General features: G+C 50.4%; 6 protein-coding genes across 33 annotated transcripts; 4 read left to right on the top strand and 2 right to left on the bottom strand.

Annotated features, from left to right (window-relative positions):
- The first annotated feature begins 734 nt into the window (after positions 1–734).
- Positions 735–25,726, top strand: LOC136110810 (adenosine receptor A1). Of its 2 annotated transcripts, none has more exons than XM_065854464.2 (3): positions 735–915; positions 1,267–1,652; positions 24,756–25,726. In XM_065854464.2, the coding sequence occupies exons 2-3, from the start codon at positions 1,312–1,314 to the stop codon at positions 25,387–25,389; spliced, it is 975 nt and encodes a 324-aa protein (XP_065710536.1). In that variant the 5' UTR covers positions 735–915; positions 1,267–1,311; the 3' UTR covers positions 25,390–25,726. The 2 variants fall into 2 exon arrangements, with proteins under 2 accessions (XP_065710536.1, XP_065710535.1); XM_065854463.2 differs by lacking the exon at positions 735–915 and adding an exon at positions 1,012–1,096.
- A 2,943-nt stretch (positions 25,727–28,669) lies between these two features.
- Positions 28,670–40,304, bottom strand: MYBPH (myosin binding protein H). 3 transcript variants are annotated; one of them, XM_065854572.2, is made up of 11 exons: positions 39,713–40,304; positions 39,385–39,519; positions 37,299–37,466; positions 34,708–34,796; positions 33,953–34,148; positions 33,473–33,612; positions 33,160–33,319; positions 32,206–32,342; positions 31,589–31,775; positions 29,725–29,766; positions 28,670–28,932 (listed from the first exon to the last, which is right to left on the bottom strand). In XM_065854572.2, the coding sequence occupies exons 1-10, from the start codon at positions 40,098–40,100 to the stop codon at positions 29,756–29,758; spliced, it is 1,611 nt and encodes a 536-aa protein (XP_065710644.1). In that variant the 5' UTR covers positions 40,101–40,304; the 3' UTR covers positions 28,670–28,932; positions 29,725–29,755. The 3 variants fall into 3 exon arrangements, with proteins under 3 accessions (XP_065710644.1, XP_065710646.1, XP_065710643.1); XM_065854574.2 differs by having other exon boundaries at positions 28,670–28,929; XM_065854571.2 differs by having other exon boundaries at positions 28,670–28,888.
- An 11,916-nt stretch (positions 40,305–52,220) lies between these two features.
- DENND2D (DENN domain containing 2D) lies at positions 52,221–64,955 on the top strand. The gene is made up of 12 exons (XM_065854496.2): positions 52,221–52,353; positions 55,643–55,824; positions 56,367–56,479; positions 56,576–56,645; positions 57,647–57,724; positions 57,819–57,959; positions 60,103–60,251; positions 61,111–61,288; positions 61,757–61,798; positions 62,468–62,558; positions 62,985–63,224; positions 64,122–64,955. The coding sequence occupies exons 1-12, from the start codon at positions 52,296–52,298 to the stop codon at positions 64,181–64,183; spliced, it is 1,404 nt and encodes a 467-aa protein (XP_065710568.1). The 5' UTR covers positions 52,221–52,295; the 3' UTR covers positions 64,184–64,955.
- A 5,921-nt stretch (positions 64,956–70,876) lies between these two features.
- On the bottom strand, positions 70,877–104,642 carry CEPT1 (choline/ethanolamine phosphotransferase 1). 3 transcript variants are annotated; one of them, XM_065854354.2, is made up of 9 exons: positions 104,549–104,642; positions 101,568–101,969; positions 97,235–97,382; positions 96,153–96,294; positions 81,612–81,696; positions 75,614–75,745; positions 73,711–73,869; positions 72,551–72,676; positions 70,877–71,817 (listed from the first exon to the last, which is right to left on the bottom strand). In XM_065854354.2, exons 2-9 carry the CDS (start codon positions 101,961–101,963, stop codon positions 71,698–71,700), a joined length of 1,308 nt encoding a protein of 435 aa, XP_065710426.1. In that variant the 5' UTR covers positions 101,964–101,969; positions 104,549–104,642; the 3' UTR covers positions 70,877–71,697. The 3 variants fall into 3 exon arrangements, with proteins under 3 accessions (XP_065710426.1, XP_065710428.1, XP_065710425.1); XM_065854356.2 differs by lacking the exons at positions 81,612–81,696; positions 104,549–104,642 and adding exons at positions 88,779–88,863; positions 103,674–103,765; XM_065854353.2 differs by lacking the exon at positions 104,549–104,642 and adding an exon at positions 103,674–103,765.
- Positions 103,715–115,573, top strand: DRAM2 (DNA damage regulated autophagy modulator 2). Of its 3 annotated transcripts, none has more exons than XM_071817573.1 (9): positions 103,715–103,734; positions 107,100–107,200; positions 108,473–108,630; positions 109,268–109,335; positions 109,889–110,028; positions 110,575–110,752; positions 113,404–113,486; positions 114,239–114,331; positions 115,235–115,573. In XM_071817573.1, exons 3-9 carry the CDS (start codon positions 108,500–108,502, stop codon positions 115,340–115,342), a joined length of 801 nt encoding a protein of 266 aa, XP_071673674.1. In that variant the 5' UTR covers positions 103,715–103,734; positions 107,100–107,200; positions 108,473–108,499; the 3' UTR covers positions 115,343–115,573. The 3 variants fall into 3 exon arrangements, with proteins under 3 accessions (XP_071673674.1, XP_065710429.1, XP_071673673.1); XM_065854357.2 differs by lacking the exon at positions 103,715–103,734 and adding an exon at positions 103,769–103,830; XM_071817572.1 differs by lacking the exon at positions 103,715–103,734 and adding an exon at positions 103,818–103,902.
- A 4,645-nt stretch (positions 115,574–120,218) lies between these two features.
- On the top strand, positions 120,219–209,082 carry NFASC (neurofascin). 21 transcript variants are annotated; one of them, XM_071817905.1, is made up of 31 exons: positions 135,604–135,693; positions 154,625–154,800; positions 156,272–156,289; positions 157,119–157,224; positions 157,423–157,619; positions 157,979–158,101; positions 158,472–158,642; positions 165,863–165,974; positions 166,567–166,751; positions 167,177–167,308; positions 168,331–168,474; positions 169,232–169,343; positions 169,442–169,608; positions 170,200–170,347; positions 171,332–171,456; positions 172,166–172,201; positions 172,972–173,073; positions 173,166–173,363; positions 174,525–174,595; positions 175,187–175,409; positions 177,285–177,400; positions 178,396–178,600; positions 181,481–181,603; positions 182,216–182,389; positions 184,058–184,072; positions 190,158–190,409; positions 192,644–192,760; positions 194,636–194,791; positions 199,160–199,291; positions 199,880–199,949; positions 206,153–209,082. In XM_071817905.1, the coding sequence occupies exons 2-31, from the start codon at positions 154,707–154,709 to the stop codon at positions 206,382–206,384; spliced, it is 4,056 nt and encodes a 1,351-aa protein (XP_071674006.1). In that variant the 5' UTR covers positions 135,604–135,693; positions 154,625–154,706; the 3' UTR covers positions 206,385–209,082. The 21 variants fall into 21 exon arrangements, 20 of the variants coding, with proteins under 20 accessions (XP_065710847.1, XP_065710853.1, XP_071674001.1 ...); XM_065854775.2 differs by lacking the exons at positions 135,604–135,693; positions 177,285–177,400; positions 178,396–178,600 and adding exons at positions 120,219–120,343; positions 161,841–161,891; XM_065854777.2 differs by lacking the exons at positions 135,604–135,693; positions 177,285–177,400; positions 178,396–178,600 and adding exons at positions 120,623–120,683; positions 161,841–161,891.
- Positions 209,083–210,030: the final 948 nt, after the last annotated feature.

The following is a 210,030-nucleotide window of genomic DNA, read 5'->3' as shown; positions in this document are numbered from 1 at the left end:
CTGAGGGGGGCCCTGGGGAGCTTGGCCAGTTGAGCTCCACAATCAAACCCCCAGACCCATTGCCTCTGTGCTACCCAGCCCAGCGGGGGAAATTTTGGGGTGGTCATTTTTCCCCAAACCTCTCCCAGGACATTAAACTGTGTCTGGTCCAGCCCCAGCACCAGTTTGGGGTCACCATTCCTTCACAAGCTGCCTCTGGGAACAGGATAAACCCTCCGGCTGCCCCCACAGCTCTGTTTGTCACCAACGCAGCCCCTATGCAAGGGACACTGTGTCCCCACTCACCAGCATGGGGGTGTAGCCGCTCCAGCACCCAGGGGTGCCGTCCAGTGGGTGAAGGGTCTTTGGGGCTCAGCAGCAGTGATTTGGGGCGAGCCTTTGTCACCCAGAGCCCGGGCGAGCACCCCAGCACTTTGGGTGGGTTCAGGTCTGATTTGGGGTGCTGGGGCTGGACCCGGAGCGCTGGGTGCTCGTCTCCGCCCCCCTCACTCCGCTTCTCCACCCTCCCCCGGGATCCTCTGCTCACACCCGACCTCAAAAACCGGTTCTAATGCTAAAACCGGGAGCGGACCCGTGTCGGGAGCTCTGGGTTGGCGCTGCCTCCGCTGCTCCCCCCTCTGCAGGGTCCCCCCACCCCCCGCTGCATCTCCCGGTTCTTCCCGGCCCCGCCGAGCCCCAAATCGGGTCAGTCGCTCTTTAAACGCCCGGAACGGCCGCACCATGTGATGCTCCCGCTCCGGCTGGGAACTGGCAGAGCCTGCGGGAGCCCAACGGTGCCGGGCACCGGGACCGAGCCCAGCCCGCTCCCCGAGCATCCCTCCGCCCCCCCCAGCATGTCCCCCCCGTTACCCTGCGGGTAAGAAGCTCTTGCTATCTTGGGCACCCCCAAAACCAGCCCTCGGCTTGCAGGACAAGGTGAGGAGGGTCGCTGCCGGGCGGGGGTGGGCGGTGCGAGGTCGGCGGGGGAGGAGCAGTTGGGGGGGGGGCCCGCTCCGTCTGCACCGGCCCCTAGGGGCTCTGGGGGGCGGCCCCGAGCGCTCCGCTGCTCCCCCAGGGGCTGCCGGCGGCTCCCGCTCGGTTGTAAAGCGGGATGGAGGTGGGTGCAGGATGCGCCCCGGGGAGGGGGCAGCCCCAGGGGAGGCAATAACGGGAGAGGGTTGTTTTGTTTGTTGGTTTTGTTGTGGTTCCCCCCCTCCCCGCCCCGCACAGGCTGCATCTCGGCTCGCAGCGCAGTTACTGACCGTCTGTCTCCCTGTGCGTTTGCAGGTGACCGCGGGACCCCAGCAAGAGCGGGGAGGGGACCCGAGCATCATGGCACACTCCGTCTCAGCCTTCCAGGCTGCCTACATCTCCATCGAAGTCCTCATCGCTTTGGTGTCCGTGCCGGGGAATATCCTGGTCATTTGGGCTGTGAAGATGAACCAGGCGTTGCGGGATGCCACTTTCTGCTTCATCGTCTCGCTGGCGGTGGCCGACGTGGCTGTGGGGGCCCTGGTCATCCCGCTGGCCATCATCATCAACATCGGACCGCAGACGGAGTTTTACAGCTGCCTCATGGTGGCCTGTCCCGTCCTCATCCTCACCGAGAGCTCCATCCTGGCGCTCCTGGCCATCGCCGTGGATCGATACCTGCGAGTGAAGATCCCTGTCAGGTGGGAAAACGTGTTGGGACTGACTCTGCAGTGGCTGCTGGGGGGGTTAAAAGGGGGTGAGGATGCCCCAGACTCTGGGAGAAGCACTGGGAGAAAGGTCCTTCCTCCGCTCTGCTGGCCCAGACACATCTGGCTGCGGCAGCAAGCGGGGCAGGCTGGGCTGGGGGGTCCCAGAGCCTCCAGCAGCTTCACTGGGGGGTCAGGGAGTGCTGGGTGTGCAGGCAGAGGTTGCATCGTGACAGCCGGTCCCCATGACCGGGACAAATGTGTCCCACATGGGAGAGCACCGGTGGGGTGCTTCAGGGAGTGGAAAGGGGATGATAGTTTGTGTTCAGCCCAGGTTTTCCCTCACCATGGGGAGCCTGGGGGTAATAACCTGCTTGCTTGTGGTCATGTGCGACACAGTTTTGTGGTTTTAAGGGACCAGAGGTCTGGGATGTGTTGCTGGACAGGCACACCCAAGAGAGATCCCTGGCCATGGGGCTGCCCCACAAATGACTCCTCTCCCTGTTTTTCTCCATCTCATCATCTGTGTCTGTTGTCAAAGCCGAGCCCATCGCAAATACCACTGGGCATAAATGAGGAGAATGCACTTTGTTTGAACTTTGCTGCTGCAGGAGATATTTAACCACTTCATGGCTGACCCCCTTCCTGCAGGGGGACCGGGGGGAGTCAGTGGGGCTGGAAGGGGGTGTGACACCCACAATCAGTGCTGCTCGAGGGCAGCCCATGTGTCCTGGTTGTGCAGCCACTGTCACTGGTCCCTCTTGCTCTGTCCAAGGACATTTGGGGCCGCAGGGACACCTTGGTCTGGCTTGTCGGCTCGGGGAAGGTTCCCGCTGCCGAGAGCGCTGCTGGAAAACTCGGGATGACTGAGCACACACCCACCTCTGTCACCCACTGACCCCTTTGGAGCTCCGATACACCCTCCATTTGCCAGAGGGGTCCACGACCCTTCATCAGCACAAAGACCCCCCAAAAGGGACCCAATGTCCTTGTGTTAGATGCTGCTCAGACCCCAGTGGGTGTCAGACCCTTCCTGTGGCAGGAATCACCTTCATGGACGAGGAAAGGAGGCATCTGTGTCGCGATCAACTCGCTGCTCCGATGTGCTCGGTGTTCCCAGATCCGCTGGGTCAGGCTGGAGATCTGTTACTTCGGGACTTTCCCCCAGCCACAGGCTGCTCAGCAATGGAACAGAAGGGAGGGGGACACAGGACAAACCCCCGGTCCCTGCCCACCCCCTCCCTGCCGCACATGATTTCACAGCCTGTTCCAAACTTTCTCCCTAAGTGTGATTTTATGTTATGAAAAATCCTCGTCTTCCAGGCTGTCGCTGTAACCGGAGCGATTCTCACCCTGTCAGTGCTCGCGGGGCTTTTTTGGTCCTCCTGCATCCCCAGTGCGGTGGGGATGGGTTCAGGTGTGGGAGGACCGTGGCTTTATACATAGCAACACTGCCTCGCTCACATCTGTCATTTTTCTAACAAACCCTGTCTTTTTTCCTCCCTTGCTGCCTCTGAGCATCGAATGAGCCTTTTCTGAGGAGATTTCTGCCCTGAGCCCAGGAGCTTTCCTGGGAGCAATATTAAGTTATTGCCGTGTATAGTTCGGGTGGGTTTTTCTTGTGCAATATCAACCCTGAATTTTCTCGTCTCATTCTGTGCTTGAGCACTCAGTATCATGAGATTTTCCTCTGACGTTTTGTAGCCTATTTTAATACTGGAAGGTTTCGTAGCCTCAACAAGAAGGGTTCGGCTTCTACCAGCTCTCCTGTTCACTTATCCCTGGATGTTTCCTTCTTTCCCTGGTGTGAATTCCCAGCAGTTGGCAAATGTGATGATTTTAGGTGATTTTGTGCCCTAGGCATAGCAGCAGCAAAACATTGTAGATGGCAAATAGGACAGAAAACACTGCTGAAGAGTATTCCCAGAATCTGAAATGCCTCAAGTTTCTCCCAACTTGTTGCTAGATGCCAGCAGATGATACTGCAAGCATTTTTCCAGTGCTGACAGCTCAAATCGTGGTGCCGTCCCCCACTGAAACACCGAACCCGCCCGTTGTGCAAATTGGAGCAGGGTGCTGAGAGCCTGTGACACTGCGGCAGGACTTGGGTCCCTGGTGACACGTGTGGCCACTCCTGCCTGGGAGATCTGAGGGGGAGCTGCCAACGTCCCTGAGGGTCCATAGGCAGCGATGGCATCTCGGAGAGATGGGGAGCAATGTGGGGTGGTCTCTGCCTCAGCAACATCCCAGGGACAGGCAGGACACAGAGTGGGGACATCTCTCTGGCACATGGCTGGCCAGCATCATAGAATCACAGAATCATTTTGGGTGGAAGAGACCTTCAGGATCATCAAGTCCAATCATTCCCCCACCCCTGGCACTGCCCCATGTCCCTGAGAACCTCATGTCCGTCTGTCCAACCCTCCAGGGATGGTGACTCCAGCGCTGCCCTGGGCAGCCTGTTCCAATGCCCCACAGCCCTTTGGGGAAGAAATGGTTCCCCAGATCCAACCTCAACCTCCCCTGGCACAACTTGAGACCATTTAGTTCCGTGAAGGGGTGTGCACGGGTTTTCACATCCCTGCCACATCCTGGCCAACTGGGGAGGGAAGACAACGAGACTGTTGGCTGGGAAGTGTTGTCTGAAGGAGAAGCAAAGTCACCACTGGCTTTCTGTTTAATTAGGCGGAGCGGGGACTGGAAGCGCAGCTTGGCAGGGAGGGGGGAACACGGTGCATCGCAGCCCAGATCCAGCTCCTGGCTGCCCACACGCACCCGGCCCTGGGGCTGTGAGCTTGGGGAGCAGCCCACGGGTTTGCTTCTTCTTCAGCAAACACGTGGAACCGTCCGCTGCCCGTGCACCCGTCCGGAGAGCGAGCCCTGGGGCGAGAACGGGAGCTTTGCTGTCCCGGGATGGGGGTTTGCTGGCAGCATCTTGAGCAAATGGTGCCCTGAGACCTTTGTCGTGAGCCTCGGGATGGCAACGGGAGATGCCCAAGTGGCATCTGCTGCTCCATCTTGGCCTCCCATGGCAATGTTTCCCATGGCCATGGAAATGCAAAGGAATGTGGGCCACTCATGTAAGGTGGAGGCAGATTTGGGGGATGGAGAGGAGTCTCTGGGTTGGCAGCTCCTTTCTCCTGCTCTCGGAGGCAAACCCAGGGCATGCCCTGTGCCCACAGCATGGTTGAGGGAACGGGATATCCCACCAAACCCTCTACTCTCTGTCCCAAACCCCTGGGTAGCATCCGTCCTCACTGCTGGGTTCTGGAGGAGACTGCCTCCCCACAAGGGGCCTTTTCCCGACTGCAGTGGGATGCAAGAGCATCACTCCAGTTGAGAAGGTTAGAGCAGAGGGTACCAGGCTCCCCAGCCTCCACAGGAACTGCTGGAAACCTCCTAAAATAGATTTGCTTCCTTCACTCTGGTGGAAAAGCTCACATGTCCCCTCTCGCATCCGGCAGCAGGGCAGGACCCCCGTCCTGTCACCCCCCCAAGCCGGGCACAGCGGGGTCCCCCAGTCCAGCCCAAACTTCCCTCTTGCAGCCACACTTGAGGAAGATGAAACAAGTTCAAAGGGAGGGGAAGCAGCCGGTCGGGGGCGTCCGGCAGGAACCGGCCCCTCGGTGTCCCTGCGGTGACCGGCGGCAGGATGCTGGAGGGGATGGTGCCGCAGGGATGTTTGGGGTGGGATGTAGCTCTTTAGGATGCTGGAGGGGATGGTGCTGCAGGGATGTTTGGGGTGGGATGTAGCTCCTTTAGGATGCTGGAGGGGATGGTGCCAGAGGGATGTTTGGGGTGGGATGTAGCTCCTTTAGGATGCTGGAGGGGACGGTGCCACAGGGATGTTTGGGGGAATGTAGCTCCTTTAGGATGCTGGAGGGGATGGTGCCAGAGGGATGTTTGAGGGGTATGTAGCTCCTTTAGGATGCTGGAGGGGACGATGCCAGAGGGATATCTGGGGGGATGTACCTCCTTTAGGATGCTGGAGGAGATGGTGCTAGAGCGATGTTTGGGGGGATGTAGCTCCTTTAGGATGCTGGAGGGGACGGTGACAGAGGGATATTTGGGGGGATGTAGCTCCTTTAGGATGCTGGAGGGGATGGTGCCGCAGGGATGTTTGTGGGGATGTAGCTCCTTTGGCTCCAGCCTGTGCTCCAAGGATGATTTGGGTGTCTTGGCTCTGCTCTGTGATGATGTGTTGGGTTTTTTGGAGAGGGCCACAACAGGAGGAGTCAGTGTCCTCAGGACATGGTTGAGCCGCTGGCGCGGGGATGCTGGATGGGCTGATGCAGCTTGGTCCCGTCTCAGGGTTTTATTGCGGGTTTTACCCCTGTCTGCTTGTCTTGGACCAGCAATTCTTTCCACAAATGCTTTTAAATATGTGCCAGGAAGAAAAACACCTGGACAGATCTGTTGGTAACAAGAGCCTGTGGACATGGAGTCTCATTCCACGTCAGGGACCCCCACCCTCTGTGCCTGAGCCCCGACATTAGGGTGATCCCCCCAGCCCTGCAGCATCCCGAGGAACATCCCGCTGGGCCAAGCTGCATTTCGTGTTGCTGAAGGTTTCAAACACACGTGTGAGGCTGCAAAGCTGCGGAAATTAAACCAAACTGAGCTGGAAATTGCTAAGAAATGAGGGAGCAAGAGACCGGGATGCAGGTCTGTGGGTGGCTCTGGGGACAGCGTTGGCATTTTCTGGTGGGTCCGAAGTTCCCTGTCCTAAACGTGAGGAGATAACCCAGCTCAGGGATGGCAGGAGCATCCCTTGGACTGCAAGCGGGAGGTGAGGAAGACTTGCAGGCAGCCTGCGATAGACATGTCGGTGCAAGAGGAAAGCTTCCCCCCCTTGACCACCTTGTTTTGCAGGCTCTTGCTGGGATTGCAGCGCTCTTTCCCCTTCTCTCCAAGGCTGCCAAGAGCCGCAGGCGTGGGGCCAGCTGGGGCTGGGTCACAGGGAAACCCAGGAAGTCTTGTCGCCTTCGTCCAGCTGGGTCATGGAGCGGGACACGTGTCTGAGACGGTTTTCCCCACTTTCCTCTGCTGAGAGATCACGGAGGGTCTTGGCAGGATGGGCTCCCTGCTGCCATGGGATGGGGGATGAGGAGGGTATTGAGATCAGACCCTGCTTTGGCCTAAATATCCAGGCACTAAAGCACCAAAGAGCCCATGGAAAGTCCTTCCAGCATTCCCAACATGATGTGACAGGAAACTTCTCTGGACACTTGAGCCCTGAGACCCAGCAGATGTGTCCAGGATGGAGATGGGGAGGGTTTTGGACCAGGCTGGGACACGTGGTGACCCCAGTGCCTTTGCAACCTGGGGACAGTACCCACCGAAATGGGGAGGTATCAAACTTCAGAAGCCATTTTTCAGGCTGGCTCAAGGGTTCCAAGCTCTGCATCTGAGGACAATCTGAGGTGACATGTTTGATGTGTCCCCAGGGAGGCAAAGGTGACTGGAGATGTCTCTAGCCAACCTGTCCAGCACAGCAGACAATAAACGAGAGTGATCCTACCTAGCCAAGCAAGTGAATGAACCATGCCATGGCTCTTCTGAGGCTTATTTTTAAATTCAGAGGGAACATTTAAAAAGTTTCCAGGTGACCCAGAGCCGGGAGAGTGAGCTCAAAGAGCTGCGGGGGTCTCGCACCCAGGAGCTCATCAACCTCCATTAGGCGATGAAAAGATGCCACCCATCCTTACAGATGCTGTCCCTGCAAAAGCAGATTGAATTTCCAAGGAAAACACTCCGATTTTTCCTAAACTTGAGAACTTTTGGTGACTGGCAGATCCTTGCAGCTCTTTTATTTCTTCCCTGGCTGCCTTCCACCAGGTGTATTTTTAGCAAACGAGGGTGATCTATGGAGACCTTCATTCCCAAGGAACAGGCAGATCTGAACCAAGGATGGGGAAAAAAAGGCAGGAATGAGAGTTCAGAGATTTGTTGGAGACTCAGGGCTGTTCCCAAGCTGCAGTTTCCAGCACCCTGCACCAGCTCAGCGTGCGGGTGCTAAATCAGAACAGCATTTCACACCGAGCTCTGCTGGAACCAGCCCCGGGGTGCACGGACGAGCTGTGCCGGTCCACGACCAACACCCTCATTCTGGTATCGCCAAAATTCTCAGAGCCTTGGAAATGGGGAAGGGATTTACCAGCAGGTTAGATCAGTCTTGAGATCCTGGTAAATACCCAGGTGAGCCGGTTTGCAGCCTGAGTCTGTGATCTGCAGAGTAATTTGCAGCCGAGACTGTGCTAAGTCAGAGATCAAAGCTGCGCGGGCTCTTCCCTCGGCGCGGGGACGTCTGGATCAGCTCGGCTGGAGCCTGCACAGCTGCTGCAGTGGCACCACGAGACGTTTGCCGACAAAATCAGGTCACTTGAAAGAGCTGCAGATGCTGCCGTGCCAGCCAGCGGGAGACTTGGGCTGTAAAAAGTGTCCCCAGCTCCAGGGCTCTGTGGGACAATTCTGGGGTTTGTGGTGTCCCCCTCCTTGGGATGCAGTGAGGATCTGACTGGAGGATGCTCCATTCTTGGTAGCACAGAGGGAAGGGGAGAAGAGTAGTGAATACTGTCCAGGGATGCTCCGAATTTGCTGATATTTAGGGTTGTTCCCAAATATTGTGCAGGAAAAGGGCAAAGGGAGATGCGTGGCCTCCAGATGCCCCGAGCAGCAGCACCCCGTATCCTCCCCACCCGTGTCTCTGAGCGGGGAGAGATGTGGTCCCCGTGCTGGGTATCATTTCCATCATTTCCATCCCAGGGTATCGTTTTGCCCTGACCCCGTTACTGCAAATCAACATCTGTCCCCTCAGCAGAGCTCACATCTGCCAGCATTGCACTGCAGGGAAATTAATGAAAACCAGCTCCTTCTTGCTGATGTTCTCCCGCTACACCCCAAAATCATGCTCTGGGGATATTTTAATTGGGTTTTTTTTTCCCATTTCTACTGATTTTTAAATTAAAGCATTGATAATGCATCACCAGTAAATTTGAAGGCATGTTCCCAGCAAGGGCAACAGCACATTTGCAGACAGGGAAACTGAGGCACAGAGCAGCACCGTGGCTCGCTCAGGATGACTCTGCCAGGCAAGGATGGAGATCGGGGCACAGCAGGTGTGGACACTGAGATATGCTGGAACAGCTTGACCTTCTGATCATGCTTGGTGCAGTGATCAGCTGGGCTCATGTCCATGACCCCAGCCCATGCCTTGGTGATCCATACAAGTAACTCAAAAAAATGGGGTTATCCAGGAGGCCAAATGGTCCTCCTGGGCTGCAGGTCCCTGATGGGCAGAGCCTGGAGTCAAGAATGCCAAAAGTCACTCTTGTCAGCAATCCATCCTGATTCAAAGTGACAACAGCTCCATCCACTGACAGTCAAAAGTGGCTGAGATACATCTGTGGGGACAATATCCTTGATAAGAGTGCTCCTGTCCATGAATTCATCCTGTGGGGAACACGGGCATCAAACCAGGTGGTGAAGGATGGATGGAACCCAGCAAGGTTCTGCCACCTCCATAGCAGTGATTCAGGTGTACCCAACGGTACCATCAACCCATGATGGCCTACTCTACAAAGCCAGCTTGCATTTCTTCATCCCATGGCAATATAAACCAAGCAGGAGGTTCCCATTGAGTGAAAGGTGACGAGCAACATCAGCCAGGGCCACCTAAACATGGCGGGATGGATAGCAAGGTGCCCGCAGGGAGCACTTGAGCAAGGCGAGGTCCCTCGCTGTGTCCATGGTATGACAGTCCATCAGACCCATGGTTGAACAACAGCACCCCCCAAACACCTGGGAACACCCAGACTGACTGTCCCATTTCCAACAGCACCACCGAGCACTTTGGGGTTGATTTTCCCTATTCCGGAGTGACTGGGGTGTTTCCGAGGGTACTGGGTTAGTGGAGGCAATGGTGATGCACATCGGGGCTTGGTGTCCTGTGCTTTCCACGGATCCTGTGCAGCTGCTGGCAACCAGACAAGTGAAACACCCTACAGGAGGAGGCTCTGCCCAAGGCAAAGCTTCTGATTCAGCCTGCCCAGGCCCCGCCAGCCCAGCCTGGCCCTGCAGGCAGCGTGTCAGGACTGAGTCAGGCCCAGCTCACCGTGGTGTGGTCGTCACCGCTGCCACCCCATGCTGGAGCTGGCTCAGGACATGCAGAAGCCCTTTTATGGGGGTCCTGGGTCTTTTTCCACCTCTGAGATGGAAGAATGTGACTCCATCTATAGGAGGTGTCATCATCACTTGGTCTTTACAGAAATGTTCCCACCTGTGCTCCATGCTGACCAGAGCAGGTGATGCAGCAGAAATAAGTGACTCACGGGGTCAGGGCTGGGTGTGCGGGCAGGCTCAGGCACCACGGATTCAACACCAACCCTGTCCCCAGCCACTGACTCTGGTGTCCTTGTCATTGCCCAGCCCTTGGCACACACATGTGGCATCTGCCTCGCTCTGGTTGGACACGTACCATGGGGCCACCAACAGCTGAGCCACCCTCAGCTCCTGTTACACCCCAGGGTGCATCCCAGCGGGGTTTATCTAGCCCATTTGTGGGTTTAGGACGAGCTTAACTGTGTCTTAAAAGTGTCAGGTTGACTTTGTTGACCAGATAGGGGATTTTGGCCATGAGCTTGGATGGAGACAGCTGGGCCAAAGCCCACCAGATTCCATTTGCAAAGTCTGATCTGGAGGGACACCCAGACCCGCAGCCGTGGTTTGCAGTCAATGAGGCAAGACCTAAGGAGATCTCCTGTCCGGGACATCTCAAAGCAGCTTGTACCCAAACACAGAGGACTATTGGACACTGGACAGGCTCTGAAGGGACGCAGCAGCCACCCAACTGGGTGGCCTGGGACCTACAAGTCCATGGGCCTCCAAGGCAGAGCAGGCAGGGCTGGGCAAAGGCTCTGGGGGCTATTGAGTCATCGTATCCAAATGGCCGTGCTGGAAATCAGCCTGACAGCAGGGAGGAGCGACTTGTCCCATGTGGTCACAGCGTGAGCCGTGGCGTGGAGAGGGGGTTTGGTGGCACCATTCAGAACAGACGTGAGGGCATCCAAAGGGACGGCAAAGTTGGCATATTGGCTGGTCTATATTCTGGTGTGGAGGCAGGGGGGATAGAAAGGTCATTGCAACACAGAGAAGGATGGAAAACAGGAGGAAAACGTGGAGGAGGCACAGTGGTGAAATGACCCAGGAGATGAGTTTCTTCATGACACACACCTGAGTCGTTTCAACTGATGGGCTGGAAGAAAAACCTTTGGTTGGAGGAAGGAGGGGGAAAAACCCTGCGGGTCCTGCCCGCAGGGGTGTGAGGGAAACCCAGACACAGGCCATGGGGGTCGTGATCCCCATGACAGCAGGACATGGAGCACCAGGAGACCACGCAGGCGAGAGGCTCCTGAGGGGGATGGGGACAGCTGGAGTGGCTCGTCCCCTCGGGGACAACAGCACCATCTCAGAGCCTGGGGGAACAATAGCCAGCACAGCTGAGCTAATATGAACAATATTGGTTTATCCTGGAGATAAATTAATGATTTTTCAAAGTGATGCAGCGGGGATGGATGCGGGAGCTGGAGAGAGCCCAGCGTGCAGGTTACAGATGGGCTGGGAGGAGCGGTTCCAGGGAGCTGGTCCTTTTGGGCCACATCTCATCCAAGGTGCCCCGAACTTTAAAGGCCACGAAGTGGGAAAGCAGCTGTCCCAGAGTCTGCTCAGGCTCCTGGCAGGGAGATTCCTTCTCTGGCAGCACGGCTGCCCAGCTGCCGGGACAGGCGCACGGCTCTTGTGCGGGGTGCCCAGTGGCAAGAAAGAGCAATTGATGCTCTCCAGGGTGGCCACAAAAAAGCCCCACAGCCAGCGGGGTGTCCTGCAGAATAGCGATGAGCTGAGCACCCTAATCCCAGCACCCAGCCCCGCAGCGGCGTGCCGACGGGCACGCAGCCTCTCCAACCGGAGGGCGGCTGAATGGGCAGGTCTGGGTATTAAGGAGACATCACTGGTGATGCCATCAGCAAGAGGATATAAAATAATCCTGAGGGGTTGGGATCGTCCTTCCTATAGAGCACAGGCAGCAATCACTGGTGGGCTCAGGGTCAGATGGGCAATAGGGGGCAAAGAAGGGGGAAGGACAATTTTTGGAGACGTAGGGCAGCACAGAGCAGGATCAGCTGCTGGAAAGTTTGTGACATCTGGGTTTGCTCTTCGTTGCACTGAGCTGCAGGGACCCAGCAGCCCCCCTTACACCCTGGCCCCATCTCTCGCTGCCTTTTCCATCGTTTCCCCCATCCCATCCCTTCTGGGCTTTGCCCCCCAGCACTGAGCAGGGACCCGTTTCAGCACTCGCCGCAGTCTTGGTTGGTTTGGTTGAATTTTTGTTAAGAACGAAAGTCTGTGTTCACAAAAACAGGGCGCTGGAGGGCAAAAGGGGATCTGTTCCTCAGCCCCGTTTGCTTGTTTTCCTCACCAGCCTTCCTCAGTGCTGTCCCCAAGTGTGGCCATGGTGCCCTGGCACACAGACCCTGGGTACCAGCGATGCCCAAGCAGGACCACAGGAATACAGAGACAGAGAGGCGTCATCCCCCAGTCCTGAGGGGACAATAAAACCTTTCCATCACTCCCCAAAGGAGGGCCAAAAGGTAGAAAACCTGGACATCACCATCCTGGCTGTCTGTTCACCTTCGCTGGGCCATTTTTCTCCCTGCATCCAGAGACAGGGTGATTTTTCTTGGCCTCCTTCAAACAAGGGAGGTGCCAGCTCCTGGCACCAGGGATGCTTTCTCATTCAACTCGGTTCATCGTGCTTCACTTGGCATGTCACAGCTCCCCTCTGCAACTCAGTTTCCCCATCTGTTCACAGAGGGAACGGTGCTACAAACTCTCCGAAAACACCGACATGCCGACGCTGAGAAATGCCGTCTCAGACATAACCATAATTAGCACAGTCTTACAGACTAAATTATTTCTTTCATTCCTACACTGGTAACAACAATCAGTGGCTTAAACCTTGTAACATGCAAAACTGAGACACTCATTTTTCTCAGTGCAAACGGCTCTGTTCGCCTGTGGCACTGAGCAGGCGAGACAGGGACAACTCAGAGCGCAGCCGTGTCCAGATGGACGTGGCAAAGCCTGTGCAGACGCAGGCGAGCGGGGTTTTTTTTAATGGACACCTTATTGCGGCCTTTCTGGACTTAAAAGGGGCTGATAAATAAGATGGGGACAGACTTTTGAGCAGGGGCTGTTGTGATAGAAAGAGGGGTGATGGTTTTAAACTAAAGGAGGGGAGGAGGGTCAACATGAGGAAGAAATTGTTGGCCCTGAGGGTGGTGAGAGCCTGGCCCAGGTTGCCCAGAGAGGTGGTGGATGAAGCATCCCTGGAGACATCCCAGGCCAGGCTGGACGGGGCTCTGAGCAACCTGAGCTGGTGAAGATGTCCCTGTCATGGCAGGGGGGGCACTGGGGGAGCTGGGAAGGTCCCTCCAACCCAAACCATTCTGTGATTCTGTGATTCTGTGTCCCTTGTGCACCAGGGACGGGTGATGCCGGGTCCCTTGCAGTCATCACGGGGACCATCACTCTCCTTGTACATGGTGAGGGCTCGATCCTGCCTGGCCAACACATCCCTCACGTCCATCCCCTTTGCCAGCCAGGCTGCCTGGGCAGACCCAGGCTGTGTCTGCCCATTACTTCTTGCCTGGATTAAATTTCCAGAGTAATTAAGAAGACACACAGGGTGTAATTTATGCCTAGCTGATGCATTTTCCTGCAATTCCTGGTCTTGAGTCTCAGCTCTTTCTCTCAGCCATCCTAATGGAAATACTGAGCTGATTCCTTCCAGGCAGCAAGGTCAATCAGTTTTCCTCTAAGGGAATAAATCATCTATTAAATCTGAAAGAGAAAACAGAGTTTAAGTAATAAACTTCAGGTTTGTTTTGCACTTGCACTTTTTATTTGTTTTCTTGGCAAAAGATTGATTCTCTGCGGTGAGGGAACATTTGATTGTGGTGTTAACTGGAGCTTTCACTTGCAGTTTGACATTTGGTTTGGCTGATCAAGGTACATGTATCTGCACAGGACAGACTCATCTCAGCATAAATAACCTAATGGCTGGACACGTACGTACTCCAGTCCTCACTCCTGTTTTTACGGTGTTGTGGACGGGTGAAAAACACAGGTTTTATTCATGTTTTATGGTGAGTTGTGTAGGATTGAAGTTGGAAGTCGGCTGTGGCATGGAACGATTTTCACTCATTGGAAGTACATATAGCCAACTCATTAGCAAAATAAGAAATTAACCTGACTTCTTTTTTTGCATTTAAAATTGATCTTTTAATCAGGCCAGGGGAAACGCACGTTGGACAGAAGACGCTGAACCGGTTGGTTTGGGTTACCGTGTCCTCTGTGGTTTAGAAACAGTAGATCTCGTCGGCGCTCCTAATTCTCATTTAGGCATTAGGTGGGTAAAACAACCTCCCTTATTTTGTGTGCTTCCAGCCGATTTTTCAGTCTTGAACGTACCAATCTTTGGACTGGGCTAAGGGCAAGAAGGAAAATGTTCCCCTTGAAGCGACAAATTGTGCTGTGAGCATCCCAGACAGCAATAACAAGATATAGCCTAAGCAACTCAGGAGCTCAGTTGTTGATTGCAAAATGAGGAGTTGGGTTAGCAAGCGGAAGTGTAAAAACTCAAGAAATTAAAAGGCAGATGATACCGATCTCTTGCTCCAGCTGTAACGTAGGATATGTCTTCTTTTGAAGAGTCCTTCTGCACTGGAGAGATAAAGACCCATCTCAGCCCTGCTCGGTGGTTGGGTTAGTGCCTCTTCATCAGAGATGCTGTCTCCTGTTTCCCACCTCCGTTTACCTGGGGAGTGGAGCGCGATGTCCTGTCGAACGCAGATGTGATGCCCACAGCTGGTCTCAAGACTCCTCTTATTCCTCTTCCACTTGAAATCTCTGATCTGTTCCTACTTAATGACTTTTGGTGCTTTTCAGACTCACCAAGCTGGAGGCTTCCTCCGGGTACCAACTTATCCTTTGATGTAGCAGCATTCAGTGGTGACATGCAGGGAATGATGGTGGCACTGGGCAGCTGCCCTGGTGCTGTGCAGGTGGTATCAGACATTTTCTTAGCTGGCGTCTTCCCCCCATGGTACCAAACACTTTCTTAGCTGGCATCCTCCCCCCAGCACCGCCGGCTTTCTGCAACCCGCAGCAGTTTGTGGGATGGGGCAGGAGCCATTAAGGCTCTCAGAGCCCAATCACACCAGGCGTTTTATATCTGCCGTCTCATTTCAGCTTCTCACAAGGCCCACATTTCACAGAGTTGGCATTTTAAGTGGTTTTCAGAGCTGCCTGCTTGCTTTGTCCTCCCTTCATCCGCCTCCCATCTCCGTTTTGAGGGCTGATTTTGAGTCCTCATTTCCAAGAGATTATTTTGCATAAAGAACAAAAGTATGCAATGCATAGAAAAATTCAAGTACAATACAAACAGTAATTTAAAAAAATGTCTGCTTTTATCCAGCAAAGTCCTGGATTCACACTGAAGATAGCCAGAGCTGCCTTTTATCCCATCTCCTTAGTGCTACATGAGTGCATCACCCTGACTGATTCTATTCTCTGATTCTATGACTTCTCTAATCACGCAGTGACATACAGAGACACGCAGGATCAGCTGCTGAGCCAGGCCTGGCTAATCAGCTCCCAGTTAATCACCATGACAGGGGCAGGGTTGAGGTGTGAGAGCCTTTGAGGTGGCCAGAACCCCAGGGGGATGGTCCAGTGTGGTGAGGGTGGATGATCCAGGACTCCTGGGTCCAGCTCTGGGATCCTGAGCACAGGACAGACATGGACCTGCTGGCTGGTGTTCAGCTGGAGAACAGAAGCTCCAGGGAGACCTTATTGTGGCCTTTCTGGTCTTAAGAGGGGACAGTAAGAAAGATGGGGACAGACTTTCTAGCAGGGGCTCTTGCGATAGGACAAGGGGTGATGGTTTTAAACCGAAGGAGGGAGATTCAGGCTGGACATGAGGGAGAAATTGCTGGCCCTGAGGGTGGTGAGAGCCTGGCCCGGGTTGGCCAGAGAGGTGGTGGATGAAGCATCCCTGGAGACATCCCAGGCCAGGCTGGACGGGGCTCTGAGCAACCTGAGCTGGTGAAGATGTCCCTGTCATGGCAGGGGTGGCACTGGGGGAGCTGGGAAGGTCCCTCCAACCCAAACCATCCTGTGATTCTATGGTTCCTGGCCATGCACATTCTTTCCCTGCCATGATGTTGGTTGAGAAACACTTCCAGCCCCTTATCCAGAAAGGGATGAACATGGGTTTTGAGTGTGTCCTCCTGAAACATCCTGGCCCTGCAGAAGTTGTCTTCTGCTGGAGGTGGGGTCGCTCCCAGCATAGCAGGCTCAGCCGTGTGATGGGGATGTGCGGGACCCACCCTCAGACTCCTCTCCAAGGAGAAGTTCAAATCTCTATTTTTGGCAACAAATCTGTTTAGACACTAAAGATGTCAAGTAAATGTATTGCACAGGGGTAACACTGAAAACAAGTCCAATGTGCCCATCGCACTGTCCATCAGTGATGCTAATTTCACCCTCAGCTCTTAGGGACCAGACTGTTCCTCTCTATGTCCTAATTCACAAAGTCCTGCTATGGAAGAATCTCAGCTTCTGTTTCTTCTCTCTTTTAAAGCAGTGCTTCTCATACTTCGCATTGCAGAGAAATGCTCAAAAAATGCTGCTGCCTGAAACCAGGAGCCAAAACACGAGAACATCACCATTTTTTTCCCCCAGTTCTGAGGTTCTGCAGCTCGTTTCATGATTTTGCAGCCGTTGCCAATAGCGTTAAATCATTTCCTTCCCACCTACCTCAGGGTGCTGGAGGGAGAAACCAGCGATCCAGGAAAATCCTGGAGGGCTGTGACCACACATGGTGGAGCTGGGACGGAGCCCTGGAGCTGCCTGGGGGCAAATCTGGGTCTCAGTGTCGCTTGTACCTTGTTGACCAGGGACACCGGGTGTAGCCTCAGGACTGTCACACGGCAGCAGGAGGGTGACGCATCCAGAACTCAGCACCCTTGGGCGCACTCGGTGCTGCCCACAGCATCGGGTGGTGTCACAGCTCCCTTTGGGGCATGAAGGGTCTGCCTGGGGTTAGAGGGCAGCACTCCCCGATAGGCACAAATTAAATGATCATTTCCATCAGGCATCAGGTGCCCTGGGTGTCCCCAGCCCTCTGCTTCACCCCCACCCACATTTGAGCTGAGGGGACTGAGCACCGGGCGTGTGGTCCTTGCTGAGAATTGCTGCTTACGCAGTGACAAGGCATTTGAAGGCATCAGGACCCAGCTTAAAACCCAGGCTTAAACCGAGCCCAGTTTGAAAACAAGATTAGTTTTATGTGCACAAAGGATTTCTGTTTGCTGCTGGGGTAAAGGACACTGCTTGAACGATGTTGGAAGAATTGCCTTTCTCACTGATGACACAGGCTCCTTTGCCTTCTTTGGACGACAGCAATGTCTCCTCCACGCCCAGGGCACAGACGTGTGCGAGCTCCCTGTGCTTCAATCCTCCCCTGCTGCTATCTCCAGCCCTCCCGTGCTCCCCCGTCCCCTTGCCACGTCCTGTCGTGGTGGGGTTCCCAAGGGAAGCCCTTGGCACTGGTCCACGCTGGAGGCTCCATGGTGGTTACTCACATCCCACCTCTGAGCTGAGGACAACCGGGCAGGCGATCTGAAAGAAGCTCCATGGTTACTGGGTTTGTTCCCAAAGATGGGTTGTGATTCATCACCAGAGCCCAGCGAATCTGGTGACACAGACATCCCAAATGAAGCTGCAGAGATCCAGCCAGCAGCTACTTCTCTGCTGAGACCAGGAGCTGCCCCAGGAGGGGTCTGCAACTGCTTGGCAATGAACTCATCCTGGCTGCTGTGATGTTGTGGCTGCTCCTACCATCCCAGGGACCAGAGATGTGATAAGGCTCTGGACCAGCAGGCAAAGATTTAACTTGCTCCTCTTGAGTTTAGACTCAAAAACAACAACCAATGATAACATGACCAATGATAAGACAAGGGGCAATGTGTGCAAACTGAAACACAGGAGGTTCCACTTAAATACGAGAAGAAACTTGTTCCTGGTGAGGGTGGCAGAGCCTGGCCCAGGCTGCCCAGGGAGGTTGTGGAGTCTCCTTCTCTGCAGACATTCAAACCCCCCTGGACACCTTCCTGTGGAACCTCAGCTGGGTGTTCCTGCTCCATGGGGGGATTGCACTGGATGAGCTTTCCAGGTCCCTTCCAGTCCCTGACATTCTGGGATTCTGTGGAAAACCAGGTGGCCAAGTGTGAGCATGAGTCAGCTCAGTGAAGAACCAGTTAACACCAGAGCTGGTCCAAGGATTGTGATGGAACCACAAGATGCAGCTGAGAATGGCTGGGAGTGAAAGAGCAGGACCTGCTCCCACCCTCTGGGAAGTTCTTGGATCAATGAAGTCCTAAAGTGTAATTTTTCCAAATACATCACCCTTGATAAGAGCTGGTAATGATAACATTGCCTTCCTGTTGGCTTCTCCCCACCTCGTTCTAGAATGGTTTTTTGTGAAGGAGAAACTGTAGACTCAAAGAGTTTAGGTCAGAAGGGACCACTGGATGTCATTTGGTCCAGTTCCAGCGCAAATCAGAGCTAACTTCAAAGTCATTTTGAGCTTTAATTCAGGAGTTGGACTCTGATCCTTGTGGGTCCCTCCTATGTATATAGGTGTTGGGGAGCAGGGAAGTGAGCCCTTAAGCAGCCTCACGAAGCTGTGGGTGATGCCATTCCATGGCAGATGCCAAAACAGAGTTGTGCTGAGCTTCTTGGGGGGATGTTTGTGTCCCTAGGGCTGCTTTGGGATCTGTCCACATCCCTCTGCAGTCCTCAGAGATCTTGGTCCTGGGAGAGGTGTTGGGGCAGGCTGAACCCACACCAAGGCAGCATCATCTCCCCATACCCTGTCTGGGGTCCAGGAGGGCCTTGTACAACAAAAGTTTTGGTGCCAGACAGGATCTCCATCGCCAACCAGCACCAGCGTCCTTGCCGCAGAAGGATGCAGTCTTCTGGCTCACCTGAAAGACTCTCTGTGGGTTTTGGACCAGTTTTTTATGTCTTTACACGCCAGTTGGCATCTGACCAGTGACAGATCTGGGATTTGGGGATCAGGATGAGACCCCATGCATTCCAGAGGAGAATCTGATAGGGCCACTCTCCTCCCTTCCAAGCATTTGTAGGAACAAGCTGTCATGGAGAGCTCCATCCAACTTCCAGCTTTGGCTGATGTTGGTTGACATCTGTCCCTCCCAAGGCCATCACTCACATGGCCATGCACCCAACAAACCCACATTTCTTCCAAGGTGGAGAACCAGAAGTGACATGACCATGAGATCAATATGTTGAAATGGTGTTGCCATCCCTCTGCCCAGGTGATGTTTTCTCACATCATCTCCATGGTTGTGTCAATGCCACCTGTCAACTCGGCTGTGAAGTTCCTAGAATGACGCAGGAGGGTGTGAAAGGCCTTCGTGATGGGCACCGTCCAACAGCTCCAGCCCTGTGGACCCATCACTAGCATTGACTTGCTGCAGTTGTTGGGTGGATGTTGTTGGGAGTGTGAAGGACTGAGTGTCTTGTGTTTGAAACCAAAGAGCAGCAAAACTCCCAACTGCCATGCGGAGCAATGGGAACAAACGGGAGATGCACTCAAGTGACGCAAGGGGGATGTTGGTGCTAAGGGACATTTACGGCAATGCTGACACCTTTTTAGGTATTTTAATACATCTACAAATCCTTGATAACCTTCAATATTTTGAACTTATGGTTTTTACCAAAATGAAGCCCAAAAGGAGGAAAATAACCAAGACAAGAGATTGAAGAAGGAATTAGCTTGTCATGCCCAGGACTAGAGGTGACAAAGGCCCCATGATCAAGGTCCTTCTGTCACACAATGTCTCTTCTGCAGCTTTTCCCACCTCATGTAGATGCCCAGGGACCTTCTCATCCCAGCCCGGAGCTGTAGCTGAGATGGTCCCTCACAAAACCCAGATGCCACTTCACGTTTCTCAGCTTCACATTTCTCAGCAGCTTTGAGCACCAACCGCCCAGCGGCCTCCAGGACGCTGAAAGATCTGAAGCAAAGATACAGCCAAGAAAAAAAGGAGCAGAAACCAAAATCCTCTAAGATCAAAGCACTTTTGTTGAGAGATTTTCAATTAGATCAGGACATGCTCTGGCTGCTTTTCCTTGCTGTGTTCATAATGCAGATGAGCTTCATGTCAGCTTGGCCTTCTTTCCTCCCACCACATTGGCTCCAGATTCATTTCATTAGTGATGGCCTGCCTTCATTAGTGAATTAATTCCCTAGGAATTGCACTGCAATAAACCCCACCAGAGCAAGGACTAGCAAAGCCGCATCTTGGGGCTAGCTGGACATCTGCAAGTATTTTCTGGACACAAAAATATATTCCCAGAAACGCTAAAAAACAAACAAATTTTATTCAAACCAGACCTGGAATCTTTGAGGTTTTTTCAACCAAACCAAGAGGACATGTTCTGTGAGTGTTGGATTTGGAGATGTGGGAAACGAGCCCTCATCTCTCTCTCGGGGAACAGACCCCAAACAAAAGACAAATCAATACAAATGCAATGAATAGGCTGCTCTGCATTGCTTTTCAGATGTGTCCTGATGTGTTAGGTGGCCATGGGAATTTGCCCACCCCATGCAGACCCCTGAAGAGCAGGTCCTGGGCTGAGCTGGGCTCCCTTGGCCACAGACGAGAGGGACGCAGAGGTCTGACCACACCATGATGTGGCAGAAGAAGTCAAATCTAGTCTGGGAATTATGAGCGGAGTGAAAAGGGGGTGGATAGTGTCCCCAGGGTGAGGACCTGGGGAGCATTTTATGATGTCCTGGAGAAAAGGGGCCTCATTGTCTCTCCCAGTGACTCCATCCTCAGCCCAATAAACTTTCTTTGACTGCAGCATCTCCGGGAGCATCCCATTGTGAGGCAGCATCTCTCCCCAGAGGACCCTGCTCCACATCTCCCTGTTAGCTCAGCACGGCCCTTGGGGACAATTTGTCTGCCTCCTCCTCCGACCATCACTTCTTGCACTTCCCCTGGGGATGCAAACAGCACTCTAGCAATAATTGATATTTTGCCTCTTTGCATTATTTTCCAAACCCTCAAAGATGTTTTTGTTCCACATCAAACCAAAACTCCGGCCCATCCCATCTCACTGGGATGCTGATGAGGCTGGATGGTTGTTCTTCTGGCCTTGGCAGGGTGTCCAGGAGGACTTGGGGTGATGCCCATCTCTGTGGGGAAGGGATGATGCAAAAACCACCAAGGAGAGAGGGCAGGAGGAAAAGGCAGCAGTTACGGTCAGGTTCAAACCCCACAGACAAAGAGAACAAACCCAAATTGTATGATGATGCCGGTGATTATTATCATGGATGTTTTAGTCGCAGCTGTTAATAAAAATAATAGCAGTAATAAAATTGCAATGATGCTAGCAATTGTTCTGATGCTGCTGATAATAATGAGATTATTTATTAATTGTGAGCCATTACCAACATTTTCTAGTGCTTCTGCCTTCCAGACCCGTCCCAAACTCCAGCCCTACCATATTAATATAAAATGAGGTAAATGAGAAAGGTTTTTTCTTTATGGTATGACCAAGGCAGAAACATGAACAGTGAAGTCTGTCCCTGACCCCTCTTCTGCTCATCCCCACCACACACCCTGTGCCATGGGGCCGAGGATTAGGGGGCATCCAGCATTTCCTTCCTTTTAAGTTGGGTTTGCAGCCTTTAGCGCAGCTGAGCCCCATGAGAGCTGCATGGCCAGACCTTGTGGGGTGGACGGAGGAGGAACTCGAGTCATTTTTTGGCTTTTGTCATTCTCCTTGTAGGGCTGACGGGGCAGTGGGCACCCGTGAGCCCGTGGGGAGCACATTTCCCTGCAAGGTGCTGCAGCTGCCCCTGCTCTTGGCTTGTTGCTCGAAGGAAAAAAGCTCCAGCTCCAGACGTTGCTGTTTTCTATGTATTTTTTGGGTTCAGCCGTGATTCCTGTGACCATGATGCATACGTGCAGGGGGATGCACGAACAAGCTTTGCTCTCAGTTGTTGGCTGCTTCTTCAGCATCACAGTTAAATCTTGCCAGGTCCTGCTACTCAAACCACTGTGTGTGTCGGACCAGGGGTGCTCAGTGAGGCGGCGGAGCTGGATGTGCAGCAGGGAGGGATGGATGTGGACCATGGCAGAGACATGGGTGTGTGGCAAGGAGGAGGAATGGATGCACAGCGAGGTGGGGGCATCCATGGGGGATGATCTGCCCTCATCCATATGGGGACAGGCTGGGAGAGTTGGGGTGTTCAGTCTGGGGAAGAAGAAGCTCTGGGGAGACCTTATTGTGGCCTTTTGGTGCTTAAAAGGGGCCCATAAGTAAGATGCGGACAGACTTTTGAGCAGGGGCTGTTGTGATAGGACAAGTGGTGATGGTTTTAAACTAAAGGAGGGAGATTCAGGCTGGACATGAGGAAGAAATTGTTGGCCCTGAGGGTGGTGAGAGCCTGGCCCAGGTTGGCCAGAGAGGTGGTGGATGAACCATCCCTGGAGACATCCCAGGCCAGGCTGGACGGGGCTCTGAGCAACCTGAGCTGGTGAAGATGTCCCTGTCATGGCAGGGGTGGCACTGGGGGAGCTGGGAAGGTCCCTCCAACCCAAACTGTTCTATGATTCTGTGTGAGGCAAAGAGCGATGGATGTACAATAACAAGGATGTGTATTAAGGGATGGATGTGCAGGGAGGAGTTGGGAGGGACGTGCACTCAAGCAGGGAGGTGGGTGAGCAGCATGTGGGGCGGTCGCTGTGCTATGTGTGTGTTACACCCTCTGGACCATGCGGGCTTGCGTGCACCCAGGGACCTGAGGTCTGCACAACCTCCAGAGCTGTCCTGATAGGCATCTGCAACAACACACTATGTTCTGGAGCTGCAGGGGGCCAGGACCAGCCAGGCTGGGCCCCCTGCAGCCGTTCCCCATCCCCTCTGCCTTGGCTGTGAGACTGAACAGAGGATCCTCTGATACAGCCCTGGCTCATGGTTAACAACAGGGTCTCAGCGCTCACCAAACCCAGGCAGGGGGGCAGGGGGAGAAGCAGTGGGTGCTCTTGGAGCTGCTCTGTGCCTGGGTGCTGGTTGCAAACCCCAGGAGGGCGATTGGGGATCATGGTGACACCGCTGCTGTCACACAGCTCTGCAGAGAGGGGAGCACCCGGGACTGCAGCACTTTCAGCAAAATCAGCAGAAGACCCTAGAAAAGCCCTGGGAGTGGGGAAATGTGACCCAGCATCAACTTGCAAGGGTTGCAAAGAGGGCAGGAGCTCAGGCAGGGGGGTTGTTGCTGTTATTATTGGTGCATCTCCCCCCGAGCTGTCTGAGCCTGGGGAGGTGGGAGCAGGGTGTCACAGCTGGAATGGCACATCAACCCTCCCCAAGGACCTCTTATCGGTGACGTGGGGTGCGGGGGCCAGCACACAGCCCCACGGGAGCCTCTGGCATCCCTCTGCCACCCGCTGCTCCCCTGGGCCCCATCAGACCTTCCCCTGGTGCTCTCCCACCACCCCTCGTCCTCCCCATGCCCTGGCTCTCCCTGCCCCGTGTCTTTCTCAGGGTCTCCTGCCCTCTCTCCTCCCCACGAGGAATAAATCACCCTCCGGCTCCAGCCTCTCAGAGCAAACCACCCACATTGCCACCTCCTTCCCACGGGACCTGTTTGCCACTGGGAGGATGGGAATCTGTTCCCAGACCAGAGAGGGTTCATTCGGAAAACCTCTCCAGGACCATCTGATCTCCTGGGGACCAATGTCACCCCCTCCACCCTGCGCCCCTCCATGTTACCCCCTTCAAGGGGGTGGAAAGCAGGTTTGGGTCCTTGGCTGGTGTATTAAAAAGCCCCCAAATGCTCCAGTATTTTTCGCCACAGGGCAGGGCTGCAGGCATGCAACAGGGAGCTCTGAGCACCAGGATGGAGATGCAGGTTTGCCAGCCACCTCCATGTGGTCCCCATGGCCGGGTTAACACCAGCACCACTGAAAAACCCAGTAAAGTATTAGAAAAACATTATTTTTTTAGTCCCTTCCAGTGGAAAGCAATAACACTCAGACTGCAAATCTTCTCACTGTCCAAGGAGCAGCTTTCCTTTGAGGGCCAAGGGGAAAAATCAATCCAGCAGTCTCCACTTGCTGCTTGGAGAGCTCTGGAGGGATGAGCCCAGCCGTGGCGTGCTCCCTGGTGGCACTGGGGGGAGCAGAGCCCGGTACAGCTCCCTCCTCTTCCTCCTCCTCCTCCTCTAGACCTTGGCACTGGCCCATCAGGAAAGAAGGTTTTGTCAATCGGCCCAGCACATTAGGAGATGAAACAGGCTGTGCCCAGCAGCTTCCCCAAGGTTCCATTAGCACCAGCGGATCTTTCCTCCAGCCCGGCGGGTCCCCAAGGACGTTTTTGTTGGCGATTTCCTCCCCCAGTGCAGGGGAAATTGTCTGGGACAGGGTGCCAGCAGGGCTGGCGCATGGTGGGAGGAATGGGTGACCCACTGCTGTGGGCGTGGGGTGCTCAGATGTAAGGTGGGCTGCCAGAGCACCATGAAAGCCCCCTAGATATGAGGGTTGAATGCATAGACGCTCCAGGTTGCTAATGCATTTGTTGGCTTGGCGTCAACCCCCAGAGCTCCAGCATCGTGTCTGAGGTCTCACCCATCCCTGGGGCCGGGGTGGTGATGGAACACAGGATGAGGTTCCCCAGGGCACATGCAGAGAAACCAACCCATTAACACATCTATCAGCACAATTAGAATCATAGAATGTTCTGAGTTGGAAGGGACCCACAAGGATCACCGCGTCCAGCTCCTGTCCCTGCAGAGATTTTTGCTGAGGAAGGGAGGGAGGAGCATGGTGCCATCTCAGCATCAGCACTGCCACCCCACCTGGAGCAGTTTTAACCCCCAGGCAGAACATCCCACTCGTGTCTAATTCTTCCCTGCGCTTGTTGTCTCATTCACAGGTACAAGAGCGTGGTGACACCCCGGCGGGCAGCCGTGGCCATTGCTTGCTGTTGGATTGTCTCCTTTCTGGTGGGACTCACCCCTATGTTTGGCTGGAACAACCTGAACAAGATGCAGAGGACTCAGGAGCTGAACGCTAGCCACACGCAGTTCGTCATCAAGTGCCAGTTTGAGACGGTCATCAGCATGGAGTACATGGTGTACTTCAACTTCTTCGTCTGGGTCCTGCCTCCCCTGGTGCTGATGCTGCTCATCTACCTGGAAGTCTTCAACCTCATCCGTAAGCAGCTCAACAAGAAGGTCTCCTCCAGCTCCAATGACCCGCAGAAGTATTATGGGAAGGAGCTGAAGATCGCCAAGTCTTTAGCGCTAGTCCTCTTCCTCTTTGCTCTCAGCTGGCTCCCTCTGCACATCCTCAACTGCATCACCTTGTTCTGCCCGTCCTGCGAGACGCCGCACATCCTCACCTACACCGCCATCTTCCTCACCCACGGCAACTCGGCCATGAATCCCATCGTCTACGCCTTCAGGATCAAGAAGTTCCGGACAGCTTTCCTGCAGATCTGGAACCAGTACTTCTGCTGTAAAACCAACAAAAATGCCGGCACCACCACAGCTGAGCTGGGCAACTAGGAGCTGGGAGAGGGCAGAGAGGGGACGTCCATGCCCAGGCTGGTCCCCATGCGGCCGCTGCTCCTGCTGCCACCGAAGGGATGGTGACAACCCGGGAGGGCTGGAGTCACCAGCCATGTGCAATCCGAACAGCCGCGTCCCCCCCGGCTTCCCCGGGGGGTTATTTATTCACAAGCATCGTACTGTTTTGAGACTGTAGCCTGCACTGTTCCTTTCCTTATTTTGTTTGTTTGGGTTTTTTTTTTCTGGTTTTGTTTTGTTTTTTTTAAGGTTTGCCAAGTATTTAAGGAGAAACTGTACAGACAATGGCGCAATTTATCTTCATGCAAATAAAGTAAAATGATAAAAAACCACACAGGAGGTCGATCCTCTGCCATTGACCTCTGGCTCCTTGGAGCGTGGCAGTTGATGATGCTGGGGGTCACCTCATTCATGGACCCATGGGGGTACTTGGACACCAGGCAAAAGGGTGATCTGGTGGGAGTGAAGCTGCTGAGACCCAGGGGAGCCCAGGGCAATGGGATTTCTGCAGCTCTGGGAGCTTTCGAACCTTTTCCTTCCCCTCCATAACCAAGGGGAGGTGAGCTGGGCTGGGACACCACAGTTAGGAAGAGGCATCCCATGGCAATGCCAGCACCCTTAGGCTGATGAACCCACCATACCCGTGGAGCAAAGGGTGACTGTCCAACTCCCAACACTACCAAAGAGGCAAGAGGACACCCCAGAGGACACTGCAAGAAAACCATGTCCCTAAGAACCTCATCTAAACGCCTTTTTCCCCCTTTTCTCATGCACAAGGCAGAGGCAAATCTCTTCCAGGCCCTGTTTCATGTCTCCCATGTCGCTCCCCATCACCCTCCCCATGTCAAAACCCTTTGGACCCGAACTTTATGGGTTAACGCAGCCACCCCCATGGTGTGGGGGAGTAGAGAGGGACTCGCGCCCATTTGTGGGTCACCATGTTGGTGCTGATGTTGCCACAGGGCCACTTGGCCACCCCCAAGTGTGTGCCCCAGGTTTGGCCATGGGCATGGACTGTCATTGGTCACACCTGAGGACGGGATGGCTGGAGATGGGCAATGACCCCCACCCAGCTCTGTGGTCCCTCTGGGTGTTGGCAGCCACACAGTCGTTCCCTGCTCTGCAGAAGGAGCTTTTCCAGGGCTGAAGTGGTGCTGGGAAGAGTTAATTGGGGTTATTTTCTTATCAGCATCCCTTGTTCGCCAGTGTCGCATTGGAAACACACTTCTATGACCCTGCCCCACGAGGGCTGTGCCCCTCGGACGTCACAAAGCTCCTGCAGTAAGTTCCCACAGGGGCTGGGAGGGATGCGGAGGGGAAAAGGACCTTGGATGGGTGAGATTTATGGGCGGTTCTTTAGCTGGCTATGGAGAGCAGGGCCATGCACGTGTAGCAGTGGGGCTGCTGGATGTCCCTGTCACCCACTGGTCCAGCCAGCTCTGATCAGCCTGGAGGGAGCTCCTCCATTTCTCTGAGAGGAAGAGGAGGGTAGCCAAGAAGGGTGGGAGGAAGGAGGAAGGATGAGAGGAGGTGAGGGGTTCAGCCTTCCACGTTCTGCAAGGTCCTCAATATATCACATCCAGACTCCTGGCTCAGACCACAGCAGGTACAACAGGAGCAGAGCAGAAAAGCAATATCAAGGACAGGAGCAAATCCCAATAGAAGGGCCCTGAACACCCTCCAAGACTCCTCGAGGTGAAGATTCCCAAATTCTTTATCAATAGTGCCTGCAGATGCTGCAGCCCCAGGGTAGCGCAGCCAGGACCCCGCTGCCCGCGGTCCCTTTGCACCACAACAGCTCAGCCCCATATTGCACTGGTGTTTACCGAGCACAAGTCTGATTCCCACTTGCGTCTTATTTCTGCAAGTGGCTGCTTTCCTGGAACTGACGCCTGTGCCTGATCCTTGCTGAGGTGCCCAGAAACCTGACGACAGGGATGCTCATAAATTAAAAGGCATGTGGGTGATTGCTTTCAGAAAAAACATTTGGTGGATTTTTCCACTCCGTGCTCTCTGGACCCTTCCCGGGGAGAGCTCACTAAAAGTGGAGGCTGTTACCCTCATGAGTCCCCTGTGGGGTTACAAACACACTCTTTGCCCTGCAGGACTGCATTAAGAGGATATAAAGGGCACAGTGTGCAGCATGAGAGAGTCCTGGAGATGCTGCTTTTCCCCTGTGTTAGCAATCCCATGGCTAACACAGCCCCTGTCACCCAAAGCCACAAGATGAGATGCCAGGGACATCAAGGGGACCGGGGCATCTCCATCGGTGTCCAAGGCCAACTGTGAGCATGCTGGGGGAAGATCTGCTCTCAACCTCCACCCTGGTGGCATCATCGCTAACCCCAACCACCTCCATAAACCAGCCTGACCTGGGATAAAAATTAATCTGACAATGCCCTCTGATGGTGGAAATGGTGTCTGGTGTGGATGTGCTGTGCTGAGGAACAGCAACACCTCCCCTGGACTTCAGCTTGTGCGTGGAGAGTGGGTGACCGGGGACAGGTGGGGACAAAGCAGAGGGGCTGCAGGAGAGATGCTGCAGAGGAGCCTCAACTATTTCAGCTGTAGGTGCTGCCTGGTTTGGCTCTCCAGCAGTACCAAGTGTGGGAGGGACTCAGACTGGATTTGCACCCCCATTTGCAGTGCCAGGGCCTTTTTTGGAGCAGGATCTGGGAGGGAGGTTGTGCTGGTGGAGTGGGCACCCGTGCTGCTGACCCCAGCTTAACGGCACCCTTAGTCAACTTGATGGATCTGTCTGGGCTTTCTGTTAATAAACAGCATCTGACCCGAGCTGTCTCGGAGCTGTAAGCAATAAGTCATCTTTCTGCACATGAGTGATCAGCAGTTAACAGGGCCAATTCCTCCTCCTCCCGATAACACATCACCATGTGCTGCCCCCACCATCTCACGCTGTGGGGAGGGGATACTGGTGGCTGGATCACTGTATCACTGATGTGGGTAAAGAAATTGTGCTTGGATGAAGAAGCAGCAGCATGCCACAGTTTTCATGTTGCTATTTCCCCACGCAGCCAGAAGGAAACTTTTCCCCATCCTACTCTTCCTTGTTGGGTCACTTCTAGTTTAATCATCTTCATATATGTTTTAGAAAACTGGTGCTTTCTTTCCAAGCTCAAAAACCACCTCTCCCATCCCTGGTTCTGTGGGATGCTATAGAAACCCACAGCACATCCAGCAGCTCTCTCCCCTCTACCTCCCCCATCCAAGCCAACTCTACAACAAGCAGAACACTGTGGTGTTTGTTTTTATGTTGGTTTGGGTTTTTTTATGAGGATCAAAGATGAGCTTGTTTTCTTGTCACACCCAAGGACACATTCAGAGAGGACCATGCCATGGTGGGATGAGGTGCAGGCCCCCAGGGGTACCACAGGGGAGCGGGCAGGCCTGCAGGCAGCAGAGGTCATGGCCAGAAGCATCACCACGTGCCACGCTACTGAACAGCAGCTGCAGCATCCACCTGGAGCGAAGGAACGAGATCTGAGTCCTGCGAGGGAACCACTGCTGAGAGACCAGTGGTCAGGGGTGAGATGGGAAATCACAGCCCAGATGCTGGAAGACAAACCCTGCCCAGGTCTTCCACCCTCTCCTGTCCCTTAAAATTCAGATGCAACCTTTTACCCCTGCTTTTCAACTCCCAACCCCCTTTCATACTCCTTTATACCTGCCCCCAATCCCAGCACCCATTCGCAGCCGACTTGGTGCCCCATGTTTCTGAGCCCAGGCTGCAAACTGAGGTTCTGCCCACTCGTCTGCGGGCACAGCCGTCTCCCTGCTGCACCATCTTCCTCCTGGCCATATTTACAATCTGCCCTCCACCCCCAAAGGGGCAGGATTTTCTCATGCTCTGCAGCATCCCACCCCACCAGTGTACCTCCAGCCATGGGATGAGGTAGCCCTGAGCTGGGGATCCATCAGAAAGTGACACTCATAGAATCACAGGATGGTTTGGGTTGGAGGAACCTTCCCAGCTCCCCCAGTGCCCCCCATGCCATGAGCAGGGACATCTTCACCAGCTCAGGTTGCTCAGAGCCCCGTCCAGCCTGGCCTGGGATGTCTCCAGGGATGGTTCATCCACCACCTCTCTGGCCAACCTGGGCCAGGCTCTCACCACCCTCAGGGTCAACAATTTCTTCCTCATGTCCAGCCTAAATCTCCCTCCTTTATTTGAAAACCATCACCCGTTGTCCTATCGCAATAGGCCCTGCTGAAAAGCCTGTTACCAAACTCAACCCACTCCATCCCTGAAGAACTGATCCACCCTCCTTCCATCCCACAGCCCCAACCCAGACCTACCTTGCTCTTCATCTTGCCCTCCAACCTGTCCTCACTTGGGCACTGCAGGAGAGCACAGGAGATACAAAACCCCTGAAATCTCAACTCACTTCCCTTTTGATTTCCAAAATAAACAAGCCAGGGCACAATCAACCCACTTATGTGCACACACCAACATGCACCTGCACACACCACCCCTGTGCACACACACTCTTAGGCAATCATTCACCCCACAGTCACTGCCTGTTCTTGGCCAGCCTGTCCCTAAGATCCCAGCCACGGTGACTCCCAGGTGCTTTGTGTCCCCAGCACAGCAACAAACTCAGTCTGTGTCTGACTTCGCCATGCTGCCGCATGGCTGCACCGACAGCCCTGCCTGCAGGGCAGCGTGGCCAGGGCCAGCCGGGTCAACGCTCGCTGCGCCGGCTGGAAGCTCTTGCAGCAGCTGCTGAGGAGTCGAGCACTGACCCAGTGCAACACCAGCAGCCCTGTGGCTTCAGGAAGGACACAGGGTGCCAGGTGCCTGCTGCATCAGAGCCCTGCCTGCATGGGAAGTAGGTCAGAGCGTGTCTCGGGGCAAACGTGTGCTGGGAAGCCATGGGAGGAGAAATAATAAAGATGACACGTTTATGAGGACACACACTACAGGCTCAGGGAAGAGCAGATGGAAAGCTGCTCAGCAGAAGAGGACCTGGGGGAGTTGGTGACAGCGGCTGAACATGAGCCAGTGTGTGCCCAGGTGGTCAAGAGGCCACCAGCATCCTGGCTGGTACCAGCACTGGTGTGGCCAGCAGGGCCAGGGCAGTGACCGAACCTGTGCTGGCACCTGGGACAGCCCAAACCTCGAATCCTGGGGCAGTTTTGGGCCCCTCATGAAGAGAAAGGCCTTGAGGTGCTGGAGCAAGTTGAGAGAAGGGAACGGAGTTGGTGAGGGGCTGGAGCACAAGTGTGATGGGAGCGGCTGAGGGAGCTGGGGGGTTCAGCTGGAGAACAGGAGCTGAGGGGAGACCTTCTGATCTCTGAACTGCCTGAAAGGAGCTTGGAGCCAGGGGGGTCGGGCTCTGCTCCCCAGGAACAAGCGCCAGGAGCAGAGGAAACGGCCTCAAGTTGCACCAGGGGAGGTTGAGGTTGGATGTGGGGAACAATTTCTTCCCCAAAGGGCTGTGGGGCATTGGAACAGGCTGCCCAGGGCAGTGCTGGAGTCACCATCCCTGGAGGGGTTGGACAGACACAGAGATGAGGTTTCACCGACATGGGTTGGGTTAACGGTTGGACTTTATGATCTTGAGGGTCTTTTCCAACCAAAATGATTCTGTGATTCTGTGGTGAGTGTGGGTGGACACGCACCCTCCAGCCCGCCGAGGTGGGTCTGCAGCAGACAGCAGAGGCGTCTGCAAGGGGAGCAAAGCGAGGCACATCCATACAGGGTTGGGTTGGGTGCTCTGCTGAGGCAGGGAAATGTGAGCTGGGAAGTTTGGGCAGGATCCTGAAACATAAATTAAAACAACCCAGGTGCAAATGGAGGAGTTTGGGCACAGTCCCCAAACGCGTGGCTGGCAAGTGGCTCGGGACACAAGTGCTGGTGGACACAGTGAGGAGCAAGCGACTGTCCCATCCTCCACCAGCATCTCTGGCCCTTTGGCTCTGAACTTCCTGGTTTCCTCCCCACTCTTTAGACAAGACTGAGAGAGGGAGATTTCAAGATCCTTTAAGACCATAAACCAAATAAGACCAAAGCTCCAGCTTCACAAGGCTGTCCAGTGTCCTTAGGCTCCCCCATCACCAGGATCAACATAAACCAGGGACAAACCCCAGCACTGTGAAAGTGAGAGCAGGAAAAGGCAGGCACGGAGACCTTCTCCTCTATCTCCTCGGCCAATCTTACCTTTCACATCAAGTTTGCAGTCTACTGAGGCTTCCCCCAAAGGGTTCACAGCTTTGCAGGTGTAGACACCCCCATCAAAAGGGCTGGGCTTGCGGATTTCCAGGGAGCAGACACCCTGGTCAATCATCGCAATATATTTGGGGTCTTCCCGTATCTCCATCTGATTTTTCATCCAGATGATTTTGGGCTGGAAGGCAGCAGGATTTGCTTATTTGTTTAAAGCCAGGAGAGAAATGACAAATATAACTGGCCCCAACATGCAGCCATCTCCCTTTGCCTTGGCGCTGCCTGAAGCTGCTGGCCCTGGTGAGATTCACAGTCAGAAGCAATTTGAAGAGCTAAATTTCCTGTTTTTAAGCCCTAATCTTCCCCAGACTTCCTCCCTCAGTGCAGAAGGCAGGAGGACACGGTTTCAGTTCAGACCACTCTCCCATCTTCTTGCAGAAACACCCTAAATCTGCCCAGGTTTGACTCAGAGGACAGCTGCAGCCACCTCAACTCATCCAACCCTAACCCAACATGACCAACTGTCTCCCAACACCTCCAACCACCTGCAGAAACCCCACTGCTGTTTGCCCACACACCCGGGCAATGCTGTCCATGGAGGAACCACTGACCTGGGGGAAGCCCCGGACGCTGCAGAAGAGATGTGTGCTGTAGCCACGGGTGGTGGTTCGGTCTGTCAGGGGTTGGGTGAACTTTGGAGGCTCCATCATGTCCCTTTGGGGGACCTTCTCTGCCTGGTAGGTAGTTTCTAAGAAAATAATGAATTCTAGGTTGAGGCAGAATGCAGGTTCCTGGGCTGACCAGAATATGGTTTTGGGAACTCAGCCCAAGGTACCTCAAAATACTTCTGCTCCCTCACAAAATAAGCCAGACAGCACCTAGCCTGACCTGAGACCCTGGTCTTCAGCTTAGACCAGCCCTGTCTACAAATCCCTTCTCATTCAATGATGCCACATTAGTGCCCAGTCCCTGTGGGGGACAGGGGAGATGACAAACCACAAACCAACACCATATGTGCAGCACGTCAGATCCAGACCAGGTACGTCTCTGGATCTCCTTAGTCCATCCCCAAAATCCAGTGCACAGAAATAGGAGCTGGAGGTAAGGTCTGCAGGTGGCAGAGACCCCAGCTCACTGCGTGCTACCAGGGAGCAGGATGGGAATAGATGGGGCTGAGGGATGCTGGGTTAGAGATTTGGCCTGGAGATGGAGCAGGGGTCTTTTCCTCTGCTTGTCCTGAGCTGCAGGGCCAAAACCAGGGCTGTTCCTCACCCCTCCTGGCTCCCTGCTTCCATCTCACCCCAGGCATGTCCATCCTTTGATCCCTTCCAGAGAGCTGACCATGGCACAAGCTTTCCCCAAAGGAGAAAGGAGATGTAGAAGGAGGGAAAAGGACCTTTGCACCTCCACCTTGGGGACACATGGCCTCACCCTGCAGGGCTCATCCTGAGGACCAGCCCAGCAGCATCACCGCGACACTGAGGAAGCCCCACTAGCCCAAATGGAGACAGGACCCCTCTTGCCTATCACCACCCCCAAACCCTAAGCCAGGTGCTGATCCCTACTTGTCTTCTGGATGTGGGCCACCCCGGAGGCGACGGCTGCTGTTTCGCTCAGCCCACAGCCGTTTTCCGCGAACACTCGGAAGGAGTAGGTGTTGCCAATGATGAGGTCGGAGATGGTGCAGCTGGTGCGGGTGCAGTGCTCCAGCACCGTGAACCATTGCTGGGAGGGAAAAAAGAAACAAGAGTGTTGAGGAAAAGCAGCTTGTCCAAAGGATGGGGAAGGTGTGGGGTCACAGGGGTGTGCAGCTGCCCCTCTCCCAGTCAGGGCACCCCAGCATCAGGGCGCAGGAGTCCTGGGGGTGCCCAAACTCACCCCACTCTTCTTGTCTGACTTCTGCACAACGTAGCCCTTGATGTCAGAGTTCCCATTGTCTGCCGGGGGGCTCCACTCCAGGGCCACATTAAAGCCCCATACGTCCACCAGCTTCAGGTTCTGGGGTGGGCCTGGTGGCTCTGTAAATACAAACCCACACAGGGTGGCATCCTAATTTGCTCTCACCAAATTCTGCACCTTGACCATCCTTTACACCTCATTTTTAATCTGTTTTCACCCTGTTGCAGCACATCTGGGATGAGAAGCTGCGATGGGGCATGGGCTGGCAGGAACCCTGCATCCCCAACCAGAGGATATCACCTCCATGATCCTGGAGAAGATCCCACTGGAAGAGGGACACAAAAGTCCCTTGCCTTGTTGCTGGCGCTGTCCCATCCCACCCAGAAAAAGAGCTTCCCCCATTTAAAAGGTAGAAACAAGTCCCAGAGAGACCCTGCAGGGTCCCATCCCCAGCCTTACCAATCACTTGGATGTCCAGGGTGGCCTTGTCCTCTGCTCCGTTTATCCGCACGGTGAGCTCGTACTTGCCCGAGTCGCTGCGCTGAGACTGGCGGATGTAGAAGATGGTGTCCTTGTCTGTGTTGCGGATGTTGATGCGGTTGGTGTCCAGGGGCTGGCCACCCTTGGTCCAGATCACCTCGGGCTGCGGCTTTCCCTGGAGCAACAGGCAGGTTGGGAGCTGCTGGAGCGCAGGGTCCCAACTGGTCCTGCTGGGAAGGATGGGTGGGCAAAGCCACCCTACTGTGTCCAGACAACAGTGGCCTGGATGTGGCCTCTCCCGTCCAGCAGTCCCCAGGGAAAAAACCTACAGCCCAACCCTGCCAGCCCCACTGATGGGAAGTCATCAGGCTCCAGGGATGGTGCTGGAACATCCTGTTCCCCCAAAGTTCTCATAGAGCAAGCCCAGCTTTACGTGCCCAGGGCACTGCAGGCAGAGCTGTGCTCCTGTTGCCCAGGCACCGAGACAACTGTGTTTGAGGTTGTCCCATTACCAACATCATCAATAAAGACATAGCAGGACAAAAAGGTGAGCTAGAGAGGAATGGGAAAGGGGTTCCCACCCCATCTCCCACCCCTAACCCATGAGACACGGTGACCAGGATACGTAAGCCCATGGTTGGCCCCAACCATATCATGGTGGCTAGAAAAGTCACTGCAGAAGCTACCCTGCAGTGAGAAAGCCTGGGGGATTAAATCCCAAATCGCCCACCTACCTGGAAAGGAATCATCATGTTCACGGCATCCCCAACATGCCTGAAATAAGTCTGCCGCAGGTGACGGGGCAAGCGGATCTTCGGGAGCTCTGGGGACCAGAAAGTCATGCCATAGGGCCAAGGCAATCATAGCCCTCAACTGGTTGACCCACCCTGTGCATTCCCCTGCATGGTCATCAGGAAAACCCACCCAGAAACATGGCCACCTCTGCCTTCTCATCTCCTGGACAGGAGCCTTGACACCCTACCCATTGCCTGAACCCCAGAATTATATCCGTTCTTGAGGTATCAGGTCACCAACTCAGCGGCAGCACCCCAATGGACCATTCACTCCCTTCGCTAGAGCCAGGCTATGGAGATCAACACGGGCTTAACCAGAAGAGCCACAGCACAGCCCACACAGTAGCGAGGCAGAGAACAGCATCTCCCAGTTAGGAAATATTTCCCCCCCCGGCTCAGAGCAGGCTTTCCAGAGGCACACAACCCAACTTCCAGCAAGGACAAGGCTCACCAGGCCTCCACCAAGGCCATCAAGAGACCAAGGCGGTGCATGGTTACTCGCAGCAGAGCTGTGAAAGCCCTGGGCTTAAAATGAAGGCTAACGTCCCCAAGGGAACATAACAAAGATAAGCAAAAAACCCACTGGAGAATGCTGATGGAGTGTGTGTCTCCTTCTCGAGGTGAAAATAGCAGCCGTGTAACCCTACCGGCCCAGTGCCACTTGGTGATCCTTCTGGCAAGGCATTGGGTTTACGTGAGCCCCTCATAAAAGAGCTGCGTGTCTGTGCCTGGATTAAACGTGCTGCAGCTTAGCTCTGGGGAGGGGGAACAGTCAGAATTAAACTGGGACTGAGCGATGGTTAAACAGCTGAGAGGGTGAAACGCCGGCGCTGGGCTGGGGAGGGCAGGGAGATGCCCAGCAGTCCCAGATGGCCCCACCAACAGCTGAGATGGTCTCTCCTCCACTCGTGCTGCTGTTGCTCTGGGGATCCACACATCGATGCTGCCACTTGGGCTCATCAGTCTCAGCAGCACAGAGAAACCTGATCTTGGTGGAGGAATGTTAATTCATCGGTGTTTTCCCCGGCTCACGCATGCCTTGTTCAGCCGGTGGCTGAGGGGACACGCTGCCACGGGTGGGAAGGCATTTTTCCTGCCTCAGCTCCCTGCAAAACACGACACCCACACCAAAACTTCATCTGGTTTCTCCTCGTCTCTCTCCGCTTCTCAAACCCACTCGTCCCACCTGTTTTTAAATTCTCTGCCGTCTGTCTGGCTGCTATTTAAAATCCCTTGTGATGCTATAAATGAACTGGTGAGAGGTACAAAACGTGGTCCCGAACAAAATGTGAAGACCAGAAAGCAGCAGATGGGGCAGAGAGGAGCAGACTCGCCACCTGATACCCACCGGTGCCACCGGGGTGGACACAGGGAGGCAGAGGGACATTGAGAGCTCATTTGGTCCTCAGCAAAGCCAGGCAGTACGCACAGGGCTGTATTCCAAATGAAATGCAAAAATAGGCAAGTGCAATTTGCTGATGAAGAGTTTCCGTTAGCAAAAAGCTATAGAAAGAAGAAGAAAACCCTGTCAGCGTGGGGTAAGAACAAGTCACACGTGGGTCTTTCAGCTCTTTGGGTTTTACCCCTCTCAGTGGGTACAGGTGGCTGGGACAGAGCTCAGGCAGCAGGGATGGGAGGGCTGGACTGGTGGGTGCAGCACGGGACTGGAAGTGGGAAACATGAGCTGTGCATTTGGCATCTCTTGCCAGTCCCCCGTGCCTCAGTTTCCCCAGTCCCACAAGGTACGGTGGGATCCCTTTGAGATCTGGAGGTGAATACGGCAGCAGACACCAACCACTAAACCACGTCCACCTTCTCTGAGCAAACTGAGAGGACAGACCCTGCAGGACCCTTTCCCAATGCTGACAGTGTTCTCCAAGCCTTTTCTTATGAAAAGCTGATGGTTCCTGGAATAACTCATATTATTATTGCTATTCTTAAGCAGCTGAGGAATCCAGCATGGCCTTTGAGTAACAGGAAAACTTGTGCATTAATAATTCCTTGTAAAGGGAAAATAATGCTATATTTGCTGTTTGATAAATGAAAACCAGCCTTGCAATCGTACATCAGCCTCAGCACATTCGCAGCACCCCAGGAGGAATGCGAGTCTTGCCAAGCATGGGAGCGAGCCTTCATTAGCGAGTTCAACGTGATTAAAGTTCCTGTGCTCCAGACTACCAGTTCTTGGCTTTCCATAGCTAAATAAACAAAGCTGTCCGGTGTGTATGTGATGGGATATTGAGATGTAAGCGTGGCCAAGGAGAGATGTGCTGAAAGTGATCCCGTTTCTGAGCTCTTGTGCTGAAATGGGAAAATGTGGCTCTGCTTTTTGCGTCCTTCACCCCCAAAGCCTCAGCAACTACAAGGTCAGTGTCTGGAGGTCAGGAAGCTGCTTCAACCCACCCCAAGGGAACTGGACACAGTTACTGAGAATAAGGTGTGAGAGGAATGAGGCTGCTCAGGGATGGGCTGTGATTTCTCTGTGCTGCTGACAAAGCAGCTGGGAATTACACGGCAGGAGCGGTACTCACGGAGGATCTCTCTGATGACAACTGGCTGGTCCAAAGCAGCTGGGACGCTGGCCCCGCTGGCACTGATGGCCTTGACCCGTATGTGGATCTTGTCACCGGAGCTGAGGTTCTGGACCGTGTATCGGGTGGAAAGAAAAGGCTCCTCGTTCGCAGTCTTCCAGTCTGTACCTGTGATGAACCCAGCAGAGCACTTCAGGTGAGTGACAGACGGATGGACACACACCCCAAACAGGGGGTGACACCCAGAGGCAAAAAACCCACTTCCTTGTGAAGGATGAATGATTTGAGACAGGAGAAGGTATTTCCTAGGGGAAATTGGCCACCCAACTCTGCCCAGGAGTGTGGGGTATGAAATGCTGGCAGAAGCTCAGCTGTTGAGCAGGAGGCTATTTGCTAGTAGGAAAACGCATTAGGCCAGCAGACATGGTCCCTGCTGACCTTCCAAGTGCATTTCTGGAAGGAGTTAAGATCTTTTGACCACCCTGCCAGCCAGTCTGCTCCTCTTACTGCTCCAGGATAGCTCCTTGGGGCTTACCATGCCCCTCAGAGCATCCTCCACTTTGGACAAGGTCTGCTCGCCACCCACCACCAGCCAGCTAGACCTCTCCAACTGCTGCTCCTGCTTGGAGGAGACATCTCAAGCTCACCCCACTGCCAAGATGTCGAAGCTCTCCCACATCAGCCAACTAACAGCCTCACAATGTAACAAACCTTTTAGGAGGTTTCTCGATTTACAAAACACACCACCCCAGGCAGTAAAGGACTGACTGTACCTGGAGGGCAACTAGAGCAACCCACATGTGCCAAGGTTGACTAAGCCACCACGTCCACCTTGAAAGCAAGAAGGTTTTCCTGTCAGTGCCATCAGACCAGCCCAATCCCAACAGCTCGTCTTTCCCTTCACCACTGGCATTGCTCAAACCTCACTCAAATATCACCTTATTTTAGCCAACCCAGGGCCTTGCACCAGCCCAAATGCAACAGTCATGGGGCCTGTGTGGTTATGACTGAATGACTAGAGCTCTCCTGTTACTCAGCCAAGCCCAAAGCAAGTTAGGAGAGCACCCAAAGCTGTGACCTCCAGGAATGGCTGCATCTTTCCTTGCCCTATACAAGGGCCTCCTCACACATCCCATCCAGCCGTGGTTCCCTCCCCAGTCCCCAGCCCAATGTTGAAAGCCTCTCACTGCCAAGCATGTGTTGAGTGTGTCTGCCACAAGCTAATCAGCCAAGTGTCATAGATCAAGTTCCCCACCGCTCACAGAGCACCTTGGTCTCCCAAACCACTCCAGCCTCATGAAGCCCACCAGCCCCAGCCTCTCTTTGCAGATCCCCAGATGAACCTGCTTTAGCAAGTGAGTTGGAAGAGATGATCTCCAGAGGTCAGTCCCAACCCCAACCATTCTGTGATTCAATTCCCCCAGCCACACAGGTCATTCACCCCAAAGCCAAGCAGGCCTTCAATACAGTGCCCAACACACCAGTCTTATCCGCCTACCCCATTCCACCAACCAGCAATGCAACCAGAGAACCACAGATCATCTTTACCACCCACCAGCCCACCTCCATCCACCACAGCCATCCTCTGGCCAGGCATCTGGAGCCTCATCTCTCTGGGGCAGGGTCTCCTGCTGATGCATGCCAGCCCCCCTTGCACTTCCTTTCCTCCCTCATCCTCCCACCTTATCCCATTCCTTCTCCACTTCTTCTTGGGCAAACGTGGGAGAATTGCATTTTCTTCCTCCTGAGGTCTTGCATGACCATCCCAGCTCCAGGTCTGAGCAGAGCTGGAGTTCATCAGAGACCATCCACAGTGGGTACACTGGTCTCTCCTCCACCCTCTAGCTGGACATGGCAATGACATAAAACCCCCAATAAAGGGATCACTACTCTCTGAAGCCAATGGGAAACCTCTCTACTCCATGGAAATAAAAATTATACCATTTTAAATAAAGTGTTTTAGGCAAAAAAAAAAAGAAACGGTGCTCAGCGAAATGAGCTGCTGGGTTCTGCCCAGCTCTATCCCACACCTTGGCAGAAACACCCAAGCTGTCTGTGCTTAGGAGGCAAGAAAATACAAGCCTACTTCCATCTTTGCAGATCTCCACCACGTATCCATCCAGGTCCGACCGTCCTGTCTGCTCCGGGGCTTTCCAGGTCAACGTAACGGAGTTTTGGCTCACTTCTTCCACAGCCAAGGACAAGGGGGAGCTGGGTGGCTCTGTAACAAACCCGCAGTGCTGAGGACTCGAGGTTCTCGAGTACAACCACCCAATCTCCGTGCTGGTCTTCACCCCCCGCCCATCCTCCTAATCCCACTCCAAAAATACCCTTGATGACTTCATCCCTCCACCCCTTCACCCCAGCATCCCCATGTTTCCCCTTCCCACTTCAGTGTCTGGTCCCCTCCTCACCTTCTTTTGGTTTCTCAGGTTCAGGGGCTGGGGTTTCAGCTGGAGGTGCTGGGGGACCTTCTTGGGGGGCTGGAGTTGCCTCTGTGGTGGGGACAGGAGCAGATTCGCCTGCGGGGGCTGCGGACTGCTCTGCGGCAGGGGGATGTTCAGGGGCTGAGGGCTCTTCAGCAGCTGGGGCTGATGTTGGTTCTTCCTTTGGGGCTGATGCTGGTTCTTCTTTTGGGGCTGGTGCTGGTTCTTCCTTTGGGGCTGGTGCTGGTTCTTCCTTTGGAGCTGGTGCCGTCTCTTTCTTAGCAGCCGTCGACTCTTTCTTTGGAGCTGCCGCCGCTTTCTTTGGAGCTGCTGCCGCTTTCTTTGGAGCCGCTGGAGATGCAGTTTTGCCCGTCATTGCTGCAAAGTCTGGGGGCTGTGAAAGGGGATGTTTTGGGGTCTCTGCTCCAGGATCTCCGCTCTGAATCGAGGTCCCTGCTCCAGACCAAGGGTCTCTCCTCCAAATGTGGGATCTTGACTCTGAAACTGGAATCCCTGCTCTGGACCAGGCGTCTCCACTGCACGGACGGTTTCTGCTCTGGTATGGCTGTGCTGGGAGGGGGGAACCAGGTCACTGAGCCAGAACAGGGGCTGAGAGATTTTTATAGGCTTCGGCTGGCACTTGTCACCTCCCTGCAAACCAATCTGCCTGCGCAGGCGGGGGCCGCCAGGAATAGCCACCCGGGACCTGCACATTCAGCAGGGATAGCAGCACATGGTCCTGCCCCCCCGTCACCCCGCCACCCCCCTGGTCTCACACACACAGGACTGGGCAGGCCAGGGCCAGGTCACCTTTCTTTGGGGACATGGCTCCTGTCCCCAGCACCAAGAGCCTGTCCAGCCAAGGACTTTCCAGCCCCCACACTGCCCCTCCAAGCCCCCCCACAGCCTCCCAATTTACCCTGGACCCCTCCATGCCTTCCCCCAGCCCGTGGCTTGACAACAGAACTCCCTACCCCAATCCTCCCTCTTAATCCTGCATTGACCCCCCTAACCCAGCTGCTCTCCACCATGTCCTCCCATAGGTCCCACTGTAACCCCAGATCCCTCTGCTTCCCCATGTCCCTCTCCAGCCTCAACCTCAGTCTCACAATTGTTGAGGTTGGAAGGATCTCGGGATCCTCTGGGCCAAACCATCTGCCCGCACCCCTGACCCACGTTCCTGGAGAAGACTAATCACCAGCCAGCCCTACGCCATGTCCTCCAGCCTCTGCCCTGCCCATCAACCAGGACCTTGTCCATGGAGTCTGGTCACCCCAGGACTCGTGATCAGACCTTCTATTAGCCCTCAAACCCCAGAGACCCCACTGACCGAGAAACCCCCATTAGTCCTATAAGATATAACACCACTCACCCCCTGTCTTTGCTTCCATCACTTGCCAGGATCTGCATGAGATGCTGCTAAAAATGTCTCCATAACCTATGGTCTTATTCCTCAGCCTTCTACAAATTCAAGTTGACAGAGCATTTTCTCCTGTTCCTCAGCTACTTGCCTGCCTCCAGGGATGCTGCTGTGGAGAGGCCAAGCAAGCGCAGCTCTCCTGGCTGTTGGTCCAAATGCTCACGGTTTCATGGTCCTCAGGAAACATCTCCAAACATGGACATCATGGTCAAGAGGCATCTCTGAGACAGCCAGAGCATGAAGGTACGTACTCTGACAGCGCTAGATGATCTGAGCTTTGCTAACAAGGGGGTGGTTTTCCAGGTGGGGGTAGCTGTGGTCAGGGGAGGGAGAGAAGAGCAAAACCCCATTGGCCAGGCTGGTCTTTAAAGGGATAATGACATCCCCAAAAAGAACCCTAAGGCTCTGAGGGATGTATCCCAGCTGGAGGAGGACCCATGGTGGGAAGAGGAGATGGTGAGAGGAGGCCAGGGCAGCTCTGTGGTCCATCAGGCTGTCATGGAGGTGTTGATCTTGGCCAGAGGCTGAGCTGGGCTCCTGGCTGCAAGACAGCAGCAGGTGAGCACTGATGGTTGCATGGACACATCATCCCTAGGTCCCCTTGGGTGCTCTGCAAAAACAGACAGCAAGATGTGCAAATGCCCACCCCCAGAAAGAGCACAAAGGAGACCCCCGTGCTTTCTGCTCGCCCTGCTCCTCCTGTAAGCTGAGAAGACACCTCGTCACAACCACCAGCCCGGCACAACAGTCGGGGATCGGATAACGTCAAGGGCACACCTGGTCCCCACGGGCTCTGATCCCGGCCGGCAGCAGCACGAGCCTCCTGCTCCAGCAGGGGAGATTCCTCTCTCCTGGTTATTTCAGCAACAGTGTTTGGCAGCAGGATGGACCCAGGACACCAAAAAGTGGTATCAGTATCTCAAGGAGGGCATGTTTGTGGAAGGTGTCCCTGCTCATAGCAGGGGGATTGGGACTAAATGATTTTGAAGGTCCCTTCCAACCCAAGCCATTCTATGATTCTACGTTTCCTCCAAAACTATGTGATAACACAGATGTTCCTCAATTACTTCCGCCAGTGAAGGAGAATATAACTAATGAAGGCTCCTCCTTTCCCAAAATACCTTTGGGATGCCTGAGGAATGACCTCCTTGGGGCAGGAGAAGGTGATATTGGGCTCCTGGACATTTTCGCTGCCTGAAGACCATGGATGGGTGCTGACAGCCCCTCCTGATCCCTGGACCAGCCTGGAGTGGCTCAAATTTGCCAAGTGGGTCATGAACTAGAACATTTTCTGTAGCTACTCTGGCAAAGGACAACAGCCCTGCTCCCCAGCACCATGAAACAGGGCTGGAGGAGACCATCCATCCGTCCTGCTCCCACAACCATCAGTGCTACTCAGAAGTTTCCTGCGTGTCTTTAATAAAAGTGATCATGAAGTCTAATCTAAACCAAAATCATTTGCAAAAAGCAGGCTTTTTTTAATTATGGGTCAAGAAAAGCAATTTTAAAAGCTCAGGGGAAAAAAAAGATCGATAAAAAACTCTAGTTCATAAGGAAATGAGCACTCAGATTTCTCTCCTATTTCAATTTGTGTGAGCGTGGTTGAAAACTAGAAGAAAGGAAAATAACATTGATGCAATAATTTCACTTCAAGTTCTTGATTTGAAGAAAACTTGAATTTTTCAACCTTCTAGATGATGTTTAGATGCTGTTTTCTCTGCTGACTCACAGGATGACTCAGAGGTTACGAGCAAGTGAATCAACATGGTTTATCATCCAGACTTATCTGGGCCACGTTACTGTAGTATATTGGCATTCTATTTATTCACACATTGCCAACAAGACCACGGCACATTGAGCAAACTCAAGCATGGAAACACTACACTCAGTGTAGATGACAAAGGCATCGTGGCAGGTTGCCCAAGTCCAAAGTTAAAGGGTTTCCCTCGACGATCAGACTCGGGAGCTGGAAGTTATTTACCTGCCACAAAGGCTTTGCTTGCAGATGCACAACAGGGAGGGAGAAACTGTTCCCGTGGAGTCATTTCACCTACAAGGATGGGAACAGGGTGTCTCAGCCCCTTAGTCTCGGGGTGAGAGAGCTAAAATGAGTCTGGTATTGGCAACTAAAGTAAAATGCCCAGAGGTGCGATTCCTCCACCTTGGCATGAAAACTAAGAGAACATCAAGTGGGCTGCACTGGCTGCTCCTGCAGGCAGCTGGGAGGGTTGAACATTAACATTTTAGTGATAATTTAAATATCAAATACATTTTTGCCTGAAACTCCTGAAAAATATTTCAGATTTTAGCCAAAATACAGGGGTTTTTTGTTCTCCAGTGAGAAGAGATCTCTTCTCTACAGGAAGCAGGCACTTTTTATAAATTGGTTTTGACCCACAGTTCCAGCCCGCTGCACCATTGATATGTTACCTTCCCTATCTCCCAGGTAACATATAGGTCTAAATAACGAGTATCATTTCTTCCTTAAAGGATCAGATCTTCCTCATGCCACTGTTACTCAAAACCCCCAAGAGACACTGCACAGTCATCATTCAACTGGGTTTATTGACAGGGTCCCATTGCAAATAAATAAACCCAAAAGCATCAGGTCTACTCGTTCACCCAGACTCCCCAGTTTAGGAAACCACAGCATCAGAGACCTGTCAGGTGTGACAGGAGAGACCCTTGGCGACACCTTTCCCCATCCCAACAGCTGATATGTTGGTGCAGGAAGACAGAAAATGCCTCTGACAGCTGGGGAAAATCCTGGAGGCTTTTGGAGATTAAGACCACCCCCTAAACAGGGCTCCAGGATTAGACAGGAGGTGATGAGACCTTCCCACTTGCACATCGTAAAGCAAAGCAGAGATGCCAAAGGCCCAAAATAAATGAAGGGTCCACATTATCTGAGTCGGAAGGGCTCCTTGAACCTGTAACATCTTCTGCTCTTGTCCCTGTCCCCGTGAACTTTTCTGGAAACCCTGATGGGCTCTTTGCACCCTAGGAGGACTGTGAAAGCAGCGGGGTGGATGTCACTGCTGCTACCTGGGCCACCACTGGTTCTGGGTATGGCATCATGAGGTCTCTGGCACAAGCAATGTGCTTCACAGGGGCAGAGGACAGAGCCAGACAGCAAGGAATGGCAAGGAGCAGTCAACCATAGCCTGTATCAGCATGGGGAAGAGGACAAACAAGTCTGACAGGGTCCCCATTTCCATCCCCAGTGGGATATATCCAAAGCCACCCAACAGGAGAGAGCAGGAACCATCCCCGCGTCCCTACTGTCACATACGCTTCTGCGCACATTGCATGGACTGCAAGTCTGCTGGAGACACCACAAATGGCCAGAAAAATGCCCAAATCCCCTGAATTTAAGCAGCAAAAAGCTCTAAACCCCCCTTTTGGGGAAGGACAACACTACCAGTTACTGATGCAACTAGAAATGGCTCCTTAAACCTCCAGAAAACCAGGGAGGTCGTATGGAAAACACACAGTGGCGACCACCAATGCCAGCAGGGCTGCGGGTTGGGGCAGCCACGTCTCGTGTCCCCACAGCACATCCAGGCTCCGTGTCACCGGGATATTCGCAGCGCGCTGAGTCAAGCGGCCGGGGCAGGCGGCAGGTGGGCTGAGACGCAGACAAGCTTTCCATGTTGTGTGTCGCACGCAAGCGGACACTTACTTCATCCCAAAGCAATGACCACAGGCTTGAGTTCTCAGGGCCAAGTTGGGACATGGGCTCAACCCCTCTCCCAAAGCCCCCCTGGGTAGTTCTTGTGGTGTCACCCTGGAGTAGGAGTTTTAAGCAAGTATTACTTTAAAATCACAGGATCCCAGGCTGGCTGGGTTGCAGGAGCTCTGCAGATCCCCAGCCCAGCCCTGCTCACGCAGGGTCACAGAGCAGATCACACAGGTGGGTCCAGGGGGTTTGAATGGCTCAGAGAAGGAGACTCCACACCCGCTCTGGGCAGCCTGGGCCAGGCTCTGGCACCTCCCAGCAAAGAAGTTTCTGCTCATGTTCAGATGGAGCCTCCTGTGTTTCAGTCTGTGCCCGTTGCCCCTCACCCTGGCGTTGGGCACCACTGAACAGAGTCTGGTCCATCCTCTGACACCCACCCTGAGATATTGATCCCATTGATCAGATCCCTCTCAGTTTCTCTTCTCCAGCTCAACAGCCCCAGCTCTCTCAGCCTTTCCTTAGCAGAAAGATGCTCCAGACCCCTCAGCATCTTTGTGTCCCTCTGCTGGACCGGTGGTGCAGCAGGTAATGCAAGGATGTCCCCGAGGCGTGTGCGAGGGGTTTGCTGAGAGCTGCCCTTCCCTGGATGCTCTGAAGAAACTGGGATCTGGTCCCTTAAGGAGCAGCATGACCTGGACCTGCCCCATGTCCCTCTCTAACCCCGGCACCTTGGTTTGGGAGCGTCCCTGCTGTGCCGCCCTCCCTGGAGTTTGCTGGATCAGAGCGGGGGTTTGGTCATCCTCAAATCCCAGTGACTCCCTCCGGGCCCCAGTAAACCAGGAAGACAAACCAGTTTGGCGATGTCCGACCCAGCTGCACCCTTCCCTGCTGCCACCAGGGAGCATCATGGGGACATTGAATCATGCTGTCCTCATCCAACTGAAACCCTCCAGACATCGTGCCAGGCTTTGGGAAAATGCTGTTCCCTTTATGCACGGTCCTTAGTGTCCCCGATGTCCCCACAGTCAGGTTTGACCCAGCCCTGCTTGGGACACAGGGTGCCAGCTGCCGTGGTCAGGGCACGTCCCCGCAGGGTGCTGCTCCCTGTCCTGTCCCATCCCTGCTGTCCCCATCCAGCATAGTGTGGCAGCCCTGGGCCTTCCCTGGAGGAAGCATCAACCGAAAGCATATCCAGAGCAGCTGGGCCAGGACGTGGGCTTCAGAGACCAAGGGAGTTTTGATCTGTTGGCCCAATAACCTGCAAGGAAACAACCATGGAAGAGGACGCTCCATCCTCCTCCTTGTCCGTGTGCATGTCAGCACAAGAAGGACACTCGTGTTTTTGACCACAGGCCAGGGCTGAGGCTGGTGGTGGCTTTTGCCACGAGCACATGCGATTGTTCCCATCTCCTGTGGGTTAGGAGGTGGCAAAGATCCCGAGGGATCTGGGGGCAAGAGGGAGAGATATGGGGTCCTGTGCCTCCCAAGCTCTGGTCCTTAGAAAGGAGACAGACAGACCTCTCCAACAGTGGGACAGACAGAGGCACCATCCCCACCACCAGCTGGAAATGCCCTGGGCTCTCACTTGGTGACAGTGGCCAGAGGCGTCATTCCTGCCCAGCACCTGTAAAGCCCTTGAGGATCCCGTGGGTGGTAAAACACTGCGGGAATGCGAAGGGACGTGCCGGGCTCTCACCCAGCCCTGGGTGCCACTGAGAGTGAGAAGCTGATTTAATTTCACCACCTGCAAAGCCCTTGGGGAGGTGGACACGGCCAGGAGGGCACCAGGGCTGGTTATTTTCTGTCCCTGGCAGTGTGACTTGCAAAGCAAAGTGTTGGAGCTCTTCATGAATTCACATCCTCCTGCAAGCCAGGACCCGACCCACATCCCACCCCACCACCTGGATGAGAAAAAGCACCCTCATGGTCCCTTTTTAACTGTGGTCGCACTCGTGGGGTGCAGAAGAAGCTGATGTCCTTTTGCACGGTAACCAGGAGGGACGCGAGGGACACGGAGGGAGCAGCCAGCGATGGGTTATCTGATCCCAGCAGCTCCGGTGTAAACTTAGCATGGCCTTTCAGAAAGTACTTGCTGTGGCAAAACACGCAGTAAATCACTGTTCTGAATGCCAACAATATTTTGAGATTAGCAAATCTCACAGAGCTCCTTGGGTTAAAGCTCAGTTTGGGGTCGTAGTTTGCAGCTCTGACAGAGTAACTGAGTGGGGTCTCGGTGCCCCCCAGCCCGCAGGGATTGCACCCAGCTGCAAATCTTAATGTTCTATGGAGGAGATGGGGAGAGGTCTGGGGTCAGCACAGCAGGACCCCCGTGCTCACAACAGTGCCCACCCGAGGAGCAGGACCAGCCCTTGGCCTCAAGTTGCACCAGGGGAGGTTGAGGTTGGATCTTGGAACCATTTCTTCCCCAAAGGGCTGTGGGGCATTGGAACAGGCTGCCCAGGGCAGTGCTGGAGTCACCATCCCTGGAGGGTTGGACGGACGGACATGAGGTTCTCAGGACATGGGGCAGTGCCAGGGGTGGGGGAACAGACTCAATGATCTTGAGGGGCTCTTCCAACCAAAACAATTCTGTGATTCTACGATTCCTCTGCCCTTCCCTTCCCAGCCCGCTCAGCCCAGCTTGGAAAACTCCCAATTTCCTCCTTCTTAAAAATCAAATAGCAAAACAAGCTCCCCACTGGCTGCCCTGGACCTCTCCAGCATCTCCCCAGGGTGAGCCACTGCGACCCCCAGCACCATCACCCTGTCCTCCCCATCCCCAGTGTCCCCAGTGTCCCCAGCACTGGCAGGTCACTGAACCACAACCCTTTGGAGTGGGGATTCCCAGGACTTCACAAAAGCCACGCAGGAGGTTGGACCCCAGTGCCACCACCTGCCCCCAGACACACCACAGGTTCTCCAGGCTCAGCTGAGGGTTCATCCTGCACCAGGGTGGGACAAGGAGGAGGGAGAAGCCCTTTGAATTGAGCAGGATAAGGGGCAGCAAGTGCCTTGGAGCCAAAACCAGGTGCATCCTGACGGAAAATAAGCTGTAGGCTTCGCACGTTGCAGGGGGTTAACCCGTGAAGCACATCTCAATGTCAACATGGCCCAGAGGCGGCATTTTAACCCAGGATGAGTTGCTGGCTCTGTATGGGAGGGATGGGGGGAAATCTTGTGCTACACCTGAGGCTCTGCGGCTCGACTCTTTCCATCTATGGATGCCCATTTGCAAACAGCAACACCAGCCAGGCCGGGAGCCTGTAAGCTGAGACGCCTTTGCACCTCCTGACTGTCCCACGGCCTCGGAAAGGAGCAGTTTCCCTGCACTATATTTGTCGGGGGGCTGCAGCCCCGCACCCATCCTCCCTGCCCACCCAGTGCTGCCCAAGCCCCTCTGCCAAAAACCACCTTCGAGAAATCCTAAAGGTGGGTTCAAATGTTTGGGATTAAAACCATTAGGTACGAGGAGAAGTGGCCAGGTTAATTTTGCTCTCTAGTCCCTGGGAGCTTTGCAGCCCCCTCTGCAACCACCACACGAAAAGCTTTTTTCCTGCAAAAATGTGCAACCTCTGGGGTCTGTGACTTGGAGCTGGGGTGTCTGCACCCCGGCATTGGAGCAGGGAGGGCTTTGGGGGACAGGGCATGCATCTTGCTAAGAAGTCATGATTTTGGTGTCCCATGAGGGCTGGGTTCGATGATCTTGAGGGTCTATTCCAACCAAAATGATTCTATAATTCTATGTTACACGGGTCCCTGTTTTGGGGAGCTGAGAGTGCTTATGAAGCACTGAACAGGGCAGTGAGCAAAGCACCAGTGGCAGGAATGGTGCAAACACAAGTGTGCTGAACATGCACGTCCTCAGCCCAAGCACAAACCTCCCCGAGCCGGATAACCAGAGAGAACAGCCCCTCAGGAGCAAGGTCTGTTCTCCCACCAGGTTTCCAGAAAGGTTTATTTGCTCTAATGCTGCCATCCAGTGGGAGAAATTCCCTGGTATGGGAAAGGCTGGAAAGAGGGTCTTGGGGTCCCCATCCCTGAGGTTGGGGGCATCCACCGGCACCTTGGGCTGCCCTTGGGGACCCCCCTGCCAGGAGTGCTGCAGGAAACCAGAGTCCTCATCTCCAAACCCCAACCCCAGCCTGGCTGTGATGGGCAACACAAAACCACTCAGGTTGCTCCAGCATCTAACGCCCGTTTGAAACACAGCACCCAGCGAGAGGACGGGGAAGGGGTGAAGATACACTGGGAGGGGGTAAGGGGCAGCAAGCCGAGCCTTCCTCGGCAGGAGGAGGATGATGAGCTGCGCTGTGAGGAGGATTCCCGCAGCAAGGACACCCCGGTCCCACGGGATGCTCACCACGGTGTCCCCTGGCCACGGGATATTTACAGTCTAAGCACATCATGCCTGCAGAAAGCCAAATTCCAGCGTGTATTCATCAGCACTGGAGCTGCAAGGAGGGGAAAAAAACTCCCCAGGCTCGGTTCAGGGACGCGAAACGATTTTGGCAGTGGTGACACAGCGGCACAACGGCAAGAGCTGCATCCGCGGTGGCCCGTGGATCCCACAATGCGCCCGTTTGTTGCCCCGGTGGGCGGCTGTGCTTCCCGCAGGAAGGAGCTTTCAGTGGGAACAGTCAGAAGTTCGACCTCTTTCAGCAGCACAAGGTTTGCTGGGCTGTGCGAGGGGCACAAAGGGACAGTGTTTCCTGGGGAGCGGGGAGGTTTTGTGGCTGGGAACACGGGTCTTTTCTTCCCCGCACAGAAGCTGCCTGAGCGGAGGCAAAGTGTGATGGAGGCAGGATTGTAGCCTTAAAGGAAGAAAGCAGAAAAGATTTGTGTATATGGGAAAAAAAATCAAAGAATGCGGGGATTTCTCCCGGCTGAGGGCAGCAGATGTTTTCTCCAAGTGGCTCTGGTTTCCAGGAAAGCAGGGATTTTCCTTCAAAATCGAGGGGGAAAACCCTTACTTTTTATTCGTGCCAAGAGGAAATTTCTCCTGGGAACAAGCCCTGTGTGCAAACAAACACACTGCCCTCTCCTCCGGGAAGTGCTTTTCCACCCACTCACAATCAGGCAGAAACCATCTCCTGGACCAGCAATTCCCTGATAACCCTGTCAAGCAGCAGCATCACGGCCAGGTCAGGGGCACACGCAGCCATTGGGGACACTGTCCTGGGGACAGCAGGGTGACCATGAGCCAGCACGGGGCCCTTGTGGCCAGGAAGTCCAATGGTACCTGGGGTGGGTTAGAAGGGGGTGGTCAGTAGGTCAGAGAGGTTCTCCTGCCCCTCTGCTCTGCCCTGGGGAGACCACACCTGGAATATTGTGTCCAGTTGTGGCCCCTCAGTTCCAGAAGGACAGGGAACTGCTGCAGAGAGTCCAGCGCAGCCACCAAGATGCTGAAGGGAGTGGAGCATCTCCCGTGTGAGGAAAGGCTGAGGGAGCTGGGGCTCTGGAGCTGGACAAGAGGAGACTGAGGGGGGGACTCATTCATGTTTACAGATATCTAAAGGGGAGTGTCAGGAGGATGGAGCCAGGCTCTTCTGGGTGACAACCAGTGACAGGACAAGGGGCAATGGGTGCAAACTGGAACACAGGAGGCTCCACTTAAGTATGAGAAGAAACTTGTTCCTGGTGAGGGTGTCAGAGCCTGGCCCAGGCTGCCCAGGGAGGCTGTGGAGTCTCCTTCTCTGCAGACATTCAAACCCGCCTGGACACCTTCCTGTGGAACCTCAGCTGGGTGTTCCTGCTCCATGGGGGGATTGCACTGGATGAGCTTTCCAGGTCCCTTCCAATCCCTGACATTCTGGGATTCTGTGTTTCTAAAGCATCCACCATCTGCAAACCCACTGTCGAGCTCCAGCCCACACTGGAGGAAGGGAAGGGAATGGGATGTGTGGCAAAGTGTGAAAAGAGTATATTTGGTGTAGGAAATCTGCAAATAGCTACACTAGGGCTGACAACGGTGCACAGCTCATCACACCTGAAGGCCACATAACCCAGAGCTGTGCCCAAAACCCCTTGTGTGCATTTAATTACTGTGTAAGCACTACCTAAAAAACAGCAAATGAAATATTAGGGGTGTAAACAGGCTAAGGATGGGAAAATGGGGCTTTTTTTAAAAGATATCACTGGTTTCAAAGAGACTTTCCTCCTTGGTGGGTCTGGAGCGGTCAAAGCACGAGCAGTGGTCCAGCAAAGCCGAGCAGCTCCCCAGGAGTCCCGGCTCTGTGCCCGGGATGGGGTGGCCGCCGTATCGCAGCGCTAATGAACTGCTCTCCCTTCCCGTAACGAAGACGGACGGCAACCGGCATCGAGCCCAAGAGTTGGCTGGGACGCCTCTGAGTCACTCTGAGCGGGGAATAAATCTGTGCCTGATGGAGAAACGCCAGCCCGAGGGGAAGCACAACCCAGCCGGTGTTCCCAAGCGGAGCCAGGACAAGCTCGCAGCCAATGGCTGTGGAAATGAAAGCATGGTGACATCGACAGGGCAGCTTGCTGACTCCCCATGGCATTTTAGAGTGGGACACCCCAAAACTTCCATCCCCTGAAGGGGACAGTTCAGTGTCACCCCGGCCCTGCAGTGCCTGTGGCACCAGTGGGAAAAGGGCTTGGAGGAGGTGGAGAGGCCAGAGCCAGGTTGGGGCAGGGATGCTGGAGGTTTGGGACATAAACCACCCCTTGTCCCCGGGGTCCCTGCCCCATTTCCCACCCTGCTCCTGGTGCCAGATTGGGGGTGCCAGGCTGCGACCGTCCCTGATGTGTGCAGCTCCCGTTCTGCCCAGGGATGCCCCTGTGCACATCCCCTCAATTCAGGTCTCCCCGTGCCCAGTACTCCCAGGACCCCCATATCCAGGTCCCTCCTGGAACCCCCATGTCTGGTGTTCTTGGCTCCCCTTGCCCTGTGCTCCCAGTATCCCCATTCCCGGTTCTCCTGGCTTTCCCCTGCTCAGCTTCTTGTGCCATCCTCATACTCAGGGGTGCTCCTGGCTCCCCCATTCCCGGTGTTCCCAGGGCCGCCGTGTCTGAGTGCTCTCGGTGCCCGGTTCTCCCCATATCCCCGTGCTCGGCACTCCTGGCTCTTTCACAACCAGGTGTCACATCACAACAACACAACCTGTGTAACCTCATCTGGGTGTTCCTGCTCCGGCGGGGGGATTGGACTGGATGAGCTTTTGAGGTCCCTTCCAACCCCTGACATTCTGTGATTCTGTGAACCAGGTGCTCCCCGATGCTCACAGGACCCCCATGTCCGCTTGTCCCACGTTCCCCTCCCCGGTATCTGAGTGCCCGGGGGCGGACTCCCGGTGCCCAGCCGGTGCCAGGTGCGGCCCGGCCCCCCCGCTCCTCCTTTCTTCTCCTCTCCGCCCCGTCCCGTCCCTCCTCCCCCGGGAAAGCGAAAGCGCGGCGGGCGGAAGCCGAGCGCTCCGCTCCGCTCCGGGGCCGCTCCGCTCCGCGCCGGGGCCACCATGGCCACGTCCATCGGCAGCTTCTTCCGACGGAGCCTGCGGCGATCCGGCCGCAGAGGTGAGGGTGGGGAGGGGACAGCGCCGTGCTCCGGGAGGTGCCGCTGGCGGTATCGGTGTCGGTGCCTGAACCGGTGCCGGTGCCAGCACCGGGGCCGCGGTTGCGGGAGCCGACGCTGCCGGCGGAGCGGGGACTTTCCCGGGCAGCGCGGCGCGGCCACGCCGGGTGGCACCGTCGGGACGGGGACAGGGGGAGCGGTACAGGCACCGCTCGGTCCCCTCACCCTGGAGAGCCCCGCTCGGACCGTCTGCCTCGGGACTTACCGCATCTCCTGGGGACGCTCCATCCCCCCGCCTCGGTAGTGCCCCGCATCTCGCAGGAGCATACCCCATCCTGGGAGCTGCACCCTGTCCCCAGGGAGCCTTTCCTGTCCCAAATAGACAACCCCAGCCTCCGGGTGGGGTTCCCACTCCCCTATGGGTTCCCCCTACCCCTGTTACCACATCCCCAAGAGCTTTCCCAGCCCTTGGGCCACCGAGCGCAGCGTCGCAGGGCACGCCGGAGCATGGCACCGTGGACAAGGTGGCCATACCAGCCCTCAGACCGGCTGGGACACGCCAGGTCCGGCCGGTGACAGCCCGGGCACGGTGTCCCCGAGGAAGGTGGGTGCTGTGGAGCCTTGCAGGATGGTGCAGGAATCGATCCTTTGGGGTTTATGAGCTTTTCTACAGATACAGGATGGATCATTGGGTGTTTCTGGCCTTCCTTCGAGCAGGTTGGGGCAACCTGTGGTGGATTTGCAGGCTCATTGCAATTCCCCCCCCCAGGTCTGTTTTGTGCTCTGGGTGTGATAGATGTTTTTCCAAGCTCAGCAAAAGAGGTTCGATAAACCAAAAGCCATTTCCTCTCTGCTGGGGCAGGTGGGTGGCCACACGGCTGGGGAAGCAGAACACCCCCGCAAACCGTCCGCCAGGCTGGGAGATTTTTGGCACACCACAGCCTGGGAGTTTACCGGGAGGAAAGAAACAGGTTGTGCAGCATCGAAACGTGGGGCTGAGCGCAGCCCTCGGCTGATAACAAAACCCTGCTCTGATCCGGGAAGCTGGTTGTGCAGGAAAACGTCTTTTTCATGCCAGTGGCCCCGGTGCCGCGTGGGCCGTGGTGCACCAGCCTTTGCCCTCTCCGTGCCTGGTGGAAGGAGGGGTGAAAATCCACGTTAGCAGCAGCCGCTTCCCATCCAGGAGCTGTGTGAGCCCCCCGGGTCCCCTGGCTCATCTCTTCTCGCTGGGGATGCTCTCACTGCTAGGGGAACTGGGAAATGGTCCCCAAGTCTTCCCCGCTTGGGCTATGGGAGAGTCATTGGCCAAAGCTGTGCCTTGTGTCCCCAGGAGACTGCGAATCCTGCTGATTTGGGGATGTGCTGTGAGCTCTGATGCCAAATTAAACCCGTCTGACACTGCACAATGGTGCATGGCCCTGTACACCCCTAGAGCTCATCTTGTAGCCCAGGGATGGGGTTCTGTGGTCCCCGAGGGATTTAGGCTCTGCCAGCAAGGGCTTTACAGGCAGACCCGGTGCAGGGGAGCACTGCCAGGGGATGCCATGCTTTGGGCAGGGCTCGGCACATCAGGTTGTTTTGGGGAGTGTATGGATCCATCAGCGAGGGGCAGATCTGCACCCTGCATGACCGGCCTCCCCGGAGCAGCGGGTTTTACTCGGCTGTTTGAAAATCCCATGAACACAATGCAAATCCAACCCTTGCTTGAGAGTGTGTGTTGTGTTCTCTGAAATACAGGATGGGGCTGGATAGGCAGGATTTAACCAGATTCTCACCCTACCCTGGCAATCTGTGACGGGGAAACAATTGACACCAGTGTCCAGTGAGGACGTGGGACAGCAGTGCCCCCCAGCTCCTTGGAGCTCCCCCAGCAACAACCTCCTGCCCTGGCCCCTTAGTGGGAGGCTGGGATGCCGAAGCCATCACTGGAGCATCCCAAGGAGGAGCAGGAGAAGCAAAGTGCATCTTGTCAACATTTTCTCCCTGGCCTGGAACAATTTATTGGGCTGTCACCCGGATTATCCCTGCTGAGGACAAACCAGAGCTGCCTGCAGCCAGGTCTCACCCCCGGGGTGCTCCTGCGCTCCCCTCGCTGTGCAGGGCTCTCTTTGGGATAAATCGCACCTTGCCAAAAGGAAGGACTTTGCATGCGGAGGTGGAGCAGCCTTGGGGTGCACGCGGGGGTGGATTTGAGCATCTCCCCGCCCTGAGCTGGGAAAGGTGCTTCCAGTCCCTGGGAAGGGACGTCCCATGGCGGGACTGTGAGTGTCACCTCCTCGGACAAGCTTGCTGCTCCCATCCGCTCCCAGTGAGCTGGAGTGGGGGCTCCAAAGGTGTTTTCAGGCTAAAGGAGGCAGCTGCGGAGCTGCGGGATACACGGAGTGGGGAGGAGGATGGGACAGGGACAGGGTTGGTGTCCTGTCAAGCTGTGGCACAACTGAAAGAGCCCGGGACCAAACGCCAGGATGCGGGGCAAGATTTCATCCAGCCACCTATTTGTTTTCCTTTCAAGGAGCAGCTCAAACATTTCGGTTCGACCATAACCTGAGCCAAGGCCAAGTTCCAGTGCCGGGAATTGGGGATTTGTGTGGCGCGTCCCACCTGCTGGCATTTCCCTCCTCTCCTTCCCAGCCCTGGCATCTCGCTGCCCCCCCACCATCGTCCCACAGCCCTTCCCCATGTCAGCTTGGGCCTTTTTCACTCTTGTTTCTAGTTTTTCGGGTTATGAAGGCTGATGCTCCCCCGCTGTCCTCCCCAACCAGCCGAACAAGAAACAGGGTGTCACCTCAGGACCTGCTTTGCTTCGGGAGCCGCGGTTTAGGGAAAACCCTCATTTGCAATCAACAGTTCCCAGGACATTTGGCAGTTAGAGGTCGGGATTCATCTCGTTGGAGATGCTCAAACAAGATCTGGGGTGTTTGTTTGCTGGTTTGTTTTATTTCCCCCCCCTAAGGGAAGCAAATTAACCGCTGTAGAAACATTCCCACACCTTCTCACAGACGGTTTCTGCATGTCCCACGTGCTGGTTTCTCTCCGAGCATCCCTCTGCCCTCCCTGGGATGGGGCAAAGGATGCTGGGGCTGTCTGACAGCACTTGGATTTTCTCCAAAAGACCCCAAAAAGCCGTTTCTCTTTCCTTCCTGTGTCCTGTGCCCACGTGTCCCTGTCAGGGACCAAAACACCCTGTGCACCAAGTCCGCGTGTAGCTCTACATCTGTGCTGCTACCAGGGTTATTCCAGGCCTCACCTTTCATGCTGATCTGTTGGTTTTGGGGTGTTTTTTGGCTACAGAAGGAAAAGAGGAGGCCTCCGCTGCAGAGAACAACCCCTCGCGGGTGCTGCCGGGGAAGCCGGGAGAGCGGAGCTCCGTCTTCTATTCTGCTGGACAGTTTTTCTTCGAGTACCTGGTGGTGGTGTCACTGAAGATGTCAGACGGGTGTTACAAACCCAAGATAACCTACCAGTTCCCAAAGGTATTTAGTCCCCTGTTTTCGGGAAGACGAGTTTTCTGAATTTAGAGGAAAAGCTGTTGCTTCTTCCCCATCACTCAAGCTGGGGCAGGAGAACAGACAAACCCCCTGTGCCCTGGAGTCGCAGACCCAAACCCCAGGGCTTGGCCTGCAGTGGGCTGGGGTTGTTGGGACCATCTGTCCCTCCCTGTGATCAGAGCTCAGGGCCACAAACTCCAGGAGGAAAATCTGGGTGTGCTCCTTGCTCTCCTGTCCCAAAAGGGGAGACCACAGTGGTGAAATCCCACCTTGGAGAGGTGGCAGAGGAGGAAACCCCCTGTTTGCAGAGGGACCCTGGGGCGCCTCCGCTTTGCCCCACTATCCATGGGGTAAAAGAGTCAAAAATGGGATTTTTGAGAGATGCATGTCCAGGGATGTGCAGGCACCTTCTGCTTCGGTCTGAGCCAGGGGTTGCTTTGGGACGTGGCCCTTCCCACCCCATCCCTCCCCATCCCTGGGGCTATGGGCATCCCATCACCCTGACTCTTGCCATCACTTCATTCCAGCGTGAGAACTTGCTGAAGGGCCAGAAGGAGGAGGAGGAACGTCTCTTACAAGCCATCCCCCTCTTCTGCTTCCCCGACGGCAACAACTGGGCCCCGGTCACCGAGTTCCCCAGGTACCTGCGCCATCCACGGCCTCGGTTTCCCAGCTCCAAGGGCTGTGGGCTGGATGAGCCATCCCATCCCCACATGTTGCCTCTCTTTTTCTGCAGTGAAACCTTTTCTTTCGTCCTGACCGACGTGGACGGCAGCAGGAAGATCGGCTACTGCAGGCGGCTGCTGGTGAGCACCCCGCCGCTCTTGGGGACGTGCCTTAGAAAGCCACTTGCCTTGACAAAGATGACTATGAGCACCAAGGGGGTGCTCAGAGGGATTTTTATTCTTGCTGTCTTCTTCTGGGACATCAGCCAGATGCTGGATGGAGGAAAACAGCATTTGCTGTGGACCTGAAATGCAACCAGGAGATGCAATGGTCAGGAGGTGCCTCCCCACCAACATCCTGCAGTGTCCCTGGCTCCTTTCCCTTGGCCATAGTGGTCAGAACGGCTGCAAATCCCTCTCGCCATCAGGATGGGGATGTACGTGCCCAGCCGGGTGCCAGGGAGCTGGGTGCCCTCAGCTCCATCCCCAAAAATGGCTTCTCACCAGTGGTTGATTTTCTCATCCCGTGGATTTGGCCGGCTCGGGGGCTGCGAGGTGCGATGGAGATCGCACTTTGCTGCTGATATATGCACAGCCTGCTGAAATAGGGACATAAAGCCACAGGGACACAAAGCCACAGGGATATAAAGCTACAGGGACATACATCATGGCTTGGTGACTTGCTGGATCCCACCACCCTGGCAAACCCACCCACTTCTGCATCCAGGCCTGTGCTCTGGGTGGTGGAACTGGATGTCTGGAGGGCTGAAGGCACAGAGAGCAGAGGGATAGTCCAGTTGGAAAGGGAAATAAAGCCTGGGTGCTCATCCTGATGGTCCCTGTTTCAGTAGGAGGCAGAACAAGCCCCAGGGATGGGGGGCAGGACGTCTCAGAGGACACGTGTCTGGGGAGGAGGAAAGTTTGGGAACATGCCAGAGAACTTTGCACCAAAATGATGAACAGCTTTGCTATCTGAATTGCCTTCCCTGGGCACCCTCTGCTTTACAGCATCAGCTGCACCTTTGGCCTCAGCCCCAGCTCTGAAAATCGCCCCCGTGGGGTGGGGTGTTTGGGTGGGGGTGAGTGGGGCCAGGGGGTTCTCTGGGGACAGATGCTCAAACCCTTTCCCCATCCTCTTCCAGCCATCCGGCCGTGGCGCCCGCCTCCCCGAGGTCTTCTGCATCATCAGCTGCCTGGGCTGCTTTGGGCTCTTCTCCAAGGTAGGGACGTGGTGGCTCCGTTTGGCGCGGTGGTGGCCCAGGCAGCCACTCCAGTGCCTGACAGGGTTTCACAGCTCGTGTTTCCCCTCCCCAGATCCTGGACGAGGTGGAGAAGAGGCGCCAGATCTCCATGGCGGTGATTTACCCCTTCATGCAGGGCCTGCGGGAATCGCCCTTCCCAGCTCCAGGGAAAACCGTCACCATTAAAAGCTTCATCCCCGAGTCAGGCACGGAGGTTGGTGGGGGTCTCGGGGGCTCAGTGGCACCTCCTGGACTGCTCGAATGTGGGGAACCCAGGATATCTCTGGGAGCATCTTCCACTCCTGCAGCACCCATGGGTGCTGGGTTGGGCTGCCGGGGGCCTCGTGCCCTGGGAAGCTGGAGAGGGGCTGGAGCACAAGTGTGATGGGAGCAGCTGAGGGACCTGGGGGGTTCAGCTGGAGAACAGGAGCTGAGGGGAGACCTTCTGATCTCTGAACTGCCTGAAAGGAGCTTGGAGCCAGGGGGGTCGGGCTCTGCTCCCCAGGAACAAGCGCCAGGAGCAGAGGAAACGGCCTCAAGTTGCACCAGGGGAGGTTGAGGTTGGATGTGGGGAACAATTTCTTCCCCAAAGGGCTGTGGGGCATTGGAACAGGCTGCCCAGGGCAGTGCTGGAGTCACCATCCCTGGAGGGTTGGACAGACGGACATGAGGTTCTCAGGACATGGGGCAGTGCCAGGGGTGGGTTATGGTTGGACTCCATGATCTTGAGGGTCTCTTCCAACCAAAGTGATTCTATGAACAGGAGTGGCACCTCCCTCCTGGTCCAGGAAGGGAGCAGCCAGCAGTAAAGATGAGAATGGGGCCACAGGTGATGCTGCCCCATCTTTGCATCCCTGCAAAGCAGCACCTTTGCAGCTTCACCAGCCAGAGCTGCCAGCACAAAACCTCCCCAGGTTCTTAACACGTCGGTTCTTGCACAGCTTTCACATCAGAGCGACACATCGTGCCGGGGGCCGGGGAGCATTCGCACCTCTGGGTGCAGCGTCTGGGGTTCAGATTGGACATTAGGAAACGTTGGGGTGCTGTGGGGCCATTGTGGGGTGTCAAGGACTGCAGCTTCCCCTCGGCAGCGCGGTTCAGCACCACGGCGCAGGCGTGGGCCAGCCCAGCCCTCACCTGTGGAACGCAGATCTGATCCGGCACAGCGCCCGCGGGCTCATCCCGCCCACACACGGCCCAGGCTTGCACAGGCAGAGCCTTTTCTTCTGATTTTGCTTTCTCTTGTGGCAAAGCTGGGGTGGAAAAAGGGGGAGAATCTGCTCCGGCGCTGGGCAAAATAACCTCGGTGCTGAGCAAGCCAGATGTGTCCTGCCAGGATGGGTCTGAGAGCAGTATCCCTCCTCTCTAGTGCAGTTTAGCAGCTGGCTATCAAATTTCAAGTGATTTCTTCATCCAGGAAGGCTTGTGCAAGGGCTGCGCAGGTTGCTCAATGCTCTGGCTGCAGGCCAGGCTGCAGCAGGGGTGACGGGGAGGGAGGACGGATGGGGATGTTCTTCGAAAGAGCTGAGCTCTGGGGCTCCGGGCAGGACCTGGAGCGAGTCAAGACCTGTGAGAAAACAGGGAAAGGGGTAAAAAGAAACTCTGGTGCTGCATGAGCTGGGGATAGTGCGGGAGTTGTGCTGGAAATGGGCTGCGGAGCCCAGCCGAGCCCTGTGCTCCTCACTGGGAAGATGCTGCTTTGCTGGTAAGGCAGCCTGGCCCATGGAGGAGGGGGATGCCCCCCCAAAATCTGGGGAGAGGGGCCAGGGCTGTGTCCTGAGCTGCACGGGTCTGTTAACCCTGGCAGGGGCATCGACCCCATTTGGGAGACTTTTCTGGGGCAAAGCCAACAGAATAGACAGACCACCTGCAAATATCCGCTAGATAATTCACTTTTGGGCCATCCTAGCTGGGAATATGTGAGCTGGTGCTGCCAGAGAGGCTTTTGAGGAAGCTTTTGTGGTTTTTATAATGAAAGTCATACCCTCATCCCTCCTCCCTTTCCTGGAAGCTCACGGACGAGCTGTCAGATACCCCGATGGGGACACGTCCCTGCTCCTCTCCTACCAGAGGCTTGTGAGCACTGGAAAAAAGAGGCATTTTAGTTAAATATCCAGTGCCCCAATAAATAAAAGCCCTGGCACACATCGCCGCTGCCTTCCCCTGCACCCTGAGCGCCGCACGGCTCAAATCCCCAGGCAGGACAAGATGAGGTTTGTCCCTTGTGGAGGGACGTGATGCAGATGCTGCAAACCCTGGGTCATTAATTGCCCCCAAATCACCATCTCGGGGCGCCAGGGCGGTGCAGGGGGAGCTTCGCACCTCCTAACCCGGAGTTTGGTGGCTCGTCCTTGCAGCTCATCGAGCTCACGCGGCCGGTGGATGCTCATCTGGAGCACGTGGAGTTCCAGGCTCTGCTCCAGCGGCTCAGCCCCCACCTCATCCTGCACATTTTCGCCTCTGCTGTGTTGGAGCGACGGCTCATTTTCCTGGCAGAGGAGCTGAGGTGAGTCCTCGTCTGTTTACTTAAAGATAAAACCAAAACAAACAAAGAAAACCAACCTTGAAAGAGCTTCCAGGACAGAGCTGAGCCAGGGTGGGATGTTTACTCCAAGCTGTGAGATTCCCTTTCACAGACTCCCAGGCTGGTTGGGTTGCAGGAGCTCTGCAGATCCCCAGCCCAGCCCTGCTCACGCAGGGTCACAGAGCAGATCACACAGGTGGGTCCAGGGGGTTTGAATGGCTCAGAGAAGGAGACTCCACACCCGCTCTGGGCAGCCTGGGCCAGGCTCTGGCACCTCCCAGCAAAGAAGTTTCTGCTCATGTTCAGATGGAGCCTCCTGTGTTTCAGTCTGTGTCCGTTGCCCCTCACCCTGGCGCTGGGCACCACTGAACAGAGTCTGGTCCGTCCTCTGACACCCACCCTGAGATATTGATCCATTGATCAGATCCCTCTCAGCTTCTCTTTTCCAGCTCAACAGCCCCAGCTCTCTTGGTCTCTCCTTGTCACAAAGATGCTCCAGACCCCTCAGCATCTCTGTGTCCCTCCACTGGACTCTCTCCAGTAATCCCTTGTCCTTCTTAAACTGGGGAACCCAGAACTGGACCAAGTGCTGCCCTCACCAGGGTAGAGCAGAGCGGAAGGAACAACCTCCCTGACCTGCTGGTCACACTCTTCCTCATGCACACCAAGAAACATTGGGTTCTTGGCCATGAGGACACATTGCTGGCTCATGGTCGCCCTGTTGTCTACGGGGACTCCTAGGTCCTTCTCTGCAAAGCTGCTTTGCAGCAGGTCCACCCCTCCCCTGTACTGGTTCATGCCACCTCATGCGATGCCACCGCGATGGCTCCTTGTCCCGCAGTGTCCTGTCGCAGTGCATCCACGCCGTGGCCGCTCTCCTCTACCCCTTCACCTGGGCTCACACCTACATCCCCGTGGTCCCCGAGTGCCTGCTCGCCACCGTCTGCTGCCCCACGCCCTTCATGGTTGGCATCCAGATGCGGCACCTGGAGCAGGTCCTGGACCAGCCAATGGAGGAGGTATTTCAACTGGGAGGGGAAACATCTGGATAGAGCTGTCGATTAGTCGGTGACCCTGGGTTTGGTTGACTCTGGGGTGAAAGGCTCTGCTTGCACCCTTTTCTCATCCAGGAATATGGAGACTGGGGCTTCTTGCATGTCCTGTTGGCACCTGGGGTGACACCTCCATGTCTCCTGGGTGCTGCCGGCCACCCCAGCACCCACAGCCGTGACCCTGGGGCCAGGCTGGCTAGTGGCATCGTCCCAGCCTTGCGGGAGCAAAGAAAGGCTGCGTGGGGACAAGCCACCGAGCCTGGGGCAAACACAGTCCCTGGGGGATGCCTCAGTTCTCTGTCCGGGTCCCTCCTGCTCAGAGGGACCGATCCTGCCCCAGTGGGCTGTGCACACAGATGGGTGATGGTAAAAGGAGTGGGAGGAAGCCCGGCTGCCGTGCTAGGGTTAACCTGCTTCTGCTCCGCTCTCTTGCAGGCTCTGATAGTCGACCTGTGCGAAGGGAAGATCCTCCGGGCGGTAGGTGCCCCGTGCAGGGTGGGGGTGGGTTTGCCTGGCCTGGGTCACCCCGGGACGGGCCCCGTTCCACCCTTGGTCCCCATGACCCAGCAGCTTTTGCAGGCAGAGACATCTTCATGTCACCCATGCAGGGATAATGTCCCACAGCTCAGACCAGCACTGGTGTGGCCAGCAGGCCCAGGACAGTGACCGTCCCTGTGCTGGGCACTGGGGAGGCCAAACCGCGAATCCTGGGGGCAGTTTAGGTTGGATCTTGGGAACAATTTCTTCTCCAAAGGGCTGTGGGGCATTGGAACAGGCTGCCCAGGGCAGTGCTGGAGTCACCATCCCTGGAGGGTTGGACAGACGGACATGAGGTTCTCAGGGACATGGGGCAGTGCCAGGGGTGGGGGAATGGTTGGACTCAATGATCTTGAGGGTCTTTTCCAACCAAAATGATTCTGTGGTTCTGTGAAAGGGATGTCTCGATCCATCGCATCTCTCTTCTCATGAGTGGTAGCAGCAGGGTCCATGTGTTGGGCATCCCACTCCCAGCATCACCCTGCAATGACAATTAATTAACGAGCTCTGCAGAAAGCCCCATTGATGAGCTGCACTAACAGCTGCTCGTAGCCACCTGAGCTGTGTTCCCACCTGGACCGGGTGCTTCACAGCCCTTTTGCCTTGTAGGTCGGCGATGAGGAGGAGATCTTGCCCATCAAGCTGCAGAACGAGATGCTGACATCTCTGAACAGGCACAACAACAATAACAACATACACAGTAAGGGCGTCTCTTTATATATGGTAAAACAGATGCAAGATGGCCAGAGTCCTCTGCAAAACTACTTCCTGAAGACACCTGGCCTGGGATGTTTCTGCCTTCATTTGCAATAAAATGCAATGACAGGAGAGAAATCCCTTGGCCTTTCCCCTGTCCTGCAAAGCATGAGAGCAGGAACAATTAATTCTGCTGAAACAGTTGGGTTTTGCCACTATTTGGCCCATAAAGATGCCACCACCCTGGAAAGCAAACACAGCCAGTGCTCCCTCAGCAAAATTACTCTGATCTTGGTTTACTGGCAGAGGGAGCTTTTCAGCAAATAATTTCTTGGGATGCAGAGACTGAGAACCAATGGGGTTAAAAAACACCCATCCTTTCTATGCTCAGAGGTCCCATCCCCACCTCGCGCTCCGTGTCCTCTTCCAGCGTCCGAGCAGGTGAACACGCTCGTCTCTGAAGCCTTCGTGCAGTTCTTCGTCCGCATGGTCGGCCACTATGCCTCGCACATCAAGTGGAGCAAAAACGGCTCGGGCACCTTCCAGGAGCGAGCCTTCTGCAAAGCCATCGCCTCCAAGACCAACCGCAAATTTGTGAAGAAATTCGTGAAGACGAACATGTTTTCCTTATTTATTGAGGAAGCGGAAAAGAGTAGGATCCCACAGGAAGGTAAATGGCCCCATTTTTCCTCCAGGAGAGCTCCCTTAACCAGGAAGGAGCTGCCCCATGCGCAGGGCGGGATGCACTCAAGGCTGAGGATGCTCTAGACAGGGAGTAGCACCCATCTGCTCAACAGCTGCATTTCTCTGTCCATGTCAGACAATCAAAAAATCCCCTGGGCTCATTTATATCTTTTGCTTGACATCAAGAGCTCAGTGTTTCGACAAACATGCCAGTAGCAGTGCAAATATTTGGCTGGGATGCAGACAGCAGCTGGGAGCTGCTGCAAACCCTGACTCATCTCTGCCACTGGACCCGTGGCAGCCAGGCTGGTTCTTCGCCCTTTCTGGGGATTTACTGGGCAGAGCTGATCCCCCTCCCAGCCTGGGATGAGGACAAATAGGGATGATAGAAGTTGAGGAAGCCACCCAAAAAACCTCTGGTGGCCAGTGATGTCCTGGTCCAGGATTTGCCCCATGGCAGCGAGCGGCAGATGGTGCTGTTGGTGGGTCCCTCCCCAGCCCCCAGGACTTCAGCACCAGCACTACCACGGTTGCTGCTTTCTCTGCCCGTTTAGGTCAGACTTTATATGGACCTGGGTGTGCCCAGGGTTGGGACAGAGGGATAGCACAATCCAAGCTTTCTTGTAACATTCCCAATCCACGTCACCTTCTTGGCTGTTCGCATTCCTGGGGTCTCCTGCTTTCTTGGTGGTTGGAGAGGAAACACAAAAACTGGACAGGAGCAAACGCGTGCATTAAAAACTTAGGCTAACATTAATAAAGCCCATTTTGGGTAGGTGAGCGGGATGGTGGAACTGCAACAACCCCGATGTCACCTGGGTGCATAACCCAGCACGGTTTGGCCCCTGGGTGCATTTCACTAATGACCTTTTCTCATCCACAGCGTATTTCCAGCAGAAAATAACGCAGTACCACGAGCAGAAGAAGCACCGAAGGGACTCCTGAAGCCCGGCCTGGGGACAGAGGAGCAGGGTTGGCACCCAGCAGGTCCCCACCAGCGCCAAGGGCAGAACACGCTGGATCCTGCCGGTTCCTTCCCACCTGTGACTCACAAGACGCGTGGGCAGCACCGAACACCAGTTTCTGCCCTTTCTTTTCTCCCTCAGGGCATCGTTGCGCTGGAAAACGCGTTGGCAGGGAGGGAGCGAGCGGGCTGTGATTTCTTTTCCCATTTTGCCGGTGACGGGGACAAACCACAACACGCAGCGCTGGGCCCTGCGCCGAGTTTTGGGCCCCATCGGGACCTCACACAGCGAGGGAGGGAACACGGGGAATCGGCTGCAGGACAACAGAGGTTGTAGAGTCATTGTTAGAGATAAAAAAAGACAGGATGAGTAGGAAATAGTGTTATTTCTAATTAAAATAAGTGTAGGTTTTGCAGATGAGTGACATCCTATTGAATAAGTTTCTGAGGTTTCTATTCTTAGCTGTTTCACTGTGTTTTCTATCAAGATTGTTCAATACCAGTAGGAGCAGTTGTGGTGGATTTCAGCGGTTTCCTCTCCAGTGCTGTCTTCGGTGGTACCACCTACAGCCCAGTTCAGCTCTTTAGAGAAACAAAAAGACTCTTTGTTTTCCGACGGGTTATTTATTTGTGCCATAAGCAAACTGTGAAGGCCCCCGAGCTGTGTTTTGTAGGGAGGGAAACGGCCGATCGAGAGCTTTGGGTCGGGAGGAAGTTATTTGTTAAATCCAGTAGTAAAACATGTCGACATCCTCTGTGTTTCTGGTTTTGATGCCAACGCCTTTTGAAAAGCTTGCAGTTCGTTGAAGCGCTGACTCTGACATGCGATGCCTGCAGCAGATTGAAAGCTAAATTACGGTTCTTCTCCTTTCCTAATGCACTCGTCTGGGGAATAAATATCGCAGGAGGGGAAGCTGGTGCTGGCTGCAGATCTGCATGTGCACGCCTGTAGATGTTATAAAAAAATAGAGTTTAATCCAACTTTTAGAGCGGTATTGAACACAGTGAGAGATTTTACAGAAACACTGAAAAAGCAGCAGGCTGAGTGCCAGGCAGCTTTGGCTTTGAGAGCTGTTGAACATCGAACTAAAGCCAGGTTGCAGTGTAAGTTGGGGAATGACCTATTAGAGAGCAGCGCAGGGGAAAGGGACCTCTGGGTCCTGGGGACAGCAGGGTGACCATGAGCCAGCACTGGGCCCTTGTGGCCAGGAAGCCAATGGTACCTGGGGTGGGTTAGAAGGGGGTGGTCAGTAGGTCAGAGAGGTTCTCCTGCCCCTCTGCTCTGCCCTGGGGAGACCACCCCTGGAATATTGTGTCCAGTTGTGGCCCCTCAGTTCCAGAAGGACAGGGAACTGCTGGAGAGAGTCCAGCGCAGCCACCAAGATGCTGAAGGGAGTGGAGCATCTCCCGTGTGAGGAAAGGCTGAGGGAGCTGGGGCTCTGGAGCTGGAGAAGAGGAGACTGAGGGGGGACTCATTCATGTTTACAGATATCTAAAGGGAGAGTGTCAGGAGGATGGAGCCAGGCTCTTCTCGGTGACAACCAGTGACAGGACAAGGGGCAATGGGTACAGACTGGAACACAAAAGGTTCCACTTAATTTTGAACAGAAACTTGTTCCTGGTGAGGGTGGCAGAGCCTGGCCCAGGCTGCCCAGGGAGGTTGTGGAGTCTCCTTCTCTGCAGACATTCAAACCCGCCTGGACACCTTCCTGTGGAACCTCAGCTGGGTGTTCCTGCTCCATGGGGGGATTGCACTGGTTGAGCTTTCCAGGGCCCTTCAACCCCTGACATTCTGGGATTCTGTGAAAGCGAGACAGATGGAAAGGGCATTTATTTTGGAAGGAAATATTTGTGTGGTCACACACAGACCCGAGTGACAGAAACGCAGTTGGACAGAAGGTACGAACTCAACAGCCATGAAACTCTGCAGCCCCGCTGAAAGAAAATGGTTGGGTCTGGTTTTGTTCAGCCCCCCTGTGTGTTCAGAGGGCGGAACAAGAATTATTTGTTAGTTAAAAAAGGGGTTTGTTGGCACTGTGGGTATCTTCCCTGGCTCCACAAGTTCCCCCACACGGGTAGAGAGAATGTTACAGGTTAACTGCAGGAAATGTTTCTGCGGTTGGTTTTCATTTTTAAAAGTCCGCATGTGTTTGTGTGTAAAATCAAGGGCACCCACTGAGAATCAGCCCTTCTGAAAAGGCCACGTCCCTCCCCCTTCTCCTCCTTTTTCGTTACCGTTTTGAGAAGGTGCCAACTGTTTTGGTTGTGAAGCCTTCAGACCGTCGCGCGGAGAAAAATGGGAAGCGGCCCTTGCTTTGGCAGTCGCTCTGTAGAAAAGGAGAATTAGAAGTCACGTGAAGGACGGCGTTTTGTGGTTACTTAATCCCCGCCGGAGGAAAAGGTTCTTCAGAGCTACGCAAAACCTGAGCTTTAAATAAAAAAGGTGTTCAAATGCAGCCAGTGCTACGGATGTCGGCAAGGGTGAATTAAAAGGGTTGGTGCCACCTTTCTCACGGCTGAACAAAGAATAGGTTGAGATACTATCTTAAGTTACTTAAAGCACTTTTCCTTTTAGTGTTGTTATGGAAAAAGGGACCTAAATCCATTCCAGTGAAGGGCTCCAGCTTTGGGAAGCGCATCAGTGTTCGGTTCAGCTTGGGAAAGGAACAGGTACAGAGGAACAGGAGCAACCAGGCACTTTTCTGGCACCAACATCTCTCCCCACCATCCAGCAGCAGCTTCAGAGCTTCCAGGTGGTGGGGAAGCAAGGAAGAAAGCTCTGTCCTTATTTCCTAAACCTGTACAGCTGATGTCATTCCTGATTAGCAAGTTTTAAGGGTTCCTTGAGTCATGTTGGCCCGAATATCGAAAAGCAGCTCGATATTATCATGCTTGCTTACTCACCTGAGCAGTGCAACCCGGCAAGAGCTTTAATGCTCTCCCTTTAATGACCAGAGGGTGGACAGGCTGCAGATTGCTCTGCAACTACCTGAAAGGAGGTTGGAGCACCAAGGTGTTGGTCTCTTCTCACAAGTAACAGGTGATAGGACAAGAAATAGCCTCAAGTTGCACCAGGGGAGGTTGAGGTTGGATCTGGGGAACAATTTCTTCCCCAAAGGGCTGTGGGGCATTGGAACAGGCTGCCCAGGGCAGTGCTGGAGTCACCATCTCTGGAGGGTTGGACAGACGGACATGAGGTTCTCAGGACATGGGCCAGTGCCAGGGTTGGGGTAACAGTTGGACTCGATGATCTTGAGGGGCTTTTCCAACCAAAACGATTCTGGGAGGTCCACACACCCCTGTGATCAATGAGAATTGGTGAAGAAATAAGACACTGCACTGAAAGGACAGATGCTGAATTAAATAACTTATTTCTTTGAGCTCATTCTGCTTCTCTTAAACCACCTGTGTGTAGGTGGGAGACACTGGGGTAAACTCAGCTGGTGTTTGCTGGGCGCGTGGACACATCCAGCCGGGCTCAGGTCACATTGCAGCAGATCAGCAAAACTCACAGCATATTTTTAAATCCTCCTTCCTGCTCAAAATTTGCCTTAACACTTGACCTAAGACAACAACAGCAAATAAAACAGTGCCAAGAAATGTTTCCCTGAACTGGAAAGTGCTCATTTATTCTGCTGAATTGTTAACATAGTTCCCAGCATAGCATCAGCTAATTCACGCTCGTCCAAACAACTCCCAGGCGTGGTTTGGGAGTCAGCTCAGGATTCGCTCCTGATCTGCGGTTCAATTCCTGCTCTGCAGCTGCCCTGCTTGGAAGATAAGCCTCGTGTTATGGCATGTGTCACCCTCTGCCAGCTGGCCGCGGTGCCAGCCAATAGTCCTGGGCATGTTTAACCGGCCCGAGTCAGCACAGTCGTTACCACTAATGCTTCCAGGTTGCCGTGCAGCAATAACAGACGCGGCTCCTACCTCCGATCAATTCCCACCTGGCTGTAACCTCTGCAAACAGCTGCAGTGTTCATTCCCTGCGCTCTGGAAATGATTAAACTTCTCTGCAACTTCATGCCAAACTCAGAGATTGGGTGTAGTGTCACTGGACATACCTGGTGCACACAGGGCAGGAGGGAAAAAGCAGAAAAATATTAGTGTGAAACAAAACTGCCCCTCAGATGGAACAGCCCCTGAGGCACCTTGACCTTCTTCCTGCATTAAACTTGCCAAATCAAGGAATTCCTTTACCACATCTTAGAGGAGGCAACACTCCAACGCCAAGTGGGAATTTCCAGCTTGCCTTTACAGTTATATGGGAAAACCTGAGCACCGAACAGGTTGTGTTCGTTTTGAAGGGAACACACTCAGCCCCAGGTGTTCCAGGAAGCTCAACAGGCTGCTGTTGCAAAACCTCTTCCTTCTGAGCGCCTCCTGAACGCAACAGAAAGCGAAAAAGCACGTGATGAGATCAGGCTGAGCCCACAAAAATCCTGTTTCCCTTCTCCGCTCCTCGAGCAGCCCCAGCTCTACCAACATAATCATGATAACCTACCATCACAAGACAGTGCTGCGATGTGCAAGTGCCAGGGGTAAAGTTCATTTATTACTTGTTTCTATAGCAACATTTTCTTTGGCTTGGACTAGCAGAAGTAACGATTCCCTGATAACAATGAGACTTGATCAAGATAGAAATGGGGATTTTTTTCCTGGCTGGCTGAACACCATTAAAATTTCCAAGCAGTGGAAAGGTGCCTGATTGAATATCGTGAACAACAACAGGCTTCAGTTTAGACACATTCTGCAAACAGAAGTTTGGTCCTAGACAACCCTTTAAAGACTTCAGTTCCTCACCAGTCTCAAGTATCAGTGACTAATTATTTGGAGCAACTTAGATCTTAAAGTCTTGAAGGCTGAGAACGTGATTCTCCCTGTTTGCATCTCTGGAAAAACACTTAAACTGCAGAGAGGGATTTTCCAAGTGACTGAGTTTTCAACCCACTTCATGCTGATAAGAAACGCAAGGTTTGTGCACGGGGAGACGGGACCTTGGTGCTTTCGAATCCTTCCAGACCTTGTCTTGGTCACCGGCTGAAGGGTGGCAGCCTGGACTGTTTAGATCCAACCTTCACCCAGCTAAATTAAGTGAAAAAGTTAAATAAATGAGTTATCATAAAGTGTGATACTGGACAGACAGCTGCTGCCTCTCACCCTGGAGATGCTCCCAGTATGAAGACACTGGGACACAGTTTCCAGGCCACTGAAGAGCTGTGACCTGGGTCCATGCTGAGGATATAGGAACCAAACTCTCCCTTAGGCTCAGCTTTGCAGGGACCCTTTGGGAACCCCTGGAGATGTAGGAACCAAACTCTCCCTCAGGCTCAGCTTTGCAGGGACCCTTGGGAACCCCTGAGGACATAGGAACCAAACTCTCCCTTAGGTTCAGATTTGCAGGGACCCTTTGGGAACCCCTAAGGATGTAGGAACCAAATTCTTCCTTAGGCTCAGCTTTGCAGGGACCCTTTGGGAACCCCAATACAAACCCCTCAGGGCCAGAACCCCCCAAAAGCCTTCAGCTGCGCTTTTACCTCATGCACCATATTCACCGGACCTCTCGCCAACCGACCAGCCCTTCTTCCAACATCTCAACAACTTTTTTGCAGGGAAAATGCTTCCGCAAGCAGCAGGACGCAGAAAATACCTTCCAAGAGTTCATCAAATCCTAAAGCACAGATTGTTATGCTACAGGAATAAAATGTATTTCTTGTTGGCAAAAACGCATCGATGTAATGGTTCCCATTTTGATTAATAAACATGTGTCTGAGCCTAGTTATAATGATTTAAAATTCATGGTCCAAAGCCGCAATTACTTTTGCACCAACCTAATAGCTGCTCCCAAGCAGACAAATGCCAGGGAGTTCAAGGACAACCAAACCACATCCACGCTCCTCCCGTGTTGTCTCTCTAGTCCAGTCCCCTGTCTCTGCAAGGACACAACTTTGGGAGAGCAGCCTCTCCATCCATGACACCCTGACATGGGGACTGGCCCAGAGAGGTGGAAAAAGGAGTTTAAAAGCTCTCCAGTCACCCAAGGAAGTGAATTTTCTCTCCACTTCCTGAGCATGTTTTCTAATCGCTCTGGTATCGCAGGAAATACATGTCACCACTTCCCTTGGCCAAGTGGGGGTTTGATTTATTGTCGTCAGGGTTTATTTTATGTTTTTAAAGTCAGCTGCGCTTTATTCCTTCAAAGAAGAGACACATGCAGGTGTCTTCGGGTGCTGCTGTGGCTCTGGGTTCCCAGTTGACAGTTGCGTTTTCTGAGCATCTCAAGGCGCTTCACGCTCAGAGGGCTGGAATTCCAGCCACGGGGTTCCGAGCGTTCCCCACCAACCAATTCCCAAGCAGCTCCCTGATATCCACGGCAGATCCTGCTCCGGAGACATGCGCATAGAATCAAACCTCCACGAAATCTAACATAGCCTCCCTGATACAGTTCACCACATTTAAAATGGTATTAAAGCAAAAAAAACCCCAAACACGCACACAAGAAACCCCCTCGCCACACACACCCCCCAAACTTACTGCTCTATGTAGCAGGGAAAGCTCCTGGAGATCCTGGAATGAGAACACTACACACATAAACACATTAGCAAACGGCTTTTTAAATAGCAGGCAGGTTGTACTTTGTAAGTCTAAGCAGGACAGAGCAACACACACAACCGTTGCTCTCAGAATTCTTATTTATTAAGAGCAGAAAGGAAATTTCGCTTAGGTTTTATACATAAAAAAGTAAACAGTAAAATTTTCTTTTTATAGTCTTTTCCGCTGAAGAAAATTGAGAAATAAGTTGTCTTTTTAGATAATGTTTATTTAAAAAAATAAAATTAATTGTCAAAGATACCACACTATTTCGCATGCCGGCCATCCCTTCCGCTTGCAGGACCCTGTTCAACGCATTATTCTTGTAGCAAGAAACCGCTTTATCAGCAACGCGTAAGCAAAAGAACCACATGAGTCTGGACGCAAACCTCGACAGCTGCTTCAACTACACAAGCTAGTGCGATATCTCCGTTTTTACCAGCTTAGGTCTTTAGTAAATAAATTTCAAGTGGACACTAAACAAGTATTTCACTAAGAGATGATGAAATATTAAAATTAAAAGCGAGTCGTATTGCAGCTGTAATTATACTACATTAGAAACTGGAGTTGTCGGGGATCCATTCACCATATATAGATTATTTTGTAATCAAGGTAATTACAGAGACGGAGCATTATTCCCTGCATGCTTTCCTGGGCTTTGAACCAACAGAGTTGACTACATGTAGAGTTGACTACGGTGGACTTGGAATTCACTCTCTCAGGCAGGAGACTAGTTAAGGAGTGTTACTGATAACGAAGAATAAAAGTTAGACAACATTGATTATTATAAATTACTGTGTTCTTATCTGCCTTTTCCTTAGTCTCCTCCACGCCTTCGCATCCGTTCATGTAGAAAACCAACTCGTTCTTATTTCTCCTCGTGGGGACCTCCCCCCCCCGTTTACTAATGGTGGTTCGAATGCGCGGAGGACGACTTGATTCGGAACACGTGGATGTGCAGATGGGCGGCGATCTGATTGCACACGCTGACACAGTACCGGAGCAAGTCAAAGAGGGAAAGGATCTGGCACAAAATAAATAAATACACACACTTAGGTCTATGTTTTCATAAATCATAAGACAAGATTATAACACCCCCTGTATTTCTTTCAGGATAAAAGCACTGGGGTCTTCTCTTTGAGAATTAAACCTCCAACTGTATAGGAAATAAAACCATCACTCAGGGAAGAAAAGCAGTTTCTAGATGTGCTGGACTTTCTTCCAGTTTTGTAAGAATAAAGACTCTCAATTCTAGAATCAGAGAGGGGAAAATTGGTGTAGTAGCTATACAGATACTGTGAAGTGCCCATTAACTCGGAATGGTGATAACCATACATAAAACATCAATTTTATTAAAAGGTTAACACTACATTGTGGTAGAGAACGCTTGAGTACTCTATAACACATATGATATTTTCCCCTAATGGGTGCTGTTAGTAATGACAGATGTACGTGACTCAAGAGCTTAAGGCACAGCCAGAATACGCTTGCAGTGCTGATAATATATTTGCTTGCTAACAAGACAACGACACAAATCTTCCAAACATTCAATTCTATGCTCTGGATTTTTGCTACGTGGCTTTAAAACCGTTTCAAGCATGCACCAAGCAAACCGTGTTCACCTCTGTTGGCCTGAACTCTATTTAAAACTTAGTTAAATATTTAAGTAGGTTCCCAGTCCCATCGAATGGAGGTGAGTCAGGGTTTATAAAGGAGCACGCGAACCCTTGCAATAATTACCGACAGCCCATACTTACCAGGGCAATCCAGAGTACAATATACTCATCAATAAAGCTGTTAAAATACTGGTCCAGAAACAACAGTGCTGGGCCTATGAACGCTGTGTCGTGCAGGTGCATTTCACTTTTGGTCATGTGTGCAACCTACATTAAAAACAGAAAAGGAAGTTTAAGAAATAAACTTATGCCAGCCAAGGTAGAGTGATTTCAGAATACACAGAGCCAAAAAAGTCCCAGTTCAAGCCACATTACTGTAAGATATATCGAGTACTTAAGTAGCAGCAGCAACGCTGTTTAAACCATGAAAATCTGCAGTTATATGCGATGCAACGTTTGCAGAAAAATATCTTTTATTAGAACGAAGAATGTGGCTACAGGAATAAAACCTAATGCATTTTCCAGCCCATAAACTCTTCCTCCTGCCAGAAGCAAAACAGTAAAATGGAAGCAGGCCGGTAAATTTTAAGGTTTAGTTGAGCCTGGAAACAAAAGCTTACATCTGTGAGATCTTAGACCACATCCTCACTTCTACCAGCAGGGTTGTTGGTGTCACCATGTAATCAACTGGTTTAGAAATAACCTTTTCTTCCATGGTTATGTCCAACACGGATCCAGTTCATGTGGCAACGCAACATCAACCTGCAGAACTGAGATCATGTGGGGCAGTGGGTGTTCAATCCCTAATTCGCACTGTTCAGCTCAGGCTCCTCTCCTGGTACAAAGCTGGTCATAATTTTAAGCACTATTTCTCTCTAATTGTTTAAGTTAAAGCCTGAGCAACTGTTCCAAACCTCAGCAGCTCTGTCACCTCCTCCCAAACTTTCCTCTCCTCTGCACCCACATCTGAGGGGGTTTCAGCCACCTCTGCTCCAGCCCAGCTCATCACATGTGGACAAATACACCGTCAAAATGTGAATAAACAGCTGTGAAAGGGGGGGGAAACAGAACTCAAGCAAATGAAAGCTGTGCTGGCACTGACTGGCATTAACTTAAGGTTTGCACTTCCCTTTCAAACAGGAGAAAGGCTCCACTGCACCTCCAAATCACCGAAAATAAGTACGAGTATCGCTTCAGTGCACAAACAGAAGCAGTTAGTCAATGGAATAACCAGTCAACTATCACATCTACAAAGAGTTTTCCTGCAATAACAAGAAACTCAAAGGTTCTGGTGCACTTACCACTAGCTTATTTGTTATCTTAGCAGACACAAAACCAAAAGTAAGTATATATAGGCAGGGATGGCGTTCAAAGAGCTGCACAGCAGATTTCTTGTAGATCATTGCAGCCAACGCGATCACTGAGCCAATGTGAAGAAAAGGCGAAAGGACGCTCGTTCCCTGCAGTGAGAATAAAGCCAAAGCTTTAGGTTAACAAAACATATGTGTTGCAAAGGAACAGCAATAAGCCAAGCACGTGGCATTGCAATGGGTGGTTTCTAGCTCAAAATCGCATTAAAAACACATCTTTCTGAATACACAGGAACAAAGTGTGAAACCTGAGTGAGCGTCAGCTGAGAATGTGGTTGGATCTTTCTGGTGCTGGGGGGGAAGAAGGTTTTAGGCAGCAAGAAGGGCACAGTTCTGACGCTTGTCACACACACAGGGGCTGACACCGCCAGCAAGGGACAGGAAATGATATTTCTACCGCTTTTTCTGTGCCAGCAAGAAAGCAGCTAAACCGGCCTCCTAGGTAGTAAATAATTACTACGACAGTATTAGAATTGCTTTTTGGAAAATTCCAAAAATAAATCATCTCTACTGAAACATGAATCATTCATAGAATCATTTTCATTGGGAAAGATCATCGAGATCAAGGTATTTGTGCAGATACTTCCATCAGCACTTTTAAACTGGTAATATGAGTGATACAGATCCTTTAGAAGGATCAAAACCACAACCAATCCTCTTGACAAATTTCCTTCTGCATGTGTTTTTGCACTGTATTTTTCTATGAATTTTTGGGGGTGTGGGTATTTGTATAACCCATTATGTATGATTAATCCAAAAATTAATATTGAAGTACAATGAGCACTTTTAGCCACTCAAAAAATTTAACTCTTGACTCCTAAAGCTACTATTCTCACACAGACAACATTAACTTGCTTTTCCAAAGCCAGCATGGAACTGAAAGGAAAATATTTCACAGAATCCCAGAATGTGAGGGGTTGGAAGGGACCTGGAAAGCTCATCCAGTGCAATCCCCCATGGAGCAGGAACACCCAGCTGAGGTTCCACAGGAAGGTGTCCAGGCGGGTTTGAATGTCTGCAGAGAAGGAGACTCCACAACCTCCCTGGGCAGCCTGGGCCAGGCTCTGCCACCCTCACCAGGAACAAGTTTCTTCTCAAATTTAAGTGGAACCTCCTGTGTTCCAGTTTGCACCCATTGCCCCTTGTCCTGTCACTGGTTGTCACCCAGAAGAGCCTGGCTCCATCCTCCTGACACTCCCCCTTTCCATATTGATCCCCATGAATGAGTCCCCCCTCAGTCTCCTCTTCCCCAGCTCCAGAGCCCCAGCTCCCTCAGCCTTTCCTCACACGGGAGATGCTCCACTCCCTTCAGCATCTTGGTGGCTGCGCTGGACTCTCTGCAGCAGTTCCCTGTCCTTCTGGAACTGAGGGGCCACAACTGGACACAATATTCCAGGTGTGGTCTCCCCAGGGCAGAGCAGAGGGGCAGGAGAACCTCTCTGACCTACTGACCACCCCCTTCTAACCCACCCCAGGTACCATTGGCTTCCTGGCCACAAGGGCCCAGTGCTGGCTCATGGTCACCCTGCTGTCCCCAGGACCCAGAGGTCCCTTTCCCCTACACTGCTCTCTAATAGGTCATTCCCCAACTTACACTGGAACCTGGGGTTGTTCCTGCCCAGATTCAAGACTCTACATTTGCCCTTGTTATATTTCACTAAATTTTTCCCCGCCCAGCTCTCCTTCCTGTCCAGGTCTCTGGATGGCAGCGCAGCTTCCAGTGTCAGCCACTCCTCCCTCCTTTCACATATAGGAGGCATTATTTTAAATAACTAAAAGCATAGCTGAAAAGCCACAGAATCCTGAAGAGTAACTGGCAGAACAAAGTACTTACTGCTATAGTGGATCCATTTTTGCCAACTCCACCCGTGAAGATCACACCAAAGTAGTTTGTACAGGAGAATATGGTTCCTGCGACAGTACAGAGAGCCGGGAATATTTTCACCTGAATATTCAGTATTGGAATCTTCATGGGAAAGAGACAAGAAGTTAAAATAAGCACAAGCAAACTAAAATTTGGCTTAACACTTCTGGTGCACTCAAACACTCCACTTTCCAACACCACATTTGTGCTTCTTTCTTTGTTATAAAATTTTTTAATTTCTACAAGGCATGGAGAAATATGCATTTTTCCAATAGTCCTTCCATCAAGCTTTCCATACAGCTGGACCTGTCTTCAGTTAATTGAAAAGAGTCATCGGAAGCAGTGGACAGAAACCTAGAACTTGCTGGCTAAATCACCCAGTTATCACATGGAAGAGAAATGCACTCGTCATCTTTTCGAAACTGGTTGTAAACCTCACAGCTGCCCCAAATCATAGAATCGTTTTGGTTGGAAGACCCTCAAGATCATGGAGTCCACCCGTTCCCCCACCCATGGCACTGCCCCATGTCCCTGAGAACCTCATGTCCGTCTGTCCAACCCTCCAGGGATGGTGACTCCAGCACTGCCCTGGGCAGCCTGTTCCAATGCCCCACAGCCCTTTGGGGAAGAAATTGTTCCCCAGATCCAACCTCAACCTCCCCTGGTGCAACTTGAGGCCATTTCCTCTGCTCCTGGCGCTTGTTCCTGGGGAGCAGAGCCCGACCCCCCTGGCTCCAAGCTCCTTTCAGGCAGTTCAGAGATCAGAAGGTCTCTCCTCAGCTCCTGTTCTCCAGCTGAACCCCCCAGCTCCCTCAGCCGCTCCCATCACACTTGTGCTCCAGATGTAGGACTTTTAGTTGTGTTTTATCTATGCAACTACAAAAAAACCCTCACAGTGTCCTAATTGAGGAGCTGCAGCCATCCACTCAGCAGCACAAAGACACTTGGCTCCCCAACTGCAAGGGGTCCAGTTACACACAGAAGCCCACATGAGATCAAGTTCTTTTCTATTTTTCTTCAATTACACTCTTCGTGCAGCTTGATCATCAGCTTCCTATCACATTCAATAACGTTTCTCCATCTTTTCAGGGCACAATTAAGAGGGAAAAACAGCTTTAACTCGTCAGGTCCCATAGGCAGGTGAGTACCCCGACCACCTCTCCAAATTGCGGTTTCTGGCCACCTGGCATCATTTCATGACACTCAAACCTGTTTCTCCCTTGCTCAGGCTGCACTGTTAAGTCAAAAACCATTTTCTGAAAGACAGTAAAGGAAGAAAAAGAAGTAAACAAAAAGTATATCTTGCCACAGACTGGAGTTAACTGTAATAATTCATTAATGTTATGAGCCACAGGACTTCTCAGTCTCACAAAGCAAGGTCCCTTTGCTGCCCTCTGCTTCACTAATGATACTGTGATATTTACAGAATGGGGTGAAATTTGCTCTTCTACACAAGAAGAAAACAATGGCAAGGTTCATACAGGAGTCCCACGACGTTAAGCTTGACATTTCCCAAGGAGAAGGGGATTTTGCTGGGAAAAACACCCCATGAACTCCAAACTGCTACTAAAGCATCTGAGAATGATGCTCAGGAAAGGCAGAAGGCCGAGACCGCGCTGCTATAACATCCACTTTGGCCAGTTTTGCTTTATTAACACTTTGCTTTTTGTGTTGACTGCAACTGCATCAGTGACTGCACTTATCTGGTAGAAATAATGGGAAACAAAGCTCCATGTGGAAATTTGGCAGAGGAAAGTCTAAGGAGAGATATAAAAAAGCAGCATCTGCTAAATTGCTCTGCGTACAAAATGGAAGCAGCGAGGCCAAAAGCTGGAAGCACCAAAGGCAAAAAGCATGGAAGAAAAAGAACAAAAAATATCCGAGTAGGAGGAATTATACTCCAAAATCTTCCTACAAAATGGCTTTTTAAATAAGAGGATGCTACCAAGTAAGTATCTTGTCTGGTATTCCATGTATCGCTACAGCCCAGACAATTATTCTGACCTTGATGTGGGGGTTTCACCAGAAGTCAGATGTGTGCAGAACTTTGCAAGGCTGCATCAGCAGTGAGGCAATCTGGACATCCGTAAATCCATGGGTCCGGACGGGATGCACCCACAGGTGCTGAGGGAGCTGGCTGAGGTCAGTGCTGGACCGCTCTCCATCATCTTTGCCAAGTCTTGGGAAATATGAGAGGTGCCTGAGGACTGGAGGAAAGCAAATGTCACTCCAGTCTTCAAAAAGGGCAAGGAGGAGGACCCGGGTAACTACAGACCGGTCAGCCTCACCTCCAACCCTGGGAAACCGATGGAACGACTTCTCCTTGGTGCCATCTCAAGGCGTATCAGGGATAAGAGGGTCATTAGGGGCAGTCAGCATGGCTTCACCAAGGGGAAGTCGTGCTTAATCAACCTCATTTACTTTTATGAGGACATAACAAGATGGATGAATGATGGCAGAGCGGTGGACGTGATCTACCTTGACTTGAGTAAGGCACTGGACACAGTCTGCACAGCATCCTCACAGCTAAACTGACCTTATTAATGTTTACAGATATATAAAGGGGGAGTGTCAGGAGGATGGACCCAGGCTCTTCTCGGTAACAACCAGTGATAGGACAAGGGGCAATGGGTGCAAACTGGAACACAAGAGGTTCCACTTAAATATGACAAGAAACTTGTTCCTGGTGAGGGTGTCAGAGCCTGGCCCAGGCTGCCCAGGGAGGTTGTGGAGTCTCCTTCTCTGCAGACATTCAAACCCGCCTGGACACCTTCCTGTGGAACCTCAGCTGGGTGTTCCTGCTCCATGGGGGGATTGCACTGGATGAGCTTTCCAGGGCCCTTCAACCCCTGACATTCTGGGATTCGGTGATCAATAATGCAGAGTATCACAAGGCCAACATTTTGCAGGTAAATTAAATGAAGGTTACACTGCACAGAAAGCTGCTGAATACAGATCCACCCTCAGAAAGGGAGCATTCCAAATTTTGCCTGGGAAAAAAACCCCACATGTTAATAAAAACAAGAATGGACTAACAAGTGCTTGCTAGAGCCTGGGTAAAGCAAGTCCAGAAGAATTTGATGGAAAATTAATGGCACGCATCCGGACCAGACGCCGTGAAGAGTTTTGTGCAGCATGAATTGAGATTAAAAAACATATATATATATCTAAAATTAGGAAAAAGAGCACAGCAAAGGGCTCAGGGAAGCAGCAGTGAAGTGTATAAGAGCCTACGTATCCATGAGAGAACAGCGAGGACACAAACTCTTCTTGGCTGTTCCTATTCCCAACTCCCACAGCCAGCTGGGCAACTCGTAGTATCCTGGTTGTACTTCTCACCCGGCTGGATCCAGCTGTATGGATCTACGCCTCAGTCACATCTGCAAGGGAAATAACAAACCCAGAGCGAGCTAAAAGCAAGCTCGCTTCATATTCATCAAGGGTTTGTGCTTTTAAAGGTTACATCGCAGAATAAGACTCGAGTGATTGCAGCAATTCTCATATTTCAAACTGAAAAACCCTCTAGATAATCAGTGTGTTTTCCAACCGAGGGTCGCAGCTGCGGTCGTACTCACCACCCACACGAATGACCGAGCTGCAGGGGCCTCGCAAATGGCATTTAAATGCATTCTAAAGAGAATCAACAGTGACAGAGAGAAGGGAGCCAGCACAGGTACACAGCGTTTCATGGGAAAAAAGAAAGCAACAATTGCCAAAATACACAATTCTGCATTTCGACTATTCAGATTGGTTTTGCTTTTCACATGGTAGCGTAAGAAAGTGGAATGTTTGAGTACACAACTGCATTTTATCCCATTATTCCCCCCCAACCCCGCCCAGATTGAAACAAATCACAAATAGCAAACCACCAATTTTGTTGTCGCAATGTAGTAACATTACAGGATTGGGAGAGGTAAAGAGGAGTTAGTTGTAGGATATATTTTGTGATCCGTTTTGTGATCTATTTTGCTCTGCAAGCAGTAAATAACATTTCTCTCTAAACAAAATCTCCCAAGTTGAAAGAAAAAGGGAAATTCCCCATTGCCAACGTTTTTTCCTCCGTTTTTCAAAACCCAAAAAGGAAACCGAGAACGTAAATTGTGAAATCCCTATTTATAATGTAGGATAATTAACCACGCGGGGATGTCGGCCACATCAACCTCTCCAGAAGAGTTTGGCACCAATAAACTGGCTTATCTCATCTTCATTTTATTTTTAGAATTAGTTCTATCCACGCTCATTCTCTCCAGATGGTATTTACTTTGCAGTTGATACAATTAATTGGGTAGTTGGGGTTTTTAAGCCTGAAAGCACACATAGCAACACTGGGGTAGCCAAAGTTAGCTCCTTTTTCTAGGTATTCTCTTTAACGTTAGAGCTCATTTCTCCAGTTATATGAAGCAGATGAGAATTTTGTCAATTTGGGGTAGCACACTGCAGGAATTTTTGACCATCTCTTGGTTTTAGTGCAAATCAAGGTTCCTTTACCCACCTTCAGAATTGCATTTAGCAAGTAAACACATGCATACAAACTCTTCAGGAAGAAAATATTTCCAGGAAATCAAAGCTTCAGAGGTGATGTCCAGAAACCTATTCTATTTATGGATGCATATATGTTTTTCTCTGAGCAATGCAATTTCGACAGCTCAACGTGGCTTCGGTATCACAAACATAAAATCAATTTAACGACAGTCCATAAACTGCCAGCTGACACCGCCTGGCAAGCCTATTTTATTATTATTTTATACATGCATATCAGAATATGCAGTCAGCCCATGACAGTTTTCTCAATTAAGATGCTTACTGCTTAAAACAGGGGAAAAAAAAACCCCACACAATAATTTTTTTCCCTATACAGATAATAGTTTTCAGCCCCATTCAGGCCAATTACAACCCCAGGTTCCAGTATAAATTGGGGAATGACCTATTAGAGAGCAGTGTAGAGGAAAGGGACCTGGGGGTCCTGGGGACAGCAGGGTGACCATGAGCCAGCACTGGGCTCTTGTGGCCAGGAAGGCCAATGGTACCTGGGGTGGGTTAGAAGGGGGTGGTCAGTAGGTCAGAGAGGTTCTCCTGCCCCTCTGCTCTGCCCTGGGGAGACCACCCCTGGAATATTGTGTCCAGTTGTGGCCCCTCAGTTCCAGAAGGACAGGGAACTGCTGCAGAGAGTCCAGCGCAGCCACCAAGATGCTGAAGGGAGTGGAGCATCTCCCGTGTGAGGAAAGGCTGAGGGAGCTGGGGCTCTGGAGCCTGGAGGAGACTGAGGGGGTCTCATTCATGTTTACAGATATCTAAAGGGGAGTGTCAGGAGGATGGAGCCAGGCTCTTCTGGGTGACAACCAGTGACAGGACAAGGGGCAATGGGTGCAAACTGGAACACAGGAGGTTCCACTTAAATGTGAGAAGAAACTTGTTCCTGGTGAGGGTGTCAGAGCCTGGCCCAGGCTGCCCAGGGAGGTTGTGGAGTCTCCTTCTCTGCAGACATTCAAACCCGCCTGGACACCTTCCTGTGGAACCTCAGCTGGGTGTTCCTGCTCCATGGGGGGTTGCACTGGATGAGCTTTCCAGGTCCCTTCCAACTCCTGACATTCTGGGATTCTGTGAACCGCTCTCCAAAAATTTCCCCCATCCTCTCAATCCAATTTAATCCTCGTGTTGCTGATCCAGCTTGTTAAATGGAATTCACTCCAGTTTTGCCCATCTCTCAAAAAAAGTCGGTGCCAATTTAAGTTTGTGCAAAATTTGGGAGCTTTCTACCCGCAAACATAACATACAAAATAACTCTTTTAATAACTCTTGTAAAACCAGAATGTGCGGTTGTTGCCACACAACCTATACTTGAGAATATATATTTCCATTGACAAGGAAAAGCGAGACCATCTCTTCACAAATTAAACTGTGCTGCTATATGCAGGTGGTTCTTAGAGATGATTAAAAAGGGTACAAATAAGAACATGAATAAAATTACCAGAGATTGCCAAAAAGGTGGTCCTCCAATCACTGCCAGTAAGTGCATGATTATTATGAAGATTTGTACTTCAGTCACATCAATTCTGATTAGGTACAAAAAGCCAAGAAAAGCAAAATTATTCACAGCAATTTCGAGGCAGTTATTTGCAAGCTCAGCAGCTCTATCATGCACACTATCGCAACCCCATAATACGGAGGAAAACAAGGGCGTCAACATTGAGAGAGAATTTAGAAAGCAAAAATATATTTGAGTTTGATTAAAATTAAGGGCCATGGTGTGCGATGCTTTCTGTTTTATTTCACAGTGCAAGAAAAACCCATTTTGTTGGAACTCTGAACTCTTAATGAATATTCAGTTTTAACCTTGCCCACCAAAATAAAGAATCTATTTCAGACGAGAAAATTCAGGAAAGACCTTTTTAATCCCTACCCTATTTTTTTAATAGGAATAATCTGTCTGAAGAGCAAATTTTAATGAATCCCTGAAGAGTTAATGCAAATGCAAATGGCAGAGTCGGCTGCATTGCTAAAATTACCCAATTCTGGCTCTACATGCAGTAAAATAGAAACCACGCCTGGTTCTAGCGCAGCCAGGATGTTTTGTAGAAGCACCAGAAGGAAAGGCTTAGAGATAAGACTGAGTTTAAGACTGTTTTAAAGAGCATGCAAAAGTCTCGGAGCGAGCAAGAGGGAGAAAGAGTGAAACGAATCAATTCCAGAAATAAAAGGAAAGGAAAATGCAAGTGAAATATCAAGAGGAGGGACTTGCAGGTGTCTAAGATGAAGCTGTAGAATATTATCTCATACTGGGGTACTGGAGCAAAAAGAATCCTTTGAGACAGTTTGAAATAGTTAGGGCACATTCCTCACCTCTAGTAATACAGTTTTACCTAAAAGACTCCAAATCTCTTTTTGCTTTGCTGTTACAAAAATGCTGTTGATATTATCAATTATCAGAGAATAATGGTTCGGGGTTTATTTTTGCCTGGTTGTGGTGGGGGGTTTGAACTTCCCTGGTGTTTGCTGGAAGGACGACTCGGCCGGCAGCCACAGTCTAGGAGGTTCCTCCAGTGCATTGATGAGAACTTTGTGATGCAAAGGGTGGAGGAGCCGACTAGAAGAGGTGCACTGCTGGACCTCATCCTCACTGACAAGGAGGGGCTGGTTGAAGCGGTAAAGGTTGAGAGCTGCCTTGGTTGCAGCAACCAGGAGATGGTGGAGTTCAGGATCTCGTGTGGCAGGAGCAGGATAGCAAGCAGAATTGCAACCCTGGATTTCAGCAGGGCAAATTTTGGCCTTTTCAGGCAATTGCTGGGGGAAATCCCATGGGCAAGGCTGCTTGAAGGTAAAGGGGCCCAAGAGAGTTGGTCAGTATTCAGGGACTGTTTCTACCGGGCACAAGATCAGAGCATCTCGACACGTTGGAAGTCAAGGAAGGAGCCAGGAGACCTGCGTGGTTCAACAGGGAACTGCTGGGTGTGCTCAGGTGGAAGAGGAGAGTTTATAGATCATGGAAGGAGGGGCTGGCCACTTGGGGAGAACATCAGGCTGTTGTCAGAGGGTGTAGGGAGGCAACTAGGAAAGCTAAGGCCTCCTTAGAATTAAACCTGGCGAGAGGGGTCAAGGACAACAGGAAGAGCTTTTTCCAATATGTGGCAGATAAAACTAACAGCAGAGGCAATGTAGGCCCACTGACGAACGAGGTGGGTGCCCTGGTTGGTGCAAACTGGAACACAAAAGGTTCCACTTAAATATGAGAAGAAACTTCTCCACGGTGAGGGCGGCAGAGCCTGGCCCAGGCTGCCCAGGGAGGTTGTGGAGTCTCCTTCTCTGCAGACATTCAAACCCGCCTGGACACCTTCCTGTGGAACCTCAGCTGGGTGTTCCTGCTCCATGGGGGGATTGCACTGGATGAGCTTTCCAGGTCCCTTCCAACCCCTGACATTCTGGGGTTCTGTGATTTGTTCAATAACAATCCTATAAGGCAATGAAAACTGGCTTGGGAAAAAAAAAAAAAGTAATTTCCACAAAGAAGAAAGAATATTCTAAAAAAACCAGATTTTCAGTCCTTGTACAAATAAATAGAGCCAATGAACCATCTTGCAAGAAGAAGGAAAAACGCTCAGCCATGCAAGAAAAGAGACAGAGAAGCCATCTGATTTTTAATGCAAATTGCTTCCTCCTCGCTTTTGGAGTCAGCACAGAAATGTGTTTTCGGCCCGAGCAGCTGAGGAAGGGCTGAAGCAGCTCTGCGAACCCACACAGGTTCAACAGGAATGCATTTGAGCCTATTTTACCACTTCTATTGGTGATCTAAAAGAACATAAAGCAACTGGGAAAGCTCACAGAAACTGTGACTAAGAACCAGCGGAGGTAACTCAAGTTGATGATTTTCCTTGGACAGTAAACCAGGTTTCTCTTGGCAGCAGGGATCTTAATGCAAAACAAAGTAAGGTCCTATAATTAAAAAACTAAATCATACTGTGAAAAGACATCGTATTCTGAAAGACAAACTCTTACACAAAACTAAGAGCCAAATCAAACCCATGGAAGCAGCACCTGGATCATCTTATTTACACAGCCACAGTCCAACCTCTGCTCCATTGCCTGTAGTTCTGCCCTCCCCAACTCCAATGAAAATGGCATCAGGCAGCTGGAAATGGTCCAGTAATGACCTGCAAGTATATTTGGTTAGAAACTCCTCCCTGATTTATTATAAGAATCTCCTATTGCAGAACAAATAGGAGCCTTAACTTCAATTCTACATAAAGAGGAGTTTTATAACACTACAGGGCTTGTTAAGCCAGAAGGTAAAGATGTCAGATCAACTGAGGAGAAACTAAACACCTGAACTATCACCTAAAGAGTCAGTTCTTAATACCAAGGATGAAAAAGAACTGGAAACACATTGTAATACCTACAGGGGATCCTCTTGCCACCTGCACTCATTAATTAAATCACTGTTGGATGACGTTTTAAAAGATGTGCTCCGTAACTGTGAAGTTCTGCTTGATGCTGGAATTATCCAGAATCTAAGAATATAGGAATGCAGCTCCTCAAAGCTCGACACAAAGGAACAGCACTGGGAAGAGCAGCTGGGTGAAAGGGAAAAGAGCCACACTGTTCATTTCCTTTGAACTGAAAATTACTGTGCAACTACAGTATTAACGTGGACTAAATCCACAGCGCTGCTAAAAGGAGCAGTCTTCCCGGTCTCTCTAAACACCAACCAGTCTTCCCCCGGCTGAAAAACAACTTCTCAGTCCCACTGTTTCCCTTGTGCCAGCTCTACAGTCTCACGCCGTCGACTGCATTGGGAAATTGCCTTGGCTAAAATGACCTAAATAAAAAAAGGAGAAGAAAAGCGAGGCTCCTGTCCCAATTTCTAGCATATCAGCTTTCCTTATCCTTTCTGTGTGGCCTCTGGACTGATGTAAGCACAAGGAGAGGGTGGTGAAGAGCTGAGCTGCCTCTTCTGGCAGCTGAACGAGATTGCTGAGTCAAAGTGACTCTGCAGCTCCAGACTTACAAGGGAGGGAAAGGAGGAAAATACGGGGTGTTAAGGCTTCCAAATGCAGCACAAGTGGACTGTGACCAGCGTTCATCCAAGTGCCGAACAGCCCTTAACATATAACATAGTAAAAGTGAAAGAACGCAGTTAAGAAACAAAGAATCGATGGTTTTGTCATGCAAGACACCGAGCGAAGGCGCTACCTGGAAAGTGTTAACAGGTCGGGCGATCTAGAGGACATTTGTTCCTCTGTTTTAATGATTAACTTGTATTTATGAATAGTTTCAAGATAAAATGCGCTGGTAATAAAAAGATCCATAAATTGCCTCAGTTCCCCTATTGTTTTAAACGCCGGTAGAACTGGGAAGGTACTGAATAAGGTGACAAGACACAACCACAACTGCAGGGAAAGCCGCTCGCTCGCTTTGGATGGAGATCCAATCAAAAGCCTTTCTGTACTACACACACTGGCCTTTTGAGGAAAAATATATATATAGCTAGGGAAATTATTTGCAAAGCGGGGTGAAAACATTCCTGCTTAAATGCTACAGAAATAGTACACTACTTATTTCATTGCACATTGGAGTGTCTCTCCCTGTGAGAATTACTGTAGCAAACACAAACTGCAGTAGTGGATCATTGATCGACTAATAGTAGAAAAGGATTTTTAGCTTCAGTGCCAAAAAATATGGACCACAAGGAAAAAACACCCACAACATTGGGAAGTCAAAAGTGGGTGCTGCAAGTCCCCCATTTAATTACTGGGCAGAATGAGCCGCCTGGTACCATAAGCGGACATTTAGGAAACCAAAAATATCTCAAAGCAAGAACAGAACCAGGCAGTTCAAAGTCTGATTCTATTTTCTCCTTGTGTTTGTATTTATTTACCCATGTAAATGCTACAAAAAGCCCAAATGGCAATAACCAGCAGCGTGAATGCTGCAGTTCAAGGGGGTTCATTAAAGCCTCTTAAGTGGGATATTTTCAGCAATCTCTCCAGCCACACTTCCCCTAACCTGACTTTTTTTCTGCCCGATGTTTCCTGACAAACTGAGCCACGTCAGCATTGCCCAAACAGTTTATGTTGCTAGGATGATGGAGAGACACCGCGCACAATATGTGGCGGATCCCTAATTCCTATGAAATAAAGAAAACGAAAGAACTCGTTTCCCCCAAGACCTGCCCGCGCTACAATAGAGGGATGGAAAGTTATTGTAGCAGTTCCTCAGACACAAAGCGGAGTTGCAAAGATTACTTCTTCAAATAAACCAGGGGCTTTTTCATCTTCTAGAAAACAAACAGAAGACCCGTATTGAGTTGAAGATCAGCAGGAGCATCCAGGCAAAGAGCAAGGAACAAGAGCAGACAAAGCAACAAACAGCGTAGACTCAATAGCTGAACGAGCTAAAAATGCCAAGACAGAACATGGAATCACAAGGCTGGGAAAAACACCCAAAATGACCCTGAAAATAATGATTCTGTGGCAAACTGATGTTAGGAAAGAATAACAGAACTGAAGGCAGCAAACAGGGACTAAGTCAAACAACATCAACGCTGCCCCAGCTCCCTTGAGAACTAAAGGCTGCAAACAAGAATATTTAAGTGTTTTAATTCAGATAAAGTAGTGAGGTTTGCAATGCACGTTTTGCCCCTCACTCCCCATCTGCCCAGACCCACAAGCCAGCAGAGCCACAAGAGGCATTTTCTTGTATTTTTGCAGTGAGACTGCAATGGATCGTACTGCACGCATTTCAATACACTTTAATCTATTATGACCTAGTGGTAACTCCGGAGACATGGTGGGACAGCACACATGGCTGGAATGTGGTCATGGATGGCTGTGTCCTTTTCAGGAAAGACAGGCCAGCCAGGCTGGTGGTGGAGTTGCTCTTTATGGGAGAGAGCAACTACAATGTATTGAGTATTGTCCAGGCATGGATGAGGAACGAGTTGAGAGTCTGTGGGTAAAAGTTAAGGGGCAGGCTGGCAGGGGTGATACTGTTGTGGGTGTCTATTCTAGGCCACCAGATCAGGGTGAGGAAGTTGACAAGGCCTCTACAGACAGCTAAGAGCAGCCTCACAGTCACAGGCCCTGGTTGTGGTGGGGGGTTTTAACTTCCCTGGTGTTTGCTGGAAGGACGACTCGGCCGGCAGCCACAGTCTAGGAGGTTCCTCCAGTGCACTGATGAGAACTTTGTGATGAAAAGGGTGGAGGAGCCGACTAGAAGAGGTGCCCCACTGGACCTCATCCTCACTGACAAGGAGGGGCTGGTTGAAGCAGTAAAGGTCGAGAGCTGCCTTGGTTGCAGCAACCAGGAGATGGTGGAGTTCAGGATCTCATGTGGCAGGAGCAGGATAGCAAGCAGAATTGCAACCCTGGATTTCAGCAGGGCAAACTTTGGCCTTTTCAGGCAATTGCTGGGGGAAATCCCATGGGCAAAGCTGCTTGAAGGCAAAGGGGTGCAAGTTAGTTGGTCAGTGTTCAGCGACTGTTTCTACCAGGCACAAGATCAGAGCATCCCTCGGGGGGCGGAGCTGAAGCCCCAGGGGGGGTGGAGTCGTGCCCCCGGGGGCGGAGCCGACACCTCGGGGGGCGGAGCCACAGGCCCGGGGGCAGCGGGATGGCGGGAGCCGCCTGCACCGGCTGCCCCGCGTCCCTGTGACCTCTGTCCCCCCGGTGCTCCCGCTCCCCCCGCCCTCTCCATCCCCCCCAAGGCGCTTCCCCCCGGGGCCCCACACGGCCTCACAGCCCAGATATCCCCCCCATACGAATGCGAGTTTGACAAGAGCTATGTGAACAACAAAAAAAGTCAGTTTTATGTAAAATCTGATGCAGTTTTCAGGAGGCAATGAAAAAGCTGTCCTTATATCCTCAAATATGTCAAGGGAAACCCCTGGTTAATAATCCAGCAACTATAAGAAATATCAAGGAACCCAACTTACTTTTAATGATACCGATTTATGGAGGGGGGAAAAAAAAAAACCACCTGTACACACTCTATTAAAAGAGCTGAAATAAGGAAGAGAAAGTCCTTTCTAAAGAAATATGAAGCAGAGCGAAGATGGATATATTTAGGACAGACAGAAGGAAAAGCATTTTGAAAATAAAGACAACCAGGAAATGAAGTTACTTAAAGATGAAGAAACAAGCAGAGTTCAGCGACGAGACTACACAGCTGAAACTCAAACCAGGCATTTTTAACCCATAACCGGTGACTTTAAGCTACTGCACTGTGTCCAGTTCCCTGAACTAGCCAAGCAATTCTTTCTTCTGGTGGAAAGATAATTAAACAGCAACTAAGATTTCGACAACTTGCCAAAGCAGTTCCAACAAAATCATTCTCCAGCTGCACTTCCAGAGCTGCTTCCACAACCCTGCTTGGCTTTTAGGTGAAGCCAAAACTACGACAAAATACAAAGAAATGTTTATAAGCATTTTTTTTCCTCTGTTTAACGGGCAGGTTTTTGCTTGCAAGTAAAATATGGTATTAATACTTTTCAATGCTTATTTCCAGTTAGATCAGATTTTCTATTAAAGCACTTGTGAAATATTATTCGGAAGGTGTTTTTCATATATCGGTTATTATGCACATGACAAAGGTGCTGTCTCTGCTCAGCCCGTGCCATCGGCAGCAGCGGTAACGTTGGTTTTACCGTGTAGTTCCAGAACCAGGGCCCCAGAGTTCCCGTGAGGAGCTGCATCGCTACCGTACAGAGCACAGACTCCGTAACATCAAATCTACACGCGAGGGAAAGAAACAGTTCAAAACGTTTTCCTGGGCGCTTCGGTGGAACCGTTAAAATGGATCTTCAGTGGTGGTGTAAAGAATAAAATCCAGACAGCTACTGCGTGATACTGAGATAACTTAAAGGGGTAGCTCAGAGAAAGGGGATTAATGAGAGCATTAATGAATTAACAAAAATATTGTAACCCACATAGTATTTTACGCATTCAAAACTCCATTCAGAGCTTCTATAATTTACAGGACCACTTCAAAACAAGCCCTATGGGGAGAGGCTGAGGGAGCTGGGCTTGTTCAGTCTGGAGCAGAGGAGGCTTAGAGCTGAGCTCAGCACTCTCTAGAACGACCTGAAGGGCAGTTCTAGCCAGGGGGGATTGGGCTCTTCTCCCAGGCAGTCAGCAATAGGACAAGGGGGCATGGGCTTCAACTCTGCCAGGGGAAACTGAGGCTGGAGATGAGAAAGCAATTCTGTGCAGAGAGAGTGGTCAGCATTGGAATGGCTGCCCAGGGAGGTGCTGGACTCACCGGCCCTGGAGGTTTTTAAACTGAGATTGGCCATGGCACTTAGTGCCATGATCTGGTGAACGGACTGGAGTTGGATCAAGGGTTGGACTTGGTGATCTCTGAGGGCTTTTCCAACCCAGTCCATTCTGTGATTCTGTATGGGTGTGTGCACGAGGAAACAAAATTTAGTTCTTTGCTCCAAGTCACAGCAAATAAAATTCACAAAATCACAAACCCAATCCAGAACCTCTTATCTCCCTACTCCTATCTCCAAATGACACTGAATATGTGAATTCTTTGTATTTATTGTTGAGCAAAAGCTCAGACTGCATCTTCAGTTTGCCACCTCTAAGGGGAAGCTGTGAGTTTCACCTCCTATTCACACAGCTCCTTGGTAAATAAAGCTGAAATCATCCAAGTGAGCTCTGGACCCCCATTCAGTGGCAACCAAGCTCTGCTCTGTGTGTATTTGTTTCTCATTCCTGACAGGGAATGAGTTGTGGCCAGAGCCACAACTACCACACACACTTCTGATGGCAAAATGTAGCTTTACAGCTAACTAAAATGTTTTAAAACGTGATCAAACTAAAATTACATCAAACCATCTAGTTAAAAAGATATATATATATATATATATCTATTTCAGCAATAACAGATTCAGCCATAACAGAGACCCTGTTTATTGCAGTGCTTATCAAACATGCCTGGAACAGAAGCCTGCAGAGTGCCGGCCAGTAATGTGCCAATTGATTAAAAAGGTACATCAGAAACCCAAAGCTCACGGTGGTGGCACTGATAGAAATACAGTATTGCTGCGCAGTCCCACGCCTGGTGAGAGGGCACAGTGAATCTCAGTCTAATCAACATTCTCGGTTTAATTATCACAGTGCATCACACGGTAAATAATTAGAAAAGGTGACATTTGCTATTTTAGGGAATACAAGAATAGAAAGTCCCGTGCGCAAACACAGCTAACAGGTACTTTTGGATAGCTGCAGTTTCTTTTCCTTGTCTTGCTTTTTATTTTGTCAATGTTATTTTAAGCGATATTTGTAACTCAGACATGGGTTCGTTTTTTTAAACATTAACCAGGAAAGCTTAAAAAGGTCCTTCAACCTTGGCATGTGCTTCAGTCTGCTTGGCTGTGGGGGTGATAAGTCTTACTCTGTATCCTGCCTGCTCTGCTGGGCTCCCTTGTCAAGCTGGGAAGAGTCTTCAGCCAATTAACACGCATTGATTAGTCATGCATCCAGAATATACTCTTGTCAGTGCTAATTTATTGAGCATATTCCATCAGCAATACTTGAAAGGTTGTGTTTGATTAAACAAGCTGTTAGACCTTAAAGGAATCAAGTCTTAGAGTTCAGAGATGGCTGCAGTTGGTTCTTTCCCTGTCCAGACTGGTGAACTAAAAGGATCTAATTCAAAGTGAAAAATACAAAACCAACAAGAACAGGAAAGAGATATTTATACCGGAGACTGCTCTGAAATCAAGTCAATCACTATCAATACAGCTGATCTAATGCAGTTTTTGAATATTGTGTGAAAACACTGGGGGTGTTTATGTACCATCCTCCTCCTCCCCACCACACAGAATTCCTTCCAACAGCCCAACGCAGCAAAACACAGACAAGGAAAAACCTCCTGCCTCATCAGCAAACAGAAGTGGTGATGCTGAGAAACTCAAGGGGATATGTCTACAATTGAACACCCCGCACGGCAGCGCTCTGCTCTGAGAAATGATGGTTCTTCCATCTGGTTTATCCGCATCCACCAAGCGTGCAAGCAGGATTACTCAGGCTGGGCAACACACTATGAATCCGAGCAGGAGACAAAGGATTGTTTTCTTAAGGGAACCGCTGCGGCAAGAGAAGAACGTTCATCATCACAACACGAGATGAGGGGAAAAAAGGGTAAAAGTCACATGCTAGAAATCTAAATGCTCAAAGGTTATAATGGATTTTAGTCTTAACTCATTCCAACCCAGCGTTTTCACTCTGATGAAATATAAACAGCACGAATAAAGCGAAATGTACAGGAGTAAGAAATAAGCACATGAATTCAAACTGTTTGCAGCCACAGGAAATTCACGTTGAGGTAAAAGCAATATTAAAAATTAGAAGCTTTTCTCCTTTGCTTGTGTTAATACACTGAAGATGATACGTAATTTTTCCTTCTGCTGCTCACTAACATATATCAGAAGTCGTACATGTCAGATAACAAGGAATACTAACATAATAGCATGTAGCTATTATGTTGAAGCTCAGTTTCACAGAGTAGCAAGAACACCTTTCAATGGTAAAAGCAGAAAAATCAGCAGCATCTCTGCACATGAGCACTTGGTTCTTGGTTTTAAACACTGTCAAGGGACTTGTGAGAGGGACAGGAGAAGGATCATGATGTGGAAAAAAAACCCTCATCACTGATGTCAGCCCTCAGCAATTTCACCTGTACATAGTAATGCTGTAGCAAAGCACTTATACGTATTTATATGACACACACCAAGCTACAGAAATGCTGACAGAAGGCAGTGAGTACTCAAGTCCGCAGGAGGAGGCAGCTTGAAAGGAGCAAACTTAACACCTACGACAATCCCTCAACACACAGGCCTTGCAAGTGCTGAGAAACTAATTCCCCCCTGACATCAAGAGAGATTCTACTGAGCTTCAAACTTTCATCTGCAAATACCCGAGGTGTTAAAGTTCTTAAAGAAGTATTGGGGGAAAAAACTCATAAAATGGAAATTTCTAAGCCCTGTCATCACAGAGATTACTGCCTTATCTCCTACCACAGTCCTGAGATCCTGAAGCTGTTCCCAAGAGCAAGAATTCCATGTGCTAAACTTTGACTTGGAAGGCTTCCACCTCTAGATTGATACTGGGTGTGAATTGTCGCCTTAAGACAGCACACTAACCCCTTTTCCGCTAACTGCTCAAGAGGAAGGCTTCATTTAGCTGCTTTCTGAAATACAGCATCATTTACTAATCTCTCCTTTATACCTCAAGGATAACACTGGCAAGAGGGCTCGGGTGATTAACCAAATTAACCTTCTTCCCTTCCTAAGCCAACCCACTGTCAAGTGGGCTCTTGCACATGTACAACTGCTACAGTGTCACCGAACAAGAATGTTCCCCCAAATTCTCCAGCATTCCTCAATAATGGCTGTTTTGTTAGACAGCCTGAATTCTTTTGCTTTCTCTAGGGACTGTTATTCAAACAGTGAAGAAACATTTTTAACTTCTCAGTTCTATGAAAGCCGGTAAAAACTGATCCTTCCTCACAGTGTTTACTGCTATGACTTTATGAAGGATCCTTAGAAGCTAATTTCCATCTCCTTGGGTGTATATATATTTACACAAACACATATATTCAGCCTGGAGAAGGCACCACGGAGAGCTTATTGTGGTCTTTCTGTACTAAAAGGGTTGATAAAAAAGATGAGGACAGACTTTTGAGCAGGGGCTGTTGTGACAGGACAAGGGGTGATGGTTTTAAAGTAAAGGAGGGAGATTCAGGCTGGACATGAGGAAGAGATTGTTGGCCCTGAGGGTGGTGAGAGCCTGGCCCAGGTTGGCCAGAGAGGTGGTGGATGAACCATCCCTGGAGACATCCCAGGCCAGGCTGGACGGGGCTCTGAGCAACCTGAGCTGGTGAAGATGTCCCTGTCATGGCAGGGGTGGCACTGGGGGAGCTGGGAAGGTCCCTTCCCACTCAAAATATTTTATCATTCTATATATACACACCCTGCTATCATATCTACTATTGCAAACTTCCTGGACTTCAATTGGGAAAGGCTGGAATAAACCAGATAATGCAATAACTCACAGGAGAAATGCTGGAGACCATGGTGCAGTACTCTCATGTCTCTGGGTTGACCCTTGATACATGCCCAGTGGATTTTTAAAATATGATTTAACATTTTTCCCCCAGTCTGGCATGGCCAAGCACACAAGGTCATTACTTGTGCAGTGCTGTGTGTTGTGTCTCTTAAAGACACTCGAATTGCAGTGCAGAACCCAGCCCAGCCCTGACAGACACCAACAGCTTCACTTCCAACTACCCTGGACTCGAGATGGTCTGTGCACTGAGCTTGTGAGGCTGAATACAGCACCGAACCTGCAGAAACACACACGTCTCCCAAAATCCTTCCTGAAGGCAAAACCCTGAGCAGGTGCAGGATTGAATCCAAGTGGAATAAGTCTGGATTTGGAAGAGTCAGAATGAGTAATTCCAATTGGGCTCCAGCTAAACGTAGGCAGATCCCCTTCAGGGTTTGTGCACCACATTCTCCAATGCTCTGGTTTCTGCACCGTGTTCCTAAAATACCAGATCTGCTTCCACACAGACATGTGGAAGCCCGTTGGGGCTGGCCAGGTTGATTTTTGTGATATGCAGAGGAAAACTCACTTTTTCCAAACTCGAGATGCCTCAGTTAGGGCACGGCTGCACCCAGACAAGACTAAGCCTGAAACAAAGCTCATTCTATATTGCAGCCCAGCAAGTCCACAATCCAGATAAACCAGTTACTGGGCTGTAAAACAGGAGAACAAAGTAATTATTTGGACTGCTTCAATATCAAATTTTTCCTGCAATTCAGAACCACCTTTTAGTTTCTTCTGTATATTCCTGCACTTTCATGAGCCCATTCTCAGATCAGGTGTTTGTTTTTAAACAAAACTTATGCCTGCAGCTCTATTCACGCTGTCTCTACACTGTTGATGTTACTATAGTGACTTTTACCACAACCAGCCCAACTTGCTTTGAGACACTTCCTGCTTCCTCACTGGGAATTTTTAAGCAATACTGACCTCTAGCTATTTTTTTGAGCTCTTTAACCAACTCAAGTTGATTATTGAGAAGTCCACATCAGCTGCCAAGATCTAATTAAAATGATCAGCTAAAGATGCAGACAGATCACAGGACTTTACCACCTCAACTGATTACTCCTGGAGCAGCGCAGGGCAGCTCCCCACAGCTGTCAGTGGGCAGAAAGAGAACCAGCACAGTTGATTGATTCAGTAATTGGGCACAATTAAACTCCTAGTTTTCCTGCTCCACCTGCAACGTTCTGCAGGAATTTAGCAGAAGCGATGCCATTTCCTTCTCCCTTGGGGCGAACACTCCTGCTCTGCAGCCAGACTGGCACGAAGTGCCTTCTGCACAGGTCAGTGAATTGTCACGGCTGGTACAGCGACAGCGGAGATTAATCAGACATTCTGCTCCACAAGCACACACTTAATTTGATATACCAATTTATATATATATTTTTAAGACAATGGACTTTTTCAGCAAGCCAAATTGATTATACATTTAAGTTTGAGCTGTGAGTAAGGCTTGAAATATTAATCTCTCTCTTTAGCAGTCGGCTGCTCTTCTCTGAGCCCTTTCCAATTTGCTTATTGAGTTGATCTCTGTAATGAAATATAAGTTCTTGGACATAATCTCATCACAGAAATACAATAAGTGATAACAACTGCATGCTCTTTGCTGCTTCTTTGGAATGGAAGGCCAAGCTAGAAATGCTGTCACGTTTCCTAAGACATCACTACCATTCAACAGTGTATTTTTGACAGGGTTCCTACGTGGGACACACAGACAGGAAGAAGCTCCTGCGCACTAAGACCTTTTTGGCTCCTTCCAACAACTGTCTCCAGTTCCACTTATTCCACAGTAAGAACAGCTAAGCCTGTGCACTCCAGAGAATCTGAAAGGATAGATAAAATATAGATTTCTTTTCAGTTTTATGATTGGTGAGATGAAAGCTGCAGAAAGAAACTAGTAGCAAACAGTGAGAATCAATTAGCCTGATAAATAATCTCAGTTTTTGCCATAGAAATGAATGTCAGCTTATGGCAGTCTATTAACCTTCTGACACGAGGTGAATGAAGAAACAAATGTGTTTACTACCCAGTGCTGTCCGTTATCTAAAATAATGATACAGACATATCTGCATGCTTATTGCCTCCTCTAAATTACCTTCATATTGATGGATCATCAAATTTTCATAACAGAAGGCCATGCAGAACAACAGTATCAGTGACAAAATGCTGTCCTCAAAATACAAAGACTCCTCACAAGAGCAAAAAGCAAAAGTTACAGTTAATACCAGGAGTAACTACACATTTGTCTGCAGCACAAAGGCAAATTGAAGGGTTTTGATACTTGCAGCTGCAAAGTCAAGCACATGCCAAGGTTGATTTTTTCGTGTTCCTTGGGGTTATCAGGGCCCTGTAACATTCAGTAAATGGGAATTTAGCCGCTGATTGTCTCGGCATCACAATTTTGGTCCCATTGTTGACAGAACCACAGTCTATACTAACTAAAAGGGAATCAGAACTTTAAGCTGTAGGCACAACGTCAATTAAAACACTGTATTTTAAGAGTTAATGGGTAATAGTGAAGATACATCATCCCAAGTCAAGCAATATCAAGACATAGTTAGCTGAATACTATAGCCAGACTGCCACCAACTGACAAAAACTTAACAATGGGGGGATGAAACACCAGGTACTTTAAACCTAAATAAATAAGGGAAGTCACAACAGAAGCTCCCAATGAACCAACATGACAAAAGCACATTATATCACTTCTAAAACAAGCTAAATAACATTCAGTATTAATTGCGGATCCAACACGGAATAGCCATCACAAGCTTTTAATGTGCATATATGAAAATAAACAACTTATTACTGCTCTAAGGATCTGAACTACAATCACGTAAAGTGCAGCTAGACAGGAAAGCAGCCTAACTTCCAGTTTTAATTTCAGCCAAGGTACTTACATGCCAAAGCGCAACGTTCCAGAGACGTACGTCTGCCAATGCGCGCAGTAAAACATGAACGTTCCAGCAAAACAACAAAAGAACATCCAGTCAGGGTTCGTTCCCAGCTGCACAGCAACACAAGTTCCCAAAACCACAAAGACTGCAGGAGAAAATCAGGCACATAGTAAAAAGATCAAGTGTATGTGTGCGTAAAGATCCTTACCAGAAACAAATCTATAAATGGAACCAAAGAGACAGTGCGACTGTACCCTGATGTGGTTTATTTCTAAGAGATTAACACTTCCATTTTAAAAGTACAGACTGTAAAATTATATATTTAAATTCATATCGGTTATCAGAAGCCCTCAATATTGAGGGTTTCTTAGTCTCCTACATTTTTATTGAGCTTAATGGGATTAGGTATCAAGGGACTTAAGTGATTTATACAATTGGAACCTGCAGCCAGAGTTTTGGGGTTTTCTCATATAACCAAGAATTGCTGGACAAATTTTTTCCCATTATCTGAATTTTTATTACGCCATTAAGAAAATCCAAGGTCTGTCACTGAAGATTCATAATGTATCTATGCTTTCCTTAAGACCTACAGAATTTAAGTAACCAAAACCATCCGATCATTCTTTTGCAACGAGGTTAAGTTTTAGGCTGGCTCAATAAATTCTACATACCTAGGAACTCATCTTGCACATTCTAATCTTAAACTCAAGACTTCTACTGTCCCATTCTTTAAGCTTCATACCTGCCTTGCAATCACTCTATATAGATTCAATCTAAAATAATAGAGAAGAGCATTTTGACAGCTTCTGACATCATGTTTTTTTAGAACCAAGGCTCTGATAAAGCATACACAGAATACTGCTGACTCTGATTAAATGAGTCACATGCTTAATCTTCTTCTCAGTGTAACACGAGAAGACATCCAGTTGATCAAGAGCACTGTCTACAGAAAGGCTGCCTGAAAAGCTACACATTCAACAATTTCAGTTGCCACCTTCTTCAGTAAAGAAGAATTTTTCTGTATTCCAGATCCAATCCCCAAAACCACCGTTTAATCTTCATACTCCAATTAAAAATGACAATACCTGTGGAAAGCGAATCGCAGCCGTGATCAAAAAGTTCTCCTAACGGAGTACTGCTATTCGTCCTTCTTGCTTGTTTCCCATCTATAGCATCCAGGGACTGGTAGATGAAAAGGCCACATGCACAAGCAATGTACGCCCAGGGAGGTGCCTAAGAAAGAAAAGTCAATGACAGTAAAAAAGCCGGAAGTTGAACTATCTCACAGCATGCACAATTAAGTTCGTCTTGCTTCTCTTTCCAGCAGTATTATGTGTAAGTTGCGCGCATGATTTAGAAACTCAAAAACCTTAGCCCCTAAAACATGCCATGGTGTCACAAACACTAAGCTCATCTTCACGAGGCCTCAGCGAGGTGTCACATACTCCAACTCTGCCAAGTACAGGCTATCACCAGCCTGCAGCGGCATTTGAGAACTACAGCACTGCAAAGTGTTCAAACTTTGAGATCTCAGGTTTAACTTCTACATTTTCTAAGATGTGTAAAGCTCTGCAGTACAGCACCTCCACCAACAACAGTTTTTTCTAGTACCAGGTATCAGCAGCTTTGCCGAATCTGTGTTAATTACCCTTAATATTCACATCCTGGATAACAATTTTTATTTCCACAGATATAAAAATGATACCAAGTTCCCTGGTAGACCAAGGACTACAATTCAAGCCTTTTTCAGTATTTGAAGCTTAAACCACTATGACCACAAAACCCAGAGGGTTGCCATTAGTCTGTCTCAGTTTACACAGCCATAAAACAGATATTACTGGATATTTTGCAGTCTTTGCATTTGATACACTCTAGAAAGTGAGCATTTATTTTACAGACCATGCCAGTAAAGACAAAATAGAGCAAAGCAGCTTAATCAAGCTGACTTGCCTCTTGCAAAACTCTGGAGATGGATGGATGATGGCAGAGCAGCGGATGTGATCTACCTTGACTTGAGTAAGGCATTTGACACAGTCTCCCACAGCATCCTCACAGCTGAACTGAGGGAGTGCGGACTGGATGAGCGGGTAGTGAGGTGGACTGGGAAGCGGCTGAAGGGAAGAAGCCAGAAAGTCGTGGTCAATGGGGCAGAGTCCAGTTGAGGCCTGGATCCAGTGCAGTGCCTCAAGGGTCAGTACTGGGGCCTGTATTACTCATTATATTCATCAATGATTTGGATGAGGGAATAGAGTGACTGTCAGCAAGTTTGCTGGTGACACCAAGCTGGGAGGAGTGGCTGACACTGGAAGCTGTGCTGCCATCAGAGACCTGGACAGGCTGGAGAGTTGGGCAGGGAAACATTTAATGAAATAGAACAAGGGCAAGTGTAGAGTCTTGAATCTGGGCAGGAACAACCCCAGGTTCCAGTGTAAGTTGGGGAATGAGCTATTAGAGAGCAGTGTAGGGGAAAGGGACCTGGGCAACAGCAGGATGAGCATGAGCCAGCACTGGGCCCTTATGGCCAGGAAGCCAATGGTACCTGGGGTAGATTAGAAGGGGGTGGTCAGTAGGTCAGAGAGGTTCTCCTGCCCCTCTACTCTGCCCTGGGGAGACCACACCTGGAATATTGTGTCCAGTTGTGGCCCCTCAGTTCCAGAAGGACAGGGAACTGCTGGAGAGAATCCAGCGCAGGGCAATAAAGATAATTAAGGGAGTGAAGCATCTCCTGTGTGAGGAAAGGCTGAGGGAGCTGGGGCTCTGGAGCTTGGAGAAGAGACTGAGTGGTGATCTCATTAATGTTTACAGATGTCTAAAGGGTGAGTGTCAGGAGGATGGAGCCAGGCTCTTCTCGGTGACAACCAGTGACAGAACAAGGGGCAATGGGTTCAAACTGGAACATAAAAGGTTCTGCTTAAATTTGAGAAGAAACTTCTTCTCAGTAAGGTGACAGAGCCTGGCCCAGGCTGCCCAGGGAGGTTGTGGAGTCTCCTTCTGTGCAGACATTCAAACCCGCCTGGACACCTTCCTGTGGAACCTCAGCTGGGTGTTCCTGCTCCATGGGGGGATTGCACTGGATGAGCTTTCCAGGTCCCTTTCAATCCCTAACATTCTGGGATTCTGTGAAAAAAGAGGTAAGGGAGAAACGTGTTCCCCAGAAACAGAGAATTGCATTTAGACAAGGTTTAGATGCTACAGAATTCCATCCCATGACGATATTTCTATTTCTTATGGATTGATTTTACACACAAGGTTTAAGTTACCTTTTAGTGTCATGCAATCTTCCCTCTATAAACTTTAAAAAGTAAAAAGGTTGCTGACTCTTTCTTATATGCTATTTTCATTACAAGTGTAGGTGTTCCCCCTTAGATATTATTTGCATCTGCATAAGATTTCACAGTTCCCTCTCTTATCCAGATCTTTGTATTTATTTATTAAGAATATCCAGGTACCACTCCATTGCTCAGCACTTTGCTGGCTGGACTCTCCTCAACTAAACAGCCACTAGAAATACTGGTGTGTCATTTTCTTTTTGGCCACAGGTGAAGCTGTGATGGTGACAGTCCCTCGGCTGCATCGTTCATTAACAGGAAGAGACAAGTCACTTTCGAAAATAAAAAGAAAAATAAAAGCAGAACTAAGAGTTACAAGGAAAAGACAATTTACATCTGAAAGCAATAGTCCTTCCCCATTTTCTTTCGCAGACAATTTTTGACACTTAAAAGCACAAGCTCCCAGCTCAAGCAGCGCGCCGCAGCCTCCCCGCCGTGCCGGCACACAGGCTGCAGTGCCATATTGCAAATCAGATCAGGTCAAAAGCTGCCTCAGCAGAAAGTTATTTTACAGCTGAAGTGAGAAAAGCTCATTCACTTAGCACAAACTAACCCTAAAACTGTTAAACACAGAACGGTGGTTTAATACAGCAGCCAACAGCTAACGCTGCGACTTCCTGATGCTCTGAGCGTAGCTTAGGGTTTACTTCACAAGTTGAATTACCAACCAAAATACAACTGGACTCTAAATTACAAATTATGTTTCAGTGTAGCTGCTAAGTTGATGACATAGAGACAGGCTGAAGTCTCTCCAGAGACTTCAGTTAAACATAAAGTTAAGCAAGTTAAACAAAAGTCACACAACAATTCCACAGTGAAAAAGGAAGGAGCTGCTCTGAGTACTCTCTGCTTAAACTTCATCGTCACTTTTTATCTTACACCTGCTGAATTGCACAAGGTATTGTGAAACTATTTCAACAGATCTCTAGAAGAGGCAAACATCCCTTTACTACATATGTGGAACTGGGATACAAAGTATTGAATGTACCAACCTACATGGGGATTTTTAGAGCCTGGGTGGAAACAACCTGATGCCACTTGACTACGAAGCATTGTCCCAACCTGGGAGACTTGGCTATGAAGGATATCAGGTATTTTAAAAGCTAGAGACAGTCTCCATCTACTTGATATGTAATAAAGTGTCTGTACCGAATAACTCCCTTTTTCAGTGCATACAGGTACAAGCAGCTTTTAAGATTCAACATCCAAGTGACAAAACCTTTCCCATGTACAAAACCATGAGTCTTCAAGTGCCTTGTGAGGTAACCCTAGCGAGAGAGAAAAGTCTTGGAATGCTTTGTAAAGATTTTTATATCCTCGAAACAGGAATTTCAGACATTTCTCCTGAGGACAGGTCAGGAGCTTTTAGTACATTCAGAACAAAGAATAAAACTACTGATTTTTATCCAGCCTTCTCACAGCACAGACGCCTTGGGCAACACACAAGGACAATTCTGTGCTCCCACAGCTCATCACATGCTGTACCCAACGTCCCGATCCAACTGCCACACGGGTTCCTTTATTTTAAGTGAGCTGGGTTTAGTTACACCAGCCTGCCTTGATCTCCCAAGCTGCACCACTTTGGAGCTCAGTCCCTTGCTGTGGTGCAACTCGAGCTGGGCTCACGGGGCAGCCTCAGCTCGCTGCCAGTCAAGTCACCTTGCGCTTCTTGGCACGTGGTAACACTAGATCAGAAAGCGGAAGGTGACCAATTCAGTCACAAGCAGAGAAAGTAAACAGGCAAAAACTCCCTATGCCATGCAAGGCAGCTGCAAATCCATCTCTTCATTGTCTGTCCATGCACTTAAGTCTTTGTGGGGCTGCAGCTTTCATGCAGCAGGTCCTTCCACACTGGCCAAAGGAGCTGCTGTTTCTCTCAGCAAGCAGCGTACTGATCCCAAAATCCATCCGTGCTCTTTTTGTGTACAAACACGTTAGAAGTATTTATAGAGAATAGCTTAAATACATGAAAACTGCAGGCTGCTCAATGAGAAACAGTTCTCCACAAAGACAAGAACCCACCAGAAAATGGTGCCAGCTGCTACTAGATCAGAGTAACCACAGAGATTGACACAGGTCCATAACTTACCTGTTCTGTAGCTGTTGGGCAGTAATATACTAATAGCAGAGTTGTAAATATATTTATTAACAGTCCAATGATGGTGATCAAATTTGGGGCAATCCAGGCTGGAACTCTTCCAACTAACCATTCCCAGTAACCCTGCATGAGGGGTTCAAGCAGGGATCGGCCAGCGCTCTGGTATTTGTGTTCTTCTAACCGTTTCAGCTGGTGCTTTGACAAGGGAGGCGTCGGCAACTGGACCAGTTTGCTTAACACACAGCCAGCGGCGGGACCGTGACCGCAGACCACGGGGGATTCCAAGTGCGAGTCCCCACATCGCCGCTTGATGTTTCGATGCCCACTCATGGATTGGGTGGCCTCCGAATTTTTATTTGGCAGGTAGCAGCTGTTACGGAGAATCATAAGATCCTGCAACATAAAGGGTTGAGACATACTGAAGGAGAAGAGCAAAAATGAGATCTTAAGACTTAAAGAGTTTTATTTACCATCAGCAAACCAAGATGATTTTATAAGAGTTCTCCCTTAGAAAGGATATTCGGAGAAATACCAAGGGAAAGACAGGAAACAAGTACTCTCAATGTGGTTATAAAATAGCAAGTTGCACTTGTTTACTTTCCTTGCCGCTTACTGAAGCAAATCTCCTGCAGCCAGCAGCCTAAATTTCAGGAGCAGCAGAACCGTACACCGCAGCACTGACTTATGTTACAATCAGCCTCCTCCAATCTCGCTCACAGCAGAGCCGGCCGGAAGAGCCAGACACCACTTCAGCTTATCAACTGATGTCACTAAAGATTTCTCTGCATTTGCAGTGGTAGTTTAACTGACTGGAGGAAGCTTTGCGTCTTTAGTGAAGCTGAGCAACCACCTAAAGGCAGTTATAAGTGTGCTTGGTTTTTCATATTCTATTTTTTTAAAATAGCAGTTCCTCATTTCAGTTTTGCTGCAGCTTTTCTCTTCTCTAAATTTCATGCAGCTCTGCTGAAAGCTTATTGTCAATTCAACTTTTAAGATATGCAGGAATCACGCGGCAGCTAGAGAGGTTTAGCTGGTCAAAGACAACAGCAAGAGGCAGCTGTGAAAAGAAAACTCAGGGGCAGGAACAGCATTTCCAGCATGAACAAGGATCCTCACAATGTTCCACCTCCCTCAATGGCAGATGACCAGAAACACGTAACTCTCCACACAAACTAGAGGAAAGCAGTAGGGAAAGGAGACTAAAAAGAAAAGCTTGCTATTTAACCAGAAGAGCCAATGAGAAAAGGGGAAAAAAAAAACCAACAAACAAACCAAAAACTAGTTGTGAAGTCCAGCAGAACAAAGCTAGAGAGGGGACAATGACAGCTCTCTCTAAAGCCGTGAGCAACTAGTCAGGGAAAATAAGCTGGGTAAATCAAAGGTCGATAGTGACATAAGGACAAGTGATCTCATTTCCATGCTCCACAGCTTAATTAAGGCAATTTCCAACAGTGAAAAGCCAGCCTCAGGAGGCCCTGTCAGAGGAACGGGAGGAGAGACAAGCAAACAGGGCTTTGCTTGTGTAGGAACTGCGCAGGTTGGGAGCAGGCAGACCTGCACTCATTCATTTATCAGGAAACCACACTTAGTCACCTAGGAAGTCCCTGTGGGTGTTGTCCCGAATGACCAGAAAAATAAGTTCCAACGCAGAAAACTATCACCTTTTCCCCTTTCCCCGAACGGTCGCTCATCCCGACGGCAGAAAACCACCAAAAACTCGACAACAACCAACCCCACACTGGCCAGTTCGCACAGAACTTTCACCCAGGCCTGGCCGCGCGCTGGCAAAGACCCAAAGGATGGGGGGGCAGGCAGGACAAGGGCCACTCTCAGCCCAGACAACCGCCCCCCACAACCGAAGGACGCAGCCCCGGGGCGGCCGGGACCCACCCACCGCCAGGCCGGGCGGGAACACCCCAGCCCCCGGCCCAGCCCGCAGCACAGGCCCAGGCCCGACCTCAAAGACCTCCCCACTCACCCACACATCGCCCCTTTCCCTCAGGGACCCCGCCCCGCCTCGAAGGGACGCACAAAACCCAGACAACAACCCCCATCCCCTTATCTCCCGCCCGCCACCGACAGACACCCGGCATTTACCTCAGTCCCCCACACACCGGGCGACGTTTTTACGCCCCTTTTGCGACGGCCGGAAAGGAAGGTGGGCGGGAGCGGCGGCGCGCGCGGGGGGCGGGGCCTGGCGGAGAGGGGCGGGGCGGCGCGAGGCCGGCGCGGGGGCAGCGCGGGAGCGGCTGAGGTAAATGTGGGGGGAGGGGAGAGGGAGACCCCCCCCCCCCCCCCCCCGCCCAGAGAGCTCCGGTTACCTCAGGTATCCCCCTTCCCTCCCCTAACAACCACTTCGGTCACCCCCTTTCGTGCCTCCCCCGTCAGCCCTAGTGACCCCATCGCTGTCCCTGCTGCCGCAGCGACCCCGCCATGACTCCCAGTGACCCCATCGAGCCCCCGTGTCCTTCCACCTCTCTGCCCTCAGGCCTCCCCTTTCCTCTCTATCTCCTCTTTCCCCTTCCATCTCCCCTTCCTTTCCCCTTCATCTCCCCTTTTCCCTTCATCTCCCCTTTTCCCTTCCATCTCCCCTTCCTTTACCCTCCATCTCCCCTTCCTTTCCACCTCCATCTCCCCTTCCTTTCCCCCTCCGTCTCCCCTTCCTTTCCCCCTCCGTCTCCCCTTCCTTTCCCCCTCCGTCTCCCCTTCCTTTCCCCCTCCGTCTCCCCTTCCTTTCCCCCTCCGTCTCCCCTTCCTTTCCCCCTCCGTCTCCCCTTCCTTTCCCCCTCCGTCTCCCCTTCCTTTCCCCCTCCGTCTCCCCTTCCTTTCCCCCTCCGTCTCCCCTCCCTTTCCCCCTCCATCTCCCCTTCCTTTCCGCCCATCTGCTCCCCTAAACTTTCCCCAAATGCTGGTGCCTTTTCCCTCTACCCAAACAGCCCCCAGGCACCTCCAGCCCCTCTCCCTTGCGGTACCTTCAATTGCCCTGTTGGAGGGTGTGTATTTTTAGATGATTTCCCTGGTTAGACAGGTTGGACTGACAGGTAGCGCGGACACCGGGCTCCTCGGGAGCCGCAGGACGTGCTGGGGACTGGCCAGGTTTCTAAACCAGGCGTCAGGACACCCTCGTGTCACGGGGTTGTGTGTTTGGTTTGGTGCTGGGCCATCCTGCTGCTTCCCCGGCTGGGTAACTGGGGCTCAGCCGGGGCATGAAGATCCTCAGCTCTCTCTGGAACCTCACCCCCATATCCAAAAGATTTCATAGCGATTTTTGGTGTCTGTCCCAAGAAAACGCTGAAAATGAGTCATCCGTCATTACCCTGCAGTGGGAACAACGAAGGTGACACATTTCCTACTTATTTGCTTCTCCTCCTTTGAGGATTAGCAACCTTTAACCGTGGTTATCAGTTTGACCCTGATAAGTTGCGCAAATGGACACGTTCTGTCGCTTTCTGACTCAGCCCTGCCCAAACTACGCGTTTGCTTAGGAGTGTGCACAAATTGCTTTGTCTTCCTTCAGCACAGCATCTGGATTTGACTGGAGAAAAAAAGGGAGTATCCCTTAGCACAGCTTTATCTTGCTGAGAAAGCAGGGACGGGGCAGGTTGACAATCAGGATATCAGCGTTAATTTAGAAATTTCCCTTTTCCACTTGTACTTTCGACTGCCTTCTCAGCGTTATCACTCCAGTTAACATTAACTTGCTGCTGTTAATGGCCTTGGCCACCTTTCGTTTTCATGTGTAGTTTCTATTCTGCATGCTCAAGCATGTGTGGAACGCCGCTGCGCACTTCCTGCATTTAAATAAAAACCTCAGGGATGGTTAAAATCTTTGTTTCTGAAACACTTCCTTGAGTTACTCTTGATAATGGCTATTGCAAGGAAAGATCTGTGATACTTAATCTGGGGCTTAAAAACCCCCTTAGGACACAGAAGTGCCTACAGATCAGGATAAATGTTAAAGAAAATTGCAGTTTTGTGGAAAAGAGACGTTAGCCTTTGCTGTTGTATAATCAGTTGGCAAAGAACCTTGTGAAAAAATCCAAGGAGGCTGAGTGTGTTTTCTTGCTCACTGTTGAAAACAATAGGACATGATGAGGTGTTAATAATAAATTATTTCGGGACCTTCCAGCTGGCAAATCGCAAGGCAATTCCCTCCCTGTGATTTGCGATGCTTCTTTATGCGCCTGAGCTTGCCCAGATGCTCCGTGGTCAGAGCCTTGTGAGCTGGCAGTGACACGGTGTCTCTGCAGCACCACGAAGTTTGGAACGGCCTTAAGTAAGCGGCACTTTAAATGTACAGAACGGAGCCCATATTTGGTACATACGGTTTGCGTGAAAACAAACTTGATTTCTCTTGAAAAATAAATTTGGAAGGAAGATGAAGGGAAATGAGAAGAATTCGGGGAAGATCTTGACAAGAGCCAAGAAAGATAATTTAGTGGGGAAAAAAATTACAAAACAAAACGTGTAGGAGTTTGTCAGGGATTTATGTCTCTGAAAATAAGAGGAGCAGAGATGCAGTTTTCTGGCAGGGCCCAAAGCAGCTCTTGTCCTTGCACCGTTGGGGTGCACCAGCCTGCAGATAGCTACAGTCAGAAGTTGTGTCTCTCCAGAGCTCTCAGGTTCAGATGAAGCTGCCACATGGCTCCACACCTCGCTGGGCAGCCTGCTCCAATGCCCGACAGCCCTTTCTAGGAAGAAATTGTTCCCAAGATCCTACTTCAACCTCCCCTGGTGCAACTTGAGGCCGTTTCCTCTGCTCCTGGCACTTGTTCCTGGGGAGCAGAGCCCGACCCCCCCTGGCTCCAAGCTCCTTTCAGGCAGTTGCAGAGAGCGAGAAGAGCAATATCCAGGGGGAAACTGGGAATAGCTGTTCTGCTTTACTAACCTCACCTTAATCCAGGTAAATTAATCTGCGTAAGCAGGAAAATAATCCCAACAGGTGAACGCTGCCAACATCTGTGCAAGTTTAGGAATATCGCCAGCGGACAGGAACACAGCACGGTGTCTCCTCTCTTGACTTCTCTAGTGTGTGGGAATGGCAGCTGCTCATGTGAAGAGAAGATTCAATTCATGTTGCTTCAGCACCTTTCCTGCCACATATTTAATTTAGCATCAGCATCACCCCGGGATGCTCATTCACAATGAAACGGGAAGACTTCAAGCTCTGTCCTCTTCCCTACATGAAAGCAGTGATTGTACGCAAGCTTTTAATTGCATTAAACCAGCTGCACGCTTTTTTTTTTCTCTTGAAAGCTTCTCATTTGAAGTTAAATCTTTGTGTAGGCAAGTCCTATACGTCAAAAAGTCTTAACTACCTGTTTTTCTGCACTTCTGCATTTCTTTCACTCTTTAAACCACTTGGAACATAGATAAAACATTGTGTCAGGCCAATAGTCCTTCTAATCCAATGTCCAGTCAGCAGCAGTAACTAATAGAAGATGCTAAGAAGGAAAATAAATACTGTAGAGTAAGAGATACAGGAATACCTCACATCTTCATTATTTTCCTTTATATCTCCAGGATTTAGAAAAACAGAAAATGAAGAGAATGTGGAACTTCACCAGAAAGATGACTTTGGATTCCCCTTGAGGTGACATTTCTTCTGATGCCCTTGTTCTCAGGTGTGTGCCATATTGTTCATATGTTTGTTTTCAGGCAGAAATCTATTAGCTCAGAAATAAAGTTAAGGTGCAATTAACATTTAAATGCTAAAGGAAAAGTAAAATCTAAACCTCAGACTGACTGCTTGAAGTTTTGATTTACAGGCCCAGGCTCATGACATCAATAACAGAGAACACAGTGTGAAATACATGTTTCTCTTTCAGATTCCCAATTTACTCATACAAAAGATGGGATTGTGAAGTTATATTCCTCAATAGTTTTTATTGCATTACATTAGAGGACAAATGGTAGACTTAGCTTAAAAATGAAAGCAGAGTAAGAATGCAAGCACCTTTAATTCTGTCACTCTGTTCTAACTCACTTTGTCTCTGTTAGACACCTTTTACTGCTACCAAACTGTCTCTGTCTACTCTGTCAGAGGCTGTCCTGAGGATCCCATACTGCTGAGGCCCCAAAGGAAGGCAGGACAATGGAGGAATTTGCCTCGGTTGATGAGGACTGGGTTAGGGAGCAGTTGGGCAATGTGGACATCCATAAATCCATGGGTCCGGATGGGATGCACCCGCAGGTGCTGAGAGAGCTGGCTGAGTTCAGTGCTGGACCGCTCTTCATCATCTTTGCCAAGTCTTGGGAAGTGGGAGAGGTGCCTGAGGACTGGAGGAAAGCAAATGTCACTCCAGTCTTCAAAAAGGGCACGAAGAAGGACCCAGGTAACTACAGACCGGTCAGCCTCACCTCCATCCTTGGGAAACCAATGGAACGACTTCTCCTTGGTGCCATCTCAAGGTGTATCAGGGATAAGAGGGTCATTAGGGGCAGTCAACATGGCTTCACCAAGGGGAAGTCATGCTTGACCAACCTCATTGACTTTTATGAGGACATAACAAGATGGATGAATGATGGCAGAGCGGTGGACATGATCTACCTTGACTTGAGTAAGGGAATAGAGTGCACTATCAGCAAATTTGCTGGTGACACCAAGCTGGGAGGAGTGGCTGACACTGGAAGCTGTGCTGCCATCCAGAGACCTCGACAGGATGGAGAGTTGGGCAGGGAAAAATTTAATGAAATAGAACAAGGGAAAGTGTGGATGTGAGATGTTATTTCTGCTTATTTATGATTGCTTCGGTGCCATGAGGTCAAATGTTCACTTTGGGTTTGCAGGACAGGACTGAGAGCAATATCAAATTGCTGCACTTGACACACCTTGCCTGAAAAATAGCAAAACCTTTGCGAAATCTCAGTAAACCTTTTAATTTGATTCCTCACAGCGTCTGGAGTTAGAAGCCAGCACTGAAATGTGGTGGTTTCAGCAAGGCCTCTCCGTCTTGCCTGTGGCTTTGGTGGTTTGGTCAGCTGCATCGTTTGTGTTTTCATACATCACCGCGATCGTCCTGCACCACGTCGACCCGCTGGTGCCCTACATCAGGTCAGTGACGTTCACACCGTATCGTAGTGTCAAACTGGCGTCTCACTCCTGGGAATTCTTCCCCTATGCCAAACTTTAAGCAGCAGTTCTTACCTAACAGCTCCAGTTCTAGCTCTTTATAGTTATTTGTAATTCTACTTAAAGTTGGTTTTGTGCAAAAGTCTAACCTTTAAGTTGTGGCTCTGTGAATGTGTCCTTAAAATGATGAAGAACGAGAAAGCTGGGGGTGCATCTCCAACCCACTGTTCAGAGTAAAGCGTTGTGCTGTCACCAGGTTTGGTTGTACCAGTCAATCCATATTATCATCTATATTCCCAACTCCATCACATCAAAGCTGTACATATGACTTTAATGTTGGTCTTTCAGTTTTCCAGATTATTCCTTTTTCCCATTCTAATGCTCTTTATTCACCTTTTATGGAATCAAAATCAAGTGATTCTTTGTTGTAAGGATAGTGTGTCTTTACCATGCTTATTTCTACAGCAACTAGCACAGTATAGCTTCAGTAATGAAAAATTTGGTGAAAAATATCTGAAGGGTTTTTTCAAACCTGTTTCTTACGGTTCCTTTGTAATAAGTTGCATTGCAAGTATTTCTAGTATAGATAGATAAGTATCACTTCATTTATCTCTTCCAGTGATACAGGGACAATACCACCTGAAAGATGTATATTTGGGATCATGTTAAATATTTCGGCTTTCTTGGGTGAGTATAGAGAGCTGTCCTTGGTGAACTGCAGACAGTTATGGAATGCACACAGTTTTGAACTCTCTAATTTCCTTATTCAGATCATTAGACAGCCTGTAATTCTCAGTCAAAAACTAAATTCTTAGCAGTGAATCTTAATTCTCTCAAACAATTCAGAGGAAAGTGTGTGTAAGGGATGTTCTCCACAAAGCCAGCACGACAGTTGCAGATTCCAGAAGGCTAAAAATGGGTTTTAAAAAATCCAGCGAATAGTAAAAGAAATAGAAGTGCAAATTCAAGGTAGTCACATTGTTCTGCTATTATGGAGAGGGGGAAATATAATCTAGTAGATGTTTCAAGTGAAAGAGATCTGAAAAATCTATTAAGTTGACTTGTTTATTGTTATATTATTTCAGTTTTGACTTCTAGATTCTCAGCTTTCCTATTTCAGTCACAAGATAGTCTTTGTGTTTTAAATAGTTGCCTCTGTCACTCAGCATATTTTTAATTAAAAAAGGACAATCTACTCATCAGCTGAAAATCTTACTGCATTTGGGTTCTCCGTTAACAGGCCTGGCTACCGTGTATGTCCGTTATAAACAAGTTTACGCTTTGAATCCAGACAAATCCAAGATCATCAAGCTTAACAAGATTGGCCTTACGCTGGGATTGATGAGCTGTTTTGGACTTTGCGTTATTGCAAATTTCCAGGTTTGTGCTTTGCTTGCAGTGTTCTGAAGCTGTCCAGGCTTTGTTTGTTTACTGAGATATCTGATAAAACTGGGGTTTTACTGAAAGCAAAACTTTTGGGGGCAAATGTTTTGTCAAATTCCCTACAGGAAACAACAAAAACATCAGTTTCGGTTTAGAATTTCTTGCTCATTTCCTATTTGCTCTATCCACTGGGACTTGTGAGCAGCCAGTCATGAAATTCCAAAACATTAAGAAACCCGTTAGTTTTGCAGAAAGCAAACTCTTCTTGGATCCCCTTAGCGGAGATCTGAAAGCACCAGCTCCAGATTAAAAGACCACAACTATATTTTGGCTTAACAAAAATCTGATATCTCACATATTGCCCCATCAGCAGGGCCACATTCTACAGCGTTGGCTGTTACACGCAAGACAGTTGTGCGTTTGCCGGCCTCATCATATTAATTACCAGGTGGATTTGGGGGATTTGTGTCAGTGCCTTTAGCCACTAGGGGCTGCAGAAGCGCCAGGGAAAAGCAAAGAGTAATGAGCAATTTCTTTCCCTAGAAATGTATTCTGTACTACGTCCACGTGCTTGGAGCCTGCCTGACGTTTGGAGTTGGGGCTGTTTACATGCTGGTTCAGACCATCCTGTCCTACCTGATGCAGCCAGAAGTCCACAGCAAAGACATCTTCTGGATCCGCCTGACCGTGTTGCTCTGGTGCTGTTCAAGCATTGTGAGCAGTATCCTTTGGCTGTGCAGCGGCACCGTAAAAACAGAACAACCTTCAAAAATTACAGTATTTGCATCTACGTTAATTTAACCTACCAAGGTGAAAGGCTGTGCCACAGGCAGCCCGTGAGCTTTACACGTACAACGTGTATTGTGCTATTTATTCATATTCTGTGTTGCAGCCTGGGAAGTTTAGGAAAACAGGGAACCATCAGGTTACGCCCACAAGTGCATTGTTGGCTAATTAAAAATAAGGTAAGAGGAATGGTTAGCACCTCTTCTCCTTTCCTCCTGCACACAGGAAGCTGAAAGTGGCAAAATAAGAGTTTATCACAAAGAACTCTGACTGTCGGTTCTGAAGGATGGGGAGAAAGGGAAGAGTACGCAAGAGATGGTGGGTTTAATGGGGGGAAAGAAGCCAGGTGAGAAATAAAAGTGTCAGTTCCCTGGTGACAGGAATGCTGCCACAAGTTTTATAGTTGGGTACAACTGAAATAAAAATACAGAATGTAGCATAAAACACTACTCACCAAGCCATGCACAGCAGTGCTGCACTCTGCCGGTGGCTCCCAGAGCAGCTTTGAAGTGCTGGCATTTGTCACAGGGACAATTCTGGAGCACGTTGCCAAGGCTGAGTCAGAGGAGATGTTTGACCTCCGATCTAGAGTTCAAAAGATGAGGCATTTCTGACTGGCATTCCCTACAACCTTCCCTCAGCTGTGGAATCCATCACCTCCCTTAGCTGTGAATTCTGAGTGCTGGAAGCAGCTGTGAGCTGTGAGCAAACCCATTCCAAAAGAAAGTCCTTTTATTTAATGATCAGGAAACTGAATGGCAGCAGCTCCTCTGCTCGCCCCGATAGACCTAAACATTGTATTTTGAAAACTAAGACTCAGTTTCTATCAAACAGGACTACAACACTAAAGCTTCCAAATTTACATTGCAAAGACATGAGTGCAAAAATCAGTGCTTAAATGTTGTCCCTTCTGCAGCTGAATCAAGGGCACTGATTTAATCCTTACCAATTTCACTTATTTCCAGGCTGGCAACCAAAACCGACACTAAACCAGATGCCCCATTTCCCAGTGACGGAGCATCTCGCTGAGCTCCTGCCACTGCAAGATTATACAATCTGTCTGAGTCAGACGAGAAGCGATAGTCAGGTACGGGCTGGTTATCTCTAACGAAGAGAGAAGGATCCTTCCCTGCTGAGGAGGCTTGAAATGAAGCGAAGAAATAATCTAAACTTAGAGAACTGCAGAAATTTTTGGTGCTAGCAAAGAAGCAGATTTTCATCTTTGAGCGGTCAGGAGCCAAATACAATTGAGCAAGACTAAAACGGAACAATATGAACTTGCTGCACATTAAGAGCCTTTTACAGTTGCAAAAAAAATCCCACAAGCCCCAAATCTGTGGAGGTTTCTAAACCAGCGTTGTGTAACCAAAATTAGGGGGAAGTAGAGACAGCTGTGGATATAACAATATATACATACATGTGTATAGAAGGCAAAGAAAAGGGAAATCGTCATTATTTTCTAAACTAGCAGTTCATAATGTAAGAAGGGAAAGATGGCAACAGAAGTCACAGGTGAAATGGTTGTAACTGGTCCAGGAGGACAGAAGGAAACCTAAAAATGCTCATGATCCTCTGCTGGAGTGAAACAGCAGAATTGCCAACATGGAGCAAAGCAGTTAATTACTCGCTCTGTAACACAAGGAGGTTGTTTTTCTATCATGATGATTAAATTCTCTCCTTTGCAGCAGTAACTCTGTCAAGTAACTAACAGCTACTGAAGCTGCACATATTAATTAGCAGAGAATTTGTTATCTGGCATTCAGATCAGTAACCAAAGCTCCCTGGACCACTCATGTCAATTTTTTAATAAGCTTTGGAAGTCTGGGTTCTCAAAGACATGTTTGTGCCAGCAAGTTCAGCCTTGTTCATCACCAAAATTAATCTTCCATTAAACATCTTCTTGATGTTTAATCTCATTAACGAAGTTAATATCTTAATCCTATGGAAATCACATCTATAACTTAATGCTATAACTTAATGCTTTCATTTACAAAAGCAGTAGCACTGATGTAGCCTCTGTAAGATGTTGAAAAATGGACATTTCGACCGCCCTTGAAAGAGCCCAGGTCTGTGATTGAATGGGGAATCATTGTCTTGGGGCAGTTACCAAACCTTAGTGAACTAAGCTGCCACCCCTTTCTGCTGCAAATGCTGTGGTGTTCCAACCTGTAACCCACGGATCAGGAATTTAAGGGGACTGAGAAGTCGAAAAGCCTGGAAAACACCACTAAAAAAATTCCAAATGCTGTGTAAGTATTCACATTTGATCATAGCTTAAATGCTTTCATGAGGATGCTATGGCTGATCAAGGAGGTATAACAAGATGCTGCATACAAAGATAATGAATTTAAATTAGAATTCACCTTTCAAGAGACCAGTTATGGTCAGATGAACGCAACCAGTGAGTTGAAAGGAACTATGTGAAGCATCCATGTCACCATTACTGCTTGTAACACTGAGGAGACCTTGTGGAGAACACACAGAGATCTCCCTACACCCTCATCCTGACACAGGCCAGAGCTGAATCTAGAATTTCTAAGTCGCTCATTCCTTGTCTTGAATCTTCCTTAACGTATTTCTTCATAGTGTTTGTTTCCTCAGTTGTCTTATACAGCGGCCTGTACGGAACGAATCTAGTGCAGAAGTTGCACTGGGACCCACAGGAAGAAGTAAGTGATTAAGTGATTGAGTGGAGAAAATAAACAACCTGCTGCATGATTTTCAGTGACAAATGCATCTGGGCACCTTCTGCAGCGGGGACAGGGGAGGCCAGCGGACCTTTACTCCTTGAGCCAGCGTGCAGCTGCTTGCTGCAATACAGCTCTGAGCAAAACAGTTGAAGTGTTATTTTAAATTAATCTCGCTTGGGGGCAGTAATTGAACTGCTAATCTACCAGCCAGGCTGGTCTGTGCTGGTCACTGTTACATGATAACTGTAAATAATGAATCTCATGTGCCAGCCAAGCAGAGTTCCTGGCAGCGGCCAGGTGGGTGTCTGGTGCATCAGGAAGAGAAAAAGGCCAAAGGATACAAGTGAAAGAGCTGCCAGAGAAGTGATAAGTGCTGGGCTGTGAGGAGTCCCAGGTAGGACAGAGAACAGGCTCATAGGTCTTCACAACTCTGCCCATCTCCTCTCCCAGCACTGCTGGAGTGTGGCACTTACTGGAGGAAACACCACACAGGCTGGTTTTAAGAGTTTTTCCCACCCTTCCTTTTATTTAAAGCATAAGGAGCAGGTGTTCTGGTCAGTCTCTGCTGCTAAGTCCTGCATATCATTCTTGGATGCTCAGATATGCTCAGAACTTTTAGTCTCCAAAGGGAACAGTTGTGGGTGCGGGATGTTGCATGTACAAGCCCTCTTTGTGCCATTGCAGGTTCAAGAGGAGCTTTTCATACTGATTTGTTCCTTTCTTTTCCCCAGGGCTACACAGCTCACATCATCAGTACCGTCTCAGAGTGGTCGTTAGCATTCTCCTTCCTCAGCTTTTTCCTCACCTATATCCGTGACTTTCAGGTAAAGTGAAATAAACATTAAGCGCTCTGTTTCTTCAAGCTCTAAATAGCCTGACATGAAGCAGGATGGGCTGTGTTAGATTGTCCGTCACCAAGACTGGAAGAGCATGAAAAGCACTGAACAGCCCCCTCTTCCTCAGCAGAACCTGCCCCTGCTGTGTTAGCACAGTTTGCAGATGACACCAAGTTGGGTGGGAGTGTTGATTTTGAATGCTGGGGTCAGTTTTGGGCCCCTCACACCAAGAAAACCCTTGAGGTGCTGGAGCAATTTCAGAGAAGGGAACAGAACTGGTGAAGGAGCTGGAGCACAAATGTGATGGGAGCAGCTGAGGGAGCGGGGGGCTTCAGCTGGAGAACAGGAGCTGAGGGGAGACCTTCTGATCTCTGAACTGCCTGAAAGGAGCTTGGAGTCAGGGAGGTCGGGCTCTGCTCCCCAGGAACAAGCGCCAGGACCAGAGGAAATGGCCTCAAGTTGCACCAGGGGAGGTTGAGGTTGGATGTGGGGAACAATTTCTTCCCCAAAGGGCTGTGGGGCATTGGAACAGGCTGCCCAGGGCAGTGCTGGAGTCACCATCCCTGAAGGGGTTGAACAGACGGACATAAGGTTCTCAGGGACGTGGGGTGATGCGAGGGGTGGGGTGACGGTTGGACTCGATGATCTTGAGGGTCTTTTCCAGCCAAAATGATTCTATGATCTGACTAAACCAGCTTCACTCACAATATTTGTCCCAGTCATAGAGATTGCAAGGCAAACAATAGTCAGTCCTGGAGAGCAGCTTGGGAGCCAGGCTGACAGTTCTGGTGTCAATCTGCATTTTAGTCTTTCATCTTCCTCCTGAAGTTGCCCACACCAAGACAGCAGCAAGTCAGCTAAATTGAATTTTCTTTCCTTTTTCCTATATAGAAAATTTCCCTGCGTGCAGTTGTCAGCTTGCACGGACAAACCCTTTATAACACGCCGCAGAGCTTCATGACTGATGAGCAGACACTGCTGGTAGCGGGGAGCATCTAATGAAGGTGAAGAGAACATGTTCTCAGTATAACTCAGGAATTTAATAGCAATAACGGTATTTCTAAGCATTTATTTTATATTAAAAAATTATGAAGTGATTGTATTGTATCCAACATAAAGGGCTTTGCTATTAACACACACAGCAACGCAGATGTTATTCAGTATTGTAAACAAGCCTGTAACATTTCTACACACACGAATGTTATGCAAAAATTAAATGAAGGTTATTAATGGGTTGTCTCCTCATCACTTCCACCACACCCAGTTTTGCCTCCCTTGGACCCCTGTCCTGCTCTGGCCGGAGTGCCATCAAGAATAGTGTGGCCAGCAGGCCCAGGGCAGTGACCGTCCCCTGCCTAAACGGAGGTTGGAGCCAGGGGGGGTCAGGCCATGCTCCCCAGGAACAAGCGCCAGGAGCAGAGGAAATGGCCTCAAGTTGCGCCAGGGGAGGTTGAGGTTGGATGTGGGGAACAATTTCTTCCCCAAAGGGCTGTGGGGCATTGGAACAGGCTGCCCAGGGCAGTGCTGGAGTCACCATCCCTGGAGGGGTTTAAAATACGCATAGATGAGGTTCTCAGGGGCACAGGTTAGTGCTGGGATGGGGGAACAGTTGGACTCGATCTTGAGGGGCTTTTCCAACCAAAATGATTCTCTGATTTTAAGTCCTTTTAGTTGCACAGAGCCCCCAGCCTGGAGCCGGGTCCAACCTCATCCTTCTCACCTGCAGTTCCCTTGCTGGGGCTGACCCCCACCTGCACAGACCCCAAAGCCCCTCCCCCTGCAAATGACCCACAAGGAAAATGCTCTAAATTTCTTCCTTCCCTCTTCCTGGCAGTTTTCTGAGCTGATGACGGGTTCGTCCAAGAGCCCACGTGCAGTGTGTCTCTACTGCACAAGTTCAGACCCGCTCAAAGGGAAAGCACTGACTCTTCAACAAGCACAGAGCAGAGCGCAACTCATGTCCTCGTAGCCCTGTTGTCCCTCGTGCTCCCTCCAGAGTCTCCAACCCAAGAGCCACCCGCTCGTCCCTCTTGCTGTCACGCTGTGCTCCAGCCCCTGATGCAGCTCCCGAGGTTGAGCCCCACATGGGTTTCAGTTCCAGACACCCCAAATGTGCACCGGGGGGTTAAAAGTCAGTGTTTTTATAGAAACAACCTCCCCCACGTGGCTGTCACATCCAGAACAAGACAGAAGCCTTAAAAATACACATCTGCTCTAGTTCTAGCAACATATAGCAAAATAATTTGAAATTTGATGACAGGCAGACCTACAGAATACATTATCAACAGCTGCCTCTGAGCCCTGTTTAGCAGGAATAGCTTCCCAAATTATTGCTCAAGTCTCCAGCTACACAAGCTCCAGCAAGTGTTTCCTCCCACACCAAAAGAGCCTCTGCTGGCATCTTCCCCTCCCTGGAGGGGCAGGTAAGGGACCAGAAGAGGAATTCGAACTGGAGGCCCCTTCTGGAAATCCCAGCAGCTGCCCTGGGCAGCTTCTTTCTCCCAGATTAAGATAGGATTTCTTCATCACAGTTGTGCTTTATTTGCACTTGCAGCCTGGTTCAGCCCAAGTTCAGACAGTGCATGTGGTGCAAACAAGCTTTGGAGCCAAAGACCTGCCAAATTACTGACGCCAGGGGAGTAAGAGGACACGTAAATGCGATTAACATGGAGCCACAGAGACCCCAAGGGCTCTGTGGCTTGGGGAAGATTTCCCCAAGTATCATATTTTAGCTGTTAGTAAATCCCCAGGGATCAGGGCATCCCTGGAGTGTTGCACACTTGGCTACACAACCTTTAATAAGGCAACATGCAAATCTCCACTTCTGGTTAACCACTACAACCTAGAAAACACTGTGTCCCAGCAGCAGAAACCCCTTTTCTACACCTCATTGAAGTCTCATCAGGCAAATTCTTTAACCAGGAGATTATCACTACAGCAAAGCACTGCCCTGGGTTGGCAGAGCACTGACCACACTGCTGGGACACAGGGACAGCCCTTTGCCTGCTACAAAATGGAGAGGAAACAAAAACCTCATCAATTCATCCATGCACCCCTTATTGAAACTAATTATCAAGGATACACTTACTGAGGATAAAGCTGTATCCACATCTTCAGCATGTAAGGCAGCTGCGCAGAGGGGAAGAAATCTGCTCGGTGGTTTCAGCCCACACACCTGGCCTGCATCCTTAATTGGTAGCACCTGATGAAGCTCATTGTAGTATCAATTAAAAGATACAGGGGGTGGAGTGATATGAAGATATCATGGGAGCCTGTTGATGAGGCACAGGTGCTACAACTAGATGGTTCAGCTGCTGTCAATTTTGAAGATAAGGTATAGCTGCTGCCAGTTAAAAAGGATAAATATTCATTTCTGCCCAAAGTGCTAGTTACTGAGCCAGAAAATCTTCTGATAGATGAACTTCGCTCATTATAATTCCAAAACACACCTCCATCTCAAAGGATACCTGCCTCCAGCCTACCTTCAAGCACGGGTAGTGAGGTTTTTACCTTAAAAATTGAGGTGAGGATTTTTAAACCAATCCACAACAAAGGTATGTACGACTAGAGTCACCTTAACATAGAAAATAGCCAAAATACCCTAAAAATAGCGAAAGGGTGGGGGGAAGACACCATCACTGAGAAGTCAAGGGAACAGCATAACAGGACCTAGCCTGGGATCAGCTAGGCTGAGCTTATCTTCCCTGCCCTCAGGAGGCCGCTCTTGGGTAACATTTGCACACTTAGTTATACCACGTTTTCCCCAAGACACTGAGACTTCAAGCTTGTATTTGTAATCACATTTATAGCGCTATAAAATTATCTTTGGATGTATAGGTATATGGTATCAACACTTATTTCTTGCAACTAACATCTTATTTCAACTGAAGTGTATTTTTGCAAGTGTGTTTATCAACATCTAAAAGAACTTGCACCTGTTGCTTTAGTAAACCTCATTATTTGCAGATCTAGCCCTAAGAATTTCTCATTGAGTGCACCCAGACCTATAGTACATATTATACTATTTGTGAATCCGGGTAGATTATATTACACTATTTGTGAATCTGTGCAGTGCGTAGATTCAGTGATTGCAACTGGCCTGCACTATTTGTGAATCTAATTGTGCAAATTCAGCATTAGTGCACTCAGACTTACCCTGTATACTGTACTACTCATCTCCGCACCAGGCTACTCTCTGAGCACAATTAGACTTGTAGTGCTAACCTGAGGTTATTTGCATCACTCAGGAGTTCAGCCCCACCCCCTTGCACAGAGCTTAACTTGTGCTGAATTAATTATCTTAACACCCCCAAATCACACTAATGCTCCCCCACCTGCTCAGCACCACTTGTTGGGTTTCTTACTCATGAGTAGATCCACAGAAGTTCAACCTCAGAGCATCAAAAACTCTTCTCTGTTTAACAACCTCCTCAACATGAGCAAAACCCTCCTCCTCCTCTGTCACCCTTTCCAAAGGACAGGGATGAGCAGCACACAGGAGCAGCTCCATCCTGACTGCTCCAGAGTTACATTCCCCCGTTGCATTGCTGCCTCTTTCTCCTGCTCTCCTCCAGTCCCAACAACACGGAAAATTGCTCCTGAGGGCTGGGCCAGGTCCTGCCTCTCCCACTGAAGACTTTAGGTGACCAGTCCACCAGCAGGAAGCTGGGCACAAGCTGTGCTGGCTGAGGAAAGGCTGAACACTCAAGCAGTCAACCCAAGGTTCTGCTTCCCTCACTGCTACAGGTCTTCCATGCTCCTGAGGGCATCAAAATCCCCTAACTGCCCTGATCAGCCTCACCTCCACCCACAGTTTCTGCCCACGGCCCAGGAGCTCCGTTTGAGCCCAGGCCTGAGCAATGTTGTAGGTTGATGTGCCTTCAAGTCTGCCCTGGCTTTACTTTAAGGACAAACTTCAGACCTAGTTTGCAGGTAACCTCCTTCCAAGCTGATGTCCTCTGTGGACCTCAAATGTGCAGCTCCTCCTGCTTGCAGTCCCATCTCCTGCTGTTCCTGACTGAAGACCTTGACTGGGCCCAGAACCTTATTCATCATCTCACCTCTCCTGGGGCCATCCATGGCCCCTGTTAATCCCACCTCTGCCAACCTGGCCCAGCTCCCTGGCTGGTGATCACAGAACCCCAGAATGTCAGGGGTTGGAAGGGCCCTGGAAAGCTCATCCAGTGCAATCCCCCATGGAGCAGGAACACCCAGCTGAGGTTCCACAGGAAGGTGTCCAGGCGGGTTTGAATGTCTGCAGAGAAGGAGACTCCACAACCCCCCTGGGCAGCCTGTTCCAGTGATGGCACTGCATGTGCCCAAGTGACCTCCAGCTCATCCTTCCTTGGAGAGCAACCCCACTCCTGCTGCTCCCTGACAAGGTGAGATGTTTCATTCAACTCCCATTGAGTTCATCAGCATTTCCTCATTAAGGAATGACTGCACTCACACTTCTTGTCCTTGCCAGCTCCTGCGTGCTTATTCTTCCCCTTCTCCTGGCTGCCTGCAGTAAACTCCAACACTGTGACCTTCTGCTCCTCTTCAGCAACACCCAATCTGGCAAAGACACCCCGGGGGCGACATCGCTGCTGAGGTGGGGGGGACAGCAAAACGTGCTGTGACCCGGGGCTCCTCCGCAGCTCCCCAGCCGGGTGACCCAGTGCTCAGCAAAGCCTCGTCCTTTCCTGCCCCTGAGATGGGCTTTAGAGTCTGGGACCCGCCTGGTTTCTCACTCCGCTTTGTGCTTTTCGTGCCTACGGGAACTTTCGGGGGCGACAGAGCCGCTGTCGGCCGGCAGCGCACTAAGGGGCTGCGGCTGCTAATTAACGGCGCCGCTAATGAATCCCGCCCCCTCTCCGCCAGCCCCTGCCTTCCTCCCGGCCTCCTCCCGGGGCGCGCTCACCCGCCCGCCCAGGAGCGCGCAGTGCGGCGCGGCCGCGCCCGGGAGCGCGCAGTGCGGCGCACGGATCTGGCTGCGGCGAGCCCGGCGCTCCCGGAGCGGTAAGCGGAGCGGGGGGGGATGTACCGGGCTGCGGGCGGCCCTCGGGGGGATGCTCGGGTCGGGCCAGCCGCGGCAGCCCCGGGGCACGGCTGGGGATGCGGGGGGATCGGCCCCGCAGGCTGATGACGGGTTTGGGACCCCGCTGCCTGCGGGGTTTCCCACCTCCACACCCCATATTTTTTGTCGGCGAGATGGAGCCGCATGTGGGGGGAAGCTGGGTACCGGGCATGTGACGGGAATTTTTGATGTTACGTCATGACATCGTGGATTTGGATGTGATAAAATCTTGATGTGTCAGTCCGGGAGGGGACGGGGTGCAGGAAGGGAAGCGCAGCCCAGGTAGAGACCTTTGTGTGCCTGGGCATGTGGATCCCCAAAAGCTCGTGGGGAAGCAGGTTTGCTCTGCGGGGAGGCTTCGCCCCGCTTCTCGTGTTTGGGAACGGATTCGTGTTCTCCGCCTGAAACATCCTGGGCTGGCAAAATACATCCACCGGGCTCTCCAAATCCATCCCCCTGGGTTGCGATGCTGCGTTGGCTCCGGCTGGGCCTCAGCGCTGAGCGGCTGCCGAGGTTTGGACCCGCATGCTCCGGCTGTGCCTGCAGAGCAGCTCGCTGCTATCGATCAAGCTCCTGGAGGTGGGGAAAGTGCTGAATCATTTGTACTCCCGGCTGTACGGGCGGTTCAGCTGTTCCCCATCTCCGGCAAATGTTCCGAAATGGGCTGCAGAGGCTGAAGGGAGCTCGGGCTGCGTGTGCGGGGCCGTGGGAGTCCTGGCAGAGGTACCGTGGGGCTTGAGCACAGGGTGGGATCTTCTTCCGTGGCCTTAGTTGCTCCTTGGAGGACAGGACAGGGGGAAGATGCGCCCTGGCATCCCGGTGAGGCCTTTGCAAGGATGGGGGGGTGGTCATGGGAATGGGGGGAGGTTTTTCTCTCCTAAAACTGGAGAAGGCATGTGGGGTTCACTGCTTGGAGGGGTTTCCCTTTATTTCCTTCTCAATGCTGTCTTTGAGATGGTTTTTCAAGGTCGGCTCCTTGGGATGGCTGTGGGGCACTTCTGAAAGTCAGATGGGGATGTGTCCGTCTGCGGTGCAAAGGGGCAGGGGGACACGGATATTGCAGGAAAAACTCGGATATTGAAATACAGACCAGATGCCTGACTGTTTTAAGATGGATACTGCGGTGCCGTCGGTATTTCCGGAGCGTTCCTGGCAGATACTGGGGACAAAAGCAAGAATCCAGTGACTTTTATTGAGATGCCGACTCCTTTAACGCCTCCTTTTTTACTTTAACGACTCCTTTATTGTTGCCCGTGTTCCTGTAAAATGTCTTCCCTTTGGCAGACAGCTGAACTGATCCTCAGCCCGACTGCTTTGTTTCCAGAAAACTTCTTTGCATGGCCTACCTTGTAAGATAGCTGCTCAAATTCAGCATCGCATCCTTTCTATTTAACAGCTTCAGCCTGGGCCCTTGCTGACTTTCCTCTTTTTTTTTTGTGTAGCTGTAATGTGAGCACAACATAAATAATGCATGGAGGTCTTCTCAGCTGACGGAGGATGGGCTCAAGTTGTTAAATTTGAAAATGGACTTTGTTTACAGGGGTTGAGACCCGGGGACTGGCTTTGTCTTGCTAGAGCTGTATGATAGTGCTGGTGATTGTAATAACAAAGCTCCAACATCATCTTCAATGAGTCTTTCTGGGCCGCAGTGTTTCCCGAGTTGTGTTGTCTTGGCTGTGACTGGGGATCTGATTTAAACTAAGTCAGTCAATCCAATCATCTCTTCTCCCAGCTAATGATTAAATGGAAAATATCCCAAGCTCTCAAATGGTATTAATTCATAATGAATTATTTGCCTAGCTGTGATCTAATTGTCTTCGTCTTCATGGGTCTTGTGTATAAAATCGATGGTGCTTGCTGGCAAAGTGCCACCCCAAAGGCTTTCTGCAGCGCACAAGCATCAAAGCTGGGCAAATGTCTTTAATAATAACAGTGATAAATGAGGTCTCATTCTTCATATCTGTGCTTCAAGAAAGAAACCTAAACTCTGCTATTTCCCCTTTGAATTTTTATTGCTCCTTGGGTTCTGTTTGCCCTTATCTAAGTGTTCCCCTGTATCTTAAAACTGAGCAGGCAGCTCAAACCAAGGGCTGTATTCAGTTACAGTTTTTGAAGGGCTCTAGCAAATCTTGTCAGAGAGGTCTAGCTTGTCTCCCTGCCCTCTGGGTAACTCCTTTCAAATATCATTTCCCTTATTTTAAATGTTGGTGGATGACTTTTTAAATTCCCCTCCTCCTCCTGCTGGAGCAAGTCATATCTTCATTCTTTTACCTTTGCTGTCCAGGATAATTGTTGCATAATTTTGGAGATCCAGCTCAGAATGAACTTGGTTGAAGTTGTTGTTATGCTAAATAATCCTTCCTTTTTTGTTTTTGGTTTGTTTTCTTTTTTTTTTTTTTTTTTTTTTTTTAAATCCAGATCTGTAAGAAACCATGCTGTGTTATTATGGATTAAAATAGAGGAGGATTTAGACCTCAGTCCTGCTTATAGGGATCACCATTCCTAGTTAATGAGATAGGAGGAGAAGGATTAACAACTGAACAAACAGAGATGCTTTTGCGTGGCTAAACCAGGTAGAAGTTCCCGTGGATGCTGTGCAGGGACAGGTCTTGCCCCTTTGGCTCCTGAGTTTAGAGTCCTTTAGAACTCATCCCATCCAGTTGCTGCCGGTGATAACCAGGTCCTATGATTCTCAGCGTAGGGATGTGGCTGAGAGAGAACAGCCCAAGGGCAAGGAGAGCAAAGCATTGTGTCCTGGCGAGCTGGGCACACACAGTATACAGGCCCTGGGACCGAGGAATGGGGACTTGGCCTCAAAAAGCAGCATCTGGAAACCCTTTGCTAGCATCACTCTGCCTCCACTTCTCAGTTAAGTCTAAACTGAAGGCTGCTGACTTCTGAGGCTGCCAGAGAAGCATCAGCAATGGGAAATGGCTGCTTTGTACCATCAAGGTTTAATCCAGCATGGTACTGAGCACCTTCCAGTCCCAGTGACACCAGTGGGATCTGAGAGGGTTCGACAACTTCATGCACGGAGGCCTGTGCAGTCCAGGGTGGCCCCATCTCCTGCCAGCCCTGTTCCAATGGACACTGCTGTTCCTTGTCATGGGAAAAAACCAAGCCAACCAAACCAAAACCAAACCTCATGTTCAAAGCGTGATAGAGGTATAGCTGATAAACACCAGCATGGGCTGCCCCAGATGCTGCTTTCCCACCTTTGGAAGCAAGCGTTGGTCCTTACAGATGGCTAGCTAAATTGAGTATTACAAAGAGGTTTGGTGCAAGGTGAACCTGGAGGTTCATTTGAATTCTTGGCAGGTTTTCTACTACTTCATGCCTCCTTGGCAGTAGATTTTCCTGTCTTCCAGCATGGGAAGTGATGGGTTCCTACAGACCACCTAAATCACAGCAAGGATGATACTGTCTCACTGTCAGCCTGCATGTTATATTCCTCCTGAAATGCCCTGGCATGGGTGGGCAGGCCTGGCAATTGCAGGACGAGCTGGACTCTTTTTGAATCTGCGGAAAATGTAGTGAAATCCCCTTTCTCATATGAAACGCTTACTTTTCCTAGTTATTGCATTAACCTCAAGAGGCTGCAAGTTACAAGAAAATGCAGTGCCTCTAAAATTGAGGGGGCTACCTAAGATGCTGACCCACTGCTCAGGTTTTTAATTTGTATTAAATTGTGTCTTTTTGAGGAAGAAAATCAGCTTTCATGCTCTGGGGGTTACCCAGAGAGCAGTGCTCTAGAGCAAGCATTCAGGCTCCCCGTTTAATTTGCAAGGTGTCCTGATGCCACCCCCGTATGTTGAGCGCACAAGCAGGGAACGTGCTTCTCGCTTTTCTAAAGAGTTTTCACTCCACGCGAGGTAGAAATACATGTTGGGAGTGCACAAAGCCATAGATTTCAATGAGGGGAGATGCTTAAAGGGTGATTCACTTGGAGTTAGCAGGGGAGAATGAAAACCTCGGGGAATTTTAAGGAAATGAGTGATTGGGATGGGGGAAGGACCCGCCAGGAGCTTCAGGCCGGCCGCTCTCCAGGGTCCTGAAGCGCCGCCCCGCTGGATTTGGGGGGGTCCCGACCCCTCCCAGCGCTGCTGATCCCCCTGTTGCTCCTTCTGGCCTTGCTAAGGAGAAGGGTTGAAATCAGAGGATGCAAGGTGGGAGGGAAAAATACTCTCCGCTCTCTCCAGCATGGCTGTCAAGCAGTAGTGTTGATTGCCCAGAGAGGTTGGGGGTCACCGGTGTATTTTAAAGACCCGTCTGGGTAAAGCCGTGAAGGAGCTGGTCTGACCTTGTAGCTGATCCTGCCTTCAGCAGACAGTTGGAAAAGATGTATAGTGATACATAGATATATATGTGAGGTTCGTAAGGACGTGGTTTAGAGTCAGGGCTGGGTTAATGGTTGGACTCGATGATCTTGAGTGTCTCTACCAGTCAAAATGATTCTATGACTAGGTAACCTTCTGTGGTCCCTTACAAACAGAATTGTTTTGGGATCCTGTTACCTTAAGGGTTTTGACTAGCAGGGAGCAAAGCAATCTGCTCCCTCTCTGCATCACTCTGAGAACCGTTTCTCATGTACAAAGGTTGACTGACCATCCTCATATCACTGTGAAGTGGCTTTTATTGGATATTTACAGCAATTTTTTACTGGATATGCACACAGCCTCGAGGCAGGAGGGAGAGAAGGAAATTACACCCCCTGAACTGAAAATGCACAGACCAGCCCTGACTCTTGACTTGCTCCTGGAAGTCTGGTCAGTTAATGAGGAGCTGCCTGTGCTGCGGTGTGTGAGTGGTGATAAATGTCGCCCTTCTTCAAGCAATTTAGATGATTAGTACTTGGAGCCAGCTTGCATCTTGTTCCTTGGACTCTCAACAGTTCCACAGTAGGGTATGGCACCACCAGCCGCCTCGCGTTTAGTTACACAGCCCTGTTTGTGATCGCTGGGAGAGTCACTAAGACGCCCAACAGCACGGCGTGGCTCTGCACTTGATAAAGACACATCTGTGTGCTGAGCTGTCCCCTTATTGAGTTAAGGGCACAGAAAAAGCTCTCTTTCTCACTGTCACTTAAATGGTGTCAGGATTCGTGAAATCTTGCTTTCACATTCCTCCCAGACCCAGCAACAAAGGCTGCTTGTTGCGAGCTCATTGGCTTCTGTTTGGGTCCCTGTGACGTGCTCACAGATGTGTGCAAGCAAGTGGGAGGGAGGAGGGTGACAGAACCGAGGCTTTGTAACCGTGCACGTGTGGCAGCATGCATGGGACCCCTGAAGCTCCTCTCAGGCCAGCCCGCCTTTCATGACACATCTGGCATGCTTCAGACCATGGTTTTGGCACTGGCATTTTGAGCAGTCTGTCTGTAGCTGAATTGCAAGTCTTGCTGTGTGTCCAGGGACTTAAATCTTGGCTTATTGTTACTTCTCTCAGTGTAAATTCAAAATATTGTAGCTAGGTAGGATTTGATGCCCTCTGTAGTGAAGCTGTCCTGTTTCCCCAAACATAAGACGAAGTTTTATATTAATTTTAGCTCCAAAATATGCATTAGGACTTATTTTCAGGGGGAAGGCCAATGGCATCCTCAGGTGTGTTACAAGGGGGGTGGTTAGTAGAGCAGAGTTCCTCCTTCCCCTTTACTCTGCCCTGGTGAGACCCCATCTGGAATATTGTGTCCAGTTCTGGGCCCCTCAGCTCCAGAAGGACAGGGAACTGCTGGAGAGAGTCCAGCGCAGCCACCAAGATGCTGAAGGGAGTGGAGCATCTGCCGTGTGAGGAAAGGCTGAGGGAGCTGGGGCTCTGGAGCTGGAGAAGAGGAGACTGAGGGGGGACTCATTCATGGGGATCAATATGGAAAGGGGGAGTGTCAGGAGGATGGAGCCAGGCTCTTCTCAGTGACAACCAGTGACAGGACAAGGGGCAATGGGTGCAAACTGGAACACAGGAGGTTCCACTTAAATATGAGAAAAAACTTCTTCTCAGTGAGGGTGGCAGAGCCTGGCCCAGGCTGCCCAGGGAGGTTGTGGAGTCTCCTTCCCTGGAGACATTCAAAACCCACCTGGACACCTTCCTGTGCGACCTCACCTAGGCGTTCCTGCTCCAGCAGGGGGATTGGACCAGATGATCTTTTGAGGTCCCTTCCAATCCCAACCATACTGTGATACTGTGACATCTTATTTTTCCATGTGTGACAATCTGCATTTATTCTTGAACAAAAAAAATCAACATTTATTCAAATATAGTCATGTCATTGCATTCTGTCACATCCATCCTGCTGAATTCTATTGCCAATTAATTTTACTTTTTACATGTATAGGTGCTTGGACACTATTTAAATTGACTTTTTTAATGAACTGTAACTAGGGCTTATTTTTGGAGTAGGGCTTATATTTTGAGCATCCTGAAAATCATGCTAGGGCTTATTTTCAGGGTAGGCCTTATTTTCAGGGAAACAGGGTGTGTATATGAGCATGCACTGAGAACAACCTCTTGGAAACCGTATCAAATCAACGTGCTTGAATTGATAATCCTATTTCCTTCTCCCACTCTATCTAGTGAATTTGGATTCTAATGTAAAACCTCTTAAGCCTGAACTTTCTGTGAAAACTAACTGTTCTCTCCCTTATGCCCAGAAAAGCTGAAGTTAAGGCCAATCCATACATGTATTTATACAAAACACATGGGCTGCGTTTATTAGAAGACAAAAATGTGCATGGTAGCAGCGTCCTTCAAAAGATTGCATTGCGTTATCACAGCCCGACATCTCTTATTGACGGCTCGGATGCCAAGGCCCACGGGGTTTTATAACATTTTCCAGCAATATCAGCAGCTGGGTCCCTGGCTATGTATTTTTGGTTGACCTCGTCTGAATTCTCCTGGCCACCGTGACAGCTGGGAAGCTAATCTGACTTGAACCCAGGACAGCAGGCTTTGCTCTCATGTTGTATTCCACCGACTCCAGTTTCCTTGCCTACCTTGCTGCTCTAACCTTCCTCTCTCAATAGAGCAACCTTTCTAGAGAGCTTGGCTTGGGGGATGGAGGTGGGACAGGTTCCTGTGAGCACCAGGGGATAAACTGGGGAGCCTGTGCTTCCTAAATGTTCCTGGCAGGCTTTTTACCCAAGAGATCGCTGTGTTTGCTCAGCTGTGATGCTTCTTCCTTCCCCCTCACTCGCCTTGTGAGACAAACAAACGTAAATTATGTCCCTAAAATGGCCTTGGTCCATGATGCACGGTAATAGGTTTAAAAGACAACTTTATTGTAATTAAGAGAGGAGTTAAGGGCTAGTATAAGAATAAAGACATCTCTGATTGCAGAGCTTGGATCAAACGCTGCAGAAACAGGTTAGTTAAATTTGGGGATGGTCACCTCTGGAGAGGTAGTTCCCCAGAACTGCATAAATGGGAAATCAATGCTCTATCCTTGACATCCAGTTGTCCCCAAGCACCCCTTATCTTGCGAATTCACTTGCTGCTCTAGATGTTTCTCCAAGAATGGTTTATAATGGCAGTTATATAACATACAATAGCATGGTCCTTTTGTGAAAATCAAACCCACCGTAACGCTGTGAGTTAGGGTTGGGGTGGGGGGACGGACATTTGCTCTTGGTTGAAGGGACTGGTCAAAGCAGGAGAGGCTGAAAATGAATTTTAAATAAGTATATTGCCTCTTAGACCGAGAAAACATATAATTAACAATAACAAAACGAGGTGGCTCTACAAGGCAGCTAATTGCATTTTCAAATGTCAGCTTGTCAGTTCTGATTTAGTCTTCAGTCAATCTGGGCTTTGCCAGAGCAGTGCCTGGTTTTAAACAGCACTTCCCTCTCCTGGCACCGCGGCGGGATCTTCTCCTTCCTTGTCCTAAGAAATCTTTGCCAACTCAGCTCCTGTTTAGCTTCACCTTCAATGTGGTCTCACTTGTAGAATTTGATACGGGAGCGCTGATACGTGTGCTTTATGAGGTAGGCTTCCATTTGCTGATGTCAAGGTGGGAATTGGCAACATGTGGACAACCCGAGATTCCTTGGATGGGAAGTAAATCATGTCACGCTTGCAGCTTGCTGATTCTGTTCTGATAGATGGCTGAAAAGTTCTGTGCTTCACGGCTGGTCCTCTGAGTAGCAGCATGTGCATTTAGAGCTACATTAATCGAAGGTAAATGATGATGAAGTATTTTGAGGTGGTTTATCAGAGCGTTGATGGGAATCAGGATTGAGGTGGCCAGGGAGCAACCCTTTGGAGCAAACCTCCTTCAGCAGAAGGAGCGGATGAGAAGGAAAGGAGAAACCCTGAAGTTCCCGCGAGTTTTCGGTCTGTGGGTGTGGGATATCACTCCAGATGTGAGGGTGTATTGGCAGCCAAAATTCAGCCTCTGCGGAGAAGGCTGATGTGTGACCACAACCAGGAGCTGGGGGAGGAGCACGGGGACGTCCTGGTTCCACAATCCTACTGGGGATTGCTCTGTGTCTGGTTTCCATCAGTTGAAACCGTGCAGCAGGTTGGTGTTGTAGGTGTTTAAGCCACAGTGCCCATCACGGCTGCATCACAGGCAGCGATGAGCATCCCTCTCCTGTCCTGTATCACGGGCAGCGATGAGCATCCCCCTCCTGTCCTGTATCACGGGCAGAGATGAGCATCCCCCTCCTGTCCTGTATCACGGGCAGAGATGAGCATCCCCCTCCTGTCCTGTATCACGGGCAGCGATGAGCATCCCCCTCCTGTCCTGTATCATGGGCGGCGATGAGCATCCCCCTCCTGTCCTGTATCATGGGCGGCGATGAGCATCCCCCTCCTGTCCTGTATTATGGGCGGTGAGGAGCATCCCCCTCCTGTCCTGTATCACGGGCAGTGACCAGCATCACCGTCCTGTTCTCTATCATGGGCAACGAACAGCTCCTGTTCTGTATCTTGAGCAGTGTTGAGCATCACCCCCCTGTTCAGTATCACTGGAAGTGAGCAGCATCACCCTCCCGTTTGGTATCATGGGCAGCGATCAGCATCACCCTCCTGTTTGGTATCTGTATCGTGGGAAGCGGTGAGCATTGCCCTCCTGTTTGGTATCATGGGCAGCAATGAGCATCACGCTCCTGTCCTGTATCACGGGCAGCGATGAGCATCCCCCTCTTGTCCTGTGTCACGGGCAGAGATGAGCATCCTCCTCCTGTCCTGTATTATGGGTGGTGAGGAGCATCCCCCTCCTGTCCTGTGTTATGGATGGTGAGGAGCATCCCCCTCCTGTCCTGTAACACGGGCAGTGACCAGCATCACCATCCTGTTCTCTATCATGGGCAGCGATCAACATCACCCTCCTGTTCTGTATCTTGGGCAGTGATGAGCATCACCCCCCTGTTCAGTATCACTGGAAGTGAGCAGCATCACCCTTCTGTTTGGTATCATGGGCAGCGATCAGCATCACCCTCCTGTTTGGTATCTGTATCGTGGGAAGCGATGAGCATCGCCCTCCCGTTTGGTATCATGGGCAGCAGTGAGCATCACGCTCCTGTCCTGTATCACGGGCAGCGATGAGCATCCCCCTCTTGTCCTGTGTCACGGGCAGAGATGAGCATCCTCCTCCTGTCCTGTATTATGGGCAGCAATGAGCATCCCCCTCCTGTCCTGTATCACGGGCAGCAACCAGCATCACCGTCCTGTTCTCTATCACGGGCAGCGATCAGCATCACCCTCCTGTTCTGTATCTTGGGCAGCGATGAGCATCACCCCCCTGTTCAGTATCATTGGAAGCGAGCAGCATCACCCTCCCGTTTGGTATCATGGGCAGCAATGAGCATCACGCTCCTGTCCGAGGCAGCCAGCACACACGCGGTGTCAGCTCTGCATTGAAGCAACACACAGTGAGCAGCAACGTGTCACTTCCACTCAATGTAGCTGTGGACGGTGGCCTCGCAGCTGACCAGCGAGAACGCCGAATAAGCGGGGAAATGGCACTAATGAACTTTTCAGTGTCTAATCCCTGACGTGCTTAGGCAGGGGTGGTGTGTCTGGACTTAAGGATGGCTTTGGGCTGCCTGCAGTGGCAGAGCATCCGTGGAACTCACACTTAAGGCTTTGGAGGCTGCAAAGTGCTTTGCATTCATATCATGCCGGGGGTGGCTTTTTGGGGACACTGAGGGTGTGCAAGGGCTGTGCTCCAGACACAGCCCGCCTGAGGGACGAAGTGGATTAAGCAGCAAGAGTGCAGTGAAACAACTGAAAAGAGAATTTTTCAAAGTGTTGCTTTTCTTCTTTCTCCACGTTTCAAGGCCCAGTTTCATCCTCTGGTTGTTATTGCAGGATTATTCCCTAAAATGCAGCTAAAAGCTTATTAAAAATATCTTGTAGGACAAACCCACAAGTCTTTATTCCAATGCCAGCTCTGCTCCCAAGAGGCTGTAACCCTGAACCAACTATTTAGATGCTCTGCCTCAGTTTCCCTGTATATGGGTAAGGAGGATTGTCCATGCTGCAGGGACTGGTAGGTGTTTTCTCCTCATCAATAAACCCTGAGGCCCTGGGTAAGCACAAACTATTTATTCTGTGGGCTGTTGAAGATATTAAATCACTGCCTTTGCCTGGTTCAAGTCAACATAAGTCAATCAATTTGCAATAGATCCCGGTTCTCAATCAGAAGGAGCTCTCGCAGAATAAAACAGAGCAGACAAAGGGCGGGGATGTGGTGCATGGAAGTTACATGCCAGAGAGCAAAAAGATGCCTCTCTACAAGGGAAATGCAGCTTGTGCTTGATGCTGCCTATTGTCCGGTAACGAGGGGTTTGCAGAGCTGTGCTGGCGATGCTCCTGCTATTGATTCGGAACAGATGCTGGGATGCGGGAAGGCAGATGGAGCCCTGCAGCGCAATTACCTCCCACGATGGGGTGGGCAGCGCTGGCCAGATGCCACGTGGGGCTGGTGCGAGGGTTTGGGTTCAGCCTGGGCAAACCCTTCCCAGTGAGCCTGCGGCTGGGGACGGACCTTGGAGATAAATGCAGTCTTGGGCAAGTGAATCTGACACTTGACTAAAATCCTAATTGTGCCGGTGCCGAGGGACCCCGCGCTGCTCGGAGCAACGTGTGCTGCTGGCTTTCTATTTCTGAATCATGATCTGTGACAGATCCATCGTCGTCTTTGGCACAGGGCTCTAGAGGGCAAAAGAAAGGCTTTTGAAGTTGGGTTGCCATCAGTGCGTGCTCATGGCTAATTATAGCTCCATCACTAATTATAGAGGTGGAGGGAGGGAGTAGTGGGGACCATCACTTCATCCCGCTGTTTTGACCACAACCTCAGCACCTCTGTGCACATCTGGGCTGTGGCCAGTGGCTGAAACCCCCTCCTCAGGTGCCTTTTGGGTGCAAAGGGTCCTGCCCAGCAGCTGAGCCTCTGGCGGGGAGCCAGGGGGTGTATGTGTGATATCCGAGGTTTTGTGATGAGTTTCTAAGCTGGAAAATACGGTTGAAATGAGAAACAGCTACAGCTGGGATCCTGGAAGCAGAGGAGAATGTTTCAAGAGCAAGTTAAAGATGCACCAAACAGTTAATTGGGACTTTTGGAGGGTTTTTAGAATACAGCCTCAAGTGTTAATCAGGCAGATAAAAAGCATCTTCCTCCTGGAGAGGAGCTTAATGCAGAGTTAGAGTTGTTTGCTGGCTGCTGCCCTGGGTGTGTTCAGTCCCTGATAAAGCACCAGGTCTGGGCTGCAAAAGGAGCTCAGGGCTTTCCTTCCATCACCGCTGACCTGGGGGCTTCCACGCCATGGAAAACCCATCCCCTCCCCAGCAGCTCCTTATCCCTGAAAGACGCCCAGTTCTAAAAGCCTCTTCGGGTTTCTCTGGGGGGGGGAAAGAATCAGCTCCAGTGGACTCTTCTTGCTCGGTGTAAGCCTGTAAGCAATCAATGGGATTTCAAGGGTCCTGAAAAGAGAACATGGCTCATCTTCCCTGGGGAGCTTTTATTCCTCCTCATTATTCCCCATCTCCCTGGCCTGCAGCTTGTGCTGTCCCCAACTTAAAGCAATAGAGATATTGCACTGAGTTAATCCCCGGTGACTTGATTCATTTTCAGGCCGGGTTGATTTTATTTATGTATTTATTTATTTATTGCTGGCGACCGGCCTTGCTTCTCACCCCCTGCCGCTGCTTTCCGTGGCACATCCGAGGCCACCGCCTCCTGCCAGGCTCTGCATCTCTCGCTCCGCGCCTCCGTAACGCGCCGTCTGGCCTGTCCATCACGGAGCAGACAGCATCCGAGCATCCGACGGGACAATTTTCAGCCTGCGGTGCTGGCAGCGTCCTGCTGCTGTCTGGAGCGGCGGGGGGAGCAGAGCTCAGGCTGCTGTTGTGCTGGGAGGATGATGGTGCTAATGTGGGTGTCTGGGGGAGTAAAGGTCAGGATGGAGGGTGCTCACCGAAGCTTGGTGGCTCTGCAGGGTCAGGGTAATGTCTTGGGGGCATCACAGGGAGATGCCACCCAGATCTCACAGAGAGGTGCAAGCAGAGCCCAACCTGCTGTGTTCTCACCAGCCTGGGCACAACAGTAGGGCCAGACCTGGCAATTCAGGGCAACCTGCACAGTTTGATGGCTCTGAGCGCTGGGAGGTCTGACATTCCTGTGCGAGGATGAGTTCTGTGACGATCAGCCCTTACGGCAGCGTGAGATACAGAGGCTCCTGGGGCAGGTGGGGAAGGATCACGGAGTTTTGCAGCAGCTGCTGTTGCTGCCCCTCCAGATGTGCCCGATCGGCCTCTTCCCCCACCCCGGTGCCAGATCTGGGGCTGAGACCCCAGGCAGCTGCTCAGCGTGGGGAGCGATGCTGGTTCCACAGCTCTCCGCTCCCGTCGCCGTTTCTCCGTCCTAGCCCTGCATCACGTTTAGCCTGTTGGGTATCGTGACGGTTCAGCTGCAGGTCTGCATTAGGCGATCTACGCAGATTGGAAGTAATTCAGCTTTTAAACTCAGATCTTCTATCTATTTAACCTTTATTCAAGAGGCCGGATCATGTTTTAATTTCAAGAGGAATGCATTGCCCGAATGCAGGGGAAACTAGAGAGAAGTAACTAATCATTTGGTAGGAACGTGGCTTACGGTTTCAAATCCCAAGGCTTGGTCCTGCCCTCATTGTCCCATTGCATTGGATCCCTTATCCCTCTCCCTTCCAACCTGGCTCTAATTTTCTAGTGGTTTGAAATCCGTTTGGACCTGCTGGCTTGCCCATTAGGCATTGCCCCATCTCAATAATCCGGATCAGCAAGGCAGACTGCGTAATTATCTCGGCAGTTACTCTGGGTTAATGAGAAATACAGAGAGCAGAGTTGAACTGAGATCAGTTTGTGGTGGTTACCCTGCCCTGTTGTGGGGGAGAAAGGATTTGGGGGGGTTTGTGGAGACCAAGTTTCATTGTGCTTGTGCTGAAATTAGCTGTTTGAGGTTTGAAGTTATTAGAACGATAATTGCTACTAAAGGATAAGTTTTGCAGCAGTGTGGGGTGGATTGGGTGCTCTTGTTGATGGAGATAAGAACATACCCCTTGGCATATAACATTAATATCAAACACTTGGGAGACTGGAGCCAGAAAACAAGGGAGATGTTGCTGTATTAGCTCCAAAATATCAGGTTCTGGGTACATCTGAGCTGTGTCCTCCGAGGGCACCTTGGGGAGGCAAGAGAATTGAAGAGCTTGCTCAAAAAGGTGTCACCCGAACTGTCCCCAGGGTTTGGACCCCCTGGGAGGGCAGCTAAGACCACAAACACTTTGCTACTCGCACCCGTTTAATCAGGGAAATGGAAAGAGCATTTTAATAAGATGATAATGAAGTTGTGGATCAGATTGGTCGGGGCCTCATTTGAAGCGACGAAAGGGGAGCTTTGTTTTTTCCTTGAGTTTATCACTTCTGTTCTTGCCTGATTAGTCGTAATCTTCTGCTGTCCTTCACTGGGAAACTCCCGCTTTTCTTCTCAGCAAAAATCTATCCTGAAGTTTGTATATGATCCTCCAGGGAAATCAGGCCACCTATATTTCATTTAGTGACTTCAAACAATTAACCTAACAAAGATTCCTCTCTCTCTCTCTCCTCTCCTTCCCCCATCTGTTTCCTAATTACCAGTGGAACTGGGATACATCTGCAGAGTGTGCCCATTGCTTTTAATTAAGTCACCTCTCTTCTATAGTTTGTGTTTGGTTCTTTAAAAGCTGTGTCTCGCTACTGGGAAAACCAGGATGTACCACGGGGGTGAGTGAGACTGAAAAGGGTCTGAGATTCACATTTTGGGGATCTCTTTTCATGTCAGAGCTGGGATGTGGAATAATTTCCATCCTTCTCATGGATCTGGTAGTGACAAGTCACTTGGAGTGACCCCGGAGGAGGTCTCAGCCCGGAGCAGCTCTGGGATAAGCTGTCTTTGGAGCAGGGCAGCAGTTTGAGGAGGAGAGAAAGCTCCCGTTTCTCTGTTCAAGAAGGGAAAATCCCTGTGTCTGTCTGTCCTTGTGCAGTCTGTCCTGCCTACCCCATCCCGTGTCCTCTGGGAAGCTCCAGCGATGCTGTGCCAGTGAGCTCTCCCTTCCTATTAAAGGCTCTGTGTGATGATGGGCTGGCCGCTGCATCCATACTGGTGTTACTGGGAGGAGGAGCAGCGCCCTGCAACGGGGACTGGGGATCCGTATGGGAACTAACGCCCGCTTGGTGCAGGGTTTGCCGCAGCCTTTGGCTCTCAGTGCAGAGATCCGAACGACCTTGTGTTCCCCAGCTCCAGCATCCTTGCTCCCTTCTCCCCCTGCTCTTTGCCCCCCTCTGCCCTTCTCCTCACCCTCTATTTTCCTGTGCCTTGCCCTCCCTGTGCTCTGAGTCACCCTGTCTGCACCACGGGGGACACGAGGAGGAAAACCTGTTCACGTCTGGCTGTTCAACCCACGCTGCCGGCGCGGGGGGAAGGAGCTGAGACACATCTGCCTCCCCCCACACTGTGGTTCCCCCCTTTTCCCACCATGCCTGGGTCCCCGTGCACCCCAGCAGCCCCTCTCATAGGGACAGTGCTTCTTTCACGGCACCTGCAGCCTGCTTGGCAGAAAAGCGTGTAACTGTTAAGAGACACAGTTAATTATAAGCAGGGAAATACAGTTTGGGTTCTGCTGAAACCTGCTGGGAGGTAATTATCCCCTCCCTGGCTCCGCGTGCCGTTGGTGTGCCGCGGTGCTCCGGGAGTTAAATGCGCAGCTGATGCTGCTGGCGCTGCATCTCCGGCGTGAGCCTCGCAGGGCTCCGGGCAGGTCCCGCCAGCCGTGCCGGCAATGCAGTAAGTGATTCAGCACAACGGCTGGAGCGAGGCGGGTTTGGGACCAGGCAGTGGCTTGGCTGCGTTTGCTTGCGCTCTGCCGCGTTTTGGGTCCTGCTCGGGTGGTGTTAGAGCGTTGCGGTGGGAGAGGATGGATGGATGGATGGATGGATGGATGGATGGATGGATGGGTGGATGGATGGATGGATTGCAGCCCGGTGGGTGTTTGGGGGGCTAAGGGGTTGGCCATGTGCTCCCAGCATGATGCAGGAGACCAGAACACCTTGCACTGGTCACAGATGCTCAAGGACAGGTTGTGTTTGGGAGCGGGCAGGGCTTAAGAGATGTCTGGAGCTTGGTTCAGCAGCTCGCTTTGTGCTTTTTGCATTACAAGATCAGGACCTGGGAGCTCAAAGAGGATTTTCATTGTTTTCCACCCCAGTTGGTAGAAGGGCAGGAAAGCCCATGCTGTCCAAAGTGTGTCCTCTCAACCAGCCTCCTCTTTGGCTTCTTTTTCTTAAACTGGGGGGGTTCACACTTTTTAAGCTTCATCTTATACCTTGCAATAAATAACGTTCTCGGCAGAGTCTGTGTTTGGGGCATATCAGGGCTGTGACTACAGGTCAAAGAGGGGCATGTGCTTTAGTTAAATCACTCTCTTGCACCTCAGTTTGGTACCAGCAGGGTTGGTACCCAAGCAATCTGAAAGTCGCTTGAATGAGTGTGGTAGAAGATGCGGCTCCCTGCGATGCTCCTCAGTCTTCTGTACCTTTATTGCCTCAGTTTCCATAGCTGTAAAATGGAAATGCTGCTGCTGGGGAAGGAGAAAATAGTGCTGAAACACTGGTGAAATACTTACAAATCCTGGCTAGGAAGTGTCTGTCGGGGAGATCTCTGCTCTCAGCTTTGCCGCATGATGTGCGGGTCTGTCTCGCTGCCCCGGCCGCTGCTGCCAGTGGGGCTGGAACAAAAGGATCTGGGAACAAAACCCCATCGTACCAGCGGTGCTGGCACCCAGGACACGGGGACAGGCCCTGGCTGGCACTTGAACAGAGTGGGGACAGAGTGGGCAGTGTTGAACCACAGCTCCTGCATTGTTCATGAGTGAAAATCCAACAAGAGCAGGGAGGCAAGGGAGAAGAAAGTTGGAGTTATTAATAACAGTTATTGTGCCTTCTCCCCTTCCCTGGCCCATGGGGATGGGTGGGCTGGAGATAAGGCAGCCAGGGGGTGGGGGGGGAACAGGGAAAGGGTCTTGGGCAGAAACCCAGTGATTTCTGGGCTCATCACAGGCAGATTGGGTCCATGCCAGGGCCAGGGATGTTGGAGCCGTGGGGCTTATAGCTCTGCCAGGGGCTGAGCGCATCCTCCCCGGCGCCCTGGCACACGTGGTGCTGGGGAGAGAGGAGACAGAGAAACCTTAACCCGAGCTCTGGAGGGGAAAAACCCGGGTCTTAAATGGGAAAGGCAAAGGTAGGCGGCTCTCTGCCCCGGCAGTGACTGGTGAGGAGGTGGCGATTGAAGTGTTTTTCTGTGAAAGCCATGGATGCTGAGATGTTTGCAGGAGGATGGGCAGGAAGGTCTGGTACGGTGTCCTGCTTGAGGGCTGACCCGTGTGTCCCCGTGTGAGTCACCTTGGGGCTGAGCCCTGTGCCAGTTCCATCCGTGTGTGTCTGTCCTGCTTTGGCAGCTGAGAACGCCCACCCTGCCTGCACCCTGACCCCCTCTTTGCTCTCCCATTGCCTCATTTTCCTCGGCTGGATGCTGCCCGGGGCAAGTTAATTGGGTTTTGATCTCTATTATCGCAGTGTGTCTTTTGACTTCCGTGCTTTCTGTCCTTTTCAGAGTCAGGCAAGGATGACACATGCATCTAACCCTTTAATTTCTGCTCTCGGGGCCGCTTGTCACCGAGACGGAGCTGAATAACTGAATAACGCCATTGCTGTGCTCAGGTGGAAACAGCCCGCTCTTCTGCAGGGGGGAGGCGGTGGCGTAAATACCAGACTTCAGCAGAAACATATGTACCTTTTGATTTAATTAGGATGCTTCTCTTTTAATCCAAAGAGCTTTAGGGCAAGATGTAAAAGTGCTATCCTGACTTCTGGGATTACTTAATAAGCTTTTTCTTGCAAAAGTAGTTGGTGGCTCTGCAGTCATCTGGGTGTAAGCTGATTGTAGCTCCCCTTGCACTGTGGGTTTGTTTGAGTCCGAGCTGGTGTGGGAAGGAGGTTATTCCAAAGCACCTATAGGTGCTCCCCAGGGTGCAGACAACAAGCAGAGCACATCGCAGGCAGCCCCAGGGTGATGGCAGAAGGCTCAAGCACCCTGCAGCCTCTGGGTAGGAGGAGATGGAGACGATGGAGTTGAACTCCTTGGGGAGGTGATTAGTGTCATCTTCCTCCCAATAACTGTGCTGGGCACTTTCATTACTATTTAATGGCTGGCTTTGTTCCGCTTTGCACAAACCTTCCTTGCACTAAGATGCTTTGGCTCTCAGGCCCTGGAAAGCTCGGTGCACGGAGGAGAGCACGGCCCGCTGGGCTGGCTTCGTGCTTCGGAGGGATGAGAACAGCACGTTGGAGCTGGTGACCTGGAAATCTGCCTCCCTGCTCTCCTCCATGCGCCCAGGTGGATTGTGAGCTGTGCAGCACAAGGACAATATTGCATCTCCGTTGCCCTCAGCAGTGGCTCACACACAAATCCAGGCTCTTTTTCCAGAGGAAAGCTGCTCTCTGAGCTCTCCAGGTTTCGACACAGGCCGCATGGTCGGATAGTTTGGGTGTAATTGCAGCCGCGTTGCTCTGGAGATGCTGTGTCGAGTTCTATACATCAGTGGTACCTGTCTGTTGCTGTCATTTGATCTGATTAAAGTGAAAACCTCTCACAGGATTGACTGGGAAACCCATCCTCAAGACCCTGATAGCAACAACAGCGTTTCGGTGTTTGCTTCCAGAATACGCTCCAGCAGACATCTGTTAGGGGGATTCTCTTTCAGGGACCCAAAATTACCTGCAGGTCATTCTCCCCTGCATGTAGCTCAAGTCTCAGCTTCTCTCCTGCCTGTAAAGCATCTGAATTCGGGCAAGAAAAACCTGAAGTCTCTGGATAAACTCAATTCTTCTGTGTTCATCCTCCTGTTGCCCTGGCATCTTTCCTTCCATCCCCATAATTGTGCAGTACAGCCCCGGTATTGAAAGGCAAGTGAAAATTACACCCGTCGGGCTCCACGCTGTGCTGGAGTGGTGGAGATGCAACAAGAACCATTAGTCACCCTGTAATATCTAGCAGCAAATTTGCTGGGAATTGGGAAAAAAAGGGCGTAACGCATGGCAAGATCCCCTGCACCCAGCAATGAACCGGCAGGAGGGCTTTATATTAACAGTGGGACCAGGGGAGAGAAGCTGATGCAAGGAGCTGATTGTGCTGCCAGCGCTCAGGGTATGGCAAATACATTTCCATGCATCTCCCTCTCTGTAGGAAGAATTTGCATAGAACTGTATAGCAAATAATTAGCATAAAATGGTTGCAATGAGGTGGTTGGATGGGTAAAGGCTCCTGGGGGTGTAGCGGGTGGCCCTGGGCAGTTTGTGCTCTGGAGGGAAAGGAAGAAGAATTCCCAGAGCTACAGGGGGAACCGGCTGCAGTTCCCAGTGGGAAACGCTTATTGAGCTCTGGTGGGGTGGGAGCGGTGAGGAGGTTTCTGGTTTCCCGACCGTCACATCATTGTGGCAGAACACGGTCCTTTAAATCGAATCAACGTATTATATATTCCAAGTGGGTATTTTCTTGTCCAGGTCAGTTTATTTGCTGCAGTGAGTAACTGGATTTCTCTGTCCCTCGCTGGATGGTCTGCACGGGGGTGCAGGAAGGGGGCTGAGATGAAAATAAGCAGGAAAAGGGCTGGGAAAGGGCTGGTTGTCTCCCCACAGCACCGCAGCATCCTTGCCAGGCTCTGTGCCCAGCCTCAAGTTACATTTTGGTGCAAAATCAAGGTTTGGCATTGGGAATAACAACAAAATAAACTTAACATTAAAAAATAGAATCGCAGTGAGGTCAGAAATCTCTGCTGGGGCTTAGGCTGCAATGGGAGCTGAACTAGTGGGGTAGGAGAAGGGGTATGAAAGCAGCAGTGGGGTGTGAAAGCAGCAGTGGGGTGGCCAATGGCTCAGAGATTCCCTGCAAGAAGGTTTTTCTTCTAATGAAGAACAACCACCAAAATATAAAAGGCACTCAAACTGATGCTTCAGAGCTGACATGGCAAGAAAGGGCCCTATTTTTAAATATAAAATTAACAACCTTTTGGCAAGGGGAATGGAGAAGAAGGTGCTCTGCCCGCCTGCTCCCGGGCAGGGCTGCTGGGGAACACGCTTCAGAGGGCTCGCTGTAGCTCTCACTAATTTCTCATGAATAATTTTTGAGGTGGGAAGCGAATTCCCCCCCTTTTCTCGCCCGGGCGGGTGTTTCTGCGCATGCACTCCGGTTGCTATGGCCACGCGCCAGGGCTGCGCTCCCGGGGGATGCGGCCGGGGAGAGCTCTGGGGGTTCATGACCCCCGAAAAGGGCTCGGATGGGGATGTGGGCCCCGCTGTGTCTGTAGCTCCAAACCATCCTGCTCTGATCTGGGGGTGCGATTCAGCGACACCCTAAAGCCTAAATATCTGGGGTGCGTACCCACGTGTTCCCAGGCAGGGTTCGCTCCTGCAGGGTTTGTTCCTCCTTCATGGAAATCCTCATTTTTCCAAAACTCAAAGCTCCACCCCTCTTGCGTTCCTCAAGATTTTTGACAGTGGAAACCTCCTAGCTGGGCTGGATGAGGGGCTGATTTGATTTAATGCCTCGGTCATTTAATCCTCTTTGTCTGGTTGCCGAGCCGCTGGCGGTTCGGCTCCGCTCGGCGCTGCCTCCCCAATGCGCTTGTGCCTCTTGGTCCTTCTGCAGCGGGTTTGTCCTCCCCTTTTCCACCCAAAATGACAGTCGTGGCCACCTCTGTGTTTGATCCCGCTTGCTCGGTGGTAGGGCAGACTCAGGGTGAGAACCCCCATTCCTGCTGCAGCGGGCAGCGAGCATCCAACTACACCTCGCATGGGGCTTTGCTCATCTTCCCCTGCCGCCTTCTCAAAATACACAAAGCATACAAAGGGTTACAGATGCCTGCAGGTTTTGAGCAGCTTTCTGAGCCCCGAGCGGGGCTGGGAGGCAGATATTATGGGAATTGTATGCATGCTTGAGCAGGAGGGAGGCTGCTCGGCATCCGCTGTCACATGCTGCCTATTGGGATGCCAGGGGAAGGATCCTGAGGTTGCCACCCAGAATAGATGTTTGTTCTGAAGCTAATTGCCCCCTTTCAGTGATTCTCAAATAGCAGAGTGCCAAACTTTCTCTGCTCTGGAAATTCCTGGAAAATGCCTGACACTTTTCATTATGCGTTGGGGAGAATGCTTTAAAAGAGCTAACCAGCAAAATAAACAGCTGCTTGTAGTTGTGCGATGATAAAAAAGAGTGGTTTATGAGCAGCGAAAATACATTTCTGGCTTTCTCAAGCTCTTTCGATGGGCTGGGTTCTGACAGCCTTGTGATTTCCCCAGTTGCTTCGCGAAGCGTTTGCCAAGTGCGAGGGGGATGAGGTTTTCGGGGGGAGAATTTGGGCACCTTTCCATGTCTGAAATGGTACGGACTGAATTCCTCTGCGTTTGTAAAAGCAACGTTGCCATCGGGTTTTTCCAAATGTGTTTTATTCTCCGCCGGTGCCCAACGCTCAGAGCTGAGTTCCCAGCCCTGCTGGTAGCACTTGCCAGGCAGCAACGCTCTGACCAGGGCACCTGGAAGATGCTGATGCTGCCTTTATATACGTTCAGGCAAGAAAAAACAAGCGGTCCTGCTCAGGACCAAGCCCCTTGTTACCTTCTGATGTTGAAACTAAGAAATGAAACAGCAGAATCAGTTATATTGTTAAGCATTATCTTTATTTTATAGCGCGGGGGAGCTCTGGGGATCATCCTCCATAAGTGCTCCAATGACTGGACGCTCTTGCATTGCTTATATTGACACAATTATTGCATATTAATTACAATTTTTAGAAATTTTGACATACAGTACATCTGTACTAGGAAATAATTGATGTTCTAATTGTTTAGTTTCTTACCTACAATACATCTAGTAATTATTAAATATAAACTAAGCACTCTGCTTCTAAGCAATGTATTATTTAATATTCTGCCTCCCTCTTGTCGTGCAGAAGGATCTAAAGCTTGAAAAACATCCCCTCATTTTGCAGGTGGTCAGAAAGCGTTGATCATGCCAATTGGTTAATGATGGGTATGTCTTCTGTAATTTAATCACAGTGTACATCAATTTAGCAGCTTCTCTTCGATGTTGCTTCACCATTTTGTATTACTGAGCACGGGCTTGCGTGCAAATGAGCGTGAAAATCGCATCCTTAAATAAGAGCGTAACTCATGAGCCAGGAGTTGGGTTGAATCAGATATAAAGATGCAGCTGGGGGGATACAGGGTCAGCCTAGAAATGGTGGGACTTGTGGCTCGCTACCCCTTTTGTTCACGCTGGTTTGGAAGTAAAGCTGCTCATGGGATAAGTGCATTGCCCTGAAGTGCAGCTCGTTAGGAACAGAACCAGCAGAGAGGCTGGAAGGCAAAACCAAACTCTCTCATCGCTTATTATGGCTTAAAAACAATCGAAGCCGGCTTTCCCCCTCTGTTCTTTGAGGGGGTTTAATAAATGAGCTGTGAAAATCTCTCTGGGGAGAGATGATTTTTTAATGTAGCTATCTTTGAAGCGTATGCTTGCCTTATCAACACTACTAACAAAGTCATAAAGCGGGGAAATGTCTAAATGGGTTAGGTTCTTCAGTGCCGTTAACTCTTGATGGGATTAGTGCATAACTATGGTAGCATGGAAGAAACCAACCTTCACTACCATGAGTTTTGACATCAGTGTATTGCATATATTCTTTTCCCTTTGCAGCGATCCAGCTCCACGTGGTTCTTGGTGTTCATTTGGGTTAAGACATTCAAGCTTAGCCTAATTTTTAAAGCAAAGTTAGCGTGGAGCTTTCCTTTGGGTTCCATTCCACTCGTAAAGCCGCTGCATAAAACCCCAGCTCGCACAGCTCCTTCAGTGTGAGAATAACGTTGCTTGGAAGAAGGCAGCAAGCTGTGCTAGGAATCAAAAACAAGAGAGAAACTCTTTCCAAAACCACACGAAGAACATTTACTACTTTCTGCATCACTTCAGCCAACGTGGAACACGCTCCGCGTTTCTGTCCTGGGGTGATCAAGAGAAGGAGCTTGGAAACCGTCTTGTGGGTTTGTTTTTGTGGGGTATTTTGGTGGGATTTCTGTTTGTTTTGTTTCAGTTTGGTTGTGGTTATTTTGGTTCTGTTGTATTTTTGGCCAGGTCCTGGGATGCTTTGGCTGCGCGGTGCTGAGCTCCCTCCTTACTCATTGGGATCATTTCTCCCCTCCCCAAGTACTGGAGGGGGAAATGCATTGAAGTCTTTTACTAGAAAACCAAAACCAGGTTTCACCTTCAACTTTGCCATGCAGAGCTCTAGAAAATTGCTGAGTGAGCCCTCGATTCCAAATCCCTTCTCCTGACCCCTTGTTTCTTGTCAACTATAATGTTTTAATAGCTGTTAGGATAATATTTTGGATTTAGCGTTTGCAGCTGTTCACCCCCGTGATGCAGAGCTTGGCTGGGTTAATTTTAGATGAGGTGGGAGACAGTGGGCTAGTTAAATATTGACCTTTTCCTTTCCTTTGTTTTCTGCTTTAGTTTTAAGTCCATTATTTATGTAGTGAAGTTTTCCCCTGCTTCCAGGCTTGTCAGTGAGAGATTTGTATTTGCAAGGATTTGTAGGATGCTGGTTTTATATCTTGCAGTGTAGCAAGTGATAGGATGAGAGGAAATAGCCTCGAGTTGCACCAAGGGAGGTTCAGATTGGATATTAGGAACAATTTCTTCCCCGAAGGGCTGTTGGGCATTGAGCAGGCTGCCCAGGACAGTGGTGGGTTGGACTCGGTGGTCTTAAAGGTCTTTTCCAACCAAAATGATTCACAGAATCACAGAAACACAAAATGTCAGGGGTTGGAAGGGACCTGTAAAGCTCATCCAGTGCAATCCCCCCATGGAGCAGGAACACCCAGCTGAGGTTCCACAGGAAGGTGTCCAGGCGGGTTTGAATGTCTGCAGAGAAGGAGACTCCACAACCTCCCTGGGCAGCCTGGGCCAGGCTCTGCCACCCTCACCAGGAACAAGTTTCTTCTCAAATTTAAGTGGAACCTCCTGTGTTCCAGTTTGCACCCATTGCCCCTTGTCCTGTCACTGGTTGTCACCCAGAAGAGCCTGGCTCCATCCTCCTGACACTGCCCCTTTCCATACTGATCCCCATGAATGAGTCCCCCCTCAGTCTCCTCTTCTCCAGCTCCAGAGCCCCAGCTCCCTCAGCCTTTCCTCACACGGGAGATGCTCCACTCCCTTCAGCATCTTGGTGGCTGCGCTGGACTCTCTCCAGCAGTTCCCTGTCCTTCTGGAACTGAGGGGCCACAACTGGACACAATGTTCCAGGTGTGGTCTCCCCAGGGCAGAGCAGAGGGGCAGGAGAACCTCTCTGACCTACTGACCACCCCCTTCTAACCCACTCCAGGTACCACTGGCCTTCCTTAAATAATTTTTTGATTTAAACACAGCCGGTAATCCCTATCCTGCGTGCTGTACTCAGTCCTGAAGGTTAAAAGCTGCTTCAGTGCCAGCTTCATTATGTCGAAGCCAAATGCTTCTACCAATTAACTTATTACTGGTTTGGAGGGGGCTCAAAAGGCAGATGGAGCGACTGTGCCGACAATATTAATGACCGTGTTGTAAAGGGTGGGAATTTTATGCAGTGTAACGTGAAAATGTGCCGGCAAAGTTGTGAAGGCATCGCTGAGAAATGCTGGAGAATGGTGTTTCCCTTCTGGTTTTGAGCTCAGCGTAATAAATAACGTGTGATTTCACAGCATTCCTGCTCTGCTGGGCTCAAACGTGCCGTGCCGTCTGTCGCTGAGCGCTGTCGATATTCACATCCAAGGACAGGATGGGACCGCTGAAATGTTGCATGGGGGTGGTTGGAGACACATGGACTATCGACTTTGGATCACCAGCTGCTCATATTGGGGGAAAAAGCTACTTAAAAATGTGACCAGTGAAAGCCAGGCAGTGTGGGGAGGGTTTTTCCTATGGAAAACTAGCTGAAAATGTGGATTTGTGAGACTTGCTTAGACCTTTTTGGAAAATCACTACAAGACATGCTTGGTGAATGTAGAATAGTCTGGTATAATATTTTGGGAAGCTATGGCAGGTGGGCACTCATTGAAAATCAGACTTCCCAGCCATCAATTAGACTGTAGTAATGTGGCTCGTTAAGGGAGTGTAGAGGAGAGGTAATGATCTCCCCACGATTCCCCACGTGTAATTAGGATCTGAGTGTGCACAGGGCAAGGAAAACCTGTTACACAGCACTTTTGCAAAAGCAAATCCAGTGCTGCAGAGACAGGGACTTCCAGATTTGTTTCCACTTTTATAGAAGATTTTAAAGAGTTGCCCCATCTTCTTCGATTCCCCTCCCGTTTCTCCAAACTGTCCTGTGCTCGTAGTCTCATCTAAAGGTTGTACCTCAAACAGCTCAGGGATGAAATGTCAGATTTGCTGCTGCTTTGCTCCATCACCACCGCCGAAGCGCCCGGGGTTCGAAATTAAATGTCAAAGGCGTTTTGCAGAACGTGGGAACCAGATGCGCTGCAAGACGGCATCTGGGAAGAGCAAAGCAGCTTAATTACCTCCAGTGATGCGTTTTTTGGGAGATTTATCTTTGGGTTTGCACTGGTACCCAGGGTGAGGATGTGGTCCTGGAGGCCCAAGGGTGGTGGATGGAGGATGCGGTGTCTGATCACCGTTCGCTGTAAGGGGATACAACAGGGTGAGGGCTCTGGGGAAGAGCTGCTGTCTGTAAATACAGCTCACTTACAGGATTAATCATCGGCAGGCGTGTTCTTGCCTTGTCGGTGACACCTGTGTGTTTGATCCGGTTACAGACAGCGGCTGGGGACCTGCTGGGGGGGTGATGGTTGAAGGGAATGGGTTGGGAGCGGTGCTAAAAGCGGCCAAAAGGATGGGGGAGGCTGCAAAGGAGGAGCTGAGCCCAGGGAAACACCCGTGGGGCTGCAGCAGGGGGGTCCCCACGGACATCAGCATCCCCACCAGCCCAGGCTGTGTTGTGTTCCTGCTGGGGACGTGGCATTTCCAGCTTCTCGAAGGGTTCATTCCTGTGCAGGTGGGCGGCCGCACAGTCCCGCTTTGTTCCCCGAGCCCTCGGAGGAGGCACAGAAGGATTTGCCCCGTGATGCCGCCCATTATGGTCGCAGCCCTTGGTGCCATTTCTGCCTCCTGTTCTTGCGGGGAAAACCCTCCTTGCTCCTGCTGGTAGCTCTTGTCCCAGCTTTAATTCTGGGCTTACAGCACCTCATGGAAATTAAAGCTTTTAGGCTTGAATCCTTCACTTTTGAATACTATAATTTCCAACGGGGAATGTTCAGCACTTGAATAATTGCACCCATTCAATGCACCCTCAGCATCACCCGCGACTGCGAGTGGGTCTGGCAGGGCCTGGCTTTGCCCCCAGCCTGGCCTTGCTGCCTGCTCAGCTTTAGGATGGCTGCCCTAGAGCGCGTACTTCTGCTTTGCAACCCTAAAACCCAGAAGTATTTACCTTTCTTCTGGCTGTGCTGCTGAAATAACTGCATTTCCCTGATGGATGGAGTGTTCAGCTTAGTAAAATCAAGGCTAGTCTGTACTAATGCAATTGTTTTCCATCCACTACATAAAAAATCTTGGTGAATTGCTTAGAAAGAAAAACCCACGGAATGAGCAGTCTCTGTATGCAGAGGTGCAGGCAGGACTGGGGCTCTCCTGGGTCCCCCCGTGCATCCTCCGCACTGCTCCCCCAGCTCATCCTTGTCCCCAGCGTCACCTGTGAGCCATTGGAACCAGAGAATTGGGGATATTGGCTCTGGGCAGGGCCAGAGCAGCTCTCAGGGATGCTGGGGATCAACCCGCGCTGTGGTCTGGACTCTGCTGAGCAGACTCGAGAGCCAGAAGGGGAAAGGCGGCTTTTCCAGAGCTGTACAAACTGTCCTCCGCTTGCTGTTTATAGCCATCGCTCTGCGTGATTAACAGTTGGCTAATCACCAGGGGCCAGATGCTGCCATCCCTGCGAGGGGTGGCTGGGGGACACCGCGGGCACAGACATTTGTGTTGCGTTCCCTGAGCAGCGTGGGATGGGTGGCCTGGAAAGGAGCTTTGCTGTGAGGGCAGAGAACCAAGAACCTGGGGGCATCCTATATGGTCTTGATCTCTAATCTGTATTTTTCACACCAGTTCCCATTCTCCTAAACAGAGTGACACCCTAATTGAATAAATGACTGTGTATTCTTCCAAATAGTTTGCAATATAAGGAGAGTTGCTAAATATTTTCCCCCAAAACAAGGAAAATTGACTGCTTTTTCCTATTAGCTTGTAACCCACGTCATATTCCTTAAATATCCCATCATGCCCCCCCACAATGGCTGCCCAAGATGCAGCCTGTGCCCAAACGATGCTCTGGAGCCCCTTTGTTTTCCACCAGGGACAACTCCAATGATTTTTGTCTTCCCCTTACTTGCTTCTCACTCTTGCTAATGAAAGGAAAAGACGCGGAAGCAAGCGGCTCCCCGGGAGGGTGGGAAGCTGATTAGCGGGGCCGGTGTGACCCGGTGCCCCGCGGGTCCCAGCAGCCGCCGGATCAGCTGTCGCGGGGCCAATTCCCAGCTGCCGCGGGGCCGCGGCACCGGGTGATGTGCCGGCTGGCGACGGCCACATCCTCTTCGTCTAGGGAAAGTTTCATGGGTTTACTTTTTTCCCTCCGACTGTGACCGGTTTGTAAAGGTTAAATGGTATTTTCTGATTAAATTGAGTGCTCTGGTGATCTCGGCTCATTTCCCACACATGTCACATCTTTCCTCTGACCTTGGGGTAACACTTAACCCCCCGGACTAGAGTCCCTCTGTGTAATAGAATGACAGTATTTCCTTACATTACCAGAAGGACAGGCTAATAAATTAATTCACATTTATGTAGTGCTGAGATGCGACCGCTATACATTACAAGTCCATCCTCGGAGTTATCAGTGCTCTTGGTAATGACACGTGGGTGTGAGTTACCTCCTGGAAACGGAACCGCTGTCTGCGCTCAAACGCTGCAAAACGCAGCCAGGGCTCTGAACGGCGAGTGCAATGATCCCTTTCCTCTTGCATTTTTGTCAAATAGTTCTGAAATGGAAGCCTGGGTGCAGCTGGTGCTGACTCGAGGATGCTGCGGGGGGAATGTTGGGTGAGCACTGGCTGGTTGGTAGCTAAGAAAGCTAAAATATAAATCTCCTTACTGCCGACATCAGCTCTAAAGCTCAGGGGCTGGATGGATTCATTCCCATTTCCCATGTTGTGCCCTGTGCAGGGTCAATTGATGCTCTGCAGCTCCTCCTGGCACGTGCCTAAAGTCACACTTTGGGAAGGCATCCTCGTTCCTGGCGACACCACGGCGCTTTGTCTCAATGCTTTTATGTTTTCTTGATTCTTTTAAAATGCATCCAGCCTGCAGGGCTCGGGATTGAAGACTCACCCACGTGCAAGGCGGGAGACGTACAGGGAGTGAAAGGAAAATGCAGCAGACGGCAAAAATCCCGTGGAGGAGTGAGACAAGAAACCAGGGGCTGTGGGAAACGGCCTGGGCGGGTGTTCCCTAATGATGTCTTTCTTAAAGATGTGCTGCAAATGCAGCGGGGGGAGTGTATGAACAGTTATCCCCAACAAATCGGTCTGCCTGGAGTTTTTATGGAGGGTTGGCAGCGAAGGTGTTGAAAGTGCTCGTCTCTGCAAAGCTCTGCTGCAGGTCGTCTCTTGAGAAATGTCATTTTATTCAGAGGACAGGAGCAAAGATGCATTTGGGGACACTTTGGGGCTACAGTGGGTATAGAAAATGATTGTTGATAGACACTAGGCCATCAATAATTTTAGCCTAAGACCTATTTCCCGTGATGAGCCTGACTTTCCTTCTTGCCTGTGCTAGAGGGTACATGGGTCTGAAGCATTAATTGCTGCTAGGATGGGTGTGCTGATTTTGTAAGGGGGAGGAGATGCGACTGAATTTGCTGGTGTTTGCTCTGACAGTTGTTTCCCAGAACAATTGTGAAAGCTGTACCCAAGCTCAGGAACAGCCACAAAGCGCTTCTCTCTCCCAAGTGGGAGCTGCTGCCCTCCCCACGCACGGCCGGCTGTCCTGCGGGATGGAAATGCCAAATCATCACGTCTTGCCGTCTTCACGATCGTTTCTTTGCCTGTTCATGATAGCTTCTTTCCTTCTTTCCACTGACTTCTGTGCTGTAAGGCAACATTTGCTTTGAATGGCTTCTTATGCATCTTGTAGGGATGCAGCTGCGCATTGACCGGTGTGTGTCTGCGTACAACCAAGGACACCAAAAAGTGTGTGGATGTGTCCATCTGCGTGTGGCAGAAGGTTCCATCGCTGCTAAACAAAGAGGAGGTGTAGACTGATGGCCTGGAAGTCACCAACTCAGAAACTCATCTGATATGTTTATGGGGGGAGCCCATAGAGAACCTGAACGGAGCAGGAGCGAAATGAAGCCTTTAGTCACTGTTAGGGAATGACATATTTCCCCTCTAAATCAATGTTTTTCATTATCTGAAACCAAAAGGGTTTTCTCTTTGTGGAAATGTTGCTCTGTGCTATTTAATCAGTATTAATTAAGCGTCTGAAATGCATTAAATGGTGCCATAGGAATCTTCTTGGGAACACTAGCTGCTAGAGTTTTACTGTTCCTCTTACAACCGTAAATAAGGATAAATGCCTAATTGCTACTGAAAGCATCCTGCTGGACCTAATGAGCTGATTAAAACCAGTTCTTCATTGTGGAATTATTTAATTTTATTTAACTTCAACCAGAGATTCCCCTTGCTTACCATTTCTAGGTCTGCTCTGCATCCCCCCATCTGTGTCGGGGAGTTCATGCCTGCGGTCATTTTACAGGCGTAGGGCTGCAGGGAAGGGATTTGTTTCCATCGATATTCCAGAAGGTGTCATTTCATTAAGCTGTTGAGAAGGAAATGAGTTTCAGCCCTTCCCCAGCGTGATTTGTGCATGTGGGGAAGTCCTGGGGATCTGCTCAGTGTCCCTGGGGTGGGACAAAGAGCAACAAGACTGGGGAAGGGGCTTGAACACAAGCCCTATGGGGAGAGGCTGAGGGAGCTGGGCTTGTTCAGTCTGGAGCAGAGGAGGCTTAGAGGTGAGCTCAGCACTCTCTAGAACGACCTGAAGGGCAGTTCTAGCCAGGGGGGATTGGGCTCTTCTCCCAGGCACTCAGCAATAGGACAAGGGGGCATGGGCTTCAACTCTGCCAGGGGAAATTGAGGCTGGAGATGAGAAAGCAATTCTGTGCAGAGAGAGTGGTCAGCATTGGAATGGCTGCCCAGGGAGGTGCTGGGCTCACCGGCCCTGGAGGTTTTTAAACTGAGATTGGCCATGGCACTTAGTGCCATGATCTGGTCAATGGACTGGAGTTGGACCAAGGGTTGGACTGGATGACCTCTGAGGTCTTTTCCAACCCAGTCCATTCTGTGATTCTGTGAAAGGGCAGTGGGACATTAGGGAATTATGACAAAGAGCCAAGTTTTGGCCAAGCCATCCTGGGGGATATTGGCGTCCTGGCTTCTGCTGCCTTGGCCTGGAGTGGGTTCTCACTGACAGCTGCATTTCTGCAGCCAGAGGAGATATTTTGACATATCATTTACCCTCCAGCAAAGCTGTGGAGCTGCGAAGTGGGAGCCTGGAGCTCAGCGGGAGAACCATACGTTGCGTATGGTTCATGTTCTGCTAATGAGCGGAGCACGTCAGCAGCATCATCCTGCCGCTTTCTGCAGGTGGGGGGAGCCTGCGATGGGCAAATTCCCCCTCCTGGCCCTGCCAATCGAAGCCAACTGGAAACTTGTTGGTGCCGAGCAGATGGGAGCTCTGGCTCACTGGGGGGATGCAGGGATGCTCTGGGGCTGGGATGCAAGGATTCACTAGCGCAGCTCTCCACCATCTGTGGGAGAGAGAGATTTCCCCCGTCTCAAGGCAGGGAGGAAGCAATGTATGTGTTAAATCCACTTGTGCATGGAGAAATGGAGAATCCAAGTTTTCCTCTCTGGCTGTGAAGGTTTGCAGCTCTGCCAGGCTGGTCCCCAGCCCGCGGTGCTGGCTCGGTGTCCCCAAGGAGCTGCGAAGCCAGGAGGCAGTGCCAGCCCCATCGTGGGTGTCTCCATCATTCCCAGGTGTCCATCCCTTTTTTGTCTTTCTTGCATTGATTTGTTTCCCCTCCAGTGCCTGTTCAGAGAGAGGAGGGAGGCTCTGAAGTGTGCAGAGTTAAGGTTACACATCCACATCTCGATTTCACACGTGCCCTGTGCTGTATGGATATTTGGTTGGATTTTGCCAAGAGGAGCAGTCCCTAGTTTTAAAGGTTATATCCTGGGGATGCTAATGCTTTTGTCTGGAGAAAAATATATTTATAAAAGCATCTGATGCATCTTGAGGGAGGTCTGGGCCACGGTCTGGGATGTATTTCTCAACCCTTACTAACAGCTTGTGAGAACTGATGTTGCAACAGGTCATCGGGGACGTGGAAAGCACTGATGAGTCTGAAAACCACGTCTAAACTTTGGGTTAAGTATTTGGGTAAAAAGGCATCCAAGTCCATCTCATAGCTGTGTCTTGCCTGTAGCTGGAAGATAGCGGAGTAGGGACGTGGCTTTGCTGGTGCTTGGGTGCAGGCTCAATGCTGGATGAGAAATATATGTAAGTAGCCAAATTCCTGCTTGATGGCATCACAATCTCACAACTATTTGCGTGAGATTTTAGCCTGTTTTGTCATTTTACTGAACGTTACAGGCCCAGATTTCAGGTCAGTTCTGGGTCCAGCCAGCTCAGAGGCTTCATGAGCATCCCCAGGAGGTTCTGCCCACCCCAGGAGGAGGCTGCAGAAATGAGGTTGAAGGGCTTGTTCTGTTCTTTGGGCAGGAATGAAATCTTTTCTGCGTTGCACAATGAGAGCAGGAGCAACAATTAAGCAATGATCTGGGAAGAACGGTTCTCATCTGCCCCTTTGCAGGGGCCGTTTTGGGTCAAGTGGGTGTCAGACTGAAGACATCAGGCAGCGTCACCACTCTCAGCATCCCCAGATGAGCACGTTTGTGCCCCTACCACAGCTCCAGCTCCCTGTGCTGGGGACATGTCCCTGTCCTCGGGCGAGGAGCAGCCGTGACAATGTGGGCTGTGTTGTGCGCGGCCGGGGGCTCGCGGCACTGCCCGTCCCCGGGAGCCACCTACACGCGCAAGCACGGTGGCGGATTGTTCCTGACGCGCGGAAAGTCGCACCCACATCCCCCCCGAGACAAAAGGGCCCTGGAGCAGCCCCAGCATTGGGTCTTCTGAAGACGGGGATGCATTTTCTCTGTGCTCCATCGTGGATTCTATTATTTGCCACTCTCCGTGGACGTGCGGTTGCCCGTGCCATCCTCCCTGGCCGGTCCACGGGTGCTGGAAGCGCCCAGGTCATTGCCACATCACTCTGCCCACATTTTCAGTCCAAAACCACCATGTTCCTGCTGCTCCCTTTTGCAGCTCAAGTTATCTGCAAATGTATCTCTTCCTGCTATGCACAGCCCTTGCTTTTCTAGCCCCCATGCCTGTGGCCACAGGGAGGATATGATCTTTTGCATCAATTAGATGCCTCCTGCGCTTATCAGTGTTTGGGCTCAGGCCTTTCTGAATTCCCATTTAAAGCAAAATCACCTACATATGCATGTTATCTCCTAAGCATCTGTGCCAGGACCCTACTCCTTCGTGTCACAGCCATTTCTCTTGCACTAACTAAAGAAAACAACATATTCTTTGCTTTCCAGGCTCTAAGCAGCATGTAGGGATGTGTGCTATTTAAATACATGCTACCTTTCACCTTCCCTCCCATGCTACAAGAGGGGCTTAAAGTGTTTTATGATGGTGATGTCAAGCATCAGGGCACGAGCACAGAAAGGACACCAGAAATCTCAGCCTTGCTCAATCTCCGGTTGCAGTATCAGCTGATTTGGTTCATAAGTCAGACTCGTGCTTAGGAACAGAAAGGCATAAAACCAGCCAGTCCATTAGTCATTTCAAGCTGGAACTGAAGAAATGAACCACTTTAAAAAAATGAAGGCTACAGATCAAAATTATATCTTTCCTTAGACAGAAAACTAAAGAAGTAATTCGAAAAGCTTTGTTCAGCATGACCTGATCACAGGACTGCAGAAGTCCTGGACATGACTTTAATTGCTGACCCAATCCTATAATTATTCTGTCACTCAACTATTTTTATTGTAACAGCTGGATTGGAAAATCCTTAGAACGAGCAAAAAAAGATCAAAGCAACGCTCCCCTCCAAGTTCCTTCATCTGTCATCTGGTGTAACTGGGACACGCTGGGACGGCGAGTTCCTTTGGGCTTCAGCCCAAGAGCAAGGACCGGGAGACCCCAATTGCACTAGGGCTGGATGGAGAAACCATTCGGCATATCTTCCCCATAAGGATAACAGGGAAAAATCTCCTTACAAGTTGCCTTGCGCTGGGTTTGATCCTGTCTGGGGTTCAGGGGAGCTTCCTGGGCCGTGCGCAGGGCTGCTTTATTATCTTCTGAGACATCTGCTCCCCACTGGTTCCCTGCAGTACCCACAGCTCACCGGGTTTAGTCTGTTGTGCTGGGTCCCCCTCTCTGTCCCTTGCTCTGTACCAGGTTCGGGAACAGCTGAAGGGGCAGCAGCATCCAAAGCTGCAGGTGGTTATCTATATTTCATGAAGACAGGGCTCTCCTTGCTTGCCAAATGGCTTCTCCGCGCTGCTCCCCAGCCTGGCCACATCCCACCTCGACAAGCAAGGCTTGGGGATTTTCCACTCCTCGCTGCCCTGGCGTTATTTTTGTTCTTAGCCAAGAGAGCTGTCTGTACAATCGATGCCCTTTTTATAACTCTATTACAGTGAATTGTAACTCAGCTCCAACACAACCTCTGTGCCACGGCAGCTTTTTGAAGGGGACTTTTATTGCACAGGCGGGATAATTTATCTTCCTTCTCGCTCTTGTTTTAATTTCTATTTAGTCTATGGATTTATTAACAGCAAAATAAAAGGTATGTGTGTAGAAAATGCAAATGATGACCAACCAGGAGGTTTGGATCGTGCCTTTAGGAGCCCAGCAATGTGCCCTGCAAGAGGGAGTTGATATTCTTTATTTTCTTTCTATCCTATAGGGACTGTTTGCCGCTTTTGTATCGACTTACTCTGAGTAACTTTCCATCAGTCCTAGGAAGAACATGGTCCTTCCTTCCTTCCTCCTTCCTCCTTCTCCTTCCTCCTTCCTCCTTCCTCCTTCCTCCTTCCTCCTTCCTCCTTCCTCCTTCCTCCTTCCTCCTTCCTCCTTCCTCCTTCCTCCTTCCTCCTTCCTCCTTCCTCCTTCCTCCTTCCTCCTTCCTCCTTCCTCCTCCTCCTTCCTCCTCCTCCTTCCTCCTCCTTCTATCCAAGAGGCCTCTCCAGGCTTTCTGTGCAAATTAAGCTGATTTTCTGCCAGCAGAACAACCCAGGGGTTGGGAGGACAGTGACCACAGGCTCGTACCTGGGGCACCAGAGTCTGGAAACTGTTTCTGGCCCTATTCACACCCCTGTCCTTCCACACAAATATTTTTGGATCAGAAATACATCCTCTCCACAGTTGCCAAAAGGCGGATGATGGAAATGGAGCTGTAAAGGGCTCCGTGAACGCTGGGTTTGTGTTTGTTTTGCAGCTGAGGATCCATCTGCACGTGTCGCTGGTCCACTCGCCCCGGGGGACACAACCGAGGTCCTAACGCTGCCCAGGCGTCCAAAATGGTCATGCAAAGACACCAGCTCACCTGCGCAGGAATAGCGTTTGTTCTGTACCTTCATCACCTCGTCGGCACCATCGAAGTCCCTCTGGATTGTAAGTGATGGTTTACCCCCGTCAGCTCCTGCTGAAATGGTCAAGGAGGTGGAGTGAAGATGTGCATGGCCCAGGTGGCTTCCCTAGTCCAGCCTAAAGTTTTTGCTGTTGTTTGTTTTGGGCTATTTTTCTTCTTAAACCACACATGCTCCAGAAAGCCACCTAAGTCACTCTCTGGTTTAAGCAATGTATCTCAGAAGCTGAGCAAAGGGCTCAAAACCATGTACCAAAATGGGACAGAGCACCTGAGCCAAGCTAGTGAAGAAATCAGGTCCTAGGAAGTCTTCAGCCTGTTGATTTAAGTGGAGCATCCCAGGACTTCTGGTGTTCCTCCAGGCCACAGACAGGCTTTGGGATGATATTTTGTGGAGGGCATGAGCTCATGGTGAGTCTTATCCAGCAAATGCTGCTCTGAGGATGCTGCTGCATCCCAAGGGCAGTGGGGACCTGGGCAGGTCCTGCAGAGCAAGGTGGTTTTTCTCTCTCTCTTTCTCTCAACTTTTTGGTTAATTATGAGACAGGAGTTACATTTTATCCAGAAGCTCAAGATCTGGGGGATATGGAGTGAGGAAGAAGGGGGACACGGGCTGATGTTTCTGCTGAATCGGCATCTTCAGGCTGGTGCATGGGAAACGGTGACTTGTTCGAAGGCACTTGAGACGGGGGTTTGTACCAAGACCTGCTCAGCCGCTGCACTGGAAACCAGTTTCATAATTTCTTTGTGTCCCAGCTTCCTCCCATAGCAGCTGTTAATAACAATCAGCCTGTCGCTGCAGGGAATCTCTCCCGACAGCGCAGCGTGCAGGAATCCTCCAGCGAGCAGTGCATTAGTAGAAAAAGCAGAGCTTTTTGCTAGGGTCTGAATTCAGGCTGGGGTGTCAGGGTTGCTCTTGATGGCAGAGATTTCTGCCCCGCGGGTCGTTGCTCTGCGGAGTCCCGGGAGCGCTGGCTGCAGCCGCGGTACCTCGGCTGACCCCTGGCTCAGGGGAGGGTGGAAACGTGGGAGGCAGCGGCTTTTGGCTGAAGTTTGGAAGTCACTGAGGAGAAAGGGTAAGGAAGCTCTGATTTGCAGAGGGGAACAAACACTCATGTTACTAGGAAAGGAGAATTCCTTGTAGGAATTGATTTGCAGAGGGGAATAAACACTCATGTTACTAGGAAAGGAGAATTCCTTGTAGGAATTGATTTGCAGAGGGGAATAAACACTCATGTTACTAGGAAAGGAGAATTCCTGAATTCCTGCCCTGCTCCACTCCAGATGATTATGGATGAGAATATCTGTTCCCCTGGAGCCAGCTCTACCACACACTCCTGTTCCCAGCAATTTTACTCGATGCAGACAACTCAGCGATTCCTTCAGGCCTTGCTTTCTTAACAGATATGTTTGTGCACGTGATGTATGTAGGTTTGTTCTTCGATTAACCTTTTTTTCCTTGTTTTTTTCATTATGCCTGCACTTTGGGAATAACAGCAAATATTCAGAGTGAATGTAAGTGTTCCCCTCGCTCTCTGTGTGTACATGTCCATCCCTTCTGTGTGGCCAAAACAGGGCACGAGGTGGCCGTCCCGAGCCGGGGGACGGTGCCAGCTGTTGTTTGACACGCAGTGGCCGTGGGTGCGTTGCCCATTCCCATGGCAGGGCTGGCCAGAGCCACTTCTGCATGGAAAAGCATGGGAGGAACGCTCAGGCTCTGCTGCTTTCCCTGGAGCAGGTCTAGCAACCAGACAGCGTCTTTGCGATGCAAATATTGGTTCTGTGGAGGTTATTGCTAATGCCACATCTCAGAGGAGAGGAGAGCAGGCTCCGCTGCCTTGCATGACCGCCTGTGCCAAGCTCAGCTCCATGTACTGACACATTTGCAGTATCGCCCTTCTGAACGCCAGCGCTGTGATCCTTTGGGGTGAACCTGGGAGGTTTTGAGTCTCTTTCTTGCCCAGGGAGTAGCTGTAAACACCTCGCAGTGGCTCTCGGGCTGCCTCTCCCAGCTGCAGCCCCTCTCGTTGGGTTGTACAACCAGGACGCCTTGCAGTCTGATTCTGATGACCTGAGATGGCAGGAAGATGTAACTGTAAAATTTCTTAATGAGACCAAGGTACAGAGCAAGAAACGGGTTTCTTGATACCAAAAGAGAATCTGAACAGCACCAGTGAGGGGTAGTACACCCCCAAAATGCTCAGGTGTTGAAGGGTTTTAAACCACAAATTGCACATCCAGCCTGGGGAAGAAGCTGAAGTCCCATCAGCATCTGCTGCAGGATAGCAGAGGGGATTCACCTGCTTTGCATGACCCACCTCACGGCTTTTGGTTTGCTTTGCAGTGCCTCAGCCCCCCACAATCACCAAGCAGTCCGTGAAGGACTACATCGTGGACCCAAGGGATGACATCTTCATTGAATGTGAAGCCAAAGGGAACCCCGTTCCCACGTAAGTGCATCTACAGCCCGTGTCCCGCTGAAGCTCTGCTGGGCATCAGAGCCAGCTCTGGAGGAGCCCCCCTCCAGTCCAGCTGTGCCACTGACACCACCAGCTAATCCAGCTGTTGGCTTGCACAGCACAGGTAAGGATCTCACCGGGTAAATATGGTCCGTGGTTACAAAACCCACCTCTTCCCCACACTTGTAGATTTTCCTGGACACGCAACGGGAAGTTCTTCAACGTGGCGAAGGACCCCAAGGTGTCCATGCGGCGGCGGTCGGGGACGCTGGTCATCGACTTCCACAGTGGGGGGCGGCCAGAGGACTACGAGGGCGAGTACCAGTGCTTTGCCCGGAACGACTACGGCACCGCTCTCTCCAGCAAAATCCACCTCCAGGTTTCTAGTGAGTTACCAGCAGCGGCACAGAGCAAGCAGCCGGTTGCCCCAACAGGAACAGGGACTATTTGCATCATGTGAGATTTTGTAGAAGAGACATGGAGTATATCTAGTGCTCAAACATCTCAGCTGGCTTCATCTGTTGCCTGTGTTGGGATGTATCCAGCCACGGGACCAAGATGAAGGTGTAGGGGTTGTGGCTGTAGCTAACAGGGAAATACTCAGTAGAGATTTAAAGGAGTCTTGCACGGGTAGAAATGAAGTTGGCATTGAGGCCGCTCCATTGAAATCAGGCCAGGTCCAGCGGGAAGAGATCTGCGAAGTTGCTGCCCTGCCTTCCTCACGTGGTGTCTTTACTTCTGGTAGAGTCTCCCCTGTGGCCCAAGGAGAAGGTGGATGTGATCGAGGTGGATGAAGGTGCCCCGCTCAGCCTGCAATGCAACCCCCCGCCCGGCCTGCCGTCTCCCGTCATCTTCTGGATGAGCAGCTGTGAGTCCCACCTTGAGCCCTGTGGGCAGCCTTTCCATCACCTACAGTGTTTAGTTAAAATAGCTGTGTTTAGGGTCACTAATCCAGAGCTTGGAGGCATCCATACGGGGCTTGGGTCCGTGGTTTCTCCTTTGTGCAGCCACCCATGGGAGGATCATAGAATCATGGAATAGTTTGGGTTGAAGGGACCTTCCCAGCGCCCCCAGTGCCCCCCCTGCCATGACAGGGACATCTTCACCAGCTCAGGTTGCTCAGAGCCCCGTCCAGCCTGACCTGGGATGTCTCCAGGGATGGTTCATCCACCACCTCTCTGCCCAACATGGGTCAGTGTTTTACACCCCTGAGTTGCTCTGAATTTCTCTCCCTGCAGCCATGGAGCCCATCCACCAGGACAAACGTGTCTCCCAGGGCCAGAACGGTGACCTGTACTTCTCCAACGTCATGCTGCAGGATGCCCAGACCGACTACAGCTGCAACGCTCGCTTCCACTTCACACACACCATTCAGCAGAAAAACCCCTACACCCTCAAGGTGAAAACCAGTAAGTGTCACGGTGATCACTTAGAATGGGTCTTCCCTGGCCTCTCTTGGGCAGCGTTTTCCTTCCAGACACCTTGTTTCCGTTCTTGACAGCACTGAGACCTCTCAGGGAGCTGAGTGGCTCCTTCATTTTGTTTCGGGTAGCACAGGAACCTGTTGGGTGAGGACTGATGGTCCTCAGGCCTGGCAGGGATGGGGGGGCTGGTTTCCCTCCAGCAACTCAGCTCTGCAACCTCACGGCTCAAAGGCTGCAGCGGTACCTTGGTGCAGGTATCGCTAAGTCTGTGTGTCTGGGATAAACTGGAAAGCATTTCAATACAGACAGGTCATTCCCCCGTCTTTAGGGAAATGTATAATATCAAATTCGCTTATTTATTATGTTACCTTTTATTTTTTAATTTGCTTTTTTTCGGTGCAAATGAGCAAACAAGTTCTTCTGAAGTTTGTATATCCCTCGTTATTTCAGTTTATTTCTACATTTTTCCTGTGTCTGATTACGTTGTCTTGTTTTTTGCAGTGCTTCTCTGGTGTTGGCATTCTCCCCTTTTTACATAGAGCTCTTTGAGCTTCCTTTCCCTTCTGCATCAGAACTTCCTCAGACATAGCCAAGCATGCAGTATTTTGGGGGGGCTTTCTTTCCAAAGGACATAAGAAACCATTCCTAATGTCTGCACCAGGTACTTAGATGGGCTGGACAACGTCCTCAGACACATGGTGTGAATTTTGGGGTTGTCCTGTGCGGGAACAGGAGAAGGACTTGATGGTCGTTGTGGGTCCTTTCCAAGTCACGACATTCTGTGATCTTAGTTTGCAAAGCTGGAAACAGCCTTAGGTTGGGTTACCGGGGAAGCCCTGGCCAGGCTGGTGCTGAGTGTGTGTGAGCCTTGCACAGCTCAGGATTGACCCGCTGAGCAGGAACTGCCATTCAGCTCCTTTGCTCCAGGATGTGCTGACGGGAGAGCTTGATCCTCTGGGGTCTGAGCGTGGATGTGGGACATGCTCAGGGTGGCAGCGATCTTGGTGTCGCCCCCATGAAGAGCAGCATCATCTCGGGGGACAGGAGGATCACACGGCTCTTTCCAGCTGTGTGAGCAGCTTTTCCACGGGCAGGTCCAGCCCCCAGCAGTGTCTTCTCCAGCAAGGAGGCTGTAGGAGGGAAGGGGAGCTCCTGGTGTCACGCGTGTCACGGTGGTGACGCTGGCAGAGGGGACAGGAGCCAAGCGCTGTAGGACATGAAGCCCATGAGTTGCTGCAGGTCCTGTGGAGCATGGGCTGTTTTTTTGGGGTGTTTGCGCAGGGCCACTGGCACAATCAGCAACCACCACAGAAACAGCATCTCCGAGCCCCAGTTGTCAGGCAGCAGCCGTCTCCAGTTCCCAGCAGCGTCAGACTGGGAGGACTGGGGAACACAAGGCTGTGTTTTGGGGAGCAGGCTCTTGTTCTAAGCAGGCACAGGTTTCTCCTGAATCCCAGCGTTAGGAGCTTAATCTGATCTCGCAGCAGCTTAAATTAGAAGTAACTCTGTTAAAGTGACCTGCAAGTGATGCGAAAAGCAGACGGAGCCTGGAGGCTTTTGCACTTTTATTGTAACAGTTTGAGTGGCAAATCGGCACTACAAATACTATTATATAAGCAGGCTCTTTGCTAATGGTGAGGAATGTGTGTTGGTAATTTATTCTAAGTATTATTCATCTGGCTGGCCAAACAATGTCCGTGTTTACCTATTAGGGAAGAACTGAACCCTAAATCAGCGTGAGCTGGAGAAATTCTACCAAGCAAAGACCTGTGGTCATCTAAGCCTCCAAAGTCTGATATATTTGTCAAGCTATAGTATAAAATGTGGAAGAAATCCTGGCAGATTTCTGTGCAGACAGCTACAAGCTCCCCTCCTGCTACCCCCAGATGCCAGCACAGCGTTTTGCTGCCAGGATGTGTAGAATTGGCTTCCAGTCCTACTGGACCTTCTCTTTAAGTTTTCCTTGAGAAATGCTATGCAAATAGCACCCCATGAGCCCCCTGATAATTGAAAGAACTGAGGCTCTAAGATCAGTTACGACACAAAATACTATTTATACGTATAGTGTTCAAAGGAGACCAGCTTGTATTTGTCTCAAGCTGTTCAGTGATCTCAACCGTAAGCCATCAGTTGTTCTTAATAAAGAAAGGGAGTTTACCAGCTGCTGAAAAAGCGTTTCATGGGATTGCCTTGGATGCAAGGAGAGACAAATGGGAATTCCTCGGGGAGGGAAACACCCGTGTCCTGCCCTGCAGAGCGTTTCTCTGGTATATCCAGGTTGAGGCAGCTCTTGGGCATATCCATTGGGTTTTCTGAACACCCTGGCACAGTGTGGCTGGTGACATAAGGCTCAGGGCAGCAACTCTTTGGTGGCCAGATGACACCGTCACATGGCTGTGCCACATCCTGGTGGAAACCAGGGTGTCCCCAACACCAAACCAGTGTTTTGGGTAACGGAGTGAGCTGGAGAGGGCAGATCCTTCAGCAGCCATGGGCCAGGATGGTGCAATGAGCTGAATTCTTCAAGTCTGGGTGATGGCTGGTGGTGGGTGTCAATAAATCAGAGCAGCGTATTAATGAAGAGCTGGTATTTGGCATATAACACAACCTGCTTTAATTACCTGGTAGTGAAAAGGGGGTTTAACAGCACATGATGCTTTTAGAGCATTATTATTATTATTATTATTATTATTATTATTATTATTATTATTATTATCTCATCTTCGCCATGCCTTTTTGCACGGTTATACTGCTGTGCCCAACCTATGCTTTATGCCGGGGGAAAAAAGTATCAGGAATACATTTTATAGATCAAAAATGAGAGGAAAAACATTTTCTTCTACAACGTGCACTGATTTTTTTTTTTTCCCAAAAGACAGAAACGTCTTTATACCAAGAGAAAAACACTTCAAAGAAATGTTTATAATACAATTTTCATCTATTTATTTGTCGTTCCACCTCCCAGGAGGAAAACACCCCTTTTTTCCCTCTCCTTTATTGCTGTGTGATGTTGTTTGTCCTGGAAGGCAGCTGTGCTCAGGGTGCTTTTGTATCCCTGCTGTCCCCTGTCCGCTCTTGTGTTTGGGGAAATCAGTTTGTCTCCTGTCCCCTCCCGCAGCGCCTGTCCCCCCCTCCGCCTGCTCTGTGGCCCTCGGTACGCTCACAGTCTTTTGTTTATTGCAGAGAAACCCCATAACGAAACGTCTTTACGAAATCACACTGGCATGTACAGTGGTGAGTCAACGCCGGCTTCTGGAGACCTTCACCATTTAACATTTTGCGCCTAACCCGACTGATCCCCCCGCGCTAACCGGGCCGCGAGCCGCCGCAGCATTGTCTGTGTGTCCGTCCCCTCCGTGTGTCCCCCTTTGTGGGTGATCACCTCAATGGGGGTGATAAAAGAGCCAATCGGCGACAAAAACCCCCCTCAAAGTTTTCACAGTTTAATGACCTGGATAGGCGGGGCTCAGCTCGAGAACCAGGTGGATTAACAGGGTCTGGCCCACGTGCAAAAGTCGAGCCCAAGAGGTGGCTCATCCTCAGCAAAGCCTCATGATTTAAAGATAAGACCGCCCCTCTTCTCTCTGTCTGCAGAAAGAGCATCTTTTGTGTTTGCAGCCAAACGCAGGCAGTCACAGGGAGAGGAAGAAAAACAAAAGATACCAAGGAGTGTTTGTTTTTCTCAAAAGCTGGGCGCTTTGTTCCTTTGCGGTGACGTTGTACATGTGTCAGATGCTTTTGCGAAGCTCTTGCCCATTGTCTGCGCACGGATTTACCTCTAGAGCCTGCGTTTGCTGGGAGAAGCCCACCCCGAAGTCATCAATTATGCTTCAGACACAAAACTGCACGGCTCCCCGGGGTGCTGCCCTGAGAATGGATGGGAAGTGTCACGGCTGCCATGGGACGATGCGGGCAGGGCTGGGGACAATGCGGGCAGGGTTTGTAAGGCAGTGGGGAGATGGGGCTGTTTGCGGGCGATGCCGAGAGCACAGACACCGCCAGGGATGCAAACGCCTTGTCAAAGGCCATTGCAGGCAGCACTGGGGATGGGGACACCCCCAGCTGTGCCCTACAGAGAAATCCTCATTGTCTCATCCTCTTCCACCCAAAGCCCACATGTTTGTGCCTTGCACAACCCAGGGCATATTTTCTTCTTCCTGGGGACTTCTGGCAACAAGGAGTTTTTTTGGAGCGAGGCGCAAAGAGAGCTGGAGGGTGGGAAGAGGAGGATGTGCCAGGCAAGGGCACTGGGTTCGGTGTCCCTGTGCCAGCGGGCAGCCCGAGCAGCCCTTCCCAGCCAAGGGAACCGGGTTTCTGAGGATGCTGCAGAGCTGGGGAAGGCTCAGCAGAAGAACCAGCCTTGGAGGACATGTGAGTGGCAGCAAATGGGCTGGGAGTAGTCTGAAAATATTTGTAGAAATGGCTGTGAAAAGGGATTGCCAGCAAAAATCAGCTTCAATGGGAACCTCAGAAACTGCATCGTGCCCCAGCGAAAGGGGAGCAGAGGGAGGTGACTTTTTTGAAGGCACACAGGGCCAGGGATCAAAGAGAAATCCAGTGGTGAGCTCCTGTAAATATATCTTGTACCTTAGCAGCATGAACGATGTTTGCATTCCGGAGGGAATGCCTTGGTGCTGGCTGGGCTTCGCAGCCGCTTCAGGAGGGAAAGTCACCATGGTCATCGTGGGCTTCTTGATCTCCCGCTGCACATCTTTGTTCAGGGAACAGGGATTAATAGCTACTCGGTTAGGGAAATTAATTCTTATCTGCACAGGCTCAGATTTCTCTGGATTTCTCTTCCTAGGTGCATAGGATAAACTGCCTGCTACTTCCACTATATGGGCTGTTTGGGTTTAACACCGCCTGGAACACTTTATGGGTCCAGTGGATTCACATCAGCTGCTCAAGCCCTTGTGCAAATCCGAGCTCCAACCCAGCAATTTCTTCATAGTGATCTGGTGGAAAAAAAGTTCCCCTTGGCCCTTTTTCTTTTTGCTGACCCCACGTTTCTCCCTGGAATGACCCGTCTGCTCACCACAACCATCTGCAGCAGAGTCTTAAGGGTGGGGAGCGGGGAAGAGAAACACGAGTCTCCCAAGCTTTTTAGGTGCTTGGGAGACCTGGGGCTGTCACACCCAGTACCTTTGGGTGTTGGGGGTGTGTGGCTCATCCTGGGGACATGGGGCACAAGCGGTTTGTGGGACATTTGTCCCAAACTGCAGCCAAGGGCCAGGCTAATTGTGGGAGATGCAACTGACCCCTTCTCCCCACGGCTCGGAGTGGGTGCAATTATCCTAAAGGATTAATTAAATATTTTATTAGCAGAAGTTTCTCAACTTGCAGGATGTTTTAAAGCTGGCCAAGCTGTGCAGGAGGCGAACAGATGCGATGTGTCTGGATGTACATGTTCCTATTATCGCCTCCGAGTAGAAATGCAAGTTGATGTCCAATTTTTAAAGGCCGTCAGGTCAGGACTGTGGGGAGGAGGCACTTGGCTGCTCTGGGATATCCCAGCCAAACGGGTCTGGTTTTATAGAGGCGGGAACAACAGCAGCAATATATTGGAAGCAGAGTCTGGTTTTATTAGTAGTGCTGTACTAAGGCAATAAAGCTTATTAGCTATGCAGTGTTGTTGTTAGGCTTATTAAACAATTGGGCAGGATACTAATTTATCTCCCTTATTTTTAATTTTCATCATTAATATCTGGCTCGTAAAATTTGGCTTGCACTGCTGCTTATCTCTTTTAGTTATGCCCCGGGCTCCTGAGCATATGGGTTCATTGTGGGAGCGAAGCGTTGAGCCTGTTCAAACAGGCTGCAGACCGGTCGCTAATAAAAGCAGATATTGGCTTATAAAATAATATCCCAGTCTCTTAATCGCACGAGAAGGGAGAAGTTGATGAGTCTGGTGGAGCTGTCGATAAACGCCAAGTTTAGACCCAACCGCTGGCTCTGCCGTGCCCCCGCAGAGCCCCGGCACGGGCTGCTTGTTTGATCCGAGATAAAGAGAAGGTTGTGATTTGCCTGCCCTGGTAATCCATTAATCAAATAATGAACTAACCCGCTGATGAGCAGGTGCGGAGTTGTAACCTGTGGGAGCGGTGGGGTGCGGGTGAGATGCAGATGCGGAGCCGTTTCAAAGGCACAATTCAACACCCCCTCTTGTGAGCCTGATCCCAAGCTTTCCCTAAGCCAGGCTGACAGGAACCTCACAAACACCCCCTGCCCTCTCTCCCCTCCTTCTTCCCAGCCCTTTTTTCCCTACCAGGCTTCCCAAATAGCCACGGGCGTCCCTAAAAGCGGCACTGAGCTCTCCAGGTTTCCCCGGCTTGCTTGGGTTCTCCCCACAGATCACTTTGGTATTTGTAGTGGCCCAGCGCCAACCCCAGCCATCCTGTCCCCTTCCTAATCTCATAACCTGTGTCTCCGCTACTGCTGCTTTCAACCCCATCTCATCCTGGTTCTGTCCTCACTAATCTAGTTTAATAGTTCCACTTATTAATGGAATTTATTCCGTTTATTTATTCCATTAATAATCTTTTCCCCCTACAAAAAGACCTTTGCTGTGTGTAGAGAGTTGTCTTGTGTCTTCCCTTGTTGTTTCTTCCTGTCCAGTCCTGACATTTGTCATTTTGGTTGCTAAGATGTTCCTTTCCAAAGAGCACTGTCCTTCCAGGCCCCACAGCTCCCAGTAAGGGTGGGAAACCCCCTTGGTGCTGCTGGAGCCCCAGAGAGCACCAACATCCTCCATATCTTGGAAATTTCTGGGGCAAAGCGGCTCAGTTGTCTGAGCAAACCCTTCCTATGCCTGTTTGTTCTGTATGTCCTTCATTACATGTCCTGTCCGTCAGTATTTCCAAGTCTCATCTGATTTCAGCCCATTTCTCTGTGCTAGAGGCGGGAGCTGATGGTTTGGGGCTTTCTCTGTGTGGCCCAGCTCCCTCTGCCCATCCTTTGCTGCTTCTTTACCTCCTTGTCTCCCAAGCATCCTCTCGCTACCCCTTTCTTGTTTTTTTAAACAACACCTTGAGCCCTTCTCTACCTTCCAGGTACATTTCTGGGTGAGTTTAGTATCCCAGGCTGGGAGCCTGACAGCATCCCACTGAGCACCCCGTGTATTTCTGGCCTTGGATGCGCTGTGGCAAAAGAGAGTTTAAAAGCATTGTGTTTTGTTTCTTTTCCTTTCCCTCTCCTGTTGATTTCAGCCCGAGGGATTACGGAGACGACTCCCAGCTTCATGTATCCCTATGGGACCTCGAGCAGTCAGATGGTGCTCCGAGGCGTGGACCTCTTGCTGGAGTGCATCGCTTCAGGAGTGTATGTACAGCATCCAGGCTGGGGGACGTGGGGAGAGGGTGGTCCCCAACTGGCCCCAGTGAGACAGCCTTGGGACCAAGATGCTGAATCACCAGTGGATTTTCCCTCTGGAGAGGAAAAGGGATCATTCCATTCCCTTCAGCTGCCGTTAGCAGCGCTCTCATCACCTACTTGGAGCATAAGAGCCTGGAGCAAACAGGAGAGCTGAGCTTTTCAGCACTATTCGGAGAAACAGGGATCTTCAGATACTTGCTGTCCGAGGATAATTCCTCACCAGTTTATCCCGATAGCTATTTGCAAATCTGGGTGCTCCTCACCGCAACATATCAACCATGGGTGAGGACATTCATGTCCTGCAGAAGCATCCTGGGCTCAGGAGGAGACTTGGGCAGCATGAGGTGTGAGATGGACCCCGCTCCTGATGAGCTGGTGATGCTCAGGGTCCTGGTTTAAGGGCTGTGGTAGGAAGGAGGGTGGCCCAGTGGTTGGATCAGTCCTCCCTGGGCGTGAGTTGTTCCGAGTGCAGGATTATCAACTCTTAGGAGTAGTTTCCTTGTCTTGCAAAAGTATTTATCTCCTCCCCTCTCCTTAGACCAGCACCAGACATCATGTGGTACAAGAAAGGAGGAGAACTCCCGGCAGGCAAAACCAAGCTGGAAAACTTTAACAAGGCTCTTCGGATCTCCAACGTCTCTGAGGAAGACTCTGGGGAGTATTTCTGCTTGGCATCAAACAAGATGGGCAGCATTCGCCACACGATCTTGGTGAGAGTGAAGGGTACGTCATCTTTACCTTGCCATCTTTTTTCTTGTTTAAATCTTGGCAACCAGAACCTGAAGGGACATGTGTGGGGTGGGAGGATGCTCTAATTTGTTCAAAGGGGCAGCGGGGGATTTCTGGGGGGGGTGTCTCTGTGCTGCATCCAGCCACGCTCGCTTCTTGTCCAAACGGACCTAAAAGCACTATGAGATGTGATCTCAGCTGGTGTAATTCAGCACAGCTTCACCGGTATAAATGGTTGCGGTTTTGTGCAAAACGGGAGGATCAAAGAGGGGGGAAAGGACTCCTCACCCTCACTGCACCCAGGGAAGCCCGTTTGATGGTGTTTTCACGTCTTAGTTCAACAGTGTGCAGGCAGGGAGGGGATTTGGGATCAGGTAGTGCTGCTGTGTTTCTAACTGGTGCGTTGGTGTTTGTTAAAGCTGCTCCATACTGGTTGGACGAACCCCAAAACCTCATCCTGGCCCCCGGTGAGGATGGCAGGCTGGTGTGTCGAGCCAACGGGAACCCCAAGCCTGTGATACAGTGGCTGGTGAATGGCGAACCTATAGAAGGTGAGCAAGGAAGAATCTGGAATTCCTTTATAAGAAAACGAGCCAAGAACCTCACGGCTGACTATGAGCACCAGAGCTGCTGTCAGGGTGCCAGGCACCCACTGACCAGTATAATTTGGGGAATGACCTGTTGGAGAGCAGCGTAGGGGAAAGGCACCTGGGGGTCCTGGGGACAGCAGGGTGACCATGAGCCAGCACTGGGCCCTTGTGGCCAGGAAGGCCAACGGTACCTGGGGTGGGTTAGAAGGGGGTGGTCAGTAGGTCAGAGAGGTTCTCCTGCCCCTCTGCTCTGCCCTGGGGAGACCACACCTGGAATATTGTGTCCAGTTGTGGCCCCTCAGTTCCAGAAGGACAGGGAACTGCTGGAGAGAGTCCAGCGCAGCCACCAAGATGCTGAAGGGAGTGGAGCATCTCCCGTGTGAGGAAAGGCTGAGGGAGCTGGGGCTCTGGAGCTGGAGAAGAGGAGACTGAGGGGGGACTCATTCATGGGGATCAATATGGAAAGGGGCAGTGTCAGGAGGATGGAGCCAGGCTCTTCTCGGTGACAACCAGTGATAGGACGAGGGGCAATGGGTGCAAACTGGAACACAGGAGGTTCCACTTAAATATGAGAAGAAACTTGTTCCTGGTGAGGGTGTCAGAGCCTGGCCCAGGCTGCCCAGGGAGGTTGTGGAGTCTCCTTCTCTGCAGACATTCAAACCCGCCTGGACCCCTTCCTGTGGAACCTCAGCTGGGTGTTCCTGCTCCATGGGGGGATTGCACTGGATGAGCTTTCCAGGGCCCTTCAACCCCTGACATTCTGGGATTCTGTGTGACTGGTGTGCATGGGCTCCAGCATCACAGCATCTAAAACACCTGCTTGTCTGAGATGAGCCCAGTTGAACCACGTCTTTGTAGGCTGGAGAGGTCATGTAGAATCATTTGGGTTTATCTGGGCTGAGACGGAAAGATGCGTAATGATATCGAGAGTCTCGTGAGTTTTAGCTTAAAATATAATTTAAAGAGTGCTCTCTGTTTTGAAGCTTCTCCCCCCAACCCAAGCCGAGAGGTGGCTGGAGACACCATTGTATTTCGAGACACCCAGATTGGTAGCAGTGCTGTGTACCAGTGCAACGCATCCAACGAGCACGGCTACCTCCTCGCCAATGCCTTTGTCAGCGTCCTGGGTAAGTATGGTTGGAAAGGAACACCCTGTATTCAAGCTTTCCCTACAAGAGTTCTCTGTTTGCTTTCCTCTTTGTCGTTAGCTATTCTGGGGCTAATGCACAAAGCTCCATGTCTTCTGCAACCCGGCTTTAGAGCAGAAGTCCACTGCCATGGACCTGCAAAGCCAGGCAGGGCTAAGCCAGTCTTGTTGGTGCTAAGATGTGAGCTGATTCATGGAGTGAGGCTACTAAGAGAAGGAGGCATCATAGAACCATAGAACAGTTTGGGTTGGGGGGACCTTCCCAGCTGCCCCAGTGCCCCTGCCATGAGCAGGGACATCTTCACCAGCTCAGGTTGCTCAGAGCCCCGTCCAGCCTGGCCTGGGATGTCTCCAGGGATGGTTCAGCCACCACCTCTCTGGCCAACCTGGGCCAGGCTCTCACCACCCTCAGGGCCAACAATTTCTTCCTCATGGTTCGGCCCAAATCTCCCTCCTTTAGTCTAAAACTATCACCCCTAGTCCTATAGCAGCATACCCTGCTGAAAAGTCTGTCCCCATTTTTCCTACCGGTTCCTTTTTAGTACGGAAAGGCCATAATAAGGTCTCCCTGGAGCCTTCTCTTCTCCAGATGAGAGGGAATGGAGAAGCTCTACTGAGTCTTGAAAGTGCCAAGTGAACAAAAGAGAAGGGAAGGTAGATGAAAACACCTGGAGCAGCAGAAACGAGCCACTGGTTTCTTTTCTTTCTCAATGGCTGTGATTTTTGCTGTTTTCAAGATGTGCCTCCACGGATCCTGGCGCCTCGCAATCAGCTCATCAAGGTCATTCAGAACAACAGGACCCGGCTCGACTGCCCTTTCTTCGGCTCCCCGATCCCCACCCTGCGATGGTAAGAGCTGCAACACGTCCCCCGCCAGCCCGGAGGGGTGGGAAGGGAAGGTTTCCTGCTCTTTCTTCCCTTACAACAGCACTTTGTGGTGTTGTGAGGTTTAAGAACGGCCAGGGGAACACACTGGATGGAGGAAACTACAAAGCACACGAGAACGGGAGCTTAGAGATGAACATGGCGCGGAAGGAGGACCAGGGCATCTACACTTGCGTCGCGACCAACATCCTGGGCAAAGCAGAGGCCCAGGTTCGCCTGGAGGTCAAAGGTAGGGGCGCGAAGGGCTCTGGGTCACAGCGGTCTCTTGAATCTTCCGAAACCTGCAGTAGATATAATGATTTAGGTTAAGCGAGGCTTGGCTGTGTGCTCCAGCAGTCCATCAGCAGGACAGGCTGTGTAATTTGGAGCTGGAATCCAGAGAATGGTAGAGGTTTTCCTTTCAGTGTTGGAGAAAAAATCAGAGCTGTGGATATACTGAAGCTGCGGAAGGGCTTGGTGTGGATACTGAGCTGTGAGATGCCATAAGCAATGCAAACAGAAATACAAAGTGTTCTCCAGGGTTAACTGATGGCAGTAAAACATTTTCTGAATCAAGTTTCCACTGGAGCTTTCCCTGTTCTGCCAAACTCATTGCTGACTCCGAAAATTGGGCATTTTTCAAAAGGGTCAGCATGAGGGCTTGTTAATTTATTTGCAAGCATTTGTACCAGAGAGAGATGATGATTTACTCCAAATGCTTGACGTGCGCGCTTGTCCTTTCCCAGTAACAGCGCTCTTCACCGAGCTCCTCGGCCGAAACCGAGAAGGTTGGTGCCAAACTCTTTTCTTGGATTCTGTGATCCTTTTTGGCTTTGTGCAGACCCAACCAGGATAGTGCGAGGCCCCGAGGACCAGGTGGTGAAGAGGGGCTCCATGCCCCGGCTCCACTGCCGCGTCAAGCACGACCCCACGCTGAAGCTCACGGTCACCTGGCTGAAGGATGAGGCGCCCCTGTACATCGGAAACAGGTCTGTAGGTAACGCTTCCATTGGTTGGACTTTCTATAGAAAGTTTCAGGAGTCACCAGGGATGATGGGGATAAATTTGAGTTCCCATCAAGGTGATATTTGACCTCATTAATGTTTATAAATGTTTATAATAATAAAATGTTCATAAAGGTTCGTAATGGTTATAAATATATAAAGGGTGAGTGTCAGGAGGATGGAGCCAGGCTCTTCTCGGTGACAACCAGTGATAGGACAAGGGGCAATGGGTGCAAACTGGAACACAGGAGGTTCCACTTAAACATGAGAAGAAACTTGCTCCTGGTGAGGGTGGCAGAGCCTGGCCCAGGCTGCCCAGGGAGGTTGTGGAGTCTCCTTCTCTGCAGACATTCAAACCCGCCTGGACACCTTCCTGTGGAACCTCAGCTGGGTGTTCCTGCTCCATGGGGGATTGCACTGGATGAGCTTTCCAGGTCCCTTCAACCCCTGACATTCTGGGATTCTGGGATATTTGCTGTTCTTGACACTTTTAGTGTTACTAGCTCCTTCCAACAGACGCCACTTAGCAATTAAATTGATTTATCAGTAAATCAGAACTTGACTGTAGGTTTTATTTATATATATTATGAAACAGGTGGGTTAATAACGAGCTACTTCAAAATTAATGTTTCCCTGCTGTGAGTGGTACAGCTGTAATTTCCTTTCACCGCTGACTCGTGAAGCGAGATCTGCTCACAGGACACGAGCCAGGCAGAGGTCAGGCTGTTTTCCTAAAACTGCGATTATTCCAGACATATACCAGAGCACAGGCGCCGATTCCTTAGGAAATGAGGTCTCCAAGAATAACTCAACGCATCTTTAGCTGATACAATCTTGAGACCAGAGACGTACTCATGTTCTGCTTGGGCTTTTATTATCTATTTTATATCAGAGAACACGTAGACCTCAGCCCTGCTGCCGAATGTGCTCAGGAGCAGCGGTGTGAATTATAATTTTCATCCCTTTAAGGATGAAGAAAGAAGATGATGGTCTGACAATATTTGGTGTGGCTGAAAAGGACCAAGGGGATTACACCTGCGTGGCCAGCACAGAGCTGGACAAGGACTTGGCTAAAGCGTATCTCACCGTCCTAGGTAAAGCTCTCCTCCCCTGACACTGAGCCAAGTGCTTTATTTTTAACCCACCAGGGCTGACTTCAAGGTCAGACCGAGCGATCCATGCTCCCAGGACTGTCCTCCGAAGCAGAGCTGCTCAGGGAGATGCTGGCAGAGCAATTGCTCCCTTGCTGCAGGGCTCGGCAAGGACGCGCTGCCTCCCCTCAGACAACGGCGCTGAATTCCAGGCGAAGAAAACTTGCATTTGAGACCAAAAAAAATACAGCTAAAAATACCCAAATGTGGACTTTAAAGCTATGTGAGGAGAGTCCTAAATTTGCAAGTGAATTTAGCTGAATGGCAGGGTGCTGAGCAACACCGGGGACAGGGCGGGTGAGGGAGATGCATTCGCGGGACGGGCATCAACCCAAAGTGCCCTACCAAACTGAGTGCAATGTGAATCCTGTCTCCCTAATAATTTGACTGGGCTTCATTTCTTTCCCTTCCTTTTCCCCTAATAGCTAATTAACTCTACAGCAGGTTTGCTGTGTACTACAAGTATGGATACCTTTATCCAGAGCGTGGCTGGGGGAAGGACATGACATACCTACTTGTGTCCCCAGGCAGGATCAAATCCTCTTGAAATCTGTAACTCTGTGTGTAACTTTATATTTGCCAGGTGCTCCTTTGGCCACCCAAGCTTAATGACTAAACTAACACCGTTAACAACCAATGTCTTACCTTGCAGCCATCCCCGCTAACCGTTCGAGAGAATTACCGAAAGGTAACCACCACTAATTCATTTGTTTTATTTTGTAAATTGGTTTTCGTTTTGCCTTGCCAATAACACCGACAGAAAATCGAGGTGTAGCAGCCGATAAAGGTGGGAGCTGATGCCTCCAAGTCCTGCCCAAGTTGTCCTTGAAAACCCACTCGGATGGTTATGGGTACAAAGGTCCTATGCCACATGGGCTTGTGTCCCACAGTGCAAGAATCGTTTATCCACACCTGGAAATGGTGAGCCCTGACGGGAGAAAAGAAATCACATGAATCCCTTGACCTTTACATGGAAAGAAGTTATTACTGTTCCTGTCATTGCATGGGCTGGTTCTGTGCAAACATGTGGGTTGTGACAAGATAAAGAAACCAGAATTGTGCCCAGACCATTTAGAATGAGATATCTTTGTCAAAGCTTTGTGTCCTTTCTATTCTATTTGTTTGAATTTGTTTTTCAGGCAGGTGCCTGTAGGTTATTGTAAGATCATGCAACACCCCCCACTATTTTGTGCTTCCACCCCCAGATAACATCAGTTGTATAGGGAGAAGGCAGGGTTTCAAGGCAAGGCACAATTAGTACACGAGCACATTTGTATTTAAACAAATGGGCACTTTTCCACCAAGAGCTGCAGGACGTGAACGGTGCCACCGGGCACGTGTCCTCCCCCAGGGCTGGGCTGAGACCAGGGCTTCCCCTCCCGGGAGAAGCGCTGGGAACTGGGACTCCCAGCTCCCGGGACAATCCCAGCCTCATTTGTCTCGTTACTCGGCCAACAGAACGACCCGACCGGCCTCGTGACTTGGAGCTGACAGACCTGGCCGAGAGGAGCGTGCGGTTGACCTGGATCCCCGGTGACGACAATAACAGCCCCATCACAGGTCAGATGGACCCCCCGCCCCATATCCTTCCCACAGGGAGAACTTTCCTTGTGAGCTGAGCCCTTAACCCATGTCTCCATCCTCTCCCCCAGACTACATCGTGCAGTTTGAGGAGGATCGGTTCCAACCGGGGATGTGGCACAACCACTCCCGCTACCCCGGCAGCGTCAACTCGGCCGTCCTGAGCCTCTCGCCTTACGTCAACTACCAGTTTCGGGTGATCGCGGTGAACGACGTGGGCAGCAGCCTGCCCAGCGCGCCCTCCGAGCGCTACCAGACCAACGGGGCACGTAAGTACATCTGCCCGGCCCCTCTTGCTGCTGTAACTTGGTATTTCTAGCATCTGGCCACCACTCTCTGTGTAGACTCTTCCCTCGTGGGGTATGATGCTGTAACACAGATTTACACAGGTGAGGGAATGAGTCCACGCATGTGCTGGGGAGTAATTTTAAATATCACATGACTGACAGAGAATCACAGAATCATTTTGCTTGGAAGAGACCCTTAAGATCAAGTCCAAGTGTTCTCCTGCCCCATGTCCTGAGAACCTCATCTCCATCTGTCCAACCCTCCAGGGATGGTGACTCCAGCACTGCCCTGGGCAGCCTGTTCCAATGCCCCTCAGCCCTTTGGGGAAGAAATTGTTCCCCAGATCCAACCTCAACCTCCCCTGGTGCAACTTGAGGCCATATTCTGCAGAGAAGCAAAACTCAGAAAGAATTACGCAAAGGTCACTCCAGCAGAATCTGGTGAAGGAAAGCCTGGCTTCACCTTACAGAGAAGCTTTCTAAAGAAAGCCTTTCATCCTTTTCTGACCACAGGAAGCTCAGAAGTCTTTTGGAAAATCAAGTGTAAAACTGGCCACAAGCAAAAGGCATTTTGTCCCGGAATTGTTAATTCATTGTCCACTGCTAGAGCTGGCCAGGAACCCAGGTCGACGCCGGAGTAAAGCGGCTCAGGCCCACGAGCAAGGCTCAGCTCTCCAGTTTGTGCACCCAGCCCTTTGTAGAACACTTGGGAAAACGCATATGAGGAATTCAAAAGAAACTTAGTGGTTTTTGCTGCATTTCTTAATTTCATCATTGCAGAGTTCCTTCTGCAATATCTACTGGCATCTAGTGTTGGCTTTTGACATTACATGTCTTGTTCCAGATTTCAAGAGTGTCAGCCTCTGCTCCTGGGGTTGTTTCACAATGGTTGTCTTTCAAAGATTTAGGACATTTAAAAAAGAGGCTCCTAAATAAATGGCCTGGTTTTCAAGAGTGCTGAGAGTCTCCTGTTCCATTAACCTGAATGGGAACTTCTGGAAAAATCAGGCCATTAACTTCTGTCTTGGAAGCACTTTTGGCTTGCACAGTAAAGGGCTTTAAACCACTCAAATGGTCACTTTTCAACATTATAAACTGCCTTTTTTTTTTTTTCTTCTTCTTCTCTCCCAATGTGATTTTCAGGTCCTGAAATAAACCCAACAGGAGTTCAAGGTGCAGGGACCCAAAAAAACAACATGGAGATAACCTGGACGGTGAGTTCTCTGCTGCTTCCCAGTCACCCAGCATCTCCCCATTGCGGCCACAGATGCCAGGATGTAGAGAACTCGGAGTCTCTCACATGTGTGATGTCCCATAACACCGAAGATCTTGAAGGAAATAAAAAGCAGAAGGTGCATCTACAAGAGAGGCCACTGTTAGTGCCTGGCAGGAAGTTTGGGATAAAAGCAGTAATTTGGACCAATGTAAGTGGAAGAAAAGAGGCAGGATCAGAGACCCAGCTTAGGGAGGATGCTTTGATCCAGTTCCTATAGGGCTTACAGAGCAGCTCTTGCTTTTCTTCATGGACCAGCAGGTGTCATCCGGTGTCCGTAAAGAGGAGAGAAACTGCAGTGGGAGGAGGGACTGGAGTATAAGCATATAGGTTTAGGTCCTGCCTTGGCTCTAGAGGGCAAGGACTATGTATGTCTCCCTCTGGAAATATAAGCATTAACCTCCTTCGAGGTTTGCTGATGGAGCATGAAGGAACCAGCTGCTGAACAGAACTTTTTGGAGCTCCATGGTAGAGAAATACAGTTGCTTTTTCTCCTTCTCACTTCTTTTTCTTTCTGTTTTGGTCCATTAAGCCTCTGAATGCAACTCAAGCTTATGGGCCCAACCTCAGGTACATCGTGAGATGGAGGCGAAGGGACATCCGAGGGAGCTGGTACAATGAGACGGTGAAGACGGCGAGGCACGTGGTGTGGAACACCCCCATCTACGTCCCCTACGAGATCAAGGTGCAGGCAGAGAATGACTTTGGGAGAGCACCGGAGCCTGACACCTTCATCGGCTATTCGGGGGAAGATTGTGAGTATTTGCTCAGCCTGAAGATCGTAAGTGGTTCAGAAGGGCAGGGGGTTGGCACCGGGACTTGTTCACAGCACTGCTTGATCTGCTACAAAAATCCAGTTCCAGGTATTAGAAGAAAAAGCCTTGGCCATTAGATTCTGTTCTGGGCTCTGCTTACGTGACCCAAGTCACTCAGCCTCTGCCTTGCTCTCTATAAGACCCAGATAACACCTTCAGTGTGCAAGGCAGTGAAGATTTCATTTAAGAGGAGTTCTGGCTGTGTTCCAATGAACCGCATTAAAATTTTGGCCCCCGACATCCGCAGAGCACCGAGTTCATCTTGGATGAGAAATGCTACGGATGGCCAAAAGGCTCCTGGTTTGTCCTGGACTGGATTCTTGTGCCTCTGATTAGATCCCAGCTTGGGCTCCTGTTTGCAACACACCATAAGCTCAGCTTATCTTTCTTTCAAACCCTCCACCTGGTCACGCAGAACAGCGCCCAGCTTGTTTAATTCTCTTTTCACCTCCTTTCTGGGCTACTGGTATCACCTTCTGTGCTTGTAGCATCCAAGACTCTCAACTACACATATCCTGTTAAGATAACGTGGTTTGATGCCAATGGTTTCATTTTTAAAGAAATATCAGTTCCTTGCATAGCAGCATCAACTCGGGTTGTGTGACTTTAGGATTATCAAGGAAAATAGATAAGCCAGCTAACGCTAGGCTTGAAGTCAAGGGGACACAAACAGGGCACAGCAATTTCCAGCAGATCTGCAGTCTTGAGGTAGAACACACGATGTCCTCTGACTGGGCATCTTCTCCCAGAGAAGATGGGGAAACGGGAGGAAAAATGGGCAGAAATGGTGGGAGTCGAGGTAAGAGCTGAGCACTGGAAGCAAAGCTGGGCTTAGCTGAGGGGCTGGGACTGGCAAAGCTCCGCAAGCACCCGACTGCTCCGTTGTCTCTGCGTTGCTTGTCTGTGCACGGCCAGGGTTGGCTTTTTCCTAGGTTCAGTTGACAATGTATGGAAAATGTTGAGTTTGCGGAGGATGTGAATAAACCCGCACGTGTGCTTTATATGGAGGTAAAACTGGGGAGACCAAAGCTCTTGTATCATACCCCAGACATAAATGCATTTCCATCCCAATACAAAACCAGCCAAACAAAAAACAACCCCAGTCCCTGCCCTTTCATGTCTGAATTGCTTCACAAATAACTGCACATCTCTACATACAAGCAGGTGACCCATAAAGAGGAGGTAAAAAACCCAGCTGGATCAACATCAGGTTCTGGTCAAATGCAGATGAAGGGATGTGGAAATATCAGGTAGTTTTGTGACTCTTGGGTCTAACGGTGCCGGTATCGTTCACTCAGAGAGGGAGCTGAGCCAGACCTCTCCTCGCTAACATCACCTCTTGCAGGAGCATCTGGGAAGCTTTGCTATGAACTGGATCACAAATATTCTCGTGATGGTGGCTGAGTGAAATAGATTTGTCTTTATTTCCCCTTTCCCCCCTTCCCGAGTTAAAAAAGCAATAGTTTTCAAAGCATGCACATGTCAGGGAGAAATTGGGACCGGAGGTAAGTGATGCTCTTGTGTGTGTTTGCAGGGTTGTAGGGACTGCTCCCTCCACACGAGGGCAGCCAGGAAGCGGAGAACTGGCCTGTTGCTCTTGTTTTATGTCCTCAGAAATTGAATTGAAGAAGGGAGAAAAGGAGATGGTTATCCCCCGATGGTGGGGCTGCTGCTCACCCTATTTGCAGCAGCCTTGTGATGCTGTGATGGGCAAACCACGGCCAAGACGAGGGGTAGGAGGGGTGTCTGTCTGTCTGACCTCCCGGGTACCGCTGGGTACCTGATGTACATTCTGCTTTATCCCTGACCGCTCAGATCCCAAGGCTGCGCCTACCGATGTTAGGATCCGGGTTTTAAACAGCACTGCCATTGCTCTGACCTGGACCCGCGTGCACCTGGACACCATCCAGGGCCAGCTCAAGGAGTACAGAGTGAGCAAACCCACATCTCTTTGGCACTGACTATTAATCCCGCTAACCTCCTCACAAGCCAGGGCGGCCCCGGTGATGGAGCTGCCCGCGATGGGGATGACAGCAAACTCTCCTTTGGTGTATCCTGGCTCTAGAGCTGCCAGAACCACGGGCTGATCAGCTCTGGGGGGAATAACCTCGGATAGGTACAAACAGGCTGGTTTTGGTGTCATCCCCACAGTACCTACATCATCTTTTAATGAACATCAACCCTTGCAAAGCCTAAACCCAGTGGTTCGTACTAACAGGCAACTAAAGCAAGCGTGGATCCTGTTTGTTCACTTATTGTTAAGGGAAAATCCCAGCGTTTCTGTACAGAGGACAAACCCTGTTCAAAAGAAGCAAAAGTCTGGACAGAGCCCCTTCTAACAGAGTTAAGGACGTTACCAAGAGCCCGTGTCCTACAAGCAGTTATAACATTTCAAATCCAATAATCCGCTGGGCGTAAAGCAAGCTCTCTGGGCTCTGCTTTCATCCTTTTTCTGCCTCTGCTCTGTCATTCTGGTCTGTTTTCTGAATGCATCTTATTTCTGCATGAAATAAGATTTACAGCTGGGGCTTCAAATGGGAGACTTTCCCAGTTCAGACTTCCCTTTGTGCCTGGACACATCCCACCTTTCCTTATACACCACTACAGTACTAATCCGGGTAGAAGGGGAAAATAACTTGACGGTTGGTGTTTGGGAGCCAGAAACAGCTCTTTGTAGTCTGAGCTTAGCTCGTTTTGCTCTGTGACCTTTGGTAAGCACTTAACCCCATGCTTCAGCCTCCTCATTGGGTAACATCACTCACCTGCCTCGTGGGGGGGATGCAGAGCTTCATTAATTGCTCTAAGCAGCTTCTGCAGCCGAGAGCTGCTCTTTGGAAAAGCAAAGATTTGCTATGCTTTGTAAATGAAAAAAAAACAATTGCACTTAAATAGGAAAAGCTTCACTTGCCATGCATGTTTCTTGAAGGCCTATTTCTGGAGAGACAGTAGTTTGCTGAAGAACCTGTGGGTCTCCAAAAAACGGCAGTATGTGAGTTTTCCTGGAGACCGAAACCGGGGCATAGTGTCCCGGCTGTTTCCTTACAGCAACTACAAGCTTGAGATGGTTGTAACCAACGGGCGAGGAGATGGGCCACGCAGTGAAGTTAAGGAGTTCCCCACCCCAGAAGGAGGTACGTCCTGGGGGGGCTGCAGGCACCGTCCCTCGGGTGTGGGATGGGAGAGGTTGGGGTGGTTCAGCTCTGCCGGGAAGATCATAGAATCACACAATCATTTTAGTTGGAAGAGACCCTCAGGATCATCGAGTCCAACCATAACCCAACTCCAGCACTAACCCATGGCCCTAAGAACCTTGTCTAAACGCCTTTTAAACCCCTCCAGGGATGGTGACTCCAGCACTGCCCTGGGCAGCCTGTTCCAATGCCCCACAGCCCTTCGGGGAAGAAATTGTTCCCCACATCCAACCTCAACCTCCCCTGGTGCAACTTGAGGCCGTTTCCTCTGCTCCTGGCGCTTGTTCCTGGGGAGCAGAGCCCGACCCCCCTGGCTCCAAGCTCCTTTCAGGCAGTTCAGAGATCAGAAGGTCTCCCCTCAGCTCCTGTTCTCCAGCTGAACCCCCAGCTCCCTCAGCCACTCCCATCACACTTGTGCTCCAGCCTCTCACCAGCTTCATTGCCGCCTCTGCCTCCTCTCTAGTATTTCAGTGTCCTCCTTATGATGAGAGGCTCAAAACTGAACACAGATGTGCCAGGGATAAGCTTTAGCTGAGCAGCATCACCGTCACACGGCACTGCCGCATCCCTTCGTCACCGCGGGGTAGGTGACGTCTCTGCAGCTACACTTAGAGCTCATCAATCTGAAAAAAGATCCCCTTCAGGTCCTTAGAACACATCAGCAAGGAGCTCTTAGGCTGAACAAGAGAACTGTTTGCACAACCTCTCCAGGGGTGCAGCACCGTGCCCTTGATTTGCTGCCTGACCTGCAAACGTGGCTGCACCTCCCTGTGGTGAGCGAGACAAGAGTGAATATATTCATCTTGCTCAGGACAATCTCTGCGAGACCCCAGTACTTTCGTTCTGAAAGGATGTCACTAATACCCCTGTCAGGCTTTTAAGGCAAGAGCGCCGCGTTCTTCTGTTTGAAGAGCTGGTGTCAAGGATGAACTTGAGATTTTAATTTTCTTGCTGTCACTGGAGCTATTTATAGACACACCAATAACTTTTCGTGGGAGCTGCACTTTTGGTGGCTGGCAATGAATCGTCCTATAGCACAGATGGTTTTTGGTACAGTGTGTTACAAAAATGCAAGAGGAGAAAACAGTAGAGGCTGGAAAAAAAAAGAATCCCATCTCAACTAATACCAAATCCTACGGGGTCTTCATTCTTTTCCTCTTCACCCTATTGCTGCTCTACAAGAACACACAATCACACAGAATCCCAGAATGTCAGGGATTGGAAGGGACCTGGAAAGCTCATCCAGTGCAATCCCCCCATGGAGCAGGAACACCCAGCTGAGGTTCCACAGGAAGGTGTCCAGGCGGGTTTGAATGTCTGCAGAGAAGGAGACTCCACAGCCTCCCTGGGCAGCCTGGGCCAGGCTCTGCCACCCTCACCAGGAACAAGTTGCTTCTCCTCTTTCAGTGGAACCTCTTCCAGTTTGCACCCGTTACCCCTTGTCCTATCACTGGCTGTCACTGAGAAGAGCCTGGCTCCATCCTCCTGACACTCCCCCTTTCCATATTGATCCCCATGAATGAGTCCCCCCTCAGTCTCCTCTTCTCCAGCTCCAGAGCCCCAGCTCCCTCAGCCTTTCCTCACATGGGAGATGCTCCACTCCCTTCAGCATCTTGGTGGCTGCGCTGGACTCTCTCCAGCAGTTCCCTGTCCTTCTGGAACTGAGGAGCCACAACTGGACACAATATTCCAGGTGTGGTCTCCCCAGGGCAGAGCAGAGGGGCAGGAGAACCTCTCTGACCTACTGACCACCCCCCTTCCAATACATCCCAGGAACAGCATCTCCCAGTCCTGTCTCCTCTTCTCCGTAAGATTTTCTTGGATGCTGTCACCATTTTCTAAGGATTTTCAATTGCCCAGCCACAATGGAGCTTGTTTAAAAAAGAAGTACTCGGTGCATTTTGATGGAGCTGTTTGCTGTGTGCTAGAGACATTGGGGGTACATAAATGCCTTTGGGGTAGATATATGCATACGCAGGTGGCATTGATTGAAACAATTATAGCTGATCATACTCTCGTCATAAGTAAACTGCTGATTTGGGGTTTTTTTCTTTTCCTATCCACTAAGCGATTTTTATTGACTATATATTGACATTTACGAGATTGAATGATATTCTCTTTAAAAAGTAAGTTGCTAATCCCTCAAATCTGAGAGCAAAGTCTTTCCCCAGTCAAGGCACCGCAATTATGAGCAAACCAGGAGAATAATTTAATTCAAGAATGTATAATGCTTTCCTTCCTTTACTAGCTTTGAAAAAGCAGCTGTTCCTCAGGGTAAGGACCACTTTATACGTGCAAGATCTCCAGGCATTAACACACAAAGATGCTTTGCAATAGGAGAAGCTGCTAGACGATTTTTCACCATTCCAACAGATCAGAAGATGAGATGGCAATGTTAGGCTGATGGAGGCTGAAAAAGACCAGTAAATTATGGCTACAGAAGGGCGGTTTGAAGGGCGTCACAGCTCTGCTTCACGGCTGTAGCATCTTTGGCGGGTGTCGCTGCGTGGAGGGCAGCGGTACCAGGGGTACCCAGCACAGGGATGGTGCTGCCGGGCTTGCATGCAGAGCTGCTCTGGTTTCTCCTCCCTGCACACACACTGCTGAAAACCCTGGGCTGCCGCATGGTTTCTGGCACAGATTCTTATTCAATCCATTTCTGACCTTTCAGCTGCGCACGCGTTAGCTGCCTGTGTGCGTATTTATGAGTATCTTGAGCGCATCGCTCAGCCCGCGATTGTATACAGTATTGTAAGGTATGTTATCTTGTATGTTTTTTTCTTCTTTCCCTCTCCTTCCTGGTCCCATCCTCCTCCCAAGTGCCCAGCTCCCCCAGGTATTTAAGAATCCGACAGCCAAATCTGGAAAGCATCAATCTGGAGTGGGATCACCCAGAGCATCCCAATGGAGTCCTCACAGGATACAGCCTTAGATATCAAGCCTGTACGTTCCACATCTTATCTTCTCGGTGCTAATAATTAAAGCTTTAGATATCTTCCTTGCTGCTAATGATCTCCTCACCTAGCACAGAAAGCTCTCTGTAAGGAACTGGAGGGTTTCACCATGAGATGAGACATGCTGGTGTTGGAGAGGAGTCCTGGAGTGGTGCTGAGCAGCTGCAGTCGCCCAGGGAGGGTTGCAGACGCTCAGCACTTCTCCAGACTTGATCATTGAAGGGAAAGAAGTTTGATCTCTGACTTAGAAAGACCTTTAAGCACAGCCTGAGTAGTTTCTGTGCTCACTTAAAAATAAGGGATGCAGGCTGCATGCTCTCCAGAGCCCAGCGTGATGCTCGGGGCAGTACGGCCTCTCTGGGACCCTGGCGCTTGTGCTATGCCCATCCTTGGCCACCTGTACAACCCTGAATGTCCCCGCTAGCAGGTCCCCCAGCCAGTAAGTCACCAGCAAAGTGTATTTACCAGCAGCTATAGCTCTGAGCACACGCGGCCCCACACCGACCGCAGGTCCGGTCCTGGGGACGAGGTGACAAAGTAGATTGCAAAGTGTATTTCTGCAACAAGGCTGAAGCCACCATGACATGCCTTTCCTCCCCAGTTAACGGATCCAAAACGGGCCGAACCCTGGTAGAGAACTTCTCTCCTAACCAGACAAGGTTCACCCTGCAAAGGACAGACCCCATCTCGCGCTATCGCTTCTTCCTGCGTGCACGGACCCAGGTGGGAGAAGGAGAAACCTTAGTGGAGGAGTCACCAGCCTTGCTGAACGAAGGTATGTGCAGCAGCAACCTCTCTGGTCTCCGTGTGAACTAAATAAAGGGCAGATGTGGGTGATTTTATGTGGCTTGAAGGGGCTGCAGAAACTGCATCCTCCAGGCAGCGAACCCTAGGCAGGGGGGACGGTGCCACTTTCTTGTCACCCCATAAACAGCAGCTGACCTGACCCCCCAAAGCGAAGCCCCAACTCCCAGACTCATAATCAGATAAAACGCCCATTGTGGGACATTCATCAAACTAAGTGAAAGTTCAGGAGCCCTGAGGGAGCTCAGGGAGACAAAAGCTGGCTCTTTCCTTTCCTTAGCATCTGCTAAAAGACCTATGATTTGGTTAGCGCTCTGATTTAATGGGGGTTTTGTCTCCTTTCCTCCATCTCCCCCTCCCCAACTAATGGCTCTGAGTAGGAAAAGTAATTCCTACTGATGACCCAGTGGAAATGAAATGCTTCCCGACACCTCTCAGGTGGGCTCCAGCATCACTAATTGATGTGACAGGATGGGAAAAGGGGTTGCATATGCTATGAAAAGAATAAAATCAGCTAAGTTACACCCTGGCAAACATGCAAGGGGGCATGTCATTGCTTTTAAAAGGAGCTTTGCTGAACAAACCGCTAGAGCACAGGGATTGAAGCTGGTGCTGGTAGTCAATAGTTCTCATTGTTTCATATACATCTGCTTTACTGGGTTTGTTTCTATACGTTGGTAACAGCGACTGTTAGCAGAGCACAGCTAAATAATATCTATAGCCAACTGCTGTCGAATATTGCTGAATGATTTGTGTAGGAAATAGCAGGTACAGCGTACGCCAGCGTGACAAGGTAAGGTCCCTGTCCATGGGGTCAGGGATGCGGACGGGCGGTGACACCCGGGGACAAGCTGCTGCCACTTAGCAGAAGGACAAAGCGTTGCTCATTAAGCAGCAAGAAAAACTGAAGTTGTTTACAGGCTAAAGTTACATAAACGTGGCAAAATCTGACCCCAAAACATGAGACCCTGAGGTACAATACAACACAGGCGAGTTCTGTTAATGACAGGCGCATAAGTACGATTAGCGGCAATAAATTCCCACTTGGATACGAAGGGACCTGCTGTAAAGCTACACGTGAAAGATGAGTTTGGAATCCAAACCAAAAAAAAAGCAGATTAAGAAAATTAAACCCATCAATGCATTCAGAGGTTGTTTTCTGCTTGCCAGACTCATTCACCTGAGAAGTTTAAATAAAACCCATCTCTCCGACGTTCTGCGCCAAAGACTCCAACCCACACCAGGCAGGACGAGCAGTGATATTAGAATTACACTAGAAAAACTAAGGTGAAATTCAGAGTGTCAAAATCAGTCCGTGCTGGGATTAGATAGAAGCACCCGCTTAAGCCCTTTGCTTAGTTGACAGCACTGGAATCTCTGCCACGGTGCTCGTGTGTGTTTAACCGGGGATCTCCATCTCCATGGGGACGTCCCTGCTCGCTGCGCCCCAGGAGGGTGACAAGTTGTCACTAACGCATTTATTGCCTCTCTCTCAAGTCTCCGCTGACTGCGTGCAAGTGGTCCCGTGTCTCTCGTTGGTGTGTTCTGGTTGTTTTATCTATTCCTCTCTTTTTCTCTTCCCTTCTCTTCTACGCTCTCCTCGTATTCCCCTCTCTATCCTTGGCGCTGCCCTCTGAAGTCACGCCAACCCCAGGTACCGTACCAGCGGAGGAGGTAACAGGCATGGGGACAGGCTCGCTCCAGCTCGCTCGCGTGCGCTGGCAATTAAGCATGCACTCATTAACCCTTTCAATGGGAAGGCAAAGCGTCAGGAGTCTAAATTGGGCATATGAAACGACGGCAGGTAAAACGAGGCCCCGCAGACTCCACGCAGGGCTCTGCAAAGATTCAAGTCATTTGGTTGGAAGAGACCCATAAGACCCTAGAGTCCAAAATATCTCTGAGAGGGGCTTAACAGCCTCCCAGATGCCTCATGACAGCCAAACCCACCAACGCCACAGCCTGCACAAGCGAAAACGGGAGTCGAGTTGCCCTGTTAAAGAGGTTTTTAATCCCAGGTCTGCACCAAGCCCTCTCCCTTTTTAGCCTCAATATTCCTGCCTTGCGAAATACAGAATAACACCTACCGGCCCTCCCTGGCTCAATGGCATCTGTCTGTGCTCTGTCCTGCAGTATTTAAGCTGTATTTTCACACTATTGCTGCTGGAGCAGGTCTGTGTTGCAGTGTGCAGGCACCACGAGCCCCAAACCTCCCCGTCCTTTTCTTAGGGCTGCCAGGGTTTCCATAGAGGAGAATCCTTTTGGTTCCAGGTGCCCATTGAAAGGGTTAAGGACAACGTTTGTGCCACAGCTGTGCATGTCTGCATGCGAGGCTATTGCTGGCTTTGCCCTCGATCGCAAATTTCTACAGCAGCGTTGAAGCAGAGAGAAATGGGTTTTTCTCGCGGGGAGGGGCAGCATCTCTACCCGCTTCCAAGGAAACCCAAATCCTCAGTCACCCACTGTCAACCCTGCAAAGTCCAAAGCACCAGCACAACTCGCAGTTGCCCAAAGGACCCTCGCCTCCTATGAAAGCACTTACGAAGACTCTGGCGTGCACTGAGGGCTCTGTAAGAGGTGCTGCTTTGCCTTTCTGGGGCTCCCCAGGGAGGAACAGCTTCTTAGGGAAGAGTCTTCCCAAGCGATACAAGTGCAGGACCCGCTCTCTGCACCTGTAGGTTTTGCTTTCCTACCCCACAGATGATTCTCCTCCTTTTCTTTTGTTGCAGTGATGTCTCTCTACCCAATGTTATTTTGCGTTCTTTTTTTCCCTTTCTGAATAGACGTCAATCTTTTTCTTGCTGTATTTTTTTCTTCCTTGGAAAAACAAGGGGGTAACAGATTGGTCTGCTTTGGGTGGTGTAAACTCAAAAGAGATGTACACTTTTGGCTTAGAGGAGCTCTGTCCTCTGAGACCAGGAGGGCTGTTTCGCTTCTATAGCTTGTAATTCAGCCAGGGTTTAGCTTATCCACAAGAATCTGGCTTTTCTTTGTGGATCAGGATCACCTTCTTAAAGTACTTTCCTACTTGCAATGGATATCGCTGAACTTTGAAAACACAGCGCGATCTCTTTATCCTTCCGGCATCATGTCATTTAGAGCATCATTTCTTATACCACATTGCCATTTTAAGGATAATTCTACAAAAGCAGAGCCCACTGGTCCTCTACCTCTCTATTTTTTACCTTCTGCTAGGAGAAACAGTAAAAAGGAAACACACACCAGAGCTGAAATACATCTCAGAGCCAGGAAATGGCGTAGTAGGTCACTCAGCGCTAACTCGGCCGCATCCAGAGCATCCTCACCGCGCTGCACGAGGAACCGAGGTGACACAAACCGCAGCACAACCCAGCACCCGCCTCTGTCTCGCTCTCAATGTCATTTCTCATTAGGACACAGGGCAGGTGTGGGAGCTGTTACACAATCCGAGCCGCCTTTGTCCCGAGAGGCTGTTTCTCTTCCTAACAAGTAGGGGGTTCACGTGAAATACTGTTTGACCTTTCTCGCAAGATTCGTTTCCACTCAGTGACCTAGATTTTGTAGATTTTTATGGATTTGCAGTGGAAGTTGCCTTAAATTGCAGTAAAATGCTCTTTGTCATGGGCTGCTGGCACTAAAAAGGACAAAAAGGTCCTTTTTTTTCTCCTTACATATACAGGGTCGTAGCTGTTCTGTGTGTGTCTGAGAAACTGGACCGGCTTGATGAAATCAAAGTGAAGTGCGGGGATTTACCCGTAGGAAAGGCTTCACTTCCCCTAAGCCAGACCTGGACAAAGGGAGAGGTGATGTGGGAACAGAGGTGCCATCTAAAAAGAGCTCTTATTTATGCTATGAATGAGAAAAAGGCAAAACAGGATCCTATACTACATCTATGTACGGAAAAAAACATCACCAGGGACCATAAAGAGTGTTGGTTTTAAGGGTTTAAGGACAAAAACATTGACTTTTCTCTCTTCCCTTCTTGTCTCTCCATAATTAGGAATTGGAGGAGAAAGATCCTCTTGTTCGTTCTAGAAACAGAGGGCAGCAGAAACAGAGAGAACTGCTGAGCCTCCTCTTTTAGAGGCTGCTCAATTGCTCCTTTCTATTCTTGAATTTCTTACAGCTATCAGATTTGGAACACTTTATCTTTGTGGTAAAGCCTTCCCAATTCCCTTCTGTTGCTAAAAACCGGGAGAGGACAAGAAGATAATAATAAAAAAATCTCTGAAAATGTATTTGACTAATCATCGAAATTCATGAAAAATTGATCAAATTTCTCCAAGGCTAATTATTTTGTAGACACACCCAAGGGAAAGCTTTTACTACAGCCTAACAACACGTTAAAAGCAGCTTTAAATAATTAAAGAGCTGTATAGACGCATATTGTTTCCTGTATTCTGCAAAAAAACCCCGTGCAACTACTCCCGGAACTGCTACACTACTCAGAGCAGGACTTAAGTCCCTCTCTTAAGAGGCTCCCACTTTAAAATCCCCCTTTTGCTTTTATGATTTTGCCTCTCAGTTGTTTGTATTTTCCTTTGTTTCTCCTAATCTGAGCCCCACACACTTTTTGGGCTCCGTTTTAGTGGCCTATTTGTGGAGCTGCGGCAAAGAGCGCGGCCGTCCCACTGCAAGCATCTCTCATTACTCAGCCTATTAATTGCTACAGCCAGACCGCCGCAACCCCTGGCCATTAGAACAGCAAATCTCCCCCCACCGGCCCCCTCGCTCTCCATTACCTGACAGGGTAATGCATCTTGCAGACAGAAAAAGCAATTTCTGCCTTGCAAAGATGGGGCCTGTTAATGAGCTGAACGTCGTTTGGATGTTTCCAGGAAGATGGGCTGAGGCTACAGCGGGAGCGAGGGAATGGGAATTGCTATTCCTGGCTTTTACTTTGGGGTTTGAGCGGGTTTGGGCAATTTCAAGCCTGTTTGAAATAGCGTTTTTCGGGCGCTGCTCTGCTCTGCAGTTGGGAAAGCGGCTGCACCTTCTCTGCACCATCTCCTATCACACAAATGCCAGATGCTCGGTCCTGTACCTAAACTTAAATCGACTGTTAGCAAAGCCCTTGAGTGAACCTGACATTGCGAGTGCAGAAAAGAAATCCAGCTACTCTGCAAAGCTCAGAAACATTATACCTGACCGAGTATTGCAACCATATTTTTAGAATGAAGTATGTGATTTCTAGATTTCCAAATGAAGCGGGTCTGCAAATGCCAGCCTGGCCCTCCAGCTCCCCCGCCGTCCCTTTTGCTGCCAGGAGCAATGCTCTGTTGCTCATTAATTAATCCCGACATGGTGGGCGGTGAGCGGGGGACCCCAGATCCCCCGGGAAAGGGCCGCGGCTGGTGCCGCATCGCTCTGATCCCTGTCAAAGCCCCTCTTTATCTGCCCCAGCCTCAAACCAGCTCTCATTAGGGGATGGATTTCAAAGCCTAGAAAATGCCCCTTATCTTCTCTCCCCCCAAAAAACCTCCCAGCTGAGCTTTTCTTCCGCACACATTTCACATTCAAACACAAATGAGGCCATGACGTTTAATCCCGGGGCAGTTTAGGACTAAACACCCCCTGCCTGCTCCCACCCTGCAGCACGGTGCTCTCCCCATCCTTCCCTCTCTGAACTATGAACTATTTGCTTTCCAGACTCTCCCAATCCCACCATTTTACGTCTTCCCAGTCCTGCCAGGATCATTTTTGATCCCCGGTGTCAACACCCCGCGTTATCCTGATGCGATGTGATAGCCCTGATGCGCTGGACCAGCGTGATGGGCAAATCCCACCCGGCATCGCTTCGGTCCACGCAGGGCCTTGTTTTCACCTGCGTATCTGCGTGTAATACAGAAAGATGATGCTTTACATGAGTGATAGCAAAGCTTTGACTTAGATCTGAGATAATCTCTTTGCATCTACGGTCTAGAGGAGCATTAAAGCTGAATCCTTCTGCTCAAGCCGCTACACCAGCGCTAGGTGATGCGGAGATTTGTAACAGGCCTGGGTCGTACTTGGTGTCCCACCAGCTTTTGCCTTTCAGCAAGTTACTTTGTGCCTTGTTGGGTCCTATTTTTCTTAGAGAAGAGCCAGGGATTCACATGAGAAACCCTGAGACTGCATTAGCTAATAACTAGTGTCCGCACATTGCAAACTGATAGAGGAGTTGCAGCTTAATCAGGCTAATGGTGACATTAACCTAGTGACAACTAATCTCTTAACCTTCCAAAAACCCCTTAGGAATCAGCAAAGATGGATGCTAACACTTCACAACCCAAGAAAAGCTTTTGTAGCTCACAGTGAAGTCCGTGATGAGGAATGGGGAGAAAGAAATTCAGAACAGCAAAACTCACAAACACCCGAGGACAAAGCTGTGCCGTTCCCCACCCAAACTGGGTCCCCTTGTCACTCCATCCCCGCTGTCCCCACTGCCCCTCTCCTGGCTGTGGGGCAGCAATGGGGCTGGTGCTTTATTGTGGTGGCTGCTCTTGTTGCATGAGGCTGCGGTGGTGCCATTGCCGAGAGGACGCGCTGCTCTCCGGGCACGTTTTGGGGAGGGTTGGTGTTTTCGGGACATGCCGGTAACTGCGGTTTTATTGCAGCTGCGCTCGGTAGGGAGATGGATTGAGTGACCTACTGCTCTTCTCTGCTTTTGGACCTCTGGGAGGGCTGAGGTGTTAGGGGGTGGCTATAAAAACCCTGGCTCGATTCTTGGGACACCTTTTAAAGTGCTTTCCTAGAGCTATTCTTGTTTGTGGGCGATATTTAAAATAGCCGGTTTCATTTGCCTACCGGGGGATTTGTAATCCCTTGGTCTACAGGAAGAGTAAGAAAAAGAGATTTCATTTCATTTATCTCAGGTAGTTTAAGCAGATTTTCAGGTGCATTTTCTGCTGGCAGGCTTTTGGGCCCAAGCCACCATCCCTCATTTTGGGGGTGTTCAGGACCCTCTCATAATGTGCATAAAGTGCACGCTTACCCCTTTGCCCTGGAAATCAAGCAGAGGTGAGATGTGGACAGGGGAGCTCTTTAGGAAACAAATTGCTCAACAAATTCCCCCCCCCGGACAGCTTGGGGTGTGCCAACCTCTTCGTCCTAATTTAAATGTAAATTGTGCGGGGCAGAGATGGCAAAGTACCATCCATCACTCACCTACGAGCTAAAAAACCCCACCTTAACGTGAGAGCCGCTCCATCACCAGCCTGCAGCGTTAATTAATAGAGACGAGCCAGGAAGGAAACACCTGAGAAACCGCAGGCTGAACTGGCATTTCAAAAATGCTGGAGATGTAGTCCAGGGGCTGCTAAATTAATGTAATTGCAGCTTGCCCAGCCCACAACAAATGGGATTATGATGTTTTCTTAAGAGATAAATCTTATTTCAGGGAGCCCTGAGTGCTCTCAGCACAGGGGGAGATGGGGTGAGGACACCCCTGCCCTGAGCATCCCCCAAAAACACCCGTCCGTGCCATTTAAGCCCGGGGTGGCGGGGGCACCGGCAGTGGAGCAAAGGCAGAGCAGAAGGAGGTCGTTCAGCTCTGGGAAAGGGACCAAACCATGGGTGTGCAGCAGTTTGCTGGGGGCATGTGGCTGTCCCTGCACGTGGACGGGAAAACGGTCGAGCCTCACGTTTCCCGGTGCCGTTTGCTGCCCCGTCCCCTCGTGCCGCGCTGCTCCGCGTCCCCCGTGCCTGTGCGTCCGGGGTGGCGAGTGCAAACCCCCGGGAGACGTCACCTTGTCTAAAAAGCCAGTGTTTCCCTCTCCCAGCTGCTACTGGGTTGCCTCCGACTACAATCGGTCTAACCAGTACTACAACAACCCCAACTACCACTACTACTGACACAACTACCACCGACACAACTACCACCACTACCGATACAACTACCACCACTACCGCTACAACTACCACCACTACCACCACCACAACCACCACCACCACCACTCCAGCCGCCACCACCGTCGCCAGCACCACGGCAGCTGCAGAGAGGGCTCCGGCAGCCACCACAAAGCAGGAGTTGGGTACTGAGCTTTCCTTTTCCTCTAACCCCGTTGGCACTGTCCCCACGCCTCGCTCAGAGCAAGGATTAATAAGGGGCACCAGCTCAAAGTTTCAGACATCCCGCACTCCGGGAAGGGCTTTTTGAGGTGGCACAGGCTGGGGAATGGAGGTGCACAAGTGGATCCCAGCAATTTGGGGGTCCGGTGCTCCCTGTGCCACCCTCCTGAGCTCAGGGGTCACACAGCCCTCCCCGAGGCGTCGCGATGCTGAATTAGCATCAGTGTTCGGGAAGGAGGTGGAAGACCCTACAAAAAGCTCTCCAAAGTATTTTTCTCATCTCTTATTGCCATTTAAAAGGGATTCGGTTCCTGCTATAGAAAAACGTCGCTTCAAATTGAGCACATCAGCTGTTAGCTGAGAGACCTGTCATCATTTGTATGAGTCTTTGGGTTTACACCGCTGCTCTTTGCGATGTAACCCAGCCATAGCCCGCAGGAGAGCCGGGCAGGGGTTAAGTTACAACAGGCAGGTGTGTGCCAGGTATTTACCAGGTCACCATAAACTTCTCGTGCAATCAGCCACAATGAGATGTTCAAACTCCGTTTTGGCGGAGGCTTATTCTCCACTGGATGTGTTTTAATGATGGGTACAGAGAGATGCATCTATCTCCCTGAGCCTTGTTTTTAAAAGCGCTGCTAGAATGGTATCTACAGTTAATAAGTCATTATGAGTAGTTACATTTCAGTTATTAAAAAAGAAATCAAACTACTAGCAAAAAGGAACACAAAAGAATTCAGTGATGCAACTGAATAGGATACGCTCAAAAACGCAAGGGCAAAAACTACAGAAATCCTCGTTAACTCTTCATAAAGAGGGAAAGGAGATAATAGTAATGAATATCGAAGCCGACACGCATTTAATTCAAGGAATGTGATTAAAGCAGTTCAGACCCCTTTCTTTATATTCTTGCAGAAGATAAACTCAGGATGGCTAAAAGCAAAGAAAACCCATACACTGGGAGGACCCGGTTCCACCTGATAATCCACAGTAAAACAGATTTGCCAATCAGCAGCACATTTCCTGCTCTACACTGATTTTTGCTTCTTAAAGATGCAGATGTGAACTGAGAAATGTGAATTTGTGTTCCACACCCCCCCAGCCAGAGCAGCCTCAGGCACATCGAGGGCAAGAACACAGGGAGCTGCGCTGCCAAGTCAAAATCAGCTTAAAAACGGGGGCAAGAAATACAGACGAGGCTTCTGCGCTATATGCTATACTTAGTAATGAAGCAAGATTGCTACAACAACATAGTCACTATTAAATGGCTAGGTGGGCAAACGTCGCTAATTGAAAACAGGCAATTAAGCGGTGAGGGACGCGCTGCTGTGGAGCAGGGAGAGGCGATAAGAGGAGCTGGGAAAGGAACGGTGCGTGTCCCAAACCAGCCCGGGGACACGAGGGACGAGGCTGAGCCGTAATGCGGGCAGACAGGGCAGCGGGTGGCGGCACAGGGTGGGTTCGTGCGAGGGATTCTAGGTCACGTCGGGCCCTTGCAGTTTCCTAAAAGTCACATATTTGGCCTCGTTCCCAGGGGCTGGAGGTATTAATGTGTATTTTGTCAAGCCAAAAGCTGGGCTACACCCTGAAGTAAACAATAATAGTAACCATAATAATGAAAATCAAGGTGTAGCGTATCTGGCATCACCTAAATTCCCACTAAACTAGTGGATTAGCTCTACTTCACTAGAAATGAAGTTCATCCGCTCTCCAAAGCAACGTCGACAATCCTTAACTTCAAAATCAGAAACGAGTGACTTCATTGCCCCACTGGCTGTCTCTAGACCCAGTAACACGACAATACTCTCGGCCGGTCTGTCCTCCTCGGCTGTGGCGGTGCCTCCGTGTGCGCTCATGCACGGGTCTCCCACAGCCCTTTGGGCACCAGTTTAGTTGGGAGATTTCCCTGCTGACCGAAATCCTCAGGGATGTGCCACAGAAGTCTTCAGACTCTAAAGATGAGTGCATTGGACTTAAAAAGCCAATACGCAATGAGCTTCTGCTACCAAACTTCCCCCAAAAGTTTAAAGTTAAGGATCTTAAAAGGAAAAAATACGTCCTTAGGCATTCTCGGAGGTTAAGATTGAAACATTAACTTTGGAATTATTTTGTAGGGTTTTACCAACACCAAATGCTAGATGAGGTCTCATTCCTATATAATCCAACATACTAACTCCTGTTCTAACCTGTCCACCAGCCACCAATGGATCGTCCATATGGGACATAAGAGCTATGGCTAATAGTAACTGGGCAAACATCACCTGGAGCCACAATTACTCTGCAGGAACTGACTTTGTGGTTAAGTATATCACCAGTAAGCATCAGATCGCGTGGGGACTCTATAGGGTGGTGATGCAATTAGAGATCCTGCCAGCTCCCACGTTTGCAATTTAGTCCATGGTTAATTATCACGTGTGATATGCTGTGGCCTCGTGGAGGACGGGGGAGGACAAGGCAGGTCATGGTCATGGTCATGGCTGTTTAGAGTGCACCAGCGCTAATCCTGGTGGTTCACGAGTGATTCCCCCTCCTTGCACCGACCGTCACAAGGTGTTTACGAAAGATAGATAAGCAAGGCTGTTCACTTGGGAACTGTGCATTGAGCTGGGTTGGATGTGGTCACAAAGTAAAGAGCCTTAAAAATATATATATATACATATGGAAGAGGACAAAACTTAATGGGAAAACGAATGAAACCTACTTAAATTGGAGAACAGTTTTAAGTGCCTTTGAAGATGGGCTTCTTGGAGTTGGCAGAATCATCTATGATCCCAAACCTCCTGTCGTATCGGATCCCATTGTCTCTTAAAAGCATAAGGCTATGTACTTAGTCTGGAAACTCAAAGCCAGGATCTCTGGGTTTAGTACTTGTTCAGAAAAGACATTTACATGTTATTGGTTTGGGGTTTTTTTAATAGATAGGCAGTGGCGGCTACTGCTTATCTCTGACTTTATTTCCCAGCCATTTCAGCCCTCACATCATCTGGTATGCTGGTCTTAAATTGGCATTTAATATCAGTCAGCTAGGTGTAATCACTAACAGCAAACCACTTTGGGTCATTTACAACATTGTTTAAGGGATGACCTTACTTTCTCCTTGAAACAATTCCTAATGCACAGCCAGTGTCTGGGCTGTGGGGCTTTGGTAGGAGTTTTAACCGGTTTCCATAATTCAGGATGCGCATCAACTTCCCAAGCCCTAAACGCCAAGTATCCCAGCTCCCAAACCACCCTGGTTTTCCCACAGCACCGGGAAGCCCAAAGCACAAGTGATGCCCTTGCAGAGCCCCCAGGCTGATGCTCGGGATGGGCAGCAACAGTGATGCTGTGGGATCCCCTCATCAGGATCTGACCGAGAGGGAGGAAATCTCAGTGATTTCAGCCCTTCCCAAACATCCATGGCTCTCTTTCTGCTGACGTTTGAAGCAAGCAGCACGCTTTTGGCCTCAAAGCCACCTTTTTCCTTCCCCACAGCACTGCTGAACTGGGAGGTGCACGCAACCACAAATCAAAGCCCCACTGCAGGCTTGCTTAGTTTTCAATGGTTTAATGCTCAGCATTAAACTCTGCAGCAAATGATTCCCCACACAGTGCAAAGAACAGGATCCTTGGATAGAGCCTGGGAACAACCAACCCCCTTGAGCTGAAGGGCTGAACCCCTCTTACCCCCAAAACCTGCCAGCTGGAGCCAGCAGCCTTATGTTTAATGCAACATCCAGCTCATTCAAAGGCTCCTTAACCTGCCAGCAAAACTGGTGCACAGATAACAATCCCAAAAGCACAAGAATCAGCTCCTTTACCGAGTCCTGTGGCGCCTTTACCCAGCTGAGCGGGACTAGGCAAATTCCAGACCTTTTGCCTTAAACACTCCAACATCCAGACCTGAGGCTGGGCAGATAAAGGACCTACCGGGTTTTAAAAGCAGGGACAGATCCGAATAGCTACCGCTATTTTTTCCGGTACTGCAAAGCAGGGATGCAGCAAAACCCACACCATGTCCCTGCATCACTGATTTTCTTCTATTCTCAGTGAGTAATAATCACGAAGCCGTTAATAGCTCCTTGACCATCACGCTGTATTATTTCTGCTCAGCGGCTAGGGAGAGGGTAACGCGTTGCCCGCGGTGTCGACACGGTAATCTCTCCGAGCCTCCCGCGGCTGGGTTTGATGTGCGGTTTCTGTTTCTCAGGTAACAAGACAGAGAAATCTATTCCCGTTAAAGCTCAGACCCCTTCCTCTGTGCAGCTGGCGGATCTGACGCCGGGGATGATGTACAAGCTGTGGGTGTTCCCCATATGGTCTAGCCCCAGCGAACACTCCTATATAACCTTTACCACCAGCTCAGGTGAGATGGGCTCCAGCCCTGCCGCCGGGCGCGTTTCCAAAGCATGTCACATCCATCACCCCCCGACGTCATTCGCGTGCTGGTGGGAGGTGGTTTGACCGTGACTGCATGGAACAACCCTCATCTGCCCCCCGGCAGCTCCCCAACAATCTCTGCCCTTATTAAAGAGCATCTCTGGGAGGTTGCTCCGCATTGCACACGGAGCCCCAGGAGGGGATGGGGATCCCTTCAAAGGAAAAGGGTCTTGAAGGAGGGTGGAGAACAAGCTCATGATGTCGTGCGGTTCTGCTTGGAGCCCCACCACTGTGTGCACGTTGCTGCTCATGGTGGTGGCTGCTTTGGCCCCCAGAGAACGTGTACGTGTCTGGCCCCAGGTTATGGGACAGTTACGGGAGCAGAGGGGCAGGTGAGATGCTGGTGATGGGGATACAGGTGAGGGGCAGGACTGGGAAGAGGGGGAACACTGTTTGCAGAGGACCTCGGTCATAGGGCTTTCCATCCTCCAGTTACGTTTCCTCTGGCAACTCCGCCTTTAATTGCACCAGCAATTTTCCAGGCTTAGCACCCGAGTGATTTTTACAACTTTCTAATTACTGGCTTCCTACACTGCCCACCGAATACCAGAGAAATACCCTTATTGACTTCCAAGGCGTTGAATCGAGCTTTACGCATTTAGAAAACTTCACAGTTGATGACTTTCAGTAAATCAAAACAGCCATAACTTCCTTTGTATTCACCTGGGGGTTTTGCCGTAGGAATCTGTGCACAACGCCTGTCAAAGCACAGGTCTAAACGCTCATCTGAAAAACCAAGGAGCACGCAACACCCGAGCAGCCCACACTGACAGATGCAGTAGGCAGGGGCTGTGATTTTCAAAGAACTAGCATTATTTTGCTCAGATCCGACCATGTAATGGAAAACTCAAGCACTTACCAGTCTCTTTGCTGAGAAGTGCAAAAGGAAAACACGATTCCCAGCAAGGGGGTGCTGCAGGGAGCAGCAGCTCTCCCCACACCCCCCCATGCGCATCTTATTTGGTATCCAAAAAATGTGACATGCCGTAACCCTGCCAAGTGATTCTCTGATGTGCTGAGAGGACAAAGGGACAGATGGCAACTGCTGGTATTTCTGCACATCTAACGCTGCCCAGTAATGAGAAATAACCACTGTGTCCTGCCCCTGCCCAGCGCTGAGGTCTGATGTGTCCCCTCGAGCTGCTCCATCACCCCGCGATCTGGTCAAAGCCGCAGCGCCGCAGCCCCTGGGACGCTCTCGGCTTTGCAGAGAGCCGCGTTTTCAGAACGGATTTCTTTCCAGCGGGGTTTTTCCCCATGGCTGCGCTGCCGCGGGACCTGTCACAGCTTGGCTTTGGCAGGACTCGGCTCGCAGACACGCAAACTCTCTGCAGGTTTCCACTCCCTGAGCTCCCGGTTTGTTCCTACACTGCAGAGGCTGATCCTGACCCCAGACAATAAAAGAGCTGAGTTTTTCCAACTCAAACTCTCTCCAGAACAGCTCCAGCTGCAATGTTGCATCCCCAATTTTGTTCTGCTGCTGGACCCTCCCCTGAGCCAGGAATCAGCACCAACTCCACAGCCGCCACCCATCCCTTGCAATGTGCCTTGATGGATAATGATTTGGATCCATTTCTTTTCTTGCCTGCTTTTCACCCACTTTGGGGTCTGAGGGAATAGAGGGGATAGCCCCCCACACCACAGACACCAAGGGGCAGGAATAGAAAGACAGACAGACAGAAAGAGCAATATCCTTGGCGGATTGATGCTGGCAGTGTTGGCATATCTATTTTCTGTAATTGAGGGGTTCCTATTGCTGTTACCATTGAGACTAAAGGATGGGGCCACCTTTGTCCCTGTGATAGAGGCCGATTGGTGACCTGAGCCCCATCACGGCGGGACGCACAGCGCTATCGCCGTCCCCACATGCATAAATGCTGCAGATCCATTTCTTTACTGGCTGGAAATCGCTGACGTGAGTGTTCAGCCCCCGCTGACAATCATATGCCATCAGGAATGCTTTTGACTAAAAAATGCACTGTTCAGGGTTTTGTGGGTTTTGGTTTTTAATGTTTTGCAAGCTGCTATTCTAAAGGTTTCTTCAGTTCAAGTGTAGATGAATAAGTACATCTGCACGGGGGCTGCAGGACACTGCTCTCCAACTTTGCTTCTTGTTAACAGCTCAATGACCCAACAGAGTTCTCCCCAGTACTGAAGGACACTTCAAAAACACAAATGCAGCTTAGTGCATTAGTTCTAAATTTAAAAATAAGAAATAAATTCCCCAGCCTGTACAAACACCTGGAAGGGGATCATGCAAGGCCGGAGACTTTATATTCAACAGTCTGCTTCACAATGAAAGGCAAACATTTTGCTGATTGTTGGTGGCAAACAAGCAGCTTTGCTACTGGCACATAAACTATGACTGTTGGGTAACATGTTTTCTGCCACAAGATTATAATTAATTTTTTTTAAAAAGCCCCTGTAGTTGCATTTCAAATCAATACCTGCTCGATTCCACAGCTGCTCTCCTTGACGCTGGCCTTACATTAAAGCAAATCAAAACATCCTCTCTGACAGCCATGTACTTAATCTTCTCTTTCTCAATGCCGCAATGACAGTCACTCGTTTACTCTAAGTACAAAATTGCTGTGACTATAATTTTGTCGTCATGTGTTGCTTTTTTGGGAAGGATGGCAATTAGAGCTCTGCCTTGGTGACAGGCAGTGCCGCGATCCTACCGCACGATCCCCTGGTGACCTGGTCCTTCAAATCCTCCCTCCCTGGAAAACCCAGCCCCAGTTCACATAGTGGCATGAACCCACCTCTCAGGCTGCTCTGGCACTTTGAAGACCCCTTTGTTTCTCCTTTCGCACCAGTTGCTTTATAAATCCCATCCCATCAGGACTTCTCATCCAATCGTTTTTCCATTTCAAAGCTTTCTTCCCCAAGCACTCAGCTAATTGAATCCAGTTCTCAGCTCCGCTCTGTTATAATCTCATTCTCTCCATTATAAAAAGTGCATCTTTGAGGACTATGTAGCTCAGGTTGGACTAAAAGTAAATGTTAGATGTGGCGGCATTGAAGGGAAAAGCAGCAAATGGGAGCCAAGGCGGCATCGCTTACAAACACAGAACATTCAGGGCCCGACATAATTTCTTTAGCAAACTCTGCTCTTTCTCCTCCTTCTCCTCTCCCAGCTGTGAATTTCCTCATCGCAGTTTGGCTGCTGTTACCTATTGGCAACACGGCTTAGATTTCATCCTAAGGAAAGTACCTTTTCTCTTGGGCTCCATTTTGATGCAATAAGTATGCACTTACAGTCCTAAAACGCTGTGGGTTCGGAAAGTTTGCCAATTCAACCCATTTTTTTTTTAAGTTCTCTCTTTTACAAGGTCCTTTCATCCCAAACACATTATCAGAGCGCTATCTTTTATCCTTTCTTCATAAGCACCATCTTTTTGTCACACGGGCACCAAAAATGATGCTCATTGCAGCATCCTGCCCGTTTCGGGCAAAACCCCCGTTCAATCCCAATTCAATCGCATCCAGCTCAGATCTCCCGTGTTCCTACCAGGAATACCTATCTCTCTTTGCATTGCAGCTTGGTTAAATTTAGCCCCCCTGCTGCGCTGAAGGTTATTTTCTCCTCTGCTCTGTCTTGCTGAATACCAAGTGCATGTCAATGAGAGCCAGAAAACGGCAGCTTGTTGCTATTTATAGGACAGATTTGTCTGTCTGACCGTGTACGGGAGCTGCAAACAAGAAGTCAGAGTACGTGAGGGAAGACACAGCAGTTAGGAGCCAGAGCGTTGTTTGGGGAACAAGGCACCTCCTTGCTTGGTATTAATCATATTAATATTCAATAGCTTTGTATCCTGCCCAGTGGAATCTTAAAATGGTACAATATTGGGGTTTCTCTCAGCTTGAGGCTTCAGGGTTCAGCATCCCTGGACACCAGAGGTTGGATCCTCTTGGGCACCTTCCTTTCAGACCTTCTAGGGCGCTTTTTAGACACAATAAATGAAAGATCAAATCTGTTACCCAGCTTCTTTTGCCATTCTTCACAACGTACTTTTCTCACTGGTCTGTGCTAGGTTTTATTTTATGTTGTGACCCTTCACTGTTTTGTAGCTTCTGCTAAAATGTTGAGTTGACCATCACAGAAAAGGGAAAAAAAGCCACAGATCCCCATGCTACAGTCTCAGATAACCTGGTCAGTACCCACGGACACACAAATGTGGCGCTAAGGATCATTTCTAAACCAGTGGACTGAGTCTTTCTAGTCATTTATTTCCCCCTGTGGTTCTGGTCTCTCCCTTAGAGCTCTTTTTTCTTTCCATTTCCCTTCCAGCTTATACCAAGAACCAGGTGGACATCGCGACGCAGGGCTGGTTCATCGGGCTGATGTGTGCTATAGCTCTCCTGGTCCTCATTCTGTTGATCGTCTGCTTCATTAAGAGAAGCAGAGGTGGGAAATATCCAGGTAAGAGCGTTGCATGAAAATCATTCATGCTCATGGTTTAAACATCTCCAGGCTTCTCGGGGCTAATCAAATTGTATTGCTCTCAGAGAGATGCTTGTGATTACAAGGGCTTTTCTTTCTCCATAGCGGGAAAACTATTATTAGTGGGAAGCATTTCAGTTAATTAAAGGTCGGGTGAGGGCTCTGTGCTGCGCAGGCTTGAGGCTGCAGAGCTGGACGCTCCCGCTACGCATGACCCAACCTCTACACCGCAAATCCACTCATCCTCGTCTCAAAAAGAAAGATCTTTTCAGGCAAAGAAAAATCTCATCAAATTTTTGCAAAGCAAAAAGATAAGGCTTGAGAAAATTAATACATCCTTTCTCGTGATCTGGAGGACCTGTGGTCTGGTGCCGCCACAGCAGGACCCTTTGCAAGACCCTTTGCAAGACCCCCCAGGTACAGGTTTTTTATGGAGTCAATGAAAAGCTGCACTACACCCCACAGGGATTTCACAAAGCCTCCACACTGACTGCTGTTACTGCCTCGTAAAGCTTTTATCTTCTCTACTGCTTTTTAACGTGAGTGTGGGGATGTGCTTGTTTACAGTACGAGACAATAAAGACGAGCATCTAAATCCCGAAGACAAGAACGTCGAAGACGGGTCGTTCGACTACAGGTATGTTCTGTCGGCATGTGGACCCCGGCTCCCCATCAGCCCCGCTCCAGCCATCACAGACCTCACCGCTCTTCCCCTCCACGTAACCACAGCACTGTGGGGTCACACAGCCTCTTAAATGATTTCTCCCACCTTCCTCCTCCTGCCTCCTTCCCTCTCCAATCCTCTGCCAAAGGAAACGTGTCCTGCCTAAAGCGCCGTCAGAGTCGCCAGGATGCTGCTCAGGGCTCCTCCTTTCCCTGTCTCAGCCTGAGAGGGTCATTCTGGGGCTCTGGATCAGGTACCCAGGACACAGCTCTCACCAGGGGCAGATGAACCTTAGTGACATATAAACACATATAAAAAAAATAAACTCTGAAGCAGCCTGAGGATATTTCAGGTATATCACCCTGTAGCTCAGCCTCTCTCCCACCCATAAAAGAGCATTCAGGGGAGAAATGCCCAAAGTTATGTTTGTATCAGCCCTGGAAGCATGCAAGATTCGGGGCTCTGCCTGCATTCCAGTGCAGGCTTTGCTGTACGGTCACAGAAACAACATCCGAGGGCTGCAGCAAAGCCTCTCCAAAATCACTCCCGTTCTCCCACCTCTGCTCAGCCGCTTTCACACAAACCAGCGTCCTTTGAAGAGCAGCAGTGCCCGTTTGTAGTCCAGGATGTTTGAGGAAGGGCCAAGCGCTCTCCCAAACCTGCTCCCATGGAGCAGGTAACGCTGTCGCGTCTCCTTGGATTGCCCGGGCTGGATGTGTTACAGCACACCCAGCTTGCCCTTTGAGCACCTACACTGAGCTTTGCTTTGCTTTCAAGAATTAAAATGCACCTTTCCATCTGAGCCGGATCCAAAGCCCAATTAGCCTAGCAGGAATTTTTCTCCTGACTTCAAAACAGAGGTTAATTAAACCCTGCGTCATTACCGATACTCCTAGCGTTACAAATTGAGGTAGCAAAGACAGGAAGGATTTATTCACGATTCAGCAAGGGACATAACAAGACATACGTGTTCCAACAAAGACTTCAGGGGAAGCAAACTGAATATATCTGCCTGCACACAATACATAAATGGAAGCAGAACAACTGCAGCCCTCGCTACGATCACATTTATATTGTTAATAGCACGGTAACTCTGTTTCAGTAGGGACTTTTTTTCTCCAAAGGATGTTGTAAGCCCAGAGCTCCCCTGTCTTCTGATAGCATGGAACAGAACACAAATACACCCAGCAGGAACCAGAATAAGCAGTTTTGTTGTACGAAAAGGTCACTGTTCTTTATCACCCTAACCACCACACAGAGCAACACCTTCCTCACCTCCCTGTGCGATTTGATTGTCATTTCTAGTGGTGACAAGCCACATCAGGGCAATTACATTGAGTCCACTTAGAAATTGCAGTCTGGGGACATTCCCTTCAGATTCCTGGCCAGGAAACAGAGAACAGCAGAGGAAAAGTGAGTTAAGCCTGGTGCTGCTGCCCCAGATAAAACCCATCTCTTCCCAGGCAGGTCCAGATGCAGGCAGTGCTCCTTGTATGAGCCACAACTGGAAACTACAACCCTACTTTGACCAAAACACATCCTCTTGACCCTCTGAGTCATGATAGGGACCCTCTTGGTTCCGCAATTTGTGGGATGGTGCAAATACCACGTAGCAAGCCTGAAACACCTGATCACCCTGGAGCTACCCACGCACAACCCTGCAGGCTCAGCTCCATCACCTGGAGCTCAGACAAGGTCTCCAGAGCCGAGCTTCTGGCAGTACGCACTGATTGAAGAGACCTGCCTCTCAAGAGGCCACTGGGGTGGTTGCCGTCAAGATCTCATCCCCATCGCTCCCATGGCGATTGCATTGCCAGGCACCGCTTGCCTTGCCTAGAAGGAAAGCCGAGCCCTTGGCATGGCTGGCAGCATTGCGGTGGTTGGTGATGCCGTGTTTACTGCCCAAGCACCATCCAAGGGGCATTGCCTTCCAGGCAATGGGAAGGAATGGGGTAAATCCTTCATCCCACTACTCGGCAGCTTCTGCTTAGCCGAAGCTTCAGCTTTGCTTGACAGCCCCATTCCCAAAAGCTTGCAAGCTAAAGGCAGAGGTCAGGAGAAGAACAACAACCAAGCTCCAAGATCTTCCTGCATTTTTAATCACGCTGTCCCATGGACTAGATAGGGGGAAAAAAAACCCCAAGAACAACAACAAAAACAACCCCCAACAACCCATACATTCTGGTCCCTCCTTCTCAGGAACAACAGGTTTCCTGGGAGAAGTAATAGGAGGTTTCTCTCAAGGAGGCAGAAAGGAAGGTGAACCTGAAGGATTAATGTGAAACGCTGTTGGCTGATTAAGATTCAAAATGATTGTGATGTTAGGCTCAAGGAGGGTAGCAATTAGTATTTCAAGCAACACCAGGAATTGAGCTGACGTGAGTTCTTCATTGGTTTCCCTCCCCACCTCCACATAGCATGTCTGATACGCTCTCATCATATCTCACGTCCTTAATGCCCTGTGCATGCAACTTTCAAATCTCTGCAGCCTATAATTAAGAGATACTGTCACATCTTTCTGTTCCACTAACAGAATAATGGTTTTCCTGAGCAGAGGCTAAGCTGAGAAGCTTATTTTCAAAGCAGGAGACCATTATCCTTAGACAATGTTCTATACCAGTGGCTGTGCCTCATTATACCAAATGTTTAAGCTACACCTGGGGGAGTTGGTTGGAAACCTTGGCCAACTGGGAGGGAAAGTTGAGTAGTTTTAGCTTCTAGGCTCCAGTTTGGATTGAGGATAGTATCCAGTGGCACAGGTGACACCCAGCTTGCCCAGAAGGGACAATATCGCAGCAGGCTTCAAGGTAGGAAGATACAGAACAGAGAGGAGAGGTCTGGAGAGGTGTAGGTTTGTCCACAGAGAACACGACACTGGTGCATGACTATCTCATGGCAACCCAGAAATCCATTCACTTGGCCCTCGTCCCGCTGCACTTTGGTCCCCGGCAGCGACCGCTGCTCCCCGCAGCCGCTGGCTGATGGAATTCCAGCCACGAGCCCTTTTGGAGCAGCCCAATGGCAAACAGCCCCCTGCACCATCCGCTGCCGCTCAGCATCGGCTGCCTCGGGGAGCCCAACAAGGCTCATCCAGCTCTGATCAATTAGCCTGGTTCCATTTGGTATAACGAGGCAATTAGCTCCATGAGAAATGCAGAGATGTTTCTTTTTGGTTTCTTTTCTTTTAGCACTGCCCCTGTAAATGTAGACCGCATCATATCTCTCTCTGATCAGGCTCTTTCTGCTTCTCTCTGTTTTATTCCCATTCTTTCTTCTCCTCCTTTATCACCTGGTCTATCCACATGGACCATGAAGGTCTCTTGAAAGGTAGGACCACGTGCTGCCAGAAGTCCGGCACATTTAGCTTTTTGTCTTTTTAATTTTCCTTCCTTCTAGCTATTTATTTCTTTATAGCTGAAACGATACCTTCCCCTCCCTGTCCCCATGTACCTGCCTCCACCTAACACATTAAACAAGATCCCTCTAACTCCTGCTGGCTTCGGGGCACCCCCCGTGTCCAGTGAGCTGCATCTTGCCTGGAACTGCTCTGTGGGTTGGGGACACCCCCGAGCACCAGCCAGGTCCCCCCAGCTCCACAATCGAGCACCTGATCCCTGCTGGTGCAGTGGGACCAGCTAAGGGTCAGACCTGGGGACAATGCCCTGGGTGCATTAAGTGCCCTGATGCCAAACACCCAGGGGATGGTGACAAGGGACATGAGCACAAAACACTAGATCCTAAAACAATCTGCCTGTTCTTTTTGTCCTGAAAATCCTCCCTCCAGCTCAAGCCTTCCCCTGTTCTCAATGATTTATACAACTCAGGACAACTTTTCCCAAATGCTTTTTATCTGGGTGCTCTGGTGCTCTAATGCACACATCAGCAAACCCCTCGGAAATCCATTTTAACAGGGTTATATTGCATCAAGATGCTGATGAAAATCTGCTTCGCCCTCCTAATGCACTAACAGGATAAATGGTACTGGAGAGAGGTAAAACCAGAGGCAGGTTTGGGAGACATTGCTGGGGGGTTTGGTGCTACAAACCCCTAATTAGGGAAAAATCTGGCTTTAGATTCAGCTTCAATTGAACCCCAAACCTTGGGAAAGGCTATTGCAAATAAAGGGATCTGGGTTTTGCCACTCTCTACATGGCACTTACTGGGCTTTCTAACTGCCAGTCCTGCCTGCAGACTGAATTCTCTTCCCCCCTACCAGAAAGAAGCTGCTTTCAGAGCTAACAAGTTGGTTTTTATTGCGATGCCAAGTTAACACAAGGCCTCAAATATTGGGTTTTGTATTATCGCTTAATTTGCAAAGTGCTGCTATAAGTCGCTGTGTTAAAAAGCCACGTGTTGTACCGTGGGATCCCAAATTCCTCTCCCACTGTGAGAGCTGATGCCATTCAGTAAACAGCATGAAAGATTTAATGCCTTCCCCAGCTGAAGAGCATTTTGCTCCCTGGCGCAAGCAAAGTGTTGCCTCCCACAAAGGCACGAGAAAACACCTTGTTAAGAAAAATGAAGCAACAGATCTGCAGTGCCACCATCCAGTGAGACCTGGACAGGCTGGAGAGCTGGGCAGGAAAAAATATAATGAAATAGAACAAAGGCAAGTGTAGAGTCTTGAATCTGGGCAGGAACAACCCCAGGTTCCAGTGTAAGTTGGGGAATGACCTATTAGAGAGCAGTGTAGGGGAAAGGGACCTGGGGGTCCTGGGGACAGCAGGGTGACCATGAGCCAGCACTGGGCCCTTGTGGCCAGGAAGGCCAATGGTACCTGGGGTGGGTTAGAAGGGGGTGGTCAATAGGTCAGAGAGGTTCTCCTGCCCCTCTGCTCTGCCATGGGGAGACCACACCTGGAATATTGTGTCCAGTTGTGGCCCCTCAGTTCCAGAAGGACAGGGAACTGCTGGAGAGAGTCCAGCGCAGCCACCAAGATGCTGAAGGGAGTGGAGCATCTCCCGTGTGAGGAAAGGCTGAGGGAGCTGGGGCTCTGGAGCTGGAGAAGAGGAGACTGAGGGGGGACTCATTCATGGGGACCAATATGGAAAGGGGGAGCTTCAGGAGGATGGAGCCAGGCTCTTCTGGGTGACAACCAGTGACAGGACAAGGGGCAATGGGTGCAAACTGGAACACAGGAGGTTCCACTTAAACATGAGAAGAAACTTGTTCCTGGTGAGGGTGGCAGAGCCTGGCCCAGGCTGCCCAGGGAGGTTGTGGAGTCTCCTTCTCTGCAGACATTCAAACCCGCCTGGACACCTTCCTGTGGAACCTCAGCTGGGTGTTCCTGCTCCATGGGGGGATTGCACTGGGTGAGCTTTCCAGGGCCCTTCCAACCCCAGACATTCTGGGATCCTGTGATATTATGAGCAAACATGAAGTAAGGACTAGTTGATATGAAAATTAATTTTTAAGGATAGCAGCCCACTCTCATCCTCCACACAATGTTATCGGTATTTATGAGATACCAGCCCCTGAGAGAAAACAGCGTCCCCCAACTCACCCGCTTATTCCTTCACAGGGTTGAGTTTTTTTCCTCCTGTGGGTCAAACTATTTCTTTCCCAGTGACCTGGCTTAACCTTTTAGTGAAAAAAAGGATAAAGAAATGAGCAAACAAGCTTAGATACTCAGAAATAAGCTTGGAAAGGTAAATTCTCATGAGATTTGGAAGCTGCACAGAACGTGGCATCCTCTACATGCCCCCTCGCAGTGCTTTGAGAGCGCTCCTCATTGCGTGTGGCTACCGAAATGTGGAAACAAACCTCACTATATGATGTTAGTTCAAAGTTGGCTAAAATGCTACAAGAAAGAAAGAATACAAGCAATGACAAGGAGAGGATATTTATAATGTACATCCAGTTGGACATATCTAAGCATAGTATGCAAATAGGTTCCAAAAAACGATAACTGAGTTTCCTAAAAGAAAAAGCCTGAAGGTTGGACTTGCAGAAATACCAACCCCAGCAGCAATCGGGGGGGCAGCTGTGAGTCCTGCCCCCCTTCTCATCATATCAGACACCCCATGGCTCGCTGTCTGCACTCCGAGCACCCCGCGTTTGGGGTCTCTGCTCGGTAGATTTGCACCCTGGATTTATTGAATATCCAGACCTCGGGTGAAGGTTGTAAGCCCCGTTTCTCAACCCTTAACTGTGTCTGTCTGTCTTCTGCTACCCAGCGATGAAGACAACAAGCCGCTGCCAAACAGCCAGACGTCCTTGGACGGCACGATAAAGCAGCAGGAGAGCGACGATAGCTTGGTGGACTATGGAGAGGGGGGAGAAGGGCAGTTTAACGAGGACGGCTCCTTTATCGGCCAGTACACAGTGAAGAAGGACAAAGAGGAGACGGAAGGCAACGAGAGCTCGGAAGCCACCTCCCCAGTCAACGCGATCTACTCCTTGGCATAGCGCGATGCACTGAAACCACAAACAGCCGGAGGCGTTTGTAGCGGATGGGGGTCAAACAACAGCCGCTGCTGCTGCTACCCCCAACAGAAACGTGTGAATGAAACCAACCAACAAGGACAAATAAGAAAAAAATAATAAAAAATTAAAAAAAAAAAAAATATCCAAGTAAACAGGCAGACCAGGTGGCTGCCGATGCCATTTTATCGTTAGCAAACAAGCGAACGGTGAGGAGTCCCGGGGCATGGATGGGTTGTAGCTGAGGGCTGGAGGGGCTGGAGGAGGAGGGGGATGCTCCAGCTGCATCCCAGTTTGGGGCTGGCCCAGCAGCCAGCGCCAGCCCGGCAGGGCCACCATGGGCTCAGCTGCCCAGGCTCCCCGAGGCGCTTTTTGCTCTCTTGGGAGGGAGTTAGAAAATGCTTCTCTTTAATCTTTCCAGGAAGGCTCCAGATAACAGGAGGAGGGAGGAAGGGAAGAGGGGTGAGCGGGGCTTGGGCAGAGTAGCAAGAGCAACATAAACGCATGAAAAGAGGAAGGTGGTGGATCTTCGGGTGATGACATTGTATTACCGAGACACCCATCCTCATGGCAGCATCACCCGCAGCCTCTCCCAAACCACTCAGCGCCGCAAGCTCCTTCCTGACAGATCGAGCATCACCCACGCGGGGAAGAGCAGGTCCCTTTGCTTCCCTCGGCACCGTAACTCCCATCAGCGCTGAGGCTCCGCAGTCCGTCCCTCTGCAAAGCCCATGGGGGGGTCACCTGCACCCCCCACAGGGCTCCGGAGCATCCTCAGGGGACAGAAGAGCTCGTGAGGTTCAGGGAAGGACAGTCAGGTGCCGCTCACCCTCCAAGCCCAGGATAAGAGCATTGCTTTTCTGGGTAACTGCAGGCAAATGAGTTGGGTCTAGTCTTGGCTTTGTAAGAATTTAAGGGGAAACTGCTCCCCCAGACCGCGCCTGTTTTCTTTGAAACACAAGTCCATAAATCTTATGTAGCAAAAAGGGAGTTGAAACAGGACCAGTAGTACCACGGGGTGAGGGGACAAGAAATCATTTCGTTTTAAAAATCCAAAGCACCTGGTCAGGATGAGAAGCACCCGCTGGGATCAGGTGGAGGATCCCCCGCGACCGCCCTGCACCACAGCTCCCCAGCAGCAGCTTGAATGTTTCAGGGACGCAAATTCCTCGGGAGGCTGAGGTCCCAGGCATCAGGGATGAGCCAGATCGACAGTATTTTCCACTAAATTCTCCTCCTCATTTCTGACAGTGGCCTTTCCCCCCTCCATCAATCAGCCCGAGCAAGCGCCCGCACCGTGGGACTCCCCTCCGCTGTCTTATCTACATATCAAGACAACGCGCTATTTCAGTTAACCCGTTAACACACTGTAACCAGGCGTCTCGGGTAGGAGCGCTCCTTCACATGCCTTACACAGCTTCGGACTTCCCGTGAAGTTTAATAAACTGATACTACTCCCCCACCGCTTACGCGCCCCTAACGCGATGGTCTTGGATGGGCCAGAACCGTAGGAGTAGAATGCCCGGGCGGCTCTCCCAGCATGGGTCATTGTAGAAGGTAGAATTTTATACTAGACCGTACTTAGTGGCCAACGCCATGTGTATTCTCCCACTTCCTGCACTTTTGAAACCAAAGGTACCTTCACTGAGAGAGATCGGGTTTCTGCAGACCGTTTCACCGACGGCGAATGACGTTAGGATGGATTTTTCTTTCAAAGGAGGATGTTTTTGTTCAGCGTAATGGATTAAATGCAATAGGATTAATGCAATTATTCTTTTAGCTTTCAAGCTGGTTTGCTATGGAGACATATTGCTAACAAGAATACTTCTACTAATACGGATTGTTGAGATGGACTTTGCCACACTCTTTAAGCTGCTAACGGCACAACTACCCTGCGATTCGGGAAGAGCCTGGACCCGGTCAGCACCCACAGAGAACCTGCTGCTGGATCACAGAGAAAATGGGAGAGAGCTGGATGCCAACCAAGCAGCAAAGGAGTTGTTACACATGCACCATATGAGCCAGGGAGGGTTTAGGCTGGTGTTAACTGGTAGAGCACCTTCCTAGAGCCAGGGAAACTCCTGCTACCCCAGGGCAGTGCAGGGATGTCCATCTCCACCGCACAGGAACCATGTGCCAGGGTCCTCCACCCATGTCATCGTACCGGGCAGGGGCCGTACGTCTTGCTCTGCTACCATCAGCGTAAACGCATTCACACGACAGCCTATTTCTGCTGCTGCCACTCACCACGGATCCGGTTCAAGGAGAACATCTCCCAGCCTGTTCGCAGACACGTGTTCAGTCTTTAACCAAACACACGAGGCCAAATGTAATGCAGGTCACAGGGACAACCACTCCCCAAGGCTATGGTTGATCTTTCAACACTGATTTAGTGCAACTTCTTGCCCAAGCACTGGTGGAAATGAGAGAAATAAACTAAAGCCTCCACTGCAGAAAAGGCTCTGCCACCGGAGCTGAGCATCTTCACCCACACCCAGCACATCAGATCCTCGCTGCTTTGGGGACCAACCGCTACCAGGGACCACAAGACCCTTGGCCACCACACGCCACCTCCGAACCTCCAGAAAGTTGTTCAGGCCTTACTGGAAGCAGAGCAGTGTGTGTCATATATCTGTATCACGTGCCATTTCTATTAAAACCTGTATTTCTGTCCTGTTGTTAATCCCCGAGCATCCATTTGGAAATGGAGAAGTATTTCCCCCCATAGCTTTGTGCTGTGTGCCCCACAGAGCGACCCAGCCCAGCCAGTCCTGTCCTTGCCCCAAAAAGTCTCATAAAAGCTGAATAGGTCCTACAGCCACATTACTTTAAGTAACTGAAAAAGGAATGAGTTGTCTGCAAACGGCTCAGTGGACAAACAGCTCGGTGTAAGTTACTTGTAGCCTTGAATATAAGCTTGATGTATAAACTACCCCAAAATTATAAAGTATGGTTTGGAGCCCAAAGAAAGTTCTCACTAAGTTAAAAACTCATCCCAAGATTAACATTTTTTTTACTCCCTTTAAGAAAGATCCAGTTGCTGTTTGCACGTGCGGTTACCGTGTCATGGGGAACAGATCCCTCGCTTGCTCCGATCACCGCAGCTCTGCCAGGGTGACCCCGCACATCCCCTGTCCCCAGTGCCACCCCAGGGGAGCTGCTTTGCTTCTCCATCCCCAGCTGTGCCTCTGCAGAGTGACCTCGTAACCCCCAATATGAGCAGAGATGCTCGGGGGGGGGCCCACATCAACCACCAAGGGCAGAACCCCTCCTATAAGGGGTCAGTATCCATCACAGGGGTGACCATCCCTCTCTGGGATCCACAGAGTCTTCACAGAACAGGGCATGCTTTGACCTTTTCTTTTGCAGCAGGTTTAAATTAGGGACCAACACTTAATAAATAAAGAGAGAAAGAAGAGCCAGACCCAGAACCAAGTGCTCTCAGAAACTGGAGAAAAAGCGGTTTCAGTCCAACTCCCAACTTGAGCCTGTTTTTAAATACCTGAGCCAAAACTTCAGCCATGTTCTGGAGACAGAGCCAAACCGTGTGGCTGTCCCCAAGCCCAGGGACAGCCTGTTCCCCCCCAACACACAGACTTTTGCCATGTGGAGCCCTGCAAGTGTACAACAG

Source organism: Patagioenas fasciata, chromosome 21 (genome assembly GCF_037038585.1).
Source record: "Patagioenas fasciata isolate bPatFas1 chromosome 21, bPatFas1.hap1, whole genome shotgun sequence".
Lineage (NCBI taxonomy): Eukaryota > Metazoa > Chordata > Aves > Columbiformes > Columbidae > Patagioenas > Patagioenas fasciata.
Note: the sequence above shows the minus strand (reverse complement) of the source record. Positions and strands in the feature narration are given on the sequence as shown.

What these genes read in the sequence shown, in the direction of transcription:
- NFASC (XM_071817905.1), top strand. Translation starts at nt 154,707, where the DNA reads ATGGTCATGCAAAGACACCAGCTCACCTGCGCAGGAATAGCGTTTGTT. An exon ending in CATCTTCTGGATGAGCAGCT is followed by an intron (nt 158,102 to 158,471) that starts GTGAGTCCCACC and finishes CTCTCCCTGCAG; the next exon opens with CCATGGAGCCCATCCACCAG. An exon ending in CACCCTCAAGGTGAAAACCA is followed by an intron (nt 158,643 to 165,862) that starts GTAAGTGTCACG and finishes TGTTGATTTCAG; the next exon opens with CCCGAGGGATTACGGAGACG.
- LOC136110810 (XM_065854463.2), top strand. An exon ending in CGAGTGAAGATCCCTGTCAG is followed by an intron (nt 1,653 to 24,755) that starts GTGGGAAAACGT and finishes TCTCATTCACAG; the next exon opens with GTACAAGAGCGTGGTGACAC.
- CEPT1 (XM_065854354.2), bottom strand. Translation starts at nt 101,963, where the DNA reads ATGATTCTCCGTAACAGCTGCTACCTGCCAAATAAAAATTCGGAGGCC. An exon ending in GGAACGTTGCGCTTTGGCAT is followed by an intron (nt 81,697 to 96,152) that starts GTAAGTACCTTG and finishes GTACCTAATCAG; the next exon opens with AATTGATGTGACTGAAGTAC. An exon ending in AAAATGGATCCACTATAGCA is followed by an intron (nt 73,870 to 75,613) that starts GTAAGTACTTTG and finishes TTCTCACTGCAG; the next exon opens with GGAACGAGCGTCCTTTCGCC.
- DRAM2 (XM_071817573.1), top strand. Translation starts at nt 108,500, where the DNA reads ATGTGGTGGTTTCAGCAAGGCCTCTCCGTCTTGCCTGTGGCTTTGGTG. An exon ending in CCGCTGGTGCCCTACATCAG is followed by an intron (nt 108,631 to 109,267) that starts GTCAGTGACGTT and finishes TATCTCTTCCAG; the next exon opens with TGATACAGGGACAATACCAC. An exon ending in CTGTTCAAGCATTGTGAGCA is followed by an intron (nt 110,753 to 113,403) that starts GTATCCTTTGGC and finishes ATTTCTTCATAG; the next exon opens with TGTTTGTTTCCTCAGTTGTC.
- DENND2D (XM_065854496.2), top strand. Translation starts at nt 52,296, where the DNA reads ATGGCCACGTCCATCGGCAGCTTCTTCCGACGGAGCCTGCGGCGATCC. An exon ending in GCGGCGATCCGGCCGCAGAG is followed by an intron (nt 52,354 to 55,642) that starts GTGAGGGTGGGG and finishes TTTTGGCTACAG; the next exon opens with AAGGAAAAGAGGAGGCCTCC. An exon ending in GCTTTGGGCTCTTCTCCAAG is followed by an intron (nt 57,725 to 57,818) that starts GTAGGGACGTGG and finishes TCCCCTCCCCAG; the next exon opens with ATCCTGGACGAGGTGGAGAA.
- MYBPH (XM_065854572.2), bottom strand. Translation starts at nt 40,100, where the DNA reads ATGACGGGCAAAACTGCATCTCCAGCGGCTCCAAAGAAAGCGGCAGCA. An exon ending in ACCTGAGAAACCAAAAGAAG is followed by an intron (nt 39,520 to 39,712) that starts GTGAGGAGGGGA and finishes GGTTTGTTACAG; the next exon opens with AGCCACCCAGCTCCCCCTTG. An exon ending in GGCCCACATCCAGAAGACAA is followed by an intron (nt 32,343 to 33,159) that starts GTAGGGATCAGC and finishes TTATTTTCTTAG; the next exon opens with AAACTACCTACCAGGCAGAG.